Source organism: Podarcis raffonei, chromosome 16 (genome assembly GCF_027172205.1).
Source record: "Podarcis raffonei isolate rPodRaf1 chromosome 16, rPodRaf1.pri, whole genome shotgun sequence".
NCBI classification, from domain to species: Eukaryota; Metazoa; Chordata; class Lepidosauria; order Squamata; family Lacertidae; genus Podarcis; species Podarcis raffonei.
Genome location: NC_070617.1, coordinates 28575124 through 28780022, shown reverse-complemented (window position 1 = coordinate 28780022; position 204899 = coordinate 28575124). Strand labels below are relative to the sequence as shown.

The 204899-nt window shown below is 48.2% G+C and overlaps 6 protein-coding genes across 17 annotated transcripts; 2 read left to right on the top strand and 4 right to left on the bottom strand.

The window, feature by feature from the left end:
* Positions 1 to 1531: 1531 nt before the first annotated feature.
* Positions 1532 to 75687, bottom strand: LOC128403894 (thyroid adenoma-associated protein homolog). 9 transcript variants are annotated; one of them, XM_053369040.1, is made up of 32 exons: positions 75448 to 75687; positions 74278 to 74452; positions 72120 to 72209; positions 69573 to 69600; positions 66538 to 66686; positions 63161 to 63283; positions 59900 to 60071; positions 57405 to 57547; positions 55298 to 55373; positions 54283 to 54419; positions 52951 to 53148; positions 49669 to 50377; positions 47439 to 47591; positions 46144 to 46253; positions 45200 to 45360; positions 43623 to 43789; positions 42472 to 42657; positions 39090 to 39238; positions 36856 to 36993; positions 35390 to 35494; positions 32996 to 33196; positions 31318 to 31468; positions 27446 to 27695; positions 25528 to 25767; positions 24323 to 24548; positions 22190 to 22396; positions 20449 to 20690; positions 18515 to 18691; positions 17767 to 18045; positions 13429 to 13634; positions 4863 to 5807; positions 1532 to 2239 (listed from the first exon to the last, which is right to left on the bottom strand). In XM_053369040.1, exons 1-32 carry the CDS (start codon positions 75672 to 75674, stop codon positions 2034 to 2036), a joined length of 6726 nt encoding a protein of 2241 aa, XP_053225015.1. In that variant the 5' UTR covers positions 75675 to 75687; the 3' UTR covers positions 1532 to 2033. The 9 variants fall into 9 exon arrangements, 8 of the variants coding, with proteins under 8 accessions (XP_053225015.1, XP_053225020.1, XP_053225019.1 ...); XM_053369042.1 differs by having other exon boundaries at positions 2096 to 2239; positions 4840 to 5807; XM_053369045.1 differs by lacking the exon at positions 17767 to 18045.
* Positions 75688 to 75754: 67 nt separating this feature from the next.
* On the top strand, positions 75755 to 101402 carry GSC2 (goosecoid homeobox 2). 4 transcript variants are annotated; one of them, XM_053369063.1, is made up of 5 exons: positions 75755 to 75957; positions 92814 to 92900; positions 95537 to 95878; positions 98979 to 99226; positions 101073 to 101402. In XM_053369063.1, exons 3-5 carry the CDS (start codon positions 95566 to 95568, stop codon positions 101175 to 101177), a joined length of 666 nt encoding a protein of 221 aa, XP_053225038.1. In that variant the 5' UTR covers positions 75755 to 75957; positions 92814 to 92900; positions 95537 to 95565; the 3' UTR covers positions 101178 to 101402. The 4 variants fall into 4 exon arrangements, with proteins under 4 accessions (XP_053225038.1, XP_053225037.1, XP_053225034.1 ...); XM_053369059.1 differs by having other exon boundaries at positions 75756 to 75957; positions 98976 to 99226; XM_053369061.1 differs by lacking the exon at positions 75755 to 75957 and adding an exon at positions 90283 to 90366 and having other exon boundaries at positions 98976 to 99226.
* Positions 101403 to 162569: 61167 nt separating this feature from the next.
* Positions 162570 to 173263, top strand: ESS2 (ess-2 splicing factor homolog). The gene is made up of 10 exons (XM_053369052.1): positions 162570 to 162870; positions 164376 to 164544; positions 165102 to 165197; positions 165521 to 165690; positions 166144 to 166264; positions 166715 to 166848; positions 168741 to 168843; positions 170116 to 170225; positions 171505 to 171620; positions 172118 to 173263. Exons 1-10 carry the CDS (start codon positions 162715 to 162717, stop codon positions 172401 to 172403), a joined length of 1461 nt encoding a protein of 486 aa, XP_053225027.1. The 5' UTR covers positions 162570 to 162714; the 3' UTR covers positions 172404 to 173263.
* Positions 173264 to 177683: 4420 nt separating this feature from the next.
* On the bottom strand, positions 177684 to 179209 carry LOC128403898 (testis-specific serine/threonine-protein kinase 2-like). Its single transcript, XM_053369053.1, has one exon. The coding sequence runs from the start codon at positions 179081 to 179083 to the stop codon at positions 177932 to 177934; it is 1152 nt and encodes a 383-aa protein (XP_053225028.1). The 5' UTR covers positions 179084 to 179209; the 3' UTR covers positions 177684 to 177931.
* A 5751-nt stretch (positions 179210 to 184960) lies between these two features.
* On the bottom strand, positions 184961 to 186927 carry LOC128403899 (testis-specific serine/threonine-protein kinase 1-like). Its single transcript, XM_053369054.1, has one exon. The coding sequence runs from the start codon at positions 186770 to 186772 to the stop codon at positions 185762 to 185764; it is 1011 nt and encodes a 336-aa protein (XP_053225029.1). The 5' UTR covers positions 186773 to 186927; the 3' UTR covers positions 184961 to 185761.
* Positions 186928 to 194429: 7502 nt separating this feature from the next.
* On the bottom strand, positions 194430 to 195509 carry LOC128403902 (testis-specific serine/threonine-protein kinase 1-like). Its single transcript, XM_053369056.1, has one exon. It carries the CDS (start codon positions 195417 to 195419, stop codon positions 194556 to 194558), a length of 864 nt encoding a protein of 287 aa, XP_053225031.1. The 5' UTR covers positions 195420 to 195509; the 3' UTR covers positions 194430 to 194555.
* Positions 195510 to 204899: the final 9390 nt, after the last annotated feature.

Here is a 204899-nt window from a genome sequence, read left to right as displayed (position 1 = left end):
TCCACGAAGGCGAGGAAGGAAGTCCTATAGATTAATTGGAATCTTGTTTTTATGTTGTACGTTCGATATGTGAATGTAAAATTTTAATCTGAAAAACTAAATTTTAAAAATGTAAATAATAATAAAAACAAACAAAATGAAATCAGGGACTATTCTCTACGCCCCCTCCTCACACGTTCCACAAGGGGGAAGCATGACCATGAGCCCCCCCAACACCCACACATTTAGCACGCATAGGCTTGTCCACAAAGTTGGGAACCCTGATTAAGGTTCCTAAGCAGGTGGACAAGCCTATTGAACTATCTTGCCCATTTGTTGACAGGTAGCTCAAAGCAAAGGGACACGGGTGGCGCTGTGGGTTAAACCACAGAGCCTAGAACTTGCTGATCGGAAGGTCGGCGGTTCGAATCCCCGTGACGGGGTGAGCTCCCATTGCTTGCTACCTGCTCCTGCCCACCTAGCAGTTCGAAAGCACACCAGAGCAAGTAGATAAATAGGTACCGCTCCAGCGGGAAGGTAAACAGTGTTTCCATGCGCTGCTCTGGTTCGCCAGAAGCAGCTTAGTCATGGTGGCCACATGACCCGGAAGCTGTACGCCGGCTCCCTCGGCCAATAAAGCGAGATGAGCGCCGCAACCCCAGAGTCGGCCATGACTGGACCTAACGGTCAGGGGTCCCTTTACCTTTACCTAGCTCAAAGCAAAGGTGGGGAACCTGAGGCCCAGTGTTTTCCAGGTTTCTCTAACGGTCCCACGAGACTCTCCCTGGGCCGCACACCCACCCACAGGATACGCCTCTTGCTGACGTTGCTCCATGCCTTCCTTTAGTGATTAATTTTTTTTTAAATCCTGGCTGGAATTTGTCCGTGAACTGCAAGAATGGTTCTTGCTTGCCTGGGTGGAGAGCTGGGCACGGGTGTGCAGAAGACTTTTTGCGTAACTGGAACACAGTGCAAATGGAACGTGCAAAGCATGGGGTTGTTTATATGCAATCGCTGTCTATGACTGCTTGGGGGAAACCCGGGAGAGGAGGGGGCTTAGACAGCTGTGGGAAGGCAGTCCTCACAACTACCTCCTTGGGGCAAGATCTTCCGGGAAGAGTTGCTGTGCTAAGTCTGGCCTCCTGAGCTGTTTGTTTCTTTGAATACATAGTTCGCTTCACTGATACCACCTGAGTTATTACAGTGGTACCTTGGGTTACATACGCTTCAGGTTACATACGTTTCAGGTTACAGACTCTGCTAACCCAGAAATATTACCTCAGGTTAAGAACTTTGCTTCAGGATGAGAACAGAAATCGTGCTCTGGCGGTGCGGCGGCAGCAGGAAGCCCCATTAGCTAAAGTGGTGCTTCAGGTTAAGAACAGTTTCAGGTTAAGAACGGACCTCCGGAACGAATTAAGTACTTAACCCGAGGTACCACTGTACTGATCTGCCCCTGGCTCCTGTCCCTGCCATGCAAAGTGAGAGCAGCATCTGTTGCCCCGCCCACTTGCCTCTGGCCCCGCCCACAATCACGCGGTCCTCAGAAGGCTCCCCGGACTGAGGCCCTCACGGTTCCCCGGCCCTGTAAGAAAGGAGAACGTTGCTGTTCGCCAACTTCAACAATTCACCGTTTACGTGAATAAGGATGCTCTGAATCTGTAGAGTGTCTCTTTGACAAATGGCAGGATCGGGAGATGTGTGATTGTCTAGGTGTGGCTGGACTTCAACTCCCATCATCCCTTGCTGTTGGGAGTTGTGTTCCATCAACATCTGGAGGGCCAAATGAGATATACGGAAAGGGCAAAGAGATTGGAGTCGCCAGACACATCTGAAAGCCCTGTTCCTAAGCCCAGAAGCCAATCAGTGATTTACAGGCGCTTGGTGATGAGAAAGGCACTCTGTGCATGCTCAAGGGTACAGTGATGGTGGTGACGATTTCACACCCACTCACACTGAGTCTGGCTCCGAGTCCTGCCCTCCCTCTGAGATGCATGAAGTTCCTGGTGGAAAGCTCAAATTCAGAGAAGAGAAGAACTTCTCAGACACTGTTCTCATGTGCCCAGCTCACGGCGGAGCTTGAGGATTTCCAACAACAGTTTCTCTTTCTCCAGAAGGATCTTTTCCTTCTGCAGCTGGAGGGTTTCCTTCTGCAGTTCTAGAACCTCGGTTTGCAGCTGGCTCTGCCTCTCCAAAAGCTCTCTGGATGGGCCTCTGGTTAGCGTGCTGCAACCCTTCTGGCTGGGGTGCAAATCTTCAGCTGCAAGCAAACAGAAGCCCAAGAAAAAGAGGGTTAAAGCAGAGAGCCAGGGGAACCTGTCTGAAACGCCAACAAGGCGAAACTTAGCCAAAACAGTCAAAACTTCAACTAAGCCCATCTGTACTCCCATACTTAAAGGTAAAGGGACCCCTGACCATTAGGTCCAGTCGTGACTGACTCTGGGGCTGCAGCGCTCATCTTGCTTTATTGGCCGAGGGAGCAGCTTCCAGGTCATGTGGCCAGCATGACTAAGCCGCTTCTGGCGAACCAGAGCAGCGCACGGAAACGCCGTTTACCTTCCCGACGGAGCAGTACCTATTTATCTACTTGCACTTTGACGTGCTTTTGAACTGCTAGGTTGGCAGGAGCAGGGACCGAGCAACAGGAGCTCACCCCGTTGCAGGGATTCGAACCGCCAACCTTCTGATCGGCAAGTCCTAGGCTCTGTGGTTTAACCCACCAGTGTCCCCACTTCCATACTTACTCTATATCTAATTGCTTGCTTCACTTAACAGATCATGGATCACCCCCCCAATGCAGGTGTCCTATCACTCATGATTGCACTGCATCGTGGGTTTTATAGTCTCAAGCCAGCACATGCATACTTCCAGCATTTGCAACCTACAGAACCTGCTGTACATTAAACAGTTTTTTAAAAAGTTCCCTCATTTGACACCGCATACTAAACACTTGGCCACAAAGTTCACCAGGGATGCATTCACACAGCAGTGTATTCAATCTCCTGACGGTAAATAGCACGTCAGTCACTCGTTTCCAGGTTATTTGATTCCAGAAAGAATCTGTGGGCAGCCTATTTCACCTGGAAAATATTGGGGGTCAAGTAGCAAGTCTTTGGGCATGCAACTCTTTCCTGCTGTTTTGACAGGGGAATCGCGGGTGAACAGAAATGCTGCAGCGTGGGGGGAAATAAATTATAAAACGAGACAGGAGCACTAGTATTATAATCAGGAATGCAAACACAATATTCCCTACCTCTGAATGCACCCTCAGTGGCCTTGGGCCAGTTATCATTTTTCAGCTGAACCTAGATCGCAGGGCTGTTTGTGAGGACAAAATGAGGACGGGGAAAACCTTTGGTTCTCTGAAGGAAAGGTGAACTATAACTGCATTCATTAAAATAGGGTGTCAAACCTCAGGCTCTCTAGCCTTATCTGTCTGGCCAGGCTTCCTCAACCTCGGCCCTCCAGATGTTTTGAGACTATAATTTCCATCATCCCTCACCACTGGTCCTGCTAGCTAGGGATCATGGGAGTTGTAGGCCAAAAACACATGGAGGGCTGAGGTTGAGGAAGCCTGGTCTGGCCTTTGGAATTCTCCCCAGGCCACACCCCCACTGACAGGCCACACCCCTCACTGGCCCCGCTTCAAGCTACAACCACTTGACTGTGTCACTGGACTGATAATCCTTCTTGCATTTAGCAATTAGCTCAGTTGGTGAGAGCGTGGCGCTGATAATCAAAGAATCAAATAGTACTTCAGGTTAAGAACTTTGCTTCAGGATGAGAACAGAAATCGTGCAGCGGCAACAGGAGGCCCCATTAGCTAAAGTGGTACCTCAGGTTAAGAACAGTTTCAGGTTAAGAACGGACCTCCGGAATGAATTAAGTTCTTAACCCGAGGTACCACTGTATCTGACTTTTAGAAGACATCTGAAGGCAGCCCTGTTTAGGGATGTTTTTAAAGTTTGATGTTTTATCATGTTTTTTAATATTCTGTTGGGAGCCGCCCAGAGTGGCTGCGGAAACCCAGCCAGATGGGTGGGGTATAAATAATAAATTATTATTATTATTATTATTAATCACAGAATCATAAGACTGCAGACTTGGAAGGGACCTGATGATCATCTGATCCAACTCCCTGCAATGCAGGAATTATGCAGCTGTCCCATACAGGGATCGAACCTGTAACCTTAGCATTATCTGCACCACGCTCCAACCAACAGCGCTATCCACGCATATCACGTCGAGGTTGCAGGTTCCGTCCCCATACAGGCCACCTGCATATTTCCTGCATTGCAGGGGGTTGGACTAGATGACCGCCAGGGTCCCTTTCCACTCTGCAGTTCTATGATTCTACACTTGAACAGAGGACTGACAGGGGTTTGCGAGTGCGTGCAGAAACCAAAGGTCAATTTTACATGCATTCCTTTGCCCACTTCTGCACCTGGCACGGCCCAGCGTGGGCTTGGCCTGGAAAGGGTTCCCTATGGTGCTGGAGGAGACTCTTGAGAGTCCCATGGACTGCAAGAAGATCAACCCTATCCATTCTGAAGGAAATCAGCCCTGAGTGCTCACTGGAAGGACAGATCCTGAAGCTGAGGCTCCAATATTTTGGCCACCTCATGAGAAGAGAAGACTCCCTGGAAAAGACCCTGATGTTGGGAAAGATGGAGGGCACAAGGAGAAGGGGACGACAGAGGACGAGATGGTTGGACAGTGTTCTCGAAGCATGAGTTGGACCAAACTGCGGGAGGCAGTGGAAGACAGAAGTGCCTGGCGTGCTCTGGTCCATGGGGTCACGAAGAGTCGGACACGACTAAACAGCAACAAACCCTGTAATAAACAGACAAGCAGTTCAACCTGAGTTGGGCAGAGATCCTCACCGTGATCATCGAGGGCGGAGGGGGTGCCTTTGGCACCGGAACTCCCAATGCTGCTGTTTTGAATCAAGGGGCTGCAGGTAGTTCCCAGACAAGGACATTCCAGCTGGTGGCTTAAAGGGCACTCAAGCTTACATGACAAAGGCAAGTCTGATGAGCAGGTACTAGGTTCTGGCATTCTACAAACACTGGACCGCCCCGATTCCCCCCTTTGGGGCAAAAGCATCCTGGGGATTTGCGCACAGTGCGGCTGGTCTGAGTGATGCACGTAGCTCAACGAGACCCCCTTGCAGGGCTCCGCCGACATCTTTCCCCCTCTCTCTCGAGTGTCCTCTCCACGTCGTTCGACGTCGTCCCCGGACTGCGAGAGGCTGGCAAAGTTCTGCCTTGCTAAATCTGCCTGTGGCGATCCCCCGTTGGCTTTGGGCTTTCCGGGAGCCTCAATTCGGCAAGGCTGCCAGTAGTGGCTGTCGTTGTGGAGATACGACAGGCAAGGCGAGCTTGAGGGCACCTCGGCGTGGATTGTTGGCGACGCGTCTCCTCCGGGGCTGCCCGGAGACTCAGCTCTCAAGCCAGGACCGTAAAGCAACGGTCTGGGGAGCGTGGGGTCCGTTTTATTGAGGAGAGCGACGATATCGCGGAAGAGGCGTTCCCGGGGCTGCCTCTGCAGCAGAGGGTGCTTCTCCACGCTCAGACTCTTGCGGGCGTCCACCACCATGTTTTTCCACTTCTTGAGGATCTCTTGCGGCGTGCGCTGAATGAGAGGATTCAGAGAGTTGACGGCCGCGGCGATCTCCTCCCAGGCCCGTTGGCGGGCGACGGTATTGCTGTAGCGGCCGCTCTTCGGGATCAGGATGTCCTTGCGGAGAGCAAATCCTTCCAGGATCAGGAACTTCTCCTCATCAGAAAACTTGATCCTCTTCGCCTTGGCTGTTGCCATGTTGGCTCCTGCAGTTCAAAAGACAAGCAGAATCTTGATACAGTGGATGCTCAGGTTGCGAACGTGATCCGTACAGGATTTCTGATTAACACCCTAGTTGCTAACTCTGGAGAGACTTAAGAACAACCTCTTTGAGGCTCTTTGGGTTTATGCATTCACAGGGATAGATAAAATCTCTTGTTTATGGACTAGAGAGCAAAAGGCTTGTAAATTGGAGGCCCACAAGATTCTTGCACAGAAAGAAAACCTTTTCCCAGATCATTCCACCTAAGAGGTTAAATGCAACTAAAACAACACATTAAAACATTCAAATCACAATATGCACCTGGGGTCTCTAATCCTTATATCAGTCTTTAGCTTAAGTTCAGTGTAATGCTCAATATTGCCTGATTTTCCATTCTGTGCCCCACTTTATTTGGTATGATTTTACGATACTTGCTGCTTCACTTAAGTTGTTCTTTTCTTTACTGTTATTTTATGTTGTGAATTTTTTGGGGAGGGGATATAATTCAATAATCATTTTTTTTAAATATCCCTGCTTTCTTAAAAATTTTCCCTTAAACTACAGTTCCCATAATTTTTTTTTTTTGGGGGGGGTGTCACATGCTTTAGATGTATTAGTAAGTAACTGACAAAACAGGAAGTGTTATCATCGAAGGCCTCTTTCACGACACAATATACACAATCACTGTTCCAATCTCGCCCTCACTCTGTCCGGCGTCCCAGTGAACTTAACTACTCCCCGAAAAACAAAACAGGGGGAACTGGAGCACATGGTTCTCCCCCTTATTTAACCCCCCACAACGCCCTGTGAGATACATCAGGATAGCAACTGCCCCAAGATCACCCAAGTGGAGGATTTGAACCCTGATCTCCCAGGTCCTGGTCCAACACACTAACCACTGCACCACACTGCCTCTCCTTTATGAATATAGGAAGCTGCCTTCTACTGAAGCCAGACCATTGGCCCATCTAGCTCAGTTATTGCCCACAATGACCGGCAGAAGCTCTCCAGGGACTCAGCATCTCCTGGATTGAACCCACCAACTGCAACTTCTGGAGCTAAAGGGAATCACCCCCTGAGCATGTGCAAAGTGCTGGTGCACCTTCTGCGTTCAAATCAGATGCTCTACCTCTGAGCAATTCCTTCTTCTCTGGGACCCGTAACTTTTCACAAGCTGTTTCACACGTATGATCAGTTGCGTGGGTCTTCCCGCTGGCCGTTTTGCTAGTGTTTTAGGCTCACTTCCCAGCACCGCAGTTTGCCTAACTGTGATTTTGTTACACCGATGTCTCGAGAGTGCCCTGATAGCTTTAAAAAAGAAATTTTACCAAATTACATAGCAAGGATGCGCTGGATTATGGAGAAAGCTAGAGAGTTCCAGACTATTTAAAATTTTAAAAGATGATGCTGTTAAGGTGCTACACTCAATATGCCAGCAAGTTTGGAAAACTCAGCAGTGGCCAGAGGATTGGAGAAGATCAGTCTACATCCCAATCCCAAAGAAGGGCAGTGCCAAAGAATGCTCCAACTACCGCACAATTGCACTCATTTCACACACTAGCAAGGTTATGCTTAAAATTCTACAAGGAAGGCTCAAGCAGTATGTGGACCGAGAACTCCCAGAAGTGCAAGCTGGATTTCGAAGGGGCAGAGGAACCAGAGACCAAATTGCAAACATGCGCTGGATTATGGAGAAAGCTAGAGAGTTCCAGAAAGACATCTACTTCTGCTTCATTGACTATGCAAAAGCATTTGACTGTGTTGACCACAGCAAACTATGGCAAGTTCTTAAAGAAATGGGAGTGCCGGATCACCTCATCTGTCTCCTGAGAAATCTCTATGTGGGACAAGAAGCTACAGTTAGAACTGGATATGGAACAACTGATTGGTTCAAAATTGGGAAAGGAGTACGACAAGGCTGTATATTGTCTCCCTGCTTATTTAACTTATATGCAGTACAGTATTCATCATGCGAAAGGCTGGGCTGGATGAATCCCTAGCCGGAATTAAGATTGCTGGAAGAAATATCAACAACCTCAGATATGCAGATGACACAACCTTGATGGCAGAAAGTGAGGAGGAATTAAAGAACCTTTTAATGAGGGTGAAAGAGGAGAGCGCAAAATATGGTCTGAAGCTCAACATAAAACCCCCCGAAGATCATGGCCACTGGGCCCATCACCTCCTGGCAAATAGAAGGGGAAGAAATGGAGGCAGTGAGAGACTTTACTTTCTTGGGCTCCATGATCACTGCAGATGGTGACAGCAGTCACGAAATTAAAAGACGCCTGCTTCTTGGGAGAAAAGCAATGACAAACCTAGACAGCATCTTAAAAAGCAGAGACATCACCTTGCCAACAAAGGTCCGTATAGTTAAAGTTATGGTTTTCCCAGTAGTGATGTATGGAAGTGAGAGCTGGACCATAAAGAAGGCTCATCGCCGAAGAATTGATGCTTTTGAATTATGGTGCTGGAGGAGACTCTTGAGAGTCCCATGGACTGCAAGAAGATCAAACCTCTCCATTCTGAAGGAAATCAGCCCTGAGTGCTCACTGGAAGGACAGATCCTGAAGCTGAGGCTCCAAGACTTTGGCCACCTCATGAGAAGAGAAGACTCCCTGGAAAAGACCCCGATGTTGGGAAAGATGGAGGGCACAAGGAGAAGGGGACGACAGAGGACGAGATGGTTGGACAGTGTTTTCGAAGCTACCAGCATGAGTTTGACCAAACTGCGGGAGGCAGTGGAAGACAGGAGTGCCTGGCGTGCTCTGGTCCATGGGGTCATGGAGAGTCGGACACGACTAAACGACTAAACAACAACAACAACATAGCAAGGAAGGAAAGTCTACAACTTACCGCCTCTCCTACCCGCCGGGTTTCGGGGCTCTCGCATCTCCTTCGTCCTCATCACACTCTCCAAAGCGAAGAACAAGGGGCGTTGCGTGTCTGTGCATACGCACACCCCCCCCTACTCGCTTCCCTTCTGACCACTTCCTACCAACCGCAACTTCTGGAGCTAAAGGCAGCGCCCCCTGAGCATGTGCAAAGTGCTGGTGCCACCGATGGCGAGGATGCAGGAGGGGGACCCCGTTCCGGTCGTTTTTGATAGCAAAAGCAATGATAGCCACAAACCATACAAATAATAATAACACGGGGGCGGGGGGGGGGAGGGAGGAGGGAGAGGAAATGGCTCTGGAGAAAGCCACGCGGTATTTCCCTTAGATTTTCTCGCTCGATGGTATTTCCTCTCCCACCTTTTTGGTCCGAGAAGGGCGAGGAGGCGGCGGAGGAGAGAGGCGCCTCCAAGCTCAGGAGCGCGCAAGGCTTCGCCCGTGCGCCATCGGAGCGCAGTGCGGACGCAGCAGCCAAGATCCGCCTTTGGGACTCCTTCTGCAAAGGGGGCAGGCAAGTGGGGGTCCGGGTTAACCCTCCAAGTCACGGGATCGTCACCGCCTGGCCGACGACGTGGAGAACTGACCTCAGCCAGTTCGCTGGAGCCTTAAAAAATAAAGTGTCCAGCATTTACTCAGAGTAGACCCATCGGGGCGCATGCAACTGAACTCTGCCCACAGTACAACCACGGAAAGGAAGGAAATTTAAGTTTGCTTGTTTATTTTGCATTTATGCCCCACTTTTTTATTACACCAAGGAGCCATTTAATCCCCACAACCACCTGGGAATCTGTGTGTTCTTCCTTCCATGGTTTGGTGTTCCTTTTTTTTATATTAAGGCTATTTATTTTTTTAAAAATTGCACATTGCTGTTCATAAAAATATGAGTGGTTTGCAACAGCCATATGGTATCTAAAACCAGTTAGTTAGTTATTAAATTTCTGTGCTGCCCTTCCTCAGAGGATCACAGGGTGGTTTATGATATAAGGTCACAAAAATAAGTACCGTAGTAGGAAAAAACAATAAACCTCCTCCCCCCCACCCCCAACCGAGTTTAAAAGGCCATAGAGGTCCTTGAGGGATTGCAGTCCTGAGCTGTTTTATTTATTTTATTTTATTAAATTCGTATACCGCCCTTCATCCAAAGATCTCAGGGGGGTTCACAACGTTAAGGCTTTATAGGTCAAAACCAGCACTTTGAAGGGGTCCTGGAAACTGATTGGTAGCCAGTCCAGTTGGGCGGGGATTGGTGTCAAACCGTCTTGCCCCAGTGAGCAACTGGCTGCTTAATTCTGCACCAACTGGGGGTTGGACTAGATGACCCTTGAGGTCCCTTCCATCTTCTACAGTTCTATGGTAACGCACTGCAGTAATTTAACCTAGAGGTTACCAAAGCATAGATAGAAGTCAGGCTAACCCGGTTCAGATAAGGGGTGCAGCTGGGCCACCAGCAGAAACTGATGGAAGGATAAATAATCCAGTCCATTATTGAGGCAAGACACCGGTCCAGCACTTCCACTGCCTTACCTGCAGATGCAAAGGAGAAGTAGAGCTCTGTGTGTCATCACGAAATTGCTGACAAGGTGGTCCAAAACTCCGGATGACCCCACTCTGTGGTTTCATGCATATGTTGAACAGCACTAAAGCAGTGCCACCCATCCAGTAATAAGCATATGAAAATGGAAAACCAGCTGTTCTGGAAAGGTGTGTTCTGAATTGTCTGCAGAAGTCTGACGGAATAGATTTTTTTTTCTAGCAGGCATTTAAAAGTTGAAATGGAAGGCTCCTGTTGAATCTCCGTTGGTTGGCAGAGCATTCCACAAGACGGACTCCATATGTTTATGAATTTTTCACATAATAATAATAATAATAATAATAATAATAACAACAACAACAACAACAACAATTTATTTATACCCCACCCATCTGGGTGGGTTTCCCCAGCCACTCTGGGTGGCTCCCAATATTAAAAAAACATGATAAAACATCAAACATTAAAAACATCCCTAAAGAGGGCTGCCTTCAGATGTCTTCTAAAAGTCAGATTATTTCCTTGACATCTGAATGGAGGGCATTCCACAGGGAGGGTGTCGTTACCAAAAAGGCCCTCTGCCTGGTTCCCTGAAACTTCACTTCTCGCAGGGAGGGAACCGCCAGAAGGCCCTCAGACTTTAGTGAGCAATGGGGGTGGAGACGCTCCTTCAGGTATACTGGGCTGAGGCCATTTAGGTCTTTAAAGGTCAGCACCAACACTTTGAATTGTCCTTGGAAACCTACTGGGAGCCAGTAAGTCATGATGACTATGTCAATGTCTCCATTCTTAACTGACTGAAAACCAAACACACACACACACACACACACACACACACACACACACACGAATCAATTCACAGGAATTAACAACATTCACGTTCGTTCTTTCCTTTTAAATATCCCACTCTATTAAAATGAGAAAATCTGGTACAAGCTCATTTTGTCCATATTCCACTTGACAAGTTTATTTTCCTCAGCCCTCTAGCGGGATCTTGAGCTCCTTAGAACAAGAGCAAAGAAGCGAGCCTTGAAAACGGATGCAGTAAAATGCAGCCAGCTGAGAAAAAAACTGAGCTACATTCACAGTAAAAATCTACCCAACAGTAGGGCAGACTGTTAAGTTGCAGACTGTCCTCCTTACCCTGAAAGCACAACATTTACTGTGGGGTGGGGGGAGAGAGAAGGGGGAAGCCAACACTGTTAAGGGCAGGGAAGGAGAAACTTTTGCCCACCCCCAGATGTTGCTGAACTACAACTCCCATCACGCCTGGCCATTGGTCATGCTTGCTGGGGCTGGAGTTGTAGTTCATCAATACAGCTGGAGCACCAACAGTTTCTCCCTGCCTGGAGCAGAGGATCGCTAAGCACTGGCATGATTCCACCCACTAAGGCTACTGATTGGCCTCGACAGGAAGAGCCATAGAGACTTCCTGTCTGTTGCATGGTCTGGCTTGACTTCCCACCTCCTGCCCAATAGCTTCTTATAGCTGAGCTCTGACTTGCAAGCCTTTCATCTTGAGTGTTATGTACTGAAGTTCTCACCCTGGGCCAGCAGGGGGATACTGTAGATAGTTTTCACTCAGGTCCACATATGCAAATAAGGGATTGAAAGTGACGTTCAGTGTTTGGGTAGTTACAGAAAGTGTTACAGTTGCGTTGTAGTGGAGCTCTATATAAGCAGGCTGGCTGAACCCTTCAGTTCTGTTCTGGCCCGTGAATAAACAAGAGCTGTTTGAAGAATCGCTGTGTCGTCTGATATGTTCACCCACAACTTAACACTGAGAAACCTCCAAAACATCTTTAGGTGGAAGGAAAGATATTCCATTTGGTCCTGGCCATTCGGAAGCTGCCTGCATCAACGGAAATTTAGATTTTGGGCCAGCAAGTCCCTCTATTCTGTGTAAGAGGATGCAATGGTGATCTCCCAAGTAGCAGCCTCTTTCTCCTTTATGGTTTTTGTTAAAAAAAAAGCCCTTGGTGAGTCACTAAAGAAATAAATCAGAATGACTCTTGCCCTGTCTCTAAGTTGATTGCAAAAGTCATTCCATGTTGAGTCAGCAGCTTCTGAGTAGACAAAGCCACACATCTCAGCTTCTGGGCAGTGAAGTCAATCCCTTCGACGTTGGGTTGACTCGTCTTTTCCAGGAGCTCCAGCATGCTTGCCAGAAGGACAGCCTTGACCAGCAGTGCTGCGATGGCAACGTGGACTTTTGGACAACCCAGAGCCTTCAGGTGCAGAGAAGCGCTGTCAGCTGAAAGACACAGGACACACATTTGAGCGCTGAGGCCAGCCCTTCCCCAACCGAGTGCCCTCAAGACATTTGGGATGGCAATTCCCATGGATGATAATGATAATGATCATGATATATTATTAATACCCCACTCATCTGGTTGGGGTTCCCCAGCCACTCTGGGCGGCTCCCAACAGAATACAGTCATACCTCAGGTTAAATGTGCTTCAGGTTGAGCGTTTTCAAGTTATGCTCCGCGGCGACCTGGAAGTCATGGAGCACATTACTTCCGGGTTTTGCCACTCGCGGATGCACAGGCACTCAAAATGACGTCACGCGCATGCGCAGAAGCAGCAAAACACGACAGTCGCGTCTTATGTTTTACCCAGGATGTGAATGGGGCTCCAGAACGGATCCCGTTCGCATCCAGAGGTACCACTGTATGATTAATAATAATAATAATAATAATAATAATAATAATAATAATAATAATAATAAAGCATCAAACATAAAAAGCTTCCCTAAACAGGGCTGCCTTCAGGTGTCTTCTAAAAGTCAGGTAGTTGTTTATTTCCTTGACATCTGATGGGAGGCGTTCCACAGGGCGGGTGACACCACCAAGAAGGCCCCCTGCCTGGTTCCCTGTAACCTCACTTCTCGCAGTGAGGGAACCACCGTAGGCCCTCTGAGGTGGACCCTGGTGTCCGGGCTGAATGATGGGGGTGGAGACACTCCTTCAGGTATTTATATTTTAGATGCCAGGCAAAAATGTTCCCAGGTCCCATGGCTTTTTAAATGCGAATGTGGGAAGGGGAGGGTCTACTGTTTTGTAGTCTTTGTTTTAATTATTTACTTACTTGTGTTTCATCTTGTATTTTATTCTGTGAACCGTCCCGAAATCTTGCAACGAAGGGCGGTACATAAATTGAATAAGCAGTAATAATAACTGCTCTGCAGGTTTCAAACTCACCTTGGCTCCACCACAGCCTGCAGTGATGGAGGCTAGAGAAGACTCCGGGCCCAGTGGCTTTTAGCCAGCACTGCATGGGTACCCAAAGCTTCAGGGAGGTGGACGCTCTGCCAAGCAGCTGGAGGAGAAAAGGCAGCAGCGTTTGAGAAAAGATAACTGGTTCTGCGTAAACGTTGGGCTCGTCCTCTTTGTAAAGACTGACGACCCTGAAAGAGAGAGAGAGATGTGCTTAAAAGCCACTGTATTTGATTTAGCGAGCTAACTAACTTTTTTCTTCTGCTCTTCCTATTTTGTTGTTGTACCGTATTTTTCGCCCCATAGGATGCACTTTTTCCCCTCCAAAAAATGAAGGGGAAATGTGAGTGCGTCCTATGGGGCGAATGCAGGCTTTCACTGAAGCCTGGAGAGTGAGATGGGTCGGTGCGCACCGATGCCTCTAGCTCTCCAGGCTTCAGGAAGCTATCCGCAAGCCTTGTGCGCCCGGCGGGAGGTCCCGCCGGGCGCGCGAGGCTTGGGGCGGCAGCTTGCAGCCTGAAGCACGGGGAGCCCTCCGGAGGGCACCCCATGCTTCGGGCAGGTGTGCGCAAGGCTTGGGGCTGCAGCTGCGGCTGGGGGGGGGGAAATAATTTTTTTTTATTCATTTCCCCCCCAAAAAACGAGGTGCGTCCTATGGGCCGGTGCGCCCTATAGGACGAAAAATACGGTACTTTGAATACTTTAAGATTCAACAATAACAAAAAATCCACAATCACTACTACATCAGTTCATTACAATTGACCATCTTTAACAATAGTTGAAAAATTGCAGAGCATCACTTTAACTTACTCAAATTTTCATATTTAACTTTTATCTCTTAGCAGAAAAGGGCCAAAAAAAAGAAGCTAGAGATTAAAAGAAGAAGAAAAAAGATTTAAAGAAAGAATTAAAGACTTTGTGGATAATCAGAAAATTCTTAATAATTATTCATAAAGGACAGTTTATAAAAAGTAAAAAAGGAGGCCAGATACAGTATAAAGGAAGTATTTTATTTGTATTGTTTGTATTTCTGTATGTTATGTTCACTGTGCGTTATGTTCACGTCTAATGTGTATGGGGGGTGGGGGGGTTGTGTTATGTTGTAAATAAAATTCCAATAAAATTTTAATAAATAAATAAATAAAAGGGGGGAAATAAACACATTTGACTTCCAATTAGACTCACTGTATTATTATTTCTATTATTTTTTTCACACACAGTTCCAGATTACAGTGGTGCCTCGCAAGACGAAATTAATTCGTTCCACAAGTTTTTTCTTCTTGCGAAGTACGGTTTCCCATAGGAATGCATTGAAAATCAATCAATGCGTTCCTATGGAGACCGTCCGGGGACAGACGGGAAGCGCCGCGCACCTTCCCCTCTGTCCCCGGACCTGTTTAAAGCTTCTCCCCGTTGCCGCCCCTTGCTTCAAAAGAGGTCCGGGGACAGCGGGGAAGACGCGCTGCGCTTCCCCGCTATCCCCGGAGCTTGCGGGGCAAGCTTCGTTTTGCGAAGCAAGCCCATAGGGAAATGCGTCTTGCGAAGCGGCTAAGAAAACGAAAAACTCCTTCGTCTAGCGAGTTTTTCGTCTTCCGAGGCGTTCGTCTTGCGGGGTACCACTGTACTATATTACTTTCTCTGTTTTCATCAGATACCAAAAATACTATATTTCTTATTTTACAAAAATCATTCTAGTTCTGCCAGGAGATGTTTATTATTACAATAGTTTTCCAGATATTTTTTAAAGATTTTCCATTCTTTCTGTACTTTCTGTTTTGGATAACCTCTGACTCCACCTGTCATCATAGCCAGCTGCAGATATTCTATCATTTGGACCTGCCACTCATTTATCGTAGATGTTTTATTACTTTTCCACTTTCTTACAATTACGATCCTGGCTGCTACTGTTGTGTACATAAAAAGGGGTCCAAATTCTTTTTTTATTTCTGGTGGCATTATACCTAGGAGGAAGGTTTCAGGTTTTTTTCTTAAACGAGAACTTAAATAAAGTTCTCATTTAAGGTCTTCTGCTCTTCCTAGAGTGTCCGGGGAATCGAACCTGAAACCTTTGGCATGCAAAGTGGATCCTCTAAAGGTAAAGGGACCCCTGACCATTAGGTCCAGTCGCGGACGACTCTGGGGTTGCGGCGCTCATCTCGCTTTACTGGCCGAGGGAGCCGGCGTACAGCTTCCAGGTCATGTGGCCAGCATGACTAAGCCGCTTCTGGCGAACCAGAGCAGCGCACGGAAACGCCGTTTACCTTCCCGCCGGAGTGGTACCTATTTATCTACTTGCACTTTAACGTGCTTTCGAACTGCTAGGTTGGCAGGAGCAGGGACCGAGCAGCGGGAGCTCACCCCGTCGTGGGGATTCGAACCGCCGACCTTCTGATCGGCAAGTCCTAGGCTCTGTGGTTTAACCCACAGCGCCACCCTCTACAACTGAGCTATATGGCCTTCCTTAGCAAATCCCTAGCAAGATAACAAAGAAATTCATTGGGTCAGACTCCAGAGCAGCCTTCCCTAACTCAATGCCCTCTAGATGTCATTGGACTCCAACTCCCATCAGTCTCAGCAGTATGGCCAATGATTGGGGTGATGAAAACAATAGTTCAATAACATACGGAAGTCCTGGTGGTGGTGGTTAGATTATTAACTGCCCATCCCCAGAAGGGTTGTGGTGGTCCCAGCACTTGCCCCAAACCCTGGAGAGCTGCTGCCCACCAGGGTAGACAAAACTGTGCTGAATGGACCAACTGGTCTAAGGGGACGCGGGTGGCGCTGTGGGTAAAACCTCAGCGCCTAGGACTTGCCGATCGCTTGGTCGGCGGTTCGAATCCCCGCGGTGGGGTGAGCTCCCGTCTTTCGGTCCTAGCTCCTGCCCAACTAGCAGTTTGAAAGCACCCCTAAGTGCAAGATGATAAATAGGTACCGCTTTATAGCGGGAAGGTAAACGGCGTTTCCGTGTGCTGTGCTGGTGCTGGCTCGCCAGAGCAGCTTCGTCACGCTGGCCACGTGACCCGGAAGTGTCTGCGGACAGCGCTGGCTCCCGGCCTATAGAGTGAGATGAGCGCACAACCCTAGAGTCTGTCAAGACTGGCCCATAGGGGCAGGGGTACCTTTACCTTTAACTTAGGGTTACCAGACGTCCCCGTTTCCCGGGGACAGTCCCCAGATTTGCAAATCTGTCCCTGCACAAATTCCGTCACCGGGATATCCCCAGACTTGCAAATTTGTCCCCGGGAAACGTGGCAGCGGCAGCCTCAGCAGCCTGGAGCCAGCCTGGTAGTGCAGTTGGCTCTGGCTGGCTTCAGGAGCTGCTCACTGCCGCCGCCGCTGCTGAAGGGGAACCAGGGACGTCTGGCAGTACAGATCTCCTGCCCCCTACCCCCTTTGTTTTGACAGATTGGGGGAGGTCGGGAGCCACAGGTGGGTGGGCGTTGCCCAGGAGGGGTGCAAGACAAGGTGCTAGGCAAGGTGCAAAGCCCTTCTTTTGCACCCTGTGAAACATAAATGTGCAGAGTTTTTTAAAAAACTGGGCAACAGCCGCCCACCCACAACTCCCGAACCTGCCCAATCAGTCACAACAAAGGAGGAGATTGGGGGAGGCTCAGGAGTCGAGGGCGCGCGGCGTGCTGTTGCCCAGTATTTTAAAAACTGCACATTTATGTTTCCCAGGGTGCGAAAGAAGGGCTTTGCACCTTTATACAATATGTATGTGTTTTCAGGCCCAGGGTCTTTTGCTTCACCATCCCAACTACTGACTCCCTGTTGCTACTCAGCTTAAGGGGGGGAAAAGTGTCCCCGGATGATGATGATGATGATGATGATGATGATGATAATAATAATAATAATAATAATAATAATAATAATTTATTATTTATACCCCGCCCATCTGGCTGGGCCTCCCCAGCCACTCTGGGCGGCTTCCATAAAAACCAAAAATACAGTAAAATATCACACGTTAAAAACTTCCCTGAACAGGGCTGCCTTAAGATGTCTTCTGAATGTCAGGTAGTTGTTTATCGCTTTGACATCTGCTGGAAGGGCGTTCCACAGGGCGGGCGCCACTACCGAGAAGGCCCTCTGCCTGGTTCCCTGTAGCTTTGCTTCTCGCAATGAGGGAACCGCCAGAAGGCCCTCGGCGCTGGACCTCAGTGTCCGGGCAGAATGATGGGGGTGGAGACGCTCCTTCAGGTATACTGGACCGAGGCCGTTCATTGAAAAAAAATCTGGTAACCATAGTATAAATCAGCTTCTTCCTTGTTTGCAACCAATTTCTCTATCCCCCCTTCTAGTTCAATGGCTCCTTCTGTCCCTTACCCTTTGGCTTCTAACTCTGCCAAGGCGTCTCCGAGGTCCACAGAAGGAAGGTGACACACCAAAGATGCAAAGGCTTCTGGGCAATCCCCAAACTTCTCCAGCAGGAACTGCAGTAGGAGAACCAGGCCCTTGTTGCTCTGAAGCAAGATGCAGCCGCTTTGAGGGGGAAGCCCCAGGGCCGCCTGCTGTCGTTGCGCCACGAGGCTGGCAAAGATGGAGGCCTCGTGCCTCACTTCCTGGTCTTCGTCCTGAAGCAGGCAAACGGCCACACCAATCAGTCTGTGAAATCAGGCAGGGAAATTCAAATCAAAACAAAATCGATTTGGCGGGCGGCAGGAAGGCGAGGTCTCAAAAGATCTCAGCCCTGTGCAATGAACAGAAAGCTGACCTGATTTCCCACAGTGACACTGGGTCAGAGTTTTCATTGTGGGGGAAACTAAATGCGTAGGTAGAGCAAGCCCCCGGTGCTGCTTGGGGAATAAACGCGGGAGCTGGGAGAGGCAGGGCAGAGAGGTGTCGGCCGTGCCCTGGCCATAGCTATCAACCTTCCCTTTTTTTGTGGGAAAATCCCTTATTCCAGAGCCGTTTCCCACTGCTTCCTGCTGCTATCCCAGATTGTTAGATATCCCGTAGACTGTCCCCGGGATACGTGAGGCTGCTGATCCCTTATTTTCAAATCTGAAAGGTGACAGCTATGGCCCTGGCAGCTTCCCAAGGATGCTGGACCCCTGGCCCCATAGCTACGTACCGTAATGCCAGGGCACGAAGGGACGAGCTGGAGGATTCTTGGGCTCTCCAGAGCACATCGGCTCCAGACATTCTCAGCGACTTTGCCACAGCCATTCTGAGCACCTCTGAAGACAAGGGGTTGCTGCACTGGTCGATGACTGCACACCACTGTTCCAGTAAAGGATAATCCTCAGTACTGTCCCAGGAGGAAAGAGTATTTGTAATAAGCGAGAGCGAAGGCCAACACTAATTAACTTCCAAGCGTCCATCTCTAGCACGTTGTCCTTACGATGCCAGGAGGTCATTTTTCCAGTACAGCTGTACCTTGGATCTCAAACGCCTTGGTCTCGAACAAATCGGCTCCCGAGCGGTTGAAACCCAGAAGTGAGTGTTCCGGTTTGCGAACTGTTTTTGAAAGCCGAACGTCCGACGGGGCTTCCACGGCTTCCGATTGGCTGCAGGAGCTTCCTGCAGCCAATCGGAAGCCACACTTTGGTTTCTGAACATTTTGGAAGTTGGACGGATTCCGTTCGACTTCCAAGGTACGACTGTATGTTATTTGCAGAAAACTGAAACCAAACCATCCCTCAAGTTTGTTCCATGCCACCCTTGCCTTTAGGCACTTTTGTGCTGGGAACAGAGAGAACCTATATATTTTTGTGCCGAGAAACCGTGACACTCCAGGCACTGCTGGACTCAATCTCACACCAGCCCCAGTCAGCATGACTGATGGCTAGGGATGATGAAAGCTGTAGTGTAGCGACACCTTTAAAAAATAAAAAATAAAGAATGGAGGAAATTCAAAGATTATTTGGTTAAATTTGTTAAGATAACTGAAATAGATTTACTTGTGAGTATCAGATTGGCCTAAGATCTAAATATGTGATGTTGTAGGATATTATGGGCAAAAGTCAAAAAGAAAAGAAAGAAAGATGTCAATGGACCAAGTAAAATAGTTTTGGAAAACTGCTACAATGATTTATATGGAAACTCAGCCAGGGGGATTCGAGGAAGTCACCCAACAATGATAACAAAAGTGGAATTATTACAGTTAGGATAAATGTTTGTTTGTTTGTTTTCTGATGTTTTCTTTTTATGTTTGTGGATATGTTTGTTTTAAATTTGGAAAAGTAATAAACAAATTTTGAAAAATAAAAATAAAATAAATAAATAAAATAAAATATCTTTTCTTTTTTAAAAAACTTTTATGGTCACCAAAACACATATCATACATTTAATATCGACTTCCCTTCCATGGTTTGTTTTGGTCACCCTTTTTTTGCAGCACATTCTAATCAATCTGTGTGCTTTTCTTTTTCAATCTTATCTCAGTTACCTATACACTGCTGAATTTATTCTAAACGTGCCAATGTCTTTGTTTACAATAGATTTCCAGATATTCTACAAATCTCCCATAAATACTCATTCTTCCTGATTCAGTTAATTTATCCATTTCTGCATTTTCCATCCATTTCACCTGCCATTCCTGCAGTGTAGCATTGTCTGGGTGGCCGAAGTTCCCCACCCCAGACACAAAAGATATTAAGAACGAGCCCTGCTAACTCAGGCCAGTGGCCCATCTAGTCTAGCATCCTGTTCTCACAGTGGCTGAACAGATGTTTGCGGAAAGCCTGTAAATGGACATGAGCACAACAGCAGTCTGCCCACCTGTGATCTGCAGGTATTCAGAAGAAGAGTTTGGATTTGATATCCCACTTTATCACTACCCGAAGGAGTCTCAAAGCGGCTAACATTCTTCTTTCCCTTCCTCCCCCACAACAAACACTCTGTGAGGTGAGTGGGGCTGAGATGTTCAGAGAAGTGTGACTGGCCCAAAGTCACCCAGCAGCTGCATGTGGAGGAGTGGGGAAGCGAACCCAGTTCACCAGATTACGAGTCTACCGCTCTTAACCACTACACCACACTGGCTCCTCTGGCAATTAATCTACTTACCTTGGAGTCAGGAGCAAAGGAGTAAGACACAGCACATGTCCCAGAAGCTCTGGGCTGAGATCATCGTTCCCCACCATGGAGAGCAGGTCTCTCTTGGTCTCTGCAAGCACAGCTCCCCGCAGCTCGTGAGAAGAAGCCGGGCTCCGAAAGCTCAGCTTGCTACAGAGATGCACACAAGCTTCTAGGTATAACTTCAGAAGCACGTTGTTGGCCCCTTTTTTCAGCATCTGACCTAGTTTCTCCTAATTCAACAGAAGGGAAACATATTTCACATTGGGAACGGGTGGCGCTGTGGTCTAAACCACTGAGCCTCTTGGGCTTGCTGATTGGAAGGTCGGTGGTTCAAATCCCCGTGATGGAGTGAGCTCCCATTGCTCTGTCCCAGCTTCTGCCAACCTAGCAGTTCAAAAGCACGCCAGTGCAAATAGATAAATAGGTACCACTGTGGCGGGAAGGTAAACGGAGTTTCTGTGCAATCTGGTTTCCGTCAGGGTGTCCTGTTGCGCCAGAAGTGGTTTAGTCATGCTGGCCACATGACTTGGAAAACTGTGTGTGGACAAATGCCAGCTCCCTCGGCCTGAAAGCGGGATGAGCGCCGCAACCCCATAGTTGCCTTTGACTGGACTTAACTGTCCAGGGGTCCTTTACCTTTACATAATAAGGTTTATAACCTAGGACATGATGGGGAGGAACCTGCGCCCTTCCAGATATTGCTGAACTACAACTCCCATCAGCCCCAACCAGCATGGCCAACATTTGGGGCGATGGGAATTGTAGCATGGCAAACTCTGGAGGAACACAGGTTAGCCCCCCATTACAGAGAACCAACCTACATGCCTCTGCCGCCCAAAAATTAAGAAACAAATTTGTTCAACAACAGCTCAGTTGGTAGAGCATGAGATCTGTAAAAAAAAAAAAAGGTGACCTGTAAATTTAATAAATAGTACTACTAATAGTACTCAGGATTGCAATACCTGAAGGAACGCCTCTCTCTATATAAACCACCTCAGACTCTGCGTTCATTACCTGAGTCCCTTCTTCATGTACATCCTCTATGTGAGGTCCAGAGGGTGGTAACACAAAAACGGGGCCTTTTCTGCAGTGGCTCCCCGCCTGCTCCCTCGGCCTCCCCAGGGAAGTTCGCCTGACAGCTTCGCTATATATTTTTCAGCACCAGGCAAAAACTTCAACCATGCCTTTGGCTGATTAATATCCTACATCCTTTAAATGTGTCTGTGGGAAGGGGGGGGGTATTGTTTCGCTGTTTGGTTTTACTTATTTACTTGTTTTTATCCTGTATTTTAGGGACGCGGGTGGCGCTGTGGGTTAAACCACAGAGCCTAGGATTTGCCGATCAGAAGGTTGGCGGTTCGAATCCCCGCAACGGGGTAAGCTCCCGTTGCTCGGTCCCTGCTCCTGCCAACCTAGCAGTTTGAAAGCACGTCAAAGTGCAAGTAGATAAAAAGGTACCGCTCAGGCGGGAAGGTAAACGCCGTTTCTGTGCGCTGCTCTGGTTCGCCAGAAGCAGCTTAGTCATGCTGGCCACATGACCCAGAAGCTGTATGCTGGCTCCCTCGGCCAATAAAGCGAGATGAGCGCCGCAACCCCAGAGTCTGGACCTAATGGTTAGGGGTCCCTTTACCTTTATCCTGTATTTTATTCGGTGAACCGCCCTGAGATCTTGTGTTGAAGGGCAGTATATACCGTAAAGCCAATAAATAAAAAATAAGCCAAGGCTCACCAGTAACACCATTTGCAACTCCTGGCTAGAATTCAGACAGTTTTCCTCCTCCTTTTCAGTCACCCAGGTCAGAATGGCTACTTGCACATCGACGTTCCCCCTTTGCAGGAGCAAGCAAACTTCGCCAATTCTCTCAGGAGCTCCTGAACTCGCGGCCTCATGACAAAGGAAGCAGGCTGCATGCTGGCAGAATGTGGCAGAACCAATCTGGGAGAGAACCAAGAACAGCAGGGTTTGGGTATATTCAGACAGCCCTGTTTGGTGTAGCAGTTAGGGTGCTGGACTAGGACTGTAGGGACCCAGGTTCAAATCTCCATTCAGACACGAAGCTCCCTGCACTAGCCCTAGGTCTGGGTTCACAGGGTTGTTGTGAAATTGAGGGTGAGAATGCCATGCACAGTGCCCCAAGGCTCCTTGGAAGGACGGTGAAATTATGAAGAAATATTTCTGTAAAAAAATAACAGCAGGAGGCACGGATAGAGGATGAAAACTGTGTAGGCGTCAGCATTCAAACAAATAGTACAGGAAACAACGGGGCAACCCTAAATTTCTTACGGATTGTTTTGGTCTTATTTGCCACCATCTGCTGCGATGAAGCATCTCAGCAGGGGCCTTCAAAATCAATTTCATCCTTATTCCTGGCATAGGGAATGCGAGCCCAGCATCTACAAGCATGTCCCTGCAAAAGCATGCTTGCAAAAGATCCCATTACCGTATTTTTCGCTCTGTAAGACACACTTTTCCCCTCCTAAAAAGTAAGGAGAAATGTGTGTGCGTCTGATGGAGTGAATGCAGGTGGGAGGCTCTGCTCAGCGCTCCCTTTAAAGAGCTGCGTGGAGCGTGTGTGCGGCTCTTGGGGGCTTTTCCCTGAGGAGGGAGAAGGGCTGCCCTTCTCCCTCCTCGGGGAAAAGCCCCCAAGAGCTGCACACACACTCTGCGTGCTCTTTAAAGGGAGCACGGCTCTTGGGGGAGCCTTAGCCGCGCGCAGCCTCTCTTGGGAAAGGGGAGCCTTCAACCCGCTGCCCGGGAGAGGCTGCGCACAGCTATCCCATAAGCCAGGACAGCCAGCGGGATCGCTGCGCAGCGATCCTGCTGGCTGTCCTGGCTTATGGGATTCAGATTTTTTCCCCCTCTTGTTTTCCTCTTCCAAAAACTAGGTGCGTCTTATGGACTGGTGCGTCTTATGGAGTGAAAAATACGGTAAATATCCCCCTCTAAAATCCACACAATGCACCACTATGCATCCCAGTCTCTTTTTCCTGCACTTTTGTATGCGGCCATGTGTTGTGCCACACACCCCAGGGCAGCCATTTTATGTTAGGTCCCATGGCAGCCATTTTGTGACCAGCGCCCGCAGCCCATCCCCGCGGAACAAAAAACCCCCAAAATGTGCCCACACTGACCCCCAAAAGTTGTCAACCACCATCTTATATCCTGCCAAATTTTATGGAGCGTTTCCAGCTGGACTCCTGGCTTTCACCTGCTGCTATTTGTCAGTTCTGCCGGCCTTGGCAGATGTAAAATATACCTGAACCTAATAACAAATTCAGACAACTGCTGGAGATGTGGGAGTAAAAATGAGAACTTAGTACATATGATGATTAACTGCCCGATGATAAGATCATTTTGGTGCGAGGTGAAGATATATATAGCAAGAATAATAAAAAGAAATTGTTATTTAGGGGAATTGAATTTAATTCTAAATTATATACTGGAAACGTGGGAGATTACAAGGGGTCAAAAAAAATGGATGTACCGTGCCATATTAGAAGCAAAAAAACTTGTTTTGATGAATTGGAAGAGCCGCAAAAAGATTCCATTGAGCACATGGATTGATAATATGGACAGACTAGCTACATACGAACAAATTGCATGTCGACGCAAATTAAGAATGGATAAATATGAAGAAATCTGGAAGGAATATTTAAGCGATAAGGCGGGCAGTGGTGGGAAGTAGGGGGAGGAGAGTTGGGGAAATATTGTTAAAAAGGTGTAGTCATAGGTATATTAGTACTCAAATCTGAATTGTTAAATTGTGTTATTAGTGTTATTGTGGTTTTTGTTGTACGTGTTTTTTGTGGTTGTTGTTTGTATTGAAAAAATGATTAAATATATATTTTTTAAAAAATATACCTGAACCTGAGATGCACCAGGCTTCACTAAGGGCTCGGAGTTGGCCAGTTCGCTGCTCACCACCTCTCGAACTCGCTGCTCAAAATCTCGAGAACAGCTTACAATCAGGAGGGAAACAGCTTGGAGGTAGGCCATGCGAACGAGGGGACATGGCTGCGTGGGGGTGAGCAACCAGAGGCGGTCTTCCAACTGGCCAGCGATGGAGAACAGCACGTCGGGGGGAAGACTGAAAGGAAGTTAAGGCCACCATATTAGTGTTAAGCGCAGGCATTTAATTCACTGAAATTGTAAACGCTTGCATGCATTGTGATGTGTTTAGGTTGGACTGGCTGGTTACAGAAATCTCAGAGAGTTCCCTAGTAGTTCTCGTGTGACTGGCTAACGTTGCTTACAGGGGAGGCACCTAGCAAAGGAGACTCCATTATTTATTTTATTTTATTTTGGCGAAGTAATAATCATATAAAAACAAAAATGAAAATGTGCACCCCACTACCAAGACCATTCCATTCTAACTATCCAACCTCCCAATATTTGGCCCCTAGTCTCACCGCCCTGAAACCCAGTTACAGACAGAAGGTGTTCGAATGAAAAAAAGATGCACGTATACACCATACATTTAAAGCACATGACTACCACCCACCCAAATAATCCTGGGAACTGTAGTTTGTTAAGGGTGCCAGGAACTGTAGCTCTGCGAGCAGTAAACCACACTTCCCATGATTCCTTGGGGCAAGCCCTGCCCTTCAAAAGGTCTGGTTATGTACGCAGAATTAGACTGCTATTCCATAGACGGTTACCCAGGAGGAAGCTTCCCTTGAACCCGGCGTGACTTACCTCTGAAAAGAGGTAAGTATTCGTTAAGTTAAATTAATTGAAAATAGCTTGCAAGTATTAGATCGGCTTAGGATTTTATTTAAGTTAAGTGATGAATTAATATGTTTAATTTTGAACTGGAAAGATAGAATGACGTTAAGTGATTAAGTTAAGTGTACAAGAACTCTGAATTGGAAAACCGTTAAAAGGGCATGCATTGAAATTCAACCAAGGGGAAGCGAGGAAGTCACTTAACAATGTTAATAAGGTCATGATTTTTGTTTGTTTGTTTGTTTGTCTGTTTATAATTTTGTGAAAACCAATAAATTTTTTTGGAAAAAAAAGAAAAGAGGTAACTATTATGGGTGGCACTACCAGAGAGCCACTCTTACCAGTTTGCATTCAGGGCCTGAGCCAGAACGGCGTGGATCTGCAGCAGTCTGCCATGCAGGGCATTGTGGCAAAGCACATCCCCCGGCAGCGGCAAACCCGAGGCCAGTCGGAAGAGGACACCTCCATATTCCGCCGCAGGAACTAACGGGACCAAGGCCTTGGCTGCCATCACCCTCACGGCATGTATGGGGTTTCCGGAAAGCCGGACGAGGGGCTCCAGGAAGCAGGCGTTGGTATCACTGCAGAACAAGGAACGGATGAAAGACAGTGTTTTCAGAATATGGTTCCCAGTGCCCTTAACAAATTAGTTCCCAGGATTCTTCAGGGCAAGTCATGTGCTTTAAATGCACAGGACCATACATTTAAAGCACATTTCTTATTACCTCCAACACAAAAGAATACTGGGAAGTATAGTTTGCTCCTCGCAGAGGTGCAATTCTCAGCACCCTTAACAAACTACAGCTCCCAGGATTTTTTGGGAGGAAGTCACGTGCTTTATACCTCTAATGTACAGGCCATAAATTGAAAGCACATTTCCTACCCCCAAATAAAGAATTCTGGGAATTATAGTTTACCCCTCACAGAGCTACAATTCCCAGCACCGTTAACAAACTACAGGTCTCAGGCTTCTTGCCCCTGAAGTGTATGTATCTAGCTTTCAGTGTGCGTGTCCTCCCAAGCCTTTCAGACCAAAATGCATCTATCACTCTCAGTATGGCCAAGTACTTTGCTGCAGCAAGCAAAACTCACCAGGTCTAGAGTTTGTGACGTGACCCTTACTTTTCAAGTGTTCATGCCAATCTTATTTCACTCTAGGCTACTTACACCTCTGGATAACGTATTTCTTATTTTGTTTCTTTAACGCAGGTCACCAGTCATAACAATAAATATTCGATCCAATACCACAGAATCACAGAATCGAAGAGTTGGAAGGGACCACGATGGTCATTGAATAAAACCCTCTGCAATGCAGGAATCTTATTATTTTTTGCCTAACTTGGGGCTTGACCCACAGCCCTGAGCTGAGCTCCATCCATGTGCCTTGGTGTGCAAGCAAAAATACCTGCACAAAACCCGACTGCGACTGTCCAATCACCTTTGGTCAGGGCTGGATTTAGGTTTGATGAGGCCCTAAGCTACTGAAGGGACGTGGGTGGCGCTGTGGGTTAAACCACAGAGCCTAGGACTTGCCGATCAGAAGGTCGGCGGTTCGAATCCCCGCAACGGAGTGAGCTCCCGTTGCTCGGTCCCTGCTCCTGCCAACCTAGCAGTTCAAAAGCATGTCAAAGTGCAAGTAGATCAATAGGTACTGCACCAGCAGGAAGGTAAACGGCGTTTCCGTGTGCTGCTCTGGTTCGCCAGAAGTGGCTTAGTCATGCTGGCCACATGACCCAGAAGCTGTATGCTGGCTCCCTCGGCCAATAAAGCGAGATGAGCGCCGCAACCCCAGAGTCGGTCACGACTCGACCTAATGGTCAGGGGTCCCTTTACCTTTAAGCTACTGAAGGTAATGGGGTCCTTTATATGTCCAGCTGTCCTTTGTCAACAACAAATTATCGCTGTTTTTTGTGTGGAATATATGCTATATGGTAACTTATGGACCTAATAGGTATCTTAAAGCCATATAGAAATGAGCAAACCAGTGACATTTTAGGGAGCAGGCTAGCAGGCGGAGCCCATTACTTACATCATAGGAGCCTACACAACACAAAACTCTGTTGCTGTATGTAGGTTTTATTTTATTTGTTTTTTATCTTATATTTTGGAAATGTACATTAGGTTTTTTTCCTTCACATTTTTGGGGTCCCCCAAGAGAGGGGGGTCCTAAGCTATAGCTTGTTTAGCTTATACATAAATCCAGCACTGCCTTTGATCCCTCCTTCCCGCCATGGGCGAGATTCTGCCTGAGTTGCCTACCTATTCCATGTATCTGTGCCACCAGGCTGGAGTTTTGCCAGAAAGGTGAGGATGGCGTAGAGGGACGGGCAGAGTCGAAACCTCCCTCTCTGGGGCCCTGTGGACTCCTCTGCAGCCACGGCTAACTCCTTGAGCAGAATGCTCCTCAGCTGAGGGTAGCGGGTGAAAAGGGCCTCAGGGCTCACTCCATCCTGATCGCAGCCATCGTCCCAACTCCGCGTCCGACCGAGCAGACGGACAGTCAGGGCACCTGGGGGAAAAATAACAGCAGGATGAAAAGAACACAGAGCCATGTTATATCCAGTGATGGCACCAGGAACCTTGTCTTTTACCTGTACCTAAATAGATATATGGGACGCGGGTGGCGCTGTGGGTTAAATCACAGAGCCTAGGACTTGCCGATCAGAAGGTCGGCGGTTCAAATCCCCGCGACGGGGTGAGCTCCCGTTGCTCAGTCCCAGCTCCTGCCAACCTAGCAGTTTGAAAGCACATCAAAGTGCAAGTAGATAAATAGGTACCGCTCCAGTGGGAAGGTAAACGCCGTTTCCGTGTGCTGCTCTGGTTCGTCAGAAGCGGCTTAGTCATGCTGGCCACATGACCCGGAAGCTGTACGCTGGCTCCCTCGGTCAATAAAGCAAGATGAGTGTCGCAACCCCAGAGTTGCCCACGACTGGACCTGATGGTCAGGGGTCCCTTTACCTAAATAGATGTATCTCCGGGGGGGGGGTGTGGAACTGGTAAGGCAGGAAACAGGGAGCCCAAACAGTCAGTGGCCAATAAAAGAATGAAGCCAACAAATTCTAGTTCTTTTCTTCTCACCCTCCTTCCTCATGAATTCTACAGAAACTAAAGAGGACAAAGGAGCCAGGAAGGGCAACCCCTCTGGACTGGTTGGAAGTAAGAAGGTAGTTATTAACAGACGCGAAAGAAAGAGGAGGCTTCGCTCTGCCAGACTTGAAATTATATTATGAAGCATCATGCCTCTGTTGGTTAAAGGAGTGGATAAAATTAGAAAATGGAGAGTTGTTAGACTTGGAAGGATTTGACAACAGATTTGGTTGGCACGCATATTTATGGTGTGAAAAGAAGAAAATCCATAAAAGTTTTGAAAACCACATTTTCCGAAGATCTCTGATAGAAATATGGGATAGGTATAAAAACCTATTAGAACCAAGAGTTCCACACTGGTTATCTCCATTAGAGGTGATGAGTGTTAAAAAGATCAATATGAGGGGGAAATGGATAACATATGGAGAGTTGATTGTCAAAGAAGGAGGGAAATGGAGAATGAAACCCTATGATGAGGTAAAAGAACATGTGTATGATTGGTTGCATTACTACCAGGTTAATGAAATGTTTAAAAAGGATCTTAAAGAGAGCGGTTATGAGGAAAAAGACTCAAAATTTCAAAAAGAAATATTAAGTAATGATTATAAAATTTTATCAAGAATGTATAAATTGCTGCTGGAATGGTATACAAAAGATGAAGAAGTTAAATCGGTTATGGTACGTTGGACGAGAGATTTTGGGTATAATATACAACTTAATGACTGGACAAAATTATGGAATGAAAGGTTAAAATTTACAGCATGTACTGTGTTAAAGGAAAATGTTATGAAAATGGTATATAGACGGTATATTACACCAGTAAAACTTGCAAAAATGTACAAAACATGTAACAAGTGTTGGAAATGTAAAGAAAAAGAAGGGACATTTTACCATATGTGGTGGGAATGTAAAAAGGTGAAAAGCTTTTGGGAAATGATATATAATGAACTGAAAAAGATGTTGAAATATACATTTGTTAAGAAACCAGGGGCTTTTCTACTAGGAATAGTAGGAAATGAACTAAACAGAAAAGACTGTAAACTTTTCCAATACGCAGTGACAGCGGCGAGAATATTACTGGCCCAAAAATGGAAACAGGAAGATTTACCGACGGTCGAAGAATGGAGAATGAAACTGATGGATTTTTCAGAATTGGACAAATTAACAGGGAAGATTCGATATTTACGGGACCATAAGTTCATTGAAGACTGGGGGAAATTTGCAGGTTATCTGAAAAGCATATGTGATGAACAGACAACGCTTGTGGGTTTTCAGGATGCTCTGTGAAAGTTTGAGAACTATTGTAAAAAAGGGAATAGAATTGGAAGGGGTATGTCAAAAGGCAATATTAAAATTAGGAAATGCGTAGATGTAAAAAATTAAAATGGAAGATTGGCAGAGAAACTGAGGGATGTTCAAAAGAAGAATGTGTGAAAATCTTGATGTGGTTTTATAAATTTGTATTTGAAAATGAATAAAAATATTATTAAAAAAAAGGAAGTAAGAAGATAGGTGGGATTGGAAGAATCAGGACAGGTAACATGTAAAACGACTAAAAAAATATTGGATGCAAATACGTACATTGATACAGCAGATTTTAAAGGTTAATGTTCAGCTGAAGCCAGAACTCTTTTTTGGGGGGGGGCGGGGCAGACAACTGGAAAAGGATTGTGGAAGATTACTTCAATATATGATTACAGAGGCGAGATGCACAAAGATGGCAAGACAGACCTGTACCCACTAGAGAGGCTGATAAAACTATTGGGCTTGGCTGAGGTGACAAAGTGAACATGTTTAATCAGAGGCAAATCATTACAGATTATTTGTTAAGGCTTGGAAAGTTCTTACCAACTTTTTGCGTGAAGGAGAAAACGAACTTGTAATATGCGAATTTGGAGATAGAAAACAATAATGGTTTATAGAAGATGGAATGGTTAGCTCTTAAGGAATGAATATCATAGGACAGGGAGCTAGAAGTCCTTTTATTTTCTTCTCCTTTATCCTCCTTTAGTTTTCTTTCTTTTCCTTTTCTCTCACTTCCTTTAGATTTCTCCCCTCCTTGCCTTGTCTTCTGACTTTGTTCTCTTTTAGACTAAGTAGCTGTTTTATCTCAGTATATTATAAAAATAATAATTTGTAATGGGTATGTATTTTTGCATATCGTTGAATAAGTACAATAATAATAATAATAATTTTTTTTTTTAAGACAGGTCAGTGGGGCAGTGCCCCATTTGACCTGATGGAAAAGGCTGCAGCCTGTCTGCCTATCCTATCTCTGGCTATAAGTATGTGCAGAAGAAATGTGGTCCTGACGTATTTCATTAATTTTTAAAATTGCATTTACACTCCCTCTTTCCTTCAAGGAGCTCAAGGTGGTGTACGTGGTTCCCCACTCACCCCTCTGTATTTAATTCAAACAACAACCCTGCAAGGTAGAACAGGCCGGGAGGCAATGGGCTGGCCCAAGGTCATCACCCAGCGAGCTTCACAGCTGAGTGGGGCTGTGGGCCTTGGGAGGCTGACAGCGCAGCCAATAATAATAATAATAATAATAATAATAATAATAATAATAATAAATTTTATTTATATCCCGCCCTCCCCAGCCGAAGCCGGGCTCAGGGTGGCTAACAACAATAAAATAGTACAACATTCTAAAATCATTTCATTATAAAATTAATTCAACTCAAATTGATGGCAACCATTAGGCTAAAGTTCTGTGAAGATTGCCAAAGGAGGGAGTCAGGCTGCACCCTGACCAAAGGCCTGGTGGAACAGCTCTGTCTTGCAGGCCCTGCGGAAAGATGTCAAGTCCCACAGGGCCCTAGACTCTTGTGACAGAGCGTTGCACCAGATTGGAGCCACAGCCGAAAAAGCCCTGGCTCTGGTTGAGGCCAACCTAACCTCTCTGTGGCCTGGGACCTTCAAGATGTTTTTATTTGAAGACCGTAAGTTTCTCTGTGGGACATACCAGGAGAGGCGGTCCCGTAGGTACGAGGGTCCTACGGAGCTCTCACCCCTGGGGTAATGGGAAGAGAACTGCCTACCAAAGAGCTGGATGGCTGCGTTTCTCATGGCCCAGCTGGGGGAGCGGAGCGCCTCGAGAAATAACACCACCATGGACGTAACGTACTGGTTCAGGGCTGTGCCAAGACCGGAGCCACGGACCAGGGTCTGCAGCACGTGGAGAGCCGAAACCTGTGCAGGAAAAAGGAAGAGAGGTTGTTTAGCAGCTTAACATTCAGGGAACCTGCAGTGGTGCCATGTTAGCAGTGCTGCTCTGTTCCACCACACCAGCAGCTACTAACATCCTTCCTAAGTGAATCGGGCCCAGGACCCCTTCTGGGGCTACAAAAGAAACACAACATTTTAAAAATTACTTTTCTGGGTGTTGGGCGTTCGGCTCCCTCACCTTAAAAACAAAACTGGGTTTTATTATTCGCTCAGCATCTATGCGTATAATCTCCTGCGCTTCATTTTGTTTTTTAATGTTCAAGACCGAAAGCAATGTCAATTAGGGTATAAATATATATACAGACGGGATGCAGGTGGCGCTGTGGGTTAAACCACAGAGCCTAGGACTTGCCGATCAGAAGGTCAGCGGTTCGAATCCCGCGACGGGGTGACTCGGCCCCTGCTCCTGCCAACCTATCAGTTCGAAAGCACCTCAAAGTGCAAGTAGATAAATAGGTACTGCTCCGGTGGGAAGGTAAACGGCGTTTCCGTGCGCTGCTCTGGTTCGCCATAAGCGGCTTAGTCATGCTGGCCACATGACCCGGGAGCTGTACACCAGCTTCCTCAGCCAATAAACGAGATGAGCGCCGCAACCACAGAGTCGGTCACGACTGGACCTTTTATATTCAGACACAAATTACTTTCCTCCCATCCGTGAACAGCACCTCAGGATTCAGGATATTTAAAACACAATATATTTTACAAATCTTCTGTTCAACATAGTACAGTGGTACCTCGGTTGTCAAATGCTTCAGAAGCCGAAAGTTTCAGTTTTCGAACGCCAGAAATCGGAAGTGAATGCTTCTGTTTTTGAACACGCCTTGGAAGTTCAAGCGGCTTCTGAGGTGCATTTCTCCATTTTCTCAATGGATTTTGCCGACTGCCCCACTGCGCCTTGGTTGTCAAACGTTTTGGAAGTCGAATGGTCTTCCGGAACGGATTACATTCGACAACTGAGGTACCACTGAGGTATTCAATTGAGTAATTTCTCTTTTAGGGTGTCCTTTGTGATCTATAAATCAAAACTAATTAGAAGAAGAAGAGTTTGGATTTGATATCCCACTTTATCGCTACCCGAAGGAGTCTCAAAGCGGCTAACCTTCTCCTTTCCCTTCCTCCCCCACAACAAACACTCTGTGAGGTGAGTGGGGCTGAGAGACTTCAGAAAAGTGTGACTAGCCCAAGGTCACCCAGCAGCTGCGTGTGGAGGAGCGGAGATGCGAACCCGGTTCCCCAGATTACGAATCTACCACTCTTAACCACTACACCACACTGGCTCTCAATTACTCCATTACTGTGATCCACATTTCAATTTTTCTTACTCCATCTAACCCCTCTTTGACTGATACTGTAAAAAGGCCAAACTGTTTTCTGTTTACTTGGAACTGACCCTTCCAGGTTCCTGGCTAGTGATGAAATCAATGAACAGATTCTGCCCTGCCAAAAACCTGCCCGCCATTCTTTGACCTTCCATTACTTGTTCTCTTTTACCTGAGGCAAGTCCACCGTCTGGTCCCAATCTCCGGGGAGAGGCTCACCGGCTAAAGCCAGCAGCCTCTGAACGCAGTTCGCCAGGAGAGGACGCGTCTTGGAGGGGTCTTCCCCAACCACAATGCACAGGAACAGCATGGGGAAGCCAGCTGCCCTGCGGGTGATGGAGCAGTTCCTGGGGCTGCTTAACAAAGCCAAACCCTGGAAAGAAAAAGAAGCCCCCTCAACCCAGTTGACAAGTGGTTAAATGACCCCAAAACAGGCCGCGATGTGCCTGATGTTGTCAGGGAAGCCCAGAAGACCTGAGGACCACAGCACTGTCCTCTCCTGTGGTTCCCAGAAAACTGGAACTCAGCAGCACTGCTGCCTCTGAACGTGGAGGTAGTTCAGGGATAGAATCACAGAATTGTAGAGTTGGAAGGGACCCAAGGGTCATCTAGTCCAACCCCCCGCAATGCAGGTCATGTCAGGCTAAGCATCCATGACAGATGGCCATCCAACCTCTACTTAGAAGCCTCCAAGGAAGGAAAGACCACCACCTCCTGAAGGAGACCATTCCACTGTCGGAACTATTCTTATTGTAATTCTATGTCCAGGGCAGCTGTTTACCAGCTCTATCTGGTACGCAGGCTGAGACCCTACTTGCCCGCGAACTGTCTTGCCAGAGTGGTGCATGCTCTGGTTATCTCCCGCTTGGACTACTGCAATGCGCTCTACGTAGGGCTACCTTTGAAGGTGACCCGGAAACTACGATTAATCCAGAATGCGGCAGCTAGACTGGTGACTGGGAGTGGCCGCCGAGACCATATAACACCGGCCCTGATAGATCTTCACTGGCTCCCAGTACGTTTCTGAGCACAATTCAGTGTTGGTGCTGACCTTTCAAGCCCTAAACGGCCTTGGCCCTGTATACCCGAAGGAGCATCTCCACCCCCATCATTCAGCCCAGACACTGAGATCCAGCACCGAGGGCCTTCTGGTAGTTCCCTCACTGTGAGAAGTGAGGTTACAGGGAACCAGGCAGAGGGCCCTCTTGGTAGTGACGCCTGTCCTGTGGAACGCCCTCCCAGCAGATGTCAAGGCAATAAACAACTATTTTACTTTTAAAAGACACCTGAAGGCGGTCCTGTTTAGGGAAGTTTTTAATGTCTGACGCTGAATTGTTTTTGATATTTGGTTGGAAGCCGCCCAGAGTGGCTGGGGAGACCCAGTCAGATGGGCAGGGTATAAATAATAAATTATTGTTATATTATATAAGAAAGTTTTTTCCCTGGTGTTTAGTCAGAATCTCCATTCTTGTAGCTTGAAGCCATTGGTTTGGGTCTAGGATAGACCCTAGTTTCAGGGGCGGCCAGGGTGGTTTCAGGCTACAAATCCCATCAGCCAGAGCTAGCATGGCCAATGGTCAGGGATTATGGGAGCCAAAAACACCGCGCGGGAGCACATGTAACCATGCCTTGTCCTGGTTAAGTGTTGGGGTTAGAGGCAAAGAAAGGAAGAGGTGGGACACAGGCAATATATAGGTTGGCCAACCTGTGTCTTCCAAGGCAAAGAGGCACAGCTCAGTGGTGGACCATCTGCTCTGCAGGCAGAAAGTCCCAGGTTCGATTCCCGGCATCTCCTGGGAGGGCTGGGAAAAACGTTGTCTGGAGATTCACTGCCAGTTAAATGTAGACAGTAATGAATGGACCAAGGCCTGACTCCATATCAGGCAGCCCCTCCCGTTTCTATTGAATGCAGCATTTTAATATGAACCATGAGGACTAGAATCTTACTCTCACTCTTTTTTAAAAAAAGGGGAAGGGACATAGCTCGGTGGCAGAACATCTCTTTGCATGCTCTCTGTTTGAAACCCTGAAGCGTATGTTTCTGAGCACAATTCAAAGTGTTGGTGCTGACCTTTCAAGCCCTAAACAGCCTTGGCCCAGTATTCCTGAAGGAGCGTCTCCACCCTATCGTTCAGCCCGGACACTGAAGTCCAGCTCTGAGGGCCTACTGGCAGTTCCCTAGAGGTGAAGTTAGAGGGAACCTGGCAGAGGACCTTCTCAGTGGTGGCTCCCTCCCTGTGGAACGTCCTCCCATCAGATGTCAAGGAAATAAACAACTATCTGATTTTTAGAAGAAATCTGAAGGTTTAGGGAAATTTTTAACGTTTGATGTTTCCTTGTGTTTTTAATATTCTGTTGGGAGCCACCCAGAGTGGCTGGGGAGGCCCGGCCAGATGGGCAGGGTATAAGTAATAAATTATTATTACTATTATTATTATTATTATTATTATGGAGCTACTGCCAGTCAGTGCATACAAGACTGCACAAGGTGGACCAGTGGTCTGACTCAGTATAAAGCAGCTTCCTATGTTTTTAACCTAGATGGGATGTTTAACAGTCAAGGTACCTGCTCCAGCGCTGTCCTTGGTATATCCTGGAGCTCTGGGTCCGGGTGACTTAGCAAAGCAGCACAGAATTTCGTGAATCCCAGGCTGCAGCCTTCCACTGCTCCCTAGAGAGAATAAAACGAACGAGTCAGCTCCCTTACTGGTCAGTAGAAGGCTGCCAATGGACAACCTTAAAAATCCAGGCAATACCGATAAAGAAACTTGAGACATGTGGAAAGCGAGAGGATAAAAAGGAGAGGGGACAAAATAAGGCCACATCTACATCTTATATTAAAGCAATATGATACCACTTTAAACAGTCACAGCTTCCTCCAAAATATCCTGGGAGTTGTAGTTGTTAAGGGTGCTGAGAGTCGTTAGGAAGCTCCTATTCAGAGGGACGTGGGTGGCGCTGTGGGTTAAACCACAGAGCCTGGGACTTGCTGATCAGAAGGTCGGCGGTTCGAATCCCCGTGACGGGGTGAGCTCCCGTTGCTCGGTCCCTGCTCCTGCCCACCTAGCAGTTCGAAAGCATGCCAGTGCAAGTAGATAAATAGGTACTGCTCTGGTGGGAAGGTAAACGGCGCTTCCAGAAGCGGCTTAGCCATGCTGGCCACATGACCCAGAAGCTGTATGCTGGCTCCCTCGGCCAATAAAGTGAGATGAGAGCCACAACCCCAGAGTCGGTCACGACTGGACCTAATGGTCAGGGGTCCCTTTACCTTTATTCCCCTATCAGAACTATACTTCCCAGAGTGATTTAACAATCCATCCTTCATCACAGGGAACTTTGGGAATTGCGACTCTGTTAGGGATCTCCTAACAGCTCTCAGGACCCTTAACAAACTACAACTCCCAGGAACATCAGGGTGGTGTACAGCAATGAATATGCTACAACTTATTTATTTTTTTGGGTGCAAGGATCTAACAGGCCTCCTGAAATGCCAGCTGCCTCCAGCAGAAGCCGGAGCTGACATTCACAGCCGTTGTTAGCGACCACCATTTTGCTTTCCCCCCAATGCCCCAAACCAGCCTTGTTAATTAAGGGTCACAGTATACATCATACATTTAATGTAACTGGCTTCCTCCAAAGACTCGTGGGAAATGTGTCGCTCGCCCATCACAGAGCTATGGTCCGCCCCCCGAACCCTTAACAAAGTCCCCAGAATTCTTTGGGGGGAAGCCATTTGTATTCATAAAGGATGTGACCAGGGAGTATATTGAGGGGCACAATGGCAGACAGCACAAAAAGCACGGCAGCCCCTATTTTTGGCTGTATCCACCTCTCCACACACCCCAACCCCCCCCCCAGAATTACACCGAATTGAGGCATTCTGGGGTGAAACAAAATGGCAGCTACCAGCAACTGGTGCTGCGTGCTCTGCTGCTGCTATAAGACACTTGTAAACGTACAAAACACGAATCTAAGCAAGGCTTTGAAGAGCCCGTTTTGACTTCAGCTGTACCAGCAGGAAGACAGCCTTACCCAATGGCGGCACGTCAGCAAGATTTCCTGGAACGCCTTGGCAGCCATCTTTACAACCTGGAGCGGCAGAAGACAGCCTGCCGGGGGCTCAAGGGGCAGAATCTTCTCTGCCAGGCCTCCCAAAAGCAGCCCGATTTCCTTGGTAGTTAAAAAGAATAGAATTTGTGAGATTGGGAGGGGAGAAGTCTGACGAATAAGGGAGCCCTCTCTTCTCTTTTGTTGGGGATGCGTCCAATGCATCTAAGCTTTATGGTCCTCAGTGGCCCCTTTCAGCTGGTCCCCTGCTTCGTCCTACTTTTTTCAGCTCCCTGATCAGCCTCCTTAATACTCCTCCTCCTTATCATCATTTTTAATTTGTATACCATCTTTCTATCTTACAATACTCAAGGCAGTTCACAAGCTGAAGAAACAAAAAATGTACATCTTATAACAATCTAATGCAATACAAAAATGTGATAATAAAACATAACTTTAAAATAGGTAACATATAAAAAAGTAAAATTCAGAATAGTATTCATCATTAGAATAGTATTAAATAATAATAATAATAACATATAAAAGTTAAACAGAAATCCACTCAGCAGTTACAATAAAGAATTTCTAAACTACAGTGGTGCCTCGCAAGACGAAATTAATTCGTTCCGCAAGTTTTTTCTTCTTGCGAGTTTTTCGTCTTGCGAAGCACGGTTTCCCATAGGAATGCATTGAAAATCAATCAATGCGTTCCTATGGAGACCGTCCGGGGACAGAGGGGAAGCGCCGCGCACCTTCCCCTCTGTCCCTGGACCTGTTTTAAAGCAAGGGGCAGCGGGGAGAAGATTGCTTCTCCCCGTTGCCTGCCCCGCAATCTCCGGGGACAGAGGGGAAGGCGTGCGCGCCTTCCCCTCTGTCCCCAGACCTGTTTAAAGCAAGGGAAGGGGCAGCGGGGAGAATCGCTTCTCCCCGTTGCCGCCCCTTGGTTCAAAAGGGGTCCGGGAGAGGAGAAGATCGCTTCTTGGAGGGGAGAAGATCGCTTCTCCCCGTTGCCGCCCCTTGGTTCAAAAGGGGTCCGGGAGAGGAGAAGATCGCTTCTTGGAGGGGAGAAGATCGCTTCTCCCCGTTGCCGCCCCTTGGTTCAAAAGGGGTCCGGGGAGATTGCGGAGCTGGCAACGGGGAGAAGCGATCTTCTCCCCGCCGCCCCTTGCTTCAAAAGAGGTCTGGGGACAGCGGGGAAGACGCGCTGCGCTTCCCCGCTATCCCCGGAGCTTGCGGGGCAAGCTTCGTTTTGCGAAGCAAGCCCATAGGGAAATGCGTCTTGCGAAGCGGCTAAGAAAACGAAAAGCTCCTTCGTCTAGTGAGTTTTTCGTCTTCCGAGGCGTTCGTCTTGCGGGGTACCACTGTACAGTCATACCTCATGTTACGTTTGCTTCATGTTACGTTCTTTCAGGTTACGTCCTGTGGCGACCCGGAAGTACCGGAAAGGGTTACTTCCGGGTTTCACCGCTCGCACATGCGCAGAAGCGCAAAATAACGGCACGCGCATGTGCAGAAGTGGCGAATTGCAACCCGCGCGTGCGCAGGCGCGCCGCTGTGGGTTGTGCTCTTTTCATGTTGCGAACGGGCCTCCGGAACGGATACCACTGTATAATCAATAAAACAACGGCAAGCCACAGTACATAAAACAATACAATACAAAGTGAGAAGCAGAGACTAGAGTGTGCGGCAAGGCAGGTGGAAAGAGGCCTTGCCTGATGGAGTCTCTCCCCTCACCTGTCTCCCACCCCTGTAGGAAACACTCACTCCTTGTTTAAAGTGCTGTGAAGTTCCTTCAAAGCCTATTTTCCATTAGCCCCACCATGCTTCAATTTCGCTCCTCTCTGTCCTATTCCTTAAGCCTTATTCGTCTCTCCCTTTCTTTAGATTTCTTTTTTGAGTCAGTTTGTTACTCTCCATGGTGCTATCGGCTCTCCTGCCTCCTGGCTCCTTGTTGCTTAACTTCACAACGTACTGGGACCTCTCCCTGGCTCGTTTCTCTCTGTGGTTTCGACCCCAGCCAAACTGACCATGTCCCTTTCCCTCACAGAAACCGGCCTGCAAACGGTTTAGTTCCCTGAGAAACAGAACATTTCCAGCTGTCGAGCCAGCTCAGTCAACTGATGTTGGAGGTGCCCACCATCAGCTACGAATTTAACCCAACTCCCCACCCCCAGCCCCTGCCATGTTTAAAAACGTGAAACACTCTCAAAACTGCTCACTTTCACTGAGACCCAGCAACAGGTCAGGATCAGACTGTGCTCTTCCGAGAGTAGAACTGAATCGTCCTCATTAGGGAGCCCAGGATCCTTCCCCACATGGATAAGGAAACTGATCGCATTCCCCATGTCTGCAAATGAAGGAGCTGCAGCTGCAATAAAACCAAGAAGGGGTTAGGAAGTTGTGTTAAGAATATGGAGAAACAGCAGCCAAGTTATACATTTAAAACACAGTAGAAACCCGATTTATTTATTTCTGACAAAGTAATCATCGTAAATAAATAAGAATAAAAATGTGCACCCCACCCCAAGACCATTCCATTGTAACTACCCAACCTCCCAAAATGTCAACACCTCTTGTGATGGTTTGACCCCCTTTCTGTTTTAACAGTACAAATTCCACAAACACCTTCCATATCTCCTCAGAATCATTTCTCCTGCATATTAACAGCTATATCCCACTCCTCTTTATACCATTCTTCCATTTTATATTCTACTTGCCCCTTCCACTTTCTGGATATAGTAATAATAATTTGTGCAGCTGTCAATAAATTTGTGAGCAAGTCCTCCTTTTAAAATTTAACGCCTCCATTGGTGCAGGAGAGCTGAACTGGATAAGGACCATGGCTCTGGGTGTGTGTGTGAAGGGGGTTTAACTGAGCTGCTTATCTCATCAAATCAACTCCCCAGGCAAGACTCTTACTAGCCATGGTTATGACACCATCTGGTAACGTCTTTTAAATTGATTCATCCATTATCTTTATATCTCGCCTCTCCCTAAAGAGTTCCAACTGGAACACACAGTTCTTCTTCCATTTCATCTTCGCTACAACCTTGCAAGGTAGGGGCTAGATTGGGAGAGAGAGCACAACCAATGAGCTTCGTGCATGGTTGGGATATGTACCAACTAACTCCTACTCATAGGAGACCCGATGCAATTAACGGACCGCCAGTTATCTGGAAGATTTCAAAAGCGGTTTAAGGTAGATAAAATAGGGATGATAAAGATGATGTATGAGGTCATGAATAGCTGCAGTGATTAAGTGAAATGGATGGTGAGTGAGACCGGATGAATTATTTTATGAATATACTGCCTTGATATACCGTATTTTTCACTCCATAAGACGCACCTTTTTCCTCCTAAAAAGTAAGGGGAAATGTGAGTGCGTCTTATGGAGCGAATGGTGCTGCGCAGAGAGGGAGAGCTGCGCAGTGCCTCTCCTGGGAACTGGGAGGAGGAAGGGAGCCCCTTCTGTTCCTCTTCCCGCTTCGCTGAAGGGGTGCTGCGCAGAGAGGGAGAGCTGCGCCTCTTCAGCAAAGTGCCTCTCCTGCGAAGCAGGGGGAGAAACAGAGCCACTTCCATTCCTCCTCCCGTTTCGCAGGAGAGGCACTGTGTAGAGACAGTGGCCAGCACCGTGGCCAGCTTAATGCCTGTGAGAAGCCCACAAGCAGTACATGAGCATCATAGCACCTCTAAAAACTAGGTGCGTCTTATGGTCGGGTGCGTCTTATGGAGAGAAAAATACGGTAATACTTTTTTCTCCAAAGAGCTCAAGGTGGTTCTCCCCTCTCCTTGTTTAATCCCCACAACGACCCTGTGAAGTAGGTTAGGCTGAAAGGTGAGCTTCATGCCCAAGTGGGGATTTGAACCCTATTCTCCCAGGTCCTAGTCTAGATTCAAGTAGGTAGCAACCAGACTTAACATGGACACTGGTACCAGAGCCTGCAATAAACCCAGATGCCAACTCTGCTGCCACATACACCCAGACAACACCATCACTGGACTCAACAACATCAAACATACCATCACAGGCCTATTTAATTGCTCATCTTCTAACATTGTGTATGCCATCAAATGCCAACAGTGCCCTTCAGCTCTCTATATTGGACAAACGGGCCAAACCCTACGCCAAAGGATAAAGGTAAAGGGACCCCTGACCATTAGGTCCAGTTGTGGCCGACTCTGGGGTTGCGGCGCTCATCTCGCTTTATTGGCCGAGGGAGCCGGCGTACAGCTTCCGGGTCATGTGGCCAGCATGACTAAGCAGCTTCTGGTGAACCATAGCAGTGCATGGAAACGCCATTTACCTTCCTGGTGGAGCGGTACCTATTTATCTACTTGCCCTTTGACGTGCTTCCGAACTGCTAGGTTGGCAGGAGCAGGGACCGAGCAACGGGAGCTCACCCTGTCACGGGGATTCGAACTGCCAACCTTCTGATTGGCAAGTCCTAGGCTCTGTGGTTTAACCCACAGCGCCACCCGTGTCCCCAAGGATAAATGGACAGAAATCAGGAATCACAAGACAGAGGAAGCCAGTAGGAGAACACTTCAATCTTCCAGGACATTCAACACAGGATCTCAAAGCAGCTGTCTTATTACAAAGAATTTCAGAAATAGACTTGAAAGAGAAGTTGCTGAATTACAACTTATTACTAAACTGAAAACTATGGAGAGACCTGGTCTGATTAGAGGTATTGGATTCTTTTCTCATTACATATGCTAAAGCTTTTTGGTCATCTGCATACTGTCCCTTGCTTCTTCCTGTAGGACTAATTGCAGTCATTAACAGTCATCAACAGATTTACCATACCCATTCAGTCAATTACCCATCTCCTGCTACACTTTTGAGAAAAACCCCACCCCACCCTCCCACTATATATAAGGGTCTGGTGACTTCTGTTTCAGTGCATCTGAAGAAGTGTGCATGCACATGAAAGCTTATACCCAGAACAAACTTAGTTGGTCTCAAAGCTGCTACTGGACAACTTTTTAATTTTTTAATTTAGGTCCTAGTCTAACACTCTAATCCAGGGGTCTGCAATGTGCGGCTCATGGGCTGGATGCGGTCCATGAAGAAGCCTTTTACCGGCCCACGAGCAGCTCCTGAACCAAGCTGCCTGCTCAGCGAGTCCCCCGTGTGCTGCGCTAAACTGGTGCAGCACGGCGTGGGGACTCGCCAAGCGGCGCCGGAAATTGCTTCTGCGCAGACGCAGATCCTGGAAATCACGTCTGCACGTGTCCAGACACTGAAAATCGCTTCTGCCAGGCACAATTTTTGGCATCTGGGCATGCAAAGAAGCAATTCCCAGCATCACGGACATGCGCAGATGCGATTTCTGACATCGCGCTGTGCCAGTCTGGCCCACGGACGATCTCCGTGGGAGTGATCTGGCCCATAGCCGGTAAACCTTGCCGACCCCTGCTCTAACCACTACACCACACTGGCACCAAGGAAGGAAGGGAAGGGAACAGGTGATTAAAAATGGGGTGGGCCACCCAGGTGGAGGGAGAGCATAAAGATCTCTGCACACTGTTTTGAAGACCTGCGTAGAAAGGCTTACAGTCAAATGGGCTGGTGGTTGTTTCGCATCTTTCTGGTCTCACCTTCCTGGTCTAAGCTCGAGGGCCGCTTGCTCTGCAACACTCCCAAAAGCAAATTGCTGACGTCTCTCACGGCATTCACCAAACTGCTAAGGAAAAGCCGCCAGCTCTCCGCCTGCTCTGGCTTCAACATTGAGGTTGCCACCTCTGGGACCTCCAGCAGACATTGCCTCAGAGCAGAAATCACCCCTGCTGGGACAAAGCAAGCTGGTTAAGGCGACGTCCGCACATACATTTGAAGCAGTATGATACCACTTTCAACAGCCATGGCTTCTTCGCCCCAGAGAATCCTGGGAAGAGTGGCTTAACAGATCTGCCTCCTTCCCCAGGGGACTCTGGGAATTGTAGTTCTGTGAGGGGAGGAGGCGTCTCCGAAGAACTCTCAGCACTCTGAACAAGCCACACTTCCCAGGATCCTTTGCAAGAAGCCATGACTGGTGAACGTGGTGCAACACTGCTTTGAATGTCTAGTGCAAATGGGGTCTAGGAGTCCCCCTGCAACCATCAGTTAATATTCCATGCCCCTCATGAGTTCTGGGAGTGGGGTCTGTTCTCTATAGGGGTATTTCCCCTTAAATTTTAAATTTTGTACGCAAAAGTTTTCCCACAGTATTTTCACAACAGCCCTGTGAGGTAGGAGTAGCCTATGAGAGAACACTAGCCCAAGGTTATTCAGTGATCTTTGTGGCCCGGTGAGGAAATTGTTATTACTGGTAGTAACATTAACACATTAAAAACAATGAAAATAATGTTTTTTAAAAAATTTTTAAAAGCAAGCCAAATATTAGGACAACTTCTCATTCCAACATTGCCAGAAACAATGGGTTGCATCCAACACGAGCCTTACTCAAAGCAGACCCATTGAAATGAACGTGGATAACTTAGGTCCATTTTGTACTCTGAGTAAAATTTACATGGCTGCAACTGAGTATGTTTCAGCCATCCAATGCCTGGGTGAAAAGGAATGTTTTAAGAAATCCCTTCTAACGGATAATAACAAGAGGGATCAAGCGCAGGTCGCAGGTGAGATCATTCCATAAACAGGGAACCACCACAGAGAAGGCCCTGTTGCAACCCCATCCCTCCCCCTCTCTCTCAGTTCCCAAGCAATCCTGCCCTGCTTCAAGCAAACCCCCAACCCCTAAGGCGCTGACCATGTATCGGTGAGGTGTGCGCTGCCAATAACAAGTCGTGGCCAGCCCTGGCGAAATGGGTCCGCAACTCGCCAAGCAGATGATTGAGGAAGGCCTGGTAGAGACATGTCCCAGGCAGATCTTCCTTTGCCCCCGGCAACATTCGTTCCAACGCAAGGTTGTCTGTTCTGGTGGAGGAAAAACAGCGAAGGTAGTTAGAAGAGGGAAAAGAGCAGCTGTTCCTTCAAAAACTAAAGTACAGTGGTACCTCAGGTCACATACGCTTCAGGTTACAGACTCTGCTAACCCAGAAATAGTGCTTCAGGTTAAGAACTTTGCTTCAGGATGAGAACAGAAATCGGGCTCCGGCGGCACGGCAGCAGCAGGAGGCCCCATTAGCTAAAGTGGTGCTTCAGGTTAAGAACAGTTTCAGGTTAAGAACAGACCTCCAGAACGAATTAAGTACTTAACCTGAGGTACCACTGTACAGTTGTACCTTGGTTTTCAACCGCCTTGGGAGCCGAACATTTTGGCTCCTGAACGATCGAAAACCGGAAGTGATTGTTCCGGTTATCGAATGTTCTTTTGGAAGCCGAACGTCCGGCAGGGCTTCCGCAGCTTCTGATTGGCTGCAGGATATTCCTACAGCCAATCGGAAGCTGCGCCTTGGTTCCCTAATGTTTCGGAAGTCGAACGGATTTCCGGAACGGATTCCGTTTGACTTCCAAGGTATGTCTGTATTCTGGACAAGGAGAGGCTGAGTAACAAACAAAAGTATAACTCCAAACTGGGATGGGGCAGCCATAGACTGGGAAACAAACTTCCAGGCCTCTCTGGCCTTCACGAGGCCTGGGAGGTATCTGGTTTTGAACACTGCATGCTAAACATTGTGATATACCAATATATCACAATGTCTGAAATAAGGATGGAGCTATGGAGCGATGCACTGGCTGTCTCAATGGTTTTTCCTGCGTTGTGATTTTTGCCAGCGCCTGCTCTTGTGATTCGCTGCCCCCCTACATGAGGCAGGGGAGAGCAGAGTCGGCAGAGTTAACAGAAGAGAAGAAGAGAGTTTGGATTTGATATCCCGCTTTATCACTACCCGAAGGAGTCTCAAAGCGGCTAACATTCTCCTTTCCCTTCCTCCCCCACAACAAACACTCTGTGGGGTGAGTGGGGCTGAGAGACTTCAGAGAAGTGTGACTGGCCCAAGGTCACCCAGCAGCTGCAGGTGGAGGAGTGGAGACGCGAATCCGGTTCCCCAGATTACGAGACTACCGCTCTTAACACCACACTGGCTCTTAGGAATCAGCTAGCTCCATGGTTTCCCCCACATTGTGATTTTTGCATAGCGTGTGCACGCACACACATATCATGATTCAAGATATATTGCCCGGTCAAAAATTACGAAACCGGTATCACGATATGGATTTCAGTTTGGGATGATATTATTGATACATCGCCCAACCCTATTCCAACACCGCCTCCTGAGCCAAACTCCTTCATAGCTCTCCCAAACTTCCAACCCCAAACAGGGTTAAATTCTGTAAAAGGCTCAAATAGTCGTAAAAAAAAGGTTCAGAGAACAAATATTCTACTTCTGGAGGATGGTTTTCATCAGCACCGCTCCTGCTTCTGCCTCTGGGACTCTGGGGCTGCACATGGCTTCCTGTGCCCGTTCAAAGAGAGCCACAGCAATGGATTCTGGGAAAGCAGGTGGGAAGTAGCGGACGAGCAGCTCGGACGCCAGATCACGGATCTGCCATGGAAGAGGGGGGAGAGAGATAGTCAAACGAGGACAATGGGCAATGTTCAGAACAGAAGAAGAAGAGTTTGGATTTGATATCCCGCTTTATCACTACCCTAAGGAGTCTCAAAGCGGCTAACATTCTCCATTCCCTTCCTCCCCCACAACAAACACTCTGTGAGGTGAGTGGGGCTGAGAGACTTCAGAGAAGTGTGACTAGCCCAAGGTCACCCAGCAGCTGCATGTGGAGGAGCGGGGAATCGAACCTGGTTCACCAGATTACGAGACTACCGCTCTTAACCACTACACCACACTGGCTTGGCCTATGTGCAAAGAAAGATGCTAGGTCCAAAATTCCTACTGTGCCGAAGGAAAATCACCAGACTCTGAAGCTGAGCGTATATCTTTTTTTTTTTAGGATGGGGGGCACACCTGGATTTTTGAGCAAGTATCACAGACCACCCCCTCTGGCCACTTAGTAGTAAAGTCAGATCCGGCAGAACTAATCTGAGCCTTGAAAAGCACATAGAGTTGGAAGAGGAAGCAGGACAGAGCGTCACTTTCCCAACTTCCTCCTTCAGCTCTATGTGTTTTTCGTGCGAGAGACGGTACCACTCTCACTGCCTCATGATTAAGGGGCCAGTGAGCGGGTATGGGTGTTCGGGGCACAACCTTGGTGGTGCCAGTGTGCCTCCAAGTGCTACTCTGGTGACTCCCCCCACCCCCACTTATAAATTCTTGCCATTCACAGACAAACATGCCCAGGAGTCATGGGACGATGGGTGGACGACGTACCTCGTTTGTGCTGTCCTGCAAGCAGCTCAGCAGTGCCAATGTATTGCTTCTCGAGAAAAAGTCCCAGCAGCCTTTGCTTCTTGCCCAGCTCAGTAGCGCAGCCATATTGCCTGCAGAGTACGGGGGGTGGGGGTAGAAATCAAGGAGAAACCTTAAGGACTATAACAGGAACATTTCCCCCAAATGCACGCTCTTCCCTCTAAAGAACTGGTGCCAGACTAGACTGTTTGGAGTTGCTTTCTTGGGGTTTAGAAGCATTACTGCCTCTGGTTAATGGAGGTAAAACACAGCCATCGTGATCACTGATAGCCTTCTCCTCCACGAATTATCATAGAATCATAGTTGGAAAGGGACCACAAGGGTCATCTAGTCCAGCCCCCTGAAACGCAGGAATCTTTTGCCAAACGTGAGGTTCCAACCCACAATCCTCAGATTTGGAGTCTCATGTTCTACCGACTGAGCTATCCCAGGAATTTGCCTAATTCTTTTTTTCAAGGCATCCAAGTTTGCGGCCACCACTGCCTCCTTTGGGAGTGGATGCCACATTTTTAACTGTACTGCATGAGGAAGTACTATTTCTTTATCTGCACGGAATAATTTTTATGAAGTAAAATTAGATAACCAAGCTTTAAGAAACTAAGTTCTCCAGAAAGGGGGCAGAGGAGTGGGAGCAAATGCTTGAAATGGCTGAGTTTGGTTTCTGGCTCGCTTGGAGCTCTCCGTGGTTCTGAAACTTCCGCCAGGCATTAGTGCCCTGTCCCATGGAATGCCAGGACAGGTAAAGGGACCCCTGACCATTAGGTCCAGTCGTGACCAACTCTGGGGTTGTGGCGCTCATCTCGCTTTACTGGCCGAGGGAGCTGGTGTACAGCTTCCGGGTCATGTGGCCAGCATGACTAAGCTGCTTCTGGCGAACCAGAGCAGCACACGGAAATGCTGTTTACCTTCCTGCCAGAGCGGTACCTATTTATCTACTTGCACTTTGACGTGCTTTGGAAATGCTAGGTTGGCAGGAGCAGGGACCGAGCAACGGGAGCTCACCCCGTCACGGGGATTCGAACCGCCAACCTTCTGATCAGCAAGCCCTAGGCTCTGTGGTTTAACCCACAGTGCCACCCGCGTCCCTTGCAGGGCAGGTAGGAGATCATAAAATAGAGAGGAAGAACCTGAGGTCCTCCAAATGCTGTTGGACTCCAGCTCACATCATCCCAGACCATTTGGCCCTGCTGGCTGGGTCTGATAGGAACTGGAGACCAAGAAACGTCCACAAGCCCATAGGCTCCCCATCAACATACGAGGAGGCTGCCCCTTTTTTCTCTCCGGGCTCCAGGTGTCTGTGCAGGTCTCCATGATGGCCGCCAGGAGAAGAAGGGCGGTTTTCCTCCTCTGGAAGTTGGAGCCTGACGTCAAGGAGGAGATGCACAGCTGCAGCAGCCACTCAACGAAATCTACGGTGGGAAATAGATTTTTAATGAGGGGGTGTCAGGATGCTGTCAGCAGTTCCCGGATGGTTGTAGGGAAAGTATAAAGACAAGGGAAAGTTTCTTGCAGTCCTTTTTTATTTCAAACTTTACAGAGAGAGGCTATAGAACCCAGCCTCTTGGATAATGGCATTGTCCCGAGTGAATCTCCACCCCCGTCTCTCACACTTCCTCATTCATCTCCTCTATGGGTGCTGCTACCTGCCCTTTCTAAACTATAATCAATAAAAAATAACAGCAAGTCGCAGCGCATGAAATAACACAATACAAGCTAAGAAGCAAAATAATATAATTTTTATTAAAAAAAATATCCCTTAACTCCTCTTTTCCCAGCTGCTTCTGCTGTCTCTAGAGTCATGGTCTGGCAAAGGCTTCTAGGGCTGGGCAAGGAAGGTGGAAAAAGCCATTGCCTGGTGTCCAGCACAAAGTCTCTCTCCCCAACATTAGCCATGCTGGGTTCCTGCGCCATTAACAAGACGATTTGAGCAAGACTACATTCACAAGGCAGGCTGTTCTGTTCTCCTGACATCCCCCTAACTAACCAATGTGAAAGCCACTTCTGGAAACAGAGTGTCAGGATGCTGTCAGCGGCTCCCGGCTGGTTGCCCAGGAAAAGGATTAAGACAAGGGAAAGTTTCTTACCATCCTTTTATATTTCAATATTACAGAGAGAGGATATAGAACTCAGCCTCTTGGATAATGGCATTGTCCCGAGTGAATCTCCACTCCCGTCTCTCCCACTTCCTCATTCATCTCCTCTACGGGTGCTGCTACCTTCCCTCTGTCTTTGAGCTCTTTGCTCTCCTACTTTTAAGGCTCGCCGGGTTCTGGGAGATGGTGGGTCTGGGATTCTTTCTAATGACAACGTGTCAGCAGGGTGTTGTTCCGGCTCGCCTATTATTTCCCAACTTTCCCCCACATCTGCCTCTGAGCTGTGACCTCACACAAACCACTGTTGTAAATCTATACTGTCTTCCTCTTCCTCCTCTCTGGAAGGGTCAGGATGGGGAGGTGGTCTCCACCATTCCTCCTCTGCCCAATCCTTGACAGGCAGGGACACAGGAAAGCTCGGAAGTCATCAGGAGAAGAAAGCGAAGGAGAAACGCACCACATCACAAACATTGGTTTACCTTCTCCGGCAGAGGGCAGCCTAAGAAAAGAGGGTTGCAATCCAATTTCCAATTGGAAATTAAAAAATTGGAAATCAGAAGAAGTACAGTGGTACCTCGGGTTACATATGTGTAATGGTTATAGGGGTTGCTTGTGTGTAAATCGGCGCCACCCTTGGTTGGTTGCCTGAGTGAACCCTTTCTGTCTGGACAGCCACGCGCCCGTGGCTGTCTCAGTCGCTGGCAGAATCCGTTAGTGGGCGTTTCTTGAACTTCTTCCAGCATAAAAGTTCTTTGACGCCTAGTCTCCGCCTACTTTCCCTGCGCGGAAGCCTTCTGCGCAGGGAGGGTGTGGGCATCGGAGGACCCGCGCTCTCCCCACTGGTCCCCGGCGAGGAGTCTTGGAGCCACCTCGCCGATTCCCCCATCTGTCCCCCTTCTCCACTGGTGCTACGCTGATTTCCTTCCCCAGAAGACGTGCTGCTTCTCTCCCTCCCGGGACGCTCTCCGGCATCCCTCTGGAGCCCTCCCTCTCCCTCTGGCTCCGATGGCAGTTCCCTGACAATACGTTTCAGGTTACATACACTTCAGGTTACAGACTTCGCTGACCCAGAAATAGTGCTTCAGGTTAAGAACTTTGCTTCAGGTTGAGAACAGAAATCCGGAGGTTCGTTCTTAACCTGAAACTGTTCTTAACCTGAAGCACCACTTTAGCTAACAGGGCCTCCCGCTGTCGCTGCGCCGCCGGAGCACGATTTCTCATCCTGAAGCAAAGTTCTTAACCCGAGGTACTATTTTTGGGTTAGCGGAGTCTGTAACCTGAAGCGTATGTAACCCGAGGTACCACTGTATTTAAAAACGTGAGATGAGCAGGGGGCCCATTTGGTCTGGAATCCCGTTCTCACAACAGGTGTGTGGAGAATGGGTCAACTCACCTACGGTTTGCTTCAAAGCCATTTCCGGATCCTTCCCACCACAGCGTTCCTTCTTGTCCGATTCCTGCTTCCGTAGCAGGGCAAGAGAGCTGTCCCTCAGCCTGACCAGGGCCTTCTTAACCATGGTTTGGAGGAGCTGCCGGAAGGACGAGGAATCGCAGTTCAAGCTCAGCGGCAAAGCTTCCTTCAGGAGCCGGGCCTCCATCTCGGACAAAGCCTGGTTGGTCCTGGGGGCGGAGCAGAGGAGGCTCAGCGCCGCCAAGCGGACGTTGTCCTCCTTGGAGAAGAGGCAGGAGGGGAGCCTTTGGAGGGTCTCCGCATTGGAGGGGAAGGCCCCTGAGATGGTCCTCTGGGCATTCAGCAAGGCAACCCAGGCCCGCAACTTAGAGGGCTCCCTGCTCCTAAAACTCTCGTCCAACAAAGAGTAAGAGGCTGGGAAAACTCGCAAGGTCCAGCCCAGGAGGTAGTTGGAGGCGTTGCTCTGGAGGGAAGGGGAGGGAGAGGTCAAGGCACTGGAGAGGACCGCAAGCCAGCAGCAGCCCCACTCCCGAGCCAGCTCTTCCTCTGGGACCTGCTCCCGCCTCTCGGCCCAAACTTTGCGCTGCAGCTGGAGGATCGTTTTGTACAAATCGGAGGCGGCAGGGCACAAGTGGTTGGTCGACAGGCAGTTCAAGAGGTGCTGCGGGAGATCTCTGTATGCATCCAGAACCTGAGCAGAACGGAAGGGAAAAGGAAGATTCAGGAGATGGCAGGATGGCAGGGGTCTTTACACAAACACAAGAGAAGGTCACCAAATGGCACGAAACGCAGGAAGCTGCCTTGTACTGAGCCGGGCCCTTGCTCAGTGCTGGCAAAAAAAGATGTAATAATAAAAATAATAATTTTTATTTATATCCCGCCCTCCCCAGCCGAAGCCGGGCTCAGGGCGGCTAACAACACTAAAATAGTGCAACATTCTAAAAACATTCTAAAAATTAATTAAAATGAAATTGATGGCAACCATAAACTAAAGTTCTATAAAGATTGCCAAGGAGGCTGCGCCTGTAGTGATCAGGTGGGATTGCTATGAGGAATTATAACAAATACAGAGTAAGCCATCTGTGTCAGCAATGAAAGCATTGCGTTGACTGGGTTTAAACTATTTTGATATGATTCTTGATCAATCCACACCTCCGCATCCCTGTTCCATTTCTCTTTCTTGACCAGTCACGTACATGGCCAGTCTTTGCCAGGCAGGCATCCTGGGTCATAAAAGACAGTGGGCAGTTTCTTTGATGTAGCTTTTCTGATATGTTAATCTTAGGATGTTAATCTTAGGGCCAGGAAACAGATCTCACCTGAAGGTAATAATGATCACTGTCTTCCTGGCCATCCTTCTTATCATGTATATTGCTTGTTTATGACCTCAGGGGTTGCCAAATGTACTCCTCTGTAGTTCTGTTTTGTTTACCCCAGAAATATGTGTGCTTAATTAGTTTTGGTAGTTTAACTTTGTCCACACGTGGGGTCTGTTGAAATGGTCAGAAGAAATCGGATTCGTTCTTACGAACACTCTGTAAAAAGTTCTTTTGTGAATAAAATGACCTGGGCCGAGGGGTAGAGGCAGAGATTATTAGACGCACCCTTCCCAGAGTCTTGCTGGTTCAAGTCTCTGTGTGTATTCTTATTAATCAGAGTTCAATCCTTCCTTTACTTTGGGAACGCCTCAAAAGAGAGTAAGATTCTAGTCCTCATGAGTCACAAGAAAGGGCTGGAATAAGAAGAAACAGGAGAAGCTGCCTTATCCTGTCAGATCCCTGGTCCATCTTGTAGCCTTATTGGAGTTCACCAATTGGGTCTGCATTGCTCCCAGACAGGAGGAAGTCAAATGACACCGAGGGTTGGTTCAGAGAAAGATTTATTTATTTCTGCTCTCCAGAACAGCAGAAAGGCACCTGCGTGGTGTGTCCACAGCAAGTCCAAAGAAATGAGAAATTTCATGCAGTATATATATCCTCCAGGCACCCTCTCCCCCTTCCCCAGGAATCCAGCCACGTCAGCTTGTACATGCAGGTTGACATCACAGATGTTCCTGCTCCGGCACTCTTAACCATAAAAGGGTATTCCTTCCTATACTTCTGACCATAAAAGGATATTCCTTCCTGTACTTCTGACCATAAAAAGGATCTTCCTGTTCCTACTCTTATCTTGGAGCAAGAGGTCACCATCTCCAAGAACAGCCTCTGGCGCTGTTCCCAGACTAGGTCTGTGCGTCTTTCTGGTCAGGATATAAGATAAGGCACAGACGTTTCTTCCCTGTTCTACTGGTGCAGTCAAGGCCATCTTTGCCGTCACAAACTGATAAAGGAGAGGGCTCTGAGCACTTGTTTATACAGCTGGGTTTTTGGCTCAAGAGCTCGAGTTAAAGCATTTTAGCTAAGGAAAAATTGGGATTTTGGTGCAGTTTCAAACTGCCTGCACAGTCAATTTTTCGGTTTAGGAAACCCATTCCTTCAATCTGGCTTAGTATTGACTGCACTGACCGACAGCAGCTTTCCAGGGTTTCAGGCAAGGAGTCTCTCCCAGGTCTACCTGGAGATGCTGGGGCCTTCTGCATGCAAAGCAGGTGTTCTACCACGGAGCTACGCCCCACTGCTAAAGTCAATGGGATCTGTAAACACTGAAAGTGGTAATTGATTTACCGGTAACTCAAATATTTCCCAAACTTGGGTCTCCAGCTGTTTCTGAACTACAATTTTCATCGTTCCTGACTACGGGTCCTGCCAGCTAGGGGTGATGGGAGTTGTGGTCGAAAAAGAGCTGGAGGACCCAAGTTTGGCAAACACAGTTGTAACAATACAGTGGTACCTCGGAAGTCAAAAGGAATCTGTCCGTTTGACTTCCAAAACATTTGGAAACCAAGGCGCAGCTGCAGGAAGCTCCTGCAGCCAATTGGACGCTGTGTCGGACGTCCAGGTTCCAGAGAATGTTCGAGAACTGGAACAATCACTTCTGGATTTTGATCGTTCGGGAGCCGAAATGTTAGACTCCCAAGGCATTTGAAAACCAAGATATGACCGTACAATCTGTTACAGCACTGGTGCATAGAAACACACAGGTGAAATCGGTTCGTATTATGGCACGTACGAAAGCAGTAAAAAGAAGAGAAAGGTTTTGGTGGGTTTTGTTTTTAAGAAATTAACAAAGAAGGTAATTTCCATCTCCAGCTACCTGACCCTTTCTGTTTTCAGAGTATTATGGGCTGAGCTCCGCACTCACACACCAACGTCGTCGTCCCCTTACCTTTTCAGGACCCAGGTAGGGCAGAACCGAAATGAGAGGAAAATACCGGGCTCTGGCCTGCCAGGGGATCAGGATGACTCTCTGGAGGAACTGACCATAGAGGGGTCTCTCCAGGTCCTCAAAATGATCACACTCTAAGCTGTAGATCTCCAGGAGGAGCTGGAAGGAGCTGTGGATGAAATCAGACACCCGTTCCACCTGAACAGTGTGGGCAGAGGAGGGGTGGGAAAGTAACATTATTATGTACGAATCATAGAATCGTAGGGTTGGAAGGGACCACGAGGGTCATCTAGTCCAACCCCCTGCAATGCAGGAATCTTTTTGCCCAACGTGGGGCACAAAGCCACAACTTTCTAACAGTCTGAGATTAAGAGTCTTGTGCTCTATTGACTGAGCTATCCACTGCTGCAGTCCAGGGTGGATAAAAATCAATGATTTTTTTTTATTTAAAAAATTAAAAATTGGATATTTTTTTTTAATTAAATCAGATTTTTTTTATTTAAATAAGTTTTTTTATCAGATTTTTGAAAATCTAAATTGGATTTTAAAAATAAAATGCTTTTGGAGGAAAAATCTTTCTATAGTTTTCTATTTAAGTTACAATATAGTCCAAAGGCTATTCATAAGGAAATAAGGATTTGTTTTAGGTTTTTCATGTGTGCTAAAACTCAGACTAGAGGTTTTTTTTAAAAAAATAATTGTTTAACCACATCAGTTAACAAACATGGAAACATATGCTGTAATGTTATTGTTTTAGTTACATTAACTGTTCAAATTCTTATTAAGGATGTGATTATTTCTCTCCTTCGAATAAAGTACAGCAGAAAAGTTGTCCAAATATAAACAGTTAACTTATTAAACCTCACAATAATTTCATAATTATCTATGTTTTCTAATGGTATAACCAAATCAGTAGTTTTGATATAACTGTAAAAACTATTCTGAAAATTTATTATTCCAAAAATGAAACCTTTATCTGGTTGTAAATATTAAACTATACCAGCAAGAATGAGTCTTTCTGGAAAAAAAAGATTTAAATCAAGTCTTACTGACTTGTGATTTAAATCATGATTTAAATAGTGATTTAAATCTATTTGATTTAAACCAAATCCACCCTGCTGCAGTCCAAGAACATCTGGAGGGCATCTCATTGAATACCCTCTGATCTAAGACCCTTGATTTTTGGTCTGCTTAGCTCTTGCTGCTACACGAGGTTGTTTTTGTTAAATATAGGCGTTTGGTTTTCTTAAAAATTAACGTTAAGCCTCCTCTGCAAGTGCAGCTTTGACAAGATACAAGAAGGTCCAGGGGAAATGAAAAAGGTACCATTACCGGGCTCTTTGCATTGTTCCAGAGGAACTGGGTCAGTCTCTCGAGAAGTCTAGACTGGTCTGCCAGCACCCGGCTCCTCTTCCCTTCCCAGATCTCCTCCAGACTTTCTCGGACGCGTCGAAGCCATAGAGAAAACACTGTAAACAGAGGTCCAGGCTAATCACACCAATGACTACCACTCCTTCGTTCTGCATTCGCAATGCTTTGAATGCAAAAGTGCGGAACATGTGGCTCTCTGGGTGTTGCTGCGACTCCAGCTCCCATCAGCCACAGTTGGCAGAGCCAGTGGAGGATGGGAGTTGTAGTCCAGAAAACTCTGGCGGGTCACAGGTTCTCCAATGGCCTCGGCCCAGTATACCTGAAGGAGCGTCTCCACCCCCATCGTTCAGCCCGGACACTGAGGTCCAGCTCTGAGGGCCTTTTGGCGGTTCCCTCGCTGTGAGAAGTGAGGTTACAGGGAACCAGGCAGAGGGCCTTCTCGGTGGTGGCACCCTCCATCAGATGTCAAGGAAATAAGCAACTACGTACAGTGGTACCTCAGGTTAAGTATTTAATTCGTTCCGGGGTTCCGTACTTAACCTGAAACTGTACTTAACCTGAAGCACCACTTTAGCTAATGGGGCCTCTTGCTGCTGCCACGCCGCCGAGCCCGATTTCTGTTCTCATCCTGAAGCAAAGTTCTTAACCTGAAGCACTATTTCTGGGTTAGCGGAGTCTGTAACCTGAAGCGTATGTAACTTGAAGCGTATGTAACCTGAGGTACCACTGTATCTGACTTTTAGAAGACATCTGAAGACAGCCCTGTTTAGGGAAGTTTTTAATGTTTGGTGTTTTTAATATTCTGTTGGCAACCGCCCAGAGAGGCTGGGGAAATCCGGTCAGATGGGCGGGGTATAAATCAATAAGTAATAATTATTATTATGAGACTAAGATGCCTCTTTCCTGGTTGAGAATTGGGTCTCCTTTGGCTGTGACCACCTGAATTGGATGGATGACTTCGGGGCAAACCACCTACCTTGGAAGCAGTAGTAATCTGGCTCCTCCATCAGGACCAAAAGAGCTGGGAACAGGACATCCAGCAACAGACAAGCCTGTGGAAGAGGGAATTAGGGCTGTGATTTAGCTGCATTTCCTGCACTGCAGGCAGTAGGATGAGATGGGTCGCTTCTCAACTCTACACTCCTACGATTCTATAGGGGGGAAATGGTGTGTGGGGTTGGAGGAAGCAATCACAGTACAGTGGTACCTCGGGTTAAGTACTTAATTCATTCTGGAGGTTCGTTCTTAACCTGAAACTGTTCTTAACCTGAAGGACCACTTTAGCTATGGGGCCTCCCGCTGCCGCCGCACCGCCGGAGCACAATTTCTGTTCTCATCCTGAAGCAAAGTTCTTAACCTGAGGTAATATTTCTGGGTAAGCGGAGTCTGTAACCTGAAGCATATGTAACCTGAAGCCGAGGTACCACTGTATATTTTTTCAGACCCAGTATTAAGAAAAGCCAACAAAAATCAAGCATCTCTCTCAGGGAAGGAGGCAGAAAAAAGCCTCGAAATAAGAAAAAACACAGGGCATTTTAATAACAAGACAGTTGTTTTTTTTAAAAAAATCTTAATTACAGTCGTACCTCAGGTTAAGTACTTAATTTGTTCCGTAGGTCCGTTCTTAACCTGAAACTGTTCTTAACCTGAAGCACCACTTTAGCTAATGGGGCCTCCTGCTGCCGCCACGCCGCCAGAGCACGATTTCTGTTCTCATCCTGACCTGAAGCAAAATTCTTAACCTGAAGCACTATTTCTGGGTTAGCGGAGTCTGTAGCCTGAAGCGTATGTAACCTGAAGCGTATGCAACCCGGGGTACCACTGTATTGTTACATTTACATCCCACATCATTCCTGCAAAGTGGCATCCACACAGTTCTCCCTCTCATCCTCATCCTCAAGAGGTTGGCTAGGCTAAGAGGCAGTAACAGAGCACTCTTCTTCCCAGGCTGAGAGGGAAAATGGTGAAAACAGGTTCTTTACGGACAGAGTGATTTTTGCAGCTGTTGTTAAAGTTGCAAAACAACGAAGCACAGGACGGAGGGATGGAGAAATTTCTGAAACAGCAATGGGATATCAGCTCTGCCCAAGGTGTGAAGGAAAACAGCAACAACCGGGAAAAGATAAACATAATATTTTACAAGGACAGGAAGAAACACCACGGACAGAATAACTGCCACACACAGGAAGAACAAGGATATAGTCTGAGTGCCTCACTTGTAGCTTTAGAAATCATTTAATGTGTCAACACAAATAGACGTTATTAATATTGCAGTTGGTGTATAAGGCATCATTATTTTACACGGAATGTAACTGAAATTAGTAAGATTTTGGAATGAGGAAAAAGAGGAAAAAAATCAAACCTTCAATTCTAGCAGTCAGGAGGCCACCTGAATTATACAATTTGGTATTTGAATGATTGGTATTAGCAATTGTATTATAATTTGGTATTGTTATAATGAGGCTATTATTGGGTGGTAATTGAAAATTAATAAAAATTATTATATAAAAAAGAAAGGTAAAGAGACCCCTGACCATTAGGTCCAGTCACGGCCGACTCTGGGGTTGCGGTGCTCATCTCGCTTTGTTGGCAGAGGGAGCCGGCGTACAGCTTCCGGGTCCTGTGGCCAGCATGACTAAGCCGCTTCTGGCGAATCAGAGCAGCGCACGGAAATGCCATTTACCTTCCCGCCGGAGCGGTACCTATTTATCTACTTGCATTTTGACGTGCTTTCGAACTGCTAGGTTGGCAGGAGCAGGGACCGAACAACGGGAGCTCACCCCGTCGTGGGGATTTGAACCGCCGACCTTCTGATTGGCAAGTCCTAGGCCCTGTGGTTTAACCCACAGCGCCACCCGCGTCCCTAAAAAGAAAGAGGCAGTGACTAATCCACCACACTGTGAGCTTCATGGCCGAGTGGGGAATCAAACGCTGGCATCCCTGCCCTAGACTCTTCTTTGCCACTGCACGGGTTGCGGGCCTTAACTCTCCCAAGACGGACCACCCTTGCCCTGAGCGCCTGACGCTTACCAAATTTTGCCTCTGGGTTTATGGAAGAGCAGAAGTTCTTTCCTCAAGCCTACCTCTTGCGTGGTATCATCCAGCCGGCAGCTCAGGATCTCCTTCTTGCAACAGGCTAACAAGCCCCGGGTGAGTATCACCGTCTCCAGCCCATCCGGGCTCCAAGGAGGTCGGGGCACACGAAGCGTGCCAAACAAGCATTCTCCTGGTCACAGAAAGAAATTTCTCCAGTCAGTCAAAGGAATCTGTCCTCACGTCAGCTCAGATTCACAGAGTGGCATTTCCACCTCGTTCCACTTTTAATTTGCACACCACCCTTCTGTATACACAAGGCGTTTTACAAGCTGAAGGAACCGAGAAAGGTTACACACCTCAGAATGATCTGACCCACGACAAAAACGTCGTAATAAAAAGCATAACTTTAAAATAAATGACTTATATTGAATAAGGTAATATTCAATCATCCACTAGAATATAACAGCACACAATAAAATCAAGTATCAGCAAATTAAACAGAAACACACTCTTAACAATTACGCTACTTTCTAAACTATAATCAATAAAAAATAACAGGAAGTCGCAGCACATGAAATAACACAATACAAGCTGAGAAGCAAAATTTTATATGTATATATGTGTGTGTGTGTGTGTGTGTGTATATATATATATATATATATATATATATATATGTAATATATGTATATATATATGTGTGGTGTGTGTGTGTGTGTGTATATATATATATATATATATATATATATATATATATATATAATGTGTGTGTGTATATATATATGTGTGTGTGTGTGTGTGTATATGTATGTATGTATACACACTGTATTTTTTGCTCTATAAGACTCACTTTTTCCCTCCTAAAAACTAAGGGGAAATGTGTGTGCGTCTTATGGAGTGAATGCAGGCTGCGCAGCTATCCCAGAAGCCAGAACAGCAAGAGGGATTGCTGCTTTCACTGTGGAGCGATCTCTCTTGCTGTTCTGGCTTCTGAGATTCAGATTTTTTTTTTCTTGTTTTCCTCTTCCAAAAACTAGGTGCGTCTTGTGGTCTGGTGCGTCTTATAGAGGGGAAAAAACAGTACACACACACACACACAAAATATTCCTTAACTTCTCTTTTCCCAGCTGCTTCTGCTGTCTCTAGAGTCATGGTCTGGCAAAGGCTTCTAGGGCTGGGGCAAGGAAGGTGGAAAAAGCCATTGCCTGGTGTCCAGCACAAAGTCTCTCCCCCCAGCATTAGCTGTGCTGGGTTCCTGCACCATTAACAAGGTGATTTGACCAAGGCTACATTCACAAGGCAGGCTGTTCTGTTCCCCTGACATCCCCCTAACTAACCAATGTGAAAGCCACTTCCGGAAACAGAGGGTCAGGATGCTGTCAGCGGCTCCCGGCTGGTTGCCCAGGGAAAGGATTAAGACAAGGGCAAGTTTCTTACCATCCTTTTATATTTCAATATTACAGAGAGAGGATATAGAACTCAGCCTCTTGGATAATGGCATTGTCCTGAGTGAATCTCCACCCCCATGTCTCCCACTTCCTCATTCGTCATCACTTCCGTGGGTGCTGCTACGTGCCCTCTGTCTTTGAGCTCTTTGCTCTCCTACTTTTAAGGCTCGCCGGGTTCTGGGAGATGAAGAGTCTGGAATGCTTTCTAGTGACGTGTCAGCCGGGGATTGTTCTGGCTCTCCCAGGATTTCCCAGCTTTTCCTCTCATCCGCCTCTGAGCTGTGACCTCCCTCAAACCCCTGTTGTAATTCTATACAGTGGTACCTTGGGTTAAGAACTTACTGTATTTTTCGCTCTATAAGACGCACCAGAACACAAGACGCACCTAGTTTTTGGAGGAGGAAAACAAGAAAAAAAATATTCTGAATCTCAGAAGCCGGAACAGCAAGAGGGATCGCTGCGCAGCGAAAGCAGCAATCCCTCTTGCTGTTCTGGCTTTGTGATAGCTGCACAGCCTGCATTCGCTCCATAAGACGCACACACATTTCCCCTTACTTTTTAGAAGTGAAAAAGTGAGTCTTATAGAGCAAAAAATACAGTAATTCGTTCTGGAGGTCTGTCCTTAACCTGAAACTGTTCTTAACCTGAGGTACCACTTTAGCTAATGCGGCCTCCCGCTGCCGCCGCAATTTCTGTTCTCATCCTGAAGCAAAGTTCCTAACCCGAGATACTATTTCTGGGTTAGTGGAGTCTGTAACCTGAAGCATCTGTAACCCAAGGTACCACTGTACCGTCTTCCTCTTACCACTCCCAGGAAGGGTCAGGATGCGGAAGTGGTCTCCGCCATTTCTCCTCCTCTGCCCGGTCCCTGACACTTAGTGGAATATGACACACGTTTACTGCTCCTTTCTGCATTTATTGCAAACATTTCTTCTTTTCTGGAAGCAAATGCAGAAACGAGCGCTAAACACATTTCATTTACAGACACAGGACACTTGGGAGATTCATTTGCAGCCAAACACATCGAGACAAACTTGCAGGCGCAAAAGTCGAAACACAGTGATTTGTGCAGTGAGGAAAGCAATGTTTGAACGCACCTGGGTGGCTGGCTGCTTTAGCATCTTGTCTCTGCACAACGGAGCAACCACAGAGGTCCAGAAGTTGATAGAGACCCAGGACAGCCATGGCTCCTCTCTGGGGCTCTGGGGCTGTGTTGACCAGCATGCTCACAGCAGTCGCAGCCAGCAGCCGAGTTTCCTTGCAGGTTTCCTATGGCGAAGGTAAGGCCCGTGAACAAGAATGGTTTCTCGGACCAAAGCTCACAATTTGAAAAAGAGCTTATACAAAATAAAGAAAAACTTTTTTATCTAAAATGTAAAGGTAAAGGGACCCCTGACCATTAGGTCCAGTTGTGGCCGACTCTGGGGTTGCGCCGCTCATCTCACTTTATTGGCCGAGGGAGCCGGCACACAGCTTCCGGGTCATGTGGCCAGCATGACTAAGCCACTTCTGGCGAACCAGAACAAGCACGGAAACGCCGTTTACCTTCCCACCGGAGCGGTACTTATTTATCGACTTGCACTTTGACGTGCTTTTGAACTGCTAGGTGGGCAGGAGCAGGGACCGAGCAACGGGAGCTCAACCCGTTGCGGGGATTCGAACTGCCAACCTTCTGATCGGCAAGTCCTAGGCTCTGTGGTTTAACCCACAGCGCCACCCACATCCCAATATCTAAAATGTACAATCTGTTATTAGACTGGGAAACAAAAGACAAGCTTGTCAAAGCCTCTATGACACATTGGGCAATAGATACAGGACATAATATAAATGTTAATCTCTGAGGAAAACTTTGAAAGAGTGATCTGAAGTTTACAGCATGTTATTCCATAAAAGAGAACTACTTGAAAATGCTTTGTGGATGGTATTTAACTCCAAGTAGGCTTGCTAAGATGTGTAAGACTGAATCAGATAAGTGCTAGAGATGCAATGAGGTTCTTTCATATGTGGTGGACCTGCAAAAGGGCAAAAGAGTATTGGGAAATAATTTATAATGAATTGAAAAAAATGTTTAAAAGCACTCCCCCCCAAAAAAACAACAACAGAGTCCTTTTCATTGGGGATAATTCAGATGGAAATTCCCAGGTGTCAAAAAAGGTTATATATATATATATATATATTACTACTGAGGCCCGTGTTTTGTTAATCCAAAAATGGAAAACGAGCAAGGCCCCAACCAAAGAAGAATGGCAACTTAAACCGATGGAATATGTGCAGCTTGTGGACCTAACATATAGAATACGAAAACAAGAAGAACATACGTTAAAAGAAGATTGGAAAATGTTTATTGAATATATGGGAGGGGGATTTTAGTTTATTTATTTATTGAATTTATATACCGCCCTATACCCAGGGGTCTCTGGGTGGTTCACAGAATAACCATTGAAAATGCTGGCAGCAGTAAGATAAATTCAACAATGTAAATAAGTTTTGATGGATGTGATAATGGAATACTGAATGATTTAGTTTATGTAAAATATGCAGGGATTTATGTTATGCAAAATGAACCATGGAAAGAAAAAAAGGGAAGTCGTTGATATTTTAAGGTTGTTTAAATGAATATTCTAAATTGTAAAACAGAAAATTTAATAAAAATTATATACAGTGGTACCTCGGTTTTCGAGTGTCACAGAAGCCTAACGTTTTGGTTTTCGAACGCTGAAAACCCGGAAGTAAATGCTTACGTTCCTGAACGTGCCTCGGAAGTCAAAAGGCTTCCGCTGTGTATTTTTCAATTTTCTCCATTGAAACTGAAATTCTGCCTTTGCACCTTGATTTTCAAACGTTTCGGAAGCCAAATGGTCTTCCAAAATGGATTACGTTTGAAAACCGAGGTACCACTGTATATAAAACAAGAATTTCTTGTCTACTCCTTCTTTTACAGATATAGCCAAACAACTTTTAGAATTGCAGACTTGAGGGAGGGGATTTTTAAATGCTCCCTAATCCTGCACTTGATGCACAGATAAAGGGGTTGTAGCCAACTAAATCCCACTCAGAGTAGACCCAATGCAATTAATGGACCTAAGTATGCATTTACCACATTTATATCTCACCTTTCCCTCCATGGTGCTCAAGGCAGTGTACATAATTCTCTCCCTCCTTGTTTGACCCCCCACAACAACCCTGTGAGGTAGGTTAAAAGGCTGTGACTGGCCCCAAGGTCACCCAGTGACCTTCTTCATGGCCAGGTGGGTATTTGAACCCTGGTCCCCCAGATCTTAATCTAACACTCTAACCACTGCACCATGCAGCTAGTGTTGTATTGACTGTGTGGTGCTGTAGAGCCAGTGTGGTGTAGTGGTTAAGAGTGGTGGACTCATAATCTGGTGAACCGGGTTCGATTCCCCGCTCCTCCACATGCAGCTGCTGGGTGACCTTGGGCCAGTCACACTTCTCTGAAGTCTCTCAGCCCCACTCACCTCACAGAGTGTTTGTTGTGGGGGAGGAAGGGAAAGGAGAATGTTAGCCGCTTTGAGACTCCTTTGGGTACTGATATAGCGGGATATCAAATCCAAACTCTTCTCTTCTTCACTGGTGTTTTGCATTATGCTGCCTTGTAATGCTCCCTGATTTTATTTATATTTATGTACATGAGTTAGTGTTTAAGTATTTTATTGTATGAATCATTTGACACGGTTCTATAGAAGTGTGTGTGTAAAGCACGGCTTGATTGACAAGGGGGGTGTTCAATGCAGAATAAGTGGGTCTACCTCTTTACCCTGGCCTGTTGACAACTGAGATCTAGGTTTGCAAGACAGGGCTCTGTTCCCATGATTGCAGTTTAACTATTTTTAATAACTGAATTTTAAACTGGTGTAACCCAGGGACGCGGGTGGCGCTGTGGCTTAAACCACAGAGAGTAGGACTTGCCGATCAGAAGGTCGGCGGTTCGAATCCCCACAACGGGGTGAGCTCCCGTTTCTCGGTCCCTGCTCCTGCCAACCTAGCAGTTTAAAAGCACGTTAAAGTGCAAGTAGATAAATAGGTACCACTCCGGCGGGAAGGTAAACAGCATTTCCGTGTGCTGCTCTGGTTCGCCAGAAGCGGCTTAGTCATGCTGGCCACGTGACCCGGAAGCTGTACGCCGGCTCCCTCGGCCAATAAAGCGAGATGAGTGCTGCAACCCCAGAGTCAGTCACGACTGGACCTAATGTTCAGGGGTCCCTTTACCTTTACCTTTAACCCACCATGCGACCTGTATGTGAAAGGCAGGTAACAACAACGTTTTATTTGGGTTTCGGTTTTTTAAAAAGAAGACCGTACAGGACTAAAAGCCAGACCGGTTCATAAACAGGCACCTTTCCCATAATGCTTTGCAGCAGAGAGCTCAAAATCCTTTGAAGGGTTTTGCTGTTCTCAGTTCCTTCCCACGCAAGGGGCAAAATCTCTTCCGGCATCCACTTGAAAAGCTGCAGGCACACCTAGAGAGGGAACAGAGAGCACAAAGCGTATCAGGATGGCTTGTTTGCTTCTGCTCAATCCAATCCATATTGGACTCTGAAGTCAGCCCTGCTGCGCTCAATGGGGCTTGGAACCCAGGCAACGGGATGCATAAGGTTTCTTATTAGGTTTCTTATTAGCAGAGGTGGGCCTGGGCCCTAATTTGGCATGGGAGGTTGTTTCCCCACCAAAACATCCACCACCTACCCAACATGCGACGTCATAAGTGACTGCCAAGGAAGAATCAGGAGCCTTGAAAGCGTGCTACTAAATATTCATTGGCTAGAAGGGTTTGCTGTCACTGCTGAAGGCGACAGCAAGCCCTGCTTGGATCTTCCTTCGCAATGTGGCTGCACAGGTTTGCAGGGGAACCAGGCTGCAAAACATTCCCCGTGCCTACTGAATCAGATTCTCCGAGTTTTAATTTTTGTGTTTTTCTGCCCCGTCATGTGTCATTTGACTTGCTTGCCCAAGGAAGTTACAGCTATCATCTGTCATATGAATGCTTTACACTCTGATAGGGATGTATTCTGTATTGTGTTGATGGAGGAGGGTGGGAGGTCTGGTGCTTCAAGGCCCTGGGTGAGTGCCCATGCCTGTAAGAATTCCAACCATGATACAGTGAGGGGGGAAAGTATTTGATCCCCTGCTAAATTTGTGAATTATTGCACCAGCTGTTGTCACCTTCTCACCAAGCAGCTTGGCAATAGTCTTGTAGCCCAGTCCAGCCCTGTGCAGGTCTACAATCTTGTCCCTGACATCCTTGGACAGCTCTTTGGTCTTGGTCATGGTGGCTACTTGGGAATCTGCTGGATTGATTGCTTCTGTCGACAGGTGCCTTTTGTACAGGTACTGTAACGAGCTGGGATTACAGGTAAGACCTCTCCATTGCAGCAGGTGCTTCTAATCTCAGCTCGTTACATACAGTGAAGATACCAGCTAGCCTGACATCTGGCTGGTTGATAGGGGATCAAATACTTATTTCACGCCTTATAATGCACATCAATCTCTGACTTTCGTCTTCTGGGTTTCTGGGGGTTTTCCTGTTTGTTATTCTGTGTCTCACAGCTACAATAAACCTACCATTAAAATTATGGACTGGTCATTTCTTTGTCAGAAGGCAAATGGGCAAATTTAGCAGGGGATCAAATACTTTCTCCCCTCGCTGTACCTTTTCCCATCATGTCAACACACTGAATTACCAGGAGATGCCACAGCAAGCAGAATTAGGCCTCGTATGCACTATGCATTTAAAGCAGTGTCACGCTACTTTAAACAACCATGGCTACCCCCAAAGGATCCTAGGAACTGGAGTTTGTTCAGGGTGCTGAGAGTTTGTTGTTGTTTAGTCGTTTAGTCGTGTCCGACTCTTCGTGACCCCATGGACCAGAGCACCCCAGGCACTCCTGTCTTCCACTGCCTCCCACAGTTTGGTCAAACTCATGCTGGTAGCTTCGAGAACACTGTCCAACCATCTCGTCCTCTGTCGTCCCCTTCTCCTTGTGCCCTCCATCTTTCCCAACATCAGGGTCTTTTCCAGGGAGTCTTCTCTTCTCATGAGGTGGCCAAAGTCTTGGAGCCTCAGCTTCAGGATCTGTCCTTCCAGGGAGCACTCAGGGCTGATTTCCTTCAGAATGGATAGGTTTGATCTTCTTGCAGTCCATGGGACTCTCAAGAGTCTCCTCCAGCACCATAATTCAAAAGCATCAATTCTTCGGCGATCAGCCTTCTTTATGGTTGAGTTTGTTAGAAAGCCCCTATTACCCCGCAGAGAGTGGAAATTCCCAGAGTTCCCTGGGAGGAGGGGCTGATTGCGAAACCTCTGTTGATCAAGGCTATAATTCTTTAACTGATCTGTGGTTGTGGCTCAGTGGCAAAGCACCTGCTTTGCATGCAGAAGGTTCCAGGCTCAACCCCCAGAATCTCCAACTTGGGCTGGGAGGGTATGAAAAGCTGGAGAGCAGTTGCCAGAGAGTGTAGACTGGCGTTTTTTCAGCCTGGGGTCCCCAGATGTTGTGGGGCTACCCTGTCCATTGGGCCAAGCTGAGTAGGGATGATGGGAGTTGTCGTCCAACAATGTCTGGGGGCCCAAGGTATAGACAGCTACATCAGTCTTGGTGCAGATTACACTGAGTCCAATGGACCAATGATCTTGCCTGATATAAGGCAGTTCCCCACGTTCCTAGCCCCATATTCCACTGAAACCACAGCTACTTCCTTTTGAGTAAATGTATGGACCTCACTCCTGCCTCCTTTTGAGCAAATCTGAGCCAGATTGCACCGGAGGTCAATTAACTGGCGAATCCTAGACCCATCTGCTCAGAAGGAAGTCCCATTGAGTTCCTGGTTAAGCACATACATTGGTACCTCGGGTTAAGTACTTAATTCATTCCGGAGGTCCGTTCTTAACCTGAAACTGTTCTTAACCTGAAGCACCACTTTAGCTAATGGGGCTTCCTGCTGCTGCTGCGCCGCCAGAGCACGATTTCTGTAACCTGAAGTGTATGTAACCTGAGGTACCACTGTATAGCAGAGTTTCCCTGTCGTGGAATTCTACTCAATATTGATCCAGAGTAGATTCCAATGTATTAGTTAGTGGAGTAACAACTTAAACACATTGCAGGATTCCCAAACAATAGACCAGAGGCAATTGTATTTCATCCAACAGAGCTTTACTGCTACTGAAGGCAAATGAGCATACAGTAATGGTCCCAAATCCAATAAATTCAGGATTGGCACTGCAGCAGACTTAACTTAAACTTATAATAAGTCTAAACCTCAACGCTAAGCATACAATGTAGAGAACACTACACCAGAAGGAAAAAGAGATGGAAAAGCATGAAACCGAGGCTCCTTCTGGCCTTACTTTTATAGCCAGCATGACCTTAACAGAAGAGATAACGGAACCAGTTTAAGCCAGCTGTACTCTTCAGCTTCTCTGAAGGAATAACCCAAACATCACAAACCTTCTGCTTGTTTCTTTCACACAAAGAAGCCTTCAGAACCCTCTTGAATTAATTAGAATAGGAAATATCTCTACTTATCAGATCAATACTTTCTGCACTAAGAAATGCAAACTTGGTTCTCCAGCTGTTGTCAGACTACAACTCCCATCATCCCTGTCTAGCAGGACCAGCAGTCAAGGATGATGGGATTTGTAGTCCAACAGCAGCTGGAGAAACCCTGAGATATAGGATGACAGCTTAAAGCGCTGGGGAGAAGCCCCATTCCTTACCTTCACGGTGACGTACTGCCACTCCTCATTCCCGGCAACCTGGTCCTGCATGATCACATCAAACGTGGCAGCGATGCATCTCAGGAGAGGCACCAGGTTGCTTCTCCAGTAGCATCGTCCCAGCACACTCCCCTCGATAAACATGCACACTGCGGAATAAGGAACCATTGCTATGGCTTGGTTGGGTGTTTAGAAGAATCCATTTAAATTTCACACACGCAGACGTTAATGGCACAAGCATGCCCAAGATACACCGGGATGAAAGGGTTTTGGTTTGGCAGATCTTGGGCTTTCTCGGCTGAGCTGTGCAAGTCCCTCGCCCCAGTTCAGCAGGAGCTCAACCATCAGAAATTAATGGGGTGGTAATTAAACCCGGCAAAATTAATCCAGAGGAAATCTACAAAAAGTAGTGTGCTGGGGGCAAGGACTTAACAATTGCCTAAGAAATATTGGCCTAAATTATGCCGCTTCCTGTGGTTATAATTGCTCTAGGAGTCTCCAGATACAGTGGTACCTTGGTTCTCAAACTTAATCCGTTCCAAAACCAAAGTGTTCCAAAACCAAGGCATACTTTCCCATAGAAAGTAATGCAAAACGGATTGATCCGTTCCAGACTTTTAAGAACAACCCCTCAAACAGCAATTTAACATGAATTTTACTCTCTAACGAGACCATTGATCCATGAAATGAAGGCAATAATCAATGTACTGTACTATAAATAAGACAGTATTGTAGATGATAAAAATTAAAATTATTTTTTTCCCCGTACCTGCACTGATGATAGTCATTGTTTGGATGGGGGGCTTTTGTCCATTTCCACAGTCACACAATCAACCAATCAGTAGCTGAACTGGGTTCCACACAGTCACAAAAACAAATTAACCGAAAAAGCCTCAAAAACAAAAATAAATAAATAAATAAATAAATAGCAAAAACAAAAGTGCCAAAAATTAATCCATTCCGGAAGTCCGTTTGACTTCCAAAATGTTCGAAAACCAAGGCGCAGCTTCTGATTGGTGCAGGAGCCCTGGAAACAATAGCCGACAGCCGCATCAGACGTTCGGCTTCCGAAAAATGTTTGAAAACCAGAACACTTACTTCCGGGTTTCCGGCATTTGAGAACCAAGGCGTTTGAGTACCAAGGCGTTTGAGAACTAAGGTACCGCTGTACTGGAGAGCATTTATGCTCGCTCATTTCAGTGTGCTGCCTCCCACATTGATAAATCGACGATTGAACAGAACCTGGGTCTGTGTGCAGCTGGAGCAAAAGGAGTCTGTTGCTCATGTTTGTTTGTGTTATAACTTGTGTAGGGAATGGAAAGAGGTCAATTCTCCCTTTACTAAGAAATCTCCCGGGAGGATCTTCTGGAAATTTGGTATTGTTTAGTTTAAGGGATATTTCTCCCCATATTACAGAGAGGATTTGGGGGGGAGGAAAATCTGAGCTAATGTAGATCAGGAGAATTTTTTTTTGTTGGCTTTGTAAAAAAAAAAAAGTATACTTTTATGTGTATCTGTTTCTTACTGTTTTAACTAGTCGTCTGATTTTAAGACCGTAACAGGAGTCCTGAGGGGGCAGGCCAACGGCCCATCTAGTCTGACATCTTGTTATCACAGTGGCCGACTGTCAGAGTTCAGGCTGAGGAGTACAACTTTGATGAGGAATGGTGGCAGCCTCCTGCTCCACCTGCTCATGGCCAGGATCCTGAAACTCCACAGGAGCAGGGGAGTAGTGTTGATTTGGAACAACGGTTCACCGACGGGCACAGTTTGGAAGGCAATAGTTGGGCAGAACTGGGAGGTGAACAGCAAGAAGAAGAAGAAAAAGAACGGGAAGAGAGTGAGCTAGCTGACTCTCTCACTGGAAGATGTGCAGCCTCTCAAGGCTAGAAGATAAGATAAAGTGAATTCTCAAAAGGTTCAAAGGTTGAGAGATCAGGGGGCTAGGAGACGAGAGGGCGGAAGTGACTAGAGGGAAGTGAGCGGAACCTTAATTGGGAGCACCTGCACTCTGAGAAGGGTCGCTTATTCTTTTGCTGCATTCATTAAACACTTCTGTCACTGGTAAGAGACTGCTTTCTCGTTGCACTGCTTATTTACGGCCAAGGGGGGAGGAAGCAGAGCCCCTGAAACCTGACACCGACCAGATTTGCAGGGGAAGCTTGCAACTGAGAAGCATACATGTGCATTGAATTATATTGGTCTGTTCATGGTGGGAGTGCAAAAGGGTGAAAGGCTTCTGGGAAATGATATATAATGAACTGAAAAAGATGTTGAAATATACGTTTGTTAAAAAACCAGAGGCCTTTCTATTATGATTGGTAGGTAATGAAATCAGTAAGAAAGATTGTAAACTTTTCCAATACGCAGTAACAGCAGCAAGAATACTTCTGGCGCAAAGATGGAAGCAGGAAGAAATTCCAACAGTGGAAGAATGGAGAATGAAATTGACTGAATACGCAGAATTGGATAAACTAACTGGGAAGATTCGATACCAGAAAGACCAAAAGTTTATCGAGGACTGGGGGAGATTTACAGAATATCTGAAAAACATAAGTGATGTACAGATAACGCTTGTTGGTTTTGAAGAGACTCTGTGAAAAATTAAGAAATATTGTAAAAAAGAAAGTAAGAGGGAAGAGGAGTGTCTAAAGGCAATAATAATTTTACAAATGTGTTAACAATAGAAATTGTAATGAAAGATTGGCAGAGAAACTGGAGGAAGTCAAAAATTGATGAATGAGTGATAAAATATGAGTTGATTGTATAAAAATGTTTGGAAAATGAATAAAAATCATTATTTAAAAAAATATATATTGGTCTGTTCATTCATCCAATTTAAACTGTACATAAGACAATGTGGTACAGTCCTTGAATCTGAGCGGGGGACTGTACCACATCCCGGCATGACCGTTGAATTGCTTCCGGCACATGCAAATTGAGCACTTCAGTGACAAAATGCCCTACTTGGCTGTGTCCCTCTGGTACAAAAAGCAGGGCAGTGAGCACAGGGAAGGTGGAGTTTGGAAACTAACCTGTCTGAAGCGATCCAGGAGGCATTGCCTGAAAGAAGGAAACAAGCATGTTACACAAAAACATAGGATGCTGCCTTACACCAAGTCAGAACACTGGTCCACCTAGCTGTATATTGCCTAAAAAATTAACACATCACTTGGGAAGACAGGCAAACTAATGCCAACGTACTTGGAAGAAGCAAAGATCACCAGTGATTCTTCAACATCAACATCAGCTTCGTTGGACTGGTCATGTTGTACGGATGTCCAATTATCGTCTTCCAAAGCAACTACAGTGGTACCTTGCGTTAAGTACTTAATTTGTTCCGGAGGTCCGTTCTTAACCTGAAACTGTTCTTAACCTGAAGCACCACTTTAGCTAATGGGGCCTCCCGCTGCTGCCGTGCCGCCGGAACACAAATTCTGTTCTCATCCTGAAGCAAAGTTCTTAACCCAAGGTACTATTTCTGGGTTAGTGGAGTCTGTAACCTGAAGCATCTGTAACCTGAAGCGTATGTAACCTGAGGTACCACTGTACTGTATTCTGAACTTAACAATGGAAAGTGTAATGCTGGAGGTCAATAAAAGAGGCTTAAAGTCTCTCTAAGGCAAATCTATAAAAAAAAGTAGTATAAACACAGACAACAGGAAAAAACTGGCCTGCGAGCGCTCCAATTGGAGAACAGCCTTTACCAAAGGTGTCATGGGCTTTGAATACACTCGAACTCAGGATGCAAGGGAGAAATGTGCTAAGAGGAAGACACACTTGGCAAACCCTCACCATAATCAACTCCTGCCCGGAAACCTATGTCCTCACTGTAGAAAGACATGTGGATCCAGAATTGGCCTCCACAGTCACTTACGGACTCACTGTTAAGACCGTGTTCATAGAAGACAATCTCACTTGACTACGAGTGATCGCCAAAGAAGAAGAAGATATTATCTACGCTGATGGGAAGCAGCTTTCCAGAATTTTCACCCAGCCTTTACCTGGAGATGCCAGGGATCAAACTTGGACAAATTGAATGCAAAACAGATGTCCTGCTCGGGAAATATGGGCCTGCCCAAACAAGCGATGGGAGAACATCATCCTGGACCATTGGTCATGCTAGCTGGGCCTGATGGGTGCTGCAGCATCTTGAGGGCACCAGGCTGGGGAAGCCTATAGTTGGAGCCAGGCTGATCTTCCCTTACTGGCATTCTTGCTCGGATGGCATGTGGTGGCTCAAGTCTCTTTGGGTGACCAGAAAGCCACAGACCTGCTTTTTCTCCATGTGACCTTAATCAAGTGAAGTACAGTGGTACCTCGGGTTACATATGCTTCAGGTTACAGACGCTTCAGGTTAAAGACTCTGCTAACCCAGAAATAGTACCTCAGGTTAAGAACTTTGCTTCAGGATGAGAACAGAAATCGTGCTCCGGTGGCACGGCGGCAGCAGGAGGCCCCATTATCTAAAGTGGTGCTTCAGGTTAAGAACAATTTCAGATTAAGAACAGACCTCCAGAACGAATTAAGTTCTTAACCCGAGGTACTACTGTATGTGCTTACTCTAGTTATCTCCCACTTGGACTACTGCAATGTGCTCTATGTGGGGCTACCTTTGAAGGTGACACGGAAACTACAACTAATCAAGAATGTGGCAGCTAGACTGGTGACTGGGAGTGGCCACTGAGACCATATAACACCGGTCCTGAAAGAACTACATTGGCTCCCAGTACGTTTCCGAGCACAATTCAAAGTATTGGTGCTGACCTTTAAAGCCCTAAATGGCCTCAGTCCAGTATACCTGAAGGAGCGTCTACACCGCCATCCTTCTGCCGAGACACTGAGGTCCAGCACCGAGGGCCTTCTGGCAGTTCCCTCCTTGCGAGAAGTGAGATTACAGGGAAGCAGCCCCACTCACCTCACAGAGTGTTTGTTGTGGAGGAGGAAGGGAAAGGAGAATGTTAGCCGCTTTGAGACTCCTTAAAGGGAGTGAAAGGTGGGATATCAAATCCAAACTCTTCTTCTTCTTCTTCTACAGAGGGCCTTCTCGCTAGTGGCGCCCTCCCTGTGGAACGCGCTCCCATCAGTTGTCAAGGAGATAAACAACTATCTGACTTTTAGAAGGCATCTGAAGGCAGCCCTGTATAGGGAAGTTTTTAATGTTTGATGTTTTATTGTGTTTTTAGAAGATTATTGTGTTTTAAAGAAGATTCCACCTAAACATTAGGAAGAACTTCCTGACAGTAAGAGCTGTTCGACAGTGGAATTTGCTGCCAAGGAGTGTGGTGGAGTCTCCTTCTTTGGAGGTCTTTAAGCAGAGGCTTGACAACCATATGTCAGGAGTGCTCTGATGGTGTTTCCTGCTTGGCAGGGGGTTGGACTCGATGGCCCTTGTGGCCTCTTCCAACTCTATGATTCTATGATTCTATGATTCTAATATCCTGTTGGAAGCCACTCAGATTGGCTTGGGAAACCCAGCCAGATGGTGAGGTATAAATAAATGATGATGATGATTATAATGAGGTAAACAACGCCTGAAGAAGGCGATATTTTCAAGAGGGTGAAACAAAACTTTCTCTCACCTCCTCGTCTTCAGCCAGGCTGGCCATGCACCTATTCAGCTGCTCCGTGACCAAGGATCCGTTGTTCCCTTCTGACAGTTTTGCAACAATCTGAGGGAAAAGAGGGGATCAGTCCTGCACATACTATAGCCACATTCACACCCGCTACAATACCACTTTAAACAGCCATGAGAAGAATTAGGGGAGCTGTAGTTTGTTCTGAGTGCACGGAGTTGCTATAAAAAAAAAAACCCCTGTTCCCTTCACAGAACTACAATTCCCAGAGTTCCCTGGGAAGAGGAATTGTAGCTCTGGGAGGGGAACATCTTCTCTTCCTCTCTCCCCTTCCATCATCTAGGGTTGCCAGGTTCCTAGACGCTTCGTTGGCCATTTTAAAAGAGCAGGGCAATGGCTGGTTGAAAGCAAGAAAACGACCTATACAGTGGTACCTCGGGTTACATACGCTTCAGGTTACAGACTCCGCTAACCCAGAAATAGCACCTCGGGTTAAGAACTTTGCTTCAGGATGAGAACAGAAATTGTGCTCCGGCAGAGCTGCGGCAGTGGGAGGTCCCATTATCTAAAGTGGTGCTTCAGGTTAAGAACAGTTTCAGGTTAAGAACGGACCTCCGGAATGAATTAAGTAAGTAACCAGAGGTACCACTGTACAGTGGATGCTAGGGTTGCGAACGTGATCCGTGCGGGAGGCACGTTCGCAACCTTCAGCGTTTGCAACCCGCAGCACCAGTCTGCGCACGCGTGGGTCACGATTCGGTGCTTCTGCGCATGCGCAAAGCGCGATTTAGTGCTTCTGCGCATGTGCAAGTGCCGAAACCCGGAAGTAACCCGTTCCGGATACTTCCGGGCTCGGTGCGGTGCGCAACCCGAAAACACGCAACCTGAAGCGTCTATAACCCGAGGCATATCTGTATATTTGATGAGACTAACCACCTAAGAACACAAGAGTACCAACAGATCAAATCAAAGGCCTATCTCAAGGGTATTCAATGCAAGAGACTACAATGCCCATCATCCTTGCTGGCTGAGGCTGATGGGAGTTGGGAGCCTAACATCTGGCAAGCTCCCTACTGGCTAGCCTTGGTCGATCTATTCCAGGATCCTGTTTCCCAAAGTGGCCAAGCCAATGCCTATGGGAAGCCCAGAAGCGGAACACCAGTGTCACAGGGATCTCCTACTATTTCACAACAATATCTGGTATCCAGAGGCTTATTGCCACTATTCCCGGAGCATACAGCATATACAGTAGCCACTGCAACTATTAGCCCTTCTCGACCATTTCTTCCATGGTTTCCCCGCCACAATTCCTTTTCATTAAGTGGGCTTTTCAGTTTTGGGGGGAACTTTTCAGTTTTGAGAAAACGCAAGTAAGAGGTGACATGATAGAACTTTATAAAATTATGCCCGGCATGGAGAAAATACAGTGGTACCTCTGGTTACGTATTTAATTCGTTCCGGAGGTCCGTTCGTAACCTGAAACTGTTCTTAACCTGAAGCACCACTTTAGCTAATGGGGCCTCCTGCTGCCACTGCGCAATTTCTGTTCTCATCTTGAAGCAAAGTTCTTAACCCAAGGTACTATTTCTGGGTTAGCGGAGTCTGTAACCTGAAGCGTATGTGACCTGAAGCGTATGTAACCTGAAGCGTATGTAACCTGAAGCGTATGTAACCCGAGGTACCACTGTATACAGAAGAAAAATATTTCTCCTTCTCTTAAACTAGGAACTCGGGAGACATCCAATGCACCTGAATGCTGGAAGTTTCAGGACAGATAAAACAAAGGACTTTTTCACACAGCGTATAGATAAACTGTGGAACTCCCTCCCACTGGAAGCAGCGACAGACACCAAGAAGGATGGCTTTTAAAAGGACTGGGAAAATTCCTGGTGGAGAGGACTATCAGTGGCTACTAGGTTCTGGGCAAGATAAAGAGACTAAAATAATCATAATAATCATAATCTGAGTTGCTGGAAACCATGGGGTGGGAGAGGGCATTTGTGCTTCTGGACTAAATAGGCCATTGGCCTGATCCAGCCAGCTCCTCTGGTGTTTCTTTTAAAGCTGTTCAACGTGGAGTCCATCCCAACTTCTCATGACAGGGGGTTCCGCAATTCATCCACGCGTTGTGCTGCCAATGAATTTGATTTGCGCATGAGCACACCTTCTCAAGTCGATGGAAAGCGCTGGAGCCCGCCGTCTCCATTTGACAAGCGAGCACGCAACGGAGCAGAGGCAGAAAATCCTCACGGCTCAGTTCCCCCAGTCCTTTGCTTGCTTGCACCAACTGCTGAAAAGCCTCCTCCAGGTTTTTCTCTCGACATCTCTTCACAGAACCTCTGAAAAATATCAAAGACCAGCATGATTAGCAGCTGTGTGTGCGTGCGTGTGAGCTTTATAAATGGCATGCATTTTACACAAGTGCGCTTTGCATGATGTGTTCTTATGACAACACATTTTCTACCTGTGTATATGCTTTTAAATAAAGTGGTACCTCGGGTTACATACGCTTCAGGTTACATACGCTTCAGGTTGCAGACTCCGCTAACCCAGAAATAGTGCTCCAGGTTAAGAACTTTGCTTCAGGATGAGAACAGAAATCGTGCTCTGGCAGCACAGCAGCTTTATTGGCCGAGGGAGCTGGTGTACAGCTTCCGGGTCACGTGGCCAGCATGACTAAGCCGCTTCTGGTGAACCAGAGCAGTGCACAGAAACGCCGTTTACCTTCCTGCCGGAGCGGTACCTATTTATCTACTTGCACTTTGACGTGCTTTCAAACTGCTAGGTTGGCAGGAGCTGGGACTGAGCCACGGGAGCTCACCCCATCGCGGGGATTCAAACCACCGACCTTCTGATCAGCAAGCCCTAGGCTCTGTGATTTAACCCACAGCGCCACCCGCATCCCATTCTCAGGTTGGCCTCTGTTATTTTCTCCTACCGATAGGGAACCCACTTAAGGACTCTATATGGGCTCTTGGATACCCCATAAGGGAAGAAGGGCAGGTTTTGTTTACAACACTGTACTTAGGTTTTATTTTATTTGTTTTTTATCTTAAATTTTGAAAATGTACATCCAGGTGTTTTTTTCCTTTACATTTTTTTTGGGGGGCCCTAGAAAGTGGGGACCTAAGCTATACCTTGTTTAGCTTATACGTAAAGCTTATATGCATAACTGTCAACTTTCCCCCTTTTTTAAGGGAAATTCCCTTATTCCGAATAGGATTCCTCGCAAGAAAAGGGAAAAGTTGACAGCTATGCTTATACGTGACACACACACACACACACACACACAAATATTCTGCAAAAAGCCACGTGCATCCTCAGCCTTACTTACCCTGCAAACTGCTTGAGTTTCTCCAGGACCAAGAGCAAAGCCTGGCAGGTGCTCCTGGCGCCTTCCTCCTGCCCCAGAGCCTTATAATGCCTCAGGCAGCTCTCCAGCTCCTGCTCTGCGCTCATGGTCCTCGCGGGACCGGGAAAAGCCAAGGCTGATCTCAGGAATCCCCTTGGCACATCTGCAAAAACTCCAGCATGGAGCAAGCAGGAAGAGGCTTCTGCCATAGAGCGCGCAGCACAGAGCGGAGCCACGTCGGGGGCTCTCCAGCGCCAACTAGCGCTCGCACGGCAGCTCTGCTCCTGGCCGCTCTTTCTACCGTTGGAAGATGCCTTGCCGTCAGACGAATGGTCCACCTAGTTCAGTGTTGCCTGCACGGGCTGGCATCAGCAGAAGCTGCAGCCGCTCCCCAGAGTTTCAGGCGGAGAATAATATATTGGTGAGACCGAGGACCAGACTTGGGATCCTTCTGCATGCAAAGCAGAATTTCCACCCTTCTCAATTTTCAAAGTAAGCCTTTCCTTTATTATGGACGCAGGTGGCACTGTGGGCAGGGAAACTCAGGCCTGAGGGCCACATTTGGCCCTCCAAGTATTTATATCTGGCCCTTGGAACTTTTCCCAGACCCATCTGCCCTCCGCAGGCCACATCTCTCTCCAGCTCTGCTTTCCACCTAATAATAATAATAATAATAATAATAATAATAATAATTTATAATTTGTACCCTGCCCATCTGGCTGGGTTTCCCCAGCCACTCTGGGCGGCTTCCACAAAAACCAAAAATACACTAAGATGTCACATATTAAAACCTTCCCTGAACAGGGCTGCCTTCAGATGTCTTCTAAAAGTCAGATAGTTGTTTATTTCCTTGACATCTGATGGGAGGGCGTTCCACAGGGCAGGCGCCAGTACCGAGAAGGCCCTCTGCCTAGTTCCCTGGCAGAGTTTTGCCTGGCTGGGATTGTATACATGAATTCTAGGGTGTGGGTGGCGCTGTGGTCTGAACCACTTGGGCTTGCCAACCACTCCCGTTGCTCCGTCCCAGCTCCTGCCAACCTAGCAGTTCGGGAGCACACCAGTGCAAGTAGATAAATAGGTACCACTGCCGTGGGAAGGTAAATGGCGTTTCCATGCGCTCTGGTTTCCATCATGGTGTTCTGTTACGCCAGAAGCGGTTTAGTCACACTGGCCACATGTGGACAAACACCGGCTCCCTCGGCCTGAAAGCAAGATGAGCGCCGCACCCATAGTCGCCTTTGATTGGACTTAACCGTCCAGGGGTCCTTTACCTTTACCTTTTTACCTTTCCATTATCATTATTGTCGTTGGTTTGTAAGTGCTGTCATTTCTTTTGAGCGTACATACAAAGCCCAAAGTGTGCAATATATTGCGTGAAAATACAGTGGTACCTCAGGTTACATACGCTTCAGGTTACATACTGTTACGGAAAATCCCGGGTGCGAGTCGGCTCAGCCTCCCGGCTCGTCGGACTAAGTCCGCGGGTCCTAGCGGAAAAATGAGCTCAGCCGGAAACAGGAGCAAGATGCGGAGATCCAAGGTTTATTGCGCAACAGGTTCAAGGCGAAATTGAACAGCGAGAAAGGGGTGACACCAACTTTTAAAAGTTCCCTCCAAGTCCCAGGATACAGTGCAAAAAACGTCATGAATACATTATGGGAGGGTTGGGTTTGACAACTTACATCATGAATATATTACGGAAAGGTGGAGTTATACACATTAGCATTTTAGGGAAGGGAGGGGTAGTGTGCGGAGTAAGAGATATACATAGATAAGCATTTCCTGAGTACCGGTGATGATAAAACAATAGTCCAGATATGCATCGTCTGCCACCTGGCATTGCCCGGAGGAAGGGTTTGGCAGAGCGATCCGATGGGATTAGGGTCTTCCTGAGTACGTGACTTGCCGCTCAGGGGATTATGGAAGCAAGTGGGGTGTTCTAGAGTCCTGAAAAGGCTGAGTCGATTGACACCAGAACGAAGGAAATCGGTGCTACGGTTGATTTTATATGAATTTTGGAAGTTTCAGCTCATTTCAAGTCCATTCTGATATTATTAATCAAAGTCGGAAGTGAATAGATACATTGTTGCAGTTCTTGATACTGTCAGGGGTTCAGGAGTTTCAATTCCATTGTTGGATGGATACAATGTTGCAACTTGGGTTTCAGTTCCATTGTTCCCCCAGCGGGGAGCTGTCAGTGACTTGTCAAGAGGTTAAATGAGGCGTGCAGAGCTGGCTGAGCTACCTCTGCACGGCAAATGCACGGTGCTGATTGGCCAAGGCGCGGCCATTATAGTCAATGGGGATACAATCTGATACGGTCTACCCACGTTAGGAATGGAGCGAGAGGGAAGTTTAAGAGAGATGGTGGGCTTATTTCGCCCGTATAGAAAGGGGGAAAAAGTCCTTTATTTACAGGACTAGGGTGCAGTGTGGTGCTTGTGCAACAGTGTGGGGGTTTGAGGGGTTGGGGAACCGTCGAGGTCATCGCCTCGGGTCCACTGGTGCTGGTGGAGGGACCAAGAAAGGTACCCCCCCCTCCTTCCGTATCAGTCCCCCATTCGGAGATAGATTTGCATTAAAGTTCTGTAAGAACTTGCAAATCCTTTCTCCGCACCCTAGATCTCTGTAATCTCATATTCCCCTTCTCCCAGGTGTCTCATCTGCACATATTCAGGGAAGACAGGGGCACTGTGTGAACGGGAATAGGCTCGGAAGGAAAGAGGGGCAGATTGTCTAGGACAGCGAAAGAGAGAACAGCAAGGTGTCACACAGTGGATAGCGCAACAGAGTACTGAGATAGAAAAGACAACGACAAAGACAGTAATAAGTACAACCTTAAGTAATTGTCGGAGCCATCCAAGCTTCGGTAGCCATCCCCATAGGTCTAGATCAGATAGTCCCTCATGCTGGATGTCGTTCAATCTTGTTGCTAGTTCATGGATATTATTTAAATGTCCGGTGATATTTAAAGATTGGTCAGTCACATATGTGCAGCATTCGGTACCTATTAAGGCACATGTCCCTCCCTGGCTGGATAGCAGAAAATCTGTCGCAATCCTGGTCTGTAAACTTAGTTGTCTTACCTCAGACAGTTCCGTCACGAGGGAGTCTGTAATTTGGGTTGCCTCTTGCATAAACTTGAGAAGAATGTCGGTGAGTCGGAGAATGTCCACATGGTTAGATCCTGCTCCGTAAGCGGGAAAGAGGGCTCTGCCTACCGTCTCCCCATTCGCAGCGACATCTGACAGGTCAGACAGCCCCTTTTGTTCTCTCTTGTTCCGTTGCCTCCCGGGGGGTAGATGTGGAGCCACTCTGATTCCAGGAACGATGTACCCGACAAAGCAGGATCCTGACATATGCGGGCTTACCCAGGTGTATGCGCGGTGTCCACATACCCAGAATAAACCGCTGAGGTATGATTCCATCCTCCCGGAGGCAAAAGCTTGCAGCAGCATAGAATCCGTTGACTGGGGTTTCCATTGGGGGGGGGTGTCCGACTACAATGGCCCAAGCACTAGTGAGGTTTGGGAAGGTGCGGGAGCCCGTGGTGTCGGCAACGGTGACTTCGCCGGTGGGTAGGATTTCCAAGTTGGAGTTACATGTGCTGGATCCGATGAAGGTCCCGTCTCCGGTGAAGCAACGACAGAGGGGTCCCTTCGTGGGGCCGGTGAGATACAGGTATTGGTGAGTCAAGTTCAATGCGGTCAGGTTCCAGGACGTGACGTCTCCGGAGCGGAACTGTTCCAAGGTTACTGGCATTGGGACCAGGGGTAAGCTTTGTTGGAGGTGGCTGGGCGCATGGGCGCAGATCCAACAGTCAGGGTAGGGTGCTTCCTTTGCCACCTGACTGAGGAGCTTGATGTAGGAGTTTTGTTCCCAGGATGAGAGGAGGTCTTCTCCGGGGATGGAGGGGTCTGTGCCAAGTCGCCGGGGTGCGGTGCCTACTGGGTGAAGGGGGTCGGTAGTGTTGAGGAGTCGCCTGTCTTTGGCGATGCCCCCGCACCTCAGCGGTCCGACATTGTCCCAGGTGGGGGAGCGTGAAGGATGCACGGGGTGGTGCCATCCTTCCAGATATTCTGCTCCCTTCCATTCATGAGTGATTCTGAGGTTCCACAAGCAACAGAACCGCCTCAGGCAAAGTCCCTGGAGTTGAGATTTCCGAGGTCCTGGGGTCATAAGGAGACATTGGAATCCGAAAATCAAATTCTCGGAGGGATGGTTCGAGTCCGTATATGCCGGCGAAGCTTCCCGCACCTTGCTTTCGGTCCAATTAGGGCTCCGCGTGACCTCTCCATTCTCGTAAAGGAGGTATGTCCCGTTATAGCACTGCAGTCGGTAAAACGAGTGATCGAGCGTGAGGGCAGCTGACCCGATGCGGTGTAAGTCTTTATCTCGGATGAAGAGTTCCCAGTATTCATTGTTCGTGAGCCGGGGTACAAGCGAATGGCGCAGAAGGGTCCGGGACTCCGGGAGACAAAAGTCGAAGTCCCCCATTCGGTCCGGGTTAGACTTTCCCCCGGCCTCGACCTTGTGATAGTCCAGGAAATGATAATCTGTTTGTAGTCCGGTGCAGTGGTCTGATGAGAGGGATGACGTCCTGGTCAGGGTGGCGAGGAGAAGGAGGGAGGGGATCAGATTCATAGCTGGGTCGCAGTCGCACGGGATTAAAGGAGGGAGGTGATCCACGGGGTTGTCAAGGCACGCTGCAAGGCGAACTGTCAAAGCGAGCTGTCAAACTGGCTGTCGGAGCAAGCTGTCAAAGTGGTTGTCAAAGCGAGCTGTCAAACTGGCTGTCAGAGCAAGCTGTCAAAATCAACGGAAGTCTATGGAGCTGTCAAAGTAGCTGTCAAAGCGAGCTGTCAAAATCAACGGGAGTCTATGGAGCTGTCAAAGTGGCTGTCAAAGCGAGCTGTCAAACTGGCTGTCAGAGCAAGCTGTCAAAATCAACGGAAGTCTATGGAGCTGTCAAAGTAGCTGTCAAAGCGAGCTGTCAAAATCAACGGGAGTCTATGGAGCTGTCAAAGTGGCTGTCAAAGCGAGCTGTCAAAATCAACGGAAGTCTATGGAGCTGTCAAAGTGGGTGTCAATGCGAGCTGTCAAACTCGTTTAAAGCGGAGCTTGACGGCGTTGGTGTCCGGGATGATCTCCGAAGTCCAGTTGGGTGTAGTGGCGTCTGGTCCGGTCTGTTGAGCCCGATCTTGGCCCCGATCTGGTCCGGTCTGTTGGGCCCGATCTTGGCCCCGATCTGGTCCGGTCTGTTGGGCCCGATCTTGGCCCCGATCTGGTCCGGTCTGTTGGGCCCGATCTTGGCCCCGATCTGGTCCGGTCTGTTGGGCCCGATCTTGGCCCCGATCTGGTCCGGTCTGTTGATCCTCGTCGTCGATGTATGAAGTTGGCGAAGCGGGCGGAGTCGAAAAGGTGAAGTTGTCGCCACCGAAGTCGTCTTCCGACTCTGGAGGGGGAGGCGCCGACTTGCACCTCGTGTGATGTAGCCAGGAGTTTTTCTCACCTACTTTCACAGCGGTTGGTGATGTCAGCAGGATTTGGTAAGGACCTTCCCACGCGGGTTGAAGGGGTTCTTTTTGGTAGACTTTGACGAGGATCCAGTCACCTGGATGGAAGGAGTGGGCTTCGACGTCGATGGGCAGGTTCTGTCCCTCGAGGGCCGCGTACTGGTGGAGACGCTGCAGCTGTGTCTGAAGCTGAATGACATAATTAGTAAGTTCTGCCTCCCCTAGTTCGAGTTCAGAGAGGGGAAAGTTAGCGTTATAGACGGGAGGAGGTCTTCCAAATAAGATTTCGTATGGAGATAGTTTCAGTGATCCAGTAGGAGCACTCCTTATATTATGAAGAACTAGTGGGAGTGCATTTACCCATTTCAGTCCAGTGAGCTTACAGAGTTTTCCTAGTTGTATTTTAATTTCCTGGTTCATGCGCTCTACTTGACCCGAAGACTGAGGGTGGTAGGGTGTGTGGAGATCCCATTTTATTTGTAGAGCTCTTGCCACTAATTGCACTACTTGAGCAGTGAAGTGGGTCCCTCTGTCGCTGTCTAGACGACGGGGAATGCCAAACCGAGGAATGATGTCTTGTAGGAGGGCTCTGGCTACTACAGAAGCGGTGGGCTTTCTACAGGGGAATCCCTCTACCCAGGAGGAGAGTTTATCCACTATGATCAAGGCATGTTTGAAGCCTTGGCAGTGCGGTAGGTCGATGAAGTCTAATTGCAGGCTTTCAAAGGGGACGAATGCCCACGGCCGGGCTCCGGGTGGCGCTCGGGGTTGTCGCTTGGGGTTAAAGGAGTTGCAAGTGGTGCAGTTCTTAGATGCGGCTGTGGCTGCGACTGGAAGTCCCGGAGCGTACCAGGACCTCTTAACATGTTCTATCAGTCTTCCCTTTCCCCAGTGTGTTCGTTGATGGAGGACCCTCACCAATTTTGGAACCCAGGATTTTGGAAGGACGGTCCTGCCATCAGGGAGGACCCACACACCATCTTGCTCAAATGCACCCACGGAACGCCAAAGGATTTTTTCGTCTTCGGGGGTTTCTTTGTAAATTTGTGTGGGATCTATGTTGGCTGGGATTTGTAGGGCTTGAAATTCGGACTCGTTGTTCGGAGGGCGGAGTGCAGCCGACTGAGCCGCTTTATCAGCCCGTCTGTTGCCCTTTGATACTGGGTCCCTGCCCCGGGTGTGTGCTTTGCAATGCACAACTGCGATCGCGGCAGGTAAGTGGATGGCAGTCAGGAGCCTCTCTACTAGGGCAGCATGTGAGATTTTAGAGCCAGCTGCCGTAAGGAAGCCTCTTTGTAGCCAGATTTGGCCAGTGGTGTGTACCAATCCAAAGCAGTATTTACTGTCGGTATAGATGGTAGCCCGCTTGCCCTCGCTGATCTCACAGGCACGTATGAGTGCTATTAATTCTGCAGCTTGAGCACTATACTGTGGGTTAATTGGGTTGGATTCTAGGATTTCAAAATCAGTGACCACGGCGTATCCCGTTTTCCTCTCCCCCTCCACAACTTTTGAACTTCCGTCAGTGTACAGTATTAGGTCTGGGTTTTCCAAAGGTAGGTGATCTAAGTCTTCCCTGGGTCTCTCTGCCTGTCGAACTATGGTGGCGCAGTCATGGTGTGGGGTTCCATCATCAGGGAGAGGCAGAAGGGTAGCCGGGTTAAGGGAGTTGACTCGCTTTATGGTGACGTTCGAGGGTGTTAATAGGAGGGCTTCATACTTGTTTAGTCGGGAATTGGAAAAGTGATGGCAGCCTCTCAAAGTTAGGAGGGTGGAGACAGAGTGGGGAACATGGATGACGATTTCGTGTCCCAAGACCGTCTCTTGAGCCTTTTCGAGGAGGACTGCTGCGGCGGCTATGGCCCTTAGGCAGCTAACTGCCCCCTTTGCAGTGGTGTCTAATTGTAGACTATAGTATGCCACAGGTCTCTCTTGGTCTCGGAAAGGCTGAGTCAATACCCCTGAGGCTACCCCCATTTGTTCATGGATAAACAAGTTGAAGGGGATTCTGTAGTCAGGTAAACCTAGGGCGGGGGCCGATCTTAGTTCTCTCTTTAGCCTCTCAAACGATTTATAAGCCTCCTCTTCCCATATTAAGATGTCCGGGTGGTCTTGGCGGGTCATGGCAGACAGGGGCTTCGTTATTTCACTATAACCCGCGATCCAGGCCCTGCAGAAGCCAGCCATGCCCAAAAATCCCCGTAATTGTCGCTTAGTTTTGGGGAGGGGAATTTTTGTCACTGCTTCTATCCGGTCAGTGGCTAAGCTTCGGGTGCCTACTCCTAAGATGTGCCCGAGGTACTTTACTTCTTGTTTGCAGTATTGTAATTTCTTCGGTGACACCTTATGCCCCCTCCGGGCTAGTTCAGCAAGGAGGTGCTTGGTGTCAGTTTTACACGCTTCCTCACTAGTGGAACAGAGGAGCAGGTCATCTACGTAAAGCAAGAGGGAGGAGCCAGCAGGGAGGTGTACATCCTGCAGATCTTGATGCAGTATGGCGGAAAAGATTGCGGGTGACTCCACGTACCCCTGGGGTAACCTAGTCCAGGTTAATTGACTAGGCCCCCAGGTGAAGGCGAAGAGGAATTGACTGGCAGGATCCAAGGGTATGCTAAAGAAGGCGGAGCATAGGTCCGCAGCGGTGTACCATTTAGTTTCCGCCGGTATGGCGTTCAGGAGGGAATTTGGGTTGCCCACCACTGGGTGGCGGGGTATGACAAACTGGTTCACCAGTCTAAGGTCTTGGACAAAGCGGTATCGGACTGGGGCTCCTTCCGCCGCCGGTTTCTTTACTGGGAGTACTGGGGTATTGCATGGAGACGCACATGGAACCAAGATCCCCTTTTCGAGGAAGTCCTCTATCATGGGTGTTAGTCCCTCAATGGCTTCTTTGGGTAGAGGATATTGTTTTGTGCACGGGAACGGTAGATCAGTTTTATAGGTGATTTTTACGGGAGTTGCTGATAGCAGGAGACCCACTGAGGTTGACTCGGTGCCCCATAGAGAGGAGGGTAAGTCGTGTAGCTCAGGGGGGAGTTCTGGGGATGGGCTGCCTGCCTTTTCTTCTGCTATTATTCCTTGGAATGCGGGGATAGATTCCTCAGGCATGTGTAGGTAGATTCCCTCCTTGGAACATTTAATGGTCGCATTTAATTTGCAAAGCAGGTCCCTTCCGAGGAGGTTCACTGGGCTGCTGGTTAGGAGGAAGGTATGTTCAGCGAGCAGGGGTCCGAGGGTAACTTTAGATGGACGCGAAAGTGGACAAGTGCGGGGTATCCCATCCAGTCCCATAACTTTTCTGGTCTCTGAACCCGGTTCCAAATGGCTATTTGTTAAGGTGGAATATGTGGCTCCAGTATCTAAGAGGCATTGATAGGGATGGCCGTCGATCTCTATGGTGCAAAACGGGTCTTCGGAAGATAAAGTTAGGATCGGACATATAGTTTGAGTTTGGTTGGGATCCCCTTCTAATTGTCAATAAGTTTCTCGGTCGTCCGGAGGAGGTTGGTTAGGGGGGTGCAGGGGTGGTGCGGTGGCGTTTGTCCAAGGGTGAGTGGGTGAAATTATTGCGGGCATTTGGGTCCTCGGTCCTGGTAGGGGTCTTTGGGCTTGAGCAGGTACATTTGGAGGCGTCGGTTGGTTGAAGGGGGCGGCGGAGGTTGTATGAGGGGTATAGGTGGTGGGTGTGGGGTTCCCATATCCGTGGGCCGTGTTAGGATGCGGGGTGCCATAGACCATATTATTGAGGTAAGGGCAAAACCTTCTTATGTGTCCTTCTTCTTGACAATAGAAGCATCCTCCAGTAGTGGATCCCCATGGTCTAAGGGGGTTTGGAGGTCCTCCTCCCCGGACCCCCCTCCCCCGGCTGAGACCTCTGCCTCTGGTGGAATGCGGTTCCATACTAAGGGCAAGGATCTGCTCAACTTCTGGTTTGGGGTCCTTTCTTTTCCTCTCATCTCGAGAATTATAGACAGACTTTGCAATCGAGAGGATTTCACTGACGCTTTTTCCGTCATACCCTATTTGTAGGTTCAGGGCTTTTCTGATGTCAGGACAGGCTTGATCTTTAAAGAAGCCTTTCACTATAACTTCATGCTGGGGGTTATCTGGATCAATCCCTCCCCAGGTCTTGATGGCTGATACCAGCCTGGTGTAGTAATCGGACGGGTGTTCATTCGTCCCTTGCAGTACAGTCTGGACTTTTGTCCAGTTGACGGTACGCTGCCCAGCTGCCTTAATGCCGTCTAAGATCGCTTTCTTAAATAATTTTAAACACCAGATCCCATTCGTGGTATTATAGTCCCAGGCCGGTTCGACGCATAGGCATTGAGCTGTGAGTGCTGTCACACCTTCTGGCCGCCCTGCCTGGTAGTCAGGGAGTTCAATTACTTCCGCAGCCTTGGCTAGGATATCTGCCTTTTCGGCCTCGTTAAAAAGGGCGTTTAGGAGAACGTGGACGTCCGGCCAGGTTGGGTTATGGGTTGAGAAAATAGCGCTGACCTGGCGGTGGCATTTGTCCGGGTCGTCTCTTAGAGATGGCATTTGGTTTGACCAGGTTACCAGGTCTGCCGTGTAGAACGGTTGGTGGGTATATACCATCCGAGGGGGTCTGTCTGGCCGCAGGGGTGGGATCGGTAGGGCCCTTAGGGGCATCTGGGTGACTATAGCATCTGCGTCCCGTGACGTCCCCGGGGTCTCTTTGGGTTTCTCTGCCAGACTAGAGTCTCCCATGGTAGTGTTCCTTTTATCTCTAATTCGTAACCTCTGTTTTATGCCTCCCCCTGCTTCTGGTTCTCCTGCTCCTTCATCGCTATCCGAATTCTCGTTTGGGGCGGGTGGAGTATTCTCGTTATAATAGAAGGGGATGAGCGTTCGTTCCATGTGGTCATCTGCAGAATGCCCTTCGTATGGGGGGGGTAGGGATTGTCTTCCAGGATTTAAGATTGGCAGTTGATAATTCGTAGCTTCCTTCGGAACTTTGAGTAGTCCTCTGACCGTCTCGAAGGTGGCTAGGTATTCTAGCTGACGGGGCTTCTCCTCCGTCAGGTACTTTCTGAGATATCGTAGGCGATCTTCATTAAAAGAGCCTCCCCTTGGCCAACGTAACTCAGGTCTCGCGGAGGCTGTGCCTGAAGGCCAGGCCTCGTTACAAAGGTCTTCTAACTTCTGTCTCGACAGTAATTTATGCCCGGGAATAGCCTTCCAATACGAGATGACAAATTCGAGAGGGGAGTCGGGGTCTCTCTGGGATTCAGATGGCTTTCTGGAAGCCTTCTTCCCAGAGTGAGCCCGCTCGTGTTTGGAAGCTTGGGTACCCATTTTAGATTCACGCGTGTCTGGGGTAAAGAGAAAGGGGAGAGGTTTATTGAGGGGGGGGCTGGGCTGATTAGGGAATGCTATGTTCAGTTGCTTGGCAACTTCCTAACAGGGTTTCCTTTTAGAGAGCTCTTCTACCTGGTCCCTTATTCCTTCCTCACTTACTTATCCTATTTCCTGGGGTTTTCCTTTCCACTCTGCCAAATCCCGCCCAATTCCTCTTGAGCTATCCCTCCTGGCAACCTCCTACCTATCGTTACAATCTCAGGAAAAGGGGCCCTACTGGACGCCCGCGCCGTGCGGTGCCAGATCGGGTAGTCCCTCGATAGATTTTTGACGGAAAATCCCCCTTGCTTTCGGAAGCGGGCTCACGCACGATACACGTGTTACGTGGCCCGACCGGTGCGGCTGGGATTAATTGATAGAAAGGAAGACCCCTTCCTGCCCCCTCCGTAAGGGCGCTCGGGAAGTTCGGAAGAAGAACTCCAGCCCCTCGCTTCGACTGAGCTGTCCGTTGCGGGGAGTCGGCTGTCTTTCCAAGCCGGGTCTCTCCGTCTTACTCTCGGACTCTCAATTGGTGCGGTTGACTGGAGGGTTTGAGAGAAGAAAGAGATAGAGCTCAGAACCCCCCTTTCGGGTCGAGCGGTAGTCCACGGTCTCTCTCAGCATCGACTGAGCTGTCCGTTGCGGGGAGTCGGCTGTCTTTCCAAGCCGGGTCTCTCCGTCTTACTCTCGGACTCTCAGCAATTGGACCAAGAGGCAGGCGAGAAAGAGCGATAGAGAGGAGGGCAGAGAGTTCAGTTGCCAGGAGATTCCACCCCCTTCCCACCAGTGCACTGGGTTTTCCTTTTCCTTATACTCACGTGTCTTCCAAGATGATCCCGGGATCGAAGAAGCCGGCTGGATGTCCTTTGCTCCCCGGCTGAACCCTGGGACGTTTGATTACCGCCCGGAGGATGGCCGGAGGTCCAAAAGGTCTTCCCAGGCAAAATGGCCCGGAGCCGGCTGAAGATTTCAGGGCCCCCGGTCAGCAACACGGGAGAACCGCCCGTCCCTGTTCAGGCGCCAAATGTTACGGAAAATCCCGGGTGCGAGTCGGCTCAGCCTCCCGGCTCGTCGGACTAAGTCCGCGGGTCCTAGCGGAAAAATGAGCTCAGCCGGAAACAGGAGCAAGATGCGGAGATCCAAGGTTTATTGCGCAACAGGTTCAAGGCGAAATTGAACAGCGAGAAAGGGGTGACACCAACTTTTAAAAGTTCCCTCCAAGTCCCAGGATACAGTGCAAAAAACGTCATGAATACATTATGGGAGGGTTGGGTTTGACAACTTACATCATGAATATATTACGGAAAGGTGGAGTTATACACATTAGCATTTTAGGGAAGGGAGGGGTAGTGTGCGGAGTAAGAGATATACATAGATAAGCATTTCCTGAGTACCGGTGATGATAAAACAATAGTCCAGATATGCATCGTCTGCCACCTGGCATTGCCCGGAGGAAGGGTTTGGCAGAGCGATCCGATGGGATTAGGGTCTTCCTGAGTACGTGACTTGCCGCTCAGGGGATTATGGAAGCAAGTGGGGTGTTCTAGAGTCCTGAAAAGGCTGAGTCGATTGACACCAGAACGAAGGAAATCGGTGCTACGGTTGATTTTATATGAATTTTGGAAGTTTCAGCTCATTTCAAGTCCATTCTGATATTATTAATCAAAGTCGGAAGTGAATAGATACATTGTTGCAGTTCTTGATACTGTCAGGGGTTCAGGAGTTTCAATTCCATTGTTGGATGGATACAATGTTGCAACTTGGGTTTCAGTTCCATTGTTCCCCCAGCGGGGAGCTGTCAGTGACTTGTCAAGAGGTTAAATGAGGCGTGCAGAGCTGGCTGAGCTACCTCTGCACGGCAAATGCACGGTGCTGATTGGCCAAGGCGCGGCCATTATAGTCAATGGGGATACAATCTGATACGGTCTACCCACGTTAGGAATGGAGCGAGAGGGAAGTTTAAGAGAGATGGTGGGCTTATTTCGCCCGTATAGAAAGGGGGAAAAAGTCCTTTATTTACAGGACTAGGGTGCAGTGTGGTGCTTGTGCAACAGTGTGGGGGTTTGAGGGGTTGGGGAACCATCGAGGTCATCGCCTCGGGTCCACTGGTGCTGGTGGAGGGACCAAGAAAGGTACCCCCCCCTCCTTCCGTATCAGTACGCTTCAGGCTACAGACTCCGCTAACCCAGAAATAGTACCTCGGGTTGAGAACTTTGCTTCAGGATGAGAACAGAAATAGTGTGGTGGAGGCAGCGGCGCAGCGGCAGCGGGAGGCCCCATTAGCTAAAGTGGTGCTTCAGGTTAAGAACAGTTTCAGGTTAAGAACGGACCTCTGGAACGAATTATGTACTTAATCCGACGTACCACTGTATTATATTTTGGCTTAGTCAAGTCTTATTATTTTATTCATTGTGCTTTCTCCAAGGAGATTGAGGTAGCGCACCATGGTTCTCCCCCTCCTTGTTTAATCATCAGAACAACCCTGTGAGGTAGTTTAGTCTGAGAGGCAGTGACTTGCCTAAGGCCAGCCAGCGAGTTTCATGGCCAAGTGGGGATTTGAACCCTGGTCTCCCAGGTCCTTGTCTGACAGTGTAACCACTGCACCTCTCAGGCTTTCTTATTAATAGGAGTTATCCTATAATATGGGACGCGGGTGGCGCTGTGGGTAAAAGCTTCAGCGCCTAGGGCTTGCCGATCGAAAGGTCGGCGGTTCGAATCCCCGCGGTGGGGTGCGCTCCCGTTGTTCGGTCCCAGCGCCTGCCAACCTAGCAGTTCGAAAGCACCCCCGGGTGCAAGTAGATAAATAGGGACCGCTTACTAGCGGGAAGGTAAACGGTGTTTCCGTGTGCGGCTCTGGCTCGCCAGAGCCGCTTCGTCACGCTGGCCACGTGACCCGGAAGTGTCTCCGGACAGCGCTGGCCCCCGGCCTCTTGAGTGAGATGGGCGCACAACCCCAGAGTGTCAAGACTGGCCCGTACGGGCAGGGGTACCTTTACCTTTTTATCCTATAATATCCTGCCGTAGAAGTCCATGTGTAGATGGAGGATCACGTTCCTTCTGTGCAACATAAATGATAAAACTGAATCATGCTGTCAGCGAACTGCCTTTTAGTTGTTGCTAAAGCTTTCCCATCTTTCATTTGCAGAGATAATTTTTCCGTTAAAGTAATGGACCATATTTGCTGATACCATTCATTCATTAGATTGCCCTCTTCAGTTTTCCCTATCATTTGGCTATTGTTATAAAAGGTAAAGGGGCCCCTGACCATTAGGTCCAGTCATAGCCGACTCTGAGGTTGCGGCGCTCATCTCCAAGGGAGCCGGTGTACAGCTTCTGGGTCATGTGGCCAGCATGACTAAGCCACTTCTGGTGAACCAGAACAGCGCATGGAAACGCTGTTTACCTTCCCACAGGAGCGGTACCTATTTATATACTTGCACTCTGACATGCTTTCGAACTGCTAGGTTGGCAGTAACCTGGCTGCTATTAATACAGGTTTTCATCAGTACCATTCATTAAAAACAGGATGCTACCACCTTAAACAGCCATGACTTGCCCCAAAGAATACTGGGAACTGTAGTTTGTTCAGGGTGCTGAGAGTTCTTCAAGGCTCTTCCTCTTAAAGGTAAAGGTACCCCTGCCCGTACGGGCCAGTCTTGACAGACTCTGGGGTTGTGCGCCCATCTCACTCAAGAGGCCAGGAGCCAGCGCTGTCCGCAGACACTTCTGGGTCACATGGCCAGCGTGACATCGCTGCTTTGGCGAGCCAGAGCCGCACACGGAAACGCCGTTTACCTTCCCGCTGGTAAGCGGTCCCTATTTATCTACTTGCACCCGAAGGTGCTTTCGAACTGCTAGGTTGGCAGGCGCTGGGACCGAACGACGGGAGCGCACCCCGCCGCGGGGATTCGAACCGCCGACCTTTCGATCGGCAAGGTCCCTGGGAAAAGGGGGTTGATAGTTACATCCCTCTGAAGTGATGACCATTTTTTAAAGCAAGTGCTGAAAAAGAGTTACGGCAAAGGTGCCTGCCCGAAGTCACAGGTGACATACTGAAATATTTCTTTCTTTCAAGTGTGGGGTGAGCATCATGTAGCACCTGCAATAGTGCCAGTTCAGCAGATCGAAGCAGGCAAGTGAACATTGAAGGTGAACATGTAAGGGCTTTATACACTAACAGGAACGCCTTTTCCCTGGCCCAGTAGTCATACTTCTGCAAAGAGGATAATAATAATAATAATAATAATAATAATAATAATAATAATAATAATAATAATAATATAATAATAATAATAATAATAATAATAATAATAATAATAATAATAATAATAATAATAATAATAATGCTTTATTATTTATACCCCGCCCATCTGGCTGGGCTTCCCCAGCCACTGTGGATGGCTCCCAACAGAATATTAAAAACATGATAAAACATCAAAAATTAATATTTCCCTAAATAGGGGTGCCTTCAGATGTCTTCTAAAAGTCAGTATTCCTTCATGCACCTCTCCTATGCATGGATGCCGTACCCTCCAACATTTCTCTGAGGGAAATAGGGACATCCTATTCAATAATAATAATAATTCCCTGTCAATCTAAGTGGCTTTCCACAGCCACTCTGTGTGGCCCCTGGAAAGTTATCTAAAAGGTAGTGTGGCCCTCAGGCTGGAAAATGTCCCCCAACCCTGGGTTAGGTGAATGCTCTTCAAATTATTCTTTAAGGGTCAAGGCTCTGCTTTATTCTGAATTGACTCCTCTGGAGAAAACACACATACACAGGTCTTTTTCTTTTCCTCAGGTTCAGAGGACCCTGCTGCTGAAGAATGGAATTTTTTTTTGGGGGGGGGAGAGAGGCAACTTGAGCTTCATCACAGGAAGGATTTTCCAACCCTGTGAATTCACTTTTGACAAACGAACAGCTAAAGCAGATTAACTTTTTTTATGTTTGCTAATCCTTATAATGGTTTTAGAATCTCTTTTCCCCAATACGAAAACGATAAAGGCCCCTCTTTTCTATTCTCTTTATCCATATCTCTACATTGTCTCCGGCTTGTCTGCATTTCTCCTTCTCTCCCCCCTGCCTTGTTTTATTTTCCCCTCTCTTTCTCTTTTTTTTCTAATATGGAATAACCCGGGAGATCTTATCTCGGTAAACACAACATCAATATAAATCCCCTCTTACTTATTTGCCCTTTTCCAGGGGCCAGGGGTTGCATAGACGCGCCTGGCGATTGGGTTTTGATTACCGGCTGCTATCAAAAGTCCTCTTTGTGAAATCTGGGTCTTAAATCCCATAATTCTTTGATAAAAGAAGCATTACCAGTCTATTTTGCCCAAAGTGAAAGGTATGGGGAGAATGAAAGAAAGCAATCAGCAGAAGGACTAATAGGCTAAGTGTATAGGACCCTGTATGGTTAGGGAGGTGGGGAGGGCAAGCTAGTGATTGGGGGCGTGCGTGCGGGAGAAAATCTTTGTTGCAGGTGATGTGCGTATGCGCAGGCGTGCAGAGGGGGGAATCAATCTACTTCAGGTTGTATGACTGCGGCTGCTACAACCCCTGCCAACCGGGCCGGCTCCCCCCCCCCAAAAAAAATCGTGCTTCATACTTGTAGGGTGATAAGGCTGCTTTTCTTTTCTTTTAATTATTTTTAACACAGATATTTTATTATTAAAATAATTCAACATTAATACATACATATTACGAATATACAAACATACAGTGGTACCTCGGGTTACATACGCTTCAGGTTACACACTCTGCTAACCCAGAAATAGTGCTTCAGGTTAAGAACTTTGCTTCAGGATGAGAACAGAAATTGTGCTCTGTCTGGCAGCACGGCAGCAGCAGGAGGCCCCATTAGCTAAAGTGGTGCTTTAGGTTAAGAACAGTTTCAGGTTAAGAACAGTCCTCTGGAATGAATTAAGTACTTAACCTGAGGTACCACTGTACAGTTGTACCTTGGTTTTCAACCGCCTTGGGAGCCGAACGTTTTGGCTCTCGAACGATTGAAAACTGCAAGTGATTGTTCCGGTTTTTTAATGTTCTTTTGGAAGCCAAATGTCCGGCAGGGCTTCCGATTGGCTGCAGGATCTTCCTACAGCCAATCGGAAGCTGTGCCTTGGTTCCCTAACATTTCGGAAGTCGAACAGACTTCCGGAACGGATTCCGTTTGACTTCCAAGGTATGTCTGAGGTACCTCCGTACAAACATATATTTCATACAATCCTTTAAAATATTCATACATACCCACACTCAATCCCACAGATACTGCTGCACCGCCACTGCACGATTTCTGTTCTCATCCTGAAGCAAAGTTCTTAACCCGAGGTACTATTTCTGGGTTAGCGGAGTCTGTAACCTGAAGCGTATGTAACCCGAGGTACCACTGTATCCAGTTTTTCTGGTAGCCTTTAGGCAACCCTATCTCATCTGTTGCCCCTTATCCCCACTGTCCTGTTCTGGTCCCACAGAGAAAGCAGCAAGGATGGGCGGGCAAGACTGGATATACGTTTCAGGACCACGGACAGCTCCAAAACCAACAAGTTGCTCTGGCAGAGGTGAGGTGCAGACTGAGACCTTTTAATCCAGGGGTCAGCAAACTTTTTCAGCAGGGGGCCGGTCCACTGTCCCTCAGACCTTGTGGGGGGGCGTACTATTTTGGGGGGGGGGATGAACGAATTCCTATGCATTCCTATGCATTTTAAATAAAAGGACACATTCTACTCATGTAAAAACATGCTGATTCCTGAACCATCTGTGGGCCAGATTTAGAAGGTGATTGGGCCGGATCCGGCCCCTGGTCCTTAGTCTGCCTACCCATGTTTTAAGCCTCTGTCTTCCAACTACCTCTTCTAGGACTTCAAAGCCTTAAAGGGCTAGCTTTCTGGCCTGAAGATGGGCACTTCTCCATCCCATAACCCAGGGCCAGGCCAAGATGTTTTGCAGCTTTGCCACTCTTCCCTGCCACCATCTCTCTCCTCCTTGTGTGCTGCCTGCTGCCACCTCTCTCCTCTGTGCCTGGCTCCATCGCGGCCTCCTCCACCTCACCTGTCACAGAAGGCCACTTCCTTCACACACACCCCATTGCTACCCATCACTAGCCAGACACAGGAATGGGGGTGGCAGCAGTGGGCAGGTGTAGAGGAGGTGGCCAGTGGACATTGAGGAGACCAGATTTGCCACCTGAGATGACTACCTTACCTCACTTCATGGGAGGTGCTTGGTTCCTCAAGGGAAGGTGACCGAGAAGGTCTGGGCTCTGGTCACAGAAGTCCTAGTGGTCCTGAAGGTTCTCCTGGTCCTCATACCCAACAGCCTTGGTGCATAGCTGTCAACGTTTCCCTTTTCTTTTGAGGAATCCTATTCGGAATAAGGGAATTTACTTTAAAAAAAGGGAAACGTTGACAGCTATGCCTCAGTGGTCTGCTGTTCTCCATCTGTCAGCTCAGAGCCCTACACGACCCTCATGATTATCAACGATTGCCCCCCATTCATTCATTTAGGACACAAAAATAGTTCAAAGGGAATGTTTGTTGTCTGGGGCCGTAGTTTCCAACAATTGCCATTGTTGAATTGTTTACTCCCCCAGTTTTGTATTTATTCCCCCTGCAACAGACATCTCTGGGTAAGGCATGATAAAAAGAGCTCGGCAAACATTAAAAAAGACATGAAGATGTATGCACATGGCAGCCAACATGCCACCATTTGTTGATTATTTCAGTTTTTCCAATATATATCGCACCCTTCCTCCCAGTGGGAGCCCAGTGTGACAAACCCACAAATGGAATTTTTAAAAAAACATCTTAAAAGCGATTCTAGGAATAAGCATAGCTTTACATTTCGCACAATGTTAAGATGATGATGATGATGATGATGATAATAATAATAATAATGATGATGATGATGATGATGATGATGATGTATTATTTATACCCCGCCCATCTGGCTGGGTTTCCCCAGCCACTCTGGGCGGCTCCCAATAGAATATTAAAAGCACAATAAAACATCAAACATGAAAGACTTCCCTAAACAGGGCTGCCTTCAGATGTCTTCTAAAAGTCAGATAGTTGTTCATTTCCTTGACATCTGATATGAGGGTGTTCCACAGGGCGGGCACCACCACCGAGAAGGCCCTTTGCCTGGTTCCCTGTAGCTTCACTTCTTGCATGGAGGGAATCACCAGATTATGAAGGATGCAAAGTATTTTAAAAGTCCCGGGTATCCCAAGGATGTCAGGAAAAGTTGTGACGTTTTGATACTGTCCCCCAAACCACAGACAGTCCCGGCTGGATGTAAGGACTGTCCAAATCTGTCCGGGACTGCCTGGATATTTATGTATTAAAAAGACAACCTGTATCATTTTGGGGAAACGTCCCACAACTTGACAACTTTTCTAGTTCTCGGGATGGGGAAATAAATTGGCTTTTGGGAAAAGACCTTGGCTTGCAAAGTGTTTTGGCTGCTGGTGCCGGTTTTCTATCGTCAAGCTAAACTCTCCCTGTGTGTCCTGCCATTCGCTTCCAATCCCGCTCCATATTGTGCGATATGACAGTTCCCTTTTGATGGGAAAGCTTTCATTTGGCCAAAGAAAAGGATAATTTGCTTCTCTCTCTCTCTCTCTCTTTTTAAAAAAGGACTTAATCCTTCTGGGCCATTTCTGGGCCTGAGAAACAGCTTTTCTCTCCCCCTGACTTGAACGGGAGGATTCCGACACAATGGACCTCATAACCACCTCAAATCTACACTTGAGATAGAGAAATCAGATTTCCTTCCAGAGTCATTTCTGTAGGATTAGCTAAATCTTAGATCCACACTAACCCTTCACAAAGCTGTCAAGATTAGTTAGAATTTATTTTATTCCAGCAGGGGGTTTATGGTATCCTTTCCAAGAAGGATTATATAGATATATACGTATATATTTAGGGTGCTGTCGGTTATCAAGCAAGCTCGCTTAGGTGGGCAGGCAGGGGGCTGGTTCTGGGATATATATGCATGTGATCTTGTTTGTCTGCAAGCATATATAATAAAAAATGGCCCAGGAGGTTGGATAAGAAGCTGAGCTCCCCCCAGACACACACACACACACCCTCCAAGAAGCCAAAACGTTAGTTCTGCCCCATATTTCCCCTTTGTCGTCGTTTTGAAAACCAGTTTCCCCATTCCATTCCTGAAAAGTCAGGTCTGTCTCTTGCAGGACAGCGTGGCTGAGGTCCCTTGAGCAGGATGTCTGCCGAAGCTCCTTCAGGCATAGTAGACCTTGGGAAGAGGACCCTCAAGAAACCGTGCTCCTTCACCATCGAGAACATCCTCTCCGGCTCGGCCGAGCGAAGACCCCCTGTCCTCCTCCCATTCTGCTTCCGAGGGATCTTGGACTGTGAGCCCAAGGGGCTGCGTTCCCTGGGGGGCATGGCTGCTGGCCCCCTGCAGCAGGAGGAGGACGAGGTGGAAGAGACAGAGGTGGATGCTGCGCCTTGCGGCTGCTGCTGCTGTGTTCACAGCGGTCCCTACTCCTGGCAGGAGGCTGCAAACTGGCTCAGTGAGTATCCCTGTTTGCTTGTGATCAAAGCCTGAAGCTGGCTGCTGCTGGGAGCTGTCAGCCGAACTTTGGTCTTTGTTGGGATGCATTTGCCCTACTCTGTGTAGTATAAAGGGAAGGGGGGGAGAGAAGTTTGGGAGAGGGTCACAGGGTCAGCTAAGGGTGTGGGAGAAATTCCATTCAGTTTGCGTTTGAATTCGCACCTCCCCAGTGTGCAGCTTCCGAAACTATACCCAAACAGGAACGCAGCAACCCTTCAAAATTCAGGAGAACTGCATTGTAAAATGGGTAGAAGTGTGTTTGTTTATATAACAGCTCCCAGAGTCCCTGGGAAAGGGGATTGATCATTAAGCCACGCTGGGAATTGTAGCTCTGTAAAGGGGAATCGGGGCCTGCTCATCACTCCCAGCACCCTTCACAAACGACAGCTCCCAGGATTCTTTGGGGGGAGTCATCACGCAAGGGTGCTTCATATGTACAGTGCAGATGGGAACTTTGAGTCATGGGTAAAGGGAGAGACAAAGGTAAACTGGCTTATCCATCACACATATGGTGTGTAAATGGCCTGTGCATTTTAGAGCTCTTTGTTGCTCAAGACCCCTCCTCTACTTCAGTTAATGCTGTTTCCTGCAATTCACAACTTTTCTTTTCCCCTACTTTAAATGTTATCATGGATCTGCTGCAGACTCACATACAGGGGATATTGCAATCCAATAAAAGCATTCTAACCTTTCCCTCTTCTCTCCGGTAAAACTGACAAGGTTGGAAACGTCTCACAAATAACCGATTTGTCAGCCACACTGGAGGGCAGAGGAAAGGTGGTTGTGAAACCGACAATACTTTATAACCCACCAGGGAGAAGCTGTTGTTTTTTTTTAGATTGGGCAAAAGTCAGTCCAAAATGTGTAGAATTTACTGGGAGAGGGGAAAGTTGGGTGGAAAATGCTCTCTCAGTACAGGGTGCCTTTGACTTGTTTGTTGAGCATTCGTCCCAATTTGTTCGCAGGGAGACTAGATGATGTTGCCTGTTTAATAAGCATTCATTCTGATTTGTTTACAGAGAGGTTAGATGTTGTGTTGTTATCCCACACTTTCCAGTGCATTTCTCCCTCACTTTCCGTATCACAAATACTCTGATCTCTTGGGGAAAGTAGGTTTGTTGTGCAAGACCTCCCAATCAACTATAAATAAGCAAGCTACATTTTCTGGTATGAGATTAAATCTCCCACCTGAAAACAGCAACAGCCTGGAGGCACCCAGTATCTGTTAAATGAAGAGAAACTGCAGTTCATTTTTGAGGCAATAGCTACCAAGTAGAATATAGATATAAAAGGGGTGCAATGTGGTCCCATAGATACAAAAATATTGCTGTACACAGATATCGTAGTACTGACAATATCTTCCCCTGAAAATCTCATAGAGAAGTTACGAAGGTATGTAGCAAGGTATCAGGCTATAAAATAATTGATGATAAATCAGAATGGCTCAGAGTAAATATCACAAATGATATTTTTTTAAAAAAAATATCTTATGGAAGCAAGGAAAATCACATGGGTAAATAAGCAAAATGGAAAATATTTAGGAAGATGGGTTGTGAACCACTTAGATGAAATAATAAGGACTGATTGTCAAAATCTGTATATAGAAGTGGAAAAGGAACTGGGATCATTACATATATCATGGTGAACATAAACCTTGAAGATGAAAGTATTTCTGAGAAACTGCAGTTAACCTGCATGGGAAGATACATCAAACAGAATTTGGGTTCTGTAAACATTTTAGGGTGCTGGCTAACTCCAGCAGGGATGGGGAACAGGTTGTCCTCTAGATATTGATGAACTCCAGTTCACATCTGCCCCAGCCAGCATGGCCAGTAGCCAGTGATGATGGGAGATGCGGTCCAAAAACATTTGGAAAGTCAGAGGTTCCCAAGCGCCACCCTAGAGATCTGAAATGTGGGTGGTCTCTTGGGGAGTTTTGAAGCCGTGCATCTCCACCTTTGCTCAACTTGCCTATGTGCAAGTGTTGCAAAATGCCAATAAACCACCCCCTTTCAGAGGGAATCAAGGCAGGTAAGCAAAGGGCCTCTGCCATGTCTGGCATAACACAATGGACCAGGTCATTAAAAAATACACATTTTGCTTTTTGCATAAAAGGCAGAGGCGTAGGAAGGGGGGTGCAGGGGAGGCAGACTGCTCCGGGTGTCATTGCTGAGGGGGGTGACATTTGGCGTGCTGCCCAACCGCAACTCCCAAGTCTACCCCGAGCCTTCGGGCAGCCTTCCCCCCTCCCCCTTCATTTTGACAGCTCGGGGGAGGCTTGGGAGTCGTGGGCGGGCGGTGCGCCATTGCCCCGCATTCCCGGGCTGCTGGAGGAGACTGGCAGGCAGGCAGGGGGAGGAAGGGAAGGAGACAGGCAAGCAAACAAGTGGAGGGGGGAGGGAAGGAGGGAAGCAAAAACTCCCTCAATCAGGACCAAAACCCTGGAACGCACAGGAGGAGAGGTGGGGTGTGAGAACAAAGTTGGGGGGGGGAGTTTTAAGAGCTTATGCTCACAATGTTAAGTAAATAAACCAGAAAATAACACCTGCAGCTGTAAGTACAGTATCATGTTTTTCCTTCTTTTAATAATTTCAATGGGGGGTAAAGGTAAAGGGACCCCTGACCATTCGGTCCAGTCGTGGCCAACTCTGGGGTTGCGGCGCTCATCTCGCTTTATTGGCCGAGGGAGCCGGCGTACAGCTTCCGAGTCATGTGGCCAGCATGACTAAGCCGCTTCTGGCAAACCAGAGCAGCGCACGGAAACGCCGTTTACCTTCCCGCCGGAGCGGTACCTATTTATCTACTTGCACTTTGACATGCTTTCGAACTGCTAGGTTGGCAGGAGCAGGGACCGAGCAACAGGAGCTCACCCCGTCGCGGGGATTCGAGCCGCCGACCTTCTGATCGGCAAATCCTAGGCTCTGTGGTTTAACCCACAGCGCCACCCACGTCAATGGAGGGGGGGGTGACAAATTTTTTTTTGCACCAGGTACCACCTGCCCTTGCTACGCCTCTGATAAAAGGCAAACCCTCTGAATCCCAAACTTTCCCTTCAGCAGACGCAAGGTTTCCCTGGCCCATGCGGGTTTTCCATCCCGTCGGCAGGCCGTGCAAGAACCCTCGCGGGAGCCAGAGCGAGCTGCAAGCTTTCCACCAGATTCAGCGCCGGACCCGCCGCCACCGCACCATCTTCACGGACGACCAGCTGCAGGCCCTGGAAGCCCTCTTCCACCAGAACCAGTACCCAGATGTCATTACCAGAGAGCACCTGGCTAACCGGATTCACCTGAAGGAAGAGAGAGTGGAGGTAAGTACAGTGGTACCTTGGCTTACAAACGTAATCCATTCCGGAAGTCTGTTCTTAAACCAAAGCATTCTTAAACCAAGGCATGCTTTCCAATAGCAGCGGGGGACTCAGCTTACAAATGGAGCACACTCAACAGGAAGGGAAACATGTTCTATTTCCAAGGCAAAGTTCACAAACTAAAACACTTACTTCTGGGTTTGGAGTGTTCTTAATCCAAGTTGCTCATAAACTAAGCTGTTCTTAAACCAAGGTACCATTGTAGTGGAAAGTGGTCCATTCGGGAGAACAGCCCCGCTAAACTCAGCCTGCTCATCTATCAGTGGCCACATTTGCCCCGTACTTTTATGTCCCCTCCAACATTTCTCCGATTAATAATAATACAGTGGTAGCAGTTCGAAAGCACGTCAGAGTGCAAGTAGATAACCAGTGTACAACCAGATGGCTTTGCGAAGCCCAAATGCTGGGCATGAAAGCAATAAATCTGCCCAGCTGTTGATCCCAGTGACTGGAAGTTCATTGTGCCTCTCATTCTGCTGCATCCATCATAATTTATAGCAGAGGTCCCCAATAGGCTAAGTAATGCAGAACCCCCGTTTGTCAAAAGCCAAGCCAAACTTTTGAAAATGTTGATACCTCCTTGGTAGTTTTTGTTATGTGAATGGTGCTGTGGATCCCCTGGGTGGGTTTCGCGGACCCCCGGGGTTTGCGGACCATCAATTGGGAGCCACTGATATATAGCCTTCATGACTGATAGCCATTACTGGCTTCGTTTTGTACATATTTCATATTATTTGGTATATTCTCATGTAATAATAATAATAATAATAATAATAATAATAATAATAATAATAATAATATTTCTACCCTGCCCATCTGGCCAGGTTTCCCCAGCCACCACCAACAGAATATTAAAAGCACAATAAAACATCAAACATTAAAAACTTCCCTAAACAGGGCTGCCTTCAGATGTCTTCTAAATGTCAGATAGTTGTTGTTTTTTTCCTTGACATCTGATGGGAGGGCATTTTCAACTTGCATTTTGGGGTCAAATAGGGTTATATCCAGCTACTCTGAGTAATATTGTGTTGCATCCGATGCAAGGCCTGTCCAGAGTAGACCTCACGTCCATTAATTTCAATGTGTCTACTTGGGGTAAGGCTAGCCCCAGAGACAGCCCATTGAAATGAATGAACCTAAACCAGTCATGTCTTTTAATTTCAGTGGGTTTACTCTGAGCAGGGATAACATTGCATACGGCCCTTTGAAATTAATGGGCACAACTAATGTATTTTTAATTGTTTGTTGGCAGCTGCCCAGAGTGGCTGGGGAAATTATTATTATAATTATTATATGATGGGGTGAGCTCCTGTTGCTCGGTCCCTGCTCCTGCCAACCTAGCAGTTCGAAAGCACGTCAAAGTGCAAGTAGATAAATAGGTACCACTCCGGCGGGAAGGTAAACGGCGTTTCCGTGCGCTGCTCTGGTTCGCCAGAAGTGGCTTAGTCATGCTGGCCACGTGACCCGGAAGCTGTACACCGGCTCCCTCGGCCAATAAAGCGAGATGAGCGCCGCAACCCCAGAGTCGGCCACGACTGGACCGAATGGTCAGGGGTCCCTTTACCTTTATTATTATACAACCTAAGTTCATCAATTTCAGTGAGTCTACTCTGAGCAGTGCTAACATTTGCTATGGCCCATTGAAATTAATGCACCTAGGTTAGTTGTGCCCGTTTACTCTAACACTGGATAAAACCCACAGCATCTTTTAAAGAGGAAAATCACGTGTCGGATTGTGGACCAATTTTTCCTCTCTTTGTTGCGGGGGCACTTTTTACGAAACGCACAGGTTTGGTTTAAGAATCGGCGAGCCAAGTGGCGGCATCAAAAGAGAGCTTCGGCTTCGGCGCTCGTCCTTCAAGGTGCCAAGAAGTCTTCTGAGGGAAACTGCTGAGGACTGGGAGGGAAGGCTGGATTTGACAAGTGCTGAAGGTCCCATTGGCTTCTGAGCATCTCGGCGGGAGAAAGTGAGGAGAAACGGAACGGCGATGCGAAATGGAGAGGAATCCTCACAGTTTATTAAGAGGAGAAAGAAGAGATGGTATATTTTCAAGGGGGGCCGGAATATAATGTGCTCAACACACTGTAACAAAACATTAATAAAATAAATGATCCCCAAGACATGTTTGATCTTTGAAAGCATAAAGTAAGGGTGCGGCTTAGAGCACCTGGTTTGGATTCGGAAGGCTCAGGTTCAACCTGTGACACCTCCAGGTGTAGGGCTGCGAATACACCCTGTCTGAAATCCTGGAGAGCAGCAGCTGCCAGCCAGTGTTGTCAATCCTGAGCTGAATGGGCCAATATCTGACTCCATATAAAGCAACCTCTCCTGTTTCTATTTAATTCAATCAATCAATCAATCTTTATTACGGTCCAGAGACCCGACAAATCATTACAAATCAATACACAATTCATACAGCCTACCTCCAGGTTAATCAAGCATTTTGTTTAGAATATAGGGCTCATTTCTTCTTGCAACCACCGATAAAAACTTTGCCACTGCTAACGTTCTAGCATTCGTCCAGTCTTCCAGTAGGAACCTGACATAGTGAGCCTCTGATTTTCCCGGGAAAGGTACCAGCAAGGGTAGTATCAGTTCAGCCCTGGCCTGCTCATATTTTGCACAATGCAACAAAACATGTTTTATGGAACTGATGTCTTGAGCACACTAGCAAAGTCTGTCCTGGTAGGGAACTCCTCTCAACCTGCCATCCAACACTGCAGAGGGAAAGACATTTAGTCTGGCTTTGGTGAAAAGCCTTCGGTAGTTTGGTACTGTCAGGTTTTTAATGTAAGATGTTAACTTAAAGACATACCCATATTGAACTCCTACTGCCAGCAGACTACAGACTGCGTGTGATCGAGATCGCAAGTCACTGCGTGCATTATCCCATAATCTTTGCTTTAATATCTATTTAATTCAGCCCTTTGTTTTGAGCCAAAAGATTCAAAGCCATGCATCTCCAGGTAGGGTTACAAGTGACCAAACAGCACTGGGCAGCCGTACCGACCTGCCATTTTAATTTTCTACAATGCCCCAGGAGTGAGGCTACATCGGGGGCATTGTGGGGGGGGGGGGGGAGGGCAGCTCGTTGCAGAAATCTGGTACTGCTAGGTTCCAGTGTCAGAGGAGGGGCCTATGAGAAAGTGCTTGGCCCAGGGACCCATCTATCTGAAGTCCGCCCAATGCCAGATATCAAACTTGGGGACATTCTGTGTGCAAATGGTGTGCTTTGCCACCAAACCATGACCCCCCCCCCTTTTAAAGTACAGTGGTACTTTGGTTCTCAAGCTTAATCCATTCCAGAAGTCCGTTCCAAAACCAAAGCAATCCAAAACCAAGCTGCGCTTTCCCATAGATAGTACATTGGTACCTCAGGTTATATACGCTTCAGGTTACAGACTCCGCTAATCCAGAAATAGTGCTTCAGGTTAAGAATTTTGCTTCAGGATGAGAATAGAAATCGCACTCTGGCGGCGCAGCGGCAGCGGGAGGCCCCATTAGCTAAAGTGGTGCTTCAGGTTAAGAACAGTTTCAGGTTAAGTACGGACCTCTGGAACGAATTAAGTACTTAACCTGAGGTACCACTGTATATGGTACTGTGACAGGAATTTTAGGTCTTGATATATGGTAATGTTCATAGGTGTACCAACCAAGCACTTACATAGATCAGCACAGGAAGATCAACCTGAAACCATTTTGATTCCCAAACTGACCAAATGTTCTCTCTGCAAGGAGGGAGGGGGGTGGGTGGGTCAGGGAGCCTTCCTATTGTCTCATGAATTGAGTAATCAGCATTTTAATGGGTGACAGACTATCAGGAAAGGCAGTCAGATAACATGGCAAACAGGAAAAACAACATTCAAATTTCTGTTTTAGACCGCCTTTTCTGTGACGTAGGTTTGATGTATCTGGGGGTGGTCTTAGGTTACACCCCTTCTGTGATGTATGTATGATGTTTCTGGGGGTGGTCTAGATCTACAGGGTGGCAATTTCAAAAGTCTTTATAAGGCCTTGCACACCATTGTTCTGGGTTCCTCCTCCTTTCCTGCGTGTGAGGGGAGCACCCTGTTGCAACAGATCAATAAAGATCAAGCTTACTAGTTGCTTTGCTTCTCAATATTCTCTGGTTGGCCTCTGTTATTTTCTCCTACCAATAGGGAACCTATGTAAAGACTATATGGACTCTTGGATACTAAGGGAAAAAGGGCAGATTTTGTTTACAACAACCACAATCTTTATTGTTGCGCAACAGGCCCCCACACAGAGTAAGAACCCTGAACATGGGTTGCAAGCTCTTTGAAGACCTTCCCTCCCCACCAGAAAACATGCCCAGAACCATCATTGATACATCACTGATACATCATCATCATGTCACAATGAGGTAGGGGAGTCGTGAGGTTACAGAAGCTCAGCTCAACAATTGCCCCGTGTCATAAATGAGCCAGATTCCAGAGAAGGTTTGCAGCAAACTAGCAGTGAAGGAAGCAGCCAGGAAGAGAGAGGATCTGGCCAGGGCGCAGAAGGCCCGGCCAGGGTGAAGAATCCCAGGTGTCAGGAGTGCGTGGAGGAGCCAGGCCCTGTGGCCAGTAGGACTTTGCAGGGCTGGGGCCTTCCTAAGTACAGGGCACAGGAAGAAATGCTTTGCCAGGGCACAAGAAGAATTGCCTAGCCAAGAGGGGCACTTCCAAGATGGCAATGGAACAGTAGTGAGAAGAAGAAGAAGAAGAAGAAGAAGAAGAAGAAGAAGAAGAAGAAGGAGAGTTTGGATTTGATATCCCGCCTTTCACTCCCCTTCAGGAGTCTCAAAGCAGCTAACAATCTCCTTTCCCTTCCTCCCCCACAACAAACACTCTGTGAGGTAAGTGGGGCTGAGAGACTTCACAGAAGTGTGACTGGCCCAAGGTCACCCAGCAGCTGCATGTGGACGAGCGGAGACGCGAACCCGGTTACCCAGATTACGAGACTACCGCTCTTAACCACAATCTTTATTGTTGCGCAACAGGTCCCCACACAGAGTAAGAACCCTGAACATGGGTTGCAAGCTCTTTGAAGACCTTCCCTCCTGACCAGAATACGTGTCCAGAACCATCACTGATACATCACTGATACATCATCATCATCATGTCACAATGAGGTAGGGGAGTTGTGAGGTTACACAAGCTCAACAATTGCCCCGTGTCATAAATGAGCCAGATCCCAGGGAAGGTTTGCAGTTGCGTGGCGAGTTCCCACCTCCCACCATGGAAATAAAGAGACAAGACACCAGAATTTAAGGTTAATGGGTCAAATTAGGCCACAACTTTACTGATTACAGGAATTGAGCGGTATTGGCTTAGGCATTGGTCCTATCGTCTAACCGGCTTCAGCCTGATTGCTTGAAGACCGGCAAGGGTTAACCACCAGTAGGGGGAGTCCTGCTGATGCACATCAACTAGGAGCTCCCCTGGGGTCATGCCTTAGGCCCACACCTCCATAGGCTTCCTTTACCGGACTACCCTTCGATATGGGGGAAGGTGATGGCGCTTCCTCCCCCCCCACTCATCTGCATAACAATACACTTACCAATGCCTAACCACCACTCAAGCAATAGCTCGCCGCCAATACCCTCAAACCTGCAACCAATCCCTAATCCCAGCCATCATATCCGCCAACTACACATCGTTTCCCACATCGGAAATATGTACACCATCCTCTTGGTACAGAGCCACTTAGCTGAACTGGATGTTGGGGTGGTCAATGACCCAACCCCCCAGAGCTGCCACTCTATGCACCGCCAAATGTACCAAAAGCTTCCTGGCTTTATCGCAATAAGGCACCGACAGTCCCTCCATACATGCTTCGCCAGCAGTGGTGACCAAATTAGGGTTGAATCTGGCAATGAGGCAATCAGTTCATTGAAGTCATTGTAAATGTGCCACATCAAGTCCACGCCTTTCCAATTGGCCAAGTCATTTCCCCCCAGCTGAATAACCAGAGCATGAGGGGACCTTCCAAAGTGGCTCTGGCTTTCACTGCAGGCATAAATTCTGCCCAGCGCACTGTGCGATTCGGGAAACTTCATTTTTTTAGTGGAAGATCCAGCCTGCACCCCAGGCCACAGTTGACAGCACGGTTACTAGCCCAGTGGACAATGCTGTGGCCTGTAATCCAAATGTGCACCACAACGTTTCCTGAAAGCAAAAGACGGTAACAAAGCCAGGTCAGGTATACCATGAACAATCACAAGGTCTTACGAATATATCCCTTAAAAGTATCAGACTTCCACGCCCCAAGTCCTTCATCCATTCAGCTGAGAGTCCCAAATGCATTGCTGTGGTGGCGGCCCCAATCCGAAAGGAGTTGGCCACAAATTCAGCTGGGGGTAAACCATAGGCAGCAATCGCCCTTTGCATAGCGCGCATGAACTGATGCCGTTTAAGGTGGAAGCCATCCAAATTTATGAGGAATGGGCCTGAGACAGTTGGTCTCACGTACATGAAATGTCTAGTGCCCTTTACTGGGCATGGCCCATTGTGACTACCGTATTTTTCGCTCTATATAGGGCGCACCAGACCATAGGGCGCACCTAGTTTTTTTTGGGGGGGGGAATAAAGGGGGGAAAATTATCCCCCCCCAGCCCCAAAGAGCAAAGAAGCCAAGACAGCCAGCAGGATCCATCCCACTGGCTATCTTGGCTTCCTCTTTAGCCACGCACAACCTCTCCAGCCAGGAGAGGCTGCGCGCGGCTTTGGCAGAAGCCAAGACAGCGAGCGGCTTCCTTTTTAGCCATGGGGCTGGGGCTGGGGAAGCCCGAGCTTCCTCCAACCCCAGCCCCCAGAACGGGTCCGGGAGCGGCAGCGAGGTTGCACGCAACCTCGCCTTCACTCCCGGAGCTTGCTGCTATCCGAAGGCTTGCGGATAGCTGCCCCAAGCCCGGGGTGTGCAGCACTGCGCTCCCCGGGCTTCGGGCTGCAGGCTGCGCTCTGAAGGCTTGCGGATAGCTTCCGGAAGCCTGCATTCACTCCATAGGACGCACACACATTTTCCCTTCATTTTTGGAGGGGAAAAAGTGCGTCCTACAGAGTGAAAAATACGGTAGTTGCTTGGAGCCGAGTAAGGCCTCCTTTCCCTGCTGATCAGTTTTGGAACATCGGACATGCAGGACTAATTTGGATCTGGACAAGGTCAGGTCTCTCAATAAACTTCCCCAGGCAACGGAATCTTGTTGGCCCTCACAAACCACTTCGCCAACGCGCAGAGCGACAAAGGATGCAATGGATTATGCAGCCGAAAAAATAACCGGGCCTTGTACTCGGACCAACAGATACTAATTAATTTTTTATTTTTATTTTTAAATTTATTATTATTATTATTATTATTATTATTATTATTATTATTATTATATTTATTATTATTGATGTTACTATTACTATTTGGATTTGTTATTGGATTTTATTGATATTATTATTGTTATTATTATTTGGATTTGGCATAGAATGTCATAAGTTATGGGCCTTCTACCATCACTGCTGGGAGGCTGCAGCCTGCGCCAGCCCCCCAGTGCCTTTCACACTCAGAAATCCGTACAAGGGTCTATGGAGTAAATAGCCTTTCAGAAGATGGAGATTGCAGCTGACTGGATGTTTAAGAGTCTTTGCTGCGCGACCCACCTCCCTCAAATGTACCAAGTATTGCAGAACTTCAGCCTTGGTAGGGTGTGTGTCAAGCCTAGCATTTTTAAATTTGCCTTGCAACTCCATGAAGTCCGACCAAGCGTTCTTATAAGGTCTAAGCGTGGACGGGACCACTGAAGCCAATACTCCCTTCAGGACATCATGTTCCCAAGGCTCCCAAGGTGCTCCAGGAATGGCTGTGGCAATTGCTGCGCCTCTGGTGCTAGTGGGCGGAAGCAGTCCATCTGAAAACGAGACAGAGCATCCGCGATGTCATTGTTAACCCTAGGTGTAAATTTGGCAGAGAAATAGATGATTAATTCTAAGCCCAAAAGGACAAAGGACCGGAGCAGGTTTGACACCCTAGGAGAGTGCGATGATTACTTAGACAGGACACTGATGACCGCTTGGCACTGACAAGTCCATTGTCAGTCCAGAAGCATACCTGGTGATTCCTGAACTCATCAGCCCATAAGTGCACCGGAACTACGATAGGAAAATTCTAAGAAGGTGAGGTCATGCGTGACAGGTTTTCCTTGCCAGCTGGTAGGCCAACGCTGAGCACACCAGCGCCCCCTAAAGTAGACACCAAGCCCCAGGGAACCAGCTGCATCAGACTGTACCTGAAAGTCTGAACCCACAACTCTGAGATTAAGAGCCTCATGCTCTACTGACTCTTGGGCGGCTTCCATTCCAGCACACTTTTCACCTTTCGTTTTTCCATGTGCACACCTCCTGCTGAGAGGCGGTAGCCCAAAAATTCCACTTCTGGCACATGGAACTGGCATTTCTCTAACTTGGCATACAACTTGCGCCTTTTTAACCTCTCCAATACCTCTTTCACGTGCTTCACATGTTCCTCCTCCGTTTCTGAGACAATTAGCACATCCTCCAAATCACACACACAGTTTTTGTACAGCAGTGACCCCAATACGTGCTGTATAAAGGATTGAAACGTGGGCGTGCCTGCCTGTAAGCCATAGGGCATGACTAAGAACTCATATGACCCAAGAAGGGTGTAAAAGGTGGTTCTCCACTCATCTCCCTCTCGGATTCTGATCAGATTATACGCCCCCCTCAAGTCCAATTTAGTGAAGATTTTCCCAGTCCTCCCCCCCCCTCAAATGCTTTTTATTTCAGATTTAAGAACACCAACACCAACCAACAAAAACATCAAATCTTATTACACATTACATATTACATATATCCTACTTTATGCTCCATAGAGCCGTTGACTTCCGTCCTTCCCTTCCGCAAGTTTTCTTATTCCAATCTATAATTCACAGTTTCATTGGTTAAAAATTACTCCGTGACATAAGATTTAATTCAATCCTGCCAACGTTTTCATATTTCTACAGTTCTCACTTATACAAACCATAAATTTACTCCATTCTTTTTGGTACTTCATCTCCTCCTGATTGCAAATTCTGTGTGTCAATTTTGCCATTTCAGCATATTCGACCAGCTTTATCTGCCATTCCCTTACAGGTCGGAATTGCCTGTGACTTCCACTTTTAGGCCATCAAAACTCTGGCTGCTGTTGTTGCATACAGATATAATCTTTGGTCTGTCTTCTTAATATCTTCTCCCACCAAGCCTAGCAGAAATTCTTCCGGCTTTTTTGGAAAGGTATATTTAAACATCTTTTTTAACTCATTATAGATCGATTCCCAAAACTCTTTTATTTTATTACATGACCACCACATGTGGTAGAAATTGACGTCCTTTTCCCTGCATTTCTAACAAGTTTGGCTACTTGTCCTATACATTTTTGCCAGTCTGGTGGGAGTGAGATACCAACGATAGACCATTTTCATAACATTCTCTTTTAAAGCAGAGCATGCAGTGAATTTTAGAGTCTCATTCCAAAGTTTAGCCCATGCATCATAGTCTATGTTATGTCCCAAGTCAATAGCCCATTTTGTCATGGCTTCTTTTATGAATTCATCTTTTGTGTTCCATTCTAATAAAAGATTGTACATTTTCGAGAGTGGTTTGAGCTTACTTTCTATAATATCTGTTTGGAATTTCGATTTCTTATCTTCAAATCCTAGTTTTTTATCGTCTTTAAGAACATCATTGACTTGATGGTATTACAACCATCCTGTCAATTTTTCTGCAATGCAATTGTAGGGCTTCAATTTCCAACCTTTCTCAGATTTCATCAGAATCTCCTCGTATGTGGCCCGTCTCCCTTCCATGTTCAGTTTTTTAACCGTTAACATATCGATTGGTGACACCCACCACGGTGTTTTCCTTTCCAGCAGGTTCTTATTTCTGTCCCAAACTTCAAAGAGAGCACCCCTTATCACATGGTTTGTAAACCCTCTATGCAGTTTTGCTTTACCATACCAGAGGTAAGAGTGCCACCCATATCTATTGATGTGTCCCTCCAAATCTAACAAGTCTGGGTTTTCCAGGGTTATCCAATCCTTTATCCAGCATAAACAAGCTGCTTCAAAATAAAGTTTCAAGTCAGGTACAGCGAACCCCCCTCTTTCCTTCCTGTCCGTCAATATTTTGCATTTAATTCTTGGTCAACTCCCTTGCCATATGAGCGCGAGAGAGTCTTTTGCCATTCTTTGAATTGTCTTAGACCTCTAATTATCGGGATCGTTTGGAACAAAAATAACATTTTCGGAAGTAAATTCATTTTAATTGCTGACATTCTCCCACTCATTGACAGCTTTAATCTATCCCACATTTCTAAATCTCTTTTGATCTCCTTCCACACTGTGGAAGATTTTCCCAGTCCTAACCTTCGCCAATAAATCTCCTATCTTTGGTAATGGATAGGCTACAACAACGAAGGCAGAACCATCACAATTCACAGGCAGGGGCGGCAGGCACAACAACAACAACAACAAAAAGCCAGGCGGAAGCATCACTTAAATTTTTTTTTTTTTTAGTTTTTATTGTTAAAATAATTCAGCATTAATACACACATATTGCGAATATACAAGCATACAAACATACATTTCATACAATCCTTAAATATATTCAAACATACCTACATTCAGTCCCACAGATAATTCCTTTTCCCATCACCATCCACCACTCCTCACCCCACCTTTGTGTTAGACTTCCAATCTACTCAATTGCAATTTCTTTCCACTTCTATTACTTTCTTTCACACACCTTTAACCTAATTTCATGCTTCTTTTTCTATTACACATTGTTATCTATCTTATTTAGTATTTCAGTATTTAAAACGGAACTTGTTTATTCTAATAGGAGTTCTGATTTTTCGATATGGTTTTGCAAGTATCCTTTAAACACCTTCCAATCCCTGTCTATCTTCTCTTTTGAGATCCTTCCAATTTCTCCCATTGTTTTGGATGTATTGTAGCACTCCAATAATTAGGCAAGCCACTCTATTTTTGCCGGTATAATACCACTTTTCCAATTTTTTGCAATCAATAGCCTTGCGGCTACTGTTGCGTAGAAATATAATGTCTTGTCTTCTTTAAAGAAAACCTTCTGATGTTTTCCTAAATGAATATCTAAACATTTTTTTCATTTCGTTATATATTGTTTCCCAAAATTGTTTGATGTTTAAACAATTCCACCGTATGTGTATCATAGTACCTTTTCCAGTGTTGCATCGCCAGCAGACATCGCTACAATTTTTATCCATTTTTGCTATTCTTTCCGGTGTTAAATACCATCTATGTTGTATTTTAAGGTAATTTTCTTTCAATATATAACACATAGTGAATTTCATATCTTCTTTCCACAATTTTTCCCATAGTTCAAACATAATATTTTCCCCAATATCTTGCGCCCATTTAATCATGGATGCTTTAACCAATTCATCCTTTGTTTCCCACTCTATGATCAGATTATATAATTTAGATATATTTTTTTATTTTTCTTGTATTAAGTATCAAATTTTGATATTTCTTTTTCAAATCCTAACTTTTTGTCTTTCGCTAATCTATACTTAATTTGAATATATTGGAACCAGTCAGTAACATGAGCTTTAATTTCTGTATAATCCTTTAATTCCAATTTTCCGTTTTCTTCCTTCAATACAATTTGATAGGTAGCCCAATTTTCTTTCATATTTAATTTTTTCACTGCGACAATTTCTGCCGGCGATGCTCACCAAGGAGTTTTTGGTTCTAGAAGTCTTTTATATTTCTCCCATATTTTATATATAGACTTTCTGACTATATGCCCTAGAAAGCCTTTATGTACTTTGACTTTTTCATCTATTAGATAGGCATGCTATCCAAATCTCGTCTCTACTCCCTCTAAGTCCAATACATCTGAGTCATCTAATTTGATCCATTCTTTTAGCCAGGTCAGACCCACCGCATCATGATATAACTCCATATCAGGGAGGCCAAATCCTCCTCTCTCCCTCTTGTCTATCATTATTTTGTGTTTTATTCTTGGTTTCTTTCCTGACCACACGAATTTGGCCAAATCTCTTTTCCAATTATTAAAACATTTATCTCCTCCTAGTATTGGGATACTTTGAAATAAAAACATCATCCTTGGTAATATGTTCATCTTTATCCCCGATATTTTCCCTAGTAAGGAAAGATTTAATTTCCCCCATACTAGCAAATCCTTTTTTATTTCATTCCATGTTTTCCCATAGTTCTCATTACTTAAATCTATAGTATTTGTTGTTAAATTTATTCCAAGATACCTTAATTTCTTTTTAATTTCCAATCCTGTAATTTCTTGTAATTTCACTTTATATTTTTCTTCCATATTTTTCACTAGTATTTTGGTTTTCCCACAGTTTAATTTGAATCCTGCTAATCTGCCATATTCGTTTATACATTCCAATATTCTAGGTGTGCATTGTAGGGGATTTTCTGTTGTGATCATAACATCATCTGCAAAGGCTCTTAACTTATATCTTTTTTCACCAACTACTATTCCTCTTATTTGATTGTCCTGCCTTATTTTCTTTAATAGAACCTCTAATACTATTATAAACAACATTGGGGATAGGGGGCATCCCTGTCTTGTACCTTTAAAGATATTGATTTCTTCTCCAAACTCTCCATTAATAATAATTTTTGCTTTCTGTTGGTTATATATTGCATTTATACCTTTTTGGAATTTTTCACCTAGACACAATTCTTTTAATAGTTTTTTCATAAATTCCCATGAGATTTTATCGAAAGCCTTCTCCACATCACTTGAAATCAGGGTTGCTTGTTTATCTCTTCTTACTTGTAGATATTCCATTATGTCTATTATACTTCTAATATTATCCTTTATTTGTCTTCCTTCCACAAATCCAGCCTGATTTTTATGTATTATTTTTCCTATTATTTTTTTCAACCTGTTAGCCAATAATCCTGCATAAGTTTTATAATCCGAATTTAACAGCAAAATGGGTCTATAATTTGAGACAGATTCCAAGTCTGTACCTTGTTTTGGCAGGAGCGTTATATACGCTTGAGTCCAAGAGTCTGGAATATTCCCCTTCTCTACCGCTTCCTCTATTACTTCTTTTAGTGGGTCAATTAATTCATTTAACGTTTCTTTATAGTATTCTGCTGGTATGCCGTCTGGTCCTGGGGATTTCCCTATTTTTAATTTTTGAATTGATTCCTTAATTTCTACGGTTGATATTGGTTCATTTAATAATTTATGGTCTTCTTCTGCTATCTCTATTAATTTATTTTTCTTTATATATTCCTCTATTTCTTCTATTGACACTTCATCTTTTGATATAATTTTTATAATATTTTTCAAATTCTTTTTGAATTTCTGTAATATCCCCTATTGTCCTCTCTTCTAATTTTATCTTATTTATTAATTTTTCATTTCTTTGTTTCTTTAATTGCCTGGCAAGGATCTTCCCAGTTTAATTGCCCATTCAAAATTTTTATATTTCCAAAATTTGATTTGTTGTTCTGCCAACAGTTCTATAATTTTATTGTATTCTACTCTCAATAATTTAATTTCTTGATTTAATCTCTCTTTATTTTTGCTTGCATAGGCCAATTTTTCCTTCCTTTTAATTTCTTCTAAAAGCTCCCTTTTCTTTTTTTCTTTATTCTTATATGCTATTGAGTTTTGTTGTATGAAATATCCCCTAAATATCCCCTAAAGTAATCAACTTTCTGGATATTTGTATTACTTTTTGGTTTTTTAATAGGAAAACATTCATTCTCCACCTTCCCCCCCCCTTTCTCCTCTTTTCCTTTAAGAGTTAATGATACTGGATTGTGATCTGTGAGTGTTTTTGGTAATATTTCGGTATTCTCTGCTTTAATTGTCATATCCTTAGTAATCCATATACTGTCGATTCGACTATACAATTTTTGTGTGGCAGAACCATCACTATTGCCAGGCAGAGGCGGTAGGCAGAACAACAACAAAAACCAAGGCAGAACCATCACACTTTGCAGGCAGGGGTGGCAGGCACAACAACAATAACAACCAAGGCGGAACATGCCCCTGTGCAGGCAGGGGTGGCAGGCAGAACAACAACAGCCAAGGCAGAACCATCACGATTCGCAGGCAGGGACGGCAGGCACAACAACAACAAGAACATAAATCAAGGCGGAACCATCACGCTTCGCAGGCAGGGGCGGCAGGCACAACAACAACAACCAAGGTGGAACCATCACGATTTACAGGCAGGGGTGGCAGGCACAACAACAACATCGGGGGAGCATCACCCTGCGCAGGCAGGGGTCGGCAGGTACAACAACAACATCAACAACAAAGGCGGAACCATAATGCTTTGCAGGCAGCAGCGGCAGGCAGAACAACAATAACAACCAAGTCAGAACCATCGCAATTCGCAGGCAGGGGCAGCAGGCACAACAACAACCAAGACGGAACATCACCCTGTGCAGCCAGGGGTGGCAGGCACAACAACAAGAACAACAAAGGCAGAACCATCATGATTCGCAGTCAGGAGCGGCAGGCACAACAACCACAACAACCACAGCGGAACCATCACGAGTCGCAGGCACTTGTCGGCAGGCACAACATCAACATCGGGGGAACATCGCCCTGCGCAGGCAGGGGTCGGCAGGCACAACAACAACAACCAAGGTGGAACCATAACACTTCTCAGGGTGTGTCGGCAGGCAGAAGAACAATAACAACCAAGGCAGAACCATTACAATTCGCAGGCAGGGGCGGCAGGCACAACAACATTAGCAACCAAGGCGGAACATCACCCTGCGCAGCCAGGGGCGGCAGGCACAACCACAACAACCACCAAGGCGGAACATCACCCTGCGCAGCCAGGGGCGGCAGGCACAACAACAACAACAACAACAACGAAGGCAGAACCATCACTATTCGCAGTCAGGGGCGGCAGGCACAACTACAACATCAACCAAGGAAGAACCATCACGATTCGCAGGCAGGGGTCGGCAGGCACAACAACAACAACCACGGCGGAACATCACCCTGCGCAGGCAGGGGTCGGCAGGCAGAACAACAACCAAGGCAGAACTATCACGATTCGCAGGCAGGGTCGGCAGGCACAACAACAACAACCAAGGCAGAACCATCACAATTCACAGGCAGGGGCGGCAGGCACAACAACAACAAAGGCGGAACATCACTCTGCGCAGGCAGGGGTTGGCAGGCACAACCACCACCACCACCACCACCACCGAGGCAAAACCACAACGCTTCGCAGGCAGCGGCGGCAGGCAGAACAACAATAACAACCAAGTCAGAACCATCACAATTTGCAGGGAGGAGCGGCAGGCACAACAGCAAGAACAACCAAGGCAGAACAATCACAATTCGCAGGCAGAGGCGGCAGGCACAACAACAACAACAACAACAACAACAAAGGCGGAACATCACCCTGAGCAGGCAGGGATCGGCAGGCACAACAACAACAAAAACAACGAAGGCAGAACAATCACGATTCGCAGGCAGGGGCCGGAGGCACAACAACAACAACAACCAAGGCGGAACATCACCCTGCGCAGCCAGGGGCGGCAGGCACAACAATAACAACAACAAAGGCAGGACGATCACGATTCGCAGTCAGGGGCGGCAGGCACAACAACAACAACCACGAAGGCGGAACATCACCCTGCGCAGCCAGGGGCAGCAGGCACAACAATAACAACAACAAAGGCAGGACCATCACGATTTGCAGTCCGGGGCGGCAGGCACAACTACAACATCAACCGAGGCAGAACCATCACGATTCGCAGGCAGGGGCAGGAGGCACAACAACAACAACAAAGGCGGAACATCAATCTGCGCAGCCAGGGGTGGCAGGCACAACAATAAGAACAATGATGGCAGAACCATCACGATTCGCAGGCAGGGGAGGTAGGCACAACAACAACAACAACCAAGGCAAAACCATCACAATTCGCAGGCAGAGGCGGCAGGCACAACAACAACAACAAAGGCGGAACATCACCCTGAGCAGGCAGGGATTGGCAGGCACAACAACAACAATAACAACCAAGGCAGAACCATCACGATTCGCAGGCAGGGGCAGCAGGCACAACAACAAAAACAACGAAGGCAGAACAATCACGATTCGCAGGCAGGGGCCGGAGGCACAACAACAACAACAAAGGCGGAACATCACCCTGCGCAGGCAGTGGTCGGCAGGCACAACAACAACAATAACAACCAAGGCAGAACCATCACGATTCGCAGGCAGGGGCAGCAGGCACAACAATAACAACAACCAAGGCAGAACCATCACGGTTCACAGGCAGGGGCGGCAGGCACAACAACAACCACAGCGGAACCATCACAATTCGCAGGCAAGGGCAGCAGGCAGAACGACAACCAAGGCAGAACTATCACGATTCGCAGGCAGGGGCAGCAGGCACAACAATAACAACAACCAAGGCAGAACCATCACGATTCGCAGGCAGGGGCAGCAGGCACAACAATAACAACAACCAAGGCAGAACCATCATGGTTCGCAGGCAGGGGCGGCAGGCACAACAACAACCACAGTGGAACCATCACAATTCGCAGGCAGGGGCAGCAGGCACAACAACAACCAAGGCAGAACCATCACGATTTGGAGGCAGGGGCAGCAGGCAGAACGACAACCAAGGCAGAACCATCACAATTCACAGGCAGGGGCAGCAGGCACAACAACAACAACAACAAAGGCGGAACATCACTCTGCGCAGGCAGGGGTTGGCAGGCACAACCACCACCACCACCAAGGCAAAACCACAACGCTTCGCAGGCAGCGGCGGCAGGCAGAACAACAATAACAACCAAGTCAGAACCATCACAATTTGCAGGGAGGAGCGGCAGGCACAACAGCAAGAACAACCAAGGCAGAACAATCACAATTCGCAGGCACTTGTCGGCAGGCACAACATCAACATCGGGGGAACATCACCCTGCGCAGGCAGGGGTGGCAGGCACAACAACAACAACCAAGGTGGAACCATAACACTTCTCAGGCTGTGGCGGCAGGCAGAACAACAATAACAACCAAGGCAGAACCATTACAATTCGCAGGCAGGGGTGGCAGGCACAACAACATTAGCAACCAAGGCGGAACATCACCCTGCGCAGCCAGGGGCGGCAGGCACAACAATAACAACAACAAAGGCAGGACCATCACGATTCGCAGTCAGGGGCGGCAGGCACAACTACAACATCAACCAAGGCGGAACATCACCCTGCGCAGCCAGGGGGGGCAGGCACAACAACAACAACAACGAAGGCAGAACCATCACTATTCACAGTCAGGGGCGGCAGGCACAACTACAACATCAACCAAGGAAGAACCATCACTATTCGCAGGCAGGGGTCGGCAGGCAGAACAACAACCAAGGCAGAACCATCACAAATTGAAGGCAGGGGCGGCAGGCACAACAACAACAACAAAGGCGGAACATCACACTGCACAGGCAGGGGTGGCAGGCACAACAACAAAGGTGGATCATCACCCTGCACAAGCAGGGGTCGGCAGGCACAACAACAACAACCAAGGCGGAACCATAATGCTTCGCAGGCAGCGGCGGCAGGCACAACAACAACATCAACCAAGGGAGAACCATCACGATTCGCAGGCAGGGGTCGGCAGGCACAACAACAACAATAACAACCAAGGCAGAACCATCACGATTCGCAGGCGGGGCGGGAGGCACAACAACAACAACAAAGGCGGAACATCAATCTGCGCAGCCAGGGGTGGCAGGCACAACAATAAGAACAACGATGGCAGAACCATCACAATTCGCAGGCAGAGGCGGCAGGCACAACAACAACAACAACAACAAAGGCGGAACATCACCCTGAGCAGGCAGGGATCGGCAGGCACAACAACAACAAAAACAACGAAGGCAGAACAATCACGATTCGCAGGCAGGGGCCGGAGGCACAACAACAACAACAACCAAGGCGGAACATCACCCTGCACAGCCAGGGGCGGCAGGCACAACAATAACAACAACAAAGGCAGGACGATCACGATTCGCAGTCAGGGGCGGCAGGCACAACAACAACAACCACGAAGGCGGAACATCACCCTGCGCAGCCAGGGGCGGCAGGCACAACAATAACAACAACAAAGGCAGGACCATCACGATTTGCAGTCCGGGGCGGCAGGCACAACTACAACATCAACCGAGGCAGAACCATCACGATTCGCAGGCAGGGGCAGGAGGCACAACAACAACAACAAAGGCGGAACATCAATCTGCACAGCCAGGGGTGGCAGGCACAACAATAAGAACAATGATGGCAGAACCATCACGATTCGCAGGCAGGGGAGGTAGGCACAACAACAACAACAACCAAGGCAAAACCATCACAATTCGCAGGCAGAGGCGGCAGGCACAACAACAACAACAAAGGCGGAACATCACCCTGAGCAGGCAGGGATCGGCAGGCACAACAACAACAAAAACAACGAAGGCAGAACAATCACGATTCGCAGGCAGGGGCCGGAGGCACAACAACAACAACAAAGGCGGAACATCACCCTGCGCAGGCAGGGGTCGGCAGGCACAACAACAACAATAACAACCAAGGCAGAACCATCACGATTCGCAGGCAGGGGCAGCAGGCACAACAATAACAACAACCAAGGCAGAACCATCACGGTTCACAGGCAGGGGCGGCAGGCACAACAACAACCACAGCGGAACCATCACAATTCGCAGGCAAGGGCAGCAGGCAGAACAACAACCAAGGCAGAACCATCATGATTTGGAGGCAGGGGCAGCAGGCAGAATGACAACCAAGGCAGAACTATCACGATTCGCAGGCAGGGGCAGCAGGCACAACAATAACAACAACCAAGGCAGAACCATCACGATTCGCAGGCAGGGGCAGCAGGCACAACAATAACAACAACCAAGGCAGAACCATCACGGTTCGCAGGCAGGGTCGGCAGGCACAACAACAACCACAGTGGAACCATCACAATTCGCAGGCAGGGGCAGCAGGCACAACAACAACCAAGGCAGAACCATCACGATTTGGAGGCAGGGGCAGCAGGCAGAACGACAACCAAGGCAGAACCATCACAATTCACAGGCAGGGCGGCAGGCACAACAACAACAACAACAAAGGCGGAACATCACTCTGCGCAGGCAGGGGTTGGCAGGCACAACAACCACCACCACCACCAAGGCAAAACCACAACGCTTCGCAGGCAGCGGCGGCAGGCAGAACAACAATAACAACCAAGTCAGAACCATCACAATTTGCAGGGAGGAGCGGCAGGCACAACAGCAAGAACAACCAAGGCAGAACAATCACAATTCGCAGGCACTTGTCGGCAGGCACAACATCAACATCGGGGGAACATCACCCTGCGCAGGCAGGGGTCGGCAGGCACAACAACAACAACCAAGGTGGAACCATAACACTTCTCAGGCTGTGGCGGCAGGCAGAACAACAATAACAACCAAGGCAGAACCATTACAATTCGCAGGCAGGGGTGGCAGGCACAACAACATTAGCAACCAAGGCGGAACATCACCCTGCGCAGCCAGGGGCGGCAGGCACAACAATAACAGCAACAAAGGCAGGACCATCACGATTCGCAGTCAGGGGCGGCAGGCACAACTACAACATCAACCAAGGCGGAACATCACCCTGCGCAGCCAGGGGGGGCAGGCACAACAACAACAACAACGAAGGCAGAACCATCACTATTCACAGTCAGGGGCGGCAGGCACAACTACAACATCAACCAAGGAAGAACCATCACTATTCGCAGGCAGGGGTCGGCAGGCAGAACAACAACCAAGGCAGAACCATCACAAATTGAAGGCAGGGGCGGCAGGCACAACAACAACAACAAAGGCGGAACATCACACTGCACAGGCAGGGGTGGCAGGCACAACAACAAAGGTGGATCATCACCCTGCACAAGCAGGGGTCGGCAGGCACAACAACAACAACCAAGGTGGAACCATAATGCTTCGCAGGCAGCGGCGGCAGGCACAACAACAGCATCAACCAAGGGAGAACCATCACGATTCGCAGGCAGGGGTCGGCAGGCACAACAACAACAATAACAACCAAGGCAGAACCATCACGATTCGCAGGCGGGGCGGGAGGCACAACAACAACAACAAAGGCGGAACATCAATCTGCGCAGCCAGGGGTGGCAGGCACAACAATAAGAACAACGATGGCAGAACCATCACAATTCGCAGGCAGAGGCGGCAGGCACAACAACAACAACAACAACAAAGGCGGAACATCACCCTGAGCAAGCAGGGATCGGCAGGCACAACAACAACAAAAACAACGAAGGCAGAACAATCACGATTCGCAGGCAGGGGCCGGAGGCACAACAACAACAACAACCAAGGCGGAACATCACCCTGCGCAGCCAGGGGCGGCAGGCACAACAATAACAACAACAAAGGCAGGACGATCACGATTCGCAGTCAGGGGCGGCAGGCACAACAACAACAACCACGAAGGCGGAACATCACCCTGCGCAGCCAGGGGCGGCAGGCACAACAATAACAACAACAAAGGCAGGACCATCACGATTTGCAGTCCGGGGCGGCAGGCACAACTACAACATCAACCGAGGCAGAACCATCACGATTCGCAGGCAGGGGCAGGAGGCACAACAATAACAACAAAGGCGGAACATCAATCTGCGCAGGCAGGGGTGGCAGGCACAACAATAAGAACAATGATGGCAGAACCATCACGATTCGCAGGCAGGGGAGGTAGGCACAACAACAACCAAGGCAAAACCATCACAATTCGCAGGCAGAGGCGGCAGGCACAACAACAACAACAAAGGCGGAACATCACCCTGAGCAGGCAGGGATCGGCAGGCACAACAACAACAATAACAACCAAGGCAGAACCATCACGATTCGCAGGCAGGGGCAGCAGGCACAACAACAAAAACAACGAAGGCAGAACAATCACGATTCGCAGGCAGGGGCCGGAGGCACAACAACAACAACAAAGGCGGAACATCACCCTGCGCAGGCAGGGGTCGGCAGGCACAACAACAACAATAACAACCAAGGCAGAACCATCACGATTCGCAGGCAGGGGCAGCAGGCACAACAATAACAACAACCAAGGCAGAACCATCACGGTTCACAGGCAGGGGCGGCAGGCACAACAACAACCACAGCGGAACCATCACAATTCGCAGGCAAGGGCAGCAGGCAGAACGACAACCAAGGCAGAACTATCACGATTCGCAGGCAGGGGCAGCAGGCACAACAATAACAACAACCAAGGCAGAACCATCACGATTCGCAGGCAGGGGCAGCAGGCACAACAATAACAACAACCAAGGCAGAACCATCACGGTTCGCAGGCAGGGGCGGCAGGCACAACAACAACCACAGTGGAACCATCACAATTCGCAGGCAGGGGCAGCAGGCACAACAACAACCAAGGCAGAACCATCACGATTTGGAGGCAGGGGCAGCAGGCAGAACGACAACCAAGGCAGAACCATCACAATTCACAGGCAGGGGCGGCAGGCACAACAACAACAACAACAAAGGCGGAACATCACTCTGCGCAGGCAGGGGTTGGCAGGCACAACAACCACCACCACCACCAAGGCAAAACCACAACGCTTCGCAGGCAGCGGCGGCAGGCAGAACAACAATAACAACCAAGTCAGAACCATCACAATTTGCAGGGAGGAGCGGCAGGCACAACAGCAAGAACAACCAAGGCAGAACAATCACAATTCGCAGGCACTTGTCGGCAGGCACAACATCAACATCGGGGGAACATCACCCTGCGCAGGCAGGGGTGGCAGGCACAACAACATTAGCAACCAAGGCGGAACATCACCCTGCGCAGCCAGGGGCGGCAGGCACAACAATAACAACAACAAAGGCAGGACCATCACGATTCGCAGTCAGGGGCGGCAGGCACAACTACAACATCAACCAAGGCGGAACATCACCATGCGCAGCCAGGGGGGGCAGGCACAACAACAACAACAACAACGAAGGCAGAACCATCACTATTCACAGTCAGGGGCGGCAGGCACAACTACAACATCAACCAAGGAAGAACCATCACTATTCGCAGGCAGGGGTCGGCAGGCAGAACAACAACCAAGGCAGAACCATCACAAATTGAAGGCAGGGGCGGCAGGCACAACAACAACAACAAAGGCGGAACATCACACTGCACAGGCAGGGGTGGCAGGCACAACAACAAAGGTGGATCATCACCCTGCACAAGCAGGGGTCGGCAGGCACAACAACAACAACCAAGGTGTAACCATAATGCTTCGCAGGCAGCGGCGGCAGGCACAACAACAGCATCAACCAAGGGAGAACCATCACGATTCGCAGGCAGGAGTCGGCAGACACAACAATAACAACAACCAAGGCAGAACCATCAAGGCAGAACCACAACCACCACCACCACCACCACCACCACCACCACCACTGTGGAACCATTACGATTCGCAGGCAGGGGTAGCAAGCAGAACAACAACAGCCAAGGCGGAACCATCATGATTTGCAGGCAAGGGCAGCTGGCAGAACAACAAAGAAGGCAGAAACACCATGATTCGCAGGCAGGGGCAGCAGGCACAACAACAACAAAGGCGGAACATCACCCTGTGCAGGCAAGGGTCAGCAGGCACAACAACAACAACCAAGGCAGAACCATCACCATTTGCAGGCAGGGGCGGCAGGCAAAACAACAACAACCACCAAGGCAGAACCATCACGATTCGCAGGCAGGGTTCGGCAGGCACAACAACAACAACAACCAAGGTGGAACCATAACACTTCGCAGGCAGTGGCGGCAGGCAAAACAATAACAACAACAAAGGCAGGACCATCACGATTCGCAGGCAGGGGAGGCAGGCACAACTACAACATCAACCAAGGTAGAACAATCACGATTCGCAGGCAGGGGCAGGAGGCACAACAACAACAACAAAGGCGGAACATCAATCTGCGCAGCCAGGGGTGGCAGGCACAACAATAAGAACAATGATGGCAGAACCATCACGATTCGCAGGCAGGGGAGGTAGGCACAACAACAACAACAACCAAGGCAAAACCATCACAATTCGCAGGCAGAGGCGGCAGGCACAACAACAACAACAAAGGCGGAACATCACCCTGAGCAGGCAGGGATCGGCAGGCACAACAACAACAAAAACAACGAAGGCAGAACAATCACGATTCGCAGGCAGGGGCCGGAGGCACAACAACAACAACAAAGGCGGAACATCACCCTGCGCAGGCAGGGGTCGGCAGGCACAACAACAACAATAACAACCAAGGCAGAACCATCACGATTCGCAGGCAGGGGCAGCAGGCACAACAATAACAACAACCAAGGCAGAACCATCACGGTTCACAGGCAGGGGCGGCAGGCACAACAACAACCACAGCGGAACCATCACAATTCGCAGGCAAGGGCAGCAGGCAGAACAACAACCAAGGCAGAACCATCATGATTTGGAGGCAGGGGCAGCAGGCAGAACGACAACCAAGGCAGAACTATCACGATTCGCAGGCAGGGGCAGCAGGCACAACAATAACAACAACCAAGGCAGAACCATCACGATTCGCAGGCAGGGGCAGCAGGCACAACAATAACAACAACCAAGGCAGAACCATCACGGTTCGCAGGCAGGGGCGGCAGGCACAACAACAACCACAGTGGAACCATCACAATTCGCAGGCAGGGGCAGCAGGCACAACAACAACCAAGGCAGAACCATCACGATTTGGAGGCAGGGGCAGCAGGCACAACAACAACAACAACAAAGGCGGAACATCACTCTGCGCAGGCAGGGGTTGGCAGGCACAACAACCACCACCACCACCAAGGCAAAACCACAACGCTTCGCAGGCAGCGGCGGCAGGCAGAACAACAATAACAACCAAGTCAGAACCATCACAATTTGCAGGGAGGAGCGGCAGGCACAACAGCAAGAACAACCAAGGCAGAACAATCACAATTCGCAGGCACTTGTCGGCAGGCACAACATCAACATCGGGCGAACATCACCCTGCGCAGGCAGGGGTCGGCAGGCACAACAACAACAACCAAGGTGGAACCATAACACTTCTCAGGCTGTGGCGGCAGGCAGAACAACAATAACAACCAAGGCAGAACCATCACAATTCACAGGCAGGGGCGGCAGGCACAACAACAACAACAACAAAGGCGGAACATCACTCTGCGCAGGCAGGGGTTGGCAGGCACAACAACCACCACCACCACCAAGGCAAAACCACAACGCTTCGCAGGCAGCGGCGGCAGGCAGAACAACAATAACAACCAAGTCAGAACCATCACAATTTGCAGGGAGGAGCGGCAGGCACAACAGCAAGAACAACCAAGGCAGAACAATCACAATTCGCAGGCACTTGTCGGCAGGCACAACATCAACATCGGGGGAACATCACCCTGCGCAGGCAGGGGTCGGCAGGCACAACAACAACAACCAAGGTGGAACCATAACACTTCTCAGGCTGTGGCGGCAGGCAGAACAACAATAACAACCAAGGCAGAACCATTACAATTCGCAGGCAGGGGTGGCAGGCACAACAACATTAGCAACCAAGGCGGAACATCACCCTGCGCAGCCAGGGGCGGCAGGCACAACAATAACAGCAACAAAGGCAGGACCATCACGATTCGCAGTCAGGGGCGGCAGGCACAACTACAACATCAACCAAGGCGGAACATCACCCTGCGCAGCCAGGGGGGGCAGGCACAACAACAACAACAACGAAGGCAGAACCATCACTATTCACAGTCAGGGGCGGCAGGCACAACTACAACATCAACCAAGGAAGAACCATCACTATTCGCAGGCAGGGGTCGGCAGGCAGAACAACAACCAAGGCAGAACCATCACAAATTGAAGGCAGGGGCGGCAGGCACAACAACAACAACAAAGGCGGAACATCACACTGCACAGGCAGGGGTGGCAGGCACAACAACAAAGGTGGATCATCACCCTGCACAAGCAGGGGTCGGCAGGCACAACAACAACAACCAAGGTGGAACCATAATGCTTCGCAGGCAGCGGCGGCAGGCACAACAACAGCATCAACCAAGGGAGAACCATCACGATTCGCAGGCAGGGGTCGGCAGGCACAACAACAACAATAACAACCAAGGCAGAACCATCACGATTCGCAGGCGGGGCGGGAGGCACAACAACAACAACAAAGGCGGAACATCAATCTGCGCAGTCAGGGGTGGCAGGCACAACAATAAGAACAACGATGGCAGAACCATCACAATTCGCAGGCAGAGGCGGCAGGCACAACAACAACAACAACAACAAAGGCGGAACATCACCCTGAGCAGGCAGGGATCGGCAGGCACAACAACAACAAAAACAACGAAGGCAGAACAATCACGATTCGCAGGCAGGGGCCGGAGGCACAACAACAACAACAACCAAGGCGGAACATCACCCTGCGCAGCCAGGGGCGGCAGGCACAACAATAACAACAACAAAGGCAGGACGATCACGATTCGCAGTCAGGGGCGGCAGGCACAACAACAACAACCACGAAGGCGGAACATCACCCTGCGCAGCCAGGGGCGGCAGGCACAACAATAACAACAACAAAGGCAGGACCATCACGATTTGCAGTCCGGGGCGGCAGGCACAACTACAACATCAACCGAGGCAGAACCATCACGATTCGCAGGCAGGGGCAGGAGGCACAACAATAACAACAAAGGCGGAACATCAATCTGCGCAGCCAGGGGTGGCAGGCACAACAATAAGAACAATGATGGCAGAACCATCACGATTCGCAGGCAGGGGAGGTAGGCACAACAACAACAACAACCAAGGCAAAACCATCACAATTCGCAGGCAGAGGCGGCAGGCACAACAACAACAACAAAGGCGGAACATCACCCTGAGCAGGCAGGGATCGGCAGGCACAACAACAACAAAAACAACGAAGGCAGAACAATCACGATTCGCAGGCAGGGGCCGGAGGCACAACAACAACAACAAAGGCGGAACATCACCCTGCGCAGGCAGGGGTCAGCAGGCACAACAACAACAATAACAACCAAGGCAGAACCATCACGATTTGCAGGCAGGGGCAGCAGGCACAACAATAACAACAACCAAGGCAGAACCATCACGGTTCACAGGCAGGGGCGGCAGGCACAACAACAACCACAGCGGAACCATCACAATTCGCAGGCAAGGGCAGCAGGCAGAACAACAACCAAGGCAGAACCATCATGATTTGGAGGCAGGGGCAGCAGGCAGAACGACAACCAAGGCAGAACTATCACGATTCGCAGGCAGGGGCAGCAGGCACAACAATAACAACAACCAAGGCAGAACCATCACGATTCGCAGGCAGGGGCAGCAGGCACAACAATAACAACAACCAAGGCAGAACCATCACGGTTCGCAGGCAGGGGCGGCAGGCACAACAACAACCACAGTGGAACCATCACAATTCGCAGGCAGGGGCAGCAGGCACAACAACAACCAAGGCAGAACCATCACGATTTGGAGGCAGGGGCAGCAGGCAGAACGACAACCAAGGCAGAACCATCACAATTCACAGGCAGGGGCGGCAGGCACAACAACAACAACAACAAAGGCGGAACATCACTCTGCGCAGGCAGGGGTTGGCAGGCACAACAACCACCACCACCACCAAGGCAAAACCACAACGCTTCGCAGGCAGCGGCGGCAGGCAGAACAACAATAACAACCAAGTCAGAACCATCACAATTTGCAGGGAGGAGCGGCAGGCACAACAGCAAGAACAACCAAGGCAGAACAATCACAATTCGCAGGCACTTGTCGGCAGGCACAACATCAACATCGGGGGAACATCACCCTGCGCAGGCAGGGGTCGGCAGGCACAACAACAACAACCAAGGTGGAACCATAACACTTCTCAGGCTGTGGCGGCAGGCAGAACAACAATAACAACCAAGGCAGAACCATTACAATTCGCAGGCAGGGGTGGCAGGCACAACAACATTAGCAACCAAGGCGGAACATCACCCTGCGCAGCCAGGGGCGGCAGGCACAACAATAACAACAACAAAGGCAGGACCATCACGATTCGCAGTCAGGGGCGGCAGGCACAACTACAACATCAACCAAGGCGGAACATCACCATGCGCAGCCAGGGGGGGCAGGCACAACAACAACAACAACGAAGGCAGAACCATCACTATTCACAGTCAGGGGCGGCAGGCACAACTACAACATCAACCAAGGAAGAACCATCACTATTCGCAGGCAGGGGTCGGCAGGCAGAACAACAACCAAGGCAGAACCATCACAAATTGAAGGCAGGGGCGGCAGGCACAACAACAACAACAAAGGCGGAACATCACACTGCACAGGCAGGGGTGGCAGGCACAACAACAAAGGTGGATCATCACCCTGCACAAGCAGGGGTCGGCAGGCACAACAACAACAACCAAGGTGGAACCATAATGCTTCGCAGGCAGCGGCGGCAGGCACAACAACAGCATCAACCAAGGGAGAACCATCACGATTCGCAGGCAGGAGTCGGCAGACACAACAATAACAACAACCAAGGCAGAACCATCAAGGCAGAACCACAACAACCACCACCACCACCACCACCACCACCACTGTGGAACCATTACGATTCGCAGGCAGGGGTAGCAAGCAGAACAACAACAGCCAAGGCGGAACCATCATGATTTGCAGGCAAGGGCAGCTGGCAGAACAACAAAGAAGGCAGAAACACCATGATTCGCAGGCAGGGGCAGCAGGCACAACAACAACAAAGGCGGAACATCACCCTGTGCAGGCAAGGGTCAGCAGGCACAACAACAACAACCAAGGCAGAACCATCACCATTTGCAGGCAGGGGCGGCAGGCAAAACAACAACAACCACCAAGGCAGAACCATCACGATTCGCAGGCAGGGTTCGGCAGGCACAACAACAACAACAACCAAGGTGGAACCATAACACTTCGCAGGCAGTGGCGGCAGGCAAAACAATAACAACAACAAAGGCAGGACCATCACGATTCGCAGGCAGGGGAGGCAGGCACAACTACAACATCAACCAAGGTAGAACAATCACGATTCGCAGGCAGGGGCAGGAGGCACAACAACAACAACAAAGGCGGAACATCAATCTGCGCAGCCAGGGGTGGCAGGCACAACAATAAGAACAATGATGGCAGAACCATCACGATTCGCAGGCAGGGGAGGTAGGCACAACAACAACAACAACCAAGGCAAAACCATCACAATTCGCAGGCAGAGGCGGCAGGCACAACAACAACAACAAAGGCGGAACATCACCCTGAGCAGGCAGGGATCGGCAGGCACAACAACAACAAAAACAACGAAGGCAGAACAATCACGATTCGCAGGCAGGGGCCGGAGGCACAACAACAACAACAAAGGCGGAACATCACCCTGCGCAGGCAGGGGTCGACAGGCACAACAACAACAATAACAACCAAGGCAGAACCATCACGATTCGCAGGCAGGGGCAGCAGGCACAACAATAACAACAACCAAGGCAGAACCATCACGGTTCACAGGCAGGGGCGGCAGGCACAACAACAACCACAGCGGAACCATCACAATTCGCAGGCAAGGGCAGCAGGCAGAACAACAACCAAGGCAGAACCATCATGATTTGGAGGCAGGGGCAGCAGGCAGAACGACAACCAAGGCAGAACTATCACGATTCGCAGGCAGGGGCAGCAGGCACAACAATAACAACAACCAAGGCAGAACCATCACGATTCACAGGCAGGGGCAGCAGGCACAACAATAACAACAACCAAGGCAGAACCATCACGGTTCGCAGGCAGGGGCGGCAGGCACAACAACAACCACAGTGGAACCATCACAATTCGCAGGCAGGGGCAGCAGGCACAACAACAACCAAGGCAGAACCATCACGATTTGGAGGCAGGGGCAGCAGGCAGAACGACAACCAAGGCAGAGCCATCACAATTCACAGGCAGGGGCGGCAGGCACAACAACAACAACAACAAAGGCGGAACATCACTCTGCGCAGGCAGGGATTGGCAGGCACAACAACCACCACCACCACTGCGCAGCCAGGGGTGGCAGGCACAACAATAAGAACAATGATGGCAGAACCATCACGATTCGCAGGCAGGGGAGGTAGGCACAACAACAACAACAACCAAGGCAAAACCATCACAATTCGCAGGCAGAGGCGGCAGGCACAACAACAACAACAAAGGCGGAACATCACCCTGAGCAGGCAGGGATCGGCAGGCACAACAACAACAAAAACAACGAAGGCAGAACAATCACGATTCGCAGGCAGGGGCCGGAGGCACAACAACAACAACAAAGGCGGAACATCACCCTGCGCAGGCAGGGGTCAGCAGGCACAACAACAACAATAACAACCAAGGCAGAACCATCACGATTTGCAGGCAGGGGCAGCAGGCACAACAATAACAACAACCAAGGCAGAACCATCACGGTTCACAGGCAGGGGCGGCAGGCACAACAACAACCACAGCGGAACCATCACAATTCGCAGGCAAGGGCAGCAGGCAGAACAACAACCAAGGCAGAACCATCATGATTTGGAGGCAGGGGCAGCAGGCAGAACGACAACCAAGGCAGAACTATCACGATTCGCAGGCAGGGGCAGCAGGCACAACAATAACAACAACCAAGGCAGAACCATCACGATTCGCAGGCAGGGGCAGCAGGCACAACAATAACAACAACCAAGGCAGAACCATCACGGTTCGCAGGCAGGGGCGGCAGGCACAACAACAACCACAGTGGAACCATCACAATTTGCAGGCAGGGGCAGCAGGCACAACAACAACCAAGGCAGAACCATCACGATTTGGAGGCAGGGGCAGCAGGCAGAACGACAACCAAGGCAGAACCATCACAATCCACAGGCAGGGGCGGCAGGCACAACAACAACAACAACAAAGGCGGAACATCACTCTGCGCAGGCAGGGGTTGGCAGGCACAACAACCACCACCACCACCAAGGCAAAACCACAACGCTTCGCAGGCAGCGGCGGCAGGCAGAACAACAATAACAACCAAGTCAGAACCATCACAATTTGCAGGGAGGAGCGGCAGGCACAACAGCAAGAACAACCAAGGCAGAACAATCACAATTCGCAGGCACTTGTCGGCAGGCACAACATCAACATCGGGGGAACATCACCCTGCGCAGGCAGGGGTCGGCAGGCACAACAACAACAACCAAGGTGGAACCATAACACTTCTCAGGCTGTGGCGGCAGGCAGAACAACAATAACAACCAAGGCAGAACCATTACAATTCGCAGGCAGGGGTGGCAGGCACAACAACATTAGCAACCAAGGCGGAACATCACCCTGCGCAGCCAGGGGCGGCAGGCACAACAATAACAACAACAAAGGCAGGACCATCACGATTCGCAGTCAGGGGCGGCAGGCACAACTACAACATCAACCAAGGCGGAACATCACCATGCGCAGCCAGGGGGGGCAGGCACAACAACAACAACAACGAAGGCAGAACCATCACTATTCACAGTCAGGGGCGGCAGGCACAACTACAACATCAACCAAGGAAGAACCATCACTATTCGCAGGCAGGGGTCGGCAGGCAGAACAACAACCAAGGCAGAACCATCACAAATTGAAGGCAGGGGCGGCAGGCACAACAACAACAACAAAGGCGGAACATCACACTGCACAGGCAGGGGTGGCAGGCACAACAACAAAGGTGGATCATCACCCTGCACAAGCAGGGGTCGGCAGGCACAACAACAACAACCAAGGTGGAACCATAATGCTTCGCAGGCAGCGGCGGCAGGCACAACAACAGCATCAACCAAGGGAGAACCATCACGATTCGCAGGCAGGAGTCGGCAGACACAACAATAACAACAACCAAGGCAGAACCATCAAGGCAGAACCACAACAACCACCACCACCACCACCACCACTGTGGAACCATTACGATTCGCAGGCAGGGGTAGCAAGCAGAACAACAACAGCCAAGGCGGAACCATCATGATTTGCAGGCAAGGGCAGCTGGCAGAACAACAAAGAAGGCAGAAACACCATGATTCGCAGGCAGGGGCAGCAGGCACAACAACAACAAAGGCGGAACATCACCCTGTGCAGGCAAGGGTCAGCAGGCACAACAACAACAACCAAGGCAGAACCATCACCATTTGCAGGCAGGGGCGGCAGGCAAAACAACAACAACCACCAAGGCAGAACCATCACGATTCGCAGGCAGGGTTCGGCAGGCACAACAACAACAACAACCAAGGTGGAACCATAACACTTCGCAGGCAGTGGCGGCAGGCAAAACAATAACAACAACAAAGGCAGGACCATCACGATTCGCAGGCAGGGGAGGCAGGCACAACTACAACATCAACCAAGGTAGAACAATCACGATTCGCAGGCAGGGGCAGGAGGCACAACAACAACAACAAAGGCGGAACATCAATCTGCGCAGCCAGGGGTGGCAGGCACAACAATAAGAACAATGATGGCAGAACCATCACGATTCGCAGGCAGGGGAGGTAGGCACAACAACAACAACAACCAAGGCAAAACCATCACAATTCGCAGGCAGAGGCGGCAGGCACAACAACAACAACACAGGCGGAACATCACCCTGAGCAGGCAGGGATCGGCAGGCACAACAACAACAAAAACAACGAAGGCAGAACAATCACGATTCGCAGGCAGGGGCCGGAGGCACAACAACAACAACAAAGGCGGAACATCACCCTGCGCAGGCAGGGGTCGGCAGGCACAACAACAACAATAACAACCAAGGCAGAACCATCACGATTCGCAGGCAGGGGCAGCAGGCACAACAATAACAACAACCAAGGCAGAACCATCACGGTTCACAGGCAGGGGCGGCAGGCACAACAACAACCACAGCGGAACCATCACAATTCGCAGGCAAGGGCAGCAGGCAGAACAACAACCAAGGCAGAACCATCATGATTTGGAGGCAGGGGCAGCAGGCAGAACGACAACCAAGGCAGAACTATCACGATTCGCAGGCAGGGGCAGCAGGCACAACAATAACAACAACCAAGGCAGAACCATCACGATTCGCAGGCAGGGGCAGCAGGCACAACAATAACAACAACCAAGGCAGAACCATCACGGTTCGCAGGCAGGGGCGGCAGGCACAACAACCACAGTGGAACCATCACAATTCGCAGGCAGGGGCAGCAGGCACAACAACAACCAAGGCAGAACCATCACGATTTGGAGGCAGGGGCAGCAGGCAGAACGACAACCAAGGCAGAACCATCACAATTCACAGGCAGGGGCGGCAGGCACAACAACAACAACAACAAAGGCGGAACATCACTCTGCGCAGGCAGGGGTTGGCAGGCACAACAACCACCACCACCACCAAGGCAAAACCACAACGCTTCGCAGGCAGCGGCGGCAGGCAGAACAACAATAACAACCAAGTCAGAACCATCACAATTTGCAGGGAGGAGCGGCAGGCACAACAGCAAGAACAACCAAGGCAGAACAATCACAATTCGCAGGCACTTGTCGGCAGGCACAACATCAACATCGGGGGAACATCACCCTGCGCAGGCAGGGGTCGGCAGGCACAACAACAACAACCAAGGTGGAACCATAACACTTCTCAGGGTGTGGCGGCAGGCAGAACAACAATAACAACCAAGGCAGAACCATTACAATTCGCAGGCAGGGGTGGCAGGCACAACAAGAACAACAACCAAGGCAGAACGATCACGATTTGGAGGCAGCGGTCGGCAGGCACAACAACAACAACAACATCCAAGGCGGAACCACAACGCTTCGCAGGCAGCGGCGGCAGGCAGAACAACAATAACAACCAAGTCAGAACCATCACAATTTGCAGGCAGGAGGGCAGGCACAACAACAACCAAGGCGGAACATCACCCTGTGCAGGCAGGGGGCGGCAGGTACAACAACAACAACAACAACAACAACAACAACAACAACAACAAAGGCAGAACCATAATGCTTCGCAGGCAGCAGCAGCAGGCAGAACAACAATAACAACCAAGTCAGAACCATCACAATTTACAGGCAGGGGCGGCAGGCGCAACAACAACAACCACCAAGGCGGAACATGCCCCTGTGCAGCCAGGGGCGGCAGGAAGAACAACAAGAACAACAAAGGCAGAACCATCACGATTAGCAGTCAGGGGTGGCAGGCACAACAAGAACAACAACCAAGGCAGAACCATCACGATTTGGAGGCAGCGGTCGGCAGGCACAACAACAACAACAACATCCAAGGCGGAACCACAACGCTTCGCAGGCAGCGGCGGCAGGCAGAACAACAATAACAACCAAGTCAGAACCATCACAATTTGCAGGCAGGAGGGCAGGCACAACAGCAGCAACAACAAAGGCAGAACAATCACGATTTGCAGGCACTTGTCGGCAGGCACAACATAAACATCAGGGGAACATCACCCTGCGCAGGCAGGGGTCGGCAGGCACAACAACAACCAAGGCAAAACCATCACAATTCGCAGGCAGGGGCGGCAGGCAGAACAACATCACAAACCAAGGCGGAACATCACCCTGCGCAGCCAGAGGCGGCAGGCACAACAATAACAACAACAAAGGCAGGACCATCACGATTTGCAGTCCGGGGCGGCAGGCACAACTACAACATCAACCAAGGCAGAACTATCACGATTCGCAGGCAGGGGCAGCAGGCACAACAATAACAACAACCAAGGCAGAACCATCACGATTCGCAGGCAGGGGCAGCAGGCACAACAATAACAACAACCAAGGCAGAACCATCACGGTTCGCAGGCAGGGGCGGCAGGCACAACAACAACCACAGTGGAACCATCACAATTCGCAGGCAGGGGCAGCAGGCACAACAACAACCAAGGCAGAACCATCACGATTTGGAGGCAGGGGCAGCAGGCAGAACGACAACCAAGGCAGAACCATCACAATTCACAGGCAGGGGCGGCAGGCACAACAACAACAACAACAAAGGCGGAACATCACTCTGCGCAGGCAGGGGTTGGCAGGCACAACAACCACCACCACCACCAAGGCAAAACCACAACGCTTCGCAGGCAGCGGCGGCAGGCAGAACAACAATAACAACCAAGTCAGAACCATCACAATTTGCAGGGAGGAGCGGCAGGCACAACAGCAAGAACAACCAAGGCAGAACAATCACGATTTGCAGGCACTTGTCGGCAGGCACAACATAAACATCAGGGGAACATCACCCTGCGCAGGCAGGGGTCGGCAGGCACAACAACAACCAAGGCAAAACCATCACAATTTGCAGGCAGGGGCGGCAGGCAGAACAACATCACAAACCAAGGCAGAACATCACCCTGCGCAGCCAGAGGCGGCAGGCACAACAATAACAACAACAAAGGCAGGACCATCACGATTTGCAGTCCGGGGCGGCAGGCACAACTACAACATCAACCAAGGCAGAACTATCACGATTCGCAGGCAGGGGCAGCAGGCACAACAATAACAACAACCAAGGCAGAACCATCACGGTTCGCAGGCAGGGGCGGCAGGCACAACAACAACCACAGTGGAACCATCACAATTCGCAGGCAGGGGCAGCAGGCAGAACAACAACCAAGGCAGAACCATCACGATTTGGAGGCAGGGGCAGCAGGCAGAACGACAACCAAGGCAGAACCATCACAATTCACAGGCAGGGGCGGCAGGCACAACAACAACAACAACAAAGGCGGAACATCACTCTGCGCAGGCAGGGGTTGGCAGGCACAACAACCACCACCACCACCAAGGCAAAACCACAACGCTTCGCAGGCAGCGGCGGCAGGCAGAACAACAATAACAACCAAGTCAGAACCATCACGATTCGCAGGCAGGGGCAGCAGGCACAACAATAACAACAACCAAGGCAGAACCATCACGGTTCACAGGCAGGGGCGGCAGGCACAACAACAACCACAGCGGAACCATCACAATTCGCAGGCAAGGGCAGCAGGCAGAACAACAACCAAGGCAGAACCATCATGATTTGGAGGCAGGGGCAGCAGGCAGAACGACAACCAAGGCAGAACTATCACGATTCGCAGGCAGGGGCAGCAGGCACAACAATAACAACAACCAAGGCAGAACCATCACGATTCGCAGGCAGGGGCAGCAGGCACAACAATAACAACAACCAAGGCAGAACCATCACGGTTCGCAGGCAGGGGCGGCAGGCACAACAACAACCACAGTGGAACCATCACAATTCGCAGGCAGGGGCAGCAGGCACAACAACAACCAAGGCAGAACCATCACGATTTGGAGGCAGGGGCAGCAGGCAGAACGACAACCAAGGCAGAACCATCACGATTCGCAGGCAGGGGCGGCAGGCACAACAACAACAACAACAAAGGCGGAACATCACTCTGCGCAGGCAGGGGTTGGCAGGCACAACAACCACCACCACCACCAAGGCAAAACCACAACGCTTCGCAGGCAGCGGCGGCAGGCAGAACAACAATAACAACCAAGTCAGAACCATCACAATTTGCAGGGAGGAGCGGCAGGCACAACAGCAAGAACAACCAAGGCAGAACAATCACAATTCGCAGGCACTTGTCGGCAGGCACAACATCAACATCGGGGGAACATCACCCTGCGCAGGCAGGGGTCGGCAGGCACAACAACAACAACCAAGGTGGAACCATAACACTTCTCAGGCTGTGGCGGCAGGCAGAACAACAATAACAACCAAGGCAGAACCATTACAATTCGCAGGCAGGGGTGGCAGGCACAACAACATTAGCAACCAAGGCGGAACATCACCCTGCGCAGCCAGGGGCGGCAGGCACAACAATAACAACAACAAAGGCAGGACCATCACGATTCGCAGTCAGGGGCGGCAGGCACAACTACAACATCAACCAAGGCGGAACATCACCCTGCGCAGCCAGGGGGGGCAGGCACAACAACAACAACAACGAAGGCAGAACCATCACTATTCACAGTCAGGGGCGGCAGGCACAACTACAACATCAACCAAGGAAGAACCATCACTATTCGCAGGCAGGGGTCGGCAGGCAGAACAACAACCAAGGCAGAACCATCACAAATTGAAGGCAGGGGCGGCAGGCACAACAACAACAACAAAGGCGGAACATCACACTGCACAGGCAGGGGTGGCAGGCACAACAACAAAGGTGGATCATCACCCTGCACAAGCAGGGGTCGGCAGGCACAACAACAACAACCAAGGTGGAACCATAATGCTTCGCAGGCAGCGGCGGCAGGCACAACAACAGCATCAACCAAGGGAGAACCATCACGATTCGCAGGCAGGAGTCGGCAGACACAACAATAACAACAACCAAGGCAGAACCATCAAGGCAGAACCACAACAACAACCACCACCACCATCACCACCACCACTGTGGAACCATTACGATTCGCAGGCAGGGGTAGCAAGCAGAACAACAACAGCCAAGGCGGAACCATCATGATTTGCAGGCAAGGGCAGCTGGCAGAACAACAAAGAAGGCAGAAACACCATGATTCGCAGGCAGGGGCAGCAGGCACAACAACAACAAAGGCGGAACATCACCCTGTGCAGGCAAGGGTCAGCAGGCACAACAACAACAACCAAGGCAGAACCATCACCATTCGCAGGCAGGGGCGGCAGGCAAAACAACAACAACCACCAAGGCAGAACCATCACGATTCGCAGGCAGGGTTCGGCAGGCACAACAACAACAACAACCAAGGTGGAACCATAACACTTCGCAGGCAGTGGCGGCAGGCAAAACAATAACAACAACAAAGGCAGGACCATCACGATTCGCAGGCAGGGGAGGCAGGCACAACTACAACATCAACCAAGGTAGAACAATCACGATTCACAGGCACTTGTCGGCAGGCACAACAGCAACATCGGGGGAACATCACCCTGCGCAGGCAGCGGTCGGCAGGCACAACAACAACAACAACAACAGCATCAACCAAGGGAGAACCATCACAATTCGCAGGCAGGAGTCGGCAGGCACAACAACAACAACCACCACTGCGGAACCATGACGATTTGCAGGCAGGGGCAGCAGACAGAACGACAACCAAGGCAGAACTATCACGATTCGCTGGCAGGGGCGGCAGGCACGACAACCACAAGAACAAAGGCGAAACATCACCCTGCGCAGCCAGGGGTGGCAGGCACAACAACAACCAAGGCGGAACATCACCCTGTGCAGGCAGGGGGCGGCAGGTACAACAACAACAACAACAACAACAACAACAACAACAACAACAACAACAACAACAAAGGCAGAACCATAATGCTTCGCAGGCAGCAGCAGCAGGCAGAACAACAATAACAACCAAGTCAGAACCATCACAATTTACAGGCAGGGGCGGCAGGCGCAACAACAACAACAACCAAGGCGGAACATGCCCCTGTGCAGCCAGGGGCGGCAGGAAGAACAACAAGAACAACAAAGGCAGAACCATCACGATTAGCAGTCAGGGGTGGCAGGCACAACAAGAACAACAACCAAGGCAGAACGATCACGATTTGGAGGCAGCGGTCGGCAGGCAGAACAACAACAACAACATCCAAGGCGGAACCACAACGCTTCGCAGGCAGCGGCGGCAGGCAGAACAACAATAACAACCAAGTCAGAACCATCACAATTTGCAGGCAGGAGGGCAGGCACAACAGCAGCAACAACAAAGGCAGAACAATCACGATTTGCAGGCACTTGTCGGCAGGCACAACATAAACATCAGGGGAACATCACCCTGTGCAGGCAGGGGTCGGCAGGCACAACAACAACCAAGGCAAAACCATCACAATTCGCAGGCAGGGGCGGCAGGCAGAACAACATCACAAACCAAGGCGGAACATCACCCTGCGCAGCCAGAGGCGGCAGGCACAACAATAACAACAACAAAGGCAGGACCATCACGATTTGCAGTCCGGGGCGGCAGGCACAACTACAACATCAACCAAGGCAGAACTATCACGATTCGCAGGCAGGGGCAGCAGGCACAACAATAACAACAACCAAGGCAGAACCATCACGATTCGCAGGCAGGGGCAGCAGGCACAACAATAACAACAACCAAGGCAGAACCATCACGGTTCGCAGGCAGGGGCGGCAGGCACAACAACAACCACAGTGGAACCATCACAATTCGCAGGCAGGGGCAGCAGGCACAACAACAACCAAGGCAGAACCATCACGATTTGGAGGCAGGGGCAGCAGGCAGAACGACAACCAAGGCAGAACCATCACAATTCACAGGCAGGGGCGGCAGGCACAACAACAACAACAACAACAAAGGCGGAACATCACTCTGCGCAGGCAGGGGTTGGCAGGCACAACAACCACCACCACCACCAAGGCAAAACCACAACGCTTCGCAGGCAGCGGCGGCAGGCAGAACAACAATAACAACCAAGTCAGAACCATCACAATTTGCAGGGAGGAGCGGCAGGCACAACAGCAAGAACAACCAAGGCAGAACAATCACAATTCGCAGGCACTTGTCGGCAGGCACAACATCAACATCGGGGGAACATCACCCTGCGCAGGCAGGGGTCGGCAGGCACAACAACAACAACCAAGGTGGAACCATAACACTTCTCAGGCTGTGGCGGCAGGCAGAACAACAATAACAACCAAGGCAGAACCATTACAATTCGCAGGCAGGGGTGGCAGGCACAACAACATTAGCAACCAAGGCGGAACATCGCCCTGCGCAGCCAGGGGCGGCAGGCACAACAATAACAACAACAAAGGCAGGACCATCACGATTCGCAGTCAGGGGCGGCAGGCACAACTACAACATCAACCAAGGCGGAACATCACCCTGCGCAGCCAGGGGGGGCAGGCACAACAACAACAACAACGAAGGCAGAACCATCACTATTCACAGTCAGGGGCGGCAGGCACAACTACAACATCAACCAAGGAAGAACCATCACTATTCGCAGGCAGGGGTCGGCAGGCAGAACAACAACCAAGGCAGAACCATCACAAATTGAAGGCAGGGGCGGCAGGCACAACAACAACAACAAAGGCGGAACATCACACTGCACAGGCAGGGGTGGCAGGCACAACAACAAAGGTGGATCATCACCCTGCACAAGCAGGGGTCGGCAGGCACAACAACAACAACCAAGGTGTAACCATAATGCTTCGCAGGCAGCGGCGGCAGGCACAACAACAGCATCAACCAAGGGAGAACCATCACGATTCGCAGGCAGGAGTCGGCAGACACAACAATAACAACAACCAAGGCAGAACCATCAAGGCAGAACCACAACAACAACCACCACCACCACCACCACCACCACTGTGGAACCATTACGATTCGCAGGCAGGGGTAGCAAGCAGAACAACAACAGCCAAGGCGGAACCATCATGATTTGCAGGCAAGGGCAGCTGGCAGAACAACAAAGAAGGCAGAAACACCATGATTCGCAGGCAGGGGCAGCAGGCACAACAACAACAAAGGCGGAACATCACCCTGTGCAGGCAAGGGTCAGCAGGCACAACAACAACAACCAAGGCAGAACCATCACCATTCGCAGGCAGGGGCGGCAGGCAAAACAACAACAACCACCAAGGCAGAACCATCACGATTCGCAGGCAGGGTTCGGCAGGCACAACAACAACAACAACCAAGGTGGAACCATAACACTTCGCAGGCAGTGGCGGCAGGCAAAACAATAACAACAACAAAGGCAGGACCATCACGATTCGCAGGCAGGGGAGGCAGGCACAACTACAACATCAACCAAGGTAGAACAATCACGATTCACAGGCACTTGTCGGCAGGCACAACAGCAACATCGGGGGAACATCACCCTGCGCAGGCAGCGGTCGGCAGGCACAACAACAACAACAACAACAGCATCAACCAAGGGAGAACCATCACAATTCGCAGGCAGGAGTCGGCAGGCACAACAACAACAACCACCACTGCGGAACCATGACGATTTGCAGGCAGGGGCAGCAGACAGAACGACAACCAAGGCAGAACTATCACGATTCGCTGGCAGGGGCGGCAGGCACGACAACCACAAGAACAAAGGCGAAACATCACCCTGCGCAGCCAGGGGTGGCAGGCACAACAACAACCAAGGCGGAACATCACCCTGTGCAGGCAGGGGGCGGCAGGTACAACAACAACAACAACAACAACAACAACAACAACAACAACAACAAAGGCAGAACCATAATGCTTCGCAGGCAGCAGCAGCAGGCAGAACAACAATAACAACCAAGTCAGAACCATCACAATTTACAGGCAGGGGCGGCAGGCGCAACAACAACAACAACCAAGGCGGAACATGCCCCTGTGCAGCCAGGGGCGGCAGGAAGAACAACAAGAACAACAAAGGCAGAACCATCACGATTAGCAGTCAGGGGTGGCAGGCACAACAAGAACAACAACCAAGGCAGAACGATCACGATTTGGAGGCAGCGGTCGGCAGGCACAACAACAACAACAACATCCAAGGCGGAACCACAACGCTTCGCAGGCAGCGGCGGCAGGCAGAACAACAATAACAACCAAGTCAGAACCATCACAATTTGCAGGCAGGAGGGCAGGCACAACAGCAGCAACAACAAAGGCAGAACAATCACGATTTGCAGGCACTTGTCGGCAGGCACAACATAAACATCAGGGGAACATCACCCTGCGCAGGCAGGGGTCGGCAGGCACAACAACAACCAAGGCAAAACCATCACAATTCGCAGGCAGGGGCGGCAGGCAGAACAACATCACAAACCAAGGCGGAACATCACCCTGCGCAGCCAGAGGCGGCAGGCACAACAATAACAACAACAAAGGCAGGACCATCACGATTTGCAGTCCGGGGCGGCAGGCACAACTACAACATCAACCAAGGCAGAACTATCACGATTCGCAGGCAGGGGCAGCAGGCACAACAATAACAACAACCAAGGCAGAACCATCACGATTCGCAGGCAGGGGCAGCAGGCACAACAATAACAACAACCAAGGCAGAACCATCACGGTTCGCAGGCAGGGGCGGCAGGCACAACAACAACCACAGTGGAACCATCACAATTCGCAGGCAGGGGCAGCAGGCACAACAACAACCAAGGCAGAACCATCACGATTTGGAGGCAGGGGCAGCAGGCAGAACGACAACCAAGGCAGAACCATCACAATTCACAGGCAGGGGCGGCAGGCACAACAACAACAACAACAAAGGCGGAACATCACTCTGCGCAGGCAGGGGTTGGCAGGCACAACAACCACCACCACCACCAAGGCAAAACCACAACGCTTCGCAGGCAGCGGCGGCAGGCAGAACAACAATAACAACCAAGTCAGAACCATCACAATTTGCAGGGAGGAGCGGCAGGCACAACAGCAAGAACAACCAAGGCAGAACAATCACGATTTGCAGGCACTTGTCGGCAGGCACAACATAAACATCAGGGGAACATCACCCTGCGCAGGCAGGGGTCGGCAGGCACAACAACAACCAAGGCAAAACCATCACAATTTGCAGGCAGGGGCGGCAGGCAGAACAACATCACAAACCAAGGCGGAACATCACCCTGCGCAGCCAGAGGCGGCAGGCACAACAATAACAACAACAAAGGCAGGACCATCACGATTCGCAGGCAGGGGCAGCAGGCACAACAATAACAACAACCAAGGCAGAACCATCACGGTTCGCAGGCAGGGGCAGCAGGCACAACAATAACAACAACCAAGGCAGAACCATCACGATTCGCAGGCAGGGGCAGCAGGCACAACAATAACATCAACCAAGGCAGAACTATCACGATTCGCAGGCAGGGGCAGCAGGCACAACAATAACAACAACCAAGGCAGAACCATCACGATTCGCAGGCAGGGGCGGCAGGCACAACAACAACAACAACAAAGGCGGAACATCACTCTGCGCAGGCAGGGGTTGGCAGGCACAACAACCACCACCACCACCAAGGCAAAACCACAACGCTTCGCAGGCAGCGGCGGCAGGCAGAACAACAATAACAACCAAGTCAGAACCATCACAATTTGCAGGGAGGAGCGGCAGGCACAACAGCAAGAACAACCAAGGCAGAACAATCACAATTCGCAGGCACTTGTCGGCAGGCACAACATCAACATCGGGGGAACATCACCCTGCGCAGGCAGGGGTCGGCAGGCACAACAACAACAACCAAGGTGGAACCATAACACTTCTCAGGCTGTGGCGGCAGGCAGAACAACAATAACAACCAAGGCAGAACCATTACAATTCGCAGGCAGGGGTGGCAGGCACAACAACATTAGCAACCAAGGCGGAACATCACCCTGCGCAGCCAGGGGCGGCAGGAACAACAATAACAACAACAAAGGCAGGACCATCACGATTCGCAGTCAGGGGCGGCAGGCACAACTACAACATCAACCAAGGCGGAACATCACCCTGCGCAGCCAGGGGGGGCAGGCACAACAACAACAACAACAACGAAGGCAGAACCATCACTATTCACAGTCAGGGGCGGCAGGCACAACTACAACATCAACCAAGGAAGAACCATCACTATTCGCAGGCAGGGGTCGGCAGGCAGAACAACAACCAAGGCAGAACCATCACAAATTGAAGGCAGGGGCGGCAGGCACAACAACAACAACAAAGGCGGAACATCACACTGCACAGGCAGGGGTGGCAGGCACAACAACAAAGGTGGATCATCACCCTGCACAAGCAGGGGTCGGCAGGCACAACAACAACAACCAAGGTGGAACCATAATGCTTCGCAGGCAGCGGCGGCAGGCACAACAACAGCATCAACCAAGGGAGAACCATCACGATTCGCAGGCAGGAGTCGGCAGACACAACAATAACAACAACCAAGGCAGAACCATCAAGGCAGAACCACAACAACCACCACCACCACCACCACCACCACCACTGTGGAACCATTACGATTCGCAGGCAGGGGTAGCAAGCAGAACAACAACAGCCAAGGCGGAACCATCATGATTTGCAGGCAAGGGCAGCTGGCAGAACAACAAAGAAGGCAGAAACACCATGATTCGCAGGCAGGGGCAGCAGGCACAACAACAACAAAGGCGGAACATCACCCTGTGCAGGCAAGGGTCAGCAGGCACAACAACAACAACCAAGGCAGAACCATCACCATTCGCAGGCAGGGGCGGCAGGCAAAACAACAACAACCACCAAGGCAGAACCATCACGATTCGCAGGCAGGGTTCGGCAGGCACAACAACAACAACAACCAAGGTGGAACCATAACACTTCGCAGGCAGTGGCGGCAGGCAAAACAATAACAACAACAAAGGCAGAACCATCACGATTCGCAGGCAGGGGAGGCAGGCACAACTACAACATCAACCAAGGTAGAACAATCACGATTCACAGGCACTTGTCGGCAGGCACAACAGCAACATCGGGGGAACATCACCCTGCGCAGGCAGCGGTCGGCAGGCACAACAACAACAACAACAACAGCATCAACCAAGGGAGAACCATCACAATTCGCAGGCAGGAGTCGGCAGGCACAACAACAACAACCACCACTGCGGAACCATGACGATTTGCAGGCAGGGGCAGCAGACAGAACGACAACCAAGGCAGAACTATCACGATTCGCTGGCAGGGGCGGCAGGCACGACAACCACAAGAACAAAGGCGAAACATCACCCTGCGCAGCCAGGGGTGGCAGGCACAACAACAACCAAGGCGGAACATCACCCTGTGCAGGCAGGGGGCGGCAGGTACAACAACAACAACAACAACAACAACAACAACAACAACAACAACAACAACAACAACAAAGGCAGAACCATAATGCTTCGCAGGCAGCAGCAGCAGGCAGAACAACAATAACAACCAAGTCAGAACCATCACAATTTACAGGCAGGGGCGGCAGGCGCAACAACAACAACAACCAAGGCGGAACATGCCCCTGTGCAGCCAGGGGCGGCAGGAAGAACAACAAGAACAACAAAGGCAGAACCATCACGATTAGCAGTCAGGGGTGGCAGGCACAACAAGAACAACAACCAAGGCAGAACGATCACGATTTGGAGGCAGCGGTCGGCAGGCACAACAACAACAACAACATCCAAGGCGGAACCACAACGCTTCGCAGGCAGCGGCGGCAGGCAGAACAACAATAACAACCAAGTCAGAACCATCACAATTTGCAGGCAGGAGGGCAGGCACAACAGCAGCAACAACAAAGGCAGAACAATCACGATTTGCAGGCACTTGTCGGCAGGCACAACATAAACATCAGGGGAACATCACCCTGCGCAGGCAGGGGTCGGCAGGCACAACAACAACCAAGGCAAAACCATCACAATTCGCAGGCAGGGGCGGCAGGCAGAACAACATCACAAACCAAGGCGGAACATCACCCTGCGCAGCCAGAGGCGGCAGGCACAACAATAACAACAACAAAGGCAGGACCATCACGATTTGCAGTCCGGGACGGCAGGCACAACTACAACATCAACCAAGGCAGAACTATCACGATTCGCAGGCAGGGGCAGCAGGCACAACAATAACAACAACCAAGGCAGAACCATCACGATTCGCAGGCAGGGGCAGCAGGCACAACAATAACAACAACCAAGGCAGAACCATCACGGTTCGCAGGCAGGGTCGGCAGGCACAACAACAACCACAGTGGAACCATCACAATTCGCAGGCAGGGGCAGCAGGCACAACAACAACCAAGGCAGAACCATCACGATTTGGAGGCAGGGGCAGCAGGCAGAACGACAACCAAGGCAGAACCATCACAATTCACAGGCAGGGGCGGCAGGCACAACAACAACAACAACAAAGGCGGAACATCACTCTGCGCAGGCAGGGGTTGGCAGGCACAACAACCACCACCACCACCAAGGCAAAACCACAACGCTTCGCAGGCAGCGGCGGCAGGCAGAACAACAATAACAACCAAGTCAGAACCATCACAATTTGCAGGGAGGAGCGGCAGGCACAACAGCAAGAACAACCAAGGCAGAACAATCACGATTTGCAGGCACTTGTCGGCAGGCACAACATAAACATCAGGGGAACATCACCCTGCGCAGGCAGGGGTCGGCAGGCACAACAACAACCAAGGCAAAACCATCACAATTTGCAAGCAGGGGCGGCAGGCAGAACAACATCACAAACCAAGGCGGAACATCACCCTGCGCAGCCAGAGGCGGCAGGCACAACAATAACAACAACAAAGGCAGGACCATCACGATTTGCAGTCCGGGGCGGCAGGCACAACTACAACATCAACCAAGGCAGAACTATCACGATTCGCAGGCAGGGGCAGCAGGCACAACAATAACAACAACCAAGGCAGAACCATCACGATTCGCAGGCAGGGGCAGCAGGCACAACAATAACAACAACCAAGGCAGAACCATCACGGTTCGCAGGCAGGGGCAGCAGGCACAACAATAACAACAACCAAGGCAGAACCATCACGATTCGCAGGCAGGGGCAGCAGGCACAACAATAACATCAACCAAGGCAGAACTATCACGATTCGCAGGCAGGGGCAGCAGGCACAACAATAACAACAACCAAGGCAGAACCATCACGATTCGCAGGCAGGGGCGGCAGGCACAACAACAACAACAACAAAGGCGGAACATCACTCTGCGCAGGCAGGGGTTGGCAGGCACAACAACCACCACCACCACCAAGGCAAAACCACAACGCTTCGCAGGCAGCGGCGGCAGGCAGAACAACAATAACAACCAAGTCAGAACCATCACAATTTGCAGGGAGGAGCGGCAGGCACAACAGCAAGAACAACCAAGGCAGAACAATCACAATTCGCAGGCACTTGTCGGCAGGCACAACATCAACATCGGGGGAACATCACCCTGCGCAGGCAGGGGTCGGCAGGCACAACAACAACAACCAAGGTGGAACCATAACACTTCTCAGGCTGTGGCGGCAGGCAGAACAACAATAACAACCAAGGCAGAACCATTACAATTCGCAGGCAGGGGTGGCAGGCACAACAACATTAGCAACCAAGGCGGAACATCACCCTGCGCAGCCAGGGGCAGCAGGCACAACAATAACAACAACAAAGGCAGGACCATCACGATTCGCAGTCAGGGGCAGCAGGCACAACTACAACATCAACCAAGGCGGAGGAACATCACCCTGCGCAGCCAGGGGGGGCAGGCACAACAACAACAACAACGAAGGCAGAACCATCACTATTCACAGTCAGGGGCGGCAGGCACAACTACAACATCAACCAAGGAAGAACCATCACTATTCGCAGGCAGGGGTCGGCAGGCAGAACAACAACCAAGGCAGAACCATCACAAATTGAAGGCAGGGGCGGCAGGCACAACAACAACAACAAAGGCGGAACATCACACTGCACAGGCAGGGGTGGCAGGCACAACAACAAAGGTGGATCATCACCCTGCACAAGCAGGGGTCGGCAGGCACAACAACAACAACCAAGGTGGAACCATAATGCTTCGCAGGCAGCGGCGGCAGGCACAACAACAGCATCAACCAAGGGAGAACCATCACGATTCGCAGGCAGGGGTCGGCAGGCACAACAACAACAATAACAACCAAGGCAGAACCATCACGATTCGCAGGCGGGGCGGGAGGCACAACAACAACAACAAAGGCGGAACATCAATCTGCGCAGCCAGGGGTGGCAGGCACAACAATAAGAACAACGATGGCAGAACCATCACAATTCGCAGGCAGAGGCGGCAGGCACAACAACAACAACAACAACAAAGGCGGAACATCACCCTGAGCAAGCAGGGATCGGCAGGCACAACAACAACAAAAACAACGAAGGCAGAACAATCACGATTCGCAGGCAGGGGCCGGAGGCACAACAACAACAACAACCAAGGCGGAACATCACCCTGCGCAGCCAGGGGCGGCAGGCACAACAATAACAACAACAAAGGCAGGACGATCACGATTCGCAGTCAGGGGCGGCAGGCACAACAACAACAACCACGAAGGCGGAACATCACCCTGCGCAGCCAGGGGCGGCAGGCACAACAATAACAACAACAAAGGCAGGACCATCACGATTTGCAGTCCGGGGCGGCAGGCACAACTACAACATCAACCGAGGCAGAACCATCACGATTCGCAGGCAGGGGCAGGAGGCACAACAACAACAACAAAGGCGGAACATCAATCTGCGCAGCCAGGGGTGGCAGGCACAACAATAAGAACAATGATGGCAGAACCATCACGATTCGCAGGCAGGGGAGGTAGGCACAACAACAACAACAACCAAGGCAAAACCATCACAATTCGCAGGCAGAGGCGGCAGGCACAACAACAACAACAAAGGCGGAACATCACCCTGAGCAGGCAGGGGTCGGCAGGCACAACAACAACAATAACAACCAAGGCAGAACCATCACGATTCGCAGGCAGGGGCAGCAGGCACAACAATAACAACAACCAAGGCAGAACCATCACGGTTCACAGGCAGGGGCGGCAGGCACAACAACAACCACAGCGGAACCATCACAATTCGCAGGCAAGGGCAGCAGGCAGAACAACAACCAAGGCAGAACCATCATGATTTGGAGGCAGGGGCAGCAGGCAGAACGACAACCAAGGCAGAACTATCACGATTCGCAGGCAGGGGCAGCAGGCACAACAATAACAACAACCAAGGCAGAACCATCACGATTCGCAGGCAGGGGCAGCAGGCACAACAATAACAACAACCAAGGCAGAACCATCACGGTTCGCAGGCAGGGGCGGCAGGCACAACAACAACCACAGTGGAACCATCACAATTCGCAGGCAGGGGCAGCAGGCACAACAACAACCAAGGCAGAACCATCACGATTTGGAGGCAGGGGCAGCAGGCAGAACGACAACCAAGGCAGAACCATCACGATTCGCAGGCAGGGGCGGCAGGCACAACAACAACAACAACAAAGGCGGAACATCACTCTGCGCAGGCAGGGGTTGGCAGGCACAACAACCACCACCACCACCAAGGCAAAACCACAACGCTTCGCAGGCAGCGGCGGCAGGCAGAACAACAATAACAACCAAGTCAGAACCATCACAATTTGCAGGGAGGAGCGGCAGGCACAACAGCAAGAACAACCAAGGCAGAACAATCACAATTCGCAGGCACTTGTCGGCAGGCACAACATCAACATCGGGGGAACATCACCCTGCGCAGGCAGGGGTCGGCAGGCACAACAACAACAACCAAGGTGGAACCATAACACTTCTCAGGCTGTGGCGGCAGGCAGAACAACAATAACAACCAAGGCAGAACCATTACAATTCGCAGGCAGGGGTGGCAGGCACAACAACATTAGCAACCAAGGCGGAACATCACCCTGCGCAGCCAGGGGCGGCAGGCACAACAATAACAACAACAAAGGCAGGACCATCACGATTCGCAGTCAGGGGCGGCAGGCACAACTACAACATCAACCAAGGCGGAACATCACCCTGCGCAGCCAGGGGGGGCAGGCACAACAACAACAACAACGAAGGCAGAACCATCACTATTCACAGTCAGGGGCGGCAGGCACAACTACAACATCAACCAAGGAAGAACCATCACTATTCGCAGGCAGGGGTCGGCAGGCAGAACAACAACCAAGGCAGAACCATCACAAATTGAAGGCAGGGGCGGCAGGCACAACAACAACAACAAAGGCGGAACATCACACTGCACAGGCAGGGGTGGCAGGCACAACAACAAAGGTGGATCATCACCCTGCACAAGCAGGGGTCGGCAGGCACAACAACAACAACCAAGGTGTAACCATAATGCTTCGCAGGCAGCGGCGGCAGGCACAACAACAGCATCAACCAAGGGAGAACCATCACGATTCGCAGGCAGGAGTCGGCAGACACAACAATAACAACAACCAAGGCAGAACCATCAAGGCAGAACCACAACAACAACCACCACCACCACCACCACCACCACTGTGGAACCATTACGATTCGCAGGCAGGGGTAGCAAGCAGAACAACAACAGCCAAGGCGGAACCATCATGATTTGCAGGCAAGGGCAGCTGGCAGAACAACAAAGAAGGCAGAAACACCATGATTCGCAGGCAGGGGCAGCAGGCACAACAACAACAAAGGCGGAACATCACCCTGTGCAGGCAAGGGTCAGCAGGCACAACAACAACAACCAAGGCAGAACCATCACCATTCGCAGGCAGGGGCGGCAGGCAAAACAACAACAACCACCAAGGCAGAACCATCACGATTCGCAGGCAGGGTTCGGCAGGCACAACAACAACAACAACCAAGGTGGAACCATAACACTTCGCAGGCAGTGGCGGCAGGCAAAACAATAACAACAACAAAGGCAGGACCATCACGATTCGCAGGCAGGGGAGGCAGGCACAACTACAACATCAACCAAGGTAGAACAATCACGATTCACAGGCACTTGTCGGCAGGCACAACAGCAACATCGGGGGAACATCACCCTGCGCAGGCAGCGGTCGGCAGGCACAACAACAACAACAACAACAGCATCAACCAAGGGAGAACCATCACAATTCGCAGGCAGGAGTCGGCAGGCACAACAACAACAACCACCACTGCGGAACCATGACGATTTGCAGGCAGGGGCAGCAGACAGAACGACAACCAAGGCAGAACTATCACGATTCGCTGGCAGGGGCGGCAGGCACGACAACCACAAGAACAAAGGCGAAACATCACCCTGCGCAGCCAGGGGTGGCAGGCACAACAACAACCAAGGCGGAACATCACCCTGTGCAGGCAGGGGGCGGCAGGTACAACAACAACAACAACAACAACAACAACAACAACAACAACAACAACAACAACAAAGGCAGAACCATAATGCTTCGCAGGCAGCAGCAGCAGGCAGAACAACAATAACAACCAAGTCAGAACCATCACAATTTACAGGCAGGGGCGGCAGGCGCAACAACAACAACAACCAAGGCGGAACATGCCCCTGTGCAGCCAGGGGCGGCAGGAAGAACAACAAGAACAACAAAGGCAGAACCATCACGATTAGCAGTCAGGGGTGGCAGGCACAACAAGAACAACAACCAAGGCAGAACGATCATGATTCGGAGGCAGCGGTCGGCAGGCACAACAACAACAACAAAGGCGGAACATCAATCTGCGCAGCCAGGGGTGGCAGGCACAACAATAAGAACAACGATGGCAGAACCATCACGATTCGCAGGCAGGGGCGGTAGGCACAACAACAACAACAACCAAGGCAGAACCATCACGATTTGGAGGCAGCGGTTGGCAGGCACAACAACAACATCCAAGGCGGAACCACAACGCTTCGCAGGCAGCAGCGGCAGGCAGAACAACAATAATAACCAAGTCAGAAACATCACAATTCGCAGGCAGGAGGCCAGGCACAACAGCAGCAACAACAAAGGCAGAACAATCACGATTCACAGGCACTTGTCGGCAGGCACAACATAAACATCAGGGGAACATCACCCTGTGCAGCCAGAGGCGGCAGGTACAACAATAACAACAAAGGCGGAACATCAATCTGCGCAGCCAGGGGTGGCAGGCACAACAATAAGAACAACGATGGCAGAACCATCACAATTCGCAGGCAGAGGCGGCAGGCACAACAACAACAACAACAACAAAGGCGGAACATCACCCTGAGCAGGCAGGGATCGGCAGGCACAACAACAACAAAAACAACGAAGGCAGAACAATCACGATTCGCAGGCAGGGGCCAGAGGCACAACAACAACAACAACAAAGGCGGAACATCACCCTGCGCAGGCAGGGGTCGGCAGGCACAACAACAATAACAACCAAGGCAGAACCATCACGGTTCGCAGGCAGGGGCGGCAGGCACAACTACAACATCAACCAAGGCAGAACAATCACGATTCGCAGGAAGGAGTCGGCAGGCACAACAACAACCACTGCGGAACCATGACAATTCGCAGGCAGGGGCAGCACGCAGAACGACAACCAAGGCAGAACTATCACGATTCGCAGGCAGGGGCGGGAGGCACAACCACAACAACAACAAAGGCGGAACATCACCCTGTGCAGCCAGCGGTGGCAGGCACAAAAACAACAAAGGCGGAACATCACCCTGCGCAGGCAGGGGTTGGCAGGCACAACAACAACAAAAACAACGAAGGCAGAACAATCACGATTCGCAGGCAGGGGCTGGAGGCACAGTAACAACAACAACAAAGGCGGAACATCCCCCTGTGCAGGTGGGGGCAGCAAGAAGCAGAACAACAACAACAGCCAAGGCGGAACCATCACGATTCGCAGGCAGGGGTCGGCAGGCACAACAACAACAACAACAACCTCGGCGGAACATCACCCTGCGCAGGCAGGGGTCGGCAGGCAGAATAACAACCAAGGCAGAACCATCACAAATTGAAAGCAGGGGCGGCAGGCACAACAACAACAACAAAGGCGGAACATCACCCAGCACAGGCAGCGGTTGGCAGGCACATTAATAACCAAGGTGAAACCATAATGCTTCGCAGGCAGCAGTGGCAGGCACATCAACAACAAAGGCGGAACATCACCCTGCACAGGCAGGGGTCGGCAGGCACAACAACAACCACGGTGGAACCATAATGCTTCGCAGGCAGCGGTGGCAGGCACAACAACAGCATCAACCAAGGGAGAACCATCAGGATTCGAAGGCAGGAGTCGGCAGACACAACAACAACAACAACCACTGCAGAACCATGACGATTCGCAGGCAGGGGCAGCAGGCAGAACGACAACCAAGGCAGAACCATCACGATTCGCAGGCAGGGGTAGCAAGCAGAACAACAACAGCCAAGGCGGAACCATCACGATTTGCAGGCAAGGGCAGCTGGCAGAACAACAAAGAAGGCAGAACCATCACGATTCGCAGGCAGGGGCGGCAGGCACAACAACAACAACAACCAAGGCAGAACCATCACGATTCGCAGGCAGGGTTCGGCAGGCACAACAACAACAACAACCAAGGTGGAACCATAACACTTCGCAGGCAGTGGCGGCAGGCAAAACAATAACAACAACAAAGGCAGGACCATCACGATTCGCAGGCAGGGGAGGCAGGCACAACTACAACATCAACCAAGGTAGAACAATCACGATTCACAGGCACTTGTCGGCAGGCACAACAGCAACATCGGGGGAACATCACCCTGCGCAGGCAGCGGTCGGCAGGCACAACAACAACAGCATCAACCAAGGGAGAACCATCACAATTCGCAGGCAGGAGTCGGCAGGCACAACAACAACAACCACCACTGCGGAACCATGACGATTTGCAGGCAGGGGCAGCAGGCAGAACAACAACCAAGGCAGAACTATCACGATTCGCAGGCAGGGCCGGCAAGCACAACAACAAGAACAACAAAGGCAGAACCATCATGATTCGCAGTCAGGGGCGGCAGGCACAACAAGAACAACAACCACGGCGGACCATCACAATTCGCAGGCACAACAACAAGCAAGGCGGAACAACACCCTGAGCAGGCAGGGATCCGCAGGCACAACAACAACAAAAACAATGAAGGCAGAACCATCATGATTCGCAGGCAGGAGTCGGCAGGCAGAACAACAACAACAACAACCAGTGCGGAACCATGACCATTTGCAGGCAGGGGCAGCAGGCAGAACGACAACCAAGGCAGAACTATCACGATTCGCAGGCAGGGGCGGCAGGCACAACCACCACAACAACAAAGGCGGAACATCACCCTGCGCAGGCAGGGGTGGCAGGCACAACAACAAGCAAGGCGGAACATTACCCTGCGCAGGCAGGGGTCGGCAGGCACAACAACAAGCAAGGCGGAACATCACCCTGCGCAGGCAGGGGTCGGCAGGCACAACAACAGCAACAACAACCAAGGCAGAACCATCACGATTCACAGGCAAGGGCGGCAGGCACAACAACAACAACCAAGGCAGAACCATCACCCATCAACCAGGGCACAAGAATACATACCTGGCCAGGGCAGAAGAAGAACGACAACAACCAAGGCAGAACCACAATGCTTTGCAGGCAGTGGCTGCAGGCAGAACAACAGTAACAACCAAGGCAGAACCATCACAATTCGCAGGCAGGGGCAGCAGGCACAACAACAACAACAAAGGCGGAACATCATCCTGCGCAGGCAGGGGCAGCAGGCAGAACAACAACCAAGGCAGAACCATCACGATTAGCAGGCAGGGGCGGCAGGCACAACAACAACAACAACCATGGCAGAACCATCATGATTCTCAGGCAGGGGTGGCAGGCCGAACAACAACAACAACCAACGCAGAATCATCACGATTTGCAGGCAGTAGCGGTAGGCAGAACAACAACAACCACCAAGGCGGAAAATCATTGTGTGCAGGGAGGGGCGGCAGGCAGAACAACAACAACAAAGGCGGAACATCACCCTGCGCAGGCAAGGGCGGCAGGCACAACAACAACCAAGGCAGAACCATCACCCATCAACCAGGGCACAAGAATACATACCTGGCCAGGGCAGAAGAAGAAATCCCTGGCTGGCCAGGCACAACAAGAAGAAATATGTGGCTGGCAGGCCACAATAAGAAGAAATCCCTGGCCAGGCAGGGCACAAGAGGAAATCCCCAGCCAGAACACAAGAAGACGAAATCTCTGGCTGGGGCACAACAAGGAAAAATCCCTGGCCAGGTGAGGCACAACAAGAAGAAATCCCTGGTGATCTTCCGGCTGTGGTGCTCTCAAGTGGTGGGTCGGGGAATTTGTTCTGCCTTAGTGTAGCATTTCCAGTCATGGTGAACGCGTGTAATAAGGGGGAGCAAGGGTGACGTGAACCCCTAGAAAGGTCTGAGAGGAGGTCTCAGATCAAAAAAGGCACCAAGCAGTGCAGAAAGGGATCCTCTGTCATTCCAGCACAGTTTAAGTGGGTGAAGTCAGAGGGATCTCAGCGCAGGAAGGACGCAAGCCTGACTGTGAAACACCCCGAGACCCCATGGAGAAACACACCAGGTTACTCCATATGGCAGACGATGGGTACAAACGCACTCCCGTATTTCTGAAGACGAAACAACAAAAATCAATAGAAAGGGAGAGCAGAATACTTATGGGGAAATAACAAAGATGGAGTGACAAAATAAGGCTGAAGGAGGTCCAGATAATACCAGAAAAAGGAAGTGTGATTACTTCTCACAGACTCATAAATTCATACAAATGAAATATTAAAAGTAATTCCTATCAGGACCTCAACTGACAAATAATCCCACGACCTGAATTAATTGATAGACTTTGGGATATAAAATTAATTCTGGAAAACAATTATTGTAGCTTCTTGGTGGATAAAATAGATAATCAACTTGGAAATTGATTTGAATTACATAAAAATAATTAATGATATCCAAGACAACATTGAGTCAAAAATATCAAACCACATTAACATCTGCTACAGGACTTCAAGTTAGAAGACGATCAGCTGCAGAAATTGATCCTAACGCAGATGTGAAAGAACTGATAATGGGAATGAACAGAAATTTAAATGATAAATTAGACTCACTTCAAGAATCATTGGAAGGTAAAATTGTACAGAACTCTAAGCTAATTTTAGATTTAACAACTCAAATACAGGAATTAAATACTAAAACTAAGGACTTGGACAAATCTGTACAAGATCTTAAAGGTAGAGCTAATAAACAAGAAGAAGTGTCTAAGAATTTGCAAAATGAAAATAAAGAAATAAAAAAATACAGGAAGCAACAAATGAAGAAATATTAGAATTAAAGAGAACATACGAAGAAATCCAGGATGGAATTGCTATGTTGAAATTACACCAGCGGGAGCTGATTCTCCACTTTTGCAGTGTACCGGAATCTCAAGGAGAAAGAATAGCTGAGAAGCTGATTCAAGAACTTGCAAACTAGCTGGTGGTACAAGAAGATGAGATGCTGCTGGACATTGACAAAATCTTCCGCGTTAGATCTGAAACATCAAAGACGTTTAAAGGCCCAGGAGACTGCTTAGTATTCCTTAACTCAAGACTTCTAAAGGATAAAATACTACAAAAAAAGGGACAATCTAAATTAATAATTGATGACAAGAACATCATAATTCATAAAGAAATCCCTAAAAGAATTCTGAGGGAAAGGCAAAATTTTAAAGTCGTGACAGATGCACTCAAGAAAAAATCGATCAGATTTCGCTGGGAGTTCCCGGAGGGAATCATGTTTACCTACAAGGATAGAAGAAAAACTCTTAGGACACCAGAGGAGGCTGGAAAATTCTGGAGAAGGTACAAAAAGGAGTTTGGGGAGACGAGGAGACTCAGGACTGGAAAGAGACGACGAAACCCAATAACTTCAAGAAAGCTAGTGAAGACGAGTAACAATAAAATCAGAGACAAAGAATCAAGAAGATACAAAATTATTTTTCTGTTAAAAATATCTCTTCTTTACACTTTTTCTCCTAAAGACACTATGTCAGGAAATAAAGAGTTATAAAGTTTAATGGAGCTAAGGATTATATCTTGGAATGTTAACGGTTTAAATGATAAGAGGAATAAGATAGAGCATATACTAAAGAAAAAAACAATGGGATGTTATCTGCCCGCAAAAGACCCACGTAGCTAAGAAGCATTGAAGGGTTTTAGAAAATAAAAAACTAGGTCAAGAATTTGTCTCCCTAGATATTAAAAAGAAAAGGGGAATTGTAATTTATGTAAACCCAAAATTGGAATCAAAACAAGTTTTCAAAGACCATGACAGTAGGATATTGGGAGTTCAGGTTACTAGAAGGAATGAACAAATAATCATTGCAGGCGTATATGCATGTAATGGAAATAAGACAATCTTCTTTAGGGAAGTAGAGTGCAAGCTACTTGAATATATAAATGAGGAGATTATCCTTATGGGAGATTTTAACGGTGTTACATCTATTGATCAAGATAGAGGGAAAAAAAGAGAGAAAATCAAAGGGAAGGAGATTACCATCAACCTTCTTCCATATGGTAGAAAACCTAAACCTAACGGATGTATGGAGATACAAAAACCCAAACGAAAGACAATACACTCATTTCTTGGAAGCTCAGCAATCAGGGGGAACACTAGACACAATATGGGTAACGAACAAGTTATTAATGAAAACTAAAAAAGTTAAAATCCAACCCAAAATACTAATGGATCACAACTCAATTACATTAGAACCTAGCAGTTTGAAAGCACGTCAAAGTGCAAGTAGATAAATAGGTACCGCTCCGGCGGGAAGGTAAACAGCGTTTCCATGCGCTGCTCTGGTTCGCCAGAAGCGGCTTAGTCATGCTGGCCACATGACCCGGAAGCTCCCTCGGCCAATAAAGCAAGATGAGCGCCGCAACCCCAGAGTCAGCCACGACTGGACCTAATGATCAGGGGTCTCTTTACCTTTAAAAGGTAACACAAGTTGTACGGAGGAAATACCTTTAGTTCAAGAACCACATCTAATCACTCCTATTTGTGTGAGAAACATGTTTATGATTAAGGTTTATCTCCTCTGAGAAGTAACCTCTCAGTTTCCACCTTGTTCCGGTCTGTTTCTCCTTCGCTGCAAATTCCTTCAGCCAAGTTACGGGCAGCAAAGTTAAACTCCTCGAGGGTTAAACTCAGCTTGCCAGACGAAATACTTTTCAAAGCATCAAGTACGCTTTGTAGTTCTCATATTAGCTAATTAAATTTAAGCTTCCAAGACAGCTCAGATCTAAATGAAAAGCTCAGACCTTGGGGTCGTAGTGAAGGTGTTGGCCAGTGGGCAGCAGTTGTGGGGGAAAAGAAAAATTCAAGCTAGGTATTGTTCAGAAAGGAACTGAAAATAAAGCTGCATATATTATAAGGCCATTATATAAACCAGTCCTGTTTTTCTAGAAAAAGAGGTGGTGGAACTCACCAAAAACGCCTCCCTCCCTTGTTCTCCTATAATGGCAATGGCATCCACCTGAGAGGCAATATGTCGTTGTGAGTTCCAAAACTTCCCTCTTCCTCTAGCATAGGAAAAAACTACACATTTGGTAAGTTGATAAATGGTTTACTTACAAACTCTTCAAAGGTCAGTTTCAGTTGCAGAAAGTTGCACAGGCAGTAAAACATAGCTTAGTTGCAGAGTGGTAAAAGTTCCTAGATGATTAGCATAGGAGAGAGGGGGTTGTAAAAGCCATGCAGTCTGAGCTGGAGCAACTGAGTTTCGGCTGGGAAAAAAAGCCCTGGGTGCAACCACAGCTGGAATACTGCATGCCATTTGGTTGCCACATTTAAAAAAGGTTACTGCAGTGGTAGAAAAGGTTCAGAAAAGGGCAACTAAAACCCATCTAGGGGTTGGAACTACTTCCCTATGGGGATAAGTTACAGCATTTGGGACTTTTCAGTTTAGAGAAAAGCTGCATATATTATAAGGCCATTATATAAACCTGCAAGAGGTGACCTGATAGAAGTTCATACAATTCTGCTTTGCTTGGAGAAAGCGGATATCCTTTCCTCTCCCATGATGCAGTGTAGTGGAAATGCGGAAGACAATTGTATTTCGAGGAGTTAGATGTCCCTTTCCCTTTAACATCCCCACTTGGAGGTCTGCTGCATTCTTGTGTTTCACACACCTGTCGGGAGTTTATTGGGTTCTTCTGTGTTGCAAGTGAAGGCTGAATGCCGGCTGCAGGTAGTCGGAGACTCTCAGCCGCTCTGTATTAATCATGAGTAATGCCAGGTTCGGGACACGGGTGGCACTGTGGGTTAAACCACAGAGCCTAGGACTTGCCGATCGGAAGGTCGGCGGTTCGAATCCCCGCGACGGGGTGAGCTCCCGTTGCTCAGTCCCTGTTCCTGCCAACCTAGCAGTTTGAAAACACATCAAAGTGCAAGTAAATAGGTACCGCTCCGGCGGGAAGGTAAACGGTGTTTCTGTGCGCTGCTCTGGTTCGCCAGAAGCGGCTTAGTCACGCTGGCCATATGACCCAGAAGCTGTACGCCGGCTCCCTCAGCCAATTAAGCAAAATGAGTGCCGCAACCCGAGTCGGTCACGACTGGACCTAATGGTCAGGGGTCCCTTTACTTTTAATGCCAGGTTCACTTGATTACATCAAGGCAGGCTATAAAAGCCATAGGTGGGAAGGGCCCAGTGAGCTTCTGCCCAGATCAAAGGACCTGATGCTGGGAGACCAACGGTCGGGGTCTTTCTCCTGCTGCTCTACCTGGGGCTCCAGGCAGCTGAAGGGGAGATTGGGTAGCCCCTGCTGGGTATGTTTTATGTTATGCTTTGTATGCCTGCTGTTTATTTGTTAATAAAACTGTTTTGGTTCCCCTTCCACCTTCTCATTCCTTTTGTCTTGATATCCTTGGAAAGAACTGTATTTGGCAGCACACGCAGAAGTCGTGGAGATCCCATGAAGCTGGACGTTGGAAGACTCAGGACATATATGAATCAGCACATAGTTCATGCAGCACATGAGACAGGGATGGCTTTGAAAGAGGACTGGACAAATTCAGGCAGGATGAGGCTATCAGTGACTGCGCAGGATGGCTAGGTTCTTCGCCAAGTGTCAAATTAGCTCATTTGCCAGCAACCAAAATTGCCTAGAATAGAATTTACCACTTAGAAAGCTTTGCAAAGTAAATGTTTGTCTGCAGTTCAAATCTTAAAAATGTGGCTGCATGAGACATCTTAAATATCTTTACTATTAGCACACATTTAGAAACATGATCCACATGAACACAAACATTAAAATATCTAACTTTGGCTTCCTTGTCTTTCTTTCCATGTCGTGTAGAGATGTGGTGGCGGGGGGATAATTTATTTTGGTTTGCATTTTAATGAGAGGATCCCAAATTTGCATGTCCCCAATCAATCCATGAATCAAAACGCTGCTCTCCTTTGAAATCTGCACTTCTCCAAATCTAACAATGCAGTTCTTGAAGCGAAGATGTAAAGAATATGAACACTCATGGAAAAATACAGATTTTATAAAGAGGATGCTGTCTGCAATTGTGCCTATACTATGCTAAACTGTTTATAAAATGCATCTACTAGGAGAAACAAGTTGAAAATACACTTGAATTTTCAGGCAGACAGAAGAAGAATTCAAGGCACATTGTGCTGGTCCCGGGGGTTAATCAAGAGGCAAGGTCCAAGTCCAGTCCGTGGTCGAGGGTGCAGTATGGAGGCAGTCTGTCAAAGCTGAAGCTGGGTCCAAGGCACGGAGTCGGTTGAGTTCAAGAGCAGGACAGGGTGCAGGCAGGAACTGGATACCAACAATGTTGCTCCCGCAACTTGGGACTGGGGCTGGCTGGCTTTTATCTGCCCCGAGGCATAGGGCGGCCCTGGTCCACAGGTGACTCGCCTCTCCTGGAGGTGAGCACTCCTCCTGCAGGAACTTAGTTCCCTCCGCGCCTCTGCCCTGAGCCTCTGCAGCTCAGGAGAGGCTGGAGGGTTACTGGACCCAGAGGCAACCTCAGCTTCCCCTGACGGGGCTGAGAGTGGAGCACCTGTAGGCAATGGGTCCTCCATCACCTCAGGAGCCAGAGCAGACTCAGCTGGTGCCTGCACCTGAGGATCCAGCACAGGTGAGGACCCTTCAGGCTCAGGCCCCAGCCCCGGCTCAGCTGGTTCTGGAGGTGGGGACTCCTGTGCAGGTTGGGATTCCTCAGGTTCAGCCTCCAAGTCTGAATTCCAGGCCACCACACGCATAAAAGAAGCACATTAAGCAGCACAGTTAAACTGTGGAACTGGCTCCAGGAAGAAGGCTACCAATGACAACTTGTCACAATGGCTATGTTTTGCTTCTGTATGTTTTGTTTCCCCACAAGATGGGAAAGTGCTCATGTGCTTGGTGGCTGCTTTGAGCACAAGATACTATTTAAGTTTTCTGTTTTACAATAAAAACACTCATTTTACATCCTTAAGATATCAGTGACTTCCCTTCTTCTTTTTGCATGGTTCATTTTACATATCAGAAATCCCTGCATCTTTTACAAAAACTATACCATTCAGTTGAAAAGAACCAGAAATGCTCACCGGCTGCTCTCTAGTCCTCGGGATTCCATGAGCCCACTAGGTGAAAGGATTCCCTGTGGTCAGAGAGTTTTAAGAAAACAGGCAAGACCAAGGCAAAACTTAAAGCAAAGTGGCTAAGAAGCCTGACCTTTATTTGTAAGCAAAACTGCTATAGCAGGACCAACAATAGAAGAATGGCAGGTGAAGATGTTGGACTTTTTGGAGCTGGCTGACCTGAATGGAAGAATCCGTGACCAGAAGGAAGAGGAATATCAAGAAGACTGGAAGAAATTCAAAGAATATTTAGCCAAATATTGTAACATAAGATAATTAGAAATCACTTGGAAGTATCAAATAGGCTTAGGATTATATTAAGAACGACTTGTAAAGAATTACAGGGAACCAGGCAGAGGGCCTTCTCAGTAGTGGCACCCTCCCTGTGGAACGCCCTCCCACCTTTCATCATCACTACATCATTTCTACATCATCAGAAGGGGAGGTAAATGGGCAGAGCCTGGGTGTCAGGTAGCTATCCTTCCTGCCTTTTACCCATCACCTGACACCCGATAAAAACAAGACAATAAATCTATTTACACTTCCTGACCCAACTGGTTAAGTTGCTCACTATCCTTTTTGTTCTCCGGAGTCAGAATCCATTCCTGGGCTGCTGCAGCTCTTTGTGATCTTGATGGCTACCTGTCTGGCACTTGGGTTAGGTGTGATAAGAATGTTAAGGTCTTTGATATGTAATAAATGTTCATAAATAGGGACGTGGGTGGCGCTGTGGGTTAAAGCCTCAGCGCCTAGGACTTGCCGATCGAAAGGTCGGCGGTTCGAATCCCCGCAACGGGGTGCGCTCCCGTTGCTCGGTCCCAGCGCCTGCCAACCTAGCAGTTCGAAAGCACCCCCGGGTGCAAGTAGATAAATAGGGACCGCTTACTAGCGGGAAGGTAAACGGCATTCCGTGTGCTGTGCTGGCTCGCCAGATGCAGCTTGTCACGCTGGCCACGTGACCCGGAAGTGTCTGCGGACAGCGCTGGCCCCCCGGCCTATAGAGTGAGATGGGCGCACAACCCTAGAGTCTGGCAAGACTGGCCCATACGGGCAGGGGTACCTTTACCTTTAATCTGTCTTCTCTCTCCGCCCGCCCCCAACAGGAACAGCTTTGCGAAAAGAATGCAACAGCTACATCTATGGATTTCCGCTGGAATGTTTATGGCCCCTTGCAGTCTCATCTCCTGATGCACATTTCCTAGTAGTCTCAGTGTCTGCATCTAATGAATAAACTATTGTCAGTTACCCTGCCTGGTGTCATTTCTTTCACTGAATGTGTGAGGTATATCAGTGTAGTGTATCAGAAGGCTTGTGGAGTCACCTTTATGCAATTGTGGTCCCTGCCCCGCCAGGAATAAAGTACAGTTTACGATGTACAGGATTCCTTCATAGTAACATCTCATATAAACGTATATAGTTGCCCCCCCCTTCACTGTGTTTGTTGTTGTTTAGTCGTTTAGTCATGTCCGACTCTTCGTGACCCCATGGACCAGAGCACGCCAGGCACTCCTGTCTTCCACTGCCTCCCACAGTTTGGTCAGACTCATGTTTGTAGCTTCGAGAACACTGTCCAACCATCTCGTCCTCTGTCGTCCCCTTCTCCTTGTGCCCTCAATCTTTCCCAACATCAGGGTCTTTTCCAGGGAGTCTTCTCTTCTCATGAGGTGGCCAAAGTATTGGAGCCTCAGCTTCACGATCTGTCCTTCCAGTGAGCACTCAGGGCTGATTTCCTTCAGAATGGATAGGTTTGATCTTCTTGCAGTCCATGGGACTCTCAAGTGTCTCCTCCAGCACCATAATTCAAAAGCATCAATTCTTCGACAGTCAGCCTTCTTTATGGTCCAGCTCTCACTTCCATACATCACTGCTGGGAAAACCATAACTTTAACTATACGGACCTTGGTCAGCAAGGTGATGTCTCTACTTTTTAAGATGCTGTCTAGGTTTGTCATTGCTTTTCTCCCAAGAAGCAGGCGTCTTTTAATTTCGTGTCTGCTGTCACCATCTGCAGTGATCATGGAGCCCAAGAAAGTAAAATCTCTCACTGCCTCCATTTCTTCCCCTTCTATTTGCCAGGAGGTGATGGGCCCAGTGGCCATGATCTTCGTTTTTTTGATGTTGAGCTTCAGACCATATTTTGCGCTCTCCTCTTTCACCCTCAATAAAAGGTTCTTTAATTCCTCCTCACTTTCTGCCATCAAGGTTGTGTCATCTGCATATCTGAGGTTGTTGATATTTCTTCCAGCAATCTTAATTCCGGCTAGGGATTCATCCAGCCCAGCCTTTCGCATGATGAATTCTGCATATAAGTTAAATAAGCAGGGCGACAATATATAGCCTTGTCGTACTCCTTTCCCAATTTTGAACCAATCAGTTGTTCCATATCCAGTTCTAACTGTAGCTTCTTGTCCCACATAGATATTTCTCAAGAGACAGATGAGGTGATCAGGCACTGTGTTTAGTGCAGTGTAATTCCATTATTTTTGATTTTTATTTATTTATTATTAAATATTTTTCTTTTGCTTCATGGGGATGGGGAAGTGATGACAATGTACAATGCAAAAAAAATTTGCATTAATTAATAGCAACATTTTTATTGTCATTCTGCAGCTGTGTTACATAACCAAAGTCGTTAAAACCAAAGTACACCTCCCCATTCCCACATAATAATGGTAGGCATTTATATAAATGAGGGGCAGTTATTATGAAACTATTATTATTATTAGTTATTAGCGCAAACTCCGCTTTGGGATTTATTGGAATAAAAAGCAGCAGAGAAATAGAATCAATCAATCAATCAGGGTGAGGGGTGTGGCCTGGGGAGATTTTAGAGGGCTGGACTTGGAGGGCCACATTCGATCCCAATTGGACCCCAAGTGGCGCCAATGGAAGAGATACTACGCCAACCCTGCAATGCAGACCAGCTGAACCAAACCGAGCCGCACCTCGGCCTCCAAACAGACCCGGAAGCTGCAGCTGTTTGGTAACATCTTCCGCTTACACCTCTACGGCGACGGAGGGAGCGAGGCGTAGTTTCCTGACTAGGCAATTTCCCCCTCACAGCGACTCTAAATCCCGAAGGCCTTTGCGGTTCCCCACGACCTTTTCCGTGAGGGGGGAAGGGGTGGGATCTAGCCGCGCCGCTTCCGGGCGTCGGTGTCGCTGTTGCCGGAAGCGGAGCTGCGTCGCCCCGTGCGGGCGTCTGCGTACGGCCGAAGGACCCCCGGGCGCGTTGCTAAGGGCGACCGAGGTGCCGTTGCTGGGATTTTCTGGGCCTGGCGGGAGAGATGAGCGACCCGGGCCCCGCCGCCGCCGCCGCCGCCTCGGCCAGAGCGCTGGTGCCAGTCCCGGCCGAGGCGGGCGCCGTGGCTGTGGTGAAGGAGGCGGCCAAGGAGGCCCCCAAGAGCAGCAAGAGGGTCCTGGACGAGGAGAGCTACATCCAGGCGAGCGAGGGGAATGGGAGCGGGGGTCTGGTGGGAGTGTGGGGGTCTGGCGGGGTGAGGGGTCCGGTGGGAGGGGGGGTCTGGCGGGGTGGGGGGGTTCAGTGGGAGGGGGGTCTGGCGGGGTGGGGGGGTTCAGTGGGAGGGGGGTCTGGCGGGGTGAGGGGTCCGGTGGGAGGGGGGGGTCCGGTGGGGTGGGGGGTCCGGTGGGCGGGGGTCTGGCGGGGTGGGGGGTTCAGTGGGAGGGGGGTCTGGCGGGGTGAGGGGTCCGTTGGGAGTGGGGGGTCTGGTGGGGTGAGGAGTCGGGTGGGGGGGTCGGGGGTCCGGTGGCAGCGGGGGTTCATTCTGGGTTCATTGGGAGTGGAGGGGTCTGGCGGGGTGGGGGGGTCTGGCGGAGTAGGGGTGCATGGCAGGGTGAGGGTACCACTGTATGCAGTTTTGACCATTGGAGAGATGCCTGGCACGTAACCGCTGTGTAAGTTGCAGGCCTTTTCTCTCTCTCTCTCTCTGTGTATACATTATATTTTTTCCCTTGCCAAGCCTACATCACAGGGTTGTTGTTATTATGCTTACTGTATTTATATTCCACCCGTTAACTGAAGATCCCTGTGGATTTTTTGTTTTCGCAACAACATAATGGTGTGGGAAAGCAGTTTGGACACAGGTGGGTTGGGCAGGTCCTTGGTGGGATGTTCAATGTATTGAAAATAAATAAAATTAAATAAATACATACACTAGAAGGGTGGTAAGGAAGGGAGCATTGCAGAACAACTGACAGACGTTGGACTTGGACCTTCAGGTGTTGGCTTGCTTTAGAAGCAATATCCTGCACATACAGTGGTACCTCGGGTTAAGTACTTAATTTGTTCCGGAGGTCCGTTATTAACCTGAAACTGTTCTTAACCTGAAGCACCACTTTAACTAATGGGGCCTCCTGCTGCTGCCGTGCCGCCGGAGCACGATTTCTGTTCTCATCCTGAAGCAAAGTTCTTAACCTGAGGTACTATTTCTGGGTTAGCGGAGTCTGTAACCTGAAGCATATGTAACCCGAGGTACCACTGTATTTCTTTAGAAGATAAATAAGTAAATGTGGGTGATGCCAACAGACAGACCTTATAAAGTCATAAGTCTGCTCGTCATGATGGCTGTTTTCTATCTCCACTGGTGACGGTGGTTACATTAATTTAGGCCAGCTGAGTTTTGGATCAAAACCTTTGTTTCTTGGGGTGCAAAACAAGGCATTTATTTATTTATTTATTGAATTTATATGATGCCCTATACCTGCAGGTCTTGGTGTGGTTTCTCAGATACATTGTAAGATGGAATACATTGCTAAGGTGTCACGGCACATGGGTTGAAGGTTTGACAGGCCTGGGCCAGCAAGCCGCTTTACTTAAGCTAAATTTCTGAGGCTCCTGCCGCGTGCACCACAAAATTATATTACATGTTCCTTTAATTTTTTTTCTTTTCCTCCTACCCTGAAACATTGTTAATTTGGCGTTTTGCAGAGCCTGGAGAAAATCATCCAAAGGGATTTTTTCCCTGACGTTGAGAAATTGCGTGCTCAGAAGGACTATCTAGATGCTGAAGAAAGTGGTGATTTGGAGAAAATGAGACAGATAGCCATCAAATTTGGCTCTTCCTTGGGGAGAACTTCCAAAGACACCCCTGCACCATGTAAGAATTTATTTGGATCCTGATCCTTGGATTATTGGTGTTGATGTTTATCATAGAGTTTTGAACATGTTCCTTTGTCATTTTGGGGGTGTCTTTATGATTTGCAAAGAATACCCAGTAGAGCAATTTTATATGCATCGCCGAAACCTGCATATAATGCTGCTGACGGGGCCAGAATACTCTTTGGGCTTTTTTTCTTTTTCTTTTCTTTTCTTTTCATTTCAGTCTTTTCTGTTTCTCAAAAGAATTAAAGGCAGCATTTATGGAACCTTTGGCCCTACAAGTGCTCCTGATCTACATCTCCCATCAGCAAGTGTGGCCAGGGGTGATGGGATTTGTAGTTCAGCAACATCTGGTGGGCCAAAGGTTCCCTACACGTGATATATGATATCCCCCTTTTATCCTATGAGGTAATTAGGTGATGGGGGATTGTGTTAATCAAGTACAAACACTGTACTTTGTGGCTCAGTGGATATTTGAACCGGGGCCTTGTCTATGCTGGCTCTCGGAACAATACATTCCTAAATCATTGCTTTTTCAAAAACGCTTTTGAACAGATGTTACTCCAGCCACGTTTGAAACGCCCGAGGCTCATCCCGGTGACCCCTCCACATTGAATAAACCCAAGCTCCCAGTAAAAACTACAGAGGAAGGTAAGAAATTCTCATTTTGCTTGTTTGGGTTGTTCTATATGTTGCTGTTTGGTTTCAGGGCTGAGAAGAATGTGAAACAATTCCTCCTGGTATCCCTAGTATTAAAAATTGGGGGGGGGTGCAGTTTGGTGATATAAGAGCACATGGTTTACACGCAAAAAGATCTCAGGTTGAGTCCCTATCATCTCTAGTTGTATTGTGTCGTAGCTTCTGGTATCCTCATTGGTGCCTTGTTTAAAGGCCTGGGGAAATCCATCCTCTGAAGGACTGAGGCAGGACTTCAAAGTCTTATCTGTGTTTGCTTCCTCCCCCCTTTCCTACAGGTGAAACGGAGGAAGAAGAGAGCAAAGATGCTCTGCCCAGCCTGGACAGCTTCTTGGCAAAACACACCAGCGAGGATAACGCTTCCTTTGAGCAGATCATGGACGTGGCAGAAGAAAAGGAGAGAGCCAGGCATTCATGGCTCTACGACGCAGAAGAGGAATTTGCCCAGGTGCGGGAAAGAGCTTTGTGTATCTCCATTATTTAAATACCTCCATGTAGGAGACTGATCTTCCCTTGGTAAGAGAGGGCCACCAACACAGCCCTCCCTTAAGACTTTTAGATTGTGTTCCCTTCTGAAATGATCACCTGTGGTCCTGAAGCATATGCAGGAAACTCACTCTAGCCAAGCAATCTGGTCATGGTCAAGTGCTTGGGGCCTGTAGATGAACTGTGCCATACACACAGTCTTGACTTCTAGTGGGGGAAAATGGGGTTGAGCCCTGCTCCGACACCAAGCGTTACACAAAGTAATAAAGTAAGGCGTGCATTCTCCACACTGAAAAGTAAGATAATAATTATATACTCCCCAAGTAAATTGGAGGCCCACTTAATCCGCACCTTTTTACTCTTACGTACTACTGTTTGTGCCCATCACTGAAGATCTTTGTCAAATCTGTTTCAGCGGCACCAGGAGCAGCTGGCACTTCCGTCAGCAGAAGAGCAGCAGGCCCTGGCAAATGGGAAAGCTGGGGTGGAGACATGGGAGTACAAGGCTAAGAATTCCCTCATGTATTACCCACCAGGTGAGCTCAGTGATGTCGCAAGAGTCTCCAGCAAATGGAGACAGCCAAATGGACCGATAGCTGTAAGGGTGTGTTTGTCTGTGCACGCACACACACGCCGGACATGATTCTCTGCAGCTTCTTCCCTGTGTGTCTTCTCACCTTTCAGTACCTTTTCAGAATTAATAATTTTGTTGGGCCTAATTGGTCATTGCTGCCTTTGAGGTGCTCCTTCTGAGTTCTAATATTATGGGGTAGAGAGGGGGGGGGATACTGATTCATTCCCTGCACCACTGAGAGATGAGCATGGAAGTGTAATTGTGAGAAAACTCTTGCTCTGTTCTTCTATTTGAGTTTTCATTCTTAACTTACGGGAGTACGTTTTTCTTTTAAAATTGCAAATGGCAAGACTTTTGTTTGCTGCTTTGATATCAGGCCTTCGGTCTGATGCTAATGTTCTGCCTTTTCCAGGTGTTCCTGAAGAGGAGAGTGTGTTTAAAAAGCCACGGGAAGTTGTCCACAGAAACACCCGTTTCCTGAAGGATCCGTTCAGCCAAGCCTTGAGCAAATCCCAGCTCCAACAGGCAGCAGCCCTCAATGCTCAGGTTAGAGAGCTGATTTAACTTTCCCACATCCTCTTTATTTGAAATCGGTGTGTTTCCTCTACTTACAGGTGGATACATTTAAAATTATATACCGTATTTTTCGCTCTAAAGGACGCACCCGACCATAGGACGCACCTTGTTTTAGAGGGGGAGAACAAGAAAAAAAAAATTCTCCCCCTCTCTGCCCACCCTTCCCGCAAAAGCCCACAGGAGCGTCCCTTCCCGCAATACCCCCACCTCCTGCAAAAGCCCACAGGAGCCACGCACCCTTTAAGGAGCATGCAGCTCCTGTGGGCTTTTCTACGAGGAGGGAGAAGGGATTGACTGGCTGCATCAGTCCCTTCTCCCTCCGGAGGAAAAGCCCACAAGAGCCGCACGGAGCTTGTGTGCGGCTTTTGGGGGCTTTTCCTGCCTGCCTCCCCCTGCATTCGCTCCATAGGACGCACACACATTTGCCCTTCATTTTTGGAGGGGAAAAGGTGCGTCCTATAGAGCGAAAAATACAGTATTCCACCCACCCCCCATACATGCAGCTGAGGGAAAATTCTACCCTTACTAGCTTTCAGCAGAGCATCTTTAAAGTCCTTCAACTGATTAAATGCAATTTTAAATAGGAAAGAGAAGGCTGGTGAGTTCCAGTGGAGAGAGCCTCTTGCAGAAGACTTTGCATTACTGTATTTTAATATTTGGTTGGAAGCCGCCCAGAGTGGTTGGGGAAGCCCAGCCAGATGGGCGGGGTATAAATAATAAATTATTATTATTATTATTATTATTATTATTATTATTTGCTCTCGTCTGTTTATATTGACCGTCAGTGGTTGCATTTGCATTTTGCACAAAACCGTGGTGAATGAACAGGAGGGAACCACAGCAAGCTGTGGATGCAAACACCTTTGCTCCTTGTTCAGCTGGGAGGATGACTTTGGAAGCTTTTACTCCTCCCCTATTAATCACGGCTTGCCATAACACCCAGACGGGATCATGATCAGTTGCAAAACAAGCCAGCTTCAGATGTGGATGTTGAAGGTGACTTGATTACAACTGTTGTATTTTTAGTGCATTTCTATACTCCTCAATTGTTGGCCTTTGTCAGCGATGTACATAAAAATTAACCATGCAGAGAGTAAATCAATAAAAATCGTAAAACCAAACAGAAACGCAAACATTACCTTTTAATGCCTGCTTGAATAAGAAAGCCTCTGTTGTGCATCTTAAGTTCAGCAAGGAGTGCACCTGTCTAATTCAGTTTGGAGGGAGTTGCAAGGCTTATGAGCCGAGCAGTTCAGCCACAGGGGACCTCCAGCTGAGACTCCCCCAAGGATTTTAGTGATTAGACAGGGATAAAAAGGATCAGTCTGTTCTTAAGATATCCTGGACTAAGTTGCTAAAGGGCCTTGTAAATGAATACAAGAACCTCAAATCTGGCTCAGAAACATTAAACCACAATTCCTTGTCTGGATGACAGAAAAAGCTAGGTTTAAGTAAAACTTATGAGTAAAAGCTTTTGAAGTCCCTCTGCCAGCCATCGAGAGGGGGAGTGTGTGATCCGAAGGATTGTTGTGGATCTTCCTTGCTTATGTGCAGCATGCTAAATCTTGGTTTAGCATCAGGTGCAAATATGACCAGTGAAGTATATGGCCAAACATTATAAAATAATCAATTGATCAGGTATCAGTTTAAGAGAAAAAAGCAGATTTTTGTTGTTGAAGGTGGGAGCTTGATGCCTTAGAAGAGTTAAAGAGTGAGAGCCTATGTACTAGATGGTGCAGGATTAAGTGGTATAAATATTTGAAATAATTTTTAAAAATATTATAAAATGTTAAGCAAGCTTTTTGAATCTGTGTAAGCAATTGTTACCAAACTTTTCTTTTTTTTTTCTTTGCGAAATCTAGTACAAGCAGGGTAAAGTAGGTCCTGATGGGAAGGAGCTCATTCCCCAGGAATCGCCAAAGGTCAATGGATATGGATTTGTGGCCACGCCCTCCCCAGCTCCTGGTAAGAAGAGGCGGGCGGGGAATACCAAGAATCGTGTTGTAGAAAAATAAATTAGCTTGCAGTTAGACAAGGCAAAACTGACATTTTATTAGCAAATGTGACTGAATGCTTAGCCCCCCAGTCCACAAAACCTTGTTCATTGGGAAAGGGCAGTTTCAGCCACAGGAGCTAATTCTGCAAGGTTATGGGGAAGAAAGCATAGCTTTCTAACAGGTGAAGCAAGGGGATGGCTCATGGAGTAAATAATTACATTGTGATTCCTGGCATTGGCTAGTAATAGGGAGCACATAGTGGAGAGAGTGTTTGTGGGCAGTCAGCTATGGAGAGGAGAGGGTGCCTGTCCCTTTACCTCTTTATTAAAAGGTAAAGGTACCCCTGACCGCTAGGTCCAGTCACGGACGACTCTGGGGTTGCGGCGCTCATCTCGCTCTATAGGCTGAGGGAGCCGGCGTTTGTCTGCAGACAGCTTCCAGTTCATGTGGCCAGCATGACTAAGCCGCTTCTGGCGAACCAGAGCAGCGCACAGAAACGCTGTTTATCTTCCCACCGCAGCAGTACCTATTTATCTACTTGCACTTTGACGTGCTTTCGAACTGCTAGGTGGGCAGGAGCTGGGACCGAGCAACAGAAGCTCACCCCGTCGCAGGGATTCGAACTGCCAACCTTCTGATCAGCAAGCCCTAGGCTCTGTGGTTTAGACTTTATTAGTGACCCGCTTAGCTAGGGTCGGGGACGCGGGTGGCGCTGTGGGTTAAAGCCTCAGCGCCTAGGACTTGCCGATCGAAAGGTTGGCGGTTCGAATCCCCGTGGCGGGGTGCGCTCCCGTCGTTCGGTCCCAGTGCCTACCAACCTAGCAGTTCGAAAGCACTCCCGGGTGCAAGTAGATGAATAGGGACCGCTTACCAGCGGGAAGGTAAACGGCGTTCCGTGTGCTGCACTGACTCGCCAGATGCAGCTTGTCACGCTGGCCACGTGACCCGGAAGTGTCTGCGGACAGCGCTGGCTCCTGGCCTATAGAGTGAGATGAGCGCACAACCCTAGTGTCTGGCAAGACTGGCCCGTACGGGCAGGGGTACCTTTACCTTTACCTAGCTAGGGTCAGGCTGCATAGCAATTGGGGAACCACGATTTGCCCCCCCCCCCAAGGTAGGTCTTATGGATTTAATTGAAGGCCACCACAACTGCAGTTCAAGCTATAACTGGCAATATTTAAGCAAAGAGCCTGCCATCAGTCCGTCTCATTAGACTTAACTTGTGAAACTCTATTCATAGGTGTGAACGACTCCCCTCTTATGACGTGGGGTGAGATTGAAAGCACCCCTTTGAGGTTAGAAGGCTCAGACACACCGTATGTAGACAGGACACCTGGACCAGCCTTCAAGGTATTTAAAGGGCGAGGTTCTCAGAACATTGTCTGCTGTGCAAACTGGGTGGAGCCTGGCTGCACAAATGAGGTTGTGGCTTCCGGCGGGGGGCGGGGGGTTGGTTGGCTGAAATGGCATGCCAGGTACAGCAATTGCCACTTGGGCATCAGAAACATCTGTTCTAGCCTCGGGCATATTAAAGCCCCGAGCTGACTTGCCCTGTGTATGCACCAGTAGCCAGCAGGAACAAAGTGACAAAGGCAGCGGGGAATTAACTTGCGTGTCTTCTCCTTTCACCTACTTCCTATGGTGAAGGTAAGGGAATCTTGATGCCTGGTGTTTCTTTTCCCTGGTTCAACCCCATCGCCCACTGCAGAGTCATCTGGGCTCAAAGGCTTTAGAGCTCTTCTGCTGCCTTTGCAGTACACCTGCATTTGCTGTGATAAATGGGCAAAAAGGTGAAGAAGAAATGCGTGTCTCCTAGCAGTCAAAATTGCATGCAGTGGGAAGGCATTGATGGACGGCAGTTATTATTAAAGCTATTCAGCACATCCAAGTTTAGAGATCAGTGTTTCATCTTTGCCCTTGATGTGTCTTTGCTGTAAAAAACCCACCAGTATACTTCTTGCAAAAGCAAAGCAACTCTAAGAAGGTGGCTCAGATAGAGGGTGTTTCAGTTTTACACTCTTGGGTATTTTTGCAGTTAAGCGAGAAGGGTTGTGTGTGCAGCTTTCTGTTTCCGCTTCCGGGTGACATATTAAGTTCTCTCACCACCACGTACCTGCCCAGTTGCCTGGGAGGTAGGTCAGGCTGAGAGATGGTGACCAACCTCAGATCACCCAGTGAGCTTTCTCTCATACCTGGAATTATAACCCGGGTCTCTCTGAACCAATCCATTTCTCTAGCCCATGGGTAGCTGACATGATACCCTCTGGATGGTGGACTCCAACTCCCATAAGTCCTAAACAGCATAACTCAGTAGTTGAGGATGATGGGAGTTGTAGTCAGGCAACATCTAGAGAGCCACAGGTTGCCCTACCCCAGTCCTAGACTCTAAGGTCTCTTACTGCCCTAGTTTGAATAGCACTGTTGAAGAGTTTGGAGCACAAGGTGTAGAGCTTCTGTGTTTGCCCTGGAAATGTTCAATGCGGGGATGGGAGGTGGAATCCAATAACATCCATAGGTCTCCCACCTCTGGCTACATTGCTTCCATAGCAAAAGCACAAGTGAGCAATGAACCTATGTCTGGAAAGATGAGTTTTTCATGTAGCACCGGTAACCTCTGGTCTTTTCCCAGATCCTGGAGCCTGGTCGCAGAGAGAGGCTAGGGCTTAAGATGGCCAACGAGGCAGCTGCTAAGAACCGAGCAAAAAAGCAGGAAGCTTTAAGAAGAGTCACGGAGAACCTTGCCAGGTGAGACTTTGCTAAAATCAGGGGCCTCTTTTCCAAAAATCTAACTGCAGCATTCAAGAGGAAAAACACACTGGGGGGGGGCAGGAAGACTTGGCATTTTTAGAGTGCCAGAATGGCTGACCTGAATTTTGGATGTTGATTTTTAGAAGCAAAGAAATTGGATGTCTTAGCTTAGTGGTAGATATTGAATGCTCTGCTTCATCTGTTCTTCAGGTACCTTTTTGGTAGCCAGGGCTATGTCTGGGAGGTAAACAATCCTCTTTTCTGGGTACTGTGTGAATTGTAGTTCTGTGTGGGGAATAGGGGGTCTCCTAACAACTCTCAGCAGCCTCTGGAAGAAGCCATGGCTGTTTAAAGCGGTGCCATGATACTTTGACATGCATATTGCAGATAGAGCCTTACCTAGTCACAACCAACCAATGCAAGTCGTCTCTTATCTAAAATTATTATTGGTTTTATTTTAAAAACCCATGTGTTTCTTTTTCTTCTTCTTCTAGTCTTACTCCCAAAGGACTAAACCCAGCCATGTCACCAGCCATGCAACGCTTAGTAAACAGGACTGCCAGCAAATTCACAGACAAAGCCCTCCGAGCCAGCTACACCCCGTCCCCTGCACACCTGAGCACACCTGGCTACAAGACCCCGGCAGGTGGGCCACAGACACCCACTGTCACCCCAACTTCCAGGACAGCGTCTCAAACACCAGGGACTCAGGACCCCACCTCAATCACGGACAATCTGCTGCAGCTGCCTAAAAGACGCAAAGCCTCGGATTTTTTCTGAGGAACGGCATCACTCTTTCTCCTCTGCCGGGCCCCGCATAGCAGAGTATGCGGATATAGCAGACAAAATAGACACGACAGCGACAAGAAGAGCTGCCCGGATTTTCAGGATTGTGTCTACCCTCCAAACCTGTGTTGCTGCTGCACGTTTGTCAGCTGCAAGGAGTAACCCATGTAGAAGAAGCCTTTTTTGGCCGGGCATCAGGTTTGATCTTTGTCGCCTTCTGTGCTACGTGAGCCAAGAAAGACTGTAGTTGTATGTATGTGACACGAGCCTTTCTAAACCATTTTGGGCGGTTTTACAAAAGGGAACCTTGTTTGCGTTTGGGTGCCTCTGATTCTGTCTGTACAGGCATATGTTTTTATTTATTGAACACAAGAAACCCTTTGGATAAAGACTCGGCACAAATCTGAATTGAGGGTATGCCTGCAGCTCTCAACGTCACTGTTGGAAAAATTCTGATGAATATATGAGAGCCACTTTCCAGCTTTACATTATTCATCCAGGAAATGACTTTCAGGCTGCTTCTCAGTGACATGTGGCAATTGGCAGATGTGGAGAATTGGTATTTCTGCTTGGGAGGGCCAGAGCCTTTGCTCTCAGATGCCTACAGGAAGCCTGGCTTTGGTTATGGGATGTGTAAGCGTGATATCCCCCAAAGCTGGAAAAGGTTGGCTTTATTTTTAAAAATAGTAATTTATTTTTGTATATTTTGCTCTACTACCAACAGTATCCAGAGCAGCATACAACACACTTGGTAAAGCATATAGTATATAATCAATAAAAAACTACATGTACAACTGAAGAACTGTGTGTAAAAGTAATAAGAACAGAAAACCTAAATAAAAAAGCCAACAGCAGCAGAGGTAAAACATATTGCAAGTTAAAACTGGGAGCAGTATTAGGAAGTGTTAATATATTGAATCTTCAGGGAAATGTGCTTTCATCTCACAAAGTGGGAGCCTGATTAATTTTGGGATTGGCAAAGTATGCCAGAGTCCGGCTATTGCTGTAGCCTTCAAATGTCCAGCCCCCCGCATCCTTGACCACTGGATATACCGGCTGGGGCTGATGGGAGTTGGAGTCTTAACAACATCTGGAAGGCCCCAGGTTGGCCATTCCTCTACTATGGGGAAGGCTTTCCAGGCAATGGAGTTCTGGTCTTAGAAAGCCATTTAGTCAGTCTGTCTCGGAACCAATAAGTCATTGTGTGTTAATGACTTCAGGTGTGCAGAGATGGGTGGCGCTTGGAATTCACTGCACCACTTGTCTATATCAGAAGAACATGGAGGAAGAGCATAGCCATCATGTCTATTAGCCCTTGACAGCCCTCTCAATGAATTTGTCTACTATTCCACAGTCATTCGTCGGTGGCCATCACTGCCTCTTGTGGGAGCGAGTTCCATAGTTTAACTATGCACTGCGTGACAAACTTCCTTTTATATGTTGTGAATTTTCTAACTTGAGTTTCTTTGTCTTATGAGTTCTAGTGCTATGAGAGAGGGAGAAAAAAAACTTCTTTATCCATTTTTTCCATGCCGTGCATCGTTTTATAAACTTCAGTCTTGTCACCTCTTAACTTGCCTTTTCCCTAAACTAAAAAGTCCTAAATGCTGCAACTTATCTAGAGGTTTAATGAAAGTTGCCATGACTCTATAGCGCAAGGGTTACCAGCACAGCACAGCAACATTCAAATCTCATTTTTCCCCTAGTTGTGTGAGCAGCTTTTTACTCTTGTAAAATAAAATCAGGCAGAGATTAGTTAGTGTATTGTACATTAAATCATGGGACGCAGGTGGCGCTGTGGGTTAAACCACAGAGCCTAGGACTTGCCAATCAGAAGGTCGGCGGTTCGAATCCCCGCAACAGGGTGAGCTCCCGTTTCTCGGTCCCTGCTCCTGCCAACCTAGCAGTTCGAAAGCACGTCAAAGTGCAAGTAGATAAATAGGTACCACTCAGGTGGGAAGGTAAACGGCGTTTCTGTGTGCTGCTCTGATTTGCCAAACAGCTTAGTCATGCTGGCCACATGACCCAGAAGCTGTACGTCAGCTCCCTCGGCCAAGAAAGTGAGATGAGCGCCGCAACCCCAGAGTCGGCCACGACTGGACCTAATGTTCAGGGGTACCTTTACCTTTACCTTACATTAAATCATAATAGCAAGGTCAAGGTATCTCTCATCTGTCACTGACTTTGTTTTGTTAGACAGCACCAGAAGAGGGGAGACTTGAGAATATATAACATTTCCAGGATGATTCATAATACCATCTTAGCAAAAGACAAATATTGGGGGGCCACCAGGAGCCCATTTTCTTTAAACCAAGCAGCCTATGACATGGGTGGGGGAAGCTGTGGTCCTCTGTACGTTCTTGGACTCCAGCTCCCATCATCCTTGATCATTGGACCTGCTGGTTGCAGTTGATGGGTGTTGGAGTCCGTTAGTATTTAGAGGACCGCAGCTTCCCCATCCTTTGCTGATAGGCATTCCTCCAGTGAGAATAAGCCTATGAAAAATTATTGTAGGAAACGTAAACAAATACAGTGGTGCCCCGCAAGACGAAAATAATCCGTTCTGCGGGTGCCTTTGTCTTGCAGGGATTTTCGTCTTGCGGAGTACCGCTTATCAGCTGATCAGCTGATAAGCGTTATTTGACAGAAAAGCGGCTTAGCAGCTTTTAGCGGCTTAGCGGATAAGCGGCAATTTACAGATAAGCAGCTTAGTGCCTTTCAGAAAAGGCAAAAAAAAAGGGAGACCACGGAAAAAAATTCGTTTTGCGAGACAGCCCCATAGAAAAATTTGTCTTGCGAAGCGGAAAAAATATCGGAAAGCCCTTTCGTCTTGCGCATTTTTCGTTTAGCGGGGCATTCGTCTAGCGGGGTACCACTGTATGTGAGCCGGTCGGGACTTCTTGAGTCAAATGCACACTGTTCTTGCATTTTCGCTGTACAATTTTTTCACATGTATTCATGTAGACTGCAGTGGTGGGGGAAGTATGTCTTAGTAAGTAAGGCATTGCAAAATCAACTTCCTCAACTATTACTCGACGTCAGAATTAAAAAAACACCAAGTTGTCTCTGTGCTTGGAAAAACCCGACAAAAGCAATAAGCAAACTTCACTGTTTTCACTGTCCAGTTGCAGATATTACTATGGCTATATTCACACCTTAACGTTTAAGCACTATGATACCACTTTAAATAGTCACAGTTTCCCCCCAAAGAATTATGGGACCTGTAGTTTGTTAAGGGTGTTCACAATTCCCAGAGTTTACCTGTGAAAATGGATTGACTATTGAACCACTCAATTGTAGGTCTGAGAGGGGAACCGGGTTGTATAGGGAGGTTTGTTCTGTTTGCAAAAAACACCGTGTATTATAGACAGGAGGGAAAGCAAAGCTCTTCTTTCTCCTACAAAACTATAGGCCCAAATGTGCCGAGTAAACCTATGGCACGTCTACAGCACAAACTTAAACCGTTCTAACAATCAATTAGTGAACTGACTTCCTCTCTTCGCTGCAGAGGTTTAGGGCAGAGATGCAGAACCTGTGGTCCTCTAGATCATGTTTTTGGGCTCCCATCCCCATCAGCTGCAGCCACCATGGTCAATGATCAGGAATAATTGTGGCTGGGCAACACCTGGATAACCCCAGATTGCCTACCTCTTTGGCACAGCATCCTTTGGGGAAAGTGGCACTTTAGTTGGCTTGGTGCAGAGGAGAGCTGAATCTGCAACGCCTTAAGCTCCAAACCTACATCTAAATAACCAAATGCAATTCAGGCAGCTTAGCAGGGAATGATTATTCCAGTCTTTTTCTGGTGTGTAAGGCGCTCTACCAGAAATTGTACAGTGGTACCTTGGTTCTCAAAAGCCTTGGTACTTGAACAACTTGGAACCCAAACACTGCAAAACTGGAAGTAAGTATTCTGGTTTGCGAACTTTTTCCGGAAGCTGAATGTGCTCTGTTTTGAGTGTTACGCTTCCGATTTGAGTGCCACACTTTCGTTTTGAGTGTTACATTGAGGTCTGTCTGTTTTTGCTATTTATTTTGTGATTTGTTTTTGCGGCTCTTTTTGTTTTGTTTTTGTGACTGTGTGGAACCCAGTTCAGCTACTGATTGATTGATTGTGTGACTGCAGTACATTGTTTATTGCTTTCATTTTATGGATCAATGGTCTCGTTAGATAGTAAAATTCATGTTAAATTGCTGTTTTAGGGGTTGTTTTTAAAAGTCTGGAATGGATTATTCCATTTTGCATTACTTTCTATGGGAAAGTGTGCCTTGGTTTTGGAACGCTTTGGTTTTGGAACGGACTTCCGGAACGGATTAAGTTTGAGAACCAAGGTACCACTGTATTAAGGAAGCAATTGTTTCTTAGAATTTGGAGTTGTCCGTTGACATCTAACATTATTTATTTTGCAGAGGGAGAAATGCAGGCAAATTGCCGTATTTTTTGCTCTATAAGACTCACTTTTTCCCTCCTAAAAAGTAAGGGGAAATGTATGTGCGTCTTGTGGAGCGAATGCAGGCTGCGCAGCTATCCCAGAAGCCAGAACAGCAAGAGGGATCGCTGCTTTCGCTGTGCAGCGATCCCTCTTGTTGTTCTGGCTTCTGAGATTCAGAATATTTTTTTTCTTGTTTTCCTCCTCCAAAAACTAGGTGCGTCTTATGGTCTGGTGCGTCTTGTGGAGCGAAAAATACGGTACATATATATGTCCTTTTGTTTGTTTGGTCTGGGCTAAGTCAAGCAAGCCCTTTTACAGGCTCACAAAGCCCCCATACGCACTATATGTTTAAAGCCCTGTCACACTCACTTTGAACTGCCATGACTCCCCCTCCCCCCCAAAAAATAAAAATTCTGGGAACTGTGGTCTGTTAAGGGCGCTGGGAGTTAGGAAACCTATTTCCCACCCAGGGCTACAATTATTATTTGTCATTGTTTACTTATTATTTATTCACGGACTGACAGTGAAACCACTTTGAGAATTGTAGTTCTGGGAATCTGGATCTCCTAACAATTCTCAGCACCCTTAACAATCCACAGTTCCCAGAATTCTTTGGGGAAAGCCATGACAGTATAAACTGTTACAGGGCTGCAGGTAGGGCCTAAGCGCTGGAGTGGGTTTCAAGAGAACCTTGAGACTCTCTTTGCAACTGCCTGCCTCTCTTTAGTGAGGCCTTGGAGAGCGTAAAACCTTGTATTTTCAAAGGCACGTCAGCTTAATTCCAAGGTGATTAAAAACACCACCCCTTTTGGTTCATAGGCAGTGGGCAATTACAGTAAAATATTTATCAAGGTATAAAATATTTAATAATATTGTGTCCTTTTATAGGTATCGATATATATATAAGTATAAAAGTGCTTATAAAGAAACCTCTTTACTTTCTTTTCATTTAGTCTGCTTTTCTGATTGCTTCCTCCACTAATCTCTCATCTTCTCCCGTCCCCGAAACCACCTTGTCCATTTGATTGGGCATTTGGGCTACCTATTCTCTGTTGCCTGAGTGAATGGGCACCTGCTGCTCCAGGTGTATCAGATTTCCGTGTTCTCAAACTGGGGCAGCACTACATCGTCTGCCAGGTTGTCTGGTTTCACGATTTCCCCCAGTTTCCCCACTCCTTCAGCTACCTCCAGCCGGGAATGTCCAGCCTGTTTGGACTCCGATTTGCCGCTTACTTGCACTTCGCTTTTGTGATTTGGCTTGTGATCGCACTCAGTCCGGGAACTCTCCCCGTTTTTCATGACAGAAGTCGTCGAGACGCACTTGGGTTTGGGGGGCTGCATCCACACGTGGCTCAAAACGTCGTCGATGTGGAGCCGCCGGGCGACGTCCGGTTGGAGCATGCGATAGATGAGGTCTTTGCATTCCATGGTCAGGTTTTTCGACTTGGGGAAATGCACCCGGTGCTCCTTTTGCAGCCTCAGCATCTTCCGAATGTTGGAGTCGTCATAAGGCATGGAGCCGCAGACCATGATGTACAGAATGACCCCTAGGCTCCACATATCGTAGATCTTGGGCTCGTAGGGGATGCCTTGCAGCACCTCTGGGGCGGCGTAAGCAGCAGAACCGCAAAAGGTCTTGCTGTGGATAATTTTGCCGTCTTCATCGCGGGTCAAGCGTTTGGAGAAGCCAAAGTCCGAAAGCTTGATGTGATAATCTTTGTCCAGAAGCAGGTTTTCACATTTCAAGTCCCGGTGGACAATGTCAGAATCGTGGCAGTATTTTATAGCGGCGCATAGCTGGCGGAACATCTTCCTGGCAATGTCTTCGGGCATTGCCCCTTTGCTCTTAATGAACTCCAGCAAATCCCCCTGGACTCCCAACTCCATCACGATGTAGACTTTGCCATCTGACGTCTCGAAGATCTCATAGGTCTTTATGATGGATCGGTGGTTCACTTTGGCTAAGATGTCTATTTCCCTCGGAAGGAACCTCTCCAGAAAGTCCAGCGGAGCTTTCTTCCTGTCTATGATTTTTACTGCCACGTCAAATTTCAGCCGTTCCGAAAAGGCCGATTTCACCTTGGCATAAGAGCCTTCTCCCAAATTTCCTCCCATTATGTAGCCTCTTTTTTTAAGGATGGCAGCGTCGTCCATCATGCTATAGGCAGACGCAAAGATAAGTTTGGTCACGTTGTTGGCGTACTCTTCCAGCCACTTACTAGGTATTCCATTGTTGGTCATTGGAGGGTTGCCTGGTTCTGGGAAGTTGGATGATATAGAACCTTGAGCATTGTTTATTAGGTGATGTCACCATGTGATGTCACAACTAGCATTAAGCAACTAGCAGTCTTGTGATATAATAGTCAAGATCAACCTCAGAGACAAATGATCTTTGGAGGGGGAACATTATAGGTTCTTTAAAATCAAACAACCCATCTCTGTTCTAGTTTGGGGGTTTTTTTTAGCCTGAAAATGAAAGAAGGAAATTGTCTTGTATTGAAAGAGTTTGGACATTTGCAGATTAGTACACAGGCACTATTTCCTTTCCACCTTCACGATACTATCAAGCAACCCTCAAATTAATCTGAGTAGGGAAATTTCACCCCACTCCAGAGTGTTCAAATGTTGATTTCGCTTATCATAAGTTGTTTTAAATTGCTGATGAAAGCTAGGAATCCATGGAACAAACCCAGACTGGATACAGAAAACTTGACTGGACTTTGAAAGGTCCTTTATTCATTTCCCTGTAGCAAATACAGTGGTTAAACGTGAAATTTCCAGACAATGGATGAGGTAAGATGTCCTCGCTAAGTCAGCTTCTGAACAGATTCCCACAGTGCATTGGGGTTGCAGAGGAATCAGGTGACATCATTTTTAAAATTCCACATCTTGTTAAATATGAAATGCAGAAGTCAAATGACGTGTTTTGAGGTGACAAAAACCAAGTTACATGTTAAGATGAACATCGTGTAGATTAAAATTAAGCACCAGAGTTTTTCAGACTACCAGTCGTGTAGAAAGCATGAATTAACAGCATTTCAAGATCATTGCTAACTTTCAGGAAAGATCCCTGCAGAAAAATATATCAGAAAACAGGCCCAAACAGACTCTGCATGGTTCTTCGCCTTGGGGTTTCACGGGGTTCTTCATCTTGAGTGAATCACGTGGCTACATGGAGTTCCTTGTGGCACTTTCACAATGTTCTCAGCTCAAGCAAGTTAAACAGCCATTTTTGTGCCAAACCCACAGATTCAGCCTCTTTGGTTGTAGTCAGAAATTCTAAACTCCCACCCCAGTCCCAAAACTGTTCCTGTAGCTGTACGCAGGATTTCAAGGCACAATTCCAGGAATACACCTGCCATCATGCTGGCATTCTGGGTGTCCCCAACATATTTCTCCCTCCTGACCTAGTCCACTTCATCCCCTGTCCCAGATCAAAGTATTGCCCCCAGTCCCTGGTGTGTGTGTGTGTGTGGGAAACCTCCTTCTGAACCCGTTGGTTCAGGACCCCCCCCCCCGGAGGAGGCCAGAAAGGTTGTGTCCCATTGGTGCAATGATGGTTGCTCTCGCTGGTCTTCTGACTGGAAGTCTTCCACAGTGGTGGCGGGAGTACAAAAATTGAGGTCCCAGAAGGGTTGGGGAAGGGGTAGATGAGTGAACAATGGCTCTTATTTTCATTTGAGGAATGCTGGAGGCTATGGGCTTGCCAACTAAGATGAAAGCAGTTGGGTGAGCAAGCGCCGTAACCCAACAGTTCGGCTGTGTGAATTTGCTGGTGCCGAGACTCAGATAGGCGACGAAAGGGCCGTCTCCTTCCAGAAGCACCTTCTTGCTTGTCAATATCATGGTTGGAGGCCCTTCTTTGGTTGCCCCCTGCCCCTCAACTTTGGGAGTTAGGCGGGTGGAAATTGTGGGAAAGGCTGCTCTCCAATATTGCCACTGTGTCCCCAGAGCCTAGGTAGAATCTAGACCCATATAAAAAAATGCGAAAATGTTTTAAAAAACGTTTTGAAAAATATGTTGAATTTGCCACAAGCTCGCCATTGCCATCTAGTGTCACGTTTGAACAATGCACTTAAAACACTCTTAAAATGTTATATTTGCAGCTGTATAGCTAAGTCCCTAGTCTGATAGGTTCCAGGCAGGGATCACTACCAGTTTTAAGTCCACATTGGCACATTTGGATTTTTGAGGGAGAACTCTGGACACTGCTGTTAAGTTGTGGGTGAACATATCAGATGACACAGCGATTCTTCAGACAGCTCTTGTTTATTCATAGGCCAGAACAGAACTGGGCTGAAGGGTTCAGCCAACTTGCTTATATAGAGCTCAACTACAAAGCAACAGTAACAACCTTCTGTAACTATCCAATCACTGAACATCACTTTGAATTCCTTATTGGCATATGTGGACCTGAGTGAAAACTATCTACAGTATCCCCCTGCTGGCCCAGGGTGAGAACTTCAGTACTTCAGTACATAACAACTGCTCTCTCCTCTCCTCTCTGCTGGATCAGCTCCCTCCTGCAGAGAAAGAGAGAGCATGTGTACATGCACATGTACACACAAGTTTGACTTTTCTGAGTGAATTGGGTTAAAGCCAGGTCTGGTGATATTAACCTGAGCCTTAAAAAGCACATAGAGCTGAGACAGGAAACTTCCTCCTTCGGCTCTGTGTACTTTCCCAAGGGAGAGAAAAGCAGCCACACTCACCAGTTCTTGACCAAGGGAATCATGAATGGAGGGAGGCTTTGTGAGTGCCCACAGCCAATATGTTGGCAACTTTTGCACCAAGCTGCGCTGAGGTCTAAACCACTGAGCCTAGGACTTGCCAATCAGAAGGTCGGCGATTCGAATCCCCGCGACGGAGTGAACTCCCGTTGCTCGGTCCCTGCTCCTGCCAACCTAGCAGTTCGAAAGCACATCAAAGTGCAAGTAGATCAATAGGTACCGCTCTGGCGGGAAGGTAAACGGCGTTTCCATGCGCTGCTCTGGTTTCGCCAGAAGCGGCTTAGTCCTGCTGGCCACATGACCTGGAAAAACTGCGGACAAACGTCGGCTCCCTCGGCCAGTAAAGCGAGATGAGCGCTGCAACCCCAGAGTCATTCTCAACTGGACTTAACTGTCAGGGGTCCTTTATGTTTACCTTAAGACCTTTCTACTTGCCCTAGAAAATGACCAGCAGGTGATAACACTGAACGTGGGGTATGGTTTTTTCTTTGTACAAAAAATGAAATATGTTAGCTGAGAAAGCCACTTTGAAGAGGCAAGCTCCCTTGTCTGCTCCCTACGCCCCATCATAGACAGTGTTGTTCCCAGCATGCAGATACCGAGTGAAGCTTTCTCCCAATTGCAGAGTGTTTGGGTTTCCGGCTTGCATCACGAGTCAATGGTGGTCACTCCTTAGGCTTTAAAGTGTTGGTGCTGACCTTTAAAGCCCTAAACGGCTTCGGTCCAGTATACCTGAAGGAGCGTCTCCACCCCCATCGTTCTGCCCAGAAACTGAGGTCCAGCACCAAGGGCCTTCTGGCGGTTCCCTCACTGCAAGAAGCCAAGTTACAGGGAACCAGGCAGAGGGCCTTCTCAGTAGTGGCGCCCGCCCTGTGGAACACCCTCCCACCAGATGTCAAAGAGATAAACAACTACCTGACATTTAGAAGACATCTGAAGGCAGCCCTGTTTAGGGAAGTTTTCAATGTGTGACATTTTTAATGTATTTTTAATCTTTGTTGGAAACCGCCCAGAGTGGCTGGGGAAACCCAGCCAGATGGACGGGGTACAAATAATTATATTATTATTATTATTATTATTATTATTATTATTATTATTATTATTATTATTATTATATGCCAATGGGCTGCAATCAATCAGCTAATGAAAGAACTGAGCTTGGTTCTTTGAAGGTATCCAAATGTTTTATTTTTAAGCTTGATAGTCCTTATAGCAGCTGGGAAAGAAAAGGGGAGGACAAGGTGCGTTGTGCTTTCAAAGGGTTTTCAAATGGTTTTATTTCTTCTCCTCCCCAGAATAATGAAATAATTCTGTCTGTTACCACAGAAAAGAGGGGGGAGGCTTTTGATTTATGCTCAACAAGGACTTTAACAAGGTTTTATTATGCCCTCTCCCCTCGACTGAGGTTGAATGGATTTTATTTAAAATTATGTTTGGATCAGGCCAGGAGTGTGATGGAGCAATTCAGAGCGAGAAGAATGAACGGCTGCCGGATAGATCGGGCAAGAGGTCAAACCTGAGAAAATATTTTGTTTTTAACTGTGTACCGAAGAAGAACTCCAGAGTGGAGCTTTAATGGCAGAGACTGGACATGTACTCTGTGAGTTATTTACGGCTGCAGCCTGTACACTAGTTGGCGAACAGCGGAAGGGATGGAATGGGACCTTGTAACATCCAGAAAAACACTGCAAAGAACTGAACAATGGAAGATAGTAATTAATTCTCCCAGGACACCAGGTCTGAAACAACAATGTTTATGAAGGATTACACACATGTAGTGGATTTTATACTTATAAGATGTAACAGAGGCACTGTTTGTAAGGAGGAAAATGTGGTCAGCTGCAAGAATGACGTAACAAAGACTGACGGATGACAACTAAACACTAAATAAGAAATGATGCAGCTATGGGAGGAAACGACTGACATATGTTTGCAACAGGAGTGGGAAACCTGATTTTAAGAAATTGTATTAAATTAATTTGGTTGGATTTGCAATAGTTTGGAAAATTAATAAAAATAATTGAGTGTAAGAGGACTGGGACATTTGCAGGGAAACCAAAATGCTTGTTTACAAAGCTATTGTACTACCAGCCTTACTGTATCCTTGTGAAACATGGACCACTTATAATAAACACCATCTCCAACTCCTCGAAAGATACCATCAATGGTGTCTCTGAAAAAAATTGCACATCACTTGGGAAGACAGGCGAACTCATGACAGTGTACTGGAAGAAGCAAAGATCACCAGTGTTGAAGCAATGATTCTTCAACATCAACTTCGTTGGACTGGTCATGTTGTTCGCATGCCTGAGTATCATCTTCCAAAGCAACTACTCTATTCTGAACTTAAAAGTGGAAAGCGTAATGCTGGTGGTCAAAAGAAGTATTTTGGGCACTGTAGTTTTAACAGGAGGTTCTAGGCCAACCGCTTCCTGACTCATGAAGGGGAGTGCATCAAAATCTCCTGCTAAACTAGAGGGGGGAACCTCATTATTTTAGCAGGGTGTGACGCTGTGGGTTAAACCACAGAGCCTAGGACTTGCCGATCAGAAGGTCGGCGGTTCAAATCCCTGTGACGGGGTGAGCTCTCGTTGCTCGGTCCCAGCTCCTGCCAACCTAGCAGTTCGAAAGGGCAGTGCCAAAGAATGTTCCAACTACTGCACAATTGCACTCATTTCACACGCTAGCAAGGTTATGCTTAAAATTCTACAAGGTAGGCTCAAGCAGTATGTGGACCAAGAACTCCCAGAAGTGCAAGCTGGATTTAGAAGAGGCAGGTGTTTCCTGCTTGGCAGGGGGTTGGACTCGATGGCCCTTGTGGTCTCTTCCAACTCTATGATTCTATGATTCTATGAAAGCACGTCAAAGTGCAAGTAGCTAAATAGGTACTGCTCCGGCGGGAAGGTAAACGGCGTTTCGGTGCTCTGCTCTAGTTCGCCAGAAGCGGCTTAGTGATGCTGGTCACTTGACCCGGAAGCTGTATGCCAGCTCTCTCCGCCAATAAAGCGAGATGAGCACCGCAACCCCAGAATCGGTCACGACTGGATCTAATGGTCAGGGGTCCCTTTACCTTACCTACTATGCTGAATCAGGAATGGGCGTTAATATGTATGCGGGATTTAACCCCTGCTCATCGACTGATGAGCAGGGGTTAAACCCTGCTCTGTTTGGCTGTGTGCCCCGGTCCCTCCAGATAGCAGGCATGTGCAACAGGATTTTATCTTGCCTTCCTGCCCATCAGATGATGTCACATGAGCCACATCCACTGAGAAGCAGGTGGGCATGGTTTGGGGAAAACTGGCCGGAAGCCAGTCGAAATCACCCCTGATTTAGCTGGAATTCCTGCACGTGCTAAGTAAGGAATCCATTTAAAAACAAAACACAGGGAGAGAGTTTAAGATTATAGTTTTACTGGATCTGGATTTTCTATAACCTTAATTTCACTGGGACTGATTTCTTACATGGAACTTCAGCACAGATACCTTACGTGTGTGTCCCTTTCGTGGCAGAAGTTGCCATCACAGACGCAGACAGTTCAAAGGGTTTGCAGCTGGTCATCATTGCAGAAAAAACTGACTGGTGCTACAGCAGGCGGGTCTCTTTGAAGCTATATTTTAGATCTCACGAGTAGCAGGTACCAACCTGGAAGGTGTATGAGGCCAAGACTCATCAGGACATGGCAAAAGTCACATTTACACCACCCATTTTGAAAACACTCTTATGCCACTTTTACCATCATGGCTCCTCTCCACCCCAAAGGATCCTGGGAACTGTTGTTGGTTAAGGGTGCTGACCTCACGGAGCTAACCCCCCGGCATCCTTAGCAAATGACAGATCCCAGGATCCTCCATGACTGTTGAAGTGGTATAAGAGCGCTTTAAGCTGCATGGTGCGGTTGTTTACAGAGGATTAAAAAAGGGTGAGAAAAATCTATTCCCTCTCCATCCAACATTGTGCATCTTGCAAATGTCGAGAGGTGCAGATGTTGTTGGCCCCTGTGGCCAACAACAATCTGAAAGGACTTGATGTTGACCAAAAGAAAAGAAAAGAAAATGCCTCCCAAATTGTTTTTATCTCTTTCCAAAAAAAGTTTTCAGGACGTAGTCTTTAAAGAGGTCTCTGGAACTGGCGGTGCTACAGAAACCCACTGTCCTATTCACCTCTGCTAGTCGCTGGGCTGCTGGATTTTTCAAAGACAAGTCCTTTGCATCTTGTCAGAGAGGACATCCAAGTCTGCATGCCTTTCTTCCTGGAGAATTTGCTCGTTGTCCGAAGGCTCCGGCCCCGACGACTCCTTCCCAAACATGGCCCTTATCTGATTATGGTGGTGAGAGCATTCCCCTGACTTCATGAGCATGGTGTCCGAAGCGGATCTCTGGTCCTGCATCCACACATGCATTAAAACCTCGTCGATGCAGAGTCGGCGGGAGACGTCGGGTTGGAGCATGCGGTAAATGAGATCTTTGCATTCGACCGACAGCACTTTGGACCGGGGGAAGTGTACCCGGTGCTCCTTCTGTAGCTTGAGCATTTTCTTAATGTTCGAGTCATCGTAAGGCATCGAGCCACACACCATGATGAACAGGACCACCCCCAAGCTCCATATGTCGTAAACCTTTGGCTGGTAAGGGATGCCTTGCAGCACTTCCGGGGCCGCGTAGGCCGCTGAACCGCAGAAAGTCTTGCTGAGGACCACCCTGCCATCTTCGTCGCGGGCGACTCTCTTGGAAAAGCCAAAGTCCGTCAGTTTGATGTTGTATTCTTTGTCCAGAAGAAGGTTCTCGCATTTCAAGTCCCGGTGGACAATGTCCAGCTCGTGGCAGTACTTGATGGCGTTGGCGAGCTGGTAGAACATCTTGCGGGCTACGTCTTCAGGAATGGCTCCTCTCTTCTTGATGAACTCCAGCAAGTCTCCTTGCACGCCCAGTTCCGTCACGATGTAGACTTTGCCGTCGGAGGTCTCAAAGATCTCATAGGTCTTGATGATGCAGGGGTGCTTCACCCTGGCCAGCATTTCTATCTCTCTGGGGAGGAACCTCTCCAAGAAGTCCCGAGGAGCCTTCCTCTTGTCGATGATCTTGACGGCCACGTTGCACTTCAGCCGATCCGAGTAGGCCGATTTCACCTTGGCGTAAGACCCTTCTCCGAGGTTGATCCCCATGATGTAGCCTCTCTTTTTAAGAACTTCAGCATCATCCATAGTCCTGACCCTAAGCAATATGTTCAAGTTGGCTGAGCATCCCGTATCCTGCCCCCCTCCGATTCACGCACATTCCAGGATGGTCATCTGAAATGGCCTGGGGCTCCCCTTCCTGGGATGTTGCAGGAGAACCCTCAACATTCTTTTGTGATGTCACAATGGCTTGTGTCAGAGCTAAGTCATTCGGGACGCCAAGGGTTCAGGTAACATTCCCGGATGTCATCTGAAAGTACGGGCTTATGGCTATTTATTTATTTCCTTATTTGATGTCTTCACATCCCACCTTTCTCCCAGACTGAAATTCACGGCAACTTGCAACTTTAGAAAACATCAATACATAAAATCCTAAGCCATAAAAATAAACTCATCCACCCCAAATAGAATACCGGCAATTAAAATGTTGTTTATCCAGACAGGGAATTCCACAATATGGGGGCAGCTACAGAAAAGATTCTTGTCTCTTGTCACGAGCAGCTGTGCTTCTGAGGTGCTTACCTGAGGATCTCAACACCCAGGCAGGCTTATATAGGGAGATATGATATTTCAGGTAGCCTGGGAGCCTTTAAAAGGGTTGACCTTTTTGCAAAAAGACCAACCTATGTATTGCAGACAGGAGGGAGATCAAAGCTCCATGCTACATTTTCCCTACAAAACTATAGGTCTGGATATGTCAAGTAAACTTAGGGCACATTCTTCTTCCAAAGGGAATGCTGGGAATTGTAACCATGGGAGGGGAATGGTGTGTGTGTGTGTGTGTGTGTCTTAACAATTCTCAGCACCCTGAACAAAAGGCAGGGCCCAGAATTCTTTGCAGGAAACTGTGGATGTTTAAAGCGGTATGATACCACTTTAAATGTATAGTGCAGATGGGGCCTGGGACTAACACTGGATCTACTAAATATTTATTTGGGAGAGTGGTTGGTCTGTCTGTCTGTCTGTCCACCTGTTTATTGGTTGTCTAGCTGCCTCTTGAGAAATCATCACTAAACTTGGCACAAGGGGTCCTGAGGTGGTGGCGGCAGTTAGCAGTGGCATTTGGATGTCGGGTGCCATCTTGAATCAAAATGGTGGACCAAAATATGACTGTAAAGTGACTTGGCCCTTTTTGGCATAGATTTGGCTGCCTCTCGGAATATCATTACCAAACCTGGCATGCGGGTTCCCAATGGGCAGGGGGAATGTGGTGTTTGCCTACACTTGGATTCCGGGCGCCATTTTGATTCAAGACGGTGGGCCAAAATGTGACTTTGCCCATTATTTGGTGTGATGAGTTCACACACACACAAATTACACTATCCATTAAAAAAAACCATTTTTGGTTTCTACAAATTCCTGGGCACTCCCAGCTAGTTCTTAATTAGGGCACAGCTATGGGATGCGGGTGGCGCTGTGGGTTAAACCACAGAGCCTAGGACTTGCCGATCAGAAGGTCGGCGGTTCAGATCCCCGTGACGGGGCGAGCTCCCGTTGCTCGGTCCCTGCTCCTGCCAACCCAGCAGTTTGAAAGCACGTTAAAGTGCAAGTAGATAAATAAGTATCGCTCTGGCGGGAAAGTAAACGGCGTTTCCGTGCGCTGCTCTGGTTCGCCAGAAGGGGCTTAGTCATGCTGGGCACATGACCCGGAAGCTGTACGCTGGCTCCCTCGGCCAGTAAAGCGAGATGAGCACCGCAACCCCAGAGTCGGTCATGACTGGACCTAATGGTCAGGGGTCCCTTTACCTTTTTATGGGTCTCAAAGAACATGGGACTGATGTCAAGGCTGATAGCCCCACATCACGCTGCTGACTAACTTCCTCCTTGTCAACCCGGCCCACTCATGATACACAAAAACTTTTGAAGAAATGGAATACAATAGAGGACACACACTTAGAAACAACAGCCCTCCCTTCCCGTCTTCAGGTACCCTTGAATCAAGGAGAACACGGTCAATGGAACGTGCCTTGCCTACAGATGATGTGCTGCGTCTCTCCAATGGTGTCACTGCACCTTGGTAAAACATCAAAGCTTTGATAAACAAGGAAGTTTGGAGGCAATTCTTATTAATAAGAGCCACTATTCCATTCATCGCAGAAGACTCTTGGGAGAAGATTCCTTTGAAGAAAAAAACCCACCCGCCTTACTTGAAGAGGAGGACTGCTCTGCCTCTGAAGGATGGCGCCAGATCTTTCCCACCAAAGGTGACATTTCTTCTCCATTAAGTTTTGGGAAGATCTTTCAGAAGAACCTTGAATCAAATTGAGAGCTGTACTGAAACCCACTCTCTTGTTTTATTTTTTTAGATTTTAAACATCTTTACTGAACCTTCAAAAAGGACATAATTATATGTGCACTAAATGTGGTGAGACATAAATAAAAGAGAAAGAAAAAGAGAAACAGAACCCGTGTAGAAGGGAAAATAAAGAGGGGAGGAGGGGACCCCAAAACTGTATCCTTTACAAGGTTGTTAGTGTACTTCACCAGATCTTAACCTATTACAGTATTTGTAAGAATGGATTCCAAATATCATTGAATTTGTCCAAGGTAAATCTGCTTTTATATGCAAGTTGTTCATATCTTGCGAGTTTGTATAAGTCTTCAATCCAGTCGTAGAAGGGAGCCGCATTTTTATTTTTCCGATTCATCAGGATCAGGCTTTTTCCTTTTTTTTTTTAAAAGATATTTATTGAAATTTTACAGACAAAAGAAAGTTACAGAATAAGAAAAGAAAAAAAAGAAAAAAAATACAAAAATGCAAAGAAAAATACAAAATACATGGGGAAAAAACAATTAAAAACAGATCAATCTTTTCGTATCTTATATTTCAATTACTTGTTTCCTGACCTCCTCACACCTCCCTTTTTTGTATTCCAGTTCACATAGTTAATTCAGCAAATCCTTTCCCTCTTTGTTTTTATCTTAATTCTATATCTTAACATATTATAACTTTATATTTTCATCTAATTATCAGTCCACTTTTACATATTCTTTTTAACCTTATTGCTAAAGCCACTTCATTTCAATCCAGCATCATTTTAGCATTCATTAATTTTACAATGTTTCTGCAAATAGTCTTTAAACTTCTTCCAGTCTTCCTCCACCAACTCTTCTCCCAGGTCTCTGATTCTGCCACTCATTTCCGCCAATTCCATGTAGTCCATCAGCTTCATCTGCCATTCTTCCAGGGTGGGTAAATCTTGTGTCTTCCAATACTTTGCGATGAGAATTCTTGCTGCTGTTGTTGCATACATAAAGAAAGTTTTGTCCTTCTTTGGCACCAATTGGCCGACTATGCCCAGGAGAAAGGCCTCTGGTTTCTTCAGGAAGGTATATTTAAATACCTTTTTCATTTCATTATAGATCATCTCCCAGAAAGCCTTAATCCTTGGGCACGTCCACCAAAGGTGAAAGAATGTACCTTCATTTTCTTTACATTTCCAACACTTATTATCGGGCAAATGATATATTTTTGCAAGCTTGACTGGTGTCATGTACCACCTGTATATCATTTTCATAATATTCTCTCTTAAGGCATTACATGCCGTGAATTTCATACCTGTGGTCCACAACTGTTCCCTGTCAGCAAACATTATGTTATGTCCAACATCTTGTGCCCATTTTATCATAGCAGATTTAACCGTTTCATCCTGAGTGTTCCATTTCAACAGCAAGTTATACATTCTTGATAATATCTTAGTTTTGGAATCTAACAGTTCTGTTTCCAATTTTGATTTTTCCACCTGGAAACCAATTTTTTTGTCCAAGTTATAAACCTCCCTTATTTGATAATAATGAAGCCAATCTCGCACTTTATCTTTTAGTTTCTCAAAACTCTTCAATTTCACTTTGTCACCCTCCTGTTCCAAAATCTCCCAATATTTTGGCCATTTGGCCTCCATATTGAGCTTTTTCTGAGCCTTCGCTTCCATCGGTGATAGCCACCTTGGGGTTTTATTTTCAAGTAAATCTTTATATCTTGTCCAGACATTAAACAATGCTCTTCTGACAATATGGTTTTTAAATGCTTTGTGTGCTTTAACCTTGTCATACCACAGATATGCATGCCACCCACAGGATCAGGCTTTTTCCTGTGGTAAGGGCACAGAGAGTCCACTCGTACTGTCCTTTTGTAAGGTTCTATATGCTGGGTATATAATTCAAGAGGACATTTTGCTCTGTAAATGTAAGGTTGTTCTCTGTTTACACACACACACACACACACACACACACAAAACATAATAAATAATAAGCTGACGCGGGTGACACTGTGGGTTAAACCACAGAGCCTAGGGCTTGCCGATCAGAAGGTCGACGGTTCGAATCCCCACGACGGGGTGAGCTCCCGTTGCTCAGTCCCTGCTCCTGCCAACCTAGCAGTTCGAAAGCACATCAAAGTGTGAGTAGATAAATAGGTACTGCTCCTGCGGGAAGGTAAACGGCGTTTCCGTGCACTGCTCTGGTTCTCCAGAAGCGGCTTAGTCATGCTGGCCACATGACCCGGAAGCTGTACGCTGGCTCCCTCAGCCAATAAAGCGAGATGAGTGCCACAACCCCAGAGTCGGCCACGACTGGACCTAATGGTCAGGAGTCCCTTTACCTATATGCTGGGTATATAATTCAAGAGGACATTTTGCTCTGTAAATGTAAGGTTGTTCTCTGTTTACACACACACACACACACACACACACACACACACACACTGTAATAAAATGAGTCCTGGGCTGTCAAAAAAAGGAAGAAGTAGTGCGAGAGGAGGAGTGTGGAATAGTGGTTAGGGCATTAAGAGACACACTTCCCCTTTTCAAGCCTCCACCCAAAGCTATGTGTGGGACAAAGTGGCTTTGGAACAGCCAATGTCTCAGAACCCAACGGCAGAAAAGGGAGTGAGGTAAACAAACATGCTTTTTAGTTCCCAGGTGTTTCTTGACACCCTAGCAAGGTGATTTCTGCATTTCAGGCCTTGGCCTTGGTGATCTTTGGCAGACCCCTTCCATCTCTAATTCTACAAAGGCCATATTTATTTATTCTTCCACTGTATCTTTGTACCTCTGCTGTTTCATTTTGCTGTTTTATGTTCTTAAAAGGTAAAGGTAAAGCACCCCTGACAGTTAAGTCCAGTCGCGGCCGACTCTGGGGTTGCGGCGCTCATCTCGCTTTACTGGCTGAGGGAGCTGGCGTACAGCTTCCGGGTCATGTGGCCAGCTTCTGACTAAGCCACTTCTGGCGACACCAGAGCAGCGCGCGGAAACGCCGTGTTCTTAGGATACGTTTAATGATTTCATAACGTGTGATTCAGCCCTAAGCCTCTGTGCCTGGCCCCTTGGAACTCTCCCCAGGTGACACTCCTCTCTCCAGGCCGCACCCCCTCACCGCCACTGCTTAAAACACCCAGGTGAGTTTGACCACCTGGAAAAGTGCCCTTGAACTCTGATCACAGTCCTTGGTCTGCTGGATGGAGGACAGAGAGGGGTTTGTGGAGAAACTTGCCTACAGTACGAATGGGGGGTGGGAGCGGATGCCTCCACTGCTTTTGCCTGAGACTCTGAAGAGCAGCTACCAGCCAGAGCAGACAATATAGGGCTAGGTAGGCAAAGTACCTGACCTTTGATAAGGCAATTGTCTATGTGTGGTATGTAGCTTGGACTACTGCAATGCGCTCTACCTTTGAAGGTGACCCGGAAACTGCAAGTAATCCAGAATGCGGCAGCTAGACTGGTGACTGGGAGTGACCGCCGAGACCATATAACACAGGACCTACATTGGCTCCCAGTACGTTTCCAAGCACAATTCAAAGTGTTGCTGCTGACCTTTAAAGCCCTAAATGGCCCAGTATACCTGAAGGAGCGTCTCCACCCTCATTGTTCAGCCCGGACACTGAGGTCCAGCTCCGAAGGCCTTCTGGCAGTTCCCTCACTGTGAGAAGTGAGGTTAGAGGGGACCAGGCAGAGCGCCTTCTCGGTAGTGGTGCCCGCCCTGTGGAACACCCTCCCGTCAGATGTCAAGGAAATAAACAACTACTGTACCTGAATTTTAGAAGACATCTGAAGGCAGCCCTGTATTGGGAAGTTTTTAATGTTTGATGTTTTGTTGTATTTTTAATATTCTGTTGGAAGCCACCCAGAGTGGCTGGGGAAACCCAGCCAGATATAAATAATAATAATAATAATAATTATTATTATTATTATTATTATTATTATTATTATTTATGTGTTATGTACCTGGAAACTGCTGTTCCCAATATACTTGTTCCTTGTCTCCTGGCTAAGCACGAGGTGGCTGTCTCTCAAGGTCTATAGTAGAGGTAGGGAAGCTTTCTCAACCCAAGGGCCATGTTCCCTTCTGCGAAACCTTCTGAGGGCCACAACATTCCAGTGGCGGGCAGGGCCAGAGGGACAAGTGGGTGGAGCAACAAATGCACATTTTTTGCTACTGTCGTCTCACTGTTGCCCTTCTATTACAAGGCAAGGAGGAAGATAGGGACCAAACTAGATGGAGTTGGCTTTGATGCCCCCTACTGCTGACCTCCCTGCCTGCTGCCCCACATGTCCCAATGGGCACCAGCCACCACTAAATGGGTTTACTTATTTAGCTAACATTTATATACTGCTTGATTGTAATTCGCTGGCCTTTGACACTTAAGATGCATATTTTCCATCCTATTTTTGTGATTGCATTTTTTTTTGCAACAATAAGTTTTAAAGCTCTTTTTAAAGTTGCATTTTAAATTGTGGAATCCTGCCCCAGGCTCTTAGGATGAACAGCAGGTAATAAGTTTTATTGTTACCCAAATCTGACTGCAATAAGATGTATTTGAACATTCAAATTAACAGAATAGGGCCAGCTAAAAATTATGGTAGTAGAAAGTTTAAAAAGGATGACCTTTGTGCATATAATAGCTCACAACCGTTCAGACCAGATGGTCTGAAAGGACTAGAATAGTTTAATCCACAGCCCATCTACCTGGCTGCAATTGGTGGAGGGAAGGGGGAAGTGGAAAGTCCCCTCTCCTTTTCCAGAGCTGCTTCCATTGGCTCTGCTGGAACCAGCTGCATCATATGAAAGCAGCAACCCCCCCTCCGTTAGCTTCGCTGGAACCCACTGCTATTAATTCTTACCCTCCATTCTACCCGATCAATAGCTTAACTTCATTCTGTAACTGTTATGTACTGAGTTGAATAGGATCCAATATGCAGCAGTCTGATTGGTCCTAGAACAATAGAATTCAGAATGCAGCAGTCAGATTGGTCCTAGAACAATGCAGCAGTATGATTGGTCCGCAGGAGCCACCCAATCCAGCTCCAGATGGAAGTGAATCCACAACCTGATTGGCCTACAGGAGAATCCCGGAATTAGCCAATCACGTGCAGCCCATTGTGTAAATAATGTATATAAAGCAGATACTTTGGGGGAACTTTCATTCCTCCTCCTCACCACTATGAGCTGAATAAAGAGCATGAAATCCACTCTTGACTCCGAGTATATTTCAGTAACGCTAATGAAAGAGTTGGTAGCTGAAAGTGCTCATTTTTCTTCTACCCTCCCCATTCCCCTTTCCTTTGAAGCCTTATATCTTAGTACGCCAGCTGTTGTTTCCGGTGTGCTTTAGGAGAAAGCTGCTATAAGCAGAAATGTAAATAATGAAAACCTAAGTAGGAATGCACAAAGTAAACAAACAAACAACCATGTAAATAATATCCTGATCTCATAAGGAGAGCAGTGCAGTGGAGCTTACGGAAAAGGAATTCACATTTACTGTACTCTGCAAAAGCAAGATCGTTCATGTTTCCCCTTTACCAGCTAGCTACTCTTACAAGATGCGGGCCTTCAGGCGCTTCCCTTGCACCCAGGGGTGGTTCAAAACATCTTCGATCCGTAGTCGGTGGGAAACGTCGGGCTGCAGCATGCGGAAAATAAGGTCTTTGCATTCCATGCTCAGGGAATCTGGGAAGAGCACTCTGTGTTCCTTCTGCAGTCGCAGCATCCTCTTGACGTTGGAGTCATCATAGGGCATGTACCCAGAGACCATGACATACAGGATGACGCCCAAGCTCCACATGTCATAAATTTTGGGGTGGTAAGGGATACCTTGGATGACCTCAGGAGCGGCATAAGCTGCAGAGCCACAGAAAGTCTGGCTGGGGATGATTTTCCCGCTCCCGTCCCGGAAGCACCGCTTGGAAAACCCGAAATCCGACAGCTTGACGTTCATCTCTTTGTCCAGGAGGACGTTGTCGCATTTCAGGTCCCTGTGGACCACGTCTAAATCGTGGCAATATTTGACGGCGCAGCACAGCTGGCGGAACATCCGGCAGGCAACTTCCTCTGGCAGACCATGGTTGCTCTTGATGAACTCCAAGAGGTCTCCCTGCACACAGAGCTCCATCACGATGTAAACCTTGCCGGACGTCTCAAAGATCTCGTAGATTTTGACGATGGAGCAGTGGTTCACCATCGACAAGATATCCAACTCCCGGGGGAGGAATTTTTCCAGGAACTCGTTTGGGACTTTCCTCCGGTCTGTGATTTTCACGGCCACGTTGAATTTCAGGCGCTCCGAGTAGGCGGATTTCACTTTGGCAAAGGAACTCTCGCCCAGAGTATGCCCCAAAATATAACCTTTCTTCTTAAGCACAGCTGCATCATCCATGACGCAAAAGGTGGGAACACCCATCTCCCATCTGAGTGTAATTTAGTGGTGCATTCCTTCCGGCTGTGTGGTGGTCATCATTGGGGTGGGAGATTAGACATACTGCCTGGTTTCTTCAGCACTGTTTTGAATACCTGATGTCATCAGCTGAGGTCATAAGGAGCATGAACATGTGATTCAGGGGCTTAAATGAAAATTGTACACTATCGTTGCCCATTGACATCCCCAAACAATCGCAGCTAATTCCATGGGGCAGAATGTGCCTGCTAGATCAGACCAAAGACCCTTCTAGGACAACATCCTATCTCCCATAGTGACCAACCGGATGCCTTTCGGAAGCCCAGAAACAGCTACCCATAACTCTGGATAATAAGCATGTAAGAATTCCAAGGCTGTGACCAAGGGAGAGAGACGGTGGAAGAAGATTGGAAGAAATTTAAATTTTATCTTAAAAATTCTTGTAAAATTAGTGAGTGTTAAAATGTCATGAGTAAAGCATAGCAGATTTGCAGAGATAAATGATTGGATAAGAGGAAAGAAAAGGGTTCAAAGAAAGGAATTTATAAGTAATTTAGATCGGGGTTGCTGAAAAAGTTTAAAATAGGGATGCAGAAAAGGGAGGCACGGGGAAGTCGTTGAAATTGGGTACATGAAAAAATTTATGAAATTATACATGTTTTTATGTTTGTTTGTGTTTGTTGTTTGTAGTGTCTTATAATATATGTTGAAAAGCCAATAAATTTTTTATATATATAAAAAAAAAAGAATTCCAAGGCTGACCTGTATTCGTCACAATCAGCATTGTATTCATTCTGCTGCAGTTTGATTTCCATCAAATACTATGTGTCTCATCTCACTAAAGGTAAAGGTACCCCTGCCTGTACGGGCCAGTCTTGCCAGACTCTAGGGTTGTGCGCTCATCTCACTCTAGAGGCCGGGAGCCAGCGCTGTCCGCAGACACTTCCGGGTCATGTGGCCAGCGTGACGAAGCTGCTCTGGCGAACCGGCACCAGAGCAGCACACGGAAATGCCGTTTACCTTCCCGCTATAAAGCGGTACCTATTTATCTACTTGCACTTAAGGGTGCTTTCGAACTGCTAGGTGGGCAGGAGCTGGGACCGAACGACGGGAGCTCACCCCGCCGCGGGGATTCGAACCGCCGACCATGCAATCAGCAAGTCCTAGGCGCTGAGGTTTTACCCACAGCGCCACCCGCGTCCCGTCTCATCTCACTACCTGCTATTTAATATAATGGATGCTATGAACATTGATTTTAATGTAAAACGTTGGCTTTATATAGAACAATTCCACCCTTTTGAGGCTCGAGTGCAAACCAAACAACATTTTAGCACAGTGGTACCTTGGTTCTCAAACTTAATCCATTCTGGAAGTCCCTTCCAAAACCAAAGCATTCCAAAACCAAGGCACATAGAAAGTAGTGCAAAATGGATTAATCTGTTCCAGACTTTTAAAAACAACCCCTAAAACAGCAATTTAAGATTAATTTCACTATCTAACGAGACTATTGATTCATAAAATGAAAGCAATAAACAATGTACTGCAGCCACACAATCAATCAATCAGTCAGTCAGTCAGTCAGTCAGTCAGAAGCTGAACTGGGTTCCACACAGTCACAAAAACAAAAAAGCCGCAAAAACGAAAACACAACTAGCAAAAACAGACAGACCTCAAGGTAACACACAAAAGGGAAGTGTGGCACTCAAAACGGAGCATGTTCGGCTTCCAAAAAATGTTCACAAACCGGAACACTTGCTTCCAGGTTTTCAGTGTTGGGGTTTCAAGTTATTTGAGTACCAAGGCGTTTGAGAACCAAGGTACCACTGCATCCCTTTTTGGTGTCTCCTGTCCCCATATGTGGGGAGGGCTAGTCTTGCTATGGATAGGGAAGCAGAGTGAGTGGGTGTGAGAAATGAAATAACACAACAGGATGTTATCCCTCATCCCTGCACCTTTGCTGGGAATTCAAGCTATCTGTTTCCATTTCTCGTGGGTGAGAAATCCCTGCTTTTCCCAATTATAATTGAAGGGATGGTGCGGAGGAAATGGACTCAGAAGAATGTAAGAGCCTGTTGGACAAGGCCAGTGGTCCATCTCATCCAGGATCCTGTTCTCACAGTGGCCAACCAGATGCCTGTGGGAAGCTCATAAGCAGGATTCGAACACAAGAGCCCTCTCCCCTCCTGTGGGATCTAGTAGCTGGTATTCAGAATCATTGCTGCCTCCCACTGTGGAGACAAGCATAGCCATAATGACCTATTGAAAGCCCTCTTCTCCATGAATCTGTTGAACCCTCTTCTAAAGCCGCCCACCTTGGAGGCCATCACTGCCTTGATTGGCGCTACAACGAGGAGGACCAGTATTTGGATCCAATCTGTTAAGTTGTGGGTGAACATATCAGACGACACAGCGATTCTTCAAACAGCTCTTGTTTATCCACAGGCCAGAACAGAACTGAACTGAAGGGTTCAGCCAGCCTGCTTATATAGAGCTCCAGTACAACGTTACTGTAACAACTTTCTAAAACTATCCAATCACTGAACGTCACTTTTGATCCCTTATTTGCATAACTATCTACAGTATCCCCCTGCTGGCCCAGGGTGAGAACTTCAGTACATAACACAATCCAATACCTCAAGGACAATAATGATTGTTGTTACCAATCGAGAGTAGCCAAACCAAACCTGCGTGACCCAACTGCAGAATACAGTGGTACCTCGGGTTAAGAACTTAATTCGTTCTGGACGTCCGTTCTTAACCTGAAACTGTTCTTAACCTGAAGCACCACTTTAGCTAATGGGGCCTCCCGCTGCTGCCGCGCGATTTCTGTTCTCATCCTGAAGCAAAGTTCTTAACCTGAGGTACTATTTCTGAGTCTGTAACCTGAAGCATCTGAAACCTGAAGCGTCTGTAACCCGAGGTATCACTGTACTTGGCATGATGCTCAATCGTGATTTAGGAAATCAGGAAGTTCTCCGATGCCTTTGTAACTCTCACAGATACGAATTCTCTTTGAAGGCCACACATTGTGCTTCTCTGTAGAGAGCTTTCTTCTTCTTCTTCTTCTTTTCTACAAAGGGGACGGATTTATGCTTTGTTTCCTTCTTACAATCGCCTTCTTACTGAGGCTGCAGAAACCACGTCGGGGGGAGAAGCCACCTCCTCGACCTCTTTCCGTCTCACTGCCCAATGAGGGGCATATTATTAAGAGCAGATTGCTGTTAGGCCAGCTCCCCTCCAGTTCCTTATAACCAGGAATCATCAGTCAGAGGGAAATGGCACAGGCCTAAGAATGATGCCCTAGAGCTGCCCAATCAGCATGAAAGGGAAGCTTTTTAGCCACTAAGAAGAGGCTTCCTTGCCTTTTGTGCTGATTGGAGCCAAGCAAAGTGAAAGGAGATGAGTCAGCCACCAAGGATTGGCTCCTAGGACCACTTTGGAGAAGGTGCTAGGGAAGAATGCCGAGGAGTTGTTCTGCATGATCCAAGGTTGATACTGAAAAAACAATTTCAAGAAAATGTTGTGCAAATTCTATTGCATACGATGGAACTTCAAGGAAAGCCACTCCAAAAGAAGATATTAGGGCATGCCAAAATCATTTGCCTACGTAAAGGTAAAGCTAAAGGACCCTTGGATGGTTACGTCCAGTCAAAGGTGACGATGGGGTTGCGACGCTCATCTCGCTTTTCAGGCCAAGGGAGCTGGCGTTTGTCCACAGACAGCTTTCCGGGTCATGTAGCCAATAGGACTAAACCACTTCTGGCGCAATGGAACACTGTGGTGGAAACCAGAGTTTACCTTCCCACCACAGCAGTACCTATTTATCTACTTGCACTGGTGTGCTTTCAAACTGCTAGGTTGGCAGGAGCTGGGACAAAGCAATGGGAACTCACTCCATCACTGGGATTCGAACCGCTGACCTTCCGATCAGCAAGCCCAAGCGTCTCAGTAGTGTAGACCACAGCACCACCCACGTCCCAGATGATGCACAAGGAAAAAAGGGGGAAAGGTAAAGAAATCTGGATGGTTAAGTCCAGTCAAAGGTGACTATGGGGTTGCAGCGCCCATCTCGCTTTCAGGCCAAGGGAGCCGGCGTTTGTCCACAGACAGCTTCCCAGGTCATGTGGCCAGCATAACTAAACCGTTTCGGGCACAAAGGAACACCGTGACAGATACCAGGGCAGACGGAAACGCCGTTTCCCTTCCCGCCACAGTGGTACCTATTTATCTACTTATATTGGCATGCTTTCGAACTGCTAGGTTGGCAGGAGCTGGGACAGAGCAACATACTTGCAGGCAGAAAATAGGAGAGCTAGCCGAAAGGCAACACACGGAGATGTGTGTTGATAATTGCAATGCTGTCCCAATCTATCTATGCGATGTGAGCAAACCGTTAAAACAAATTCTCACCTCCGAACACATCTCCCCACCTGGTTTCCTGTGCTTTACTGGCTTTTTGCCAATAACCAGGTGTTGCCCCCCTTCATCGCATTGTGGGAAGACCTGCAGAAACCACAGGATGAGCAGGTGTCTTAGCCACTTCTCTGAGAAATGCAAACCGCAAACAACTGCTTTGTCGGTCTTTGCCTCAGCACTGGCAGGCAGCACTGGGGGCGTGGGCCTGACACCTGCGACTTAGATGTTTGATTCAAAAGGCAGGCAAGACAAACTGGGAGAACGTCTGTGGATGCCTCTGTGGCGATCATTGAGGGTCCCCAGACGTTTCACCGTCTATTGATCCCTGTGCCACCACTTGATTTCTTGCTGCCACCACCCAGGCCCTACCTGGTACAATACTGAGTCCAGTCAGGGTTAAATTGGAACATAAACTTCTGTTTATTTATTGCAGTTTAACAAGCGTGTGGTTTCATAAACGGTATCGGTCAATTACAATCATGGGGTGCCTATCCAGACCTATAACTTCCGCTACCTGCTCTCACTCACTAAACCACCTCTCAATTATTTACTTGTCTTCCTAGTCTTTAACTGTTCCTGACTCAGCTTACTTCGCTACACTAACTCAACCTACCCACAGACTCTATCCCTATTCACTCCCACTCCAACCAACCACCCAACTCCCAACGAACTCCCCTTTCGCCCCTCCCAGAGCTGGTTTTATAGTCCCTCTGACTCCACCCCACTGGGTTCTGATTGGGTAATGAAATATACTCAGAGTCGAGAGTGGATTTCATGCTCTTTATTCAGCTCATAGTGGTAAGGAGGAGGAATGAAAGTTCCCCCAAAGTATCCGCTTTATATACATTATTTACACAATGGGCTGCACGTGATTGGCTAATTCCGGAATTCTCCTGTAGGCCAATCAGGTTGTGGATTCACTTCCATCTGGAGCTGGATTGGCTGGCTCCTACAGACCAATCATACTGCAGCATTGTTCTAGGACCAATCAGACTGCTGCATTCTGAATCCTATTGTTCTAGGACCAATCAGACTGCTGCATTTTGGATCTTATTCAACTCAGTACATAACAGGTAACCTGTTTAACTATTTCACCTCCAGCACTCTCATATCTTAATGTCACAGCCTCTACACTCTCTCTCTCTCTGACTCTCTGACTCTCATAAGAACATAAGAGGAGCTCTGCTGGATCAGGCCTGTGGTTCATCCCGTCCAATATCCTTGTTCTCATGGGGGCCAACCAGTTGCCTGTGGGAAGCCCCAACGCAGTACCCAAGCACAAGAGCCCCCTCCCCTCTGGCAGTTTTCGGATCATCTTGCTTCTGACAGTGAAGATGGAACATCCTGGCTAGTTGCCACTGGTACCCTTGTCCTCCATGGAGTTGTCTCTTTTAAAGCCATTCAAGTTGGTACCGTATTTTTCCGTGTATTAGATGAGGTTTTCTGACTCAAAAATCATGTCAAAAAACTGGGGTCGTCCTATACATGTGTGGAAGGTGACCGGATTAGGCACGGCAAAGGATTCTGGGGCACATCTCTTGGACCTCATCCTGTTTCATTGGCAGCAGTGGAATTACCACAATTTGTAGTAACTGCTTGTAGCGGAAGGTCCCCGGTTCAATCCCTGGCATTCACAGGTAGCGTGGGGGGGGGGAGAGATAAATTTGGTAATATGGTTCCCTGAACAAGGACAAAATTTGGCAGCCTTCCCCTAAATATTTCTTATTTTCACAATAATTCTTTTGGTACAGTTGCTTTTTCATGGATCTTCTAGTAGGTACCTGTGTAAATACAGTGGTACCTCGGGTTACATACACTTCAGGTTACAGACTCTGCTAACCCAGAAATAGTACCTCAGGTTAAGAACTTTACCTCAGGATGAGAACAGAAATCGCGCGGCAGCAGCGGGAGGCCCCATTAGCTAAAGTGGTACCTCAGGTTAAGAACAGTTTCAGGTTAAGAACGGATGTCCAGAACGAATTAAGTTCTTAACCCGAGGTACCACTGTATAGGTTGTTGTTATTTTGCACTGCCCTAAATCTGGCGCTGCAGCTGCAGCTGAAATCCTAGAGACTGCTGGTTTGTGAAGACAATACTAGGCTAGATTTTTGAGTCTTTATGAGACAGCTTCCTATGTACAGCCAGGCTGCCCCAGGGCATATATACAGTATATAGGGTTTTATGCAACTACATTAAACTCAGTAATTGTTCTATTTCCTATAATGGCAGCGGGTCTACTCTGAGTAGGGCTGTCATTGGATGCAACCCATATATTTTAAGAGCTGGGAGCCGTTTTCACAGCATTAAGCATGGGAAACTGTACAAAGTTTGGCTCAATTTATATCAGTCATATGGAAATAAGCAAAGGAGAATTTTCCCCCCGTGTGGGAAGAGCAAGGAATCCTTCTACGAGTTAGAGGGAGGGAAAAGATTGGAAAATGCAATTGCGTTTTATAAAGGCTCTGATGGCATGTTTAAATTGTAATTCGTTTTGTATTGTTTTTGCTTTGTTTTGCAGTAGGCTTGCTGCGCTGGGCACGATATAAATTCAGTACATAGTAAGAAATAACAATAAGATGGTTGACTGGGAGATAAAACCCACTTCCCCAAAAGATCAGACTTTTTGCAATAAGGAAATGGGGAAATGTCCTGCAAAGTGTGGAGCAACACTTTCTTTGACGCAACGTTGTCTAACCCCCCCCCCTTCCAACAAATCAGGGTGAATGCCCAACAAATAAAACATGCCATCTGGAAGGGCCCTGGGGCTCTGTGAAACCCTTGGATGTTGTGAGCGCCTCTTCGTAGAATTTCACAACCTCTCACCCCTGGTACTTTGCCTCTTGCAACAATCACCCTTGCAGCTCATACACAGATTAAAAGCACTTTCCTCTCCCAGAATTTCCAGCAACCGGTATTAAAGAAGCATTGCAGCTTCCAGCTATGGAGCCAGAGCATAGCCACCGTGGCTTCTAACCGCTGATAGCCTTTCCCTACATAAATCTGTCTAACCCTCTTTTAAAGCCATTCAAATTGGTGGCAGACGCTGCATCAAGTGGGATTGAGTTCCATAGCTCAACTATGTGGCCCCCTGGAAGGTTGCCTACAATAGAATGCGGCCCTCAGACTGGAAAAGGTCCCCCACCCCTGCTCTAATCACTGTGTTGTTGTTTAGTCGTTTAGTCGTTTAGTTGTGTCCGACTCTTCGTGACCCCCTGGACCAGAGCACGCCAGGCACTCCTGTCTTCCACTGCCTCCCGCAGCTTGGTCAAACTCATGTTGGTAGCTTCGAGAACACTGTCCAACCATCTCGTCCTCTGTCGTCCCTTCTCCTTGTGCCCTCCATCGTTCCCAACATCAGGGTCTTTTCCAGGGAGTCCTCTTCCCACGAGGTGGCCAAGGTATTGGAGCCTCAGCTTCAGGATCTGTCCTTCCAGTGAGCACTCAGGGCTGATTTCCTTAAGAATGGAGAGGTTTGATCTTCTTGCAGTCCATGGGACTCTCAAGAGTCTCCTCCAGCACCATAATTCAAAAGCATCGATTCTTCGGCGATCCGCCTTCTTTATGGTCCAGCTCTCACTTCCATACATCACTACTGGGAAAACCATAGCTTGAACTATACGGACCTTTGTTGGCAAGGTGACGTCTCTGCTTTTTAAGATGCTGTCTAATTTTGTCATTGCTTTTCTCCCAAGAAGCAGGTGTCTTTTAATTTCGTGACTGCTGTCACCATCTGCAGTGATCATGGAGCCCAAGAAAGTAAAATCTCTCACTGCCTCCATTTCTTCCCTAATCACTGTACCAGACCATTTTTCTTGATTTCATGCTGCTTGATTGTAAAAAGCCTCAAAGAATTAACCAAAAGAATAAAACTATAAAATTGTATCAGGAAAAACTGTCAAAAACAGCCAGCTAAAAGTATTTCAGAATGATTGAAATCAACAATAAATTAGAAAGGCACACGTCAACATTCAAGATATATGGGTAGGCTTGTCTACACAAAAATAGTATTAAGCAGGTGTTATGTACTGAAGTTCTCACCATGGGCCAGCAGGGGGATACTGTAGATAGTTTTCACTCAGGTCCACATATGCAAATAAGGGATTGAAAGTGACATTCAGTGATTGGATAGTTACAGAAAATGGTTACTGTTGCGTTCTAGTGGAGCTCTATATAAGCAGGCTGGCTGAACCCTTCAGTTCAGTTCTGTTCTGGCCTGTGAATAAAGAAGAGCTGTCTGAAGAATCGCTGTGTCGTCTGATATGTTCACTCACAACTTAACAGCAGGTGCTCTAGGAAAAGCGCAGTGAAAGGCACCTGCCTAATGTCAGTGAGGTGCAGTGGTTAGATTGTGAAGACTAGGAACTAGGAGTCTAGAGTTCGAATCCCTGCACAACCATGAAGCTCACTGGGTGAACTTGGGCCAATCACTCTCTCAGCCTAACCTACCTCACAGGGTAGTTGTGGGATTAAATGAGGAGGGGGATAATCATATAACCACCACTTTTTTTCTTTTTTAAATACTTTATTTTTCAGTTAAAATAAATAAATATAACATTATATAAGGCATCCACACAACATGACCAGTCCAACGAAGTTGATGTTAAAGAACCATTGCTTTGACCCTGTGATCTTTGCTTCTTCCACTACACTGGCATTAGTTTGCCTGTCTTCACAAGTAATGTGTAAAAAGTTTTGGAGACACTGTTGATGTAAACTTTCGAGGAGCTGGAGATGGCGTTTATAAGTGGTCCATGTTTCACAAGCATACAGTAAGGTTGGTAGTACAATATATTTGTAAACGAGCATTTTGGTTTCCCTGCCAATGTTACGGTCATCAAAAACACTGCAGTTCAATTATTTTTATTAATTTTCCAAATGATTACAAATCCAACCAAATTGTTGTTGTTGTTTAGTTGTTTAGTCGTGTCCAACTCTTCATGACCCCATGGACCAGGGCACGCCAGGCACTTCTGTCTTCCACTGCCTCCCGCAGTTTGGTCAAACTCATGTTCGCAGCTTCGAGAACACTATCCAGACATCTCATCCTCTGTCGTCTCCTTCTCCTTGTGC

Bases quoted from the DNA above. Each gene is read 5' to 3' on its own strand.
- LOC128403894 (XM_053369040.1), bottom strand. From the start codon at position 75,674: ATGGCAGAAGCCTCTTCCTGCTTGCTCCATGCTGGAGTTTTTGCAGAT. The intron at 66,687-69,572 runs GTTAGTTTCCAA...CTTATTCCGCAG, and splicing joins TCCTGGATCGCTTCAGACAG to TGTGCATGTTTATCGAGGGG. The intron at 33,197-35,389 runs GTACCTTGACTG...TTTTCTTTCCAG, and splicing joins CAAGGACAGCGCTGGAGCAG to GGTTTGGCTTTGTTAAGCAG.
- GSC2 (XM_053369062.1), top strand. From the start codon at position 95,566: ATGTCTGCCGAAGCTCCTTCAGGCATAGTAGACCTTGGGAAGAGGACC. The intron at 95,879-98,975 runs GTGAGTATCCCT...CTTTCCCTTCAG, and splicing joins GGAGGCTGCAAACTGGCTCA to CAGACGCAAGGTTTCCCTGG. The intron at 99,227-101,072 runs GTAAGTACAGTG...CGAAACGCACAG, and splicing joins TGAAGGAAGAGAGAGTGGAG to GTTTGGTTTAAGAATCGGCG.
- ESS2 (XM_053369052.1), top strand. From the start codon at position 162,715: ATGAGCGACCCGGGCCCCGCCGCCGCCGCCGCCGCCTCGGCCAGAGCG. The intron at 165,691-166,143 runs GTGCGGGAAAGA...AATCTGTTTCAG, and splicing joins CAGAAGAGGAATTTGCCCAG to CGGCACCAGGAGCAGCTGGC. The intron at 166,849-168,740 runs GTTAGAGAGCTG...TGCGAAATCTAG, and splicing joins CAGCAGCCCTCAATGCTCAG to TACAAGCAGGGTAAAGTAGG.
- LOC128403898 (XM_053369053.1), bottom strand. From the start codon at position 179,083: ATGACCAACAATGGAATACCTAGTAAGTGGCTGGAAGAGTACGCCAAC.
- LOC128403899 (XM_053369054.1), bottom strand. From the start codon at position 186,772: ATGGATGATGCTGAAGTTCTTAAAAAGAGAGGCTACATCATGGGGATC.
- LOC128403902 (XM_053369056.1), bottom strand. From the start codon at position 195,419: ATGGGTGTTCCCACCTTTTGCGTCATGGATGATGCAGCTGTGCTTAAG.